Here is a 288,358-nt window from a genome sequence, read left to right on the forward strand (position 1 = left end):
CCAAAACTGCAGCAAACAGAATATGGAGCAGTTGTGAGTGGCAACCAATCAACTTTTATCTTTTTTAAAGCTTAACTGAATATGTTGAAAATAGGAGCTAACTGGTTGCCATGCACAGCTGCTTCAGATTTTGTCTGCTCCAGATTTGATAAATTCCTCTCAATGTATGGAGTTGGGACTATCCTAAAAAAATACCCAGTTCAATAGAAATGCAAACAACACCCTACCCCCTTGTTTGTAAGTAGATTTAAAGTGAAGTTGTCTGACATTCCATGTGCATAGGTTACTGAGATTACTTGTGTATTTTATATCCAGAAGTATCCTCTGATGATGGTACAATAAGCTTTTACCATTCATATTCTAAAATTCAGATCTGAAAGACCTCCAGATATATTTCTAAATTTGCTATATATATACATATATATATATATATATATATATATATATATATATATATATATATATATTGTATTTATCGGCGTATAACACGCACTGTTTCCTCCTAAAAATGGAGGAAAAAGCAGCAGTGAGTGTTATACGCCGATATTAAAAAAAAAAAAGTCCAGGAAGCAGCGCCGAGAGCAGAAGGGGCGGGCCAGCTGAGGAGAAGGAAGGACGAGCTGTCATAAGAGCAGAAGAGGGCGGGCCGGGCCTAGGAGAAGGGAGGACGAGCGAGCGCAGTCATTGGATGTCCCGCCTATGACAGACGTCACACGCCTTGGCAGAGGAGGCGGAACTTCCGATGACTGTGCTCACTCGTTCGCCCTTCTCCTCAGCCCGGGCCGCCCCCTTCTGCTCTTATGACAGCTCGTCCTTCCTTCTCCTCAGCCGGCCCGCCCCTTCTGCTCTCAGCGCTGCTTCCCAGCCTTTTTTAAAAACAGATTCGGATAGTTCCAATGGAGCTTGCGAGGCTGCTTATATTGACACTGCTGATGAGGCTGCATATACAGTATGGACACTGCTGATGAGGCTGCATATACAGTATGGACACTGCTGATGAGGCTGCATATACAGTATGGACACTGCTGATGAGGCTGCATTCATGGGCACTGGTGAGAGGTCATTTGATGAAAAAAAAAATGTTCTGAGTTCAAAGCTGTTTATTTTAAATTTAAGCTTTTTTCCTGAAATTTCTCTCCAAATATTGAGGTGCATGTTATACGCCAGCACGTGTTATACGCAGATAAATACGGTATATATATATGGCAATACATTTGGGTACTCCAGGCATTTATAATCTTGCAATTTCAGGATGATATTACTTTTATTTGATCATTATTTGTTTGAGAAATTATTCCCTATCACAGTCTCTTGCCTGTCAAAATCACAAATAGCCATTCAGTGAGCTTCAATAACCAATAATTTTGCTTAGAAGCTTCTTATGAAAATCTGAAAGTCCATCATTTTCTTAACATGAAAATAACAATGCATTTTTTATTGTTTTAAGCTCCACTTATCATTAAGTGGAAAGATAGAAAGGGTGAGTCAATATTACAACAAAGCAAATTGAAGCAAGTGTAGCATCCTATGTTGTGTTTAAACTAATAATAAAGCTGCCGTATAACTTTTAGACTCAATCCTTTAAAATGTCCTTGTAGCTGCAGCTGCTACTTGGATAAATGCAGGTAACTGCAATGACACACAGAAAACAATAGTTTTCTGCGTGCCATGTTCATGCCAAAATATAGTGTTACTCTGCATTCCAGAGCTGTACGATATTATGCAGGGAGCTGGATCATTGATCCATTATTGACCTATTTGCTGACATTGGGGTTTATTTACTTAAGCTGGAGACTGCAAAATCAGGCTCACTTCTGCATAGAAACCAATCAGCTTCCAGGTTTTCTTTTAACCAAAGCTTAATTGAACATGCTGAGGTTAGAAGCTGATTGGTTTCTATGCAGAAGTGAACCTGATTTTGCACTCTGCAGCTTTAGTAAATAAACCCCATTGCACAGATCCTTTGTGAAGCTCGATCATCTTTTGCCTTACCCAATATTACACTTGCGTGCTAGGAAGCACTGCTAGTCCTTTGACCAGAGCTTATAACATGGAACTGTAGCCTATTATCTGGCCCCTCCTACTTTAGTGTCCTAAGGAGCCTATTGTCTTCTTAAGACTATCTCACTGGGTTCAGGATTATCAAACACTATTAATCTTGCCAACGTCTTCACGGGCCCCATTGTGGCTGGCAGAAGACTCATTTTGAGGACTGTACATAGTTCACTTGCTGTTGAGAATAGTTACCATTACATTGCAATTTTCTTTTTCACGAGGCATAGGCTTAGCACTTGCATTGCAAGAGCCCATTTGCAACTTAGCCTCTAGCTGTGTTGATACCTTTATTGGTTTCCTTTTTTTCTGCTCATTTAGTGACAGTTTATGCTGGTCAGATCTGAGTTCACTTTAGTACCTCAAATATCTCTAGAAACCCTCAGTGTCTTGTTTATGCTGTTATATTTTTGTTCATTGTTATGCTCTGTCTTATCTAAGAATTAATTAACAATGTACTTTTTTATTTGCTACATAGTCTTGAGATTCGTTTCTGGGTGACCCTAAGGTATTGGAAAACTGGTAATGTACACATGCTACAGTGGTGTACCCTAAGGTGTCACTAGGGCAGAGGCCTTTGTCAGAGTCAAAGTAAGAATAGAGGATTTGACATAACCAACGGTTCCTGAGGGGTAATGATAAAAGTAGTTAGCCTAATTCTACAAAGAGGAATGTTAAGGCAAAAAAAAAATCTGTGCAAAACCAATCCACCAACTCTTCACCCGATCCACCCCTCTGATCTTCTTTATTTAATTAGGATATCTACTAATTTGCCAAATGTATTTCCTGATGTTTAGCTGCTAATACAAATATCTTTATCTGCTAATGCATGGGTGTTTTCCACTAATCTGCCTTTTTAAACCTTTTTTTAAGTTAAAAAAAAAAAAAACCTGTGAGATCCTAAAGGCTACCAGCCAGATCTTACAACTATCCACCATCAAAAAAAGAGCAAATTGCTACAACCATTCTTAGTAAACAATAACCTTTATATAGTTAAAAAGATCAAAAAAATCAACAGAACGGTAAATCTCTACCTTCATTTGAGATAACCATCTACACTTGTATGGAATGTTTTAAATTGCATCAGTATAGATGTATTAGCACAAATGTGTAACCCAAAAAATGCCCATTTATCTTCCAGCTTCCTATAACATACACTGCTCAAAAAAATTCAAGAAACACTTTTTATTCAGAGTATCGCATCAAGTTAATCAAACACCAAGGGCAGCGCGGCATCCAGAGTTGATGTCACTCGATGGAGACAAGCCAAGTGCAGGAACCAGCATGAAACTCAAGCAAGCCCTGTTGCCGTGACTACGCATTTTGCGCACATAGGACAAAGCAAATGCGTGTGAAATGCGTAGTCAAGGCAACAGGGCTTGCTTGCTTGTTCCTGCAATTGTCTTGTCTCCATCAAGTTACGTCAACTCTGGATGCCGCGCTGCCCTTGGCGCTTCTGTACAAAGGCCGATACATGTGCCGGCGGCATTCAGCTAGGATCCCTCTTCCTGCTCCACGGAGGGTTGCTTTCTGGCCATCCATATATCCCAACACTCTGAGAGGCAGCGTGTTGAATGTTCCGGTCTGATTACTGGGAATTGTCCATCCTCAACATCCTCACTGCCATCTAGACCTGTGTGGTATCTATCTTGTATTTCCTGATTTTAATTGCAAATAAACTGACTTACATTATGGATCGCTGCTCATGGGTTCTCTTTCACATGTATATACCATCACTGTGCGCTGTCAATAAATTGTACTAAACTGGCACTGTGGAGCTCGATTGGCATTTGCTATTGATAGGTGGCACTGGTGGGCACTGATCAGTGGCACTAGTGGGCACTGGTAGGTGGCACTGGGGCACAGATGATCCTCCTCTCTTTGGGATCAATGTCCCTCTGACATCAGCCAGTGATCGGCTGTTTTTTCTCCTCACGCTGATAGTGTGAGGAGAAAAAAAACTGATCTCCGGCTGCTGTTTACATCATGTGATCAGGTGTCATTGGCTGACAGCTGATCATATGATAAAGGGGCCGGGACCCTGGACTCACTGATCACAGAGCAAGCCGTGCATGCTCTCCAGGGAGCGCACAGGCAGCTCATGCACAGGGGGATGTACATGGACGCCCTCCCAGCAATTAAGGTCCGCGCGGTACCCATCTTTTGGCTATAGCGTGGACGGGAAGTGGTTAAACAATTTCAGGAAAGGGTAAAGTAGGAATGGCTGAATAGATATGGTGAAGGGAGAAAAGGGAAGGGGGTGGGAAGGAGAGACCGGTCAGAATGTAAGAGAGGAAGATAGAGAAGGGGGAACTAAAGTCCTGAGGGTACAGCAACCCCAAACGAGACATAAGTAATATGTCTGGGGGAACATTATTACCAGGAGAGGAGTACTAGTTCAGTAAAACCTGGTGGGAGGTCTTCCACAGGTTGTTGAATTTATCCAATGTGTTGTCTAAAGAGTCCATTTTAGCATGTAACAGAGTGAGGATCATCCATTGTTTGGTTTCCAAGAAATTCAAAGTAGCTGATTTCCATGCCTTGGCTATAGTGGCTTTGCGGCTGTAAAGAGCTGTGTAAGTGTGTAAATTGCTTACGGGTAAGAGGGTCCGGTTTCAAATTTAGGAGCGCTGTCGCCGGGTCTGGTAGGGGGTGAATATTAAACATCTTAGAGGCAAGAGTGAAAACTTCTGCCCAGAAGGTGTTGACAATCGGGCATTACCACCAGATATGATAATATATGCCCAGCTAGGAGTAGCCACGAAAGCAGAGTGCCGAGTGACTAGGTGCAAACTTAGCGATTCTGGCAGGAACTAACTACCAACATGTAAGTACCTTATAGGAGGCTTTCACCAAAACAATATTGGAAGAGGAGGATTTAGTAGCAGGCCAAATTTCAGACCATTCATCTCTGTCAAGAGTGCGCCCCAAGTCAGTCTCCCATTTAGCTACATACGAGGGAGGCCCAGCCTCTGGTTTGATAAGTAATTAGTTATAGAGAGTCGAGATCAGACCTCTCATGTGGGTTCTTCAAACATATGCGCTTGAATGGTGATAGTTGATTTAGTGTAGTATCCCTGGGTATGTATGGGGAGTAAAACATTTTAATTTGTAGGTAACGTAAAATTTTGCGTTTAGGGCAAGTTGATTTAAAATAATTTTTAACAAAAAAATCTTTATTATGCTATAAAAATATATTTCAAGACCTAACAGACATGCAGGAGCCACAGACCATGGGACACCCTACCACACCACTGCATAGGTCCAGTAGAGCACTCTCCATAGTGCTGTGCTTTCTTAAACATGTTTATAATTTACAGTTGTACCGGCTGGACCAAAACAAATATGCTTCATTGTTCCAGTCAAGTACTTTATTGTTTGGCATACATTGTATACCCTGTGATTTCAGGCTGTTTTTGAACCAGAGAGATTGCTTTCAGGCTGTTTATAAAGCAGAGACTTTGCCCTTGTGCAACCCCCCCTCCGCCCTCATTCCCTAGTGCATAAAGACTTGTGCTCTCTCTTTAACCTTACTCCCCTTTTTTGCGTTCATGGCATATTATGTTCTACCGGGAGTATGGGACACTTTTAACCACTAGGGCAAAATGACCACTAGCATATATTATTGCCTGTAGTGATGCACAACAGGAGTTAATGGTAAGGCAGAGAAGATCCGGCAGCCAAAAACATACTCTTTTTTGAAATTCTAACATACTGATTTGAAATTCTATATGAATTTTGGAAATTCAGACAAATTTAATTTATTTATTGGGAGAATTCTGTAAAATTAGTTTGTGCTGTAATTCAGAGATTCGGATACATCTGAAACTCTGAATAACAAAAAATTTGTCAGAATCTTTATTCGGAATGAAACGAACTGCACATGTCTACTGCCCACAATACCTGTGTGCACATTACTAGCAACACATGTCTGTGCATACTGCAACTCAAAGTCTGTTGTCAGGATATTTGTAAGAGATAATGTGTTGTTGATGATAATGATCCCCTATGCTGTCAGGTTTTTAGGTGCTACAGTACATTTTTTGTAGGTTTCCAGCTTATCGCTTTGAAGCCAAAGCCTCTGTTTCTGGTAATAATGTGATGACTCTGAGCATTTGGAGAGTGTTCTCTTCATAGATCATGGTAAAGCAGTATGGGGGGTCTGGTTGCCCATGGGATCGGGGGGGGGGAGAGAGGGAAGGAAGGAAGATGGAGATGGGGGGGGGGTAACTGGGGATAAAAATAAAAGAATGGTTAATATACACAACTTCTCAAAGGGTTATGTCAATATTCCCATTACTGGTCCAGGTTCCAGGTCAATGTACCCATTTGCTAACACACCATGGATCATCAAGTAGCATCTGAAAAGCTTTATTGAAGAATGATCACATCATAGTGGGCAAAGTACAACGTTTTGAAGCTGTGCACGCCCTTTGTCAGGCATGTGATAATAATGATCAGATGTCTGACTAAGAGGCTTGTGAAGCTCTGAAATGTTGCAGTTTGTCCCCTTTGTCCACTGTGATATGATCATTCTTCAATAAAACTTTCAGATGCTACTCGATGATCCGTGGCTTGCTGGCAAATATGTACACTGAGCTTTAGGGCCAGCCCTGGTCCAACAGGTCCTAATTGCTCACATTTTGCTAGTTCTGACAAACATTTTGATTTGTGCTTGCACTCTTTCAATTGTTACCTCCTGGTCTGCGTGATGTTTCCATGCTACTTTGAAAATATACACCAGTAAGCTGGATAGGATTACTATACTCTGCATGACATGCCTGGAAACTTTTGCCTCCCACAGAATAACTTTCTTGGGTCACCTTTAACTACATACCAGGAGCATTCAAGGAGTTGGAAGATTGCTGTGTAGAGTCACTACTCCTTCCATCTGTCAGGCACACTAGAAAGGGTTTTCCTTGCCCAATCACTATTATGGTTCTATTTCTATTTTTACTTTTATTCTACTTTGTTCTCATTCTCTTCTCACCTCTTGCTCGCTTATTCTTCCTGCCTCTAGCTTACCTCCTCTATCTTTCTGGACTCTCTGCCCCATCTTCTTTTCTCCTTTCACAACTTCTACCATTTTTTTTTTTTCAATCAAAAAGGTTTTTTTTTTGTCAAACACAATACAATGCATAAGAACAAACAATCAAGTGTATAGAACCTCAAACCAGTAGAGGTTCGCAGTGGCAGTTGCAAGCAGGTAGCAGTCATATGAGTCAAAAGTATAACATATATATAAAACAAATCATGCAGGACATTAAAACCTAGCCATAAACCAAGGTGACAGGTAGGGTGGGATAACAGTGTGCTACATGCATGTAATCCTGCAACGATCCCTACCACATAAAACTCAAACAGTTGAAAACTTGGAGGCAAATGGGAGAAGACCCGCCACTAACCATACCCCCCCAAGGGGATTTGGGGATTGCTAAATACCTGGCCAGGCCGAGGCCTCCGAGCACCATAAAGGTTGCGAAACATCCGGAGACCCCCTCCTGGGTCCAGTCGAGGGGGATTCCCAGACTGATATCCGGGGATCCCACCATTCCTCAGAAATAGTTGACCTGGCCCTCAGGGTCCATCTCTAGAGTGAAAATCAGAATTTGCAGATGGAAGGGGGCAACAGTGGCAGGCCAACCCAACTGTATTGTCAACTGTCATCAGTGGATACATCACAACATACAGACACAACAAGAAATGGGAAAAGAAGAAGAGTGGGTGGGAATAGACATAGCTTTAGGAGAGGGGAAAGTCAAAGGAGGAAGTCACCGGGGGAGTCAAAAAGTGAGCAGGGAAGGAGAAAAATCAAGTTCATGCTATAATGTGATCTTGAAGTGTAGTGCCCACGGCTCCCAGACACTCTCAAATTTGAGTACCCAATCCTTTAAGATCGCAACCATCTTTTCCTGGGCCATGATCCAGGAGACTTTCCTGGGTACAGCTTGATAAGGTACGGAAGGCCTTTTCCAGGCTCTGGCCAAGGTGAGTTTAGCACCCAGAAGTATAAAAAAAAACAGGGAAAGTGAATGTCTGGGAGCCCTGAGATTGTACATGTGTAGAAATGCCGCTTGAGGGGTTTGTTCAATTGAAAGTGAAGTGACCCTTCTGATGAGGTGAAATACCTAATTCCAAAAGGAGCATATCCTAGGGCACGACCAACAGGAATGTAAAAAGGTGCCCCAGGGGTGGCATCCCTGGAAGCATAATTCGGAAGAACCTGGGTACATAATCGCCAATCTGGCCATTTTATTTTTTACTTACCTTGTCATTCCACTCCCCCACTGGTGTCTCCCCTTGCCCCGCCCCCAGTTGCCTGCAGATTTGGCCATACATTCTGTTTAGTAACCTACCCAGAATCCATACACAAGCTTTGACCTTAGTCATGCCCCAGATCAAAACATATGCCCAAAACTTTACCCTAAAGCTTCTCTCTCCTAATGGTAATTGGCTAAATTTACCAGAATAGAGATCACAGATCCTCTTAGAACTACATAAACTTAGAGCTGAAGTTGTATTTTTGCAGGAAACACACTTCAGATACAACTCAATTCCCAAACCCATGAATCAGAGATATCTGATGGCATTCCATGACACCAATGATTCCTCTAAAAGTTCTTCAGGTTCCCTATATCTTTTAGAGGATCCCACTGAAGTTATAAATTACCATTCAATGTCATTCTTGAAGATTGATGTGAAGCTAAATGCAAATATTTTGGCAAATTGGCTACTGCCTTTCCTCCCCTCAATCCACCATGTATTCCAGAATTATGGCACTGTATTCCTCTTTGCAGATGAGGGTGAAGGTTAATTATCATGTGTCAGATGCCTTGATGATCTGCAATGACAAAAGCCAGAGTTGTCCACTGTCCCTCCCTTGTATATACTTTGACTTTGGAGCCATTTCTCCATAGGCTGCCCTCAAACCGAGACATAAAAGGCCTTACAGTGAGTGGTAACGAGTATAAGCTTCTAGCTACTATCAAAGTAAGACTAGGAGTCGATCAATACATGTATAGATAGGGGGTTATGCAATGCTTCAGTCCAGAAAAATGCATATACATGCAGATCCCATTGGTACAGGACCCCTTCCTTCCTTCACAAGATTTTCTCTAAAGTCTCTGTCTCCTGTTGGAGATGTGATGTGGAGGAAGGCACATAACAGCATGTATGGTTGTGATTCCCAGCTCTGCAAGGATTCTGGTCACAATGGCAGTTATCTGTGTCCTGGACTTTCCACCTCCCCTTCCCTCCTACATTTTCCTAATTCATTTGGAGAGCTACCTCCCAGGGATATATGTATTTTTTTCTTTTTCTTTTGTCTTTTCTCTTCTTTATTTTTCAGTTTTTTACCCCTATTCCCCTCCAGTCTGTCTGAGTGCAACTTAACCGGCAATTTAGTAAACAACAGTAAAGAGCTGGTAAAAATGTTCATATAAAACAGCCACTGACCAATATGACCAACACTAAAGTGCAAAATATGATTATACATCACCCAGTGAAGGACATGTGGAAATTCACCTAGAGTGTTTCCCCCACCAAGTAAGTACTGCAAAGTTTATAGACCATAACTGTGGTAGTAAGTGTCCACTTAAAATTTAATGATGGGAGGGGACATCCTGCATCTAGAATCCAGCCAGCAGTTCATTAGAACATTGTATAACATTTTTCATTGGCCAGCCAATTGTTCATATAAACTGTGCAAGAAACTTCCACTTTTTAATATGATTCATAATCGGTGGACAAAGTAGTTCTACATCATCCAACTAGTAGCATAAGTAGTCCCAAAGAGGAACAATGGTCAGTGCAACTCCACATGGAGCACTGAATAGGCAGAGCTGTGAATCTCTAAAGAAGCAAGGAATGACAACAGTGTTCAGTCAGTAGAAGTAACACCACATATGTGATGTGTTTCGTTGCAGAGTAGGGCAACTTTATTTTTTTAAAACAATGCAGTGCTGAATAATAGGAAATATTAAAGGAATTGTGTTGAGGATATAATATATATATAAGGAGGAATTGCCTCCTAAAGGATCTCAATAACCTTAGCTCTAACTCCATGGCTATAAGGATATCAAAGCAGTTCTTCTGCATAAAAGAGATCGTATTTGGCAGGGGGATTTCATTTAGGCTATCTTAGACCGGAGGTTATTTTATTCTTCAATTCTCACCATTTGGCTATAGTAGCCCTTACATTTCATCTATCCAGATATAGTGACTACTCCCTGGAACTGCAAGAGTATCTTATTAAGGTAGTGGAATTTACCCTGACCCACAATAACTTCTTCCTATTTGAGGGGTTTACAACATGCAGAGCCATGGGGCTTCTATAGGGGCTAGATGTACCCCCTCTCTCCCCAACTTTTATATGGGTTGGTGGGAGGAGCTCTACAATTTTGCAGATGGGAATCTCTTCTGTGGGGGTATTGGGTGGTATGGAGGATACAGTATATAGATTAATTGTTGCTATTTTGGAAAAATAGGGCATCTATTATGGAACAGCTAGTACAATATTTTAATGATAATAATCATATATATTATTCACTTGTACCTGGGATCACGTCAGTATAGATTTTCTGGATTTGACATTTATGGGAAATATAGAAACCAGAACATCTTTTCTACTACCTTTCATAAAGCATGTACAAGTACAAAAAATCTGAAAGAAACTAGCTTTTACCCCCCACACTATTAAAGCCATACCTGTAGAGTGTAAAGTGAAGGGAAAGTACTCCAACAATGATATTCTTGAGCAGGGGTCCTTCTGCATCACAAAACGTGTATGTGATAGCATGTATCCAAAATGTTCTATACAATGATATAAAAATATAGCTCTTTAGAGAACAAGTGGGGAGGTATTGAATGTCAAATGTAACACAAAAAGGAGGTGATGAAAAGTTAACTTTTGTGCCTACTTTCTGAGAGGAATATCAGAAAATTATAGATATTATTAAAAAGAATTTATGGACTCTGTTTGCAGACAAGGAGTTACATCAGACCTTTAAAAAGATATGTTGCTTCTCAAGTCATAGTACACTCACACTGAGTTTCATGCTGTCACTTAGGCATTATTATTAAAAAAGAATAGCGCACACATGCAAAAGAAATGACTATCAAATATGGAGACAATCCATAAATAAAAATGGGGATTTAGTCCCACCATATGGCCATATCGTGCTCAAGCCCACCACTGCGTCAAAGTACCCCATTATCAGTGGGTCCTACACTATCCATAAAAAAGGGGTGAATCCAGCCTCTCTTACCCTTGGAGACAACACTCCTTGCTGGGATGGACGTGCTAATGCACTACAGGGGACTCCTCCTATATCTACTTGATAGTGGACACCAATAGAGTACAGGTGTGTGTGGGGGATGGGATGCTCAACCTCAGAAGTCTGGTCAGACCGAATACATAATAAACAAGCAAAAAATTGGGGAAGAAAACCCTGAACATGTATATCTAAAGCCAGTGCAGCTATGGACCAAGCAACATGTATATTAAAAAAGAATAGCGCACACATGCAAAAGAAATGACTATCAAATATGGAGACAATCCATAAATAAAAATGGGGATTTAGTCCCACCATATGGCCATATCGTGCTCAAGCCCACCACTGCATCAAAGTACCCCATTATCAGTGGGTCCTACACTATCCATAAAAAAGGGGTGAATCCAGCCTTCTGAGGTTGAGCATCCCATCCCCCACACACACCTGTACTCTATTGGTGTCCACTATCAAGTAGATATAGGAGGAGTCCCCTGTAGTGCATTAGCACATCTTTCCCAGCAAGGAGTGTTGTCTCCAAGGGTAAGAGAGGCTGGATTCACCCCTTTTTTATGGATAGTGTAGGACCCACTGATAATGGGGTACTTTGACGCAGTGGTGGGCTTGAGCACGATATGGCCATATGGTGGGACTAAATCCCCATTTTTATTTATGGATTGTCTCCATATTTGATAGTCATTTCTTTTGCATGTGTGCGCTATTCTTTTTTAATATACATGTTGCTTGGTTCATAGCTGCACTGGCTTTAGATATACATGTTCAGGGTTTGCTCCCCCAATTTTTTGCTTGTTTATTATGTATTCGGTCTGACCAGACTTCTGAGGTTGAGCATCCCATCCCCCACACACACCTGTACTCTATTGGTGTCCACTATCAAGTAGATATAGGAGGAGTCCCCTGTAGTGCATTAGCACATCTTTCCCAGCAAGGAGTGTTGTCTCCAAGGGTAAGAGAGGCTGGATTCATCTCTTTTTCATGGATAGTGTAGGACCCACTGATAATGGGGTACTTTGACGCAGTGGTGGGCTTGAGCATGATATGGCCATATGGTGGGACTAAATCCCCATTTTTATTTATGGATTGTCTCCATATTTGATAGTCATTTCTTTTGCATGTGTGCGCTATTCTTTTTTAATATACATGTTGCTTGGTCCATAGCTGCACTGGCTTTAGATATACATGTTCAGGGTTTGCTCCCCCAATTTTTTGCTTGTTTACTTAGGCATTATTACATAAAAAGAATTCTAAGACATGGTTATCATTTCCGGATCTTACAGATGTGGAGTAAATACCTATCAGTATTGCATATCGCAGGGTACACAGGAACACTAAGGGCTGTATTTTTATATTTATATATATATATATATATATATATATATATATATATATATACATAAAAATCCTGTGATATTAAGATGCGTTTCACACTAAAGTCAACGCTTAATCATTACTCAGTGCACTCGAGTAACAAACGTGATTTTTTAAATTTAACCGCTTTACGACAGTTATACTGCGGCAGGCAGCCTCTCCTGGGCAAACCGACGTAGCTATACGTCGGTCGCGCGCAAAAGGCTAGGGGGCGAGCGCGCAACACCAGCGGCGCGCTCCAACCCCCGCTCATCAGCAGGGAAGCTGATGCAGCGGGCTGGCGGGGTCTGATTGCTGCCTGACACCCGCGATCATTCCCCACTGAGAGAGAAGAACGGTCAGCTGTTGTAAACACAGCTGACCGTTCTTCTCCCTGCAATGATCACAGGGCGTCTGTGATCCTTCTATATACTGTAGGAACACAGGTCTCTGTGATCATTTCACATAAAGCCTCGCCCCCCCCCCCCACAGTTAGAATCACTCCCCTAGGTTCACATATAACCACTTGATCACCCACAATGTTAACCCCTTCCCTGCCAGTGTCATTATTACAGCAACAGTGCATATTTTTAGCACTGATTACTGTAGTAATGTCCCTGGTCCCCCCAAAAGTGTCAAACATTTCAGTTAGGGGTCCGATTTGTCTGCCGCAATGTCGCAGTCCCGCAAAAAAAAAGCAGATCGCCGCCATTACTAGTAAAAAAAAAGAATAAAAATAACATAAATCTTTCCCGTAGTTAGTAGACGCAATAAGTTTTGCGCAAACCAATCAAAATATGCTTATTGCGATTTTTTTTACCAAAAATATGTAGTAGAAAACAAATTGGCCTACAATGGTAAAAAATTTAGATTTTTACCTTTTTGTTTTTGGGAATGTTATATAGCAAAATGTGAAAAAATATTGTTTTCTTTTTATTTCAGAATTGTCGCACTTTTTTTGTTTATAGGGCAAAAATGAAAATCACACAGGTGATCAAATACCACCAAAAGAAAGCTCTATTTGTGGGGAAAAAAGAACATAAATTTTATTTGGGTACAGAATAGCAGGACCGCGCAATTGTCCATTAAAGTAACGCAGTGCCGAATCGCAAAATATGGCCTGGTCATTAAGGGGGCAAATCCTTTCCGGTCCAGAACTGGTTAATGACAGCTTTCTTTTATCACAGACAATGGATCCACCTCCAACTTGACTGAGCCAGGATTAACCACTTACCAACCACCCCGCACAGATTTGCTGCGTCAGGGCGGCTTTGCTGCAAATAATCACGTAGATCTACGTGATTATGCGCACGCGGTTTAAGCGGCTTGCGCGCGCCGCCGGAGCCGTGGTCCTGCTGTGATTAGACACAGAAAGAGCAAGACCGGGGGAAGAGGGGGCTTGATCGCCACCAGTCTCCCGCGATCTTCGGCTAGAATAACAGAAGAGCCATCTGCCCATGTAAACAAAGCAGGCAGCTCTTCTGCCAGAGAGGCAGGGAAATATTGTGTGATTCAGCTAAGCTGAATCACCAATCTTTCTCTCTGCCACTGTCCAACCCATCCCCCCACACAGTTAGTAAGCACAATAGGGAACACATTTAACCAGTCACCGACCGTCTGCTGTCGATTTACATTGGTATTTTGATGCTAAATACCGGGGTTATGGCAGCAGATAGCTGCCATAAAAATCACAGCAACCGCTTTAAAAAGCCAATTTTTTTTCAGCGATTTTTTTTTTTTTTTTTTTTTTTTAGTGTAGTTGTAAGGTCTGAGGTCTTTTTGACCCCAGATCTCACAATAAAGAGGTCCTGTCGTGCTTATTTCTATTGCAAGGGATGTTTACATTCCTTGTAATAGGAATAAAAACGATCAAAGTTAAAAAAAAAAAAAAATGTGTAAAAATAAAAGATAATAAATAAAATAAATAGGTAAAAAAAATTGAAAGCGCCCTGTCCCCATTAGCTCGTGGGCAGAAGCAAACGCATACGCAAGTCCCGCCCACATATGTAAACAGTGTTCAAACCACACATGTGAGGTATCGCCTCGATCGTTAGAGGGAGAGCAATAATTTGAGCCCTAGACCTCCTCTATAACTCTAAGCTGTTAACCTGTAGAAATTTTTAAAATGTGCGTATGGGGATTTTTAATTACCAATGTTTGTCACCATTCCACGAGCTTTCACAATTTTGAAGCATGATATGTTGGGTATCTATTAACTCAGCGTAACATTATCTTTCACATTATAGAAAAAAATTGGGCTAACTTTACTGTTTTCTTATTCTTTTATTCCAAAAGGTGAATTTTTTCCAAAAAAATTGCGTTTGGAAGACCGCGGCGCACATAAGGTGTGATAAAAAATATTGCAACAATCTCCATTTTATTCTCTAGAAAAATATATATAATGTTTGGGGGTTCTAAGTAGTTTTCTAGCAAAAAAAAACAGATTTTAGCTTGTAAATAACAAGTGTCAGAAATAGGCTCGGTCCTTAAGTGGTAACCCTTATATCACCCCCAGCGTTAACCCCTTCCCTGCCAGTGTCATTTATACAGTAATAGTGCATATTATTTAGCACTGATTACTGTACTAATGTCACTGTTCCCCAAAAAATGTCAAAAATGTCAGTTAGGGGTCTGATCTGTCCGCCGCAATGTTGCAGTCCTGATAAAAATGGCTGATCGCCGCCATTACTAATAAAATAATAAATAAAAAAATAAAAAGTCCATAAATCTATTCCGTAGTTTGTAAATGCCATAACTTTTGCACAAACCAATTAATATATGCTTTTTGAGATTTTTTTTTACCAAAAATATGTAGCAGAATACAAAATGGCTTAAACTGATAAAAAAAAATTGATTCTGAAATTTTTTTTCTTGGGAATGTTTTATAGCAGAAAGTAAAAAAATGTTTTTTCTTTTTTTTTCAAAATTGTCTTTTTTTTTAATTTATAACGCAAAATCTAAAAAACACAGAGGTGATCACTGATCAAATACCACCAAAAGAAAGCTCTATTTATGGTAAAAAAGGACATCAATTGTATTTGGGTACGGTATAGATCGTACGGCCGCGCAATTGTCAGTTAAAGCAACGCAGTGCCGAATCGCAAAAAATGACCTGGTCATTAAGGGGGTAAAACCTTCCAGAGCTCAAGTGGTTAAAGCGGAGTTCCACCTAAAAAAAAAAAAAAATACATAAAAATACCCCCGGGACAGTCAGGGCTAGTGCATTCCACAATGGATAGCCTCTGAACTGTCCCGGGTTGCACTTACCTGCAAGAAGAAATACTTACCTTGAAAATGTATTCTCCAGCGCTGCCATCTCAGGTGTGGGCAGCTTGAAGCCAGCACGATCCTCTTCTGCGTCTTCTTCCGTCCTCTTTGGTCCCACGATGCACTGCGCCGGCCCCGCCGTCACTTCTGGGGCTGCAGAAGCTGTTTAGCAAGGTATGACAGCGCCCGCACCGGAACTGACGTCGGGGCCGGTGCAGGCGCATTGATTCCTGGGAGCGATGATGTTCAGCTCCCAGGAATCATTGCAAAACAGGAAGTGACGACGGGCCGTGGCCGCCGAGGGAGAAAGAGGAAGTAAGGTGAGTATATGTTCTTCTAAAACAAGGTAAGTGAATTAAAAAAAAAATTGCGAGAATCCATTTGTTTTACAGGTGACCCGGGACAAGAAGATGGACAAAAGTAAAATTTTAGGGTGGAACTCCACTTTAAAGTAAAAGTTGGCTCCAAAACTCAGTACAAGATGTTGTCACATCCAACCCTCATGTGTGTAATCCAACCCTCATCCAGCTCCGCAAAAGTGCATTAGCCAAGAAGCTATTTTTTTTTTTTTAAATGTGTTTATTTAAGCTTATTATATTGTAACATACAAAAACAGAGCAAAACAATTGCCATCTAAACCAAAGTGATGGGGATAATGTTTGCTGCGCAGAGCCCCATAATAGTAAGAAACAGGGTGATACATGTTGTACCATCCAAAAAATATCACATCCTGACTGATAACAGGGTTAGGCAGGATTAGCTGCACAGTATATCTGGGCAATAAGTAACAGTCAATATCAAAAGAAAAATAGAAAAGGTAATACAACATAACTACCACACATACAACCATAACCCATACACACAGACACACACACATAGTGCTCTCTTCAGGTCCAGCTAGAGGACATATATCTGACCCATTTAGATAGATGATTGAGAAGAGGCCACATCCACCATTTGGGAGGCAGAGTTGTGTACATAAGTTTATACAAAGGTAGTGCCTGGTTTATCAGGTGGTAAACATATGACAATGTGGGCGGAGCCTGATCCTTCTAATGACACAAAAGCGCCTTTTTGGCACAGAAAAATATCAGATAAAACATAATATGGTTACAGGTAAGTGGAACATATCTATCTAGCACCACAAGTAGAAAAACCTCCGGCGTTTTTGGAGCTTGCAGATTAAAATTAATTTCCAGCATATCAAACAATTCAGCCCACAAAGAAGATATTCCTGGACAGGACCAAAACATATGTAAAACATTAGCAGACACTTACCCACATCATGGACAGCAGGCCTGTTCCGTCAACCCCATGCGATTAAGCTTAAGGGGTATATATTACAATTGATGGATATATTTAAAATGGGTAAACCTTGTAGCCGTACTAAAAACATCTTGCAAAAAGATTTCACCTACTCCGAATCCTCATCCTTAAAGTATAAGTCCAGGCAAAACCTAACTAGCGCTAAACCTGCTCTGTGCCACATTCTAAACCTAATCTAGCTAACCCTGTAAAGCAAAAATCACTGTACTTACCTATTCTGCAGCCGATCTGGTCTGGTCCCAGCATCAGCTATCAGCAGCAGGTTCAGCAGAGAGGTGGGTGCAGGGGAGGCATCCGACAACGGAAACCCCATAGTAACTCTATGGGTGATGTCACTTACCAGGCATTTCCCAGCAAGTGTCTGTCCTCTCCTGCATAGAGCTTCCGTTGCTGGAGACCGAACCAGATCAGCTGCAGAATAGGTAAGTACAGTGATTTTTGCTTTACAGGGTTAGATAGATTAGGGTTAGAATGTGGCACAGAGCAGGTTTAGCGTTAGTTAGGTTTTGGCTAAAATTATTCTTTAGATCAGGAAGGTAAGTATACAAAGGGGTGGGGTCCTGCAACTTGCAGTGCATTATAAAAAGTATTTACCAATTTTGTAATATCGGGATCCATCATGAGATGTTCCAAAGGAGAAATAGATAAGTTTACCCCCAGTAACCCAAACTGAGTTTGCACAGCATGACGTAGTAAAAGGTATTTAAAAAATAATTTATTAGACACACCAGCCCATTCCTTAAGAACATCAAAGGAGATGAAGGTACCTTCCACATACACCTGAGATACATTAATGTTCCCCTTAGCTATCCACCAGGGAGTGTCTTAAAATTAGGGTTGTGCCACAGTGGCGCTGTCACATACCCTTGTGGCAGAGCCTGATGTGTAGAGGGATACCTTCTGTACAGTCCCAGTTCAAGAGCCACTGGTGTTGCGACAGTGGCCGCAAGAGCGCGGTGAGGTAAGAGGGCCTGCAAGATCTTCTGTTGCAGAGGTGTGTGGCAGGTGAGTCACCAGAGCTGGGCTGGCTAGCTGCAGCAGCAAATGGCAGGAGGAAAAATGGATGCAGACACACAGCGGATGGAGAACCAGCATCACCAGGCATCATGCAGAGCAGGACAGACGGATAACTGGATTCAGGGTCAAACAAGCCAGAACAGCAATGGATGATCAGATGCAAGCATAACATGGCAGGCAGTGAATGGTCAAGGTGCAGGCAGAGGTTGGCAACAGGATATCAGGCAGATGAAAGATATAACAGTCTTAAGGCAAGCAGAGGTCAGGATTGGTGGAGAGCAAACAAGGTGATGATAAGCCAGGACAAACACAGGAATCAAGCAGTGATTACAGGTACAGGTAGACGGCTAAAGCTGCAGATCAGACACTAAAAGCACTAGTGCTTTTCATATTCAGTAAAACCAGTAGTAATATAAATCCCCAAGTATTTAAATGTAGGGGAAATCTGTAAGAAGTTTGTAAGTAAGCGTAAGGTAGGGTAGGGCCTATATTGAATGCTACGGATTTGTCCCAGCCAACTTTTAGATCCAAGATCGCTCCAAAACCCTCCACCACCTGCATGAGCCCACAAAAGGAAGACTCGGTACCATTCAAGTACACCAAGGCATTGCCTGTATTTAATGAAACTTTCTTCTCTAGCTGGCCCAAGCAGATACCATCAACATCAGAAGACTGTCTGATGGAAATAGCCAACATCTCTATAACCAAAGCGATGAGAAGGGGCAGCCCTGCCGAGTGCCATCCTGGAGAGAGAAAATTGCTGAGATGTCACAATTTGTATGGACCCTGGCACATGGATTAGCATAAAGGAACTGGACCCATTTAACAAACTGAGGTCCAAAGCAAAATCTGGACAGTGTTTCTTATATTTAAGGCTAACACAAGCCCACTTCAGCTCTGTTGTACGGCCCACTAAATAAGCCAAGAAGTATGTTAATCAGCACACAGCAAGTGTCAAAAGTAACAGAAGTTAGTGAAACAAAAAGTAACAACTCACACCTATATTTTTTTTTTAAATAACAGCAAAACATACACCAGGACGGTATTATACTATACTTGGTCAACTGCTTAAATCCTGCAAGGTTGACTTAAAGAAACAATGATTCCACAACCAACCAAATCTTATGGTGTATGGTTAGTGGTGAGCAAATTACAAAAAATTTAAAACTAAGGACAATGAAGACAGAAGGCAGAAAAGTGAGCTATACCTGTGATAGGACGAATACTATCTGAAAGAGACAGTTTATTAGTCAAGAAGGTATGGACTAGACTGTGTTTGAATTCCTGGCTCAGTGCAGTAGGAGTTGGACCCATTGTCTGTGATGAAAGACAGCTGTCATTAAACTTTAAAAATGGTGTTTTACTCGGGTCCACTGGGTAATGATTAAGCAAGGACTTAAGCACAAAATATCAATATTGCATTTACTATTGATGTAAAAATGTTTTCACAATGATATATAAAGAGATCATGCTTAAAAAATAATAAAATAGCTTCCAGATAATCTACATAGAAAATTCCTGGACATCCCACTCATACTGTAAGTGTCTGTGCCTGTAGCTTGCACAAAAAAAAAAAAAAGAACTTTGCCTGCATGTTCATTCTCTGATAAATATGATCAGGTTACAGAGCACCAAATGGCATAGCTACTAAATATTTATTGCTTTCTTTTAAAACCAAAGTTAAAAAAGCTACTTTTTTAGAATATGTAGCCTGGGGAACTTATTTTCACACTGTATTCATTTTGTATTAGGGTAAACAACACAAGTCTGGCTTTCAGTGCAACTAAGCAGTAGAAGCTTATAGCAGAAGGCCAAGGGTGACATTGCCCAATCACTGGAAGTTTAAAAACAGATTTTGCATTGAAATTGGTAATGTCTTTCTGTCCCTTAATGCTAAAACCACAGTGACATTTTAAATCACTCTTTTTTTTTCCAAATAGAACATTGCCAAAAGCTAAATGTTCCACACTACTTCAGGTCCCTTAATTATGCTTCATGGACCCATTATTGCCAGAAATTGAAGAGTAATTACATAAGAAAAAAATTCCACTTACATGGCAATTAACCTTCACGTTTAGAATTAAAGCATTGGTCTAAAATATATAAGACATGGAAGGCTGCTGTGACTACTTACAGGTACTCCAGGTAGAATTCAGGTGGCTGTGTTAAAAAGACTCAATATTTCCTGGAAATAGCAAACAAAATCAATAAGATTAACCAGCTAGATGGAAATAAAAATACACTCTATGCATTTGTAAAACAAAAACTTTGATAATTCGGAGGGTTTTAACCACTTACAGCCCAGGATGATAATTCTCTCATACATGTAAAAATCCGCATTTTTTTAAGCAGAGGCTCTGGAAAATAAAATGGTTGTTGTTACAATTTTTCATATCGCATGATTTTTGCGCAGCGGCTTTTAAATTGCAAACTCTACACTTTAATTCATTTTTTTTCAAACAAACACAATACAATACCCAAATTGTGGTAAAATATAAAAGATAATATTACACCAAGTAAAAAGATACCTTGCACGCTCATGGAATGGTGACAAACTATGGTACCTAAAAATCTCCATAGACAAAACTTTAAAAGCCTTTACAGGTAACCAGTCTACAGTTACACAGGAGGTGTGGGGCTAGTGTTATTGCTCTTACTCTGGTGTTTGTGACAATACCTCATAGGTGTGGTGTGATCACCGTTTACGTATGTGTGCGGAACCTACAAGTGTGTTTGCATTTGTACGCAAACACATGGGGAGGGGCACTTTAAATGTATAAAAATGTTATTTAGTATTTTTTTTAACCACTTTAGCTCTGGAAGGTTAGGGTTTCATGACCAGGTCATTTTTTGCTATTTAGCACTGTGCTAATTTAACTGACAATTGCACGGTATTGCAATGCTGTATCCAAACAAATTTTAGATAATTTTTTTCACACACAAAAGAGCTTTCTTTTGGGGGTATTTGATCGCCTCTGCGTATTCAATTTTTTATTATTTAAATATAAAAAAGATAATTAAAAAATATATATATATATATATATATATATATATATATATATATATATATATATATATATATATATTTTTTTTTTTTTTTTTTACTTTCTGATATAAAACTTATCTCATAAAAAAATTTCTAATTGTTTAATAATTTTTCAGCCAAAATGTATTCTGATGCATGTATGCATGTCTTTGGTAAAACAAAATCCTAGAAAGTGTATATTGATTGGTTTGCGTGAAAGTTATAGCGTTTACAAACTATTGGATAAATACTGTAATTTATTTTTTATATGCTATTAATGGTGGCGATCAGCGACTTATAACAGGACTGCTATAATGTGGCGGAAAATCTAACACTAACTGAAGCTGGGGGAAACTAACTAACTGCCACTGACATTACCAGTGACATTATTACAGTGATCAGTGCTAATAATTTCTGTTGTCACTGTCCTAATGACACTGGCTGGGAAGGGGTTAACATCTAGGTTAATCAAAGGGATAAATGTGTGCCTAACAAGTGTTTATGCATGTACTGCATGCTGCCTTTACTGGGGAACCAGTTGTTATTATTCCCTGCTTAGCAGGGAATGAACAAACAATGAGATCCCCTGTCACTGAACAGAGTTCTGTGTTGTTTACATTTATAAAGCTGTGTTTGGGGAAGCTCAGAGCCAATCACCAGGCGTTGGTGGTCAATGTTTGGCCGGGTACCGTTGATTGGTATGTGCTATGACGAATCACAGCACAGCTGGGAAACGCAGAATCACATATACTGTATACAGTTTAATCAGTAATTTGCTGGCTGCTAATTTTCACAAAGCTAAGCGTTGCAGGAAAACAAGTACTATTTCACCCTCGGCTGTCATTTGAAGATTAGGAACTTCAGAGACTGCAGTTGTACATGCAAGAGCTAGGGGGTGCGGGCGCGTGCCCGCTGTACCCGCGATGTGCTGATTTTGTTCAGAAGCGATGAGTCACCAGGTCCAGACCAATGATTTTTGGCCTGGACATGGCGATCAGTTCTGACCAATTGCAGAACGTCCCGTGCCTGTGTAATGTAAACACAGGCACAGGAAATGATGCAATCTTCTCCCCTGGAGCCCTTTTCGGTTCCAGCATGAGAGAAGAGAACATCAGAAAGTGAGTACACAAGCACTACACTGATACCAGTACACATAGACGCATTTGTCACCCACTGATCACCCCCCAGTTAAGCCTTTCACTCCCTGTCACAGTGTCACTATATACCAGGGATATGCAAACTGTGGCCCTCCAGCTGTTGCAAAACTACAAGTCCCATCATGCCTCTGCTTCTGGGTGTCATGCTTGTGGCTCTCAGAGTCTTGCTATGCCTCATGGGACTTGTAGTTTTGCAACAGCTGGAGAGCCACAGTTTGCATATCCCTGCTATATACAGTATACAGATAATTTACTAATCACTGTATTAGTGTCATTTGTGACGCAAGTTAGCTTGAAAGGCAGTTAGTGGAAGTTAGTGTCTGTCCCAGATAGGTTTAGGGTACCCGCTATATATCCCCTAATAAAGATTTAACTCCCTGAACACCCCCAGTTAACCCCTTCATTGACCTGTCACAGTGTCACTATTATAGTGTACAGATCTTTTTCTGATCACTGTATTAGTGTCACAGGTGACATCAGTTAGCGTCAATGTTAGTTATTGTCAATCCAGGACAGCATCAGATTGCCCACTGTATATTTAGTAATACATTTTAACCCTTTGATTGCCAGTGACGCACACACACACACTAAACACCTCCATTACTAGTATAGTATCTAAACGGATCAATATCTTTGATCAGATCAGAACTATACTGCAGCATTAGCAGGATCTGCCCCGACACCTGCCAGCCCCTGCATTTAGCCCCTCTGCCCAGCCCCCACGAAGTGCAGTATCAGCAGATTACTGTCACTTCCAATACACAGCACACTAAACCGCAGCGTTAGCAGAGTCAGGCCTGATCTCTGCTAGCACTAGCAGTTCAATTTTTTGGTATCGGTTCAAATAGTCCTTGACAACCAGGAGCTTTTTTTTACCTGTGAGTCACACTAGGTACCTATAAATGTATTAACCAAAATATCCAAAAAGAGGTACAGTAGTGAAGAGTACAGAGTCAGAATCAGAATCAGGCTCAGTATTCGAACCTGTAGAGAGCAGTGGCACCCTGACAAATAGCTCTGATGATGGAGTAGCGGCCCCTACTAAGGTTAGGCATAGGCATACCTGACCCCGTTCTTCTGTTGCTGAAGTGCAAAAATTGCAGGGTTCTCATATGCAGCAGAGTGTCGGTACTAGTGCCGCTCAACCTAACAGTACAGATCTGCATGTTCTGTTGAACCCTATGTACCTGATGGTAGACTTAACCTTCTGGCTAAGTGGAAAGCACCAGGGGCCTAGTACATCCTGGTCATAGTCAAACCAGCACTACAGTAACATTTGGTGACGTGGCAAATCCCATAAGTGCAGTTCAAGCTGGTGCAGTGGCTAGCACAATTAATGTCCCGCAGCCACTAAGAATACGAAGACAGGCACATAGAGCCCATAGTGTCCTTCCTGATGCGCTTGCAAATCCTGATTGGGAGCCCACCACTTCTGCAGTGCCCATACTTCCCCCATTCACTGGCCAACCCAGAATTCAGGTGGAAACAGCCGATTTTACTCCCCTTGGTTTTTATGAGCTGTTTTTCCTGAAAGATCTGTACAGATCTTAGTGAAAAACAAAGTAATTTATTTGCTGATCAATTTATCACCGCAAATCCAAATTCTACCCTTGCCAGAGAATTTGCATGGAAACGTATCACTGTTTCCAAATTTAAAACCTTTCTGGGCCTATTCCCTCATCATGGGCATTACTAAAAAGAGTGATTTGCAGTCATATTGGTCCACTGATTCAATTTATCATATGCCCATGTTCTCTGCTGCCATGGCCAGGACTAGATGCAAGCAAATCTTGGGGTTCATGCATTTCAATGACAATGTAATCTGTTATCCTCGGGGTGACCCTGGATATGACCAGCTTCACAAAATGTGGCCCCTCGTAAATCACGTCAACCAAAAGTTTGCAGCCTTGTATACGCCCCAACAAGCCTGCAATGTCTGCATTAATACGTTTCTGATTATATTTTTGGGCCGCCATGTTTTCAAACAGTTTCTCCCCAGCAAGCCTGCCAGATTTGGGTTTAAGATGTATGAGCTCTGTGACAAGGCAACAGGCTATACATGTAGTTTTTGGATTTACAAGGGGAAAATATAGCATTGAGGAGCCCCCCCCCCCCCAACTGCCCAGACTACATGGGGAGCAGCGGCAAGATTGTTTGGGACTTGGTGTCACCCTTATTCGAAAAGGGGTACCATTTATACATAGACAATTATTACACAAGCGTGCCACTTTTTAGTCACCTTTTTGATTCTGGAATTGGCGCATGTGGCACCATGCGACCTAATCGCTGGGGCTTCCCCCAACGGCTTGTAGATTCCCGACTTAGAGGGGGGAGGGAGAGCCTGCTTGAAGTGTAATAAATTGCTTGCTGTGAAGTGGAGGGACACACAGAATGTTTTTGTTCTGTCCTCCATTCACACAGATACAACAGTCCAAATTGCAACCATGACTAGTTTTGTTGAGAAGCCCCTCTGTGTCCACGAATACAACCTTAACATTGGAGGGGTGGACTTCAAAGACCAGATGATGGTGCCATACTTCATTGGCTCCTTAAGAAAGTGTCTGTTTACTTATTCCAATTGGCTCTGCTGAATGCTTATGTGCTATACAAAGCTTCAGGAAGAAGTGGATCCTTCCTAAAATTCCAGGAAGAGATCATTACAGCCCTTCTGTATCCAGAAGGTGCTGTGGCCTAAGTTCACAATCCAGATGCAGTAAGGCGGCTGCATGAGAGGCATTTTCCAGATGTTCTCCCTGGTACCCCTACCCAAAGAGCACCCCAAAGAAGATGTTGTGTCTGTAGAAAATGCGGATATAGGCATGACACCTGCTTTTTTGTCCCTCCTGTCCTGGCCAACCTGGTTTCTGCATCGGGGACTGTATCTGTTGCTACCACACACTAGTAGAATATTAGTATAGGGTGCAGCAGGGCACAGTCTAGGGCACACTTTTACTCAGGGTCTCAAAAGATGTTAGATGGCTATTGCATTATGAGATACCCTAGCCTGGAACCTTTAAAGTTTTTTTACAGTTACAAAAAAAGTGTATAAAAAACAACCAAAAAATAAACAAAATGTAAAACTTAAAAAGCCAAAAATAGTTGTCGTTTTATTGAGTTAATTTTCTGTTCTTACTGTACTTTATAATATATTGCTATACTGTAATGTTTTATTGTTACTGTTTTTCATTGTTAACCATAGTTTGCTTTGCAGATACCACCATTCTATTGTTTTACTGTACTGTATGCTATTATAATGTAATGTTTTATTGTTGCTGTGTTTTTCATTGTTAACCATACTTTTCTTTGCAGATACCACCATTCTACTGTTTTACTGCACTGTATACTAGGGATGATCGAACTTTTGAAAAGTTCGGTTCGACCAGAACCCCCGAACTTCCCGAAAGTTCGAGTCTGGATTCCAGAACCCCATTGAAATCAATGGGACCCGAACTTCGGTAATCAAAAAACACCATTTTGAAGCCCTAAAACCCAATAAATGCCCCTAAAAAGTGCCTAGGGTTCTGGGTCATGCCCCGGGGACTATTAATCAGACAAAAAAAAGTTCTTAAAAATTGTCGTTTTTGATAGAGAGCCAATTATTGAAAAAATTATTGAAAAAAAAAAAAGAGATTTCTTTGGATTTAGTGTCTGGGGGGGTCTAAAACGTGTACCTGTGAAGTTTCAGCTTTGTAGCATGTCCAGAACCAGAAAAAAAAAAGATTGTTTGTCTTAGAATTGCAGTAGAGCAGGGATAGGGCTCCGCTACTTTCACACCTGGCCGTTTTTGTTGCAGGCGTTTATTGGGCTTTTTTGTGGACGTCTTTGGAGGCAGGCATGACATCTGAACTTCTGTGTAGGGGTATATATACACACACACACATATATGTATATATACACATACACACATATAGGTGTGAAAGTAGCAGAACCCTATGCCTGCGCTAATGAAATCATTTGCAGGCATGTGGCTCTACTCCTATCACACCTGTATGTGTGTATGTGTATATATACATATATGTGTGTGTGTATATATACCCCTATACAGAAGTTCAGATGTTATGCCTGCCTCCAAAGACGCCCAAAAAATGCCCAAAAAAATGCCTGCAACAACACACCTGGGCGGTTTTGTTGCAGGCGTTTGTTTGGGCATTTTTTGGGCGTCTTTGGAGGCAGGCATAATATCTGAACTTCTGTATAGGGGTATATATATATACACACACACACATATATGTATATATACACATACACACATATAGGTGTGAAAGTAGCGGAACCCTATGCCTGCGCTAATTAAATTATTTGCAGGCATGTGGCTCCGCTCCTATCACACCTGTATGTGTGTATGTGTATATATACATATATGTGTGTATACATACCCCTATACAGAAGTTCAGATGTTATGCCTGCCTCCAAAGACGCCCAGGTGTGTTGTTGCAGGCGTTTTTTGGGCATTTTTTGGGCGTCTTTGGAGGCAAGCATAACATCTGAACTGCTGTATAGGGGTATATATACACACACACACACACATATATGTATATATACACATACACACATACAGGTGTGATAGGAGCGGAGCCACATGCCTGCAAATAATTTCATTAGCGCAGGCATAGGGTTCCGCTACTTTCACACCTATATGTGTGTATTTGTATATATATACATATATATGTGTGTGTATATATACCCCTACACAGAAGTTCAGATGTTATGCCTGCCTCCAAAGATGCCCAAAAAATGCCCAGAAAAACGCCTGCAACAAAAACACCCAGGTGTGTTTTTGCAGGTGTTTTTTTGGGCATTTTTTGGGCGTCTTTGGAGGCAGGCATAACATCTGAACTTCTGTATAGGGGTATATATACACATACACATATTTAGGTGTGATAGGAGCGGAGCCACATGCCTGCAAATAATTTCATTAGCGCAGGCATAGGGTTCCGCTACTTTCACACCTATATGTGTGTATGTGTATATATACATATATGTGTGTGTGTATATATACCCCTACACAGAAGTTCAGATGTCATGCCTGCCTCCAAAGACGTCCACAAAAAAGCCCAATAAACGCCTGCAACAAAAACGGCCAGGTGTGAAAGTAGCGGAGCCCTATGCCTGCTCTACTGCAATTCTAAGACAATTCTAAGACAAACGATCTTTTTTCTATGGCGGTCACCCTGACATGGAAGAGTTTGGTCATCCTGCCATAGCAGTCAGAGTCAGTTCACCCTACACTACACTACGGTCACCCTGACACTTAACACTTTCCCTACAGAAACTAGATTATTGAATCTAACTATAATGGAAAATAGTACCCTAACTACACTAGATATTCCTCACACTAATAATTGCTAAATGAAGCAGGAGTAACAGAACTGCTTCCACTCTCTTCCGCAGCCCCTGTATTACAGGGCTAGAGATTTGACGGGGCTATGTTATATACTGGGGGACGTAATAACTACTGATTGGCCTCTTGACCACCTAGTCACTCCAATCACATTCCTAGCATCCTCCTGCCCCCTCAATTGGCTTTTAGTAATGTTTCTGGTCCAATCACAGGCTTTTAAAGCCCAGTTCCTGTCCCATTGCATTTTGGTCAGTTCTGGTTGCCGAATTCGGCCGAATTTCAAACAGTCAATGTTCGGGTTGAACCGATGGTCGACCCGAACCGTTTGATCATCCCTACTGTATACTATTATATTGTAATGTTTTATTGTTACTGTGTTTTATTGTTAACCATTGTTTGCTTTGCAAGTACAACCATCAGCTGAAGCACTGATTTGTTTATTCTGACAGCAACAGCGTTTGCTCTCAGCATATAAGTAAATTAATGATCACAGCAATGTAGGAGGTGATTTCACCACCGCAGTTAAAAAAAAACAGCATATATGGCGAAGCATTAGAGATGGGGTGCGCACAGAGGGCGGATCTCCCCTATGCTTTGCCATATATTTTTTTGGACACTTTTCTTGGCAGAGATTTCTTCATCCACATCGATAGATGCAAATGGAGGAATCTGCTATGTTCTTTTTTTCCTTCAGCCCACAGGCTGCATGAAAAAAAAAAGAACGTTACAATATATGCCCAACAAGGACCAGCAACGTACTGGTATGTCGCTGGAATTTATGTGGTCATACCAGGATGATGCCTGCAGATTTAGGCATCATCTTGGTATTGTTTTTTTTTTACAGCCAGCGGTCGGCTTTCATGTAAAAGCAAACCTAGCGGCTAGTTAGTCACAAGAATGCTTTTACAAGAAGCAGTGGGAGTGGACTGCCCCCCCTCCCGCCGCCTTCCACAGTTTTCTTGGGCTCTCCTGTCCCATCGGGTAGCCCGAGACTGCAGCCGGTGGTTCCATCAGCTGACAATAGAGCTGATTGAAAACCAGAATGGCTCCAATCATCTCTATGGCCTAAAATACCAGAAGCTACAAGCATTTCATGACTTCGGTTTTGGTTTAAGTTGTCAATTAAATGATATATTGCTCAAACATTCCATGGCTATATGTAAATTTACACCCCAAAATACATTCTGCTGCTTCTACTGAGTACAGGGATACCACATGTTTGAGACTTTTTGGCAGGTTAGCCATGTACAGGACCCCAAAAACCAATCACCGCCTTCAGGCTTTCTAAGGACGTAAATTGCTGATTTTACTCCTCACTACCTATCGCAGTTTCGGAGGCCATGAAATGCCAAGTTAGCACAAACCCCCCAATGATCCATTTCTGGAAAGTAGACAACCCAAGGTATTTGCTATTTTGCAACTATCATTTGTTTTGGAAAATGAAGGAAGAAAAGGAACATTTTTTTTCTTTTTTCAATTTTTAAAACTTTGTGACAAAAAGCAAGATCTGCAAAATACTTAACATGCCTTTCAGCAAATAGCTTGGGGTGTCTACTTTCCGAAAAGGGGTAATTTGGGGGGTTTTGTGATGTCTTGGCATTTTATGGCCTCCAAAACTGTGATAGGTAGTGAGGAGTGAAATCAACAATTTACGCCCTTAGAAAGCCTGAAGAAAAATGTTCCTTTTCTTCCTTCATTTTCCAAAACAAATGATAGTTGCAAAATAGCAAATACCTTGGGTTGTCTACTTTCCAGAAATGGATCATTGGGGGGTTTGTGCTAACTTGGCATTTCATGGCCTCCGAAACTGCGATAGGTAGTGAGGAGTGAAATCAACAATTTACGCCCTTAGAAAGCCTGAAGGCGGTGATTGGTTTTCAGGGTCCTGTATGCGGCTAGACCGCCAAAAAGTCTCACACATGTGGTATCTCCATACTCAGGAGAAGCAGCTAAATGTATTTTGGGGTGTCATTTCACATATACCCATGGTATGTTAGAAAAATATATCATTTAGGTGACAACTTTGTGTAAAAAAAAAAAAAATGTAATTTTCCTAAAACTCGTTGGCAAAATATAAAATATTCCATGGACTCAACATGTCTCTCAGCAAATAGCGTAGGGTGTCTATTTTCCTGAAAAGGGGTAATTTGGGGGGGGGGGGGGTTTCTATCTTTTTGTGGCCTGAAAAAGCCTGAAGGCAGTGATTGGTTTTCGGGGTCCTGTACGCGGCTAGGCTGCCAAAAAGTCTCACATATGGGGTATCTCCATACAGCAGGAGAAGCAGCAGAATGTATTTTGGGGTGTAATTCCACATATACCCATGGCATGTGTGATCAATATATACTTTCAATGACAACTTTGGAAAATGACAAAAAAATTATTATTTTTTTTTACACACTGGCAAAGAAATGAAATATTCAATGGGCTCAACATGCTTCTCAGGAAATTCCTTTGGGTTTCTACTTTCCAAAAAGGGGTGATTTGGGGAGGGGAGTTGGGGTTGTACTGCCCTGTCATTTTAGCACTTCAAGAAGTGAGATAGGCAGTCAGAAAGTAAAAGCTGCGTAAATTCCGGTATATACACCATACTTTGTAGACGCTATAACTTTTGCGCAAACCAATAAATATACGCTTATTGAGATTTTTTTTTTTAACAAAGACATGTAGCTTAATACATTTTGGCCTAAATGTATGACACAAATTGAGTTTATTGGATAGTTTTTCTAAGAAAAAGTAGAAAATGTAACTTTTTCTCAAATTTTTCGGTCTTTTTTCATTTATATAACAAAAAATAAAAACCGCAGATGTGATCAAATACCACCTAAAGAAAGCTCTATTTGTGGGGAAAACAAAGGACATACATTTTGTTTAGGTACAGCATTGCATGACTACGCAATTACCAGTTAAATTCACGCAGTGCCAAATTGCAAAAAATGGCCTGGGCATTAAGGTAAAAACCATTCGGTCCTTAAGTGGTTAAATGTGCAAAAACCCCAAACCCCATACTTCTCTTTTAAGTGTTTCTAAACTCACAACCGTAAAATCAAACTGTATATGCAGTAAATCATGCTTGTTATACTCACTGTGGAATCTAAGGGGTTAATTCTCTGCATTGTGTAAAAAGGTTGTTTGATCCTGTCTTCTCTGATCCTTCCTTTCTTCCACAGTCCCCTATCCATCTCCTGATAGTACAGAGCCTATCGGGCACTTTGCACATGCTCAGTTTGGTGTGTATTGCTAGAGGGGTTTTTTTTTTTTTTTCTTGGGAGGGTGCATGTGATCAGCACAGGGCCAATCAGCACTATCTAGACAGAGGGTCAGGGGTCCTTCTACCTCATAGGACAGTCATAGTAAACTGACAATGGAGGGTCAGATGTTTTAGTCAGACCCAATCAGACTTCTCGTGTAAAAGGGACCTTAGTCATGCATGCATCGCAACTGCCAGATATAAAAGATGTTTAAGGGAAAGCATGGTTCACCCACATGACATGTTTTTTTTATTTTAAAATTCCTGTTTCTTTCTTGGAAATCTTTTCCCAGTGTTCCACCTACAGGCCCTACCTTCACTAAAGGCTCAATATTTTTTCTCTTTTTTTATGGAAGATTTGTTTGCTAAAGATTTCTAAATGTTCTTTAAGTTTTTTTCCTGTTCACTATAAAGGGCACAATTCTTTAAAGGAGTCAATTGTAAATGGAGGGAATTGTCACAATTTTTCAATTGTTTCTAATATTCCTCCTGTAGAAGCATCATTAGATTTTATTGAGTATTCATTTAATTTGCTTTCCCATTCTTTTTTCATGTCATTTGTAATATTGTCAAGTGTGGGAAAGTTTTGAATCCTCAGCCCGATAGGATTGATATTTTACTTAGAATACCGCTCAAAATATTTAATGTGCCAATGTAAAGCCGATTTTTTTCTCTTGCAAAAAGGGAGGTTAAATCCGACTCTACTTGTTCCTTAGATTTAAAACTGGTCTGAATATTGGACATCAACTTTTCCCACTCATCTCCCAGGAGATCTCCCATTTTGGGTTTTATTTTTTTAATAACAATTTATTATAGCCTCCTAAGGCTCACCAATAGTTAGATATTATTATTTATTGAACAAGAGTTTTCTTAGGCTATTCTTATGAAAAACTTGCTGAGAAGTACCCTTGGCCATTTTGAACATGAGGATGGGGTGTTAAACCACCCTGTTGTATATACTTAGACAAAAGGAAACGCTCCTCTGATGCATATTGACACACGCTTTGTAAGGTTTTTTGTCTCTGTTTTTTCACCATGATTTTGTCTGTATATGTTTTTTTTTTAATGTATGTCCTCCTTTAGGGACTTTTTAGAGCGTGTAACCTCAATAAAACATAATGTTTTACCAATATATTATTATGCTTTTCCATTTTGACTCTAACCATGTGGGGGTAGTTTGATCCCCTCCATTTTCTTTCTTTTTGGTGCATTTAATTTTTTACTCCTGACGAAGCAGATCAATTAAGCAAAACATGTAGAGGTTTAGGTTTTTGGGAGCACTATTATTTTTTGGGGTACAGCATGGTTTGTGGGAAGGGTGTTTTTTGAGCTTTGGCAGGCAGATTGAGCACAATTAGTATCTAGCTTATAGATGAGACAAGTTTCACTAGTATTTCTAGCTTTGAGGCAGTTTACCTTACAGAGGCAGACCTATTGTTAGACCAGGTGGATCAAACTCTGTCAGTTCTATTGCCAGTCAGCTACCTATTCCTGGGAGCAGTGCACAACACAGATAGCTTTTCCTGTAGAATCCTGATAGGTTTTTACATTACAGATGTAGGATCCTTACAGATATGGGTCAAGCAGATAGAATGCAATAGTCTCTAGCTTTTATATATGAGGAAGGCTTGATTAGCATTAGGAGCTAGTCCACTTGCAGTATATTTTTAGTGCTTTGAAGCAATATAGACCCTATTTGTGAGTATCCTCCAGTCTTAGTTAATCTGTGTGCCTTCCAGGACTTAGATTTATGATGAGTATACCTCACAGGTGGCAGCACCTACAAGTGGAAGAATCTTTAGGGTCCTCATTGTCTTTCTCTTGGTTGGAGCTGGGATTTGATTTAACTGGATGCCATACATATTATCAGCCAGGAGGGTTATTCCCTCCCTCCCTTCTCCATTTTTTTTTGTTTTTTGTGTATTGATTCTTTTTCTGTTCTGCCCTGACCAACTTACGATCACCATCAACATTACCTGCCAACCAATAAATAAAACTCTCCCTTTTTGTTATATATATATATATATATATATATATATATATATATATATATATATATATATATATATATATATATATATATATATACAGTCCAGATATGTTTTAAACAATTTGAATAAAAGTAAAATTTTAATACCAATGACCTTTGATGCGCAGGGTGACGCACCTTCTGTTCAGTCAGAAGTTAGTTCTTGCCAGTAAAGGTATATTTTGGAATATTTAGGGTATTAGTTTGTGTTTGTTTCTAGATTTATGCTTAGTTCGTTGAAAGACTTAAAGTCATCCAAAATATTGAGCGAGCTTGTAACAAAGATTGGCTAGTTTGTAAGAGCTATTAACATGCCATATGTATTGATTTATACATATCTCGCATTGACCATTACCTAAGAGCCTTCCAATTAAATATGTGATAAACAGTCAGGCCAAAAGCTAAATTGCAGATATTAAAGTCGACTCGCCCAGATAATCTTGTATGACTGTGAAGCTTTACTTAGCCGTAGGTTTTGCTATAGAATAAATTACAAATGTATTTTAAATCTGTGAGTTGAATCATGTATACATATGTATACATACACTAGATACATAGTATACTGTGTATATATATATATATATATATATATATATATATATATATATATATATATGTAGCACTACTCCCAAGGGAGCTGCTGCTGAGTGTGGTTGCTGAGTGTGGGTCCTCCTATGTTACCGCTAGCAACAACAGTACCTTTTCTGAAAGAGAAAGTGAAGGGCAACCAAAACTGATAAGAGGCATGGAGGAGCTCAGCTATGAGAAAAGATTAGAGGAACTGAATTTATTCTCTTTTGAGAAGAGGAGATTAAGGGGGGATATGATCAACATGTATAAATACATAAGGGGTCCATAGAGTGAACTTGTTGAGTTGTTCACTTTAAGGTCAACACAGAGGACAAGGGGGCACTCTTTAAGTCTAGAGGAAAACAGATTTTGTCTCCCAATACAGAAAGGTTTCTTCACCATAAGAGCTGTGAAAATGTGGAATAGACTCCCTCCAGAGGTGGTTCTGGCTAGCTCACTAGATTGCTTTAAAAAAGGTCTGGATTCTTTCCTGGGTGTACTTAATATACAGTAAGTGGGTACTAAATTTTTTTTTTTAGGTAAAGTTGATCCAGGGAATATCCGATTGGCTCCCTGAAAGGATATTTTTCCCCTGCTGTAGCAAATTGGATCATGCTTTGCTGGGTATTTTTGCCTTCCTCTGGATCAACTGCGGGTATAGGATTGTGTATATGGGATTGTATGGTTGGGTTTTCAATACTTTTTTTTTTTTTTCTTTTTGTTGGTTGAACCAGATGGACTTGTGTCTTTTTTCAATCTGATGACTATGTAACTATGTAACCTTTAAGCATGTTTTTCAAGTGTGAGCACCTCAGACAAGAACCAGTCCAGTTTCTTTGGTTTTTAGGGTTTATTGGAGAACTTGGATGGGAGAAGGGAGAAGTGGGATACTCCAACAACAGAACTATGCACAATTAGGCAGGGACACTGAAAAATGTTGCTTGATGCTAATTAATGCTTCATTGATGCTGGTTAGTGCTTCACTGACGCTGGTTAACACCGACTGATGCTGGCCTCGGCTGGGCCAGTTACTAGAACGTCACCTCTGTCTGTAGAAAAGTCTCTTTAAGCTCCCCGAAGTACTTCTCCCTGGGGCAACTGACTTTAAGGCAAACTGTACTGCTGAACACTTCAGGGCCCTTACTGGTGCCCCATTTACTCCCCAAACCTTAGGGCTTTACTTCTTGGCACCCCCTTTACTGTACACTTCTGGTTATCTGGCTCCTGGATCCTCTTTGACCTCTCTGGAGTGGTCCCCTCTCTCAGGCAGACCCCTGGACAGATCTTGAGTACTCACGACACTGTTACACTGTTTTTCCTGAAGATCTCTGCCCAGCAGCTCCACTCGTCAGCATCCCTTGCAGCCCAGCTCAACCTCCAGTCCCTAGGCCGACTGCCTGGACCACCTTCTCACTTTTACAGGAGGAGAGACAGCTGTCACCTCCTCCTGGGACTGATGCTCCTGCCAAAAGACACTCTGTCACATGCTCCCCACAGATTTATTCCCAATCCCAGGGTGCACTGCGGCAAACCCCACCCACTGGGACAGTCATAAACCCTGGTGTGCTATTGGCTAGGTTTCCTCCACTGTCCAACACGCTCCCTCATTGGATACAGTGGGGCGACTCCCCAGACTCAACAGGCCATACCTGGAGGCATGTGACAGAACAGCTAACAGATCCAGCCCCCTGATAAGCAGACAGGGCCAATACATGTTTTTTTTCCTAACACCTACCTAGGAGGGTGCTACATCTATATCTATATCTATCTATCTATATATATATATATATATATATATATATATATATATATATATATATATATACAGTATATATATCTATATATATATATATATATATATATGTATATATATATATATATATATATAGATATATATATATATTATAAATGCATAGTACAAATGTTCTCTAAAGCTGGTAATTTGATTCATTTGCAAGGACAACATTTTCTTAAAGCTTAACAGACACTCCTTGTTTGTAGGTTGTCTGGTCACAGCCTCTCATACCATGCAGACCAGCATTGTATGTGAGAGTGCCAAGGGTCTAGCCACATACCGGAGTGGGGGAGAGCAGAGTGCCACCTGCTAGAAGGTACTATTTTTTTATGGTTAAAAAAATAAGATTTTAGCAATTAGGACAAATACAAAAGCAATAACCAAGTTATTTAACTCAAAAAGTCCACAAAAACAAAAACACAAAATAATGACCCACCAATTAACTTACACTCTGAAAACTGATGGTTTAAATCTACCAGTTAATAAAACTGTACATCTTGAAGCCAGAAGCTATTTTGCTTGCAAAAAGTATTTTTCATTCCTGTTAGCAAGTTTTGAGATCCTGGCACTCTTGCTAGAAAGCACAGCCAGTTTTTCCATCCCAACTGTAGTAGCAGTACACATTGAATATTCACACACCCTCAGCTTGCTAATATACAATGAAGGAGCATCAACACCTGCCCATTCTGCTCTTTCCTCATGTCAGAATGTCCAATGTCAATGTCCACATTGGTATGCTTAAATGTGAATGGCGCTCTGTTTTACAAGAAAGTCAAAGCTAGAAAAAACAAGAGAATAGAGCATCATTTTGAGGAAAAACTATGGTCTCCCATTAAAAAATGCAATGCCCTGAAGTGCTTAATTTTCTCTTTGACCCCTGCAAAAGCCAACAAATACCTGTTGAGTCTACCAATGAAGTCCATGTATGATAGTGTGGCAACAATGCTGCACTGCTTGGGCAGAATTGCCAGTCTCATTTAGCCTGTGCCTGCTTGCACTGTGGTGGGATATGAAAATATTAAAGGGGCTATGGCTATCAGTATTGTTACTGCTGATCCAAAAGCTTATAGCATGTCAGTCAGCACCTAGCCATACCAAGCCCCGCCCACCGCTCTCTGAATTAGCAGCATTGCCACTGTTGCTAAAATCTTCCCACTGTGTGCTACAGTTTCTGGGAGGTAGGGCTTGAAACATAAATAAAGGAGGTTTTGGTTCAGTCAGGAAAATTAAAGAAAGCTTTTTATTTACCGTATTTTATGAGGCTTGTGAATTACATAGTACCAAATGTGGTACTTGTTTAGACAATTATAAAGGATTCTTTAGTTTTACTTTACGTGATATGTTCAGAAGGAACAAGGCATAAGTAACCCTTTTTTGTTGCCCAAGTAAATCACTGAATGGCTATTTTCCACAAATTGTAGATTTATTTCCAAGTATGTTTGTTACAGGCCTAAAACTATTGTATTTCCATAAAAGCAATACGGTTGGCAAAGGTTTTTCCTAAGAAGTTTTTTAATTGAATTATTTCTTTCTTTTTTTTTTTTTTTTCTTTTCAAAATTCTATTTTGTTGTTTTGTTATGGGGTTATTGAGCATACAGGGAGATAATGATTTTTTAAGAGCAGTGGGATAGTACCATAAATGGTACATATAGTAAATTGACTGTAAATTTGTTTGTTTTAAGGTTACCTTAAAAGGCACAAGGATATTGTTTGCAAATGAAAAACAGCAATTTATGAACAAATGTCCATTCAATCACGGCATCCAGTTCAGCTTGTAACTTTTTTTTTATTTGCACAGAGTTTATTCCACTGCATAGCTTTTGTGGCATCTACAAACATAGAAAAGTATGTTAACCCCACTCTGTAATTATTTTACAAACAGCATCAAAAGTATTGGTCCTAAAAATGGACGTTGGGGTTGATTTATTAAAACTGGAGAGTGCAAAAGCTGGTGCAGCTCTGCAAAGGAACCAATCAGCTTCCAGGCAGGTGACATCTCACCTTTTTACTGCCTGTTAACTGCCTCTGAAAAGTGTTCCAAGTCTGATTATTCACAGGTGTGGGGAGGGCGTAGGTGTGCGCACAGGGAGTGCTAGGCACACCCTAGTCACCCTGACCGCAACACTCAGAGTGGCAGTTCGGTGCCCTGCGCTGGAACTCTCTCTGCGTACCAGCAACTGGCACAGGAGGGAAGAGTACACAATGAGCAGCTGGGCTTTTTACCATCAGAACTTCTGCTGCCTCCAGCGCTGGCCTTGTGGGTCTACACACACAAAATCCTTCCTACTCTCCCTGCTCTGCATATACAACTCTGCACTCTGTGCATAGTGCACTACTAAACTCTGCACTCTACATAGCGCACTTCAGAACTCTGCACTCTGTGTTTAGCGCATGCCTGAACTCTGTACATAGCACGTGCATTAACTCTGCACCCTGTACCTAGCTTACTCCTGAACTCTGCACTCTGTACATAACCAACGAATGTCTGAAATCTGCACCCTGTGCTGGCGCACTTCTGAACAGTACACTCTGTGTGTAGCATGCTTCTGAACCCTGCACCATGTACCAAGCCTACTCCTGAACTCTGCACTCTGTACATAGCGCACTTCTAATTTCTGCACCCTGTGCATAGCGCACACCTAAACTCTGCACTCTACATAGCACACTTCAGAACTCTGCATCCTATGCATAGCACACAGGAAAAAGACAGGCGCCACTCTAAGTGTAATAGGACTCGTATTTTATTGGAAATTCAACACACTACATACTCACAATCACGTAAGTATAAGCAGCAATGGATATTCAACCATGGGGTTCGGTAAGTCCGGGTGCCTATGCAGAAGGATCTGACGGCCCACAGTCTACTTTTTTGGAATTTGTCCAGCATTGTAATTCCAACCTGTACAATTTATCCTTTACTTCGGTATCTAGCACAGTGGAACTGGCTTTTTTGGACCTGTTGCTATACCACAGAGAAGGAAAAATTGAGGCCAAAAATTACACTAAGCCCACGGCCGGTAATTCGTTTCTCCATTTCCAAAGTTGCCACCACCCCAGGTGGATTCAAAATATTCCCAAAAGCCATTATTGCAGGTTGCGGACGAACTACACCAATGATGAGGACTATTTGGAACAGAGTGGGCTCTTGAAAACCAAATTCGTGGAAAAATATTTTCTTGAACCCCTGGTGGATACTGCACAGAATATGTATCTGAAAGGTACTATGGAAAAGAATACTACTAAATCTGATATACATCAAAATAGTCCACGTTTTGTTACACAGTTTCATAATAAGTTTAGGAAAATGGAAAAACTGATAACGAAACACTGGTCCATGCTATTGGAGGACCCACATCTCAGGGATAGCCTACCCCCCAGGCCGAAAATCACCTACAGGAGAGCCAGGAACATTAAAAATATGGTGGCCCCTAGCAAATTAAAAAGTACACCTCTCACATCTCATTTGAGTCTCATTCCTCTAGTTGGCATGTATCAATGTCGGAAGAAATTATGCCTTACATGCAAGCACGTGACCCACGGGCAAAAAGAATATACCATTAAAGGCAAAATCTATCCCATTAAGAAATTCTTTAATTGTTCTACAGAATTTGTCGTGTACTGCTTGACATGTCCTTGCGGCCTTTTTTATGGTGGGAGGACCATCCGTACACTTAGAAAAAGCTTCGGTGAAGCAGGGGATGATAAACATAGTGTCCCCCGCCACTTCTTGACACACCACGATCGTTCTTCTCTAGGGCTGAGAGTTTGGATTTTAGAATCCATACCAGCCACCCCCTCAACAGCCCAACTTTTTAAACAGCTATGTCAGAGAGAAGCTTTTTGGATCTACACATTGGACACGTGGTGTGTTGAATTTCCAATAAAATACGAGTCCTATTACACTTAGAGTGGCACCTGTCTTTTTCCTATATCTCTCTGCAAGTTCCTCTTCTTCACTTGTGACAGAGCATCCTTCAAGGGTATAAAGACTTGCTGTTTTTTATGGACTTTATGGACTCTATATGTGCCATGCCATTATAGTTTTTCCATTTGCCCTAGATGGTTGTTATTGATGGTAACCTTCCAACTTCTTTGCGCCAGTACACCCCCAGTGTTGTGTATCCTTGTTCATAGAAGCCCACTGTGCTGCATAAATTGGAGGTGACCAGAGTTACTACCAGTCATTTGTGGATATTCAAGAATATTGTTGTCATCATACATAAATTACTGTATAATTCTTTTTGCATCACCATTGATATATGTTGAGTATAGATGCATTTTAGTAATAGTTTAGGAATTTTTTAGCTAGCATACAGGTCTTTGGTCACTTTTTATATACAATTTCCTTCCTCTTCCCCTCCCCCCCTTTTTTTTTTTTTTACTATGGAATTATTGGAGTCAGTAGAGTCAGCCAAATATGAAAATCTGGATGTTTTATATGGCCTTTTTCCTCCAGATTTGTTTCTTCCTAATTTTAAGATCCAACCTCATATTTCTAAAGATTGTAGCCACACATTCAGGAAAATTGAACAACTTATTACCTCGGCCAACCACCAATGGTGGGATAAGTTTTTTCTTACACAATATACCCTCAACATGATTTCTCCCAGAGGACTTAGAGTCCTCAAAACATGTTCTTTTCTTTCTGCAGCCTTAGAGAAAGAGTGGTGTCAGGTGTCAGAATTCTGCACCCGCAAGTGGATGCAGTTAGTCATCCAACAGAGAGATTCCAAATATGCAGAGGATATCAGCCAATTAAAAGAATCAATACTATCATTAGTTATATTATCCCCACATTTACCCAGTTCATGGTTGCTTACACTTAAGTTACATACAAAGAAAAAAGAAGATGAGGAATTAAAAACTAAACTTGGCAAAATACGCCGGGATTTGGATGATTACAATCTGGACCGGGTATTTAATTGGAAGAAAAATAGACTAGGCCCTTCCTCACACCTACCATCCCTTATGGAGTACCACCCGTCAGTTATCCCCAGATCTGGAAGTAACTCCTCCTCTCAATATAAAAATCCTCATGTTCCTCCTCCTGTACCCCCGAATAGGCCCAAGTCTAAACTCATTAGACACAACATTGACAATAATCGACCGACCCTATTATCTTGGGGGGTTGTTGCCCATGATAATTCCCCTCTCCCCCCTAGCTATACTAGGCCCAAACCGCAGCAAAAACGTAGGCCCAGATGTAGACCCACAGCCCCTACTGCTAGTTCTTCTCATATTAGTACCAGGACTATAAAGATTGTCTCTCGAGAAGATTCTGTTCTGTCATGTTCTCCAATCAGAGAAGCTCGTTGTCCATCTCCCCCTCCCTCCCTATTGGGCACTGACATTGGCCAGGAAGATGTGGGAGAGGTTTTGACGCCTGTCCCTGGTTCTTTGCCTTGTTTGAATGTGCCGAAGGGCCCAGATAATGCCAGTTCCCACACCAACACCATCATTGATTCTTCCACCTGTCATCCTGACCCCATTTTGGCAGACCAGGATTTTTTAGGCCACACCCCTCTGCTCACCCACGTCAAGCGAAAACTAGACGTAGAGGTAGGCGGGGGGGGGGGGGATCTCACCAGGAAAAGACTAAGACTAGTGAGACGATAAAAATATTTAATCTCTTCTCACATGTTTTGTCGGAGGCAGAAACATCTCTACTTCGTAGAGGCCTCAATTTTGCTCCATCTTCCTCTCCTAATCCCTTTACATTGTTCAAGGACCTCAATAGTTTTATACGCCTATTGACCCTAAAACGTCATTTTAGTATACAGACCACCAAATATGGCACTGTCACCCAGCCAGATCTCCAAACAGAGGAGGTCCAATTTTGCCCCGATATGGATGCCATTGGACAGCAGTTGTTGGAGGAACTCTACATCAGTGATGATGATGAGGACTTGGCTTTGTTTACCTAACACCCATCCACATCTCCGCCTGTGCAACATACAGGTTTACGTTTAAAAACCAAGTTCAACCCGGTGCAGTCTAAGGGCCCTTATGTGCAGACATTTTATCAAGTTGTATTCACCGAAATAAAAAACATGTGCATATTAACAACAAACACAAAAAACAACCCTCCTCGTATAAAAATTTCAATCCGACTCCTAGTGAAAGGAAAGCCCTTACAGATCTGTCCAATAACCACAACCTGGTTATAAGGACAGCTGATAAGGGGGGAGGTATTGTCATCCAAGACAAAGATGATTATCTTAGGGAGACCCAGCGTTTACTACTAGACGTTACCACCTTTCAAAAACTTTGTTGTGACCCTTTGCCAGGTTATACAATAGAGGCCAAAACATTATTAGATAAGGCAAAAGAGGAGGGGATTATTAACAAAACGGAATATGCGTTCTTCCATAGAGACTTTTATGCAATGCCCTATTTCTATCACATCCCTAAGGTCCACAAGGATCAAACTAATCCGCCCGGTAGACCTATAGTAACGGCTATGGAGAGTATCACCAACTCCTTCTCCCTATATGTGGACCAGTTTCTCCAGGCTTTGGCACAATATCTGCCCTCTTACATTTGGGATGGAGTGCATCTATTAGAACTCTTGGCACCATACAATTGGGAACCTACCTATATGTGGGCATCTCTGGATGTGAACTCCTTATATACCAGTATTCCCCATTCGGTTGGTCTCCAAGCGGTTACCTTATCTTTGGGAAATTGTTGTGATTTATATTATTTGGTGTTGATGAAATGAAGACAGGCGCACTAGATGGGCAACACTGAGACAACCTCCAAAAACAGAAATGGTTTTTACCGGTGGAGGCCACTGACCTTTTTTTCCATATTCATCTTTTGTTTGTTTCATACATTTTGACTGTTTTTCACTAGTTTTGCGCTTGGCTAGACTCAGAGTCACTACTAGTAGCATAAGGTGATACCTGGACCCTTTAGAGGTTGCACAGGCATTCCAACTCCTCCAGGATGTCACATCAATACGTGCCATTGTCAGAAGGTTTGTTGTGTCTCCCACCACAGTCTCAAGAGCATGGAGGAGATTCCAGGAGACAGGCAGTTACTCTAGGAGAGCTGGACATGGCCAAGGAAGGTACTTAACCCATCAGCAGGACCGGTATCTGCTCCTTTGTGCAAGGAGGAACAGGATAAGCACTGCCAGAGCCTTTCAAAATGACCTCCAGCAGGCCACTGATGTGAATGTCTCTGACCAAACAATTAGAAACAAACTTCATAAGGGTGGCCTGAGGCCCCAACTCCCTATAATGGGCCCTGTGCTCACTGCCCCACACCAAGGAGCTTTACTGGCAATTGCCATTGAACACCCAAAGTTAGCAGGTCTGCCACTTATGCCCTGTGCTTTTTACAGATGAGAGCAGGATCACCCTCAGCACATGTGACAGAGGTGAAAGGGTCTGGAGAAACCGTGGAGAACAATATGCTGCCTGTATCATTGTTCAGCATGACCGGTTTGGTGGTGGGTCAGTGATGGTCTGGGGAAGCATATCCATGGAGGGACACACAGACCTCTACAGGCTAGACAATGGCATCCTGACTGCCATTAGGTATCGGGATGAAATCTTTGGATCCACTGTCAGACCCTACACTGGTACAGTGGGTCCTGGGTTCTTCCTGGTGTATTACAATGCCCGGCCTCATGTGGTGAGAGTATGCAGCCAATTCCTGGAGGATGAAGTAATTGAGACCATTGAAAGGCCCCCATGCTTGTCTGACCTAAATCCAATAGAACACCTCTGGGAATTATATTTCGGTCCATCTGACATTGCCAGGTTGCACCTCAGTCTGCTAAGGAGCTCAGTGATGCCCTGGTCCAGATCTGGGAGGAAATACCTGAAGACACCATCCACTGTCTCAAAAGGAGCATGCCCCCGACATTGTCAGGCAAGCATACTAGCACATGGGGGCCATACAAACTACTACCATTTTGTACCATTTTGCTGCAATGAAATTTCAGCAAAATGGACTAGCCTGCTGCATCAATTTTTCACTTTGATTTTCAGGGTTTCTTTGAATTCAGACCTCTGGGTTGATAATTTTCATTTCCATCAAACAATGTGGCATCCTTTACTTCCTAACACATTACCCAGTCCATATCAGTATAGATATCCAACATGATCATTTTTCCTATTTTGAGCTGATGAGTTAGTTTTCAAAGTGTTCCTTTAATTTTTTTGAGCAGTGTGTGTATATATATATATATATATATATATATATATAGTATATATATATATATATATATATAGTGTATTTCACTGCGCTTAGGCAAACATCACCTATAGTGTTATATTTAAGTGCTGCTACATAAATAATAAATCCAAAACATTTTGTGATCTTATACATCCGAATCCATGAATAACAAAAAATTTGTACTAATTTGTATTTGGAATGAAACAAATGTCACATGTCTAGTGCTTATATCCTTGCCCCAATATGAACTTTCTACCACATAACCGACCTCTGTGTGCTCAGGTAGGGACCATCAGTGTGGTAAGTAAGAAGAGGAAAAAGACTGCCTTTCCATGAGCGTGGCCTTCATCTTCAGGTACAACCTAGCTGCCTCTCCTTCTTGCTTATGATCAAGCTAAAAGAGCATCTCCATGTCATGAGAAGTCCAGTGTGGACAGCAGTTCATCCAGCCCCTCAGAGCTCACCTAGGCGGTGCAGAAAGTCACCAGTGATTCTCAGCTTTCCTCCTCCCCTGAGCATTAACAGTGACATAAAGGTAAAAAGTGCTAGGCTTGCTGCGCAGAACTATTACCATGACTAACATATCTGAGGATATTGCCATCAAGACCTCCCTAAGGGCAAAAGATGCTGTGAGCCAGCAAGTCATAGCTGTTCATGGGTAAGTAGTTAGTGAGTCTCTAAATTAGTTCTCCAGGAACTTATGCCAACAGGCTCTGGGGGCAACATCAAGGATACAGCCCTGCAGATAAGTTTAGGGGCATTACAGTTAGCCCTTCTAACCAAGGAGGCCCCAACCCCATCACAGCCATCTTTATTACTGGTTCTGAGGGCACCTTTATCCAAGCAATTCATCACTGCCTTGTCACCTACCAATGTCAGTTTTCCTACTTAAAAAGTCTAAGCAGGTTTGGAGTGTCTCTTGAGTCCAATCATTTATTAGGGCCATTAAGCAGTCCCAGAATTTAATGGCCTAGATGACTGCCATTGAAGTCAGAACATACTTCTTGTTTTCAAGGCACGTCCTTCCATAAATCCCAATGAATGGAAAAGTGAAGAGGGTGATTTAACAGGAGTGACACAGTGATATGAAGTTTTATATAAGATTTTAGCAGCAAAATTGTATCCTACCACGGAGAGAAATGCTAATTCTGTGGTCAAAAGAATGGTACTGTAACATGCTAATGCACTTAAAATGTGTTGCAGCAACACACACTATACAGCACTGCATCCTACTGCAAAGGTATGGACACTAGCATTATGCATTTTGTCAGTTTTATTTATCCTAGGAAAGATTCTGTTTCTGTTGGCTTAGATTCATGTTGAGAGGCAGGGTGCACTTAGAAGCCAATGAGCCTAAAGGCAGCGTTGCCTTCAGTGACAATGAAGATGGTTATAAAGCCCAGGCCTTGGCCAAAAAACCTCAGGCCAGGTGGTTGTAAGTAAATCCAAAGAGTGTTCAAGTACACAGTACATACAGCACTCCTAGGAAAAGTGCAAAGTCCCCTGGTCCATTGGAACAGTCATCTGTATCTGTAGACCATCAACAGGGTAGAGGAATGGATGAGGCAACTGGATGTATGGATGGATGAACAGGAGAAGGGACCGAGACTGGAACCTCTGCAGTTCCCGTAGAATATCTGGGTAGGATCACCTCAATGTGGAAGAAAACGAATAGCAGGGCGCTGAGGTCAGTATCAAATAAAAAACTTTATTAAAATAAGCAGCACACTTACATAGAAGTTAGCTTGAAACAGCATGGATAGGGAACACCTGGGACCAAGCAGCTGTAATCAGTGTGAGACTGTAGGCATCACTTGGTAAACAGAGACAGAGGATGACAAGGAGTCAGCCAGCTCAAAGTATGGATATTAGCAGTGGCGTTCTAGGCTGCACATGAGGGTGACAGCTGTCAACATGCCTGGTGGATGTCGGGAGGGGGGGTTTGCATGACCCGTTTCAAGGGACTTGCCCTCTTCTTCAAATGCATGGACAGTGAAAGGAAGTGATGGATTTCTAAAGCCAAAATGGCAGGAAGGGGAGGAACATGGGAGAGGAAGGAGGGAGAAAGCTGAGCTGCTGCATAGAGCTAAAAGTGCGGAAAGGGGAGGAAAGTGGGAGGGGAGAGAAATCACAGAAGGTATAGCTGAGCCATTAACCCTTGGCTTGCAGACTGGCAGTATCAGGGAATTCAATTGTCCTACTGGAACCAAGGAGTAAAACAAGAAAAGAAAAGAAAACAGTTGCATTGTAAATGTAAGGATCAAGTATTACATTACAATATTACCATTAAAATTACTAGAGATATATTCATATATGATTAAAAATGGATATATATTGGTAACAAAGATGTATATAAGACACATACATGTATATATATATATATATATATATGTATATACACACAACTGCACAACTGATACGCATTTCTAATTCAAAGAGACTGAATGGCATATAGCAAAGGTAAACAATAACAGATGCTCGGATAAGTTCCTCATTGAGGCCTCCTGGGGACAGAGTGTTGAGGTAAAAAATCCAAAAGGTCTCTCTGCGACAGAGGGTATGAAACCTCTCCGCCATAGACCAAAACACAAACTCGAAGGCCATAGGTGGAGCCATCATGAGTATATTTAAAATGGCGGGGAACACTATGATTAGTGCTGCCTTCCTCAATGAGTCTCCTGTGTTCACCAAAACGTACCCTGACTGTATGAATAGTCCTGCCCACATAGAGGAGACCACAGGGACATGAGAGGCAATATAAAACAAAATCTGTGAAACAGTAGAAGGAACTGATTGAATACGTTTTTAATTTGTTATCAGTAAAATTCTTTTTGAGGTGGTTGATAAATTTGCACCCTTTATTTTTGAAAATAACATACAAGCAAACAAGGGACAAAAAGCCCCTAAGTATACTGAACAGTACATATACTACAAAAGAATATAACACAAATGAAAAACAAAACATAGTGCAAATAACCGTAGAAACAAAACATGTACTTAAATAAAAAGAAAAAGAAAGAAAGAGAGAGAATGGGGAATGAAAAGCATCACAAAAGCAAGTGACGTGTAACATTTCCTGAGTTGGTGCATGGAGCGTACCCCTGGAGGGTGAAGAACAATCTAACCAGTAGTGCCAGCAAAAACAATACAACAGCCCTGGGTCTAAGCCCGGCCCAGGAGAAGGTCTCGTGACTGAAATGAAGGGAACTGCAGAAAATTAAGCAGTATTAAGGTCAAGAAGGTCCCAACTTTCCCAAATTACATTAAACCGAAGAACATCATCATGAACTGTAGCCGTTAAAAATTCCATCCTCCGGTTCTCTGCCACTAGTCGGATGAAAAGAGACCTGTCAGGGGCCTCCGTTGACAGCCAACAGAGTGGTTTGGCCCTCCTGGCGGCCAAAAGAAGGTAGGAATTCAAATGATTGACAGGTTTGGAGACACCAGAGAATGGAAGACCCAATAGGTAATGAATAGGATCAAGCGGCAAGGACAAACCTGTCACTGATTGAATCAGCGACATCACTGCAGACCAAAAGGGTTGTATATGAGGACAAAGCCAAAAAATATGATAGAGCGAACCCAGATCCAGGCCACACCTCCAACAGCGGTCAGTGCGGGACGGATCTATTTTATGTAGGCGTTCAGGGGTCCTATACCAAAATAGTAACATGACCACCTACACATATAGGAGGGAGACTCCTCAGTGAGTGGGGCAGCATTATGAAGAATGCAATAAATAGAGGACACTAAGTGCCCCTGGTGGGGGCCACGGGCACATAAATATTCAAACGAGGTGGGCTTCTCCAAAGTCAGGAACATAGAATGGAAAAAGTGTTGAACTTGTAAATAAAAACAAAATGTGTGTTTTGGGATAGCAAACTTCTACTGTAGCGTCTCAAAAGGATATAAAGTTCGAGACACCGGGGGGACCAGATTACGGATCTGGAACAAGGGGGCCACATCCACGTACGACTGATCTGTAGACTATCTGGCAGCAGGTGGGTGAACAATATGTTAGTCAGTGGGGGGCATGGTGAGGAGAGAGAGAACTTCCTAAAACACTTACTCCATATGTCTAAGGTGAAAAGCATTGGTGCAAGGCACACACGTTTCAGAACCTGATCTACATGTAGTGCCCCTGACCATACCATAGAACACAGATGAACCAGAAAAACCAAACCCCCCTCTATTTCTGACCACTGATTGGGGGCCACCTAAGAGGACCAGGAGGCCACCGCACAGAGGTGAGAAGCATAATAGTATCTAACAGTATCAGGAGCACCCAACCCCCCCCCCCCGCCTCCTTGGAGAAAATAACACTGAGCTAGCAATGCGGTGTGCCCTATTATTCCAGATAAATTTAAGAAAGCCCCTCTGAAGAGCCTTAAGGTGGGACATAGGGATAGCTACTGGCAGAGTCTCAAAGTAGTAGAGTAGCTTAGGCAACATTGACATTTTCAAAACATTGATCCTTCCCAAGAGAGACAGGGGATATACTGTCCACTGATGCAAAGAGTGAAAAAATTCTTAGAACAAAGGGGCATAATTAGTTAAGTAAAGAGTGGAATAGGAGGGGGTCAATTTCACACCCATATAAGTGAGTGCAGACAGACACCATCTATACGGGTATGTCTGTTGCAGTTGGGTTAGTAGGGCTTGTGGCATGTGAAGCGGCAGAGCCTCAGTCTTGGTAGTATTAACTTTGTATCCTGAAATAGCACTAAAGGAGGACAATAAGGAATGTAGAGAAAGGAGAGACAATAGGGGGTTGGTAAGGGTCAACAGGATATTGTCAGCAAATAAGGACAATTTGTATTCCCTATGTCGCATCAATACCCCACTGATATCCGGGTGGGAGCGAATGGCTTCAGCCAGTGGTTCCAGGCATAATATAAAAAGCAAAGGGGATAGGGGGCACCTCTGCTGAGTGCCATTAAACATGGAGAATGGAGGCGACAAAAAGGTAGACGACACCTGAGCAGTAGTAGGGGAGTATAGTGCCTCCAGGGCTTTAAAAAAGGGACCTCAACGGGGCATGGCCTGGAGCGGCATGAAGTAGGACGCAAGTGAGAGGAGCTCCGCCGGCCGATACTCCTTTACTCAGTAATCCTGCACCCCGCAATCCCCCTCAGCCCCCCCTGCACCTCCAGAACCCTCCCTGGCCACCCTGCAGTATGTCGCCGCCCAAGAAATCGGCAGAAGTGACCGCCAAACTGGACAAATTTTGCCGCACAGAAAAGGAGCCCCTGTCCCAAGATGGTGCCGCAGGGGGGGCGGAGGTAAGCACGGCGGGAGCCGAGACAGCAAGGGTCCTTGAAGCTATTTCCCAGTGCCAGGCATCCCTCACCTCCAAAATAGATGCGGTGAAAATCGATATATCTTTAGTCCGCCAGGATCTTCAAAAATTTAGAGAGAGAGTTATAGACACGGAGCAGAGGATTAGTGGTGTGGAAGACTCCTTACCCCCCTGCAGCATGCCTCAGACCATCTCCAGTTAAAAGTCAGCCAGCTCCTGCTAAAACAGGATGATATGGAGAACAGGCTGCGGAGATGCAATATTAGGCTCATAGGATTGCCTGAGGGAGCTGAGGGGTCTCATCCATCAGACTTTCTGGAACAACTGCTGATAGACACATATGACCGTGAAGCCTTCTCCCCCACTTTTGTAGTGGAGAGGGCCCACCGACTGTCTGGAAGGCCGCCGCCTCAAGGAGCACCCCCCGCGCCTTTATAGCCAAACTCCTTAACTTCAGGGACAGGGACACAATCCTCTGGCTCAATAGAGAAAAAGGTAACATCCCCTTTGGCAACGGGAGACTAGCTATATTCCCTGACTTCTCGGCGGAAGTACAGAAAAAACGCAAAACTTTCCTTGAAGCTAAACGCAGGCTCCGAATTAAGAATGTCAAGTACGCCATGTTGTTCCCAGCTCGGGTGGAAGGTGAAGATAGAGTACACTTCTTTGATGACCCCGACGCCGCCATCTCCTGGCTGGAGCACCTTAAGGCATGGGGATAAGTGCACCTCGTGCCTCACTACCCGAGAAGCACCCTGTAACACCTTAAAGCAGGGTTTGGTGCCTCAAGCCAAGGGGGTGGGACTTTATGGGCTAGTCAGGTAGTAAACTTATAGTAAAATTGTATAGTAATTTATTGAAAAATAATAAAAATTCATACAGTAATAATCATAGTTGTGCCAATGGGTTATAGACCCATGTGAGAAGGTGAAAAAGAAAATAAAGTAATAAGTGACAGTGTGAAGGGTGACTTTGATATAGATCTCTGTCTGTAAGTGCTCAGCCAAGTGAGCTGTTTAGAGAGAGACTGTATATCTGAAGCTTCCGACGCGTTTCGGCCTGTATTGCCTTTATCAAGGAAGCGAGAGGGCCACCATCTCTGAAAGATATATGGTGGATATATATTAGAAATTCAATTCTTTGAGAATAATATTTATTTTAAGAGAAAATAAATGTACACATACTTGTGACTAAAAGTTGAATCCCGGACCTTTCTGTTTGTTCACCCAAAGCTAATCACACAGGATTTGTTGTGGACTTGCTGTCTGTAGTGTAGAGAATATATGGTATTCAAAATAAGTTTGATTTGCGAGTAAAGAAGGGGATAAATTGCCACGACTTACATGAAAAGTATAGATGCTTTGGTTTATTGTGGTCAAAAGCCCTTCATGGATCACCTGAAATTTTTTGTGAATCACATTGTCAGGAGTAGAAAATGATTTTTACGTGAGCTACTATATAGCAGGTAAATTCCCTTACAATTGTGAGAGTAGTTAAGGTGTGCCAGCAGGGGGAGCCCCGGTTTTCTGTTTCGGTTTTCTCCCTGATGGATAATATGCACAAGTGAGCCTTAAATGAGGCATTTTTAGCACTTGAAAAATACATCCAGTAATGCATGAGTGTTGCATTAGTGGATGGGTAACTCACTGTTAGTGGTAGAGGAGTGAAAGGAAGTATCCAGGGTGGCTCGTCCTAGGGCGTCCGTCACGTTCCCTCGGTGGGAGGGAAGTGGCGCCCTATTGGAAATCCCCGGCTATTTATATCCCCTGACGCATGCGCATTGCGCATCGATGACGTCAATGCGCCTGCCCGGTTACGGGTCGGCGCAACGGCGTGGTGCGTGCCAGGATGGTGCGCGCGCATCCAGCCGGTGACGTGCGGAAAAAAGACGATGTTCCGTAGCCGCCGACACAGAGATTGGATGGGGAAAGTTGCTCCCTGACCGGGCGCATTTCCAGTGGGTGCAAGCCGCTGGAATTTTCTCCATACTTCCCCCAGAGATAAAATTCTCTGGGGTTACCTGTGCCGGGTGGGTTTGGGAAAGAACAAAAGGTTGGGTTACGGGATAAGAACTTGATTGTCACTGTATGTGAAACATATAATATAATAAATAGTGAATCTTTTCAAGATATTATGCAAAAATGCAAAAAATAACATATACATAATATGAAATTGTAATAAATGCATAACCAATGTAATAGAGTAATATATTACAGCAATGTTAATTACAACAGGAGGGGCAGGGGGACCTAAACGGGGAGACGTTGTGGGTAGGGATGGGATGGTCCCTTCTGGAAATGCTAAACAAGGGGGGAGAAGGGCAGGGGGGTTTTGGTATGTAAAAAAAAGGACAGTTTTGATATATTTTTTGCTTAATCAGTTTTGCCAGATGCAAAGCCCTCTAGGAAGGGGCGGTAACTTTCACTTTCGTTGAGTCCTGGTGGTCTAGTGGCGTTTAATTTCCTTATCCAATGCATCTCAATCTGTAGGAGGGACTTATTCCAGTCCCCTCCTCTGGCTGGGATGTGGATGCGATCTAGTACTGAAAAAGATACTTTTGGCATCTTATGTTTGTGATGGTAGGCTACGTGACGGCCTAATGGAAGATGAAAATTACCAATACTCATATACAAGAAAAGGAAGGTGCCATGCCTAAACTGGCCAATGTACCCAGCAAGCCAACACCACATCCCTATTGATACATTGAACAAGGAAAAATAAAATGGTATCACTATCCCTGCGGACTCTATTTGTGCCCCAGAGTAACCGCTACAGGTGGGCGTGAACCAAATGGTGGGATTTTAAGGGTGAGGCTTGTAAGGGTATATGTTTAAGATAAATAATTCAAAAACAAGATAAAATTATAATTTTTATTACAAATTCGATAAAAACAATCACATACAGTGATACATCTTGATATCGCAAAGATACTTAAATGTACATAGAACCATTGAAAGGTGCTAGGGGTCACTAGTGTCCAACATGTTTCGCCGGAAGGCTTCTTCTGGGACAATACAGGAATGGTGACCTCTGCTGGTTCTAAGTATGAATAACATACAGTCAGTTTACAAAAATATACAAAGTTAATTACAATCAGATATAGAAATAGCAGTGTAGTAGGGCTCACCACAAGTTGTATCTAGAGCAAAGCAGCCATATCAGCGTCCGTGTATCAGGGATCATAGCGATCCATCCAATGGCGGGTAATAACCCTGAACTAAAAAGTCCAGCCAGACCTGACCCCGCGACTTTAACAGGAACCGGACCGAGCTCGGTCGAACGAGAGTAAATCTGAAAAAACCAGCATTCCATAACAGGAAGAAGCTAGTTACTAAAAATCCCACATGATACTGAAATCAGGTGTATATAAGTACGTTAACCCACGTTCTCCAAAAGTAGGGCCATAGCAGTGAAAAGATCATGCTTAGGTTGTGGAAGAAAAAAGGGGGCTACATAGAGTGATAAGGCAAGGAAACAAGAGGGGTTGATGAAACCAGGGGTGCACAAACGCCATGTGGGAGATAGAGATGTAGCATATGGTTATAGACCAGGTGCAGACCAATGGTAACCAAAAGGTTAAAAGTGTGCAGGATTGTTGAGAGTGAACTGAAAGATAAGTCCGATTTGGAACCTACCCAGAAAGTGAATATTGAAAGGAGGAGGTGAAAACACATTTAGCCAGCAGAGATTCCGAAGGAAAAATGCCATTACCGCCGTACAGATGGGAGATCGTTGTAGTAGAACTTACCTCATGTGCTCCGGTTGATTGGTAACAGACAGCCGCGCCACTAGTCGTGGCCTGTCTGTACCATATTCCGCTCGGCGTTATAAGCGCGGTCCCACCGGAAGTGATGAGGTACCTCATGACCTCCAACTGGTCACTTCCGGTGCGGGCGCCATCTAGCGGTCCCAATCAGAGCTGCACCGCAACAAAGAGGTACAGATGAGTGGGAACGCTGTACATCCGCCATCAAAAGAAAGCGGACTCGGGGAAAAATTGTGGGAGGAGAAGAGTAGTATAAATCTCAACAACACCACCCCCGGCTTGGCGCCCGAGCCCCTGTCAAAAAAGAGATAAGCAGGGAAAGAGCCGGCACATTGGATTTAGTCGCGATTTGATCCTATATTGACACACGGACTCCGATCTCATAAAGCTACAAAAACAAGAGGGAAACAAAGAAAAAAAGAAAAATATAAATGTCATAAGATAAAATATATTAATACTTCACAGCACATGACCAACATGTGCTGTGATTAATTAATTATAAGCAACATAGGATTAATGACATGGAAGGTATACAATAGTATCCTATCCTAAACTCTGGCAACACGATGGATTACTGTGATGTTAATACAGTATTTCGGTTTGTCTAAATGCTGAATCAATAGGTACATGGACAATATAGACAATACAAAATATGATCACATGAGGAGTTTCAGGAAAAACGGAGGGTGGGGAGTTTTTTATTAGTCTTATGGTTATATGTATATAGTAGGCAGTAATACAGCCCTGGATTCATTCCAAAAAAGGTTTAAATGATAAGGCCGTATTTAAACCTGGTGGCCTAGTGGCCTGTAATTTATAGATCCACTTTACTTCTGCCTTAAGAATTGCATTGTCATAATTACCCCCTCTGGGGTTCTTCTTAATTGCTTCTAATACAATGAATTTAATGAAATGGGGGTCGAAATTATGATTCAGGCCTACATGCCTACAAATGGGTGTAGACATAAGTCCAGTGTCCATATAGTAGAGATGGTCTTGGATGCGTTTCGCAAAGGGTCTAATTGTTTTCCCTACATAAAACGCCCCACAGAGGCATGTAGCTAAGTAAACAACACCCTCAGTAAGGCAAGTAGCCCTAAACCTAGGTCTCAAAATCCCTCCCCGAGGTAGGAGGGAGGTGTACCCCTCTTTCACCCAGGGGCATTCTGAGCATTGGCCACATTTGTAAGTACCATAGCCCCCCCACTGCTCCATAATAATCTAGTTCTAATCTATTCTAGTATCCCCCATACCAGAGGTATCGAGGTTATTACCACCTTTGTTAAGGAACAGACCCATCGCACTTGGGCGCTGGCAGACTTTACACTTCAACTACTGAACCATATCCTTAGATCCAATATCTTTGTATTCGGCGAAACCACTTACCTCCAGATACAGGGGGTAGCGATGGGGACTTCCTGTGCCCCATCGTATGCCAACCTGTACCTGGGGGGGTGGGAAAGGGAGCTGTTTGCCAATGATGACGCTTCGATATACCTGCGCCACCTAGCGCTGTGGCGCAGGTATATCGACGACGTCATCGTTGTATGGACAGGCTCGGTGTCCACTCTTCTGGAATTTATAGACTTCATATCCAACAATAATTATAATTTAAAATTCACTGTTCAATATGATACCCAACAAATAGCCTTTCTTGACACTACAATATATCTTACACCTGAGGGCAATATTTACACCTCCCTATACCGTAAAAATACGGCAGGAAACACTATACTTCATTATACTAGTAGTCACCCGCGATCCCTAATACGCAGTATCCCGTATTCACAATATCTTAGAATACGACGTAACTGCTTTTTGGATGATGACTATAAACAAGAAGCTAAGGCCCTACAGCAAAGGCTCTTGGTCCGTGGCTACAGCAAGAAATTACTTAAAAAAGCGTATCAAAGAGCTAATCTCCAACCACGAGATAGGCTTATTTTTGGGTCACGTCAGACTAAACCCTCAAATACTACTAAATTAGTCACTAAATACAGCTCCCAACACCAAACCATACGTAAAATCTTGGATAACAATTGGCATTTCTTAGCAGACGATATTACGGTCTCAAAATACATCAAACCCTACCCAGAGATAGTTTATCGTAAATCTGCCTCACTTAGAGACAAACTTGTACATAGTCATCACAAACCAAAGAAGGAGGAAGATTATTATGGAGCAGTGGGGGGCTATGGTACTTACAAATGTGGCCAATGCTCAGAATGCCCCTGGGTGAAAGAGGGGTACACCTCCCTCCTACCTCGGGGAGGGATTTTGAGACCTAGGTTTAGGGCTACTTGCCTTACTGAGGGTGTTGTTTACTTAGCTACATGCCTCTGTGGGGCGTTTTATGTAGGGAAAACAATTAGACCCTTTGCGAAACGCATCCAAGACCATCTCTACTATATGGACACTGGACTTATGTCTACACCCATTTGTAGGCATGTAGGCCTGAATCATAATTTCGACCCCCATTTCATTAAATTCATTGTATTAGAAGCAATTAAGAAGAACCCCAGAGGGGGTAATTATGACAATGCAATTCTTAAGGCAGAAGTAAAGTGGATCTATAAATTACAGGCCACTAGGCCACCAGGTTTAAATACGGCCTTATCATTTAAACCTTTTTTGGAATGAATCCAGGGCTGTATTACTGCCTACTATATACATATAACCATAAGACTAATAAAAAACTCCCCACCCTCCGTTTTTCCTGAAACTCCTCATGTGATCATATTTTGTATTGTCTATATTGTCCATGTACCTATTGATTCAGCATTTAGACAAACCGAAATACTGTATTAACATCACAGTAATCCATCGTGTTGCCAGAGTTTAGGATAGGATACTATTGTATACCTTCCATGTCATTAATCCTATGTTGCTTATAATTAATTAATCACAGCACATGTTGGTCATGTGCTGTGAAGTATTAATATATTTTATCTTATGACATTTATATTTTTCTTTTTTTCTTTGTTTCCCTCTTGTTTTTGTAGCTTTATGAGATCGGAGTCCGTGTGTCAATATAGGATCAAATCGCGACTAAATCCAATGTGCCGGCTCTTTCCCTGCTTATCTCTTTTTTGACAGGGGCTCGGGCGCCAAGCCGGGGGTGGTGTTGTTGAGATTTATACTACTCTTCTCCTCCCACAATTTTTCCCCGAGTCCGCTTTCTTTTGATGGCGGATGTACAGCGTTCCCACTCATCTGTACCTCTTTGTTGCGGTGCAGCTCTGATTGTGACCGCTAGATGGCGCCCGCACCGGAAGTGACCAGTTGGAGGTCATGAGGTACCTCATCACTTCCGGTGGGACCGCGCTTATAACGCCGAGCGGAATATGGTACAGACAGGCCACGACTAGTGGCGCGGCTGTCTGTTACCAATCAACCGGAGCACATGAGGTAAGTTCTACTACAACGATCTCCCATCTGTACGGCGGTAATGGCATTTTTCCTTCACAATCTCTGCTCGCTAAATGTGTTTTCACCTCCTCCTTTCAATATTCACTTTCTGGGTAGGTTCCAAATCGGACTTATCTTTCAGTTCACTCTCAACAATCCTGCACACTTTTAACCTTTTGGTTACCATTGGTCTGCACCTGGTCTATAACCATATGCTACATCTCTATCTCCCACATGGCGTTTGTGCACCCCTGGTTTCATCAACCCCTCTTGTTTCCTTGCCTTATCACTCTATGTAGCCCCCTTTTCTCTTCCACAACCTAAGCATGATCTTTTCACTGCTATGGCCCTACTTTTGGAGAACGTGGGTTAACGTACTTATATACACCTGATTTCAGTATCATGTGGGATTTTTAGTAACTAGCTTCTTCCTGTTATGGAATGCTGGTTTTTTCAGATTTACTCTCGTTCGACCGAGCTCGGTCCGGTTCCTGTTAAAGTAGCGGGGTCAGGTCTGGCTGGACTTTTTAGTTCAGGGTTATTACCCGCCATTGGATGGATCGCTATGATCCCTGATACACGGACGCTGATATGGCTGCTTTGCTCTAGATACAACTTGTGGTGAGCCCTACTACACTGCTATTTCTATATCTGATTGTAATTAACTTTGTATATTTTTGTAAACTGACTGTATGTTATTCATACTTAGAAACAGCAGAGGTCACCATTCCTGTATTGTCCCAGAAGAAGCCTTCCGGCGAAACATGTTGGACACTAGTGACCCCTAGCACCTTTCAATGGTTCTATGTACATTTAAGTATCTTTGCGATATCAAGATGTATCACTGTATGTGATTGTTTTTATCGAATTTGTAATAAAAATTATAATTTTATCTTGTTTTTGAATTATTTATCTTAAACATATACCCTTACAAGCCTCACCCTTAAAATCCCACCATTTGGTTCACGCCCACCTGTAGCGGTTACTCTGGGGCACAAATAGAGTCCGCAGGGATAGTGATACCATTTTATTTTTCCTTGTTCAATGTACCAATACTCATACTTTGTACGTGTTTGTTGACTCTTAGTCCAAATTCTTGACGTGTTTTTCCAATGTAAAACGCACCACACTGGCAGTTCATAATATATACTACCCCCATGGTTTTGCAGTTAGCAAAATGACGGGGGGTGAAGTTTTCGCCATTAGGGAGAATGAGGTGAGTAGTTTTAGGTATTACTTTACACTGAGCGCAGGACCCGCATGGAAAAGTGCCTCTGGTTTTGCATGGGTCTTTTCTTGTTTTCATTTCACTATGTATTAGTGTTTGGTGTACAGAACGGCTCTTTTTATAGGTGATTAGTGGGTGGTCAGGTACCAGATCTTTGAGTGTAGGGTCTTCTGTGAGGATAGACCAATTTTTCTGTAAAATGTTTCTAATTTTGTTATGTTCATTGGAGAATCGCATGATAATTCGGGTTGGAGGAGGTTCTTTTTTTGTGTCCTGCCTTTTTTTGTATATGATCTCTTGTCTGTCTTGTTGGTTGACACGATTGAAGGCCTTTTTAAGGCATGTTTTGGAGTATCCTCTTTGTAATAGTCTGTTTCTGAGGGCGTTGGCTTCCATTTGGAACTTTGTGTGGTTGGTGCAAATCCTTTTAAGTCTTAAGAACTGACTATATGGTATCGATCTCTTTAGTGGTTCTAGGTGAAAGCTTTTAGCATGTAGTACCGTATTGCCGGCTGTTTCCTTTCGGAAAAGTGTTGTCATTAGATTACCAGATGGATCCTTGTAGATGTACGTATCTAAGAATGGTATTTGTGTTGAGCTGTATGTCATGGTGAAGTACATATTGAATGTATTTTGATTCATTTTATTGAGACATTCTTGTAATAGTTTTTCCGGTCCGTTCCATATAAGAAGTACGTCGTCAATATATCTTTGCCATAACATTATGTAGTTGGTATATTGTTGGGTGTCTTCTGATGTTAGAAAGTCTTCTTCCCATTCTCCCAGGTAGATGTTTGCATAGGTGGGTGCACAGCTGGTGCCCATAGCAACTCCGCATGATTGGACGTAATACGTACCGCAGAAAGAGAAAATGTTATGATGAAGTATGAATTTAAGCATTTGAATGATGAAGGTATTAAAGTTGGTATCATATCTGCTTTGTTGTCTGAGTACTTTCTCAACTGTTTGTAGGCCTTTGCTGTGAGGGATGTTGTTATAAAGTGTTTCAACATCAATGGTAACAAGGATGGCGTCTGTTGGTATGGTGATGTTATCCAGGATTTGGAGGAGGTGTCCAGTATCTTTGATGTACGAGGCCAATTTCGTGACATGAGGCTTAAGATGGGCATCAATTACTTGGCTGACTTTTTCAGTGATGCAGCCGTTGCCGGAGATGATAGGTCGTCCAGGCGGATTTAGCGGGTCTTTGTGCACTTTGGGAAGAGCATAAAATGTTGGTACCCGTGGGTGTTTGGTTCGAATGAATTCCCAAAGGGTTTGTGTGATAATTTTATTATTGTATGCTTTGTCGACCAAGGTGTAAAATTCTTCATTAAAGCTGTGTACCATCACAGGGGAGATTTGTTGGTAATATTTTTTGTTTTGTAATATGTTGAAACACATTTCCATGTATTTTTCGTTACTCATTATTACTACATTACCCCCTTTATCAGAGGGTTTTATAGTGATGGAGTCATTTTCTTGTAGTTCTTTTAAAGCCTGTCTTTGTTGTGGTGTTAAGTTGTTTGGATAGGTTGTTTTGCGTAGTTGTTCGATGTCTTTGGTAGTTTGTCGTACGAATAGTGCGATTGCGGGATTTGTGTTGAGTGGGGGAAAGATGTGCGATTTTTTCTTAAATTTAGTATTTGTGGCTGAATCTATGTTGATTACTTCTTCCTCCTCACTGTCTGAGGATGAGTCCAGGTTTTCTGTTTCATCTAACCCTCCTTCGTCCAGGAGTAGGTTAAGGTCTCTGATCGCTCGGTATTCGGCGGCCGTGAGTGGTGTGGGTGTGGGTTCTATCACAGGTTTTTTGCTGTACGATACTTTCAAGAGAAGGTTGCGGGCGAACAAATTAAGGTCTTTAATGGTTTCAAATTGGTCCATGCCTTGGTTTGGGCAAAATGAGAGACCCAAAGAGAGTACTTCCTTTTGTGCTGCTGTAAGTGTGTATGGAGAGAGATTAATAACATTTAATCCTTCTTGTTCTCCGATCTGCTTTCCGTTGTGTCTTGGTTCGTTTGGGTTTTGGTTTTGGGGGGTTTCCCTAAAAAAAACCTTTTGACCTTGGATCTGGTAAATATTTCGTGAGGTTTGAGAGTTTTGGTTGATGTAGTAGTATCTATTATTTCGGTATCAGAAGCGTATGCTTCTCCTTGGTCGTGCGATTTGGTCCACTCGCGTTCTTCCGGGTTTCTGTAACACCTTAACAGATCTGGCCAATACCTGGATCATTCCTCATGCCTGAAAGTAGCTGTCCCTTCTACTTGCCCCTTGTGACCCTTCTTTTCCCTGGCTTGGGACTGCAGCCGCACTGGCTGCTGCCTGTGAATGGCCGTTGCTGTTCTGGATCCCCCGCTGGTAGGCCTATGTATTCCTTTGACTACCCCTTGCCGGGTGTGACCTGACTTTGCCTACTGTTCTATTCCACCAGCCTTCACCTGGCAAGGACTCTTATATCCTCGCAAGCCGACGGTGAACCTGAACTGTTTCATCACCCGCTATTTTATTAACCCCCCTCCTTTTATCCCTTTTCTTTTTGGTCCCCTTTTTCTTTTTTTATCATCTTTTGTCCTACACGCATGCCTTGCTACCCAGTGAAGTTTCGCTCTCCAAGATTACCTATGTTAGGCACACCTGCCAATCACCCCTCTGCCACCACACTGGGTGACAGAAAATGTTCTTCTACAGGGCCGCTGGCCTCTCCTGATTTTTTCTCTATGCTATTTTTGCTAAAACACTGGACTTTTTCTTTTTTTTCTTTTCTTTGGGAATTTTCTGGGCCCTGCAGTTGGTATGGTTGGGTTGGGATGCTGAATGCCTGCACAAGTTGGGGTAAGTGCAGGGCGGGGAGGGGGTGCTGCGATGTCTTTATTGTTACAGTATACTCAGTTTTTTTTTTTCATTTGTATGGATATATGCAATATATTATCACATCTTTTGTGCTTTTACTTTCATTGAATAATGGGAATACAGTCCTCCTCTTTGCTAATGTACATTACCCTGTCGTATTGCTCTGTGGCGGTTATATGGGTCGAACGGAACCCCCGAAGCTCCTGCACCTTATGCTGTCTGCCTCTCCCCATGGCGTGTCTTAAATTCTTAACATGGAACGTCCGTGGTATTAGAGATAAACTTAAAAGATCAGCGGTGTTTGACGTGCTCAAGCGCAACAGGGCGGATGTAATAGTCCTATTGGAGACCCATATTGATGGCGATCTTCAGCAGGCGTTGAAGCACCCCTGGATAGGCTGGACGTTCCACTCCATGTTCACCTCTCATTCTCGGGGGTGACGGTCCTGGTCGCCAAATCTGTGCATTTTGAGCTCCGGGGGTCCCTAGTAGATCCCCTGGGACGGTATGTGTTTCTTGAAGCCTTATTATATGGTGACCCCCTACTTGCTCCTGGCGTTTTATGTCCCCCCTCCCTTTTCGTCCACAATACTACTTGAGGGCCTGGACTTCATGATGTTGCACCCGCGTACTCCTGCGATTTGGCTTGGACACTTCAACAACACCATGAACCCCAGTATAGATAGACTGCACGTTTCCGGGACTGCGCGGTCCCAGTCCACAATTACTAGGCTTGCCTGCTTGATGGCAGAATTCAATCTGCTAGATACCTGGCAAGTCATGTACCCCTCTCTCAAAGCCTATTCATGCTACTCCTCAAATCATCGCTCTATGTCCCGTATTGATTTTATCCTTATTTCCCCCTCCCTACTCCCTCGGCTGCTAGATGCAGGCTTTCACGCTCGCAGTCTCTCTGACCACAGCCCCTACTGGGTGACTATTGGACTCCAGAGCGACTGCACCAGACCAGCCTGGCGACTGAACCCCTTTTGGCTCTCCCTCATTCCTGAGGAGATGGATCTGGCCGCCAGGTGGCAGCAATTTTTTTATGACAATGGTGACTCGGCTTTCCCCCTGGCGGTCTGGGAGACCTTCAAATTACTTGCCAAAGTGACCCTGACCTCCACTATCAATGCCTTTAAGTCCGACTCCACGCATGCATATGTTCAGGCCACTCAGGCCTTGGGCGATGCGGAGGGGGCTTTCATGGCTGACCCAACACCTCCTGGGCAGATCAACTCAAACTATTAACTAGAGTAGTGGAGCAACTAGATTACGAAAAGGCACAATGAGCCCTTTTTTTCCAGAAATAAAAATTGTATGAACACGGTGAACGAGCGGGTAAGCTTTTGGCCTACCTGGTCCACAGTAGTGACAGACCCCCGGTGGTGATTACCTTACACCCCCCTGGTGGCACCCCTATTTCAGACCCTGGGCTAGTAGCAGAGAGCTTTATGGACTTATTTAAGGACCTATATACTTCCACCGCCCCTGGCGATGACTCCCCGATCCTCCCCTACCTGTCCCCAGACGCACTTTCCCAATTGACAGCGGACCAACTGACGCAATTGGAAGCCCCACTGACGCAGGAGGAGATTACTGAGGCTATAGCCTAATTCCCCAGTCGCCAGGGTTAGACGGACTACCCATAGAATTCTATTCTACATACTCAGACGTCTTGGTGCCTCATCTCCTGACCATGTTTGAATACGCATTCAAAACCTCCTTATTGCCTCCCTCCATGCCCGCATCGTTCTTATACCCAAGCCAGGTAAAGACCCCCCACCTCCCGGCCTCCTACCATCCCATCTCCCTCCTACAAGTGGATGTTAAGATCCTGGCCAAAGTGCTCTTGCTCCGACTTAACAAGGTAATCCTGTCACTGGTCCATGCAGACCAGTCGGGTTTTATGCCAGGTAGAAACACCTCCTTTAATCTGAGACGCCTGTTTATGAACTTACAAGCACGTCATGACAATTCTGGTACTAGAGTTGTAGTGTCTTTGGACACAGCAAAGGCATTCAATTCGGTTGAATGGGGTTTCTTGTGGCTTTGTTTGGAGGGCTATGGCTTCGGTCCCAATTTCATTTGGTGGGTTCTCATTCTTTATCAGGGCCCGGTTGCCAAAGTCTTGGCTAATGGGAGGAAGTCAGCTGGGTTTCCTCTTACCAGATGTACCCGGCAAGGCTGCCCTCTCTGCCCCCTCCTGTAGGCACTGGTCGCCGAGCCTGTAGCGATCGCAATAAGAGCACATCCTGACATTCATGGCTTCCGAGCTGATGCCTTGGAGGAAAAGATCGGCATGTACGCAGACGATACTATGCTATACCTGGCCGATCCCGGTAATTCTCTCTACACTGCCCTGACCCTAATAGAACACTTTGGTCATTTTTTGGGATTAACGATTAACTGGGACAAATCACAAATTTTCCCCATAGATGATGTCTCCCACTACCCTATAGGAATTCAGGTCACCAACTCCCCGAAGGACTACTTACCAGACAATTTACAACCTCTTTTCCCCCTGCTCAAGTCTAAAACTCAGACCTGGGCACGCCTTCCATTGGGAGTCCGTCAATCTAGTTAAAATGGTACTACTGCCCAAACTGCTATACATACTCTGGCACTCCCTGATCTATCTCCCTTTCAAATACTTCCTACAGTTCGAATCTATTCTCAAACCCTTTATATGGGGTTCCAATAGGCATAAACTTGCCTGGCGGAAACTTAAAAATCCTACAGATTTGGGCGGCCTGGCACTTCCCGACTTTAATTTATATTACCTAGCATCACAACTATCCCACTTCTTCCACCTTCAAAATTCGGATAGGGAGAGGTTCCTGGCCCTTCTTGCTCCATCTTGGGCCCATGCAACTGCTGACCCTCTGTCGATAATTTTCATAGGCGTGCATGGGACTGAGTCCCATGGAGACAGAGCGTCTATGCTGTTTCAGTACAGACGAATTTGGGAAGTGGTGTCCACCAAACTTGACCTTCCCTTGTTTCATGAACACACGCCACTGGGGTATAATGCTCGTCTCCCAGAGTTCGACTCTATCTCTGATGCACATGCCTGGACCCAGTATGGAATATGAAGAGAAAGGAGGGGGAAGGTGTATGGCGCTGCCAAAAAATGCTGATGTTTCTATATGTCCAAAAAATAGGTGTTATAGATATATACAATATAAATCACCACTATGAATAAAGTGTCCAGTGCATCCTATGTGTCTTCCTATTGAATGTGCAATACTAAAGGATAATACAACTATATAAATAATAAATATTTGTGCTGAACTGTGAAAAAAGTGGATACAAAATAAGTGAGAATTGGTATGATGAGAAAATTGGATGAAATGTATGAATTATAAAAACTAGATAGAAGGGGTGAAATATACAAAATATAAAATTAAATATATAAAATGTAAAAAATATAAAAAATATATAAAAAAGTGGATCCACTTAATCTACAGCCGTAAAAACCAAAACATCAAGTATGACTTAAATGAGGTGCACAATAGGTAGATAAATATTATAGCAGCAATAATACAAGAATAAATAAGTCCGTTACACCTAAAAAAGAACAAATAGTCCCACAATGCAAGAAAATTTCCTAAAAAACTTGGCAAAAAAAGGTGACTTGAGTGCAGGTGTTTTGATGAAATATTAAAGGTGCTCAGGTATATGGTGACCGTTCAGTGCTCCCCGCACCCCTTGGACCGCACTCACCAGAACTATGTACCCCTGCAGGGGTATCAGGCCTTGACTATAATCCTGGATCTCCTCCACTGACCATCAACGTGGTTGGGTGGTCCGGTTATCTACCCGAATCTGGTGAACCCGGTTCCTTGGTCCCGGTCCACTACCCTCTATTCCCTTTGTGAGTACCTAATTTTTATATACAATAAAGTATTTTAAAACTCAGCAGTACTACTCTATGTGAGCCTTCTTCCCCCATATATCGGTACACCTTCGGACCCTAACACCAAGGAACCGGGTTCACCAGATTCGGGTAGATAACCGGACCACCCAACCACGTTGATGGTCAGTGGAGGAGATCCAGGATTATAGTCAAGGCCTGATACCCCTGCAGGGGTACATAGTTCTGGTGAGTGCGGTCCAAGGGGTGCGGGGAGCACTGAACGGTCACCATATACCTGAGCACCTTTAATATTTCATCAAAACACCTGCACTCAAGTCACCTTTTTTTGCCAAGTTTTTTAGGAAATTTTCTTGCATTGTGGGACTATTTGTTCTTTTTTAGGTGTAACGGACTTATTTATTCTTGTATTATTGCTGCTATAATATTTATCTACCTATTGTGCACCTCATTTAAGTCATACTTGATGTTTTGGTTTTTACGGCTGTAGATTAAGTGGATCCACTTTTTTATATATTTTTTATATTTTTTACATTTTATATATTTAATTTTATATTTTGTATATTTCACCCCTTCTATCTAGTTTTTATAATTCATACATTTCATCCAATTTTCTCATCATACCAATTCTCACTTATTTTGTATCCACTTTTTTCACAGTTCAGCACAAATATTTATTATTTATATAGTTGTATTATCCTTTAGTATTGCACATTCAATAGGAAGACACATAGGATGCACTGGACACTTTATTCATAGTGGTGATTTATATTGTATATATCTATAACACCTATTTTTTGGACATATAGAAACATCAGCATTTTTTGGCAGCGCCATACACCTTCCCCCTCCTTTCTCTTCATTCTCACTATATTCTTAGTAATATAGTATAAAGGTGGGCTGCAGCCAACATTAAATACTAGGAATCTAGAATTATCCTAAGCGCGGATTTTTTTACATTTCACCAGTATGGAATATGCTTTCTCACCCAAATACTTACAAATGGCACCCTTAAGAACTTCAACGCCCTGAAACAGCAATATGGCCTTCCTAACCACATGTTCTTCAGATACCTACAAGTCAGACATGCTTTCTCCTCCCAATTCTCCCAACCAGTAGAAGATATAGCTCCGATTTCCATACTTGAGGTGGTCAGGGGATCTGAGTCAAAACAACTCATCTCACACCTTTATAATGCACTCCTCCTCCCGGTTCTAGCCTATGCCATTAAAACTAAGTGGGAGGGAGATGTGGGGACTATAGATGATGAGGAATGGGAAGATGCACTTGATAACTGCAAACTGGTCTCCCCGAAACCTTCAGACCGACTCACTCAACTGTATATACTTCACCGGACTTACCTGACACCCATCATGACGGCCAAATATCGAAGCGATGGCTCCGAGTTATGTCCCGTGTGTGGGAGGGAATTGGGTACTTTCTACCATCTCCTTTGGAGTTGCCCAGTGTTACAGGGATTTTGGACACAAGTGGTCAGATTTCTCCATGATTCAATGGGCTCCCCTCTAACACTGGCCCCGAAACCATGCTTATTAGGCATATTTCCTGATGTCAGTGTAGATAAATTTATCATCCAGTTCTTACACGAGACTTTGTTTCTTGCCAGGAAATGCATTGCACGACAATGGATGCGAGACACACCCCCTCTTTTCGCGACTGTTTCAGGGAAGTCAATGTGACTTTGCCCTATAAAAACTGATTTATACCCCCCAAGGCTGCCCATCCAAGTATAATAAGATCTGGGACAGATGGGTGCAGGCCCCGGAGATGTGTATTTAGACTTGCTATGTTGTACATATTCTCTTTCCTTTCAAAAATACATACCGTTGTTGTTGCCCTTACAGCTCGATACATGGGACTGCTCCCGAGCTCGAGTGGGGTGATGCCCATGAGTTACGTATGCTGCAGTCGAATCTAAATACCTTTTCAACCACAGATGAGATGTTATGTATTGTTTACTCGTTGTACATGACCTGCTGTATTCCTGAGATGTGTTGTTATCTCATTTTTTGTTCTCAAAAAGCACTTGTATTCCTTATATTTGAGTTTATTTTTTCTCAATAAAGACTCTGTTTAATTAAAAAAAAAAAAAAAGGGACCTTAACAACCAAAACGTGACAGGATGGAAAACATGTAAGGCCAGCTCAGCCTATCGAAGGCCTTCTGGGCATCTAAACTCAAAATTAGGGCTGGATGGGGAAACCTGTTGAGGAGGTCAATCAAGTCAATCTAGTGTTGTCTCCAGCGTATCTAGCTGTGACAAATCCCACCTGGTCCTCATCAATCAGTTTAAAGATAAGCTTTGATAGTCTGGTGGCCAAGATCTTGGTAAATATCTTATAGTCTGAGTTCAACAGGGCAATAGGCCTATAGTTATTAGGTAGTGATACATTTTTCCCGGGTTTGGGAATAACAGAGATGTAAGAGTGTGTGAATTTGGGATGAGAGACCTTCCCCTGAAGCAGAGATGCATAGAGATCTAGAAAATGAGGTGCTAAAATGTGCAAAAAGGTCTTGTAATAAATATAAGTAAGACCGTCTGGTCCTGGTGACTTACGTGAGGGCAGGTCGTTAACCGAGGGCTCAAGCTCCTCCATGGAAATATCAGCATTCAGCTTAGCCAAGTCCGATACGGATAATCTGGGCAAGGATAGGTCACTAAAAATGGTTTCAAAGTTTTCCTGTGTAAAGCTAAAATGATTCTCTGGAGTTAAACAGTTATAGAGTTTGTTATAGAATGATGCAAAAGTTTTGGCCATAGTGTAAGGGCAGTGAGTCGGAGTGCACAAGGAGGTCCGGGATCGAATGAAAAGGGCATGGGCGGAACTTATTCACCAACATTCTATGTGGCTTGTTGGAAAATTCATAGAACTTTTGTTTAGCCCACAATAAAGATTTGGCAACCTTTGACATGTCAAGTAGCTTAATAGGGTCTTGGATGCAAGTGACTCTTCAGAGGTTTGACACTGAGGGAGCACCCACGAGCTGACGCTCTGCCAACTGCAAGTCGGCCAACAAGGAACGTTTAAGGCCATCTGCCTCCTTCAGTAGGGTGCCCTCAGCAATGCAAGTGGCCCGGAAGACGACAGCGTGGAGGCATCCTGGACCAAACCTTTATTTAAAGTACTCCACCAAACCCTCCGCCAATCGATCACAAACAACCTGGCATTGTAGGAGGTGGTCCTTAAGGTGCCAATGGCAAGTCTTGGGGGATGAGGAAGTCAGGGTAACATCTTAAACAATAGGCATGTGGTCAGACCAAGTAATAGGGGATATGTCTGAGTTGACCATACACAAGATAAGAGGGGCAGATATGAGGAAGTGGTCTAGTCTAGAGTGCATTTTATGAGCAGCCAAGAAAACTGCTTATGTAGGGGTGTTTAATTCTCCAAGAGTCAAACAGTCTATGAGATCTAACACACTTACGAAACGATTTTGCCTAGGATAACACCCTACGGGGGGAGTTCCCTGACTCAGGGTCTGTCTATCTCTGTGGGGGGACATGACCATATTGAAATCACCACCAACTATCATAAATGGCTTAGAATAATGTTGAATAGAATCTAAGAACTCATCTAGAAATTCCAATCGACCGGAGTTTGGGGCATAAATATTAACCAATGTAAACAAGGAAGACAAGCAGTCACAAACTAGAACAATAAACCTCCCATGGGGATCAAGATAAGTGTCCCTACCATGTAAAGGGCAAGATTTCTTAACCAGAATGGCCACCCCAGCCTTCCCAGTAGAGTCCGAGGCAAGGAATAAGGTTGGAAAATATTTTGAGGCAAACTTCAGTGAGCCCCCAGAGCGGAAATGCGTCTCCTGAACCAGGACCACATCCGCCCTGGAGGATCTAAACTCTTTAAGTGCCAGCCACCGGTATTATTATTTTTATTATTATTTGTATTTTTTTTTGGGGAAGACTTTGGTGTAGATGGAATGGTGAGTACATTGTGATTACAATGAGTAGAGAGTGTGAGGAGTTAATGGATAGAAATCACAACTCTTACTATAGGACAATTAGTGGTCGGAATAACATCAAGAAGGGAATAGGAAGAGAGGGGAGAGAAGTAGGAGGAGGGGGATTGAGGGCTGCGGGGTAGCAAGGAGGGATGGGGGTGAGATATGGGGGAGAGGGGAATAGAAGGGGAAAAAGGGAAGAGGGGACTGGGGAAAAATAGAAATGTAGAATTTGTGGTCCTACAGTGCCTTGCGAAAGTATTCGGCCCCCTTGAACTTTGTGACCTTTTGCCACATTTCAGGCTTCAAACATAAAGATATAAAACTGTAATTTTTTGTGAAGAATCAACAACAAGTGGGACACAATCATGAAGTGGAACAAAATTTATTGGATATTTCAAACTTTTTTAACAAATAAAAAACTGAAAAATTGCGTGCAAAATTATTCAGCCCCATTAAGTTAATACTTTGTAGCACCACCTTTTGCTGCGATTACAGCTGTAAGTCGCTTGGGGTATGTCTTTATCAATTTTGCACATCGAGAGACTGAAATTTTTGCCCATTCCTCCTTGCAAAACAGCTCGAGCTCAGTGAGGTTGGATGGAGAGCATGTCTGAACAGCAGTTTTCAGTTCTTTCCACAGATTCTCGATTGGATTCAGGTCTAGACTTTGACTTGGCCATTCTAACACCTGGATATTTTTATTTGTGAACCATTCCATTGTAGATTTTGCTTTATGTTTTGGATCATTGCCTTGTTGGAAGACAAATCTCCATCCCAGTCTCAGGTCTTTTGCAGACTCCATCAGGTTTTCTTCCAGAATGCTCCTGTATTTGGCTCCATCCATCTTCCCATCAATTTAAATCATTTTCCCTGTCCCTGCTGAAGAAAAGCAGGCCCAAACCATGATGCTGCCACCATCATGTCTGACAGTGGGGATGGGGTGATGAGCTGTGTTGCTTTTACGCCAAACATAACGTTTTGCATTGTTGCCAAAAAGTTTGATTTTGGTTTCATCTGACCAGAGCACCTGCTTGCACATGTTTGGTGTGTCTCCCAGGTGGCTTGTGGCAAACTTTAAACTACACTTTTTATGGATATCTTGAAGAAATGGCTTCCTTCTTGCCACTCTTCCATAAAGGCCAGATTTGTGCAGTATACGACTGATTGTTGTCCTATGGACAGAGTCTCCCACCTCAGCTGTAGATCTCTGCAGTTCATCCAGAGTGATCATGGGCCTCTTGGCTGCATCTCTGATCAGCCTTCTCCTTGTATGAGCTGAAAGTTTAGAGGGACGGCCAGGTCTTCGTAGATTTGCAGTGGTCTGATACTCCTTTCATTTCAATATTATCCCTTGCACAGTGCTCCTTGGGATGTTTAAAGCTTGGGAAATCTTTTTGTATCCAAATCCAGCTTTAAACTTCTCTACAACAGTATCTCGGACATGCCTGGTGTGTTCCTTGTTCTTCATGATGCACTCTGCGCTTTAAACGGACCTCTGAGACTATCACAGTGCAGGTGCATTTATACGGAGACTTGATTACACACAGGTGAATTCTATTTATAATAATTTAGGTCAACATTGGATCATTCAGAGATCCTCACTGAACTTCTGGAGAGAGTTTGCTGCACTGAAAGTAAAGGGGCTGAATAATTTTGCACGCCCAATTTTTCAGTTTTTTATTTGTTAACAAAGTTTGAAATATCCAATACATTTCGTTCCACTTCATGATTGTGTCCCACTTGTTGTTGATTTTTCACAAAATATTACAGTTTATATCTTTATGTTTGAAGCCTGAAATGTGGCAAAAGGTCGCAAAGTTCAAGGGGGCAGAATACTTTCGCAAAGCACTGTACCTGTAGAATTTATGGTCATACCTGCTGATATTGATACTTTTATTGGAGATGGTTACGGATCCCTGTGGAGATGCGGAGGTGTGGACCCCCCGCCTCCCCATTCAACAAGTCTGAGTGGAGATCCGGGGAAGCGGGGGGGGGGGTAACAAGCAGTGATGAATTGTTTGAAAATAGTATCATATAATGTTAGAGGATTAAACATGCCAACTAAAAGACATAAAATCTTAGAAGAGCTCAGGCGTAACTCTGCTAAAATCGTCTTCTTACAGGAGACTCATTTTGCACAGGACACAAATGTGAAAATATATAAAAAATATCACCCAACCTGGTATTATGGAGATTCTCCTATTAGGAGAGCAAAGGGGGGTGGCAATTGGAATGGCTAAAGAGGTAAGGTTCTCCCTGGAGGAGAGATTGGTCGACCTGGTGGGCCAAAACATCTTCCTAAAGGACAACTTCAAGGAAGGGACTGTACCCTGGCAAATATATATTGCCCAAATAAAAATTCCTAAGAGTATTTGAGGAAAGCATTACATAAATTGTCCCTCTTTAAAAAGGGTAACTTTTTACTGGCAGGAGATTTTAACTTCTGCATGGATCCATCTCTGGATTGTAGATCGAGTGTGTGGGAAGTGGGAGGCTCTCAAATGAGAATCGTAAAGAATAATCTTTTCCGATGTCAATTAGTTGCGGCTTGGAGAATTCAACACCTAGGAGAGAGGGATCACTCTTTCTATTCTCCCATGCACTCGATGTACTCTAGATTGGACTATATAATGATAGAGCATACAATAATAGAAGCAGTGGTCAGTACATCGGTAGGGTCAATGACCATCTCTGATCACGCCCCAATTATTATGAAAATAAAACTCTCAGGGCACCAGGGAAAGGTAAATCCCTGGAGGATAAATAAAGAACTATTGCAAGATGAGGAAGTAAGAAAAAAAATAGTGAAAGAGCTCGACCAATATTTCCTAGTAAATGAGACCCAGGATGTTTCCTTAGCAACAACCTGGGAAGCTCATAAAGCATATATTAGAGGAATTCACACAAGACTTGGTTACAAACTTTTGGTTTATATATTTGCGGTACTTATAGATGTAGTTTTTTATGACAGGCATTCCAAACAGCATAGAACTGTTGTTTCGTGTGCCACTGGGAAAGAATTCTCAGTTAGGGAATACATCAATTGTGGCACGAGCAATGTTATCTATGCTGTGGAATGTACTTTTTGTCGCAAGCAATATGTGGGATGTACATCTAGACCCCAGAGAACTAGAATAAGTGAACATTTCAATGCAGCCTCATATAGTAACGATAAGAATTTGTCCAATGTATCTAAACACTTTAAATATGTGCACCATGGAGATGTGACTTCTTTACCTTTCAAGGATTGGAAAGGGATAGTTTTTCCTCTCAATGGGGTGATATCCACAGTAAGCTCCTGTCCCGGGAGGTATGGTGGATATTTAACCTCCAAACAAGGATGCCTTTAGGAATGAATCATCGTTATGATGTGGATCTTTTCCTTTAGTGAATTACTATATGACCTGTGTTCATGTATGTTTTATGTATTTCAATGTACTATATATCTTGTTATGGCTGTCATCTGTTTTAACTAACACACATTGGAGACCACTTACCTCCTACAAATTTTGTAACAGCTGCTGAACCTTTTGCTCAGCACAGCACTTAATTTAATTACTAATTGATTAGTGCGGGGGAGTCTCCTATTATATGTGTGTATATATATATATATATATATATATATATATATATATATATGTATATATATGTGTGTTTTTTTATATGTTGTGTGTGCTGTGATCAAGGCTCATCACTGAAACGAGTAAGCCACCTTGTCTTTTTACTCACTGAGGCATGACAATAAAGAATTGGAAGATTTACAGAGTTGCCAGCTGTCCTTTTGCTTGATATTGAGACCATATAACAGAAATACCTAAGGATGGGCAAGACAACTTTGTGTTCTAGTTACAAGTCAATATCACTGCGACTCGACTGAAGGATCCGATGACAGAATGGATCCCTGCAGATCAGACTGAATTTATCCCAGGTAGAGAAGATAAAGATAACAGGATAAGAATTCAACTGTTATTACATAAGTTTAAGGGACAATACACTCCTACTCTCAATTGATGCTGAGAAAGCTTTTCACAGGGTGGACTGGGAGTTTATGTTTGAAACAATAAAGGACTTAGGTATTGGACCAAAGATGTTAGAATGGATAGAAGCTTTATACAGGAATCCATCTGCATCGGTGAAAGTAAATGGCAGTTTATCAACACAGTTTAGGATGAGCATTGGGACGAGACAGGGATGCCTTCTCTTGCCCCTGTTGTTCATCCTGTCTTTAGAACCATTGTTGGCATCTATAAGAAATAATGCAGATATAAGAGGAGTATGGACTGGACAAGAAGAACATAAAATTGCAGTACAGTATATGCAGACAGAGTTTTATTTTATATTAGAAGCCCCAGAATAACTCTCAAATGTCATCAAGGAATTGAAGAGATATGGGAAACTATCGAATTGTAGTAACTATCAAATTTTAGTAAAATTTTGAGTAAAAAAGAAGAGCAAGCCCTACAAAAGGAATTTCCATTTACTTGGGTGAAGGAAAAATGAAAATATCTAGGAATAAACATAACCCCACTACCTGAAAATTTATATCACGCTAATTACATACCTCTGCTTGATGAGATAAAGTTAAATATGAGCAATATAGCGAGCCGCCTAATCTCTTGGTTAGGCAGAATAAATATGTTTAAAATGATAATCCTGCCTAAAATATTATATAGATTCCAAATGTTACCTATTGCTATTCCACCAGTATTCTTCAAAACAATTAAAACAATGTTGTTACATTTCATATGGCTGGGGAAAAAACACAGGAAAAAATCAAACAGACAAAAGTCTGAAGTCTGTAGACACCCATTGGGATGAGCGAAACGTGCCAAGTGGGGAAGAGATAAAGACGCAAAACTGACAGCAGATTCGAATGCTGCGGCGGCAATTCTCATGCTTTACATGCTCAGAAATTTCAACACTGTTGTAAGTGTAATCATGCTTTTAACCTTCAAGTATAATGCTATGATCATCTCTCTCTTTATTGGAATGTACATCATCCTTTTGCTGAGAGCCTTGTACACTACCTAAGAGGGAAGGAGCTAGATCCATCCATCTATACACCACGCTGATTTTTATCTTATTGCTGACAATCTTTGTGCTGAGAGCCTTGCACACTGCTTAAGAGGGAAGGAGCTAGATCCATCCATCCATCCATCCATAGACCACGCTGATTTTGATCTTATTGCTGGTGAGGAGGGGAGCACGGAGTATCACCTGACTCCTATTTGAGAAGACATCACTAGCACTTTGCACCATAATATTATTAAAGGACTTTTTGTCTGTTAGATTGCACTTTATGCATCTTTTATTGCACTGGCACTTTATGTATTTTTATTTATTTACAGGTTATATAATGTTCATAATCTTATTTTTTTAAGGAAGCAGCACTATTATAGCTGTATAACAGTGTTTACATTTCATATTTTTGGAATGTCGAACACTCTTTATTGGTCACGAATAAAAGTCACATGTGTACACCTCAACGCTAAGCACTATTCCAAGAGCTATCTGTGGTTAGTCTGACCTTTCCTTCTCATAGGTGGTCAAGGCTCCAGTGAGTTCTCTATGCTAGTTTTTCCACTCTACTTCCCAGGACTCAAGATCCTCTTGCCAAAATGGAAAACTTCAAGAGCAAATGAAAGTGTGCAAGGCCACTTTTCTGAAGGATACACAACCATGGTCTTTTTCAATCCCTTCATCCCCTACAGGAGACTTGTTGATAGAGATCCCCCCCCCCAGGCTAATGTGATGGGGGCCAGGGTGGCAAATTGTGAGCACAGATGGTAAAGTCAATTTTTTTTGGGATTTGTGGGTGCCTCCTATGGTAAAACTCTTGTACTTTTGGTGCTTCACACAGCACCCTCCAGAACATTTCTTCATCCCAACCAGAATAGCGCTTATCAAATCGAGGAGGTGAATGTTCTCCTTCAGTACATCAATATTATACGCCTGTAAAAAGCATTGATTCTACCCATTGACCCCTATATACACCTACCTACCCACCCTATATACCCACTGACCCCTATATACACCTACCTACCCACCCTATAACCCACTGACCCCTATATACACCTACCTACCCACCCTATACACCCACTGACCCCTATATACACCTACCTACCCAACCTATACACCCACTGACCCCTATATACACCTACCTACCCACCCTATACACCCACTGGCCCCTATATACACCTACCTACCCACCCTATACACCCACTCACCCCTATATACACCTACCTATCCACCCTATACACCCAATGACCCTTCTTTACACCTACCTACTCACCCTATACACCCACTGACCCCTATTTACACCTACCCACCCACCCTACCATGCAGGTACCAGTGTACCACGCAGCCAGCCAGTACCACTCAGCAAAAAACACTCATACAAGTTATTTGACATATTTGATTATTTTTTTTAAAGTAACGCAATAGTTACTTACCCTGGTAATTAGTTACTTTTTTACTGATGTAACTCAGTTACTAACTCAGTTACTTTTTGTGAGAAGTAACTAGTAACTATAACGAATGACTTTTTTTAAGTGACATGACCAACACTGATGATGAGACCATGGTAACACCAGCCACACAATCTGAGCATTTGGTTGACGGCTTATGCAAATTAACAGGCCTATTATCTTTTTGCTTTTGTGAGTGTGTTTTTTATCGTAAATTGAGATGCAATAAAGTGTTTATTTGGAATTACACTATGTGGGCCAAAACAAGTGTTTTTTTAATTGATATAAAAGAGAATTGGATAAATCAGTACTGAGGACTGAGATCACTACTGTGGTGGACTTTTATTTTTGACTTTAATCAATGGGAGAAAATAATCATTGTGAGAGTATACACACACTTTTGGGTGCAAGTCCAAATGTGTTAAAAAATGTATAAGTGTTTTTTTGGGTAAGAAGCAAGTAACATATTAAAAAAACACGTAGTGTCGGTTCACAGCTCCTAGACAAATGGTTTGAGGACACTTAAAAATGTAACTGTCTGTTCTCTAGTCTCAGCCTGCTGAAAATCTCTGTATGGGTTGTGCACTTTTTTTTGTTAAAAATTACTATAATGCTATAAGTTTGGCTTTGTTTTCCGAATTCATTTCGTATGGGAATTAAATTGCTATATAATTAGTTTAGTGTGCGACTTAGCAATAACTGCCCACACCCATAATGAGTTTTGTTAAGTGGCAGAAAACCAATTTGTTTCCATTAGGTTTTTACAACATTTATTGAAGCCAAAAGATACAGTATACACAACATTGCAATTTGTTTATACAAATGTAGTTGAAAAATCATGTGGACACAATACAATTCTAGTCCAATTCTTTTGTACTGTCTAGGAGACGTTTCTTTAGAGAAATGAAAGATCATGTATTATTTGATCTTTCTAACCACATACCTGTCTTTCTGATCATACTACATACAGTATATAGCCAGCTGTCTCACCCAGTGGAGGCACATGATGTTTTTAAATGTAGTTGAGAATTTGTTGAAATCAGATAAAGTGTGATAAACTGCATTGCTGAAGATCAGTTTAAGACATTGCTCACTGCCATTTGCCTGTTGTGTTGCATTATTAGATTTAACCACTTAAGCCCTGGAAGATTTTACACCCTTCCTGACCAGGGGGTTTTTTGCAATTTTTTACTTTAACGGACAATTGCGCGGTCGTGCGACGATGTACCTAAACTAATTTGACGTTCTTTTTTTCCCACAAACAGAGCTTTCTTTTGGTGGTATTTGATCAACTGTGTGATTTTTTGATCATGCGCTATAAACAAAAAAAGAGCGTAAATTTTGCAAAAATAACAATATTTTTCACATTTTTTTATATGAAATTCCCAAAAAAAAATGTAAAAATCAAAATGTTTTAACATTTTCGGCCAATTTGTTTTATGCTACATATGTTTGGTAAAAAAAATCGCAAAAAGCGTATTTTGATTGGTTTGCACAAAAGTTTACTAACAAAGGGAAAGATTTTTGTCATTTTTGGTGTTTTTTTTTAACGAGTAATGGCGGCGATCTGCGATTTTTTTTTGCGGGACTGCGACATTGCGGCAGACAGATCGGACCCTTGACTGACATTTTTGACACTTTTGGGGTTACCAGTGACATTACTGCAGTAATCAGTGCTATACATATGCACTGTTACTGTAAAAATGACACTGGCAGGGAAGGGGTTAACTGTATTGGAGAGGGAGGGGTTAAGTGTGTCCTAGGGGCATACGTCTAACTGGGATTGGCTGTGGCTACTACTGTAAAAACAGAGATCAACGGTCCTACATAGTAGAACCATCTGATCTCCATTTTTACACAGGGGAGAATGACAGGCGGCTTGTTTAAATTAGCCGCCTGCCTTTCTCCCTCTCTACCGACGATCGCAGTGTGACCGGCGGACATCGGGTCAGCCGGTCACACGCACGGACTCCTTAGTGAACGAGCCGGGGCGGGTGCAGGCCTCAGCGGGCGTGCGCTCGCCCACTATTGGCTCACAAGCCGGTGACAGGCTAGTGACGTATATATACGTCACTTTGCCTGGCCGGGGCTGACCGCCGCAGTATATGTACTTGCGGCGGTCGGCAAGTGGTTAAAGTATATTAGATTTAAAGTTACAATATTTAAAAAAAATAATACAATTATAAATGTTTATTTTAAAACAACTGCAATTATCCCTGTAACAGCCATGTCACACAAACTATTTTAATGCAGTTATTAGAACTGCCGTTAAAGAAAGGTCCTAAGTTGAAGTATATTGCACCAGACATGGGAGTAAGTCACACATGTGCAAGTCACAAGCAAGTCTCAAGTCCTAACCTTCAAGTCTCAAGCAAGTCTCAAGTTACTGTGGCGAAAAGCAAGCAAGTCAAGTCGAGTTCCTGCTAGAAGACAAGCAAGTCAAGTCATTTATTTTGGTCAAGTCACAAATCAAGTTAAAATACTGATCTACCCCATTTCCACCTTTAAATCAGTTAAAAGTCAGTGGTCAGGAAAGGTTTTGTTTTATTTTCAACATTAACAAAACTGCTTAGTGCTTTTTTCTTGGCATATTAAAGAAACACTTTGAATGCCCAAACAGCTCAAAATCCTTCGTCCGGTCATGTTTCAACACCACAGTCATTAAAAACATGTTAACTATTTCCATTGTTAAACAGCGAGTGTCCTAAAAATCAGAACACACTGAGGTGTTTTAAATGACTGTGGTGTCAGAAACATGACAGGCACATTCATTTTGCTTTAACACAGCTGTATAAGGTGCTTTTCTAATTACATTCATTGTATTCCTACTACAAAACGATTGCATAAAAGCCGAATAATTGCCTCAATGTGAAAGTGGAATGCAGGCCTAATTGCATATACAGTAAATATTTGCAACGTCATTTCCCCTAGTCAAAACTCTAATTCAAGATCTGTACTTACTGTACATTTTGACTAGGTAGAATGAAAGTAACAGATATCTCAAATTTCAGATATCTCTAATCAAGATTTCTATAACTTGAAAATGGATATCTACAATTAATTTTTGACTATCCCTAACTTGAGATATCTTCAACGCCATTTCACTACTCATAACTCCAGCAGGTACAGGTATCTACTACGTCATTTTGCCTAGTCTAAATTTTATTTCAGATATCTCAAAAGGTACATGTAGCTAGATATCTTGAATTGAGGTGAATTAAAGATATCTTGAACTGGAGTTCTTGTGAACAGTCAGAATCAAATTGTTGATATCTTACAGATATCTAGAATTCATTTGCAGATATCCGAAATTCACATAGTTGATATCTGCATTTGAATTGTAGATCTCTGTAATGATAAACTCCGTGCAAATAAATGGCAAAAGTAACGTAATTTGTCCTAGGAAGATTGTCTTTGTGGATATCTGAAATGACAATTATGGATAGAAAGAATGTAGTAGTGGATATCTGAAATGTTCTTTTCTGAATTAAAAATATCTGCAACACATATACAGTCTGGCTATTAAATGTTAAATGATTTACCCTAGGAGTGTTTCCTGGAAGTGCCTGACACAGCTAAAAGTTCAGTTTCTGATACAAGCCAGTGCATTAGCAGCGCAGTTTAGACGACAGAGCATGAGAGCATAATGAGCTAGCTCGCGCATCATGTCTGAGGGTGACCCAACAGGGAAACAAATCTACACAGGGTGAAGTAGATTCAACCAACAGAGTGTTCTGCTTGCTTGTAGATTACTTACATAAGACATAAACTGTTCATTTTACCGAAAGGTGACAAGTTTACAGTCCTGTCTTACATTCACAGGCCTTTTCAACAAAATACATGATCAATTTCAAATTCAACCTAGCTTAAATTTAAACATTAGCTAACGTTTGACGAGACAATTATTTGGTTAAAATTAGCAACACATACACGTTACTTTACCTACCTTTCTTTGTGGGTTTTGTAGTGACAGACAAAGTTGGATGTTGTGCTGGACGTGTCTCTTATTTTTGAGCTGCAGACCTTGCATACCTCCGTTCTCTTCTTTTGACCAACATCTAAAACATAATCCTTAAATCCAAATTTAATTATTTTTGGAATCGCTCCTTCCATTATAGCTGCCTTGTGCGTTGGCCTCTGTTGGTGTGACTCGTGAAGCATGTTTGCGCACGTATTGATTTAGAATCAATCCACCCACCCAATCATTTTAAAAAACGTTAACTTTTCATTATCTTGAGAAAATGCAAATATTTAATAACTTAAAAAAGTAAAGTCATTTAGAGTCATATGTCTCAAGTCAAAGTCAAGTCTCAAGTCATGAATACCAAGTGAAAGTCAAGTCGAGTTCTTTATTAATTTTAATCAAGCAAGTCTCAAGTCCTCAAACTGGTGACTCGAGTCTGACTCGAGTCAAGTCATGTGACTCAAGTCCCCCACCTCTGTATTGCACTACTGCAAAATTAAGTGTAATGGCAAGAGGTCTGTTGATATGACTGAGATCAGGTTCAGAAGTGCAAGAAGGGAGAATAATTGCACGAGGCAACAAAAAAGAGGATTCGAGAAATTGCAATTAATATTGGGTTGCAAGAGATATCGATGAGGAATTAGGGAACATTTTCCATTGTCTGCACATGATTTTGTGAAGGGTAATATAACCTAAACTAATTTAACAAAAGGTTAAAGTTTATTTAAAGTGTTACTAAAGTCATCTTCCCATTATAAAAACTTTCACCCTCCCCATACACAAACCCTGCACTGTAAATTGGCCTTGGACTCACATTCTGCTGCTGGGACCCTGAATCTTCATTGCAACACGTTCTGTGGATTGTCCTTCCTTTTGTAGACATAAATATATACACTCCATTGTGCAAAAACCCCTCAGGGAATTTTTAGGCAGAATACAGGCAATAAAGTTAAAAGGAAAAATGCCTTTTATTTTATTTAAAAATACATGATAACATCTTGCTTGTAACAAAAACTTTTTTAAATGAAAAACAGACAATCTAATGCATGTACTACTTAGTTACATCAAGATGTATCCCAGAGGACTGCCAGAAAACCACTTGGTCACTTGGGAGAGAATCTTAGATACGTCCTGACATGTTTCAGAATATTTCCCTCTTCAAATGGATAAATGGGTATAAAGAACTCTAAAATACAATATCAAAATCAATGTACAGATATATGAGTTTCCAAAACTCTTGTTTAGTTTTGCCAACAGTTTTGGAAACACATCTACTGATATGTAGCTACCATACATAAAGGGGACCCAGAATTGCCTTTGGACCGTCACATTGTTCTACTCCACAGCCAATCTATTCCCAAGGTGTTTTTTTAGCATTGGACCGTGTCCACCCCAGCCCCAGAGGGGGTGACTTTAACAAAATTCTCCAACAGAGGAAGTTAAGCTGGATTTACAATTTGAGAGCCATCTCACCCCCTGGCCTAAATTTTAAGCCCTTCCTACAGGGCTTCACATCAGGGGACTGTGAACTTGATTTGTAATTGTCCCCCCATTCATTGACCTCCAACAAAATGACATTTTCCCTGAAAGCTTTCTTTATTTCATAAACAACCGCTTGGGGAGCCAGTCTGTATGATTAGGCCACAATTTAGTGCACGCGGAACAAGATTTTTTTGGGATAAATTCTTTGGATACAAGTAACAGTTGCGGAAAAATTGGGCTTTGGGCGTTGGTGATCCCTTCACACCATAACCCTTTAGAGGTACTATTGATAAAAGCAAGAATCAGTTTTACTGTAAAAAATTTAAATGATATGTACCTGTCAAATAGGTGCAGACAAAATTGGTCCTTGGGTGTTAATTGTGTCCATGAAACTCTTACCAAAAAAATATTTCACGATAAACTTAAAATCCACAAAGCTAGACAGCCTAGACAGTCTTGCACAGATTCCACATCCCAAAATCACTTAATCGGCAACATTGGCATCAGGGGCTTGATAGCTGCTGCTAATCTAGGAATGATTGATTTTGTGAAAATGTCAGCCGGTCAACAGGGTCAGCACGGTCAGCACCTATTGTTGGTTCAGAAAGCATGCTGTATGCAAGGGCAGCCCAGCTGCTAAATTGCATACTGGGCAAGTTATGGCCAGTGGTCTATTCTCCTGATCCAGTAACCCAGTGGATCATCAAATTGAAAGCTTTCTATGTCTGTTTTCACCCCTAGATAACCTTCCACTAATTATGCAAATGCTGCCAATGGGATGTGTGAAGCTGGGTGCCGAAGATTAAAAACATTTTAAAATGCATCACTGAGGTTGCCCCCTTCTCCACTGCTCCTCTCTTGACCAACAGAAACCTTTAAAACTAGCCTTTCCATGAGAATGTAACCTAGCAGAGTCTGGAAGGACATTACATAAACCTCTTTTTATGATGTCCTCAAGATATTTCATCTTCTGCTCCCTCTGTGAGGGCAAGATGAGTTCTGAGACTCTCCCCTTATAACAGTGGTCAACCAATAGTGATCTTCTCCTTGATGCCACAAATTCTCAGGTCCTTTTTCAGGCTTTAAAGAATGAGGGAGCCCATGCACTGAAGGTTTGTGGATGCAGGAGAAGCAGAGTCCTCAGGGTCACTGGGGATTACAGTATCTGGAACTGTCTCTTCCCAGTCACATACTACTCCCAAGGGTTCTGGGGACAGAAAACCATCTCTTAAGGTTTGACATAACTCTTTCTTTGCTCAAATGCCTCCTAAACTGCCAGAATCCTCCTACTCTTGTGGCATAGGAAGAATGGAGTCTGCATAAAGTGTACCTTGGGAGGAAAGGAAGTCCTCCTCTTCCTCCCACTGCTCTACCCCGAGTGCCCTGTCCAAATTGTCCAAATTGCCATGCTCCAGCAGGAACACAACAGAGATCGTGTCCCTGATGCATGTATTGTCACAGCTCTCCATCCTTGTCGCCTCCTTAAATGGTGACAGTACAGTGCATGCATCCTTTATCAGCAGCCATTGGCGTGGGGAAAAGTGGCCACTAAGGCAATTCAATATACTGCAGTAAAAGTGCACTAACAACTTCAATATACTACTGTAAAAGTGCACCAAAGCAATTTAATATACTGCAGTAAAAGTGCACTAATACACATCAATATACTGCAGTAAACTTGCACTAAAGCAGTTCAATATACTGCAGCAAACGTGGCCTAATGCAGTTCAATATACTGCAGTAAACGTGCTCTAAAAAACTTAACTGACATAAAAGTAAAAATGAATGGTCGCACTACATTCACTGCAAGATCACTATATTCACACTAAACTGAAGTATATCTTAAGTATAAATTAATGTTACATGTTACACACATGTTACACACACCTGTACTCAATCAGTGTCCACCATCAAGTGGATATAGGAGGAGTCCCCTGTAGTGCATTTGCACATTTTTCCCAGCAAGGAGTATTATCTCCAAGGGTTAAAAAGGCTGGATTCATCTCTTTTTCATGGATAGTGTAGGACCCACTGATAATGGGGTATTTTGATGCAGTAGTGGGCTTGAGCACGATATGGCCATATGGTGGGACCAAACCCCCATTTTTATTTATGGACTCTCTTCAGATTTGGTAATAATTTCCTTTGCATTTGCGCGCTATTCTTTTTTAATATACATGTCTTTTGGTTCATAGCTGCAGCAGCTTTGGAAATACATGGGTATGCTCCCCCAAATTTTTTGCCTGTTTATTATGTATTCGGTCTAACCAGACTATCGGGGTTGAGCAGCCCTCCCCATCCCCCACACACACCTGTACTCAATCAGTGTCCACCATCAAGTGGATATAGGAGGAGTCCCCTGTAGTGCATTTGCACATTTTTCCCAGCAAGGAGTATTATCTCCAAGGGTTAAAAAGGCTGGATTCATCTCTTTTTCATGGATAGTGTAGGACCCACTGATAATGGGGTACTTTGACGCAGTAGTGGGCTTAAGCACGATATGGCCATATGGTGGGACCAAACCCCCATTTTTATTTATGGACTCTCTTCAGATTTGGTAATAATTTCCTTTGCATTTGCGCGCTATTCTTTTTTAATATACATGTCTTTTGGTTCATAGCTGCAGCAGCTTTGGAAATACATGGGTATTCTCCCCCAAATTTTTTGCCTGTTTATTATGTATTCGGTCTAACCAGACTATCGAGGTTGAGCAGCCCTCCCCACCCCCCACACACACCTGTACTCAATCAGTGTCCACCATCAAGTCATCAAGTGGATATAGGAGGAGTCCCCTGTAGTGCATTTGCACATTTTTCCCAGCAAGGAGTATTATCTCCAAGGGTTAAAAAGGCTGGATTCATCTCTTTTTCATGGATAGTGTAGGACCCACTGATAATGGGGTACTTTGACGCAGTAGTGGGCTTGAGCACGATATGGCCATATGGTGGGACCAAACCCCCATTTTTATTTATGGACTCTCTTCAGATTTGGTAATAATTTCCTTTGCATTTGCGCGCTATTCTTTTTTAATATACATGTCTTTTGGTTCATAGCTGCAGCAGCTTTGGAAATACATGGGTATGCTCCCCCAAATTTTTTGCCTGTTTATTATGTATTCGGTCTAACCAGACTATCGAGGTTGAGCAGCCCTCCCCACCCCCCACACACACCTGTACTCAATCAGTGTCCACCATCAAGTGGATATAGGAGGAGTCCCCTGTAGTGCATTTGCACATTTTTCCCAGCAAGGAGTATTATCTCCAAGGGTTAAAAAGGCTGGATTCATCTCTTTTTCATGGATAGTGTAGGACCCACTGATAATGGGGTACTTTGACGCAGTAGTGGGCTTGAGCACGATATGGCCATATGGTGGGACCAAACCCCCATTTTTATTTATGGACTCTCTTCAGATTTGGTAATAATTTCCTTTGCATTTGCGCGCTATTCTTTTTTAATATAAATTAATGGTTGCACTACACTCACGCTGCACTATCACTATATTCGCACTACACTTACACTCTACACTCACAATAGAATCACAATAGCACACTATAACACACTAACTTGCTAGTAGCAATGAATATAGCCCTGTTCTAGTTATCTCCACTCCCATATCATACTGCAAATGGCTGCTTTGGGTAGGATCCTTTTCTAGTAGGAAGGTCTATGAGTAATGAGCCATGATTGTGCATATTTATCATTACTTTCTACAATAATTGCTCTTGCAGTTACGTGCCCTGATTGGGCAAATCCTTCATTGCTTCAGCCAATCAGGGCTTCCAATGCATTGTGTGGCATGCAGCACATTGTGGTGTGCTACTTCTCCATCAGGAGGCAAGTAGGGCCCATTGTGTGTCCACCCAGCATGTGTGGGGCCCTCCCTGCCCATCCTCCTTTCAGATGATGGCTCCTTCTATGGCTAAAGGAGGAATTAATGCATCAGCTGGCATGGTCGCTCCCTCCCTCGCCGTGCCTCTTCTGATTCGGGTACGCCTATTTGCATGTCGGCAGCATGGCGGCACATGACATCATCTCACTCATCTGGGTGGGGTGGTTTCGCACGTTATGGCACTGGGGAACCACCCTCGCCCAGCTGCTGCCCAGACAGAAATTGTGCCCATGCGCTGCATGGAATCAGCCAGTTGGAATCAGCCACTTGATTCCTATCTTCTTTAATGGGACCACCAATATATAAATATGGATAACCTTTTAACCATGGGTCTCTATCATTTTGGTCGCCACCACTGCCTATGTATGAGCTGCAGCACTATACTTATTGAATATGTGATTATACAACAAACCATCTCTTCAAACCATGCTTGATAGGATTGCTACATACTATGTGCATTTACTCATTTGACCACTGCAATTGGCTATCAGAGTGGTCACATGATAGGGAGCTGGTCCTGATGGCTACTGATTGTTATTGGAAAAGAGTCGTCTTTGACAGCTCAGTCTCTGCACTGGGAGCATGCTCTCAGCACAAAATCATGGCCTCCCAGTTACGCATATGTGAATGTTAAAGCCCACCCTTTTTCCCCATGGGGGTGGTAACAGGTTTTTGGGAGAAAAAGAAGAAAAAAAAACATTAAAATGGACGTAGAGGGGAAGATGAAATAATAGCGGAGGGTTTAATATAACTTTAACTTATAACTGGATGTACCATCGCCTTCATCAACACACTGATCCAATGTATGTACAAGATGAACATATATTACAAACAGACTTCAGACACTATAAAACCAGATTCAACTTCCTCTCTCTGTCTCAACAACATTATCAAACCAACACGAGGAAAATCCCTTTTAGCAACAAATAAACATCTAAAAAACAGGAAAAGTGCAACGTCATTCTGCAATCACTTCTCTCTCTAGTAGTAAAAATATACAAACTCGACAAACTTCAAAACTCTAAAAACTCTCTAACTCAGGAAGTTGTAGACCAGGCAGTCAGGGACTTTGCAGTAGGTGCTGGTGAAGAGCTTGCCATCTGGCATTGGATCTGAGAAGGCAATTTTCTCTGTTGACAGGTGAGAGTCATAAATGAAGGAGCTCGTCATTGTATCCACTAGGCTGCTGACGATGGCCTTTCTGTGCCTCAGTGCAAAGACCCAGATTCTGCTGATCCCATAGATGGCTGGCTCTGGATCAAAACATTGCCAAGCTCTGTGTCACTCCAAATCATCATTATGGGGAGACTTCACCTCTGGGACTGGCTCGGGCAGGACTCTAAATGTCTGTTTGATTGGCTCTGTGATCAGGCATACAACAATCTTCTTGTCATTGGACACAAACAGATAGGTCTTGGTTTTGCTTAGGAAAATTAGATGCGTCTGCTGAAAACCGAGCTCCGAGTCCACAAGCTCCCACACTTACTTTCTAAAGGCGTATTTCAGATCATCTGTGCAAATCATCAGAATTTTTCCATCCCAAAATTCCGCCACAATGCACTCCTTCTTCCAGCCCATGTAGCGGATGCTCTCCAGTAGCCGTTGGTCATACTGTACATGTTGAGTCTCGTCCTCCAGGCTGGCTGCTGAATAGATCATATCACAGGTGCTGCACACCACAGGACCAAAATGCTTCTGCCCAGCCTCAATAATCAGCTGGATCTTATCTGCCGTATTGGAGTCTCTCTTCTCGCAGGGTTTTGGGATTTTGTTTAAAAGTGCTGGTGTGCCTACTGGGGTGCTAGCACAAACCAGGGATGCCATCTCTGCCCTCAAGTCAAACAGCCTTTTCTTTGCTGCAGATGGTGTACTGAAGATGGGATAAACTGAGGACGCTTTCTTGTCTGAAGATTTCAGGATGAAGTCATCCATATCAAACATACTGTGAGGTTGATTTTCAGCTTCCTGTAACTCTGTCTAATCCAGCCTAGGATGTTCGGATGGTTTTGTGACTTTTGGATGTTGAGGAATCTGGATGGCTCTGCTATGTGGTTTCCTATACTTCAGGTCACTAGTTTTGATGATTTCAGATCTCTTCTCCTCTTTGCTTGACATTCTCTCCAAGCCAGCGTGCTTGTTCACCTTCTAACCAGAACTTGGAAGTGAAGCTGTACTCTGAGCGCTGCTCTGCTGTGAGAATTTTGGATTGGAGGATGCAGGGAACTTGATGTGAGTGGGGAGCTTGCGTGATGAATGGGGCAGTTTACTGGTAGTGACAATAGGCATCATTCTCTATTTCCTCCTCTCCTGGAGGAGAGACAACAAGTTTCCTGGCCACACTGGACTTTACACGAGAGGCCCCAAAATTCTCCTTCTCCTTGGGGTCTTCGATGGTTGTGTAGGCCGGTGTGGGCGAATGTTTCATGATGTTGCTCTTATTGGAGTTCCTGGGTTGGAGGGGAATTAGGACAACACTCTATTTACATGCACTATTAACTTCTTGATCGGGGTCCCGAATGATGAATGCCCATCTCCTGTGGCAGAGCTGTACTTCCTCTTGCAGGGTGTCCGAGCAGCCATAGCGGGAAGAGACCGGTCCGAGCACACACACATACTGAACACGGCAACTGATAATCTCCTGCCAGAGACTTCAAATCCCAGTACCCGGCATCACGTGTGAGGAGGAGGGGGCATGCAAAAGGAGAGATAGATAGTGCTCCCAACACCTAGCCCACGCTGTGTAAATAGCTTAATACGTTATGTATATATCACAAAACATGCTATAAACTATAATTTAAGTATGTAATAATACGTACAGTGTGTCATATCTGTATATGGTTTTCTGGCAGTCCTCTGGGGTACATCTTGATGTAACTGGGTAGACTTTGTACATGCACTATATGGTCTGTTTTTTTTTATAAAAATTGTTTGTTACATGCAATGTTGGACTGATGTCTTTTTATCCTGTATTTTCAAATAAACATTTGGCATTTTGCCTTTTAACTTTATTGCCTGTATTCTCCCTAAATAGTCCCTGAGGGGATTTTGCACAATTGTGTTTTTCACATTACTCACAGGGTGAAAAGTAATTTCGTTACTTCAGCACATTTTGGAGGAGCCTTTTGCAGTCATCTACTTTTATATTTATCACTGGACTTTTTTTCACTATATTTGTTGGATTATTAATATAATTTAATTTTTTTCACCAATGTATTTATTTATTGGGATTCATCTTATATATGGTCATACATATATTTACATAGTCATACATCATACTGTTTGTCACTTTATCACTCAGTTATTATATTGTATGTCTATTTTTATTGATTTATCTTATATTTAATGTGGTTATGTATTGAGCACTTTGTAAACAGCGCCTGTTATTCTATATTGTTTAGTTGTGCATGTGTTCACTCATTTAACACATTTAAAAGGGGCAGCAGTTTTATTAGCATTGTGTTTTGTTGGGTTTTGGCGCCTTCACTATATGGCACAATTGTGCTCATATTCATGCATATTTGGGATGTTGGCAGTTTTTTTGTACTCTCAACTTAGCTCATCATTTTAAGTGGATTCCTTTAGTAGACATAAGCATCTGAGACTACAGTTTCTGAGAAGCAGATGATGAGGTCCAGAGCAGTGATTATTCACCTTGAATCCTTCTCTGTTCAGAGCTGGTCCCTCCTACACCAATCTCCTGACACAAAAAAATGATCCTTGCGCTGTGCTGCTGATTAGCTAAATTCTATTAAAGCAAAACAAAATGCAAAACATATTTTTTTCCATTTTTAATAGAGTAAGAGTGGGTAATAAACCATGTAATGTTTTTTTTTGCCATCTGTCCCTTTAAAGACGTTTCACTTCCTGCCCCATAGCCAAAACAGGAAGTAAGAGGAACTTCCTCCAAATTAAGGGAATCCCAGGTTTCACCAGGGTCACCAGAATCAGAGTTGGCGATGTCCCCTTTATTACTGTTCTGGTGCCAACCCCAAATTTAGGATTTTATTTAACTTTCAGTGATAACAATAAATAACAACTGATATGAAGGAGAATGAATCTCCCAAACCCAGGCACAGACAGCAATTAAACCTACCAGGTGGTTTGATCCTTCTTCACTCTATCCAAAACTAAAAAAAAAAGCTTTCCTTTAGTTATATTTTAACTGTATATAGTATTTGCCACATGCTGTTTATTCACTGGAGCAGTGACACTGAGTTATTTTCCACAAGTTCCATGAATTGAGGTGTGTTGTCAGCTCTGCAATCAGCATAGTGAAGACAAGTTAGCTCTCCACACAATGCAGCAGATCGGAACACTCTCTTTTATGACACATGTCTTAAGTAGTCACGGGTAGTGTTGAGCGAACACGGACTGTATTATTCGTGTTCGTACCGAATAATTGGATTTTTTTTACCCGAACACGGACACGGACACTTTACTGTATGTTCGGGTAAAAATCCGTGTTCGGTCGTTTTATTTCCGGGTTTTGCATGCTTTGGCGCTCTTTTCATGGCGGGCTTTCAACAGCCAATCAACAATCGTTTAACTGGTGTGCCTTAAGCCATCCCAGCCATGCCTGCAAATGTCTTAGTAGCTGTGATTGGCCGTCTGAAGCATGTGACCAAGTCTTTATAAGTTCGAGGCAGCCGCCGCAGCAGCGTCATTCTGCTGCTTAGCTAAGGGACAGAGCACACATCAATGTGCTGGCTGCTGATTAGGGAAAGATAGGCAGGAAAAAACCATTTGTGTCCGGATAGAATTGAGGGACAGGTCGGAGTGTTTAGGCAGGGCGAGTTGTAGGCATTTTAGGGATAGAGTCTGCTGAATTATAGGGTCAGTGTCTTCTACAAACTACAATCGATATTGCTGTGTGGGGGGTGGGGTGAATCTGCACTCAATCCTGATCTACGATCTCTTCTCAATCCTGTTAGGGACAGAGTCTGCTGAATTTTAGGGAAACTGTGTTCTACAAACTACAATCGATATTGCTGTGTGGTGTGGGATTGGAGATAGGCAGGTGTCAGTGATCCACATCCATTTTTCTGTGTGTGAGCTGCAGTGAACACAATCTTTTTGGGCTGCAGTGAACACAATCTTTTTGGGCTGCAGTGAACACAATCTTTTTGGGCTGCAGTGAACACAATCTTTTTGGGCTGCAGTGAACACAATCTTTTTGGGGTGCAGTGAACAAAATCTTTTTGGGGTGCAGTGAACACAATCCTTTTTGGTGTGCAGTGAACACAATCTTTGTGGGGTGCAGTGAACAAAATCCTTTGTGGGGTGCAGTGAACACAATCTTTTTGGGGTGCAGTGAACAAAATCCTTTTTGGGGTGCAGTGAACAACATCCTTTTTGGGGTGCAGTGAACACAATCTTTTTGGGGTGCAGTGAACAAAATCCTTTGTGGGGTGCAGTGAACACAATCTTTTTGGGGTGCAGTGAACACAATCTTTTTGGGGTGGAGTGAACAACATCCTTTTTGGGGTGCAGTGAACAAAATCCTTTTTGGGGTGCAGTGAACAAAATCATTTTTGGGGTGCAGTGAACACAATCTTTTTGGGGTGCAGTGAACACAATCTTTGTGGGGTGCAGTGAACACAATCTTTTTGGGGTGGAGTGAACAACATCCTTTTTGGGGTGCAGTGAACAACATCCTTTTTGGGGTGCAGTGAACACAATCTTTTTGGGGTGCAGTGAACACAATCTTTGTGGGGTACAGTGAACAGAATCTTTGTGGGGTGCAGTGAACACAATCTTTGGGGGGTACAGTGAACACAATCTTTTTGGGGTGCAGTGAACACAATCTTTGTGGGGTGCAGTGAACACAATCTTTTTGGGGTGGAGTGAACAAAATCATTTTTGGGGTGCAGTGAACAACATCCTTTTTGGGGTGCAGTGATCAAAATCCTTTTTGGGGTGCAGTGAACACAATCTTTTTGGGGTGCAGTGAACAAAATCCTTTGTGGGGTGCAGTGAACAGAAGCTTTGTGGGGTGCAGTGAACACAATCTTTGGGGGGGTACAGTGAACACAATCTTTTTGGGGTGCAGTGAACACAATCTTTGTGGGGTACAGTGAACAGAATCTTTGTGGGGTGCAGTGAACACAATCTTTGGGGGGTACAGTGAACACAATCTTTTTGGGGTGCAGTGAACACAATCTTTGGGGGGTACAGTGAACACAATCTTTTTGGGGTGCAGTGAACACAATCTTTGTGGGGTGCAGTGAACACAATCTTTGGGGGGGTACAGTGAACACAATCTTTTTGGGGTGCAGTGAACAACATCCTTTTAGGGTGCAGTGAACACAATCTTTGTGGGGTGCAGTGAACAACATCCTTTTAGGGTGCAGTGAACACAATCTTTGTGGGGTACAGTGAACAGAATCTTTGTGGGGTGCAGTGAACACAATCTTTGGGGGGTACAGTGAACACAATCTTTGTGAGGTGCAGTGAACACAATCTTTGTGGGGTGCAGTGAACACAATCATTGTGGGGTGCAGTGAACTCAATCTTTGTGGGGTACAGTGAACACAATCTCATACTTCTGAAGATTTGAGGGTGCTGCCTGTTCCATACTCCCCCTACTCCTCATCTAGCCTTTTAGGGGTACAAACAATAGTAATTGGGGCCTAGTGTGGTTGTGTACGTGTGATATACATACACTTTTTTTGGATCATATTTTCTATTCCGCTATTTAATCAAAAACCTTTGGGGATCAGTTAAATTGGGGGATAGTCTGTGTTGGTACGTGTGAGAGAGATCCACCTTTCCAAGTTGTTGGGGTTCATCTCATACTTCTGAAGGTTTGAGGGTGCTGCCTGTTCCATACTCCCCCTACTCCTAGCCTTTTAGGGGTACAAACAATAGTAATTGGGGCCTAGTGTGGTTGTGTACGTGTGATATACATACACTTTTTTTGGATCATATTTTCTATTCCGCTATTTAATCAAAAACCTTTGGGGATCAGTTAAATTGGGGGATAGTCTGTGTTGGTACGTGTGAGAGAGATCCACCTTTCCAAGTTGTTGGGGTTCATCTCATACTTCTGAAGGTTTGAGGGTGCTGCCTGTTCCATACCCCCCCTACTCCTCATCTAGCCTTTTAGGGGTACAAACAATAGTAATTGGGGCCTAGTGTGGTTGTGTACGTGTGATATACATACACTTTTTTTGGATCATATTTTCTATTCCGCTATTTAATCAAAAACCTTTGGGGATCAGTTAAATTGGGGGATAGTCTGTGTTGGTACGTGTGAGAGAGATCCACCTTTCCAAGTTGTTGGGGTTCATCTCATACTTCTGAAGGTTTGAGGGTGCTGCCTGTTCCATACCCCCCCTACTCCTCATCTAGCCTTTTAGGGGTACAAACAATAGTAATTGGGGCCCAGTGTGGTTGTGTACGTGTGATATACATACACTTTTTTTGGATCATATTTTCTATTCCGCTATTTAATCAAAAACCTTTGGGGATCAGTTAAATTGGGGGATAGTCTGTGTTGGTACGTGTGAGAGAGATCCACCTTTCCAAGTTGTTGGGGTTCATCTCATACTTCTGAAGGTTTGAGGGTGCTGCCTGTTCCATACCCCCCCTACTCCTCATCTAGCCTTTTAGGGGTACAAACAATAGTAATTGGGGCCTAGTGTGGTTGTGTACGTGTGATATACATACACTTTTTTTGGATCATATTTTCTATTCCGCTATTTAATCAAAAACCTTTGGGGATCAGTTAAATTGGGGGATAGTCTGTGTTGGTACGTGTGAGAGAGATCCACCTTTCCAAGTTGTTGGGGTTCATCTCATACTTCTGAAGGTTTGAGGGTGCTGCCTGTTCCATACCCCCCCTACTCCTCATCTAGCCTTTTAGGGGTACAAACAATAGTAATTGGGGCCTAGTGTGGTTGTGTACGTGTGATATACATACACTTTTTTTGGATCATATTTTCTATTCCGCTATTTAATCAAAAACCTTTGGGGATCAGTTAAATTGGGGGATAGTCTGTGTTGGTACGTGTGAGAGAGATCCACCTTTCCAAGTTTTTGGGGTTCATCTCATACTTCTGAAGATTTGAGGGTGCTGCCTGTTCCATACCCCCCCTACTCCTCATCTAGCCTTTTAGGGGTACAAACAATAGTAATTGGGGCCTAGTGTGGTTGTGTACGTGTGATATACATACACTTTTTTTGGATCATATTTTCTATTCCGCTATTTAATCAAAAACCTTTGGGGATCAGTTAAATTGGGGGATAGTCTGTGTTGGTACGTGTGAGAGAGATCCACCTTTCCAAGTTGTTGGGGTTCATCTCATACTTCTGAAGGTTTGAGGGTGCTGCCTGTTCCATACTCCCCCTACTCCTAGCCTTTTAGGGGTACAAACAATAGTAATTGGGGCCTAGTGTGGTTGTGTACGTGTGATATACATACACTTTTTTTGGATCATATTTTCTATTCCGCTATTTAATCAAAAACCTTTGGGGATCAGTTAAATTGGGGGATAGTCTGTGTTGGTACGTGTGAGAGAGATCCACCTTTCCAAGTTGTTGGGGTTCATCTCATACTTCTGAAGGTTTGAGGGTGCTGCCTGTTCCATACCCCCCCTACTCCTCATCTAGCCTTTTAGGGGTACAAACAATAGTAATTGGGGCCTAGTGTGGTTGTGTACGTGTGATATACATACACTTTTTTTGGATCATATTTTCTATTCCGCTATTTAATCAAAAACCTTTGGGGATCAGTTAAATTGGGGGATAGTCTGTGTTGGTACGTGTGAGAGAGATCCACCTTTCCAAGTTGTTGGGGTTCATCTCATACTTCTGAAGGTTTGAGGGTGCTGCCTGTTCCATACTCCCCCTACTCCTCATCTAGCCTTTTAGGGGTACAAACAATAGTAATTGGGGCCCAGTGTGGTTGTGTACGTGTGATATACATACACTTTTTTTGGATCATATTTTCTATTCCGCTATTTAATTTAACTGGGCCTCCATGCGAGACCTGTGTGCCTTGTTGCGCTGTTTTGAGTACTCCACCAACATGGCCAGTGGCAATGACGCCGTTCTCAGCTTAACTATCCCACTTCTATGCCTCCTTGAAAAAACAATTCGGGCGATGATGGAAGAGGATGTGGCACAGGATGAGGAGGAGGAGGAGGATGAAGAGGTAACATTTCCAAGGCTTTCAGGGCAGTCATTCGCAAGGGGCTCCGAGGGTGGGTTCCTGCACACGCAAACGCCAGGGACGCAATTGTCCAGCAGGGGCACAGTTCTGGAGGATGAGGAGGATGAGGAGGAGGAGGAGCTGGAGGAGGAGATGGAACCATGTTCACAGCAGGGTGGCACCCAGGCCAGCTCATGGCCATCACTGGTGCGTGGCTGGGGGGATACAGAGGACACGGACGATACACCTCCCACAGAGGACAGCCTTTCGTTGCCTCTGGGCAGCCTGGCACACATGAGCGATTACATGCTGCAGTGTCTCCACAACGACCGCCGAGTTGCCCACATTCTAACTTGTGCTGATTACTGGGTGGCCACGCTGCTGGATCCCCGTTACAAGGACAACGTACCGTCCTTAATTCACTCACTGGAGCGCGATCGCAAGATGCGCGAGTACAAGCGCACGCTGGTAGACGCCATGCTGCTGGCATTCCCATCTGACAGCGGGGCCACAGTGGAAGCACAAGGCAGAGGAGGAGGAGGAGGAGGTCGCCAACGCAACCAGGGCACCGCCAGCACCTCAGAAGGCAGGGTTAGCATGGCCGAAATGTGGAAAAGCTTTGTCAGCACGCCACAACAAACAGCAGCACCAGCAGCTCAGATGGAACGTCTTAGCAGGAGGCAGCATTTTACCAACATGGTGGAGCAGTATGTGTGCACACGCCTACATGTAGTGAATGACGGGTCTGCCCCCTTCAACTTCTGGGTCTCCAAATTGGGCACATGGCCTGAGCTTGCCCTTTACGCCTTGGAGGTGCTGGCGTGCCCTGCAGCCAGTGTATTATCTGAACGGGTATTTAGCACGGCTGGGGGCGTTATAACAGACAAGCGCAGCCGCCTGTCCAGAGACAATGTGGACAAGCTCACGTTCATTAAAATGAACCAGGCATGGATCCCACGGGACTTTTCCGTACCTTATGCAGAATAGCAATGGATACCGACCTTACCCACCCATTGTTCCATTTTTGCTCTTTCTCACTCTTTTGGGGTGTACCCTCATTTAAAATTTTTGAAAAGAAGCAGTGTTGGCTACCTCGTCCTCCTCCTCAGGGCCAGATTAATGTAGGGGCTATTGGAGCTGCAGCTCCAGGCCCCTACCTTTTATATAGGCCCCGGGTTGGCCATATTCACTGTTACCGCTCTTCTGTCACTTGTAAACACAGAAGTCTGGCTTCTATGCTCGCTTCCCCAGGCAGCACCCTCAGAACCTCCCCACACAGCGTGAAGGCCGGACAAGGAGGGACAGTTGGCGATGCATGGATGTGTTTATGGGCTTCAGAGACAGCATCCCATGTTGAATTAGGCATGCATGGCTGCACCCTTCCTCCTCTGGGTGCATGGCAAGGCACGGCCCTTAAGGCCCTTCAAAATCCTCAGCACCAAGCCCATGATGCTCTTAATCCGGCCCTGGTCCTCCTCCACCGCCGCTTCCACCTACACCACCCATAGGTGTGCGCAGCCTATTGCATTAAGGTGTGCACCCCAAAGTTGAAATACACATGCATGTGTTTGCCAGCAGGGAGAGTAATGTATCGGGGCCATGTACCTGTAGGCAAGGAGAAATAGAGCAGAGCAGGTCCCAGGGAGATCTTTCCCATCTCCTCACTGGCAATGCTATGTGCCCTAGGTGATTAGGGTGTGCCCAGGCACACCCAGCACACCCTGTGCGCACGCCTATGTCACCGCCACATCCACCACCACCTCAACCTCCCTCCTACTCCATATGGGCCTCGTCCTTCAGAGATGAAGAAGAACATTGTTTTATTTTTCTGTTTTTTTTTGTTGTTTTAAGTTATTTCTCTATCCACATTTGTTTGCAGAGCACTTGCCATGCTCTTAATTACGTTTTGCTGCCATTTGCAGCACTCTAGCCCTTTCCTTTGGTGTTTTAGAGCCATTTTAGTGCCTTAAAGTTCGGGTCCCCATTGACTTCAATGGGGTTCGGTGTCCGGGAAAAGTTCGGTAAAAGTCCGGGACACGGACCCGGACTTTTTTTTAAAGTTCGGCCGAACCCGTCGAACACGGACATCTAGGTGTCCGCTCAACCCTAGTCACGGGTAATGTAGTTTAGAGTTGGGAAGGAATTTTAGGGATCATCAACAAGTTCTGCCTGTTTTAAGTCTGCTTATTTAATCACTTAGGGCTCTTTCACACGGCTGCTCTGTGTGAAAGCTCCGCTGCAGGACTTTTTTTTTTCACGGAGCGGATGACATTTGTGTCATTCACTCCGTAAGTCCGCATATCATCCCATCCGTTTGTGGATGATATGCGGACATAATGTAAGTCTATGGGGATTGCGGATGTCAGCGCTGACATCCGATTTTCCTTCCTTTCCGTTTTTTGAACGGAGGAAAAATAGGGTTCTGTTCCATTCCAAAAAACGGAGCAGAACTGAAAGGAGGAAAATCGGATGTCAGCGGATGGTATTCCGCTGACATCCGCAATGCCATAGACTTGCATTATGTCCGCAAATCATCCGCAAAAAAATAGGATGATTTGTGGACAAGCGGAGCAGCCGTGTGAAAGAGCCCTTACTGAGTATGCAGCTTCCTTATTTTTTAATTCCTATCTATGGTCCTGTTTTGGCTGGTTCCCAGTGCTTGAGGTGTCCTGTTTCAGGCAGTGGCGGCTGGTGCTCGATATTTTAGGGGGGCAGCAAACCAATGCCACCCCCCTCCTGGGGAGACAGATGGGACAGCGGCATTCAGAGGCCTCCTTACCTTAGGAGCAGTGGCAGAGGCCGCAAACTGTAATAGTAATGTAAATGTAATAGGCATTGCTTTGGGGCAAAAAAAGCGGTAAAAAATTACGTGACTTTGAGGTCACAAAAGTGTGAAAGGGGCCTTCAGTAATCAAAGTATAGTGTGCCCCCTTCAATGCAGAGTGACCAGTGATCATTGTGCCCCCTTCAATGCAGAGTGACCAGTGACCAGTGTGCCCCCCATCAATGCAGAGTGACCAGTGACCAGTGACCAGTGTGCCCCCATCAATGCAGAGTGACCAGTGATCAGTGTGCCCCCAACAATGCAGAGTGACCAGCGTGCCCCCTTCAATGCAGAGACCAGCGTGCCCCCATCAATGCAGAGTGACCAGCGTGCCCCCTTCAATGCAGAGACCAGCGTGCCCCCTTCAATGCAGAGTGACCAGCGTGCCCCCTTCAATGCAGAGAGACCAGTGTGCCCCCTTCAATGCAGAGTGACCAGCGTGCCCCCCTCAATGCAGAGGGACCAGCGTGCCCCCTTCAATGCAGAGAGACCAGCGTGCCCCCTTCAATGCAGAGTGACCAGCGTGCCCCCCTCAATGCAGAGGGACCAGCGTGCCCCCTTCAATGCAGAGAGACCAGCGTGCCCCCTTCAATGCAGAGGGACCAGCGTGCTCCATTCAATGCAGAGTGACCAGCGTGCCCCCTTCAATGCAGAGTGACCAGCGTGCCCCCTTCAGTGCAGAGAGACCAGCGTGCCCCCTTCAGTGCAGAGAGACCTTTGTGCACCCTTCAATGCAGAGAGACCATCGTGCCCCCTTCAATGCAGAGAGACCATTGTGCCCCCTTTAATGCAGAGTGACCATCGTGCCCCCTTCAATGCAGAGTGACCAGTGTGCCCCCTTCAATGCAGAGAGACCAGCGTGACCCCTTTAATGCAGAGTGACCAGCGTGTCCACTTCAATGCAGAGTGACCAGCGTGCCCCCTTCAATGCAGAGTGACCAGCGTGCCCCCTTCAATGCAGAGAGACCAGCGTGCCCCCTTCAATGCAGAGTGACCAGCGTGCCCCCTTCAATGCAGAGGGACCAGCATGCCCCCTTCAATGCAGAGTGACCAGCGTGCCCCCTTCAATGCAGAGGGACCAGCATGCCCCCTTCAATGCAGAGAGACCAGCGTGCCCCCTTCAATGCAGAGTGACCAGCGTGCCCCCTTCAATGCAGAGGGACCAGCATGCCCCCTTCAATGCAGAGTGACCAGCGTGCTCCCTTCAATGCAGAGGGACCAGCGTGCCCCCTTCAATGCAGAGTGACCAGCGTGCCCCCTTCAGTGCAGAGAGACCAGCGTGCCCCCTTCAGTGCAGAGAGACCTTCGTGCCCCCTTCAATGCAGAGAGACCATCGTGCCCCCTTCAATGCAGAGAGACCATTGTGCCCCCTTTAATGCAGAGTGACCATCGTGCCCCCTTCAATGCAGAGTGACCAGTGTGCCCCCTTTAATGCAGAGAGACCAGCGTGACCCCTTTAATGCAGAGTGACCAGCGTGTCCACTTCAATGCAGAGTGACCAGCGTGCCCCCTTCAATGCAGAGTGACCAGCGTGCCCCCTTCAATGCAGAGTGACCAGCGTGCTCCCTTCAATGCAGAGTGACCATTGACCAGCGTGCCCCCTTCAATGCAGAGTGACAAGTGCACTTATCTGATTTGCAGCGGCGGCTTCTCCTCAGTCCCCCGCGTTTCCCTGGGTCTCCTCGAATCCTCCCACCTCATCCTCCCACCTCCTCCTCCTTGGCCAATGGCATGGGTTCGCTTTTCGGCCAATCAGGAAACGGGTCTCAGACCTGCTTCCTGATTGGCCAGGAGGAGGATTCGTGTGACAATAGCGAATTTTCATTCGCTATTGTCACACAAATGGGTGGGATAGGGCACAGTGCATTGCTCCCCGGACCCACCCTTTTCTGAAGCCTATTAGAGCCTCTGGCTCTAATCAGGTGCTTCAGAAAAAAAACCCCAATGATGCATTGATAGGGGGGCGGCACCCCTGCGCCTCCAACGCACCAGCTGCCACTGCTTAGGAGGCAGATGACAAGGATCCGAGGCAGGGCTGCTGCTCCGCGCTCCAGGTTCTCTTTGTTTCGGGGATGTTACTTCTCCTCCTAACAGAAAGTAGGTGCTGAGACCCCAATTGGCCGGGAGTCCTAAGACTCCCTGGCCAATCGGGTCTTAGTAGCCACTTCCTGATTGGTCTGGAGGAGAATCAGTAGGACAATAGCGAATATTAATTCGCTATTGTCACACAACTGGGTGGGCTCGGGGCGCAGTGCTCTGCGCCCCGAGCCCACCCTTTTTTTGAAGCCAATTAAAGCCTCAGGCTCTAATCACGTGCTTAAAAAAAAAAACATTGAAATTCATGCGTACAGAGCCCTGCTTGTAGATTAGGGGTTGGGCGCATAGTTTGTATGGACAGGCCACCACTGGTTTCAGGGTGTCTCCTTTCTCTTACAGCATCCTATGGATGCAGGAACTAAGGCTATGATGTCTCTCCAGCTGGAAGGAAGAGACGGGCTCAAGAAATATGGCACCATTTAGCAAATTTAAGTTTAAAGTGATACTAAAGTCTAGTTTGTTAAAGTTAAAAAAACAGGCCGCTGTGAAGTGGTTTTGCACAGAGCAGCCCAGATCTTCCTCTTCTCTGGTCCCTCTTAGGTGCTCCTGACCCCTCCTTCCTGTTAAGTGCCTGCACAGCAAACAGATTGCTATGGGTCCACCTGAACTGAGCCACAGCTCAACCCCCTTTCTCTCCTCGTTGGCTGATTGACTTTGATTGACCACAACAGGAGCCAATGGCACCGCACTGCTGTCTCAGCCAATTAGGAAGGCAGCTGAGACATTTTTGCAACATTGCTGGATCTAGATGGGGCTCAGATGAGTATTAGAGGGGTTGAGGGGGGCTGCTGCACACAGAAGCCTTTTATTTTAATGCATAGAATTTATTAAGATAAAAAAACCTTCGGCCTTTACAACCACTTTAAATGCTACATACAGGCAGGTGGATCTCACCAGAGAAAGGGGTCTTTACTCCAAAACATTGAGACTCCTACCTCCACTTGATCCCAAGTGTTCACATGTCAGCTGAAGATTGTTTGTCGCATATATGTACTGATGCTTAATAATTGCTGTACTTTTTGCCTGGATCTCCTCCTTGTTCTAATGAAAATGTATATGGTGTTTAGACATGGGCCAACCCCCCCCCCCCCCCCGGTTCGGTTTGCAGCAGAACTCACGAACAGGGGAAATGTTCTAACCTGATGGGCGAACCCCATTGAAGTCTATGGGAGCCGAACAGGAACAATCAAAAGTGCCCATTTTAAAGGCTCATGTGCAAGTAATTAGCAATAAAAGTGGTATAGGGGTCTGGGTACTGCCCTTGGGTACACATATCAATGCAACATTTTTTAATAAAGTATTTGTCAAAAACTTGTCTCTGTTTTTATTTTTTTGTACACTTTTTTGGTGAATGGGTAGGGGTATTATGTGCCTGATACTCATTCACATGGGAGGGTGGGATCTGGGGGCCCTCTTGTTAAAGGGGGCTTCCAGATTCCGATAAGCCCCCTGCCCAGACACCCCCACAATCACTGGCCACTGCTTTGGGGATGAGGCCCTTGTCCCTATCAACATGGGGACAAGGTGCTTTAGGGTGGCACCCACCCCCCATGTTGAGGGAATGTGGCCCGGTATGGTTCGGGAAGGGGGGCTCGCTCATTCCACCACTTTCCTGACCTGCCAGGCTGCATGCCCGCATAAGGGTCTGGTATGGATTTTGGGGGGGACCTCACACCATTTTTTTTTTTTTTTTTAATTTTGGTGTGGGTTTCCCCTTAAAATACGTGCCGGACCCAAAGGGCCTGGTATAAACTGGGAGGGGAGACCCCACATTGTTATTTTTTTTAACCTGCACTTTTTTTTTTATTAAGCTTACAGCAGGGAAACTTATTGACAGCTGATGACTCAGGTTGTCAGCTGGCCCCGCTCCTTAACAACCAGCTTACACTGCACCCTGATTGGGCAAAGCTTTGCCCAGTCAGGGAGAAAAATGCACTGTGCAGCGCTCAGTGCATTGCAGGGTGTTTAGCGGGGCGAACACTCGGCAACCATCCTCCAAATTTTGGTAGGCAAAACTGTTTGCCCAGCACTAATGGTGCTCATCCTATGAACATTTTCAGCCAATTTTTTTTATAGTGTGTATGGGTCATTAGAGTCTGCTTCTATTTAGATAGAGGAACTGTGGGGAGATCTTGTCAATGTACTACACCCACACTAAAGGTAAATCAATATAACGCTGTGCAGCTCATTAATCCTATCAAATTATTTGTGAACACAAAAGGCTTCAAGCTATAAGACTAGAGAATGTATATATCAGGTGCGCTAACCAAATCAATATGGGAAAATACAGGTGAAATCATGTGCGAATCAAAACATGAAATATCGGGTCTGGAGTAAGACCGACCAAATGTGCTAATAACATATAGGAAGGGTATGCTAATACGAACTAAAATATATCAATAATATTGGCATTAGATACACCAGTGAGTGTCAAACAATTCATGACCACACGAATGAATATCGTGACGAAAACAGTCCCAAGTAATGCACACAAAAAAAGTCCAAATCCGAAATTCTTGTGATGAAACGGTTAAACTGAAAGTGTAGAAACCACGTGAATGAAGTTCAGTGTCCCACCACCAGCTTAGCTTCTTACCAGAAGATTGAAATAATAAGGGCGTATAAGTAAATAGCTCTGCTCCAGAGATCATACAGCAAGGGAAAGACCCAAAGGGGTATAGCCACTGATGCTTCCCAGGTGAAAAGAGAGTGGTGGGCCTCTTACCAGATAAATTAATTAATTGAGCTGTGGGCAAACGAACACTCCTCTCCTATGCGGGATATGGTGCAGGATGGATCTCTGGTGGGTTCTCGCTGTTCGTGTCCTCAGTTGAAGGTGGAGGAGAGGGTGTGGGGCACGTTCACAAATCCAGTGCTGTTTTTGCTCCATCTGCAGAAGTTGTCATCACACTTTAAAGCGTTGCGTTCGAGATCCACAGCGATGTCTCCTTCATGCAGCAGCGATTTGCTCTAGTACACTCCATGCAGTCAGTAATCCTCCTTACTGCTCATTCTTCCAAAGTCCCTCCAGGCCCTGTCCACTATAAGACTAACTATTGCAAAATAAAAGGAATGGGCTAATTTCCACCAACACAAAATGTGCATTGCCACAATGAGTGTGCTGTATATTATGTGTATGCAACTTGTGAGTCTTGGGGGGGGTGGGGGTTAGGTCTAGGTTCACGTCTATGAATGATGGTAATGCATGTACCTGCTTTTTAAATGCAGTGCACCAAAACCCATGGTAAAAATCTTGCATTAGCAAGATTCCTTGGGGATCAGAATTTTTTTAGATTTTGGTCAATGGACTTTATGGGCACACAAAACTCATTATAAAGTATAATTTTTATTGATATCCACTTAAAAAAACATAAATCAATTAAAATACAAAAATACAGTAGCATCTTGCACCATGTGTCCAAAAAAGATGGTGGTCCTTAACAGTGTTTCCATAAATGTTCACCAACATAAATATTCAAAATGATCGCAATGAAAGAGAAAGGAGAGCATTGCCATCTAAGTGCAGTATAAAAGATGCTTTTAATGAAAACAGACAAATGCAAACTCACAGGATGGGCATGATAAACTCAGGCTGATTGCCTGAGGAAGAAGCACGCATGCTTCGAACGCGCGCACCTCCCACTCCACCTTGTAACCGGAAGTGAAGTTGGCAACTCTTCTCTGAGGGACACCCGGAAGTCCTGGGAGCCAGCACAGCTGGAACCAGTGAAGATTCCCCGGATCCCCGCTGCTCGTCCTGCCACTGGAGTGGATGAACCCTTTACATGCCGGTTTATCATGCCCAACCTGTGAGTTTGCATTTTTCTGTTGTCATTAAACGCATCTTTGATACTGCACTTAGATGGCACTTCTCTCCTTTCTCTTTTGTTGTACATTTCAACAGAGTTCCTTCTAGCTCTCATCAGAGCCTACAGCCTTCTACAGACAGTATTTCTCCATTGTCCAGCAATCAGCCGATGCTTGAACTTTATGGACATTTTAACCAGAACTTACTCCTGCATATGCCCTCCTCTTCTCAGCCTATAGAGCACTTTTTTGTTGTTTGTGCTCTAAATCAGTGCTCCCCAACCTTTTTATCGCCGTGGACCGGTCAACGTTTGATAATTTTTCTGTGGCCCGCTGAGGGGGGGGGACCTCAATGCAGAGTGACCAGCGTGCCCCCAATAAATGCAGAGTGCCAACGCGTGCCCCCAATCAATGCAGAGTGCCACAGCATGACCCCAATCAATGCAGAGTGCCGCAGCGTGCCCCCAATCAATGCAGAGTGCCACAGCGTGCCCCCAATCAATGCAGAGTTCCACAGCATGCCCCCAATCAATGCAGAGTGCCACAGCGTGCCCCCAATCAATGCAGAGTGCAACAGCATGCCCCCAATCAATGCAGAGTGCCACAGCATGCCCCCATCAATGCAGAGTGCCACAGGGTGTCCCCAATCAATGCAGAGTGCCACAGCGTGCCCCCAATCAATGCACAGTGACCTGCGTGCCCCCAACCAATGCACAGTGACCAGCGTGCCCCCAATCAATGCACAGTGATCAGTGCACTTAACCTGATTTGCAGCCGCGGCTTCTCCTCAGTCTCCCCGCGTCTCCTTGAGTCCTCCCTCCTCCTCCTTGGCCAATGGCATGGGTGCGCCTTTCAGCCAATCAGGAAATGGGTCTCGGACCCACTTCCTGATTGGCCAGGGGGTGGATCCGTGTGACAATAGCGAATATTCATTCGCTATTGTCACACAAATGGGTGGGCTCAGGGCGCACTGCTCTGCGCCCTGGGTCCACCCTTTTCTGAATTTTTTTTCTAAAATGGAAATAATGTAATGTTCTTTGGGCGGACTGGTACAATTTGATCCGTGGCCCGGGGGTTGGGGATCACTGCTGTAAATGATTGCTTTGAAAACTACCAATCCTTTAAATGAGGCTCGACATGTTTTGTGTATTTCCACTTCATCACCAGCAGAGGATGCAAACAACAACACAAATGCTACCTGTAATTTAAAGAAAATAACAGAAACTAATAGCAGTGCCTTATAAAATAGCAACATAATAAAACTATATCCCAGCACATGACTTGCACTTGCAAGAAGGCTTTGAGTAGAAGAAAACAATGAAGGCAGGAACTATAACACCAGTAAAGCACATGTGTCAAACATCAAGGCTTCAGGTTCCTTTAATATTTAATCATATACTGTATGTCCATGCAGCAAACAAATCTAGAAAAAGCATATAGTGGATTCACTGAAAGATTTCACCTAACTCCCTGTTAGGACAATGCTATCTCAGTGCATGTTCAGCTGTCAACGGTAATAGCCATAGTACACATTGGTTGTAACTAGTGTTGAGCGAACACGGACTGTATTATTCGTGTTCGTACCGAATAATTGGATTTTTTGTACCCGAACACGGACACGGACACTTTACTGTATGTTCGGGTAAAAATCCGTGTTCGGTCGTTTTATTTCCGGGTTTTGCATGCTTTGGCGCTCTTTTCATGGCGGGCTTTCAACAGCCAATCAACAATCGTTTAACTGGTGTGCCTTAAGCCATCCCAGCCATGCCTGCAAATGTCTCAGTAGCTGTGATTGGCCGTCTGAAGCATGTGACCAAGTCTTTATAAGTTCGAGGCAGCCGCAGCGGCGTCATTATGCTGCTTAGATTCAGGGACAGAGCACACATCAACGTGCTGGCTGCTGATTAGGGAAAGATAGGCAGGAAAAAACCATTTGTGTCCGGATAGAATTGAGGGACAGGTCGGAGTGTTTAGGCAGGGCGAGTTGTAGGCATTTTAGGGATAGAGTCTGCTGAATTATATAGGGTCAGTGTCTTCTACAAACTACAATCGATATTGCTGTGTGGGGGGTGGGGTGAATCTGCACTCAATCCTGATCTACGATCTCTTCTCAATCCTGTTAGGGACAGAGTCTGCTGAATTTTAGGGAAACTGTGTTCTACAAACTACAATCGATATTGCTGTGTGGGGGGTGGGGTGAATCTGCACTCAATCCTGATCTACGATCTCTTCTCAATCCTGTTAGGGACAGAGTCTGCTGAATTTTAGGGAAACTGTGTTCTACAAACTACAATCGATATTGCTGTGTGGGGGGTGGGGTGAATCTGCACTCAATCCTGATCTACGATCTCTTCTCAATCCTGTTAGGGACAGAGTCTGCTGAATTTTAGGGAAACTGTGTTCTACAAACTACAATCGATATTGCTGTGTGGTGTGGGATTGGAGATAGGCAGGTGTCAGTGATCCACATCCATTTTTCTGTGTGTGAGCTGCAGTGAACACAATCTTTTTGGGCTGCAGTGAACACAATCTTTTTGGGCTGCAGTGAACACAATCTTTTTGGGCTGCAGTGAACACAATCTTTTTGGGGTGCAGTGAACAAAATCTTTTTGGGGTGCAGTGAACACAATCCTTTTTGGTGTGCAGTGAACACAATCTTTGTGGGGTGCAGTGAACAAAATCCTTTGTGGGGTGCAGTGAACACAATCTTTTTGGGGTGCAGTGAACAAAATCCTTTTTGGGGTGCAGTGAACAACATCCTTTTTGGGGTGCAGTGAACACAATCTTTTTGGGGTGCAGTGAACAAAATCCTTTGTGGGGTGCAGTGAACACAATCTTTTTGGGGTGCAGTGAACACAATCTTTTTGGGGTGGAGTGAACAACATCCTTTTTGGGGTGCAGTGAACAAAATCCTTTTTGGGGTGCAGTGAACAAAATCATTTTTGGGGTGCAGTGAACACAATCTTTGTGGGGTGCAGTGAACACAATCTTTTTGGGGTGGAGTGAACAACATCCTTTTTGGGGTGCAGTGAACAACATCCTTTTTGGGGTGCAGTGAACACAATCTTTTTGGGGTGCAGTGAACACAATCTTTGTGGGGTACAGTGAACAGAATCTTTGTGGGGTGCAGTGAACACAATCTTTGGGGGGTACAGTGAACACAATCTTTGTGAGGTGCAGTGAACACAATCTTTGTGGGGTGCAGTGAACACAATCATTGTGGGGTGCAGTGAACTCAATCTTTGTGGGGTACAGTGAACACAATCTCATACTGAAGGTTTGAGGGTGCTGCCTGTTCCATACTCCCCCTACTCCTCATCTAGCCTTTTAGGGGTACAAACAATAGTAATTGGGGCCTAGTGTGGTTGTGTACGTGTGATATACATACACTTTTTTGGGATCATATTTTCTATTCCGCTATTTAATCAAAAACCTTTGGGGATCAGTTAAATTGGGGGATAGTCTGTGTTGGTACGTGTGAGAGAGATCCACCTTTCCAAGTTGTTGGGGTTCATCTCATACTTCTGAAGGTTTGAGGGTGCTGCCTGTTCCATACTCCCCCTACTCCTAGCCTTTTAGGGGTACAAACAATAGTAATTGGGGCCTAGTGTGGTTGTGTACGTGTGATATACATACACTTTTTTGGGATCATATTTTCTATTCCGCTATTTAATCAAAAACCTTTGGGGATCAGTTAAATTGGGGGATAGTCTGTGTTGGTACGTGTGAGAGAGATCCACCTTTCCAAGTTGTTGGGGTTCATCTCATACTTCTGAAGGTTTGAGGGTGCTGCCTGTTCCATACTCCCCCTACTCCTAGCCTTTTAGGGGTACAAACAATAGTAATTGGGGCCTAGTGTGGTTGTGTACGTGTGATATACATACACTTTTTTGGGATCATATTTTCTATTCCGCTATTTAATCAAAAACCTTTGGGGATCAGTTAAATTGGGGGATAGTCTGTGTTGGTACGTGTGAGAGAGATCCACCTTTCCAAGTTGTTGGGGTTCATCTCATACTTCTGAAGGTTTGAGGGTGCTGCCTGTTCCATACTCCCCCTACTCCTAGCCTTTTAGGGGTACAAACAATAGTAATTGGGGCCTAGTGTGGTTGTGTACGTGTGATATACATACACTTTTTTGGGATCATATTTTCTATTCCGCTATTTAATCAAAAACCTTTGGGGATCAGTTAAATTGGGGGATAGTCTGTGTTGGTACGTGTGAGAGAGATCCACCTTTCCAAGTTGTTGGGGTTCATCTCATACTTCTGAAGGTTTGAGGGTGCTGCCTGTTCCATACTCCCCCTACTCCTAGCCTTTTAGGGGTACAAACAATAGTAATTGGGGCCTAGTGTGGTTGTGTACGTGTGATATACATACACTTTTTTGGGATCATATTTTCTATTCCGCTATTTAATCAAAAACCTCTGGGGATCAGTTAAATTGGGGGATAGTCTGTGTTGGTACGTGTGAGAGAGATCCACCTTTCCAAGTTGTTGGGGTTCATCTCATACTTCTGAAGGTTTGAGGGTGCTGCCTGTTCCATACTCCCCCTACTCCTAGCCTTTTAGGGGTACAAACAATAGTAATTGGGGCCTAGTGTGGTTGTGTACGTGTGATATACATACACTTTTTTGGGATCATATTTTCTATTCCGCTATTTAATCAAAAACCTCTGGGGATCAGTTAAATTGGGGGATAGTCTGTGTTGGTACGTGTGAGAGAGATCCACCTTTCCAAGTTGTTGGGGTTCATCTCATACTTCTGAAGGTTTGAGGGTGCTGCCTGTTCCATACTCCCCCTACTCCTAGCCTTTTAGGGGTACAAACAATAGTAATTGGGGCCTAGTGTGGTTGTGTACGTGTGATATACATACACTTTTTTGGGATCATATTTTCTATTCCGCTATTTAATCAAAAACCTCTGGGGATCAGTTAAATTGGGGGATAGTCTGTGTTGGTACGTGTGAGAGAGATCCACCTTTCCAAGTTGTTGGGGTTCATCTCATACTTCTGAAGGTTTGAGGGTGCTGCCTGTTCCATACTCCCCCTACTCCTAGCCTTTTAGGGGTACAAACAATAGTAATTGGGGCCTAGTGTGGTTGTGTACGTGTGATATACATACACTTTTTTGGGATCATATTTTCTATTCCGCTATTTAATCAAAAACCTTTGGGGATCAGTTAAATTGGGGGATAGTCTGTGTTGGTACGTGTGAGAGAGATCCACCTTTCCAAGTTGTTGGGGTTCATCTCATACTTCTGAAGGTTTGAGGGTGCTGCCTGTTCCATACTCCCCCTACTCCTAGCCTTTTAGGGGTACAAACAATAGTAATTGGGGCCTAGTGTGGTTGTGTACGTGTGATATACATACACTTTTTTGGGATCATATTTTCTATTCCGCTATTTAATCAAAAACCTTTGGGGATCAGTTAAATTGGGGGATAGTCTGTGTTGGTACGTGTGAGAGAGATCCACCTTTCCAAGTTGTTGGGGTTCATCTCATACTTCTGAAGGTTTGAGGGTGCTGCCTGTTCCATACTCCCCCTACTCCTAGCCTTTTAGGGGTACAAACAATAGTAATTGGGGCCTAGTGTGGTTGTGTACGTGTGATATACATACACTTTTTTGGGATCATATTTTCTATTCCGCTATTTAATCAAAAACCTTTGGGGATCAGTTAAATTGGGGGATAGTCTGTGTTGGTACGTGTGAGAGAGATCCACCTTTCCAAGTTGTTGGGGTTCATCTCATACTTCTGAAGGTTTGAGGGTGCTGCCTGTTCCATACTCCCCCTACTCCTAGCCTTTTAGGGGTACAAACAATAGTAATTGGGGCCTAGTGTGGTTGTGTACGTGTGATATACATACACTTTTTTGGGATCATATTTTCTATTCCGCTATTTAATCAAAAACCTTTGGGGATCAGTTAAATTGGGGGATAGTCTGTGTTGGTACGTGTGAGAGAGATCCACCTTTCCAAGTTGTTGGGGTTCATCTCATACTTCTGAAGGTTTGAGGGTGCTGCCTGTTCCATACTCCCCCTACTCCTAGCCTTTTAGGGGTACAAACAATAGTAATTGGGGCCTAGTGTGGTTGTGTACGTGTGATATACATACACTTTTTTGGGATCATATTTTCTATTCCGCTATTTAATCAAAAACCTCTGGGGATCAGTTAAATTGGGGGATAGTCTGTGTTGGTACGTGTGAGAGAGATCCACCTTTCCAAGTTGTTGGGGTTCATCTCATACTTCTGAAGGTTTGAGGGTGCTGCCTGTTCCATACTCCCCCTACTCCTAGCCTTTTAGGGGTACAAACAATAGTAATTGGGGCCTAGTGTGGTTGTGTACGTGTGATATACATACACTTTTTTGGGATCATATTTTCTATTCCGCTATTTAATCAAAAACCTCTGGGGATCAGTTAAATTGGGGGATAGTCTGTGTTGGTACGTGTGAGAGAGATCCACCTTTCCAAGTTGTTGGGGTTCATCTCATACTTCTGAAGGTTTGAGGGTGCTGCCTGTTCCATACTCCCCCTACTCCTAGCCTTTTAGGGGTACAAACAATAGTAATTGGGGCCTAGTGTGGTTGTGTACGTGTGATATACATACACTTTTTTGGGATCATATTTTCTATTCCGCTATTTAATCAAAAACCTCTGGGGATCAGTTAAATTGGGGGATAGTCTGTGTTGGTACGTGTGAGAGAGATCCACCTTTCCAAGTTGTTGGGGTTCATCTCATACTTCTGAAGGTTTGAGGGTGCTGCCTGTTCCATACTCCCCCTACTCCTAGCCTTTTAGGGGTACAAACAATAGTAATTGGGGCCTAGTGTGGTTGTGTACGTGTGATATACATACACTTTTTTGGGATCATATTTTCTATTCCGCTATTTAATCAAAAACCTTTGGGGATCAGTTAAATTGGGGGATAGTCTGTGTTGGTACGTGTGAGAGAGATCCACCTTTCCAAGTTGTTGGGGTTCATCTCATACTTCTGAAGGTTTGAGGGTGCTGCCTGTTCCATACTCCCCCTACTCCTAGCCTTTTAGGGGTACAAACAATAGTAATTGGGGCCTAGTGTGGTTGTGTACGTGTGATATACATACACTTTTTTGGGATCATATTTTCTATTCCGCTATTTAATCAAAAACCTTTGGGGATCAGTTAAATTGGGGGATAGTCTGTGTTGGTACGTGTGAGAGAGATCCACCTTTCCAAGTTGTTGGGGTTCATCTCATACTTCTGAAGGTTTGAGGGTGCTGCCTGTTCCATACTCCCCCTACTCCTAGCCTTTTAGGGGTACAAACAATAGTAATTGGGGCCTAGTGTGGTTGTGTACGTGTGATATACATACACTTTTTTGGGATCATATTTTCTATTCCGCTATTTAATCAAAAACCTTTGGGGATCAGTTAAATTGGGGGATAGTCTGTGTTGGTACGTGTGAGAGAGATCCACCTTTCCAAGTTGTTGGGGTTCATCTCATACTTCTGAAGGTTTGAGGGTGCTGCCTGTTCCATACTCCCCCTACTCCTAGCCTTTTAGGGGTACAAACAATAGTAATTGGGGCCTAGTGTGGTTGTGTACGTGTGATATACATACACTTTTTTGGGATCATATTTTCTATTCCGCTATTTAATCAAAAACCTCTGGGGATCAGTTAAATTGGGGGATAGTCTGTGTTGGTACGTGTGAGAGAGATCCACCTTTCCAAGTTGTTGGGGTTCATCTCATACTTCTGAAGGTTTGAGGGTGCTGCCTGTTCCATACTCCCCCCTACTCCTAGCCTTTTAGGGGTACAAACAATAGTAATTGGGGCCTAGTGTGGTTGTGTACGTGTGATATACATACACTTTTTTGGGATCATATTTTCTATTCCGCTATTTAATCAAAAACCTTTGGGGATCAGTTAAATTGGGGGATAGTCTGTGTTGGTACGTGTGAGAGAGATCCACCTTTCCAAGTTGTTGGGGTTCATCTCATACTTCTGAAGGTTTGAGGGTGCTGCCTGTTCCATACTCCCCCTACTCCTAGCCTTTTAGGGGTACAAACAATAGTAATTGGGGCCTAGTGTGGTTGTGTACGTGTGATATACATACACTTTTTTGGGATCATATTTTCTATTCCGCTATTTAATCAAAAACCTTTGGGGATCAGTTAAATTGGGGGATAGTCTGTGTTGGTACGTGTGAGAGAGATCCACCTTTCCAAGTTGTTGGGGTTCATCTCATACTTCTGAAGGTTTGAGGGTGCTGCCTGTTCCATACTCCCCCTACTCCTAGCCTTTTAGGGGTACAAACAATAGTAATTGGGGCCTAGTGTGTTGTGTACGTGTGATATACATACACTTTTTTGGGATCATATTTTCTATTCCGCTATTTAATCAAAAACCTCTGGGGATCAGTTAAATTGGGGGATAGTCTGTGTTGGTACGTGTGAGAGAGATCCACCTTTCCAAGTTGTTGGGGTTCATCTCATACTTCTGAAGGTTTGAGGGTGCTGCCTGTTCCATACTCCCCTACTCCTAGCCTTTTAGGGGTACAAACAATAGTAATTGGGCCTAGTGTGGTTGTGTACGTGTGATATACATACACTTTTTTGGGATCATATTTTCTATTCCGCTATTTAATCAAAAACCTCTGGGGATCAGTTAAATTGGGGGATAGTCTGTGTTGGTACGTGTGAGAGAGATCCACCTTTCCAAGTTGTTGGGGTTCATCTCATACTTCTGAAGGTTTGAGGGTGCTGCCTGTTCCATACTCCCCCTACTCCTAGCCTTTTAGGGGTACAAACAATAGTAATTGGGGCCTAGTGTGGGTTGTGTACGTGTGATATACATACACTTTTTTGGATCATATTTTCTATTCCGCTATTTAATCAAAAACCTCTGGGATCAGTTAAATTGGGGATAGTCTGTGTTGGTACGTGTGAGAGAGATCCACCTTTCCAAGTTGTTGGGGTTCATCTCATACTTCTGAAGGTTTGAGGGTGCTGCCTGTTCCATACTCCCCCTACTCCTAGCCTTTTAGGGGTACAAACAATAGTAATTGGGGCCTAGTGTGGTTGTGTACGTGTGATATACATACACTTTTTTGGATCATATTTTCTATTCCGCTATTTAATCAAAAACCTTTGGGGATCAGTTAAATTGGGGGATAGTCTGTGTTGGTACGTGTGAGAGAGATCCACCTTCCAAGTTGTTGGGGTTTCATCTCATACTTCTGAAGTTTGAGGGTGCTGCCTGTTCCAATACTCCCCCTACTCCTAGCCTTTTAGGGGTACAAACAATAGTAATTGGGGCCTAGTGTGGTTGTGTACGTGTGATATACATACACTTTTTTGGGATCATATTTTCTATTCCGCTATTTAATCAAAAACCTTTGGGATCAGTTAAATTGGGGGATAGTCTGTGTTGGTACGTGTGAGAGAGATCCACCTTTCCAAGTTGTTGGGGTTCATCTCATACTTCTGAAGGTTTGAGGGTGCTGCCTGTTCCATACTCCCCCTACTCCTAGCCTTTTAGGGGTACAAACAATAGTAATTGGGGCCTAGTGTGGTTGTGTACGTGTGATATACATACACTTTTTTGGGATCATATTTTCTATTCCGCTATTTAATCAAAACCTTTGGGGATCAGTTAAATTGGGGATAGTCTGTGTTGGTACGTGTGAGAGAGATCCACCTTTCCAAGTTGTTGGGGTTCATCTCATACTTCTGAAGGTTGAGGGTGCTGCCTGTTCCATACTCCCCTACTCCTAGCCTTTTAGGGTACAAACAATAGTAATTGGGGCCTAGTGTGGTTGTGTACGTGTGATATACATACACTTTTTTGGGATCATATTTTCTATTCGCTATTTAATCAAAAACCTCTGGGATCAGTTAAATTGGGGGATAGTCTGTGTTGGTACGTGTGAGAGAGATCCACCTTCCAAGTTGTTGGGGTTCATCTCATACTTCTGAAGGTTTGAGGGTGCTGCCTTTCCATACTCCCCCCTACTCCTAGCCTTTTAGGGGTACAAACAATAGTAATTGGGGCCTAGTGTGGTTGTGTACGTGTGATATACATACACTTTTTTGGGATCATATTTTCTATCCGCTATTTAATCAAAACCTTTGGGGATCAGTTAAATTGGGGGATAGTCTGTGGTTGGTACGTGTGAGAGAGATCCACCTTTCCAAGTTGTTGGGGTTCATCTCATACTTCTGAAGGTTTGAGGGGTGCTGTTCCATACTCCCCCTACTCTCATCTAGCCTTTTAGGGGTACAAACAATAGTAATTGGGGCCTAGTGTGGTTGTGTACGTGCGAGATACATACACTTTTTTTGATCATATTTCCTATTCCGCTATTCAATAAAAAACCTTTGAGGATCAATTGAATTGCGGGATAGTCTGTGTCGGTACGTGTGAGAGAGATCCACCTTTCCAAGTTGTTGGGGTTCATCTCATACTTCTGAAGGTTTGAGGGTGCTGCCTGTTCCCATACTCCCCCTACTCCTCATCTAGCCTTTTAGGGTACAAACAATAGTAATTGGGCCTAGTGTGGTTGTGTACGTGCGAGATACATACACTTTTTTGATCATATTTCCTATTCCGCTATTCAATAAAAACCTTGAGGATCAATTGAATTGCGGGATAGTCTGTGTCGGTACGTGTGAGAGAGATCCACCTTTCCAAGTTGTTGGGGTTCATCTCATACTTCTGAAGGTTTGAGGGTGCTGCTGTTCCATACCCCCCCTACTCCTCATCTAGCCTTTTAGGGTACAAACAATAGTAATTGGGCCTAGTGTGGTTGTGTACGTGCGAGATACATACACTTTTTTTGATCATATTTCCTATTCCGCTATTCAATAAAAACCATTGAGGATCAATTGAATGCGGGATAGTCTGTGTCGGTACGTGTGAGAGAGATCCACCTTTCCAAGTTGTGGGGTTCATCTCATACTTCTGAAGGTTTGAGGGTGCTGCCTGTTCCATACTCCCCCTACTCCTCATCTAGCCTTTTAGGGGTACAAACAATAGTAATTGGGGCCTAGTGTGGTTGTGTACGTGTGATATACATACACTTTTTTTGGATCATATTTTCTATTCCGCTATTCAATAAAAACCTTTCTAGGGCAAGATCTTAAATTACAGAAATATGAGGAGACCGTCAAATAAGGGCCGTGGCCTGGGTCGTGGTGCTGCTGGTAGAGCTCCTGTTGCAAGGAGAGGACATGGTCGATCTGTGCCAGCTACACGCACAAGTGAAACACCTTCCTCAAGTGTGAGTAGGCGACAGAACCTGCATCAGTATTTGGTAGGGCATCAAACGCCCCTAGAAGTGATGAGGCCAGAACAAGTTGAGGCGATAGTAGATTGGTTTGCTGCTGACAGTGCCTCCAGTTCCTTCACATTGTCTCCCACCCAGTCTACTGCAGAAAGGTCAGAGTTGGCACCTGCAGCCAATGTCCAACCGTCTTTCACCTCACCCCCTTGCAAATCAGGCCAGCAGTCTGAGCCCCAAGCCATACAGCAGTCTCTTATTCTTTTTGAGGACTCTGTCAGCAGGGTTTCCCAGGGCCATCCACCTAGCCCTGCCCCAGAAGTGGAAGAGATTGAGTGCAGCGATGCCCAACCACTTATTCCTCAAGATGAGTACATGCAAGGATCATCGCAGCACGTCTCCGATGATGACGAAACGCAGGTGCCAACTGCTGCGGCGTTCAGCATTGTGGAGACCGACAAGGAGGGCAGGGGTGAAGACTGGGTGGAAGATGATGTGGAGGACGATGAGGTCCTCGACCCCACATGGAATGAACGTCATGCAGGTGAACTGAGTAGTTTGGAGGAAGAGGCGGTGGTCGCACAGAGCCACCAGCACAGCAGAAGAGGGAGCAGGGTGCAGAAGCGGAGCGGCCGTGCCCTAGACACTACGCCCGCTACTGCCCAACGCAGCAAGGGAACGAGCGCACCAAAGTCAGCTCAAAGGAGTTCTCTAGCGTGGAAGTTCTTTAGAAAATGTGCTGATGACAGGACACGAGTGGTTTGCACCCTGTGCAATCAGAGCTTGAAGCGAGGCATGAACCTTCTCAACCTGAGCACAACCTGCATGATCAGGCATCTAAGTGCAAAGCACGAGCTGCAGTGGAGTACACACCTTCAAAACCAAGAAACGTCTCTGGCTCATCCTGCTTCCTCTTCTGCTGCAGTCTCGGCCGCTCCAGCCACATCTGTAGTGATACCGGCACCTGCCACCCCGCAAACAGACGATCTGTCAGCAACACCACCACCTGGGTCACCAACAACCATCTCCACAATGTCCCGTGGAAGCGTTCAGCTTTCCATCTCCCAAACACTTGAGAGGAAGAGGAAGTACCCCCCTACCCACCCGCGATCCCTGGCCCTGAATGCCAGCATTTCAAAATTATTGGCCTTTGAAATGCTGTCATTCCGTCTGGTGGAGACGCACAGTTTTAAAAACCTTATGTCGGTGGCTGTCCCACAGTACGTCGTGCCCAGCCGCCACTACTTTTCCAGGCAAGCCATCCCTTCCCTGCACAACCAAGTGGGGGAAAAAATCAGGTGTGCACTGCGCAACGCCATCTGTGCCAAGGTCCACCTAACTACGGATACGTGGACCAGTAAGCACGGTCAGGGGCGTTATATCTCCCTAACGGCACACTGGGTAAATGCAGTGGCGGATGGGCCTGAGGCGGATAGCAATTTGGCGCATGTCCTTCCACCACCGAGGATTGCAGGGCGCTTCAGTTTGCCTCCTGTTCCTAACTCCTCCTACTCCGCTTCCTCATCCTCTACCGCCTCCTCATCCGGACAGCGTAACACCTTCACCACCAACTTCAGCACGGCCAGGGGTAAACGACAGCAGGCAGTTTTACAACTTGCCTGTTTGGGGGACAAACCACACACCGCGCAGGAGTTGTGGAGGAGCATGGAACAGCAGACAAATGAGTGGTTGCTGCCAGCGAGCCTCAAGCCCGGCCTGGTGGTGTGCGATAACGGGCGAAATCTCATAGCAGCTCTGGGCCTAGCCGGTTTGACGCACATCCCTTGCCTGGCGCATGTGCTGAATTTGGTGGTGCAGAGGTTCCTTAAAAACTACCCCGATATGTCAGAGCTGCTGCAGAAAGTGCGGGCCGTTTGTGCGCACTTTCGGCGTTCTCACCCTGCTGCTGCTCGCCTGGCAGCGCTGCAGCGTAACTTCGGCCTTCCCGCTCACCGCCTCATATGTGACGTGCCCACAAGGTGGAACTCCACCTTGCACATGCTGGAAAGACTGTGCGAGCAGCAGCAGGCCATAGTGGAGTTTCAGCTGCAGCACGCACGCGTGAGTCGCTCTGCGGAACAGCACCACTTCACCACCAATAACTGGGCCTCCATGCGAGACCTGTGTGCCTTGTTGCGCTGTTTTGAGTACTCCACCAACATGGCCAGTGGCAATGACGCCGTTCTCAGCTTAACTATCCCACTTCTATGCCTCCTTGAAAAAACAATTCGGGCGATGATGGAAGAGGATGTGGCACAGGATGAGGAGGAGGAGGAGGATGAAGAGGTAACATTTCCAAGGCTTTCAGGGCAGTCATTCGCAAGGGGCTCCGAGGGTGGGTTCCTGCACACGCAAACGCCAGGGACGCAATTGTCCAGCAGGGGCACAGTTCTGGAGGATGAGGAGGATGAGGAGGAGGAGGAGCTGGAGGAGGAGATGGAACCATGTTCACAGCAGGGTGGCACCCAGGCCAGCTCATGGCCATCACTGGTGCGTGGCTGGGGGGATACAGAGGACACGGACCATACACCTCCCACAGAGGACAGCCTTTCGTTGCCTCTGGGCAGCCTGGCACACATGAGCGATTACATGCTGCAGTGTCTCCACAACGACCGCCGAGTTGCCCACATTCTAACTTGTGCTGATTACTGGGTGGCCACGCTGCTGGATCCCCGTTACAAGGACAACGTACCGTCCTTAATTCACTCACTGGAGCGCGATCGCAAGATGCGCGAGTACAAGCGCACGCTGGTAGACGCCATGCTGCTGGCATTCCCATCTGACAGCGGGGCCACAGTGGAAGCACAAGGCAGAGGAGGAGGAGGAGGAGTGTCGCCAACGCAACCAGGGCACCGCCAGCCGCCAACGCAACCAGGGCACCGCCAGCACCTCAGAAGGCAGGGTTAGCATGGCCGAAATGTGGAAAAGCTTTGTCAGCACGCCACAACAAACAGCAGCACCAGCAGCTCAGATGGAACGTCTTAGCAGGAGGCAGCATTTTACCAACATGGTGGAGCAGTATGTGTGCACACGCCTACATGTAGTGAATGACGGGTCTGCCCCCTTCAACTTCTGGGTCTCCAAATTGGGCACATGGCCTGAGCTTGCCCTTTACGCCTTGGAGGTGCTGGCGTGCCCTGCAGCCAGTGTATTATCTGAACGGGTATTTAGCACGGCTGGGGGCGTTATAACAGACAAGCGCAGCCGCCTGTCCAGAGACAATGTGGACAAGCTCACGTTCATTAAAATGAACCAGGCATGGATCCCACGGGACTTTTCCGTACCTTATGCAGAATAGCAATGGATACCGACCTTACCCACCCATTGTTCCATTTTTGCTCTTTCTCACTCTTTTGGGGTGTACCCTCATTTAAAATTTGTGAAAAGAAGCAGTGTTGGCTACCTCGTCCTCCTCCTCAGGGCCAGATTAATGTAGGGTCTATTGGAGCTGCAGCTCCAGGCCCCTACCTTTTATATAGGCCCCGGGTTGGCCATATTCACTGTTACCGCTCTTCTGTCACTTGTAAACACAGAAGTCTGGCTTCTATGCTCGCTTCCCCAGGCAGCACCCTCAGAACCTCCCCACACAGCGTGAAGGCCGGACAAGGAGGGACAGTTGGCGATGCATGGATGTGTTTATGGGCTTCAGAGACAGCATCCCATGTTGAATTAGGCATGCATGGCTGCACCCTTCCTCCTCTGGGTGCATGGCAAGGCACGGCCCTAAGGCCCTTCAAAATCCTCAGCACCAAGCCCATGATGCTGTTAATCCGGCCCTGGTCCTCCTCCACCGCCGCTTCCACCTACACCGCCCATAGGTGTGCGCAGCCTATTGCATTAAGGTGTGCACCCCAAAGTTGAAATACACATGCATGTGTTTGCCAGCAGGGAGAGTAATGTATCGGGGCCATGTACCTGTAGGCAAGGAGAAATAGAGCAGAGCAGGTCCCAGGGAGATCTTTCCCATCTCCTCACTGGCAATGCTATGTGCCCTAGGTGATTAGGGTGTGCCCAGGCACACCCAGCACACCCTGTGCGCACGCCTATGTCACCGCCACATCCACCACCACCTCAACCTCCCTCCTACTCCATATGGGCCTCGTCCTTCAGAGATGAAGAAGAACATTGTTTTATTTTTCTGTTTTTTTTTGTTGTTTTAAGTTATTTCCCTATCCACATTTGTTTGCAGAGCACTTGCCATGCTCTTAATTACGTTTTGCTGCCATTTGCAGCACTCTAGCCCTTTCCTTTGGTGTTTTAGAGCCATTTTAGTGCCTTAAAGTTCGGGTCCCCATTGACTTCAATGGGGTTCGGTGTCCGGGAAAAGTTCGGTAAAAGTCCGGGACACGGACCCGGACTTTTTTTTAAAGTTCGGCCGAACCCGTCGAACACGGACATCTAGGTGTCCGCTCAACCCTAGTTGTAACTAAGGATGATCGAACTTTTGAAAAGTTTGGTTTGACCAGAACACCCGAATTTCCCAAAAGTTCGGTTCGGATTTCAGAACCCCATTGAAATCAATGGGACCCGAACTTCGGTAATCAAAAAACACCATTTTTAAGCCCTAAAACCCAATAAATGCCCCTAAAAAGTGCCTAGGGTTCTGGGTCATGCCCCATTAACTATTAATCACACAAAAAAAATTCTTAAAAATTGTCATTTTTGATAAAAAAAGCCAATTATTGAAAAAAAAAAAAGAGAGATTTTTTGATTTTTACTTTGGATTTAGTATCTGGGGGGTCTAAAAAGTGTACATGTGAAGTTTCAGCTCTGTAGCATGTCCAGAACCATGAAAAAAAAGATTGTTTGTATTAGAAAACTTTCAGCTCAGGTTGGCTCCGGTGCTGTAACACCTTGCCGGTTTAATAGAAGGCATTTTTTTGGGTTCTTTGCAGTCAGGAAAAACATCTGAACTTGTGTATAGTGGTACTGTGCACAAGTTCAGATGTTTTGCCTGCCTCCAAAACCCCCCAAAAAATGCCAGCAAAAACACACCTGGGCATTTTTTTTTTACGACGCTAGCGTTTTTTTGGCATTTTTTGGGGTTCTTTTGAGGCAGGCAAAACATCTGAACTTGTGTATAGTGGTGTATATACACACATCCATATATTTATATACACACCTAGACATATATAGGTGTGATAGTAGCAGAAATATATTACTGTAAATGATTTCATTAGCGCAAGCATATATTTCTGCTACTGTCACACCTATATATGTCTAGGTGTGTATATAAATATATGGATGTGTGTATATACACCACTATACACAAGTTCAGATGTTTTGCCTGCCTCCAAAACCCCCCAAAAAATGCCATCAAAAACACACCTGGGCATGTTTTTTTTGACGCTAGCGTTTTTTTGGCATTTTTTTGGGTTCTTTTGAGGCAGGCGAAACATCTGAACATGTGTATAGGGGGTATATATATACATATATGTCTGAATATTTACCCCTAGACATATATAGGTGTGATAGTAGCAGAAATATATTACTGTAAATGATTTCATTAGCGCAAGCATTTATTTCTGCTACTATCACACCTATATATGTCTAGGGGTATATATTCAGACATATATGTCTATATATACCCCCTATACACATGTTCAGATGTCATGTCTGACATCAAACATGTCCTCAAAAAAGCACTGGCAGTGGCAGCCCCTGCAGCATAAAAAATGCTTGGCTGGTGAGAAGCCATATGCCTGTGCAGAAGCAATTCAGAGAAATGATCATTTCTCTATAGCGGTCACCCTGCTATGGAAGGGTTTTGTCACCCTGCCATAGCAGTCACTGCCAGTTAACCCTACACTACACTACGGTCCCTTTACACTTAACACTTTCCCTACAGAAACTGAATTTTTGAAGCTAACTAAAGTGTAAAGGAGCACTCTAACTACACTAGATATCCCTTTCCTCACACTAATAAATAGCTAAATTACACTTTTCAAGTAAAATGAACAGAACTGCTTCCACTCTCTTCCATGTCCAGTATAACAATGCTAGGAATATGGCGGGGGCGATCTTATATACTGGGGGGCGTATTCACTAATGATTGGTCTAGGGACCCCCTAGTCACTCCAATCACATTCCTAGCATTCTCCTGCCCCCTCAATTGGCTTTTGCTAATGGTTCTGGTCCAATCACGGGCTTTTAAAGCCCATTTCCTGAAGCATTGCATTTTGGGCGGTTCTTGTTGCCGAATTCCGAACTTTTTGGGCAAAAGTTCTAAATTCGGCCGAACCTCGAACACCCAATGTTCGGGCCGAACCGATGGTCGACCTGAACCGTTCGATCATCCCTAGTTGTAACAACAATAGGCATTAAAAGCCACATTCGTAGAACATGTGGTCAATACATTCTAAAGGAGTTGCTTCCACTCACCCTGTGAAGGGGTAATTTATTCTTCCAATGAGCAGTCTCAGAACCTTCTCAGGCAAATCAACTCTTGTAAGATTCTTCCAGATATGGATGAACATGACTGTATGATTCCTACTTTGTTCAAGCAGACAGTGATTAGGATGATGGTGGGTGACCAAGTTGTAACAATTAAGCATGTGGTCAAGACACTCTGAAGGAATTTCTGAATTCCCATTCTACAAGGGCTATCTATTCTGGCAATGTCCATACTTCCTTTCAGGAACATTGAAACTGGTTTCAGGCCCTTCTCAAGCCAATCAATCCTCTTCAGTCTCTTCTGAACAAGAAAATTAGGTTAATCTCTGTCCAGGTTGTTGATTCCTTCTTCTGTAAGGTTGATGAAACGCCTTAAAACAGAAGCAAAGCTGTGGAAGCAATTTAAGTGCCTCCAGAGGATGGCTTGACAATTCCCTTCTGGTTACTGAAGCAAGGGCTCGTTCTGCAAAATTGAAGCATGTTGTCACAGCAGGTTGTTAAAATTATGCCCTTTTAAACAGGAAGTTGTCCAGGGCTTGGAACAACCCCTTTGATCAGTGCGTCCCTTATGGGATTGGTCAGATGCATGGCCTTACCATTAGAAGATGTTGTGGCCTTCAAGAACGTACTCAATCACTGCATTTTTCTTGATCTTAGAAGGTGAAGCCTGAATTAATAGAGGTCAGCTTGGCTTCCTACCTCAAGATGAGCGTCTGCTGAGTTAAAGGAGACAGAAGTTCAAGAGTCAGTTTCCACGGTCACTCCAGAGAGGTTAGCTTCTGCATTTCTGGCTAGGAGTCTAAGAAAAGATGGTAAGCCATTACAAAATCCTAGAAGTCAGCTAAGAGCTCCATGGCAGCATGCTTTCTGGCATTTTGGGGATTGTGCTACCCATACATGTCTTTTGGGCATTTGGTTGCTCCTCTTTGGACATAATTACAGCTTTGGTGACAGATGTGTGGTCCCCGAAGGCAAGCATTTAAGGCCATATTCAGAAGAACCTTTCATCCTTCACATCTCAGATTGGGCTGCAGAAATCACCTCACTCCAGCAGGTCAGGTAGGCTCAGTTGAACTCTCGTCCTCTTTCAAGTTGGGTTTCTGGACTAGTGGCAGTCAGAGGACCTAGGTCAGAAGATATTGATTATGCCCTGTATGAAAGCAAGCCTAAACTTGTGGTTGGAGTAGCGGAATCTTCTGCAATGTCATTCCCTTCTGATGACCTAGTGGCTGGTGGTGCAGTCAGACACCAGCAAAGTAGTTGGGGAGCCCTATTTCAGGAGCAATGGGCTCAAGAGTCCAAGATGATGTCTAATATCCTGGAGTTGAGAGCGCAATTTCAAGCTTTCCTAGCCTTCAGCAACCTCATCCGGGGTGAACCTGTCCTGGCAAAGTTAGATAGCACTACAATTGTAGCCTACATCTGGAAACAAGGGCACACTTACAGTATCTCCCTCACAGTTTCTCCAATTCTAGTGTCTGTCCAAGTCAATTTTCCACAGCTATCTGCGGCCTATGTGCCCAGTCTAAAGAATCTTTAGGCAAACTATTTGTCCTGGACGACTATAAATGATCCAGACTGTCACAAGTCTGGGGAATTTCTTCCAGAGGTAGGCCTGTTCACATCCCCAATCATCACCAAGTTGCTAAAGTTCTATTCAGGTGCTCTGTAAAGGTTGTGAATACTCTTATGAAAGCAAGGAAAGATAGCACTAACAGTGCCTATAGTAGAATATGGCATGATTTCACAGGATTCCTGCTGATCAAGGTTTTTCACTGGACTCTTCACAAGTCTGTCACGTTTTTAAGTTTCTGAGGGTGGGGCTTGATTTAGGTCTATGCATAAGTATGCTATAGGCCCAAATTTTGGCTATCTCCGCCTTTACAGGCATACAGTGGGCATCTAAAACTTAATTATACTGATATTCAAGCTGCAATGTGGTTGAAACCTCCCTAAGGGATTGTTGTCCCTGAAGTGGAATCTCCCATTGGTGTTGGACTTTTTTGCATCAGCTGCCTTCAATCAAAGTGGCCCCTGTGGTACCTCTGACTGAAAACATCAGCCAGAAGAGTGTCAGAGTTAGCGGTCTTGGGATTTAAAGAACTGTTTCTCACATTCTTTCTGGAAAGATTGGTACTGTAGCAATGAATAATCACTTTGTGTGAAACGCGTCTGCTGAATATTGTGGTTCTCCTGTGTCATGATCTAAGCCTGTGAGTATGGAATATGAATAAACCAAAGACCTCTTTACTACTCTGGATGTTCCGCATCTCTCTTTATGCTATAAGGGTGGTACTCATGCCAATGCTCGAGGGTGGTACTCTTGCCAATGCTCACATTTGTGCCTAAAGTGGCCTTCAGAGTTCATATCACACAATAAGTTGTCCTTCGTATGTTCTTCTTGGGGAGTAACCAAGAAGTTAGCCCATAGGATGTGGGCCAAGCTTTAAAATGTGGGCCAAGCTTTAAAAATGTTACATCAAAGTGACTTGTGGCATCAGGAAGTCAGAGCACCTGTGCGTCATTCCAGGTGGAGTGTATAGTGATTTTACATTTTCCAACAAGATAATTGTCGCTTTGTTGGTGAAGCTCATCTCCTTGGCCTACACTTTAAAAGGTTTGGCTATACCAGGGGGGATCACAGCACTCTCCATTAGAAGGGTCTTGACCCTGTGAGAGGAAGCAGGCTAAGTGTTCCCAAAGACGATCTGCAGGACAGCTATGTGGGCATAAATGTATATGTCCATGGCTCATTACCGTGCACAAGAAGCATTAATGATAACAGTTGAGTTTGGCAGAGGAAACCTGGCTTCTGCTTTTAGCCAGAATTAGGGAGTGTGTAGCATTATCCCGCCCCTGTGTGACTAGTTAGTTCCCAGCAATGCTGACATGGAACCATGAGGGAAAATGAAAAGTTTAATGACAGATACTTACCTTAATTTTCCTTTCCTGAAGAGCTCCATGTCAGCACAATTCCCATCCAGCTTTGTAAGACTAGTTACAGAACGCTGAGGTTGCAGGTGGGCTCAAATGTATGAGTTAGGTCCTGGAAGTATTGGGGAGCGGGGCCTATACTAAGCCGTGCTGACATGGAGCTCATCAGAAAAGGAAAATTATGGCAAGTATCTGTCATTCAATTTTCCATTTTTTGTGTGTTGTGACCATATTGCCCATATGTGACAAGGGAATTATTTATTTTCTAACTATGGGGGGCTTTGAAATATCAGGGATTTGGACATTGGACACAGAGTCCTCAATCTTTTTCTCCTCTGCAGTTGTGGCTACCCCAAGTTACACTGAACAGGAAGTGCTCTGTTCATTCACAAATGAGGAGATAACATGCCATTAAGAGAAAGTTCTGCGCTAAGGTTAATAAAAACGGCTGCAGCCTCCCTCGGAATATAACCAGAGGTTATATGGAATAACAGTAGAAAATAAGAGGGATAATGGCACTGCCTAGGGAGATATGAGCCAGTATATATAAAGGAGGTGTTGAAAATCTAGTAGAAAATCCAAATAAAAGTGTCTAAATATGACTAAATAATCCAAAAATTGTATAAAGTGCATATGAATGTCACATCAACAAGATGGCCAGCAAAGGCCAATTAAGATATCATAAATAATTAAATATAAGTGAATCTACTAAGTCATTAGTGACTGAGTGCTGTGTATATCAGTATACAAGTTGAACAAATATATCAAACAAAAAAAAAAACACACAGAGGTGCAATGATAAAGTGACCAAGTGCAAATAGTGATGTGATGAACCAAAAAAAAAAAAAAAAATAGATAAATAAATAGATGAATAAGTAAATATGGCAGTGGTGAGTCACAGAAATGATCAAGTAAAACTTAATTATAAAAGTCTCTGAGTCCGTGCATGTATATAAATGTATAAGCCAAGTGAGAAAATCGGTGAACGTGCTGTTCCCAAATAACTGGAAAGGCCAGGTGGGATTGGAGTGCTCGTGATTTCGCTGGTATATAATGCACTCACAAGAAAGAGTAACCCCACACAGGGGTATCTTGCCAATATATGGGTAAGGTGGGTCTCACTCCATTCTGGAGCTTCCTAAGGATGGGACGCCCAATTTCAGGGCAGGTTTAACCTGGCTAATTCACAGGTACCAGGGGTCCTTAGGCCGTGGGGCAATCCCCACAAAGAGGTAGAACAGGAAGAACCATATAGGGTAATTCAGTTTAAAAGATTTATTTTAAACAAAAGGTAAGGTTCTCACATAGGTAAAAAAAAACATCAAGCGCTGTCGAAGCAACTACCGGAATGCAACTCGCGTTCCAAAGGCCGGAACCGGAAGTGATGTAATGGCGCCATTTGTGTGTTTTTTTGTGATATATTTTTTCAACTTGTATTTATTTATGACTGATATACACAGCACTCAGTCACTTATGATTGCATTTTAGTAGATTCACTTATGTTATGATATCTTTACTGGCCTTTGCTGGCCATCTTGTTGATGTGACATTCATATGCACTTTATAAATTTTTGGCTTATTTAGTCATATTTAGAAACATGGCAATAATGTTTAACTTTTCTTCGTTTATGAATGAACAATGGGGTGATCAGCACTAAACACTCTATTGTTCATTCATAAAGATTAAGGGTTGGTAAATTTGACTGATTTACTGATCCTCCACTTGCCGTCCTCCCACTTTCCAGTGTCATTCAGAAAGTTACCGCTGTACTAGAATACTAAGATTGAACCCTGCCTTATTTCTCTTGCTGTGTCTTCATTTTTGATTGAACCAACCCTTGAAATTAGGATTGTCTGAGATTTCCGAATCACTAAAAAAACGTATAAATAGTTAAAATAATTGAATTAGTTCATTAACACAGCTCTTATTTTCTGCATAATAACTGCTCAGATGTTTTGATATCTGAATAGTTCACAATTTTCAGTTACCGAAGTCTTAAAATAGTTGCATTCATTATGTTTTATTGTTACTGCATTTATTTTTCTTAGCATTAAAATATTCAAAGCTCCAATTAAAACTGTGCAGGAAATAAAATACTAGTCACAAAGCTAATCCAATTAAAATATTTCAATCTATTATACCGTCAGTCTTAGAAAACAAAAATTACCATTTTTAACCTATGATTGTTGCCACAATATAGCAGATGTGATCTGCAGACACCCTCAGGAATTTTTTCCTCTCTTCAGACTTAATAAATGAAAGCGCTGCAAAATAACATACGGCATCATAGGTCATGATGTTCAGTAGTACATATGGTCTTGCACTATGTAATATAATTATGTTACATTAAATTAGATTTTTGTTTTATTTTCTATGGATGGCCAACATATGGTAAACTGCACATTGGTCAATGATGAGGTCAACTTAATCAAATTGGAATTCACATTGTTGGTGGAACGATTCTGTATCTTTCCAACCAAATAAGTATGCTGGTTACAAAAGTATTTAAAGCTGAAACCTTCCCCAGGAATAGATATTATCATGCACAGCAATAAAAAACCTACAAAGTGACCTTTAGAGGAGTAATATTAAAAAGCGTACTAGCTAATCAAACACAAAGCTATCATCAGGTTGAATTCAAATTAAAAAAAAAAATTGCTTGATATTACTTCTTCATTTATTTTCCTCTTTTCATTATTAAATACGTTGAACAAGAACACTTTAAATACAATGCAAATACCAAGTGTTGCAAATAATGGATGGCTGACACCAAAATGTCATTGACAATGTTCTACAATTTAGAATAACTCCTAAAATTGTTTCTGAATCATGCAAATTATTAGCTGTCTTAATGTTACCTGTTAAAGAAATATAACACAAATCCTTTAAAAGTGTTATATAGGCCCTTCAAAATTAAACTGTTTCAAACTGAATGCCAGGCAATATACAACATATGATGAGAAAGGAGTCGCGCTTAGTAGAACAGTCAATAAATCCCATAGAAGAAAAGCAGCAATGACTGGGAATCACATCACAGCCACATTCAGCCTTGATGGGTATACAGTTCATGAGAATGCAAGGTACTTTCACCCAGGTGTATGTTGCAGACAGACGCTTGTGAAACCCTTCACCACATATAGCCTCTTACCAGAGAGAGACGGGGCATACACGGTAAGTAGTTAGAGGACTACTTCGCCTGTATCCAGCAAGTCAGCTCCGGTACGAATCCAATCATCCGGTGTTCACCAATGTAAAGGATGTGCTGACACTTTAAGGACCCGCTCTCAGAGTGTAATGTGGAAAAAGACAAAAGCGGCCCATAGCGTGATACTGTCTAGATATTTTATTTGGTAGAAAAAGGTATTGCACTCACCCAAATACAATAACATCAAGCCTCTAGCCACATCATGGGCAGTAGAACGGTGCAGGGTACTTCCGGGTTCCGGGTATGACGGAGTGACGCTCGTTCCGCTCCTCCCCGAAGCTTTTCGTCGGATGGACGTTCTCAAGGGGGCGTGAGTGAGCGTCGGTGTCATACTACATATAAAGACACCTAATGAGGCCAATAGCATACAGCTGTCAAAACGGGTGGGACAGGAAGCACCGGAAGTGACCTCAGCGCTTCAAACCTGGAGCGCAAACAACTAAAGATACCCGGAAGTGATAAGTGCAGGGGCGCAAATGAACACACCAACTGCAAAATATAAAGTTCATATGGCTGCAAAACGTAGCCAGGGAAGCAAAATTGAATGAAATCACCCCTTTAACCCGAAACACCGGAAAGACCCCCTCAATCCAAGCAACATAATGGGCTGAGGCATAAAGGTTAAAAAAGAATAAAATTGATAAAAGATAGAAATTACATAACTTTTAAACAACCATATAACATGTAATAATATAAAAATACAATCATCAAAACATTTAACTCAATTATTACAAAGATATAATAAGAAAGTATAAAAATAAAAATAAAATTAAATTAAAAATAAAAATAAAAAATCCAGCCATGAAACACACCCTTAAGAAGAAAAGGTAATGGATGTAAACAAAATTGGATACTCAAGGACACTAACTATTATTCAAAAACGCATTGACGTCCCATTCGATATTCAGGCCAAAGGGCCTGTATACCTTGAGACGGTATATCCATTTTGTTTCAAGTCGTGACACCTCTCTCCTGATATGACACCCTCTCCAATGGGGCTGTAATACGTCAATGATCATGAAGGAGGTGCCTTTGGGATCCTTGGCATGTTTTAGAGCAAAATGTTTAGAAAGGGAATGTTTAGGGAATCCCTTTCTAATATTGGCCACGTGTTCATTCATCCGCACCTGAAAAGGTCGAATGGTGCGGCCAACATAGTGGAGTCCACATGAGCACGTAATTAGATACACCACATTTTTGGTGGTGCAAGTGGCAAAATGTTCCATCTGATAGGTGTTCCCAGTGACATTAGATGAAAAGTTGGTATATTTTCTAGATTTCAACTCATTTATTTTACAGGTGGAACAACGCCTGCAAGGGTAAAAACCCTTCATCTGAAAGAAAGGGACTGGTCTTTTAGGGGGATCCACAATGTTGGGAGCAATAGATAGTCGCAACGGGGGTAAACCTCTGTATGTGATAGCTGGAACCTCAGGTAGTAACGGCCCCAAGACTCTGTCGCTCCTCAGAACACTCCAGTGTTTCCTTAGGAGTTTCTTTACCAGATAATGCTGGGACGAATAGCTTGTAAAGAAAGTAAATTTAGGGGGGGCCCTGAAAGGTACAGAGGAGTCCACCGGAACCAATGGTCTGGATGCCGGATCCAGAATATGCTCACGTTGCATGGACCCAATTTCCTTAGCAATGGAATCGAGTTCATCAGGGTTATACCCCTTAGAGACAAAACGTTCCTTCAAGACACCGACCTCGTCCCAATAGTCACATAGCCTGGAACAGTTCCGCCTGATGCGTCGAAACTGACTTTTCGGCACCCCTTTAAGCCATGGGCGGTGATGACAGCTGTCCAAGCTAATGTAGCCATTGCGGTCGGTGTCTTTGAAGTGTGTCGAGGTAATCAAATGCCTCCCCTCAACTCTAATACGAAGATCCAAAAAATTGATCTCACACTCACTGGCCTCATATTTGAGCTCTATGCCCCTGGTATTGGTATTCAGAGTACACATGAACCGATCCAAAGAGGGGTGATCACCCCTCCAAAGGAGGATGATGTCGTCTATGTAGCGCCTCCATAGGAGGAGCTCCGGGAACACCCCCGAATAGACGACATCATCCTCCCACTTGGCCATAAATAAGTTAGCCATAGAAGGAGCGAATTTGGCTCCCATGGCAACTCCTCTTTGTTGGAGGTAGTACTGTCCCCCGTACCAAAAGTAATTGTGCTTCATAGCAAAATTAAGTAAACAAAGGATAAAATCCTGCTGTCTTTTAGGTATTGGTGAATCCCTAGACAAGAAAAAATCAACCACTTCCATACAATCAGAGTGGGAGATGATTGTGTAAAGGGAGGTGACGTCCGCTGTCACCAGCAGACATCCCTCCTCCCACACAATTTCCTTCAAGGTATTAATCACCTGTGTCGTATCCTTCAAATATGAAGGCATGCATGACACAAGTGGCTGAAGAAAATGGTCCACATACCTCCCCACTCTGGAAGTTACGGAGTCCAGGCCACTGATGATAGGCCTACCCGGAGGCCGGACTGGATCCTTATGGATCTTCGGTAAGATGTACATAATTGGAACCCTGGGGGCCACAGGGACCAAAAAGGCTTTTTCTTTTTTGTTAAGAATCCCACTAGAAAAACCTTCCTCCACTATTTTCAAAAGAGAGGATTTATATTTACGAGTGGGATTAACCTGTAAGGGGGAGTAGGTGGTATCATCCGAGAGGATGTTCAACATTTCCGAATGGTAGGCATCCCTCCCTAGAACCACCAAACCTCCCCCCTTGTCGGCAGGGCGCACAACAATGTCATGTCTACTTTTCAAAGAGTCCAGACCAGTCTTGAACCTCAAATCAAAGGACGATCTAGGGATATGCATCCGATCTAGATCTGCACCCACTACCTCCTTGAAAACATTCAGGGAGGGAACCAGAGCTCCAGGTGGGTTGAAAAGTGAGGCATTTCGCAAAGAGGTATTCTGAAAGCCATTATCATTGGAAGATGTATTAGAAATGGGGTTAACTATAAGATGTCGTTGAATATTGAGCTTCCGTACAAATTTTTGCACGTCAATGAATACCTCAAATTTATTGAGGGAACGTGGTGGAACGTATTTCAAACCCTTGCTCAATACCAACTTTTCATCTTTAGATAGAGGAGCCCCACTTAAATTGAAGATACCAGCCTCATCTACATTTTCCTTCTTTTTGGGTCGTAGTTTCTTCCCCCCTCTGGACCCTCGTTTGGATCTATTGCCCTTTTTGGCCTGGGCTGATCCCTCTGAAAAAAATTTGTATTGGAATTGTTAAATCCACTAGTGGAAGGACCCCCAGGTGTATCAGGACCCCTAGACCTCCAGTTGGGAGAATCCTGATATCCTGTACTCCTCCTGTCCTGAGGGTATTGATTATAGTCTCTAGAAGGTACTTCGGTAGGGTAATGGGTGATATATCTATTATCACCATAGCCACCATACCCATATGGTTGTTCAGACTGATATTGAGTATATGGTTGGTGATCATGGGGATAACGACCACCTCCCCGTTTTCCACGCCCAGATTTTCCACGTCCTGTCTTACCCCTACCCCGAGGGTTTGACCCCTCGAAGTTTCTAGTTTGAGACACGGAAGGTTGAGGTCTGGGAGTTGGTGGAGGGCGAATACTAGGAGTGGCCAGGGGAGCCGAGATCTGCAAAGGAGCCATTCCTCCCCTACTCACCTCCAATTTGGATTGCCACTTAAAGACTTTTTTGGACTTATAGTCCTCCTGATCACGCAAAAATTTTCTACGTTTTTTATTCCTTTGATCCGTTTCCTCTTTCTCTAAATATTTCTTTAAGTCCTCCGACTTAATCTTGTAGTTCTCTTGTTTGGAAAAAGGCTCTAATTTGGTCTTAAGAGCATTTACCTCAATATCTATTCCTTCTAACTTCTTTTTCTTCCTGGTTATCAAAAATCTAAGGAGGGAAACACCAGCCTCATTAAAAAAGATATACCAATCATCAGTATTGGGATCTTCATTATAAGGGGCCAATTCCCACCTTAGACTTCTCGGCACCATCTCCTCTGACACATATTTTTCCAAAAGGATAATATCCCATTTGGTATGCATCTCGGTGGTGAGAATATTTCTCAACCTGATGAAGATGCCATCCATATCATTACGAGGTTCGTCTATGGACGTAAAGATGTCATCAATCAAGATGTTATGAGCAGCTCTATATTCAAAAATATCCATCCTAAACAAAGAGAACTAACAGTAATGAAAGAGAAGAGGCACTCGTAGTGTGTACAAGTCAAACAGTACAATAATGGGAAAATGATAAAATAAAGGCAGCAGGGTAATCCAGAACCAATCAAAATAAAATATACATATAAAACCCGCGCCCTTATAGCAGCGAACTCATACAGCTGGATGTATATAAAAATTGATGAGAAAGGAGTCGCGCTTAGTAGAACAGTCAATAAATCCCATAGAAGAAAAGCAGCAATGACTGGGAATCACATCACAGCCACATTCAGCCTTGATGGGTATACAGTTCATGAGAATGCAAGGTACTTTCACCCAGGTGTATGTTGCAGACAGACGCTTGTGAAACCCTTCACCACATATAGCCTCTTACCAGAGAGAGACGGGGCATACACGGTAAGTAGTTAGAGGACTACTTCGCCTGTATCCAGCAAGTCAGCTCCGGTACGAATCCAATCATCCGGTGTTCACCAATGTAAAGGATGTGCTGACACTTTAAGGACCCGCTCTCAGAGTGTAATGTGGAAAAAGACAAAAGCGGCCCATAGCGTGATACTGTCTAGATATTTTATTTGGTAGAAAAAGGTATTGCACTCACCCAAATACAATAACATCAAGCCTCTAGCCACATCATGGGCAGTAGAACGGTGCAGGGTACTTCCGGGTTCCGGGTATGACGGAGTGACGCTCGTTCCGCTCCTCCCCGAAGCTTTTCGTCGGATGGACGTTCTCAAGGGGGCGTGAGCGAGCGTCGGTGTCATACTACATATAAAGACACCTAATGAGGCCAATAGCATACAGCTGTCAAAACGGGTGGGACAGGAAGCACCGGAAGTGACCTCAGCGCTTCAAACCTGGAGCGCAAACAACTAAAGATACCCGGAAGTGATAAGTGCAGGGGCGCAAATGAACACACCAACTGCAAAATATAAAGTTCATATGGCTGCAAAACGTAGCCAGGGAAGCAAAATTGAATGAAATCACCCCTTTAACCCGAAACACCGGAAAGACCCCCTCAATCCAAGCAACATAATGGGCTGAGGCATAAAGGTTAAAAAAGAATAAAATTGATAAAAGATAGAAATTACATAACTTTTAAACAACCATATAACATGTAATAATATAAAAATACAATCATCAAAACATTTAACTCAATTATTACAAAGATATAATAAGAAAGTATAAAAATAAAAATAAAATTAAATTAAAAATAAAAATAAAAAATCCAGCCATGAAACACACCCTTAAGAAGAAAAGGTAATGGATGTAAACAAAATTGGATACTCAAGGACACTAACTATTATTCAAAAACGCATTGACGTCCCATTCGATATTCAGGCCAAAGGGCCTGTATACCTTGAGACGGTATATCCATTTTGTTTCAAGTCGTGACACCTCTCTCCTGATATGACACCCTCTCCAATGGGGCTGTAATACGTCAATGATCATGAAGGAGGTGCCTTTGGGATCCTTGGCATGTTTTAGAGCAAAATGTTTAGAAAGGGAATGTTTAGGGAATCCCTTTCTAATATTGGCCACGTGTTCATTCATCCGCACCTGAAAAGGTTGAATGGTGCGGCCAACATAGTGGAGTCCACATGAGCACGTAATTAGATACACCACATTTTTGGTGGTGCAAGTGGCAAAATGTTCCATCTGATAGGTGTTCCCAGTGACATTAGATGAAAAGTTGGTATATTTTCTAGATTTCAACTCATTTATTTTACAGGTGGAACAACGCCTGCAAGGGTAAAAACCCTTCATCTGAAAGAAAGGGACTGGTCTTTTAGGGGGATCCACAATGTTGTGTTTCCCTCCTTAGATTTTTGATAACCAGGAAGAAAAAGAAGTTAGAAGGAATAGATATTGAGGTAAATGCTCTTAAGACCAAATTAGAGCCTTTTTCCAAACAAGAGAACTACAAGATTAAGTCGGAGGACTTAAAGAAATATTTAGAGAAAGAGGAAACAGATCAAAGGAATAAAAAACGTAAAAAATTTTTGCGTGATCAGGAGGACTATAAGTCCAAAAAAGTCTTTAAGTGGCAATCCAAATTGGAGGTGAGTAGGGGAGGAATGGCTCCTTTGCAGATCTCGGCTCCCCTGGCCACTCCTAGTATTCGCCCTCCACCAACTCCCAGACCTCAACCTTCCGTGTCTCAAACTAGAAACTTCGAGGGGTCAAACCCTCGGGGTAGGGGTAAGACAGGACGTGGAAAATCTGGGCGTGGAAAACGGGGAGGTGGTCGTTATCCCCATGATCACCAACCATATACTCAATATCAGTCTGAACAACCATATGGGTATGGTGGCTATGGTGATAATAGATATATCACCCATTACCCTACCGAAGTACCTTCTAGAGACTATAATCAATACCCTCAGGACAGGAGGAGTACAGGATATCAGGATTCTCCCAACTGGAGGTCTAGGGGTCCTGATACACCTGGGGGTCCTTCCACTAGTGGATTTAACAATTCCAATACAAATTTTTTTCAGAGGGATCAGCCCAGGCCAAAAAGGGCAATAGATCCAAACGAGGGTCCAGAGGGGGGAGGAAACTACGACCCAAAAAGAAGGAAAATGTAGATGAGGCTGGTATCTTCAATTTAAGTGGGGCTCCTCTATCTAAAGATGAAAAGTTGGTATTGAGCAAGGGTTTGAAATACGTTCCACCACGTTCCCTCAATAAATTTGAGGTATTCATTGACGTGCAAAAATTTGTACGGAAGCTCAATATTCAACGACATCTTATAGTTAACCCCATTTCTAATACATCTTCCAATGATAATGGCTTTCAGAATACCTCTTTGCGAAATGCCTCACTTTTCAACCCACCTGGAGCTCTGGTTCCCTCCCTGAATGTTTTCAAGGAGGTAGTGGGTGCAGATCTAGATCGGATGCATATCCCTAGATCGTCCTTTGATTTGAGGTTCAAGACTGGTCTGGACTCTTTGAAAAGTAGACATGACATTGTTGTGCACCCTGCCGACAAGGGGGGAGGTTTGGTGGTTCTAGGGAGGGATGCCTACCATTCGGAAATGTTGAACATCCTCTCGGATGATACCACCTACTCCCCCTTACAGGTTAATCCCACTCGTAAATATAAATCCTCTCTTTTGAAAATAGTGGAGGAAGGTTTTTCTAGTGGGATTCTTAACAAAAAAGAAAAAGCCTTTTTGGTCCCTGTGGCCCCCAGGGTTCCAATTATGTACATCTTACCGAAGATCCATAAGGATCCAGTCCGGCCTCCGGGTAGGCCTATCATCAGTGGCCTGGACTCCGTAACTTCCAGAGTGGGGAGGTATGTGGACCATTTTCTTCAGCCACTTGTGTCGTGCATGCCTTCATATTTGAAGGATACGACACAGGTGATTAATACCTTGAAGGAAATTGTGTGGGAGGAGGGATGTCTGCTGGTGACAGCGGACGTCACCTCCCTTTACACAATCATCTCCCACTCTGATGGTATGGAAGCGGTTGATTTTTTCTTGTCTAGGGATTCACCAATACCTAAAAGACAGCAGGATTTTATCCTTTGTTTACTTAATTTTGCTATGAAGCACAATTACTTTTGGTACGGGGGACAGTACTACCTCCAACAAAGAGGAGTTGCCATGGGAGCCAAATTCGCTCCTTCTATGGCTAACTTATTTATGGCCAAGTGGGAGGATGATGTCGTCTATTCGGGGGTGTTCCCGGAGCTCCTCCTATGGAGGCGCTACATAGACGACATCATCCTCCTTTGGAGGGGTGATCACCCCTCTTTGGATCGGTTCATGTGTACTCTGAATACCAATACCAGGGGCATAGAGCTCAAATATGAGGCCAGTGAGTGTGAGATCAATTTTTTGGATCTTCGTATTAGAGTTGAGGGGAGGCATTTGATTACCTCGACACACTTCAAAGACACCGACCGCAATGGCTACATTAGCTTGGACAGCTGTCATCACCGCCCATGGCTTAAAGGGGTGCCGAAAAGTCAGTTTCGACGCATCAGGCGGAACTGTTCCAGGCTATGTGACTATTGGGACGAGGTCGGTGTCTTGAAGGAACGTTTTGTCTCTAAGGGGTATAACCCTGATGAACTCGATTCCATTGCTAAGGAAATTGGGTCCATGCAACGTGAGCATATTCTGGATCCGGCATCCAGACCATTGGTTCCGGTGGACTCCTCTGTACCTTTCAGGGCCCTCCCTAAATTTACTTTCTTTACAAGCTATTCGTCCCAGCATTATCTGGTAAAGAAACTCCTAAGGAAACACTGGAGTGTTCTGAGGAGCGACAGAGTCTTGGGGCCGTTACTACCTGAGGTTCCAGCTATCACATACAGAGGTTTACCCCCGTTGCGACTATCTATTGCTCCCAACATTGTGGATCCCCCTAAAAGATCAGTCCCTTTCTTTCAGATGAAGGGTTTTTACCCTTGCAGGCGTTGTTCCACCTGTAAAATAAATGAGTTGAAATCTAGAAAATATACCAACTTTTCATCTAATGTCACTGGGAACACCTATCAGATGGAACATTTTGCCACTTGCACCACCAAAAATGTGGTGTATCTAATTACGTGCTCATGTGGACTCCACTATGTTGGCCGCACCATTCGACCTTTTCAGGTGCGGATGAATGAACACGTGGCCAATATTAGAAAGGGATTCCCTAAACATTCCCTTTCTAAACATTTTGCTCTAAAACATGCCAAGGATCCCAAAGGCACCTCCTTCATGATCATTGACGTATTACAGCCCCATTGGAGAGGGTGTCATATCAGGAGAGAGGTGTCACGACTTGAAACAAAATGGATATACCGTCTCAAGGTATACAGGCCCTTTGGCCTGAATATCGAATGGGACGTCAATGCGTTTTTGAATAATAGTTAGTGTCCTTGAGTATCCAATTTTGTTTACATCCATTACCTTTTCTTCTTAAGGGTGTGTTTCATGGCTGGATTTTTTATTTTTATTTTTAATTTAATTTTATTTTTATTTTTACACTTTCTTATTATATCTTTGTAATAATTGAGTTAAATGTTTTGATGATTGTATTTTTATATTATTACATGTTATATGGTTGTTTAAAAGTTATGTAATTTCTATCTTTTATCAATTTTATTCTTTTTTAACCTTTATGCCTCAGCCCATTATGTTGCTTGGATTGAGGAGGTCTTTCCGGTGTTTCGGGTTAAAGGGGTGATTTCATTCAATTTTGCTTCCCTGGCTACGTTTTGCAGCCATATGAACTTTATATTTTGCAGTTGGTGTGTTCATTTGCGCCCCTGCACTTATCACTTCCGGGTATCTTTAGTTGTTTGCGCTCCAGGTTTGAAGCGCTGAGGTCACTTCCGGTGCTTCCTGTCCCACCCGTTTTGACAGCTGTATGCTATTGGCCTCATTAGGTGTCTTTATATGTAGTATGACACCGACGCTCGCTCACGCCCCCTTGAGAACGTCCATCCGACGAAAAGCTTCGGGGAGGAGCGGAACGAGCGTCACTCCGTCATACCCGGAACCCGGAAGTACCCTGCACCGTTCTACTGCCCATGATGTGGCTAGAGGCTTGATGTTATTGTATTTGGGTGAGTGCAATACCTTTTTCTACCAAATAAAATATCTAGACAGTATCACGCTATGGGCCGCTTTTGTCTTTTTCCACATTACACTCTGAGAGTGGGTCCTTAAAGTGTCAGCACATCCTTTACATTGGTGAACACCGGATGATTGGATTCGTACCGGAGCTGACTTGCTGGATACAGGCGAAGTAGTCCTCTAACTACTTACCGTGTATGCCCCGTCTCTCTCTGGTAAGAGGCTATATGTGGTGAAGGGTTTCACAAGCGTCTGTCTGCAACATAAACCTGGGTGAAAGTACCTTGCATTCTCATGAACTGTATACCCATCAAGGCTGAATGTGGCTGTGATGTGATTCCCAGTCATTGCTGCTTTTCTTCTATGGGATTTATTGACTGTTCTACTAAGCGCGACTCCTTTCTCATCAATTTTTATATACATCCAGCTGTATGAGTTCGCTGCTATAAGGGCGCGGGTTTTATATGTATATTTTAATATACAACATATTACAGTTAAGACACGTCAGAAAAATATACACATTTTCTTTCCTTTATATTTCTTCGACACAGTTAGAGACATAACTAAAAATTAAATAAGCTTTAAAGGCAAAATGTTTTTATTTTTGTTTTGGATAGGGTGGTGAAAGATTAGAACTACTGTTATATTGTTATTTCTGTCTGTGTCCTAGCCAGAACAAAAGTACTGGCGCGATAAGAACGCATTTGGCCAAAACAGAGCATACCGCTGGAACAACAACAAAAACCAGAGGAAAAATGCACCATCCGGACAGAGAAAGAACCCACAAAATTACATCTCCTCAGACTCATCGTCCTACACATCTGGAACAGAGGCAAACCCTCAGAGGAGAAGATTCCCACCCAAAAACAGAGAACAAAGGGAAAACCAATATGAAACAGAAAGATCCAATGAAGACCCACAAAACACGGATGAGGATAATGAAACCACAGAACAGAATGCACAAGAGACTGAGGAGACCAACCCACCAGCAAAACTTCATAAAATCTTCACAAGATCTCAACGGGAAAATCAGAGACTGCAACCTCCAAACAAACAAGGACCTTTTTTAGGGAAGGCGCGGAAACAGACGAAAGAAAAATAACACACCAACAACCAAACACTGGAATGAACAAAGAAACCATCACGATAGTCAATCTCTCCTCACACACACTAACCAAGGAACAAATAGAAGTCCTTACATTAGGACTCTCCTTCTGCCCCAACAAACCAGCAGACAAGTTTGAGGCCATAAAAGATGTAAACCTTTTTGCAAGGAACTTATTACAAAAAATTATGTACAGCAAGAAACCCGAAACAGCAGAACCTCAAACAGCACTATCGGCGGCAGAATACAGGGCTATACGGGACCTAAACCTCCTCCTAGAAGAAGGGGGACTAGAATGTTGGACTGACAGCGATGAGGAAGAAACCACAACCTCGACTAATACTAGTAAAACAATAGTTGAAAAAATCAACGCACAGTTTAAGAAAAAATCACATAAATTCCCGTCGATCAACCAGAACCCAGCCATAGCCCTGTTCGTCAGAGAAACCACGAAAGACCTTGAAAAAATGACCATGACAAGAAACAAACAAAACTTAACCAAAAGTCAAAGAAAAGCCCTAAGAGAGTTACAAGACAACGAAAACATAACCATCAAACCTGCGGATAAAGGAGGGAATGTTGTCGTGATGGACAACACCAAGTATAAAGACATGTGTGAAACAATTCTAAACAACCGAAAATGTTATAAACAAATCATGCCCATCATGATTGAACAATACAAAGAAGAATTTTATGCCAAAGTTGACAAAGCTGGAATTGAAGGAACCATCTCCCCCACACTTTGGAACTATATCCGATCAAGACACCCGAAGACACCAACTTTCTACTCACTCCCAAAGATTCACAAAAACCCGATCGATCCACCCGGGAGGCCAATAGTATCTGGGAAGGGCAACATCACCGAAGCCATAAGCAAAGTGATTGACGCATATCTAAAACCACATGTCTCAAAACTGACCTCCTATACTAGAGACACCATGCATCTGTTACAGATAATGAACGACATGACCATCCCCAGTGATTCCTTTCTTATCACTGTGGATGTCGAGGCCTTGTATAACAATATACCGCACAATAAAGGACTGGAAACAATCAAGAATGCTCTCAACCAGCTAAGCCCACAGGATGAAAAATTTAACACCTTTATAATTACTATGCTTGAATTCATCTTAAATCGGAATTTCTTTACGTTCGATGGTCGCTACTACCTTCAAACCTGCGGGGTGGCGATGGGCACAAGCTGTGCCCCCACCTACGCCAATTTATATCTAGGAGAGTGGGAAGAAGACTTTCTCATCAAAGAAGAAAATGCCTGGCTAACTGATAACATACTTCTATGGCAAAGATACATAGACGATATTCTGATAGTGTGAACAGGACCAGAAAACCAAATCAAAGATCTAAAAAACGCATTAAACAACAACACATACAATATGTATTTCACCTTAAATTACAGTAACAAAAAAGTTCCATTCCTTGACACATGGATCCACAAGGAACACGATGGACGCATACAAACCGCACTCTATAGGAAGGAAACCGCAGGCAATTCAATTCTACATGCCACGAGCTTCCATCCACCCCCACTAAAAAAAGCCATACCTTACAGTCAATACTTAAGGATTAAAAGGAATTGCACCAAAAAAGAAGTATACAAAAAAGAAGCTGATGCACTCACCACAAGACTGATGGAAAGGGGTTACACCAAAACCTCACTAAGGAAAGCCTACAACAAGGCCAACTCCAAGGAAAGACAAGAGTTACTATTTAAAAAACCATCCCAGGACCCCAAACAACCCGACCAAAAAACGCGAATCATTTTAAGATACACCAACGAAAATAAAAAAATCAAAGCAATTTTGGAAAAACATTGGGCAATTCTGAAAGAGGACCCAACAGTGAAAGACTTCCTCACAGACCACCCGCCAATCACGTACAGAAAGGCAGGATCTGTCAAACAAGGACTAGTTCATAGCGACTTTAAAGAAGGTTCACGCAAAGACCCATGCAAGACAAAAGGCACATACCCATGTGGGTCATGTGACCAATGCAAAGTCATAAGAAAATGCACTAAAACCACTCTACCGAATGGAGAAACTTTTGAACCCAAACACTTCACCAATTGTCGGACTAAAGGCGTGGTGTATATGATGAGATGCGAATGTAACGCATTCTACATAGGTAAGACAAGACAGGAATTCGGAAAGAGGATCAACAAACACGTAAATTCAATGGAAATGTGCAATTTCCATCTACCATTGGGTCGACACGTGGCCTATAAACACGCCAATAAGATGCCAAAAATATCGTTCATGGCCCTAGAACGGATCCACATCCCAAGGAGGGGGGGTGATTGGAACAAAACCCTGCTTCAATTAGAGATGAGATGGATAAAACGTCTCAACGCAACCACCTTTCCAGGCCTAAATGAAGCAGAAAGCTATGCCCCCTTTTTAGAAGGTTTCTCATCAGGGAAAACTGATTAGAATAAAAAACCTTCATCAAAAAATGAAAAAATCATAAAACTGTGAGAAAGTCCATTCACAAAAACTCTTGTTCAAAAACATCAGCCACACAAATCTTGCTACCAAAAGGAAAAAATACAATGAAGCAATCATTGACACACCCCATACTTATAATCATCCTCCATTTACATCATCCAATCCATTCACAAAAAAACTCGTCCAAAGATGTGTATATATATATATATACATCTTATATCTTTTATCAAAAACACGAACTGAAGATGCGGAATTCTGTCCCTTTTTAGATTCCATAAGCTTTGAGAAGACCGATCTGACAGACTTTCCCCACTCTTTTCCAATGGGGATATAACCGGAAAATTCCCCCTCCTTCCCCTTTATACCTGACAAATCATTATACTGCTATTAAAACTGCTAATAATTTTATGGAATGTTCTCCCCTGTTTTTTTCCTTTTTTCCTTTTATATACCTCTTGTTTGCAAATTATAATGCACTTATGCCTTGTACTGAATCCTTATTGAAGAAATCTCCACATACTTTTAGCACACCCGGCACGGTAAGCCCCTGGGGGGATCTCTCACTGTTTTCCCTCCCAGGGGCTTTTTACAGGCACAACGTAACAGCCAGCGACATCGGCGCCTCAGACTCTGCCAGTCTGTGACCTGTGTCCTCTCCGTGTCGGCGGCCGCGCCAGTGAGCAACAGCGGTGGAAACTGGAAGCGCACTCGTCCATAGGACGCAGGCGCACCAGAGACACACACCAGCTGTATGTAATCTGGTTTCAGACGTGCGGCGCTCACAGCGCATGCGCGAGCCTGATAAAAGGCCGGGGAACCTCTGCCTCTCTCATTCCACAACTGAATGGGGACGAGAGAGGACCAAGAGCGGCGCACAAGAAAAATTGTAAGTTTTGAAACACCACCCTTACCACTTACTCCACCCTGAAAAGGAGATACATTACTGAAGGAGTCTTTTCTCCTTCTTTTCAAGTGTGACCCAGCTGGAAACCGCATGGGACAACACTTGCTGCAAAGTGATAATGAAGGTAAAAACAAACCCAAAATGTTATATACTGTATATATTGCATTATTGCATCACAGATATAAAATCTTCCTATACATGTACCTGTCTTATATAGAACTGTACCATTTAAAGGCACAAGGATATCCTTGCCCAGAACCGGTTTCACACACACCGGAATCAAAACTAACCACCAGGGGAGATTCATATGATCTACCCCAGATATGAGACACAGCCCATGTAAGTTCAACTACACACCTGTAGAACCACTATCAACTTTGTAGCTGTATCTCATAAATATATATACACGTATAATTTTTCAGGAAACCGCATGGTTCTCGCTGTGCTAAAGAGGGAGCCATTTCAACACAAAAGGATTCAAAGAAAACAACATGTATGTACTATTTTTGAAAAATTCACCACTATTATTTAATTAATTTTTAAAAAAGTGGTGATACTTACATTTAATAAAAAACCTGCATTTTATCAACAGAAATAGTGACAATCAACCTTGAAAAAGGCCCAATTAAAGGCCGAAACGCGTAGGATATAGGAGACACCTCTGATCTGAACCACCCAAGCTTAACAGCAGGAACAGACAGAGATATACCCTCAAAAGTCACTATTTCTCACATGTCACTAACCCTCCTTCTATTACACAACTTCACAAGGGTCTATAACCCTTTCACGCAACTGTACTTCACTGTACATATGTTTTAAGAATTAAACATTTATTATTATTATCATTATTATTATTTAGTTACTATTAGCAATTTTTGCTTGTACTTTACCTTATACCCCATACCTGCCTTAAAAGTCCCACTTCTTACTGGCCTGAGGTACCAACAAACTGATACAATACTCAACCAGGGACGACGGCAAACCCAACTATACATAGGGTCATAGAGATCAAAAACCCCTTCTACATGTGTCCTAGCCAGGAGGAACTCACATCTTGGGATATACCATATACAGTAAATAAATGAATAACTTCAGGGCAGATATTCCTGGAAGTAGCCCATTCCTCTTTAAATGTGCAAAGATACACCAGAATTCCAATACATGATGGCAGCTGAAGACTTCCCAGGTGTAGCTGCACCAAATTCAGCAAGAAAAACAAAAACAGCAATGGGTCAATCAATTTCGACGAGAGAGACGAGAGTTAGGGACCACACTTTAGAGAAAGACCATAACAAGATAGCATGGCTTCAACATGCTGTAGATTGGTAAATGTATGCCACTAAAACCTTTGTTTTTAATGTTTTTAAATTGCTAAAACAATGTAGTCATTTTTTTTTTTTTTTTTTGCTGACTTGCCGGTAAATGTTCTGGTATTGTTCTGTGAAATGCCCTGGCCATATGCAACTTACAACTAACAACTGAGAAGAGATCTTCTAAGATAGACACATGTTCCATTGAGACATTTTTCTCTTACTTCCTATTATGTCTAAAGGGCAGGACGTGAAAGATGGGATACAGGTGGCATAAAAAAGATGGATGTTTATATCATATATATATAATACATCCAAAATGGGAAAAACTTTTGCCTTTAGATTTCCTTTTTTTTTACCAAATGGTAAACAATGCTCAAGGTTGTAACAATGTATTTCCTAAAATTAGAATGAATTATTCTGGAGATACGTAAAAACATCTAACTTGCCACATATTTGTCACTTCTTAACTGCCCAGCAAACTGAATAATATGAATTGCATTTTGCTAAAACATTTAATAAAAATCCATAATTTTTTAAAAATCTTAACATACATTTAATTTTCTGTTCCAAAACTAAAAGATCTAATTGAAAACACCCTCTATCAAAATATATTAATGCCTGCTTCTTCAAGACTCTGTTAGATATGTTCAGCAAATACTGACTGTAAGTCTGTTCCCAAAATGCGCCTCTAAATGCAGAAACCATCAATTGTAGAAGTTAAACAGTGCAAAACTCCATGATTGTCATCATAATGCTATATGTCTTCATCAGTTTCAGTACAGTTTGAGTATATCTGCAGGGTCTGCCACTATGATCTTTGTAGAGGCTAGGAGTGGGAACTTCTCCCATACAGAAACATCAGCAGGATTATCCATCTATAGATACAGCCTTACACCGCTCTCCATATACTGTATAAACAGTATGTGTATAATTTGACATTCTTTTAGCATCTATATACTGTACAAGTGACTGCATATTGCACAAAGAGGCAGATTCGGTACATCAGGGATAGACATAGTGGTATCACATTCCCAAGCACCTGACCACCATGATCTGGGGAAATTCATTTTCTTTTAAAACTAAAAAACAAAAATACATACAGCATATGTTGCAGTTTTCCTACAACATTCATACAGTAGTTGTTTTCCTGAGTCTCTACTGCAACAATATTTTATTACCAGTTAATCCTTTAGATTATTTTAGATTAGTTATTTTTCAATTTCCTGTATTAGAGTGACAGAGCCGTGTGTTCTGCAATGAATCCACTGCAATATTGTCACTCTGTGAACAGGGTAGCCTTTGATGGACTTTTAGATAAACTTTAAAAAGTCAATATAGGTACTTACAGTGACACTATTTATTACTTTTTACTTAAATATTTGTTATTCAATATTTCTTTACTAATATAAAAGCGGCAGAGGGTGTATGAAATGTAAATGACGGAGATCTCGGTTCCGTGATCTGCTTTTATATTTATTAGCCGCGATCAGGGAAGTGACAGGGATAGGAGCGGAGATGACTCATGTTGCAGAGGAGCTGTTTTAATTTACCCGCTGCAAATGTAACGTTACACACACTACCGTGATAAATCCATACCATTCGAGCATGCGCACTTGTCAGGCCCTCAGCTGTTCAATGACTTAGGTGCTGACGTAGGTGCACCAGAAGTGACGAGGGTAGGCATTTCTCACGGGTAGGTTTTTCTGACGGAACAGTGGCAATGATTTGGCCGGTGTCATCTTCTTAATGCGTTGCGGACCTTGCATCCAAGTTGAGGCATGGTTCTACTTGTTGGTGTCAGCGGTCCCATGATGTCTGACATCACGGGGGCCCCTTTATAAGGAATCACTTTGGAGTCTCTGTGCTGGCGATTCTTACCAGGCAGTAGAGAGATCACTCTAACTTGACTCACTAGCTCCATACTTAAAGGTAAGGTAACATTGCTGTGTCCAGGTGTTGAATTGCATGGACACACATCCTCTATCTATACAACTCTATATTTATTCCCTGTATTATTTTTCTTTTTTCTTTTTCTTTACACTTAGAATGGTTCTTCTCCTTACATGGCGATCCTTGTTAGCGGTACTGGGGGCCCATTCCGGCAGACTCACATGGCCATCTACAATAATATTTGGTGTTAGTGCAAGTTGGATTCAACCTTTCTTTATGCAAACTCTACCACCTTTTCATAGTCTGGATAATTTGACTTATCTGACCTTGGAGGTATATACCACCATCTATATATACAAAAATAGCTCTCCCCTGCCCATACTTGAGATCCTCTGTATAAAGATCTGTTGTTTGAATCTCAGTAAACTTCACCTTTAATGATACACCTCAATTGCTGTAAGTATGGTTGGCCGACCTATATACCTCACATAGGGACAAATGTGTTTTCTACTGATGTATCGTATATACTTATATATATATATATATATATATATATATATATATATATATTGTGTGATACTAATGTTATTATATTGTATTTATAGAAAAAATCTTTTTGTGCTTTGCCTTTTTCTCCCTGAAGAAGGAATTATCCGAAATTCCAAAACATGTTGGGATGCTTATGTGAACAGGGCATGTCTATGTGTACAGTAATTATCTTGCTCTCATATCTATAAGAATTGTATACCCCATGTTCCATATTGTTAGTGCATTAGCTTTTTGCATATTGTGTTTAAATGTTATGACATTTTGAGGGTGTATTGTTTTATACACTCCCTTTTAATATTTAATATTTTGAATTTTAACATTTTGAAATAAAATATACCATTTTATTTTACTACTTCTTTGTTCTTTTACAAGTGTATTCCTCATGCAAACCCCGTTGGGAATTTTCTGTGCTCTTGTTCTATGATCTTTGTGGAGGCTAGGAGTGACAACTTCTCCCATACAGAAACATCAGCAGGATTATCCATCAGTAGATAAGGCCTTACACTGCTCTCCATATACTGTATATATGTGTATAATTTGACATTCTTTTATTATCTATACACAAGTGACTGCATATTGCCCTAAGAAGCAGATTCGGTACATCAGGGATAGATGTAGCGGTATCACATTCCCAAGCACTGACCCCCATATTCTGGGGAAATTAATTTTTTTTCATGTAACTAAAAAAAAAAAAAAATCATACAACATATGTTGCAGTTTTCCTACAGCATTCCTACAGTAGTTGTTTTCCTGAGTCTCTACTGCAACAATATTTTATTACCAGTTAATCCTTTAGATTCTTTTAGATTAGTTATTTTTCAATTTCCTGTATTGGAATGACAAAGCTGTGTGTTCTGCAGTGAATCAACTGCAATATTGTCACTCTGTGAACAGGGTAGCCTTTGATGGACTTTTAGATAGACTTTAAAAAGTAACTGCACTTTTGCTGAGAAATAAAAAGCAATCCCCGCGGGGTGATCAATGTACATTGCAGGGATTTTAACAAAATTTGCTGCAGATTACTACCTAATTCTGTTTGTACGAAAATACTGTTCATTGTATGCAGAGTGGATCTGGATGGGTGGGAGTGGCTTTTTCATTATTAATCAGCTGATGCATTTACAGTATTCTAATAAGAGAAGTTGTATTGCCAGCATACCTTTAGAAGTGATTAAATATTTGGGAGTATCTCATTAAAATAATTCTTATTTATTGCAGAATATGCCTTAAATCTGACTTGTGTCTATCATGTACCCGGTACCAGAGCCTGATATGATGAGGAAAGCCTCTCTTACACTTCTGACTCAGGGCCCCTGAGGCGCAGGAGTACAGAGTGGCACAGGTGCCTGTAAGTCTTGCTAGAAGCAGAGCAGGTGTCCACGCTGGGCAGGAGAATTCACCAGAAGGCTTCAGCAAGCAGGTAAGTAGCCAAAAGGCTGGTGCTGGCGACAGCAGGCAGAGTAGCAAAATCAGACTGGCTGGGTCATACACAGACAGGATGGATCGGGTACAGGGTATAGACAGGAACGTGATCAGGAGACAAGCCGGATCTGGAACCAACCAGTGGAATAGGAGCCAAAGGAGCAGGCAGAAGCAGAAGCCAGGGGTAAGCTGAGGTCGATGCAGGTGGAGTTCAGAGGAAGGTCAAGACAAGCCGGGTCAGCAACTGGAAGCAGGATGCAGGTTTATAGGATCAAAGATACACAGAAGGCTGAAGACAAAGCAGCACTGATATTGAGTTCTGGCTGAGTTTAAATAGCCTGTTTGGCACCAGCATCTGTCACAGGTGTGTGCATAGTGCACAAAAATGCAAAATTCTTATGTGCACGAAAAGGAATATGTTTTAGCTTATGCCCAAAAGTTCATCCAGAGGAGTTATCTAGTTTGCTGGCATGTGCATGCTGACTGTGTCTTAGTTCAGACTTCTGGAAAAATCAGTGGGCCAATTACACAGGCAGGAAATTACATTTCTAGAGAAGGCTTCCTAGGTTGCCATATTGCATTGAATTTTAAAGAAATGACAACACTGCAGATTGAAAAGGAAAGGTAATTTTTAATACCATTAAAATATACTATGGCTTGTGTAGCGATTGTATATTATATATATATATATATATATATATATACATACATTATGTATTTTTTTTTATTTGTTATATTTTTTTCCCCACGAAAGTGAAGTTACTCTATAAGTAGGAGAAAAACAAATTAACACCCAACTCCAGAATACACTTTTTAGGCAGTTACAGCTTTTTTCCTTTTTTGAAAAAATGTTATTCAATATAAAAATAGCTGACTGTGCTGGACAATTTGGCTTGCATGTAAATGTAAAGAAAAAATATATATAAACACATGTGAAATAAAAAAAGGAATGAATGAAAGATATTATACGGAATACCATCTTTACATGTATTAATCTCCTACAGTCACCTGAATACAATATTTTTCCTATTAATGGTCCTGACCATATAATTTCAGGTGTTCCTTTTCCAATGCAATTACCTACTCCACCAGCCTAAAAATCAAGTCTCTGTATAATTAAAAATGCTTGAATATAATTATAAAATGCCTGCATGTTCAGTCAACAATAATGTGGCATATGCATAATTATATTAACTACTAGATCAGCTTTTTTTTTTTTTTTTCAATTTCTAATCAAGACCGAGACACAACTCTTTAATATCAATTTAATTTTGTATACTTAATTCTAACAAAACACTTTTGTTGAGATTATTTGCTACAAGCTGTTACTTGTATACAGTGTAATACATAAAAATAATATTGAAAATGTGTGTAGTTATAAAAATGTACAATTATTGAGTTTTTCATTATGACTGGGGAGGTTCATGGCCTTTATTCTATATATCTATTTAACGTCTAATCTCAATAGACTGTACTTCCAGCTACAGCCTCTGAATCTCTTATGAATATGGTTTTACGTTGTACATTTAAAAATATAAATTGAACGTATATATTATATACTGTAAAGTGTTTTAGCTGACTCTGTTGCTGTGAAAAAAATTTCTTTAGGCACCCTTTGAACACGAGTGCAAGAAAGTACCTTGAGGGAGCATTTGCACCAATACAAAACAAATAGGTGCAAAATTGCACTGCAAAGAATCACATGTGATTAAACAGGAATGAGGTGCAATTAAAGTCCAAATTGCATGCGATCCCCCCCCCCCCCCCTGCTTCTGTGTGTGTGTATAGAAAGGGAAAGCACCATCTAGTGGTAGTGGACAGTTTTTTTTAAATGTCCCTTCTAGGTCCCTATGTCACTTTCCCCAGTGAATATGGCTTCAAAATGACGATCTGCACTGCATTAGTTTGCTTGGAGACCAGGTAAGACATTAGGTGACTTTTAGACCCCTGATTTTGAATTAAAGAGAGCCTGTCACCAGAAAAGTAATCAAATAGGGTTTTTTTTGTATGCTTTTGATGTAAAGAGGCCTTCATAACTACATCATCCAAGAGCTTTTCTCCTACATAGCATGTGGGTAGGTCCCTGGGATTCAAGGCAGTAGCATTGTTTTGCTGGAAAAGAAATCACTGGAGTTGATTTACCAAAAGCAAAAAATCTGTTCACTGTGCAAGGGGATTTTCTCCAGAGTGAAATTTTGCTTGCACAACATTGGATGATTGAAGTCAGCACAGCTTTACCTCATTCACTACGTTTTGGGGAAAAATCCCTTGCAAAGTGAACAGACTATTTGCATTTAGTAAATCAACCCCAATGTATACATGTAGAAAAGGACACATAGGTTCAGGAATAGATGGAGATCAGTAGTCTTTAGCAATTCTGATAATGCTGGTTTGATTGTAGCACAGAAAAGGCACTGTGATGTTGGTCCAAAAGAGAAGTCAGAAGTACACTGGATTTATGGCAGCTTGGAAAATATTTTTCTGTACTTGCAGGGTTATTAAAAGGTATGTAAACTCTTACAATAACCTTTTCTTCTTTGGCTCATTTTTGTCTGGTAACCACTTTGCACCCGTCATAAAGCAAAATGACGGCCGCAAAGTAGTTGCCCCATGCTGACTGGGCATCATATGACGTCCAGCAGGATAGGCTGCTCACAGCGGCGATCAGTGGTGCGGTGTGTCACTCTGACACACCACATCTCTGATCCCGGTAAAGAGCCTATGTCGTAGGCTCTTTACCATGTGGTCAGCTATGTCCAATCACAGCTGGTCACATAATAAATAGGAAGTGCCGTTGATCGGCTTTCTTCAGTTTGCGCCTGACAGTGCCCATCACTGCCCATCAGTGCCGCCTATCTGTGCCCATCAGTGCCTCCTATCTATGCTCATTAGTGCTGCCTATCAGTGCCCATTAATGCTGCATATCAGTGCTACCTATCTGTGCCACATATCAGTGCCAATCAGTGCTGCATATCAGTGCCCATCAGTGCTGCATATCAGTGCCGCCTATCAGTGCCCACCAGTGCTGCATATTAGTGCCCCATCATCAGTGCCACCCCATCAGTGCCACCCGATCAGTGCCTCCTTATTAGTCCCTGTCAGTGTGGCCTCATCAGTGCTTGTCAGTGCAGGAAAAAATGTATATATTTACAAAATTTTATAACATAAACAAAAAACTTTTTTTTTTAACCAGATGCCGACCAGTCACTGGGACTGTACTGTGGCAAAGTGGCTCGATTCCGTCCAGCGACGTAGACCTACGTCGCTGGACTCCTCCCCCTGTAGGCGGCGCTTGCGCGCCGCCGGAGGCGCGCTCCCGCTGTTTTCAGTCACAGCGGGAGACGGGCCAGGGGAGGAGCAGCAGCGATCGCCGCTGCTCTTCCCCGATCGTCGGGGAATCGAGTTTGGAGATCCGCCCGCTTGTGTAAACAGAGCGGGCAGATCTCCTAAGTGACAAGGAGTGACAGATTGCAGTGTTCAGCATAGCTGAACATGCGATCTGTCCCTGTGTCACTCAGTCACCTCCCCCCACACACGTTAGTAAGCACCAGGCATACATTAACCCCTCCCTCTCCAATAAAATTAACCCCTTCCCCGCCAGTGTCATTTTTACAGTAACAGTGCATATTTATAGCACTGATTACTATAGAAATGTCACTGGTACCCCCAAAAGTGTCAAACATGTCAGTCAAGGGTCCGTTCTGTCCGCCGCAATGTCGCAGTCCCGCAAAAAAAATCACAGATCGCCGCCATTGCGCATTAAAAAAAACACCAAAAATTACAGAAATCTTTCCCTTAGTTAGTAAACGCAATAACTTTTGCGCAAACCAATCAAAATACGCTTATTGTGATTTTTTTTACCAAACATAGGTAGCAGAAAACAAATTGTGGGAAAAAAAGGACGTAAATTTCGTTTGGATACAGCGTTGCACGACCGCGCAATTGTCAGTTAAAGTCGCACAGCGCTGAATCGCAAAAAGTGGCCTGGATGTAAGAAAGCAAAATCCTCCGGTGGTAAAGTGGTTAAACTTTTCGGTCTTGTTTTATTTGTTTAGCAAAAAAGAAAAAACCTTGTGGTGATCAAATACGACCAAAAGAAAGCTCTATTTGTGAGGGAAAAAAAATGACATAAATTTGTTTTAGGTACAGTGTTGCATGACCGCTCAATTGTCATTCAAAATGCAATAGCGCTAAAAGCTGAAAATTGGCCTGGGCAGGAAGGGGGTAAAAGTGCCCTGTATTGAAGTGGTTAAACTAACCATTACAAATGTTTTTTTATATATGTTTTGTTTGATAAGTGCAAAAAAAATACTTGCTGATTGTATTTTTATAATAAACATTGTTATTTTTGTTTGTCATCAGATGTGGCCGTTCTTCTCTTGAAACCAGTAAAGTCAGATAATCTCTAGTTTCATAGTATTGGTTACATTATACATTAGAATAAAATATAAATATATATATATATATATATATATATATATATATATATATATATATATATATACAGTATATACACAATATTCCAAATACAGGCTTAAACTGCATACGCTGCAAATGGTTTTAATGTAGAGAATTTAGCAATCACTCCTAACAGACTTGATGTCAATGTGAACTACTTCTTTCTCAAGTAAGTGAATTTACAGAACATTTATGACAGCGCTGCAAAGATGAAAGCGCTTTATATCATATTTAGTAACTTTTGTCTGAATTTAGAAAACCCATTTATAGTTTAATTTTCTGAGCTGTGAAACATCATTCTTTTTATTATATTAGATTGTGAAGCAGTAGACAACTTAGAGAATGCAAAACTGCAATGCAAATATGTTTATTGAAAGAGCTCTATATTTGGTCCAAAGATAACAGACACATGTAAATAATGTAGAATAATGCATTGTGCCAGAGTATTAGCAATCATTGTGATGCTGATGTATTCAAATGCAAAGAGAATAATTTAACTTTAAATAGTTTTTACTGATTCCAGAGGCCGTTTGTGTTCATATAGATTGTAAGCTCTCATAAGCAGGGCCCTACCTTTCTCTTGTCTTGATTTGTGTTATAACATTACTGTCTCTCATTATTCTGTAAATTGCTGCACAAACTGGAGGCCCTATATAAACACTGTATAATATTACAATAATAATATAAAACCACAAAGTCACTTTTTTCAAGCATTTTCAATTTTCAAAATTACTTATCATATGACGGAAGTAATATAACTGTTTTTTTTTGGGGGGGAATAGGTTATGATAGTAGTAAAGATAGACTCTTAGGGGCACATTTTTGTAAAGCAGTGAATATGACTTTTACCAAATATTCACTTACGGTGAATCTATCACTCTCATTTAAAAACGTGTGAATCAGGAAAGTTTTACTTGAAGCGAATGCTAGATTATCTGCTTTATAAATATGACCCTTGATATAAAACTATAAAGTCAACCAAATTGTATGATCTAAAGTCCTGGTAATATGTAGGCATCAAGTACAGGGTCATGCCCCCTGTCATTTACCTTTCTAAGCCCAAAACCTCTACTGACCACAGCGCTGTTCAATGAAAGGAGGTGGAAAAAAAAGGTCAGTAGGAGGCATGGATGTATCCCAATCTGGAAAGATGTTGAGACCCTGTTTACACCATTGGTTCAGGCTCCGGGGTACTGTTCAGCCACAAAGCAACTGATTCTAAGATAAGTGCAAGCATTCTTTGCTTGCACTTTACCAGCAATTTTGCATTTGTTTCATCCTGCTCTTAGCTATCTCAATCATTAGATTATCTGAAGGGTGTCTCACACTATGTCATTGAACTGCTCTCTTGTTTTTATAAAACCATGTGTAATTTTTACTCTGATGAAAATTCTGCAACTCTCAGATAAATATTGTATGTTTCTTAACCGCTTCCTATAGCAAAATGACAGCCAGGTGGGACTTTCGTCGTTCTGGGTGTATGTCATATGACATCCTCTCGGGACATAGGTGTGCTATGGGTAGGGTCTGTCACTGGGTGTGTCCAACAGACACTGCCGATGACAGATCATGGTACTGGACTACTGACCAATCACAGCAGCTCACATGACAGTTGTAAACAATGGATGGCTTCCTTTCATGCCATGCATTGTGTACAACTGTGTTGCTAGCTGTGATTGGTCACAATGATAACATGGTACAGACTGGGCCAATCACATCCCATCTGTACCATGTGATTAGCTGTGGCCAATCACATACAGTAAAAATGGTTGCTTACATCAATAAAATTCATTGGTGTAAGCAGTCAACGTGTAATAAAGACAAAAAAAAATTCCAAAAAAATTGTGACAATAATACAAATTCATAAAACTCGGCATGCCTCTTACTAAAAACCTTGGACTGTCTACTTTTCATGAAGAGGTCATTTAGGGAATATTCGTACTGTCCTGGCATTTTTGGGCCTCAAACAATGAGAAGTTGGTACATCAGGATTGATCAATTTTTAGCTGTATACCATAGCTTATGGACTCTATAACTTTCCTACAGACTAAATTTATATATATTATAAATATTATAAAATATTATAAAAAAACCCAGAGCAATGAAGATAAGGAAATCTACAAGATTAGGCAGAAAGAGGCCAAGCAAGTTATAAGAACTTCTAAAGCGCAGGCAGAAGAAAAACTAGCTCAGTCTATGAAAAAGGGGGATAAGACATTCTTCAGATATATAAATCAAAAAAGGAAATTAAAACAAGGAATAACTAAATTAAAAACAAAGGACGGAAGGTATGTAGAAGAGAATAAAGGGCTAGCCGACTGCCTTAATGAATACTTCTGTTCAGTTTTTACAGAAGAAAAAGAAGGAGAAGGACCTTCACTTGAAAGGATGACTAATGAATTGTGTGATGCATGTGTCTTTACAGAGGAAGACGTTCTAAGATTGCTGTCTAAAGTGAAGACAAATAAGTCACAGGGTCCTGATGAGATACACCCAAAATTATTAAAAGAGCTTAGTGGTGAGCTGGCAAAACCATTAACAGATTTATTTAACCAATCATTAGTAACAGGAGTCGTCCTGGAAGATTGAAAATTGGCAAATGTCGTGCCCATTCACAAGAAAGGTAGTAGGGAGGAATCGTGCAACTATAGACCAGTGAGTCTGACATCAATAGTAGGCAAATTAATGGAAACCCTATTAAAGGATAGGATTGTGGAACATCTTAAATTCCATGATTTGCAAGATGAAAAACAACATGGGTTTACTTCAGGGAGATCATGTCAAACAAATCTTATAGATTTTTTTGACTGGGTGACTAAAATAATAGACGGTGGAGGTGCAGTAGACATTGCATATCTAGATTTTAGTAAGGCTTTTGACACTGTCCCACATAGAAGACTTATCAATAAACTGCAGTCATTGAGCATGGACTCCCATATTGTTGAGTGGATTAGGCAGTGGCTGAGTGACAGACAACAGAGGGTTGTAGTCAATGGAGAACATTCAGAACAAGGTCATGTTACCAGTGGGGTACCTCAGGGATCTGTACTGGGACCAATTTTGTTTAATATCTTCATAAGTGATATTGCAAAAGGCCTCGATGGTAAGGTTTGTCTTTTTGCTGATGACACAAAGATATGTAACAGGGTTGATGTTCCTGGAGGGAAACGCCAAATGGAAAAGGATTTAGGAAAACTAGAAGAATGGTCAGAACTCTGGCAACTGAAATTTAATGTGTATAAGTGCAAGATAATGCACCTGGTGTGTAAAAACCCAAGGGCAAAATATAGAATATTTGACACAGTCCTGACCTCAGTATCTGAGGAAAGGGATTTAGGAGTAATTATTTCAGAAGACTTAAAGGTGGGAAGACAATGTAATAGAGCAGCACGAAATGTCAGCAGAATGCTTGGATGTATAGGGAGAGGTATAAGCAGTAGAAAGAGAGAAGTGCTTATGCCGCTGTACAGAACACTGGTGAGACCTCACTTGGAGTATTGTGCGCAGTACTGGAGGCCATATCTCCAGAAGGATATAGATACTCTAGAGAGAGTTCAGAGAAGAGCTACTAAACTAGTACATGGATTGCAGGAAAAAACTTACCAGGAAAGGTTAAACGACCTTAACATGTATAGCTTGGAAGAAAGAAGAGACAGAGGGGATATGATAGAAATTTTTAAATACATAAAGGGAATCAACTCGGTAAAGGAGGAGAGCATATTTAAAAGAAGAAAAACTACCACAAGAGGACACAGTTTTAAATTTGAGGGGCAAAGGTTTAAAAGTAATACGAGGAAGTATTACTTTACTGAGAGAGTAGTGGATGCATGGAATAACCTTCCTGCAGAAGTGGTAGCTGCAAATACAGTGAAGGAGTTTAAGCATGCATGGGATAGGCATAAGGCTATCCTTCATATAAGATAGGGCCAGGGACTATTCATAGGATTCAGATATATTGGGCAGACTAGATGGGCCAAATGGTTCTTATCTGCCGACACATTCTATGTTTCTATGTTTCTAAATTAGAAAAACACATTTGGGTTATATTAACCAAAGAAATGTAACAGAATACATGTTGGCCTAAATTTATGAAGAAAGATTATTTATTTGCAAACGTTTATAACAAAAGAAGCTGTAATATACCACTCGCGCCACTTGGATTTATCATTTTGCTAAACCTGAGGAGTAAGCAGCTTGTTTCAAAATGCCCCTAAGGGTAAGTATGAAGACTAGAAATTGTATAAACAGCGCTAGATCCTCTCACTAAATGTTACTGTACACAAGTATTATCTGTGTAAATCATCCAATATATATCTGTGCAAAAATAGCTTTAAATCAACAACAATTCAGATAAATAAATAATAATAAAGTGCTTCTAATGTGCTATCAACCAATATTGAGTAGTGCATTAATATGTGCAATGTAACATGTGCAAAAAGGACAATATATAAGGTGCAATATATAACAACAAATGTCACCAATAAAGTGCTTGAGTCCAAACCATTTGAGTTTTAAAATACAGTCCGTGACAGTGGGGACATATTATAGTGCAAGAAAAGGTGAGTCCTTAGTGTAATGAAACTGGATCAGCCGGTTCAAGAGACTGTGCATACACGTGGACAATGATGATGGCACCCTCCACTGGCAGACCGAAGTTCCAAGGGAAGGGTGGATGGATGTCCTTAACCACTTAAGCCCCGGAAGATTTTACCCCCTTCCTGACCAGGGGGTTTTTTGTGATTTTTTTACTGCGTGACTTTAACGGACAATTGCGCGGTCGTGCGACGCTGTACCTAAACAAATTTGACGTCCTTTTTTTCCCACAAACAGAGCGTTCTTTTGGTGGTATTTGATCACCTGTGCGATTTTTTAATCATTCGCTATAAACAAAAAAAGAGCGTATATTTTGCAAAAATAACAATATTTTTCAAATTTTTTTATATGAAATTACCCCGACCCCCAAAAAAAATGTAAAAATCAAACTTTTTTAACATTTTCGGCCAATTTGTTTTATGCTACATATGTTTGGTAAAAAAAATCACAAAAGGCGTATTTTGATTGGTTTGCGCAAAAGTTATCGCTTTTACTAACAAAGGGAAAGATTTTTGTCATTTTTGGTGTTTTTTTTTTAACGAGTAATGGCGGCGATTTGCGATTTTTTTGCGGGACTGCGACATTGCGGCAGACAGATCAGACCCTTGACTGACATTTTTGACACTTTTGGGGTTACCAGTGACATTACTGCAGTAATCAGTGCTATACATATGCACTGTTACTGCAAAAATGACACTGGCAGGGAAGGGGTTAACTGTATTGGAGAGGGAGGGGTTAAGTGTTTCCTAGGGGCGTGTTTCTAACTGTTAATGGACATGGCTACTACTGTAAAAACAGAGATCAACGGTCCTACATATAGCATGCATAAGGGAGGGGATATATTCTAAAGATAAAGCTATAATCCTACCACTTTATAAAACCATGGTACGGCCACATCTGGAGTATTCTGACTAGTTCTGGTTGCCAATCCTCAGAAAGGATGTGCTGAAACTGGAAAGAGTTCAAAGAAGGTCAACTAAACGAATTAGGGGATTGGAGGGCATTAATTATGAGGAGCGTTGGCAAGCGCTTAATTTATTCTCCCTGGAGAAGAAACACCTGAGAGGGGATATGATAGCGATTTACAAATACCTCAATGGTGATCTCAGCATAGGAAAAAAATATTTAGTCTCAAGGAGTGTAAGAGGACACGTGGCCACACAATGAGATTAGAGGAGAGGCTGCATAGGGGGGTTTTTCACTGTAAGGGCGATAAGATTGTGGAACTCTCTTCCACAATTGGTGGTAACTGCGGCTACTTTTAAAAGACTCTTGGACATGCATCTCAAAGATCACAACATTCAGGGTTATGGGAAATGAATACGTCATTGACACACACACACCTACGCAGGTTGAACTGGATGGACTGTTGTCTTTATTCAACCTCAGCTTCTATGTAACTATATAACTATGTAAAAACAATGGGTTTATAACAGAAACAAAAGGAACAATGTGGGGTTTTTTTTTTTCAAAATTTGTTCTTTTTTTATTTTGCAAAAAATAAAGAAAAACTGTGGTGACTACTTGCCACCAAGAGAAAGCTCTATTTGTGTAAAAAAAAAAATTCATATGGGTACAGTGTTGCATGACTGCGCAATTGTCATTCAAAGTGTGAGATGAAAGCTGAAAATTGGCCTGGGCAGGAAGGGGGTGAAAGTGCCTGGTATTGAAGTGGTTAAATTATAGCTCTTCTTTATGCTGTACAGCATGTTTCTATAACCTTTCCACTAGCTACAAAAAATCCACATGGACTTTGCATTTTAGAATATGTTTCTGTTCCTTTAACTGTTGGTTTTGTTTCTTAAAATTTGACTCAAAGTAAAATAGGTAATGCATAGTGTGTAGGGTATTCTCAGTTTACAACTTATCCCAACCCTCCACCAACTCACAATTTATAGGTGTTTGAAGTCTCATTAGAATCCTTAAATCCCCCAACTTTTATACCTTGTTTGAAATGCATATCAAGTCTTGCCACTACCCAGCATGATTTTTATTAAGTCCAAACATCTACCTGCATACATCTGCTACTATATACTGTTTTTGAGTAAATAAATCCTTATTAAAAAATACCTGGCTTGCTTCCTGAGACGTTAGGCTAAAGTGTATTTCTTCTCCAGGAATTCTACCATCTGTTAGACCTTAGGCTTGGATCTCCAATTCTCAAATGAATAGATAACACAATCAATGATAATAATTATAAAGGCCTGAAAATATATTAGAACCAATTATACCTATTTTTTGGTGGGAAATTCACAATAATATAATTTGCAGAGGTATTGCACCTAAATTAACATGTATCTCACCCCATAGGACCTAAAATGTCACTTCCTTAAAAAAAATATTCCCAACCTACTATATATAATGCAGACTGTGAACTGGAAATATATCTATATATATTGGCTGCAAATAAATTAAACCTAATTATATACTTTATACTACATTTTTGACCATCCTATAATTTACAACATTGAAAAAATACCCTATATTCTCTGATAGGTAATAAAAGTGCCAAGTACTAATACATGCCCTTTAATAACACTTAGCACTTGTATTTCTTATAAAAGAATATCAGGATATAGGTTGGGAATTGTTCAAATAATTTTCCATGGAATAAAATAAAAGTGAAACTTTAGGTCCTAATAGGTGAAATGCGGTGATTTAAAGAGTAAAGCCCTGTACACACGTACCGATTGTCGGCCGAACGATCGGCCGTCTTTTGTCCGGTGCTGTCCTGTTGGTTGAAAAGTGATAAAGACTGCACACGAATTTTGTCAGCCAACAACAGCCGACTGCAGAAGTGATGTAATGTGATGGTTAACTTTCCGTGTGTTTTTTCTTCTCTGAGCATGCCCAGTCTTGCTCATCTGCTGTTTGTCGGCCGAATTCTGTACTGACTGAGGAACAATAGGCCGTTCTGGTGTTGGCCAACAAAAATTTTAAAGTCTGCACGCCAGATTCTGTTCGACCGAAAAGTCGCAGTCGGTTGTCGGAAGCATCATACTAACAGGCCGACAATCGGCCGATTGGTCGGTGGCCGAATATTTACGGCCGACAATCGCTATGTGTGTACGGGCCTTAACTCTTGACTTTTGTTGAGAGAAAAAGATTCCCTTCTGGGCGGAATTTTCAGTGGTTTTAACAAACCTTGTTGCAGATTCCTACCTTTCGTTATTCTGAAGAAATCAGTTTTTGTTTGTCTGTGTCCATGTGGTAAGTGAATCTAATGGGAGTGTTTTCATAATTATCGACCAGCTGCTGCACCTGCAGGGTCTGCATCCCTTTAGACATGATTTCCTATTGGCAGTATCTCACCAAAAATGGCATTTATGTTGCAGAGGATGCCTGAAATTTGACTTAGTGCAGACTTTTGGGAAAATCAGTGAGCCAATCACACAAGCAGGAAATTATGTTTGTGTTACATTGACATTCTGTGTACAGAACACCTCCAGGTAGCCATATTGCATTGAAATTTACAGAAAGTTACAGAGCTGCAGATTGAAAAAAGAAAGGTAATTTTTAATAACATTCAATAACAATATGACTTGTGTCGCTATTATATATGCTATATTATTATTTTTTATTAGCTATTTTTTTTCTCACCAAAATGGAGTTACTTCATAGCGTATCACCTCTGTAAAGTATATTATTATATATAGAGACTTAGCAACTGTCCCCTCCTGATCCTTTGTTTTTTTCCTATCTTTTATTATGCGATCATATCCAGACTAGTGGGCCACAAGAGAATGAACAAGGCTGATATTGTGAACATCCACCAAGCAAAGTAGATTGAAACATATGGCAAATCAAGGGAAGACCTTTTCCATGATTTATATGAGTCAGCTATCTAGGCATGGCAAACACTGTAAGGGCCTGCAAAAGAAGGGGCACCATCTTTTTCAAGTACAAGTGGTTATCTTACAGCCCAGTTGGATGAGGGTACCTACTGACAAATGCAACCTCCAGTACACAGTTTGAGCATGCCAACACTAGACTGTCTGTACCCAACAATGACTGTCCTCTACTGCAGGAAGCACTGCAATGGAAGCTTGCTACTGACCGATGGCATGCCTGCCGTTTTATCGAGCACCAGGCAATAGTTGATAGGCTGCAGAGCATCATAAGCATCAGAGAAGATGCACAAAGGATCATTGCCCATTGGTACGAACTGAAGATTGCTAAGTTCCAGTAATAGTCCCTCTGTTCTCTTGAGCACTGGGAAGCATCTTTGGCTGCGAGCCATGGGGCTTTGTTTTCAGCCATAGAGGATAGTATCATTGATATACTGTATATTTTCTATCCTTTGGGAAAACTTTTCATTGATACAACTTGCCAAAGACACAGTGAGATTAGTTATTGACACCAGAGTTGAAAGGCAAAGCCCTGGATGCCTGTGTGGAATTGTGAAACAAAAAGGATGACAATTCTAGGCCATAAAGGCCATATGATTATGAAGAATCAATTTACATCAGAAGTTTTCACTAACAAAAACAAAATAAGACCTCCAAACCACTTCTTTAACAATACAAAAATGCCTGGAGCCAAATGAAAGAGATATGCATATGGTAGTTGCCATATACATTCCCTACTGTACTGGTCCCAGTTTCATATCATAAATGTCCATCCTATGCCAGTCAATAAGGAAGTTAAGAGGTGATGAGAAAGCCTATTTCTGAAAAGATGAGAAGGGATAATTTAGAATGCCATGAAATTATTCATTTTTAGAGGAAGGGTGTATTTTGAATGGCTATTTTGAGGCAACTTTTTGTGGCAGGGTTTTTAATGGGATTAGGTACACCTTGGGTTACATGTGTGGGTCTTTTTAAGATGTATTAATACATTGGTTTATATAAAAACTGTTTTACCTCCTTTATGACCAGGGGAATGTAGTGCTATTCACCACTGTGCTACTTTACCTGGCAATTGCGCAGTCATGCAACACTGTATGCAAATTCAATTTATATAATTTTATACAATTTAAACACAAATAGAGCTTTCTTTTGGTGCTATTTGGTCACCACTGGGTTTTCTTATTTTTTAATATATAAACTAAAAAAGACTGAAAATTTTGAGAACAAAAACGATATTTTCTACTTCCTGTTATAAAACATATACAATTAGACAAAAATAAAAAAATCTATTTTCTTCATCAATTTAGCCCAATTTGTATTCTGCTACATGTCTTTTGTAAATAAAATAATCCCAAAAAGTCTATATTAACCACTCGAGCTCCAGAAATTTTTACCCCCTCCTTGACCAGGCTATTTTTTGCTATTCAGCACTGTGCTACAGTTGTTTAACTGGCAATTGCACTGTCATGCAATACTGTACGCAAATGACAATAATTTTTTTCACACCAATAGAGCTTTTTGGTGGTATTTGATCACCACTGTGCTTTTTATTGTATATATTAACGAATGAAATTAAAAGTTTGAAAAAAAAACCCAGATATTTTCTACTTTCGGTTATAAAGTATATCCAATAAAATCAAATTTTATTCTAAATTTAGGCCAACATATATTGTACTAATTTCTGGAGGTGCTAAAATGCTATGACAGTACAAATTCCCCCCAAACAACTTATTTTTGAAAGTAGAAAGTAGACTGGATGGAATGGTGTCTTTTTTCAACCTCACTTACTATGTAACTATGTAACTAACTATATCATTTTGACAGTGTAAGGAATTTAATCAATCAAGATAAATCTAACAGCAAAGTTTTAAACTGTCATGAATTGGTTAACCATTCATGACAGCTGTGATTACTAGTGATCTGCGATTGGCTGCAGCAAATCACATCGTACAGGGTGCTGCGATTGGCCGAGGTACTGTGTGATAGCTGTAGACTAATCACAGCATAGGCAACACAGCTGTTAAGAATGAATGCCCTGCATGCTGATAGCAGAGGAACTAGAGAGCAGAGAGAAATTACATTTAGTGCCGGTTCACATTGGTGCGATGCGGGAACCCTGCAAATCCACTGCAGGTTCCTGCAATGCATCTGACTCACAGGCAGTTCACACTGCCATATACGAACTCCTGGGAGTTTCAATACAAAGTTAATGACACCCCCAGATTAGTTTGCATATCGCTGTGGGAATTTTCAATTCAGACAGGAATCGGATCGCATAGGGGACCAAAAAAAAAGGGTCCTGCACGACGTTGGTCCTAATGCGATGCAAATTGAGCCATATAATCTGTATGGCTGAAATCGCATTGCACAGACATCGCATGTGATTTGCATAGCAGTGCGGAATGTCAAGGGGAACTCTGTGGGGGAAAAATAAGAAGGTAGTAAAATACTTTATCACCACGTTTTAAAAAAAAAAAACAGACAGAAACAGCTTTATTCCAAAAGATAGCTGCCATCATGAGTCTTGGCTTAAGGCTGTACCCAAGGGACAATTCCTGCGGTTACGCAGAAACTGTACCCGTCGTGATGATTTTTTTCTACAGGCTAATATCTTAAAATCTAAATTTTTAGATAAAGGCTATGACCAAGCACAGTTAGATATAATCATTGGCGAAACAGCAGCCATTGATAGGTCAACTTTACTGGTTCCTAGCTCAAGGAAGAATAATAACAATAAATGTAAAAATTCCTTTGTTACTTCCTTTTCAATATTGGCCGGTTTTTAAAAGTGACCGTATCTTGGGCCCTATTCTTTCGGATCGTCCCAGCGTTATTTTTAGGGGAGTTCCTTCTTTGAGACATAAGATTTCTCAAAATGTCATTGAAAGACCTCTCCGACCAACGTTTTTTGGTGATTTTAAGGGATACTATCCTTGTCGTAGGTGCAATATATGTTCCCTTAATTCTTTTAAAGGCAAAAAAATTTAAAAGTTTAAATCATCCGCCACTGGTCGTGAATACAGCATCAATACCTTCATCACTTATAAGTATAAATAATAAATAAACAGTGATGTCAATTGAAAATGATGTGTCACAACGTGATAAGGGGGTGACAAGAAGCGATAATATCTTATCCAAATATGTAACAATAATTCAGCTAAAATGATAAAAAAAATACAGTGGTGAAATGTAGATTTAGATTTTTAGTTTCATCTACGTTTCACCACTGTATTTTTTTATCATTTTAGTATTTATTCTCTTCAACGCTTTTATGTATGTAGAGTGGTCCATCTCTTAAAGGAGTTGAGCACTGATTTCTTCTTTTCTTATAAATTATTGTGGTATGTTGTGATACTATCAAATCGGCTGCTCTATCCGTGGTGTTCCACGATTGTTTTGATCTACCCATTCCTCATATCTAGCACGTCGTATACCTTATTTTAATGCATAAGATTATTTCTGAAATACCTTCATCACGTTTTCGACCACCAATGTTGTTTACCTTTTACAATGTAAATGCGGTAAACAGTATGTGGGCCGAACCATGAGGAATATGCAGACCAGATTAGGAGAACATATAGGGAATATTAGAAAGGGATTCCCTGGACATAGTGTGTCCAAGCACTATGACCTCTGCCATTACAAGAATCCCAACAACACATTATTTATAGCTATAGACAAATTTATTCCACACTGGAGAGGATCCAATGACAAAAGAGAAATGTCATGTATGGAAACACGTTGGATATATTCTCTTATGACATATGTGCCATATGGCTTAAACGTTGAATGGGATGTGAACTGCTTTATTAACAATAGTTGATTTTTATCAATGTCTTTTTTTCATTTTTGATTTTCAGATTTTCAGTTGTCTTTTTTGGTGCTTTTATATGGTTGCTTATGATGATTCATTTTTAATTATATTTTTGTAGTTGATTCCATCATGTATTGTATATTGGGCCCAATTTATTTTACCAGCACAATATACTTTTTGAATTATTTGTATAGGTACTATTATCATGTGCCATATTTTATTTTGACCACTAGATGGCAATATCAATTGCCCAAATAAATATTATACATCATGTATGTTATTTATATATATTTTTGTCATACTAGTGCGCCATATTATTATTTGTATTTTATGGGCAACTTTACTCCCCTTTCTTTTGTATAATTGCATATTATGTCTGATTATACTGTGCTACTTTTTTATTGTTGCTTTTATTCGTACTCTTCCGGTGGCCAGGTTATTACTGTGCTTCCGCCCTTACGATTAGTGACATCTATGTTTCCGCCCTCTCACACATGTGATTGGGCTGAACGCATGTCACTCTTCCGACGCTTGGGGGATATGAGGCGTGTGTATTGTGCCTGGTAGCCACGTCCAGATTACGTCTTTTGATGATGAAATGCGTCGGCGGCACCAGACGCAACGTCCACACGCCCCCATCCGTGCCGGCCCTTACCTTGCTTATCTGTTGTAAAGATGCGGGACACCGCAGTCGGACCTTCAGCCATATTTGTTGATGTGCCTGTTTATGTCTGATGTTTTGTGAGTAGCCTTTTAATAAATCTGCTTGAAGTTTTTTATGGGATTACGCTATGGTTTTTTGTCATATATTTTCTATATACACCCGTATCCATCTGGCTATTTTGGACCTGTTGTGGAGACTGGACCTTCTGGGTGCTGTTTTCTTGGCAATATTAGAGTCTACCTGTTTTACCCATATGCTTGTGAGGCCATTTCATTAACTTGATTGGCCACACTGTTCTGGTATGCTGCCTCCCATCATTATTGCACAGTAGTGTCCCCTGCCTACACATTCCTGTGGATGTCACAAGAAGAATCCTAATAATTTTCCTTGCAAATGAGTTTTGCCTCCTGGGATTGTATCCTCACCTTCACCTTTTGGGATTGTGTGTGCACAACTTTGTTTTTTCTTTGGACTTTACACCATTTATCATGTATGTTCATTCAATTTATGATAATTATTTATTTATTCACATGTGTTTTATGTATTAGCGCTACACAATTTTTTTTACTTATTTAATAAAATACCGTGGGGTCACCCTCAAATTCAATACCAGATCTTTATCAGAGCATGAAGTCGGGTAGTCCAGGAAAGGGGAAGATAAATATGGGATCCCTCTCCTGACTGAAACATACCAGGCCACATGCCCTCAACATGTGGGGTACCTTGAACCCATGTTGATAAGGACAAGGGCTTCTTCCCTACAACCTTGACCAGTGTTTTAGGGGGTCTATGGGCAGGGGGGCTTATCAAAGTCTTGTAGCCCCCATTATCAATAAGGAGGCCCCTGAGTTCTATTGTGCATTGGGATGGCCCTAGGGGGGACCGTGGCTCTCCACTCCCTGCACAGTTTGCTCCCAAGTGGGGTGCAGGGGGGGTGGATGGCCGGAGCCTAGCTGGGGTACATCTAATCAGTATTTCTTTGAGACTTCTTTGTGACTATACAATGGTTTAATTGCATGCTTGCTAGTTTATTCTTTTATGCAGCATTGTTATTCCTCATTTGTACAGATATCTGTTTTTCTTTTATTTCTGTACATTATTCTTGGGTCTGCATTTATGTTTTATGTACTGTATTGCAAATACCCCATAAAACATTGAACAAGAATAAGGAGGCCCCAGATACCCCCTTCATTTAAATGAGTAAAGAGTATATAGCACTCATATAAAAAAGTAAACAGTAAATAAAGACACATACACAGGTTTAAAAAAAAAATCCTTAATTAAAAAAAAAAAAATAATAATAAAAACAATGCCCTATGATGTACATCCATTATCAATCACATCAACCAGAGATGCAGAGTAGGGATGAGTAAAACTGTACCGAGTTTGGCTTGAGAAGTGTTGGCAAATTTCAAAGTCATTTGGATGCCAAACCCCATTGAAATCCTGTGAAGCTGAATCTCTCAAATTAGAAATGCCCATTTTCTGGGCAACTAGAAAAAGGGTTGTAAAAAAAAAAAATCCATTTGGCCCGGGAACAGTGATTTTTTTTTTAAGGCACTGAATTAAGCTCTTGTTTTAAATTGATAGCAAATTACATTTCCCGTATGACTTCTATTTAAAAGAATGGCACAATGACACCACCAGAGGCCCCATAAACTATTTAGGGGACTTTTGAAGGAGTCTCTGTGCTTTTTTTTATGACGCCAGCAGCAATATGCCATTTGCCAGCAATTTAAACTATATCTAAATTTAGTGGTGAGGTCCCCCCCAAAAAAAATCATATCAGACAGTTCCTGGCGTTGGGTGTGCTATATAGCCAGTACATGAAGGTGGGGGTATATTGGATAACCTACCCTTTTTTCAATGCTAGGAGTAGGGTAATATCACCTTCTGCTGCAAAATAACCTGTCGCTGTGAATATGCTATCACATAGGGGGCTATCGGTTAGTGGAAAAAAAGATAAAAAACTAAAAGTAACAAAATAAAAAAAAAATGTGTAAAGTCTCCGCCCACACATACTGTACATAAGCATACATACATAAATGCAGGGTCAAGAGAATAGGTGCAGGGACTCGCCCTCCCCACCCAAATCCCACCTCCCAACCATGTCCAAACTCCGACCCTACCATGCCCAAACCCCACCCCCAGCCACACCTTCCTTAGAGGAGATTAGTATAGTGGCACCAAATAATTTTAATAAGTTAAGGCTTATACCTGTGCATCACGCCAGATGCATGGTTCAGGAATGTGTACCACACAAAGTATAGGACTCAGGTATTCATAACACACAGGACTCAGGAGTAGGGTTGAGCGGACACCTAGATGTCCGTGTTCGACGGGTTCGGCCGAACTTTAAAAAAAAGTCCGGGTCCGTGTCCCGGACTTTTACCGAACTTTTCCCGGACACCAAACCCCATTGAAGTCAATGGGGACCCGAACTTTAAGGCACTAAAATGGCTCTAAAACACCAATGGAAAGGGCTAGAGTGCTGCAAATGGCAGCAAAACGTAGTTAAGAGCATGGCAAGTGCTCTGCAAACAAATGTGGATAGGGAAATAACTTAAAACAACAAAAAAAAACAGAAAAATAAAACAATGTTCTTCATCTCTGAAGGACGAGGCCCATATGGAGTAGGAGGGAGGTTGAGGTGGTGGTGGATGTGGCGGTGTCATAGGCGTGCGCACAGGGTGTGCCGGGTGTACCTGGGCACACCCTAATCACCTAGGGCACATAGCATTATCGCTCTGTATGCCAGTGAGGAGATGGGAAAGATCTCCCTCGGACCTGCTCTGCTCTATTTCTCTTTGCCAGCATGGAGAGTAATGTATCGGGGCCATGTACATGTAGGCAAACACATGCATGTGTATTTCAACTTTGGGGTGCACACCCTAATGCAATAGGCTGCGCACACCTATGGGCGGTGTAGGTGGAAGCGGCGGTGGAGGAGGACCAGGGCCGGATTAAGAGCATCATGGTCTTGGTGCTGAGGATTTTGAAGGGCCTTAAGGGCCGTGCCTTGGCATGCACCCAGAGGAGGAAGGGTGCAGCCATGCATGCCTAATTCAACATGGGATGCTGTCTCTGAAGCCCATAAACACATCCATGCATCGGCAACTGTCCCTCCTTGTCAGGCCTTCGCGCTGTGTGGGGAGGTTCTGAGGGTGCTGCCTGGGGAAGCGAGCATAGAAGCCAGACTTCTGTGTTTACAAGTGACAGAAGAGCGGTCACAGTTAATATGGCCAACCCGGGGCCTATATAAAAGGTAGGGGCCTGGAGCTGCAGCTCCAATAGCCCCTACGTTAATCTGGCCCTGAGGAGGAGGACGAGGTAGCCAACACTGCTTCTTTTCACAAATTTTAAATGAGGGTACACCCCAAAAGAGTGAGAAAGAGCAAAAATGGAACAATGGGTGGGTAAGGTCGGTATCCATTGCTATTCTGCACAAGGTACGGAAAATTCCCGTGGGATCCATGCCTGGTTCATTTTAATGAACGTGAGCTTGTCCACATTGTCTCTGGACAGGCGGCTGCGCTTGTCTGTTATAACGCCCCCAGCCGTGCTAAATACCCGTTCAGATAATACACTGGCTGCAGGGCACGCCAGCACCTCCAAGGCGTAAAGGGCAAGCTCAGGCCATGTGCCCAATTTGGAGACCCAGAAGTTGAAGGGGGCAGACCCGTCATTCACTACATGTAGGCGTGTGCACACATACTGCTCCACCATGTTGGTAAAATGCTGCCTCCTGCTAAGACGTTCCATATGAGCTGCTGGTGCTGCTGTTTGTTGTGGCGTGCTGACAAAGCTTTTCCACATTTCGGCCATGCTAACCCTGCCTTCTGAGGTGCTGGCGGTGCCCTGGTTGCGTTGGCGACCTCCTCCTCCTCCTCCTCTGCCTTGTGCTTCCACTGTGGCCCCGCTGTCAGATGGGAATGCCAGCAGCATCGCATCTACCAGCGTGCGCTTGTACTCGCGCATCTTGCGATCGCGCTCCAGTGAGTGTATTAAGGATGGTACGTTGTCCTTGTAACGGGGATCCAGCAGCGTGGCCACCCAGTAATCAGCACAAGTTAGAATGTGGGCAACTCGGCGGTCGTTGTGGAGACACTGCAGCATGTAATCGCTCATGTGTGCCAGGCTGCCCAGAGGCGACGAAAGGCTGTCCTCTGTGGGAGGTGTATCGTCCGTGTCCTCTGTATCCCCCCAGCCACGCACCAGGGATGGCCATGAGCTGGCCTGGGTGCCACCCTGCTGTGAACATGGTTCCATCTCCTCCTCCAGCTCCTCCTCCTCCTCATCCTCCAGAACTGTGCCCCTGCTGGACAATTGTGTCCCTGGCATTTGTGTGTGCAGGAACCCACCCTCTGAGCCCCTTGCGAATGACTGCCCTGAAAGCCTTTGAAATGTTACCTCTTCATCCTCCTCCTCCTCCTCCTCATCCTGTGCCACATCCTCTTCCATCATCGCCCGAATTGTTTTTTCAAGGAGGCATAGAAGTGGGATAGTTAAGCTGAGAACGGCGTCATTGCCACTGGCCATGTTGGTGGAGTACTCAAAACAGCGTAACAAGGCACACAGGTCTCGCATGGAGGCCCAGTTATTGGTGGTGAAGTGGTGCTGTTCCGCTGTTGCCAGGCGAGCAGCAGCAGGGTGAGAACGCCGAAAGTGCGCACAGACGGCCCGCACTTTCTGCAGCAGCTCTGACATATCGGGGTAGTTTTTAAGGAACCTCTGCACCACCAAATTCAGCACATGCGCCAGGCAAGGGATGTGCGTCAAACCGGCTAGGCCCAGAGCTGCTATGAGATTTCGCCCATTATCGCACACCACCAGGCCGGGCTTGAGGCTCGCTGGCAGCAACCACTCATTTGTCTGCTGTTCCATGCTCCTCCACAACTCCTGCGCGGTGTGTGGTTTGTCCCCCAAACAGGCAAGTTGTAAAACTGCCTGCTGTCGTTTAGCCCTGGCCGTGCTGAAGTTGGTGGTGAAGGTATTACGCTGTCCGGATGAGGAGGCGGTAGAGGATGAGGTAGCGGAGTAGGATGAGTTAGGAACAGGAGGCAAACTGAAGCGCCCTGCAATCCTCGGTGGTGGAAGGACATGCGCCAAATTGCTATCCGCCTCAGGCCCATCCGCCACTGCATTTACCCAGTGTGCCGTTAGGGAGATATAACGCCCCTGACCGTGCTTACTGGTCCACGTATCGGTAGTTAGGTGGACCTTGGCACAGATGGCGTTGCGCAGTGCACACCTGATTTTTTCCCCCACTTGGTTGTGCAGGGAAGGGATGGCTTGCCTGGAAAAGTAGTGGCGGCTGGGCACGACGTACTGTGGGACAGCCACCGACATAAGCTTTTTAAAACTGGGCGTCTCCACCAGACGGAATGACAGCATTTCAAAGGCCAATAATTGTGAAATGCTGGCATTCAGGGCCAGGGATCGCGGGTGGGTAGGGGGGTACTTCCTCTTCCTCTCAAGTGTTTGGGAGATGGAAAGCTGAACACTTCCACGGGACATTGTGGAGATGGTTGTTGGTGACCCAGGTGGTGGTGTTGCTGACAGATTGTCTGTTTGCGGGGTGGCAGGTGCCGGTATGACTACAGAGGTGGCTGGAGCGGCCGAGACTGCAGCAGAAGAGGAAGCAGGATGAGCCAGAGACGTTTCTTGGTTTTGAAGGTGTGTACTCCACTGTAGCTCGTGCTTTGCACTTAGATGCCTGATCATGCAGGTTGTGCTCAGGTTGAGAAGGTTTATGCCTCGCTTCAGGCTCTGATTGCACAGGGTGCAAACCACTCGTGTCCTGTCATCAGCACATTTTCTAAAGAACTTCCACGCTAGAGAACTCTTTTGAGCTGACTTTGGTGCGCTCGTTCCCTTGCTGTGTTGGGCAGTAGCAGGCGTAGTGTCTAGGGCACGGCCGCTCCGCTTCTGCACCCTGCTCCCTCTTCTGCTGTGCTGGTGGCTCTGTGCGACCACCGCCTCTTCCTCCAAAATACTCAGGTCACCTGTATGAACTTCATTCCATGTGGGGTCGAGGACCTCATCGTCCTCCACATCATCTTCCACCCAGTCTTCACCCCTGCCCTCCCTGTCGGTCTCCACAATGCTGAACGCCGCAGCAGTTGGCACCTGCGTTTCGTCATCATCGGAGACGTGCTGTGATGGTCCTTCCATGTACTCATCTTGAGAAATAAGTGGTTGGGCATCGCTGCACTCAATCTCTTCCACTTCTGGGGCAGGGCTAGGTGGATGGCCCTGGGAAACCCTGCTGACAGAGTCCTCAAAAAGAATAAGAGACTGCTGTATGGCTTGGGGCTCAGACTGCTTGCCTGATTTGCAAGGGGGTGAGGTGAAAGACGGTTGGACATTGGCTGCAGGTGCTAACTCTGACCTTTCTGCAGTAGACTGGGTGGGAGACAATGTGAAGGAACTGGAGGCACTGTCAGCAGCAAACCAATCTACTATCGCCTCTCTGTGTTCTGGCCTCATCACTTCTAGAGGCGTATGATGCCCTACCAAATACTGCTGCAGGTTCTGTCGCCTACTCACACTTGAGGAAGGTGTTTCACTTGTGCGTGTAGCTGGCACAGATCGACCACGTCCTCTCCTTGCAACAGGAGCTCTAGCAGCAGCACCACGACCCCGGCCACGGCCCCTATTTGACGCTCTCCTCATATTTCTGAAATTTAAGATCTTGCCCTAGAAAGGTCTTTATTGAATAGCAGAACAAAAGAACAACAGTATCGCACGGGTGTATCTCACAGTCAAATATGCAAACTATGCCGCAATTTAATGTTTTTTACACCAAAAGGGTGTGTATTGAATAGCGGAATAGGATAAAAAACTGTGTATCTCACACGTACAAACACAGACTAGGCCCGATTAAATTTTTTCCTACCCTAAAGGGAGGATGAGGAAGAGGAGTATGGAACAGGCAGCACCCTCAAATCTTCAGAAGTATGAGATGAACCTCAAAAACTTGGAAAGGTGGATCTCACACGTACCGACACAGACTATTCCGCAATTTAACCACTTGCCTACAGTGCACTTTCACCCCCTTCCTGCCCAGACCGATTTTCAGCTTTCAGCGCTCTCACACTTTGACTGAGAATTACTCAGTCATGCAACACTGTACCCATACAAAAATTGTGTCCTTTTTTTCACACAAATAGAGCTTTCTTTTGATGGTATTTGATCAATACTGGGTTTTTTATTTTTTGTGCTATAAATAAAAAAAGACTGAAAATATTGTGAAAAAACACATTTTTCTTTGTTTCTGTCATAAAAGTTTGCAAATTAGTCATTTTTCTTCACAAATTTTGGCCAAAATTTATACTGCTACTTATCTTTGGTAAAAATAACCTAAGTAAGTGTATATTATTTGGTCTTTGTGAAAGTTATAGAGTCCACAAGCTATGGTGCGAATCATTGAAAATTGATCACACTTGCTCACACCTGATGTACTGAAGGCCTATCTCATTTCTTGAGACACTAAAAAGTCAGGAAAGTACAAATACCCCCCAAATGACCCCTTTTTGGAAAGTAGACATTCCAAGGTATTTAATAAGGGGCATGGTGAGTTTTTTGAAGTTGTAATTTTTTCCCACAACTCTTTGCAAAATGAAGATTTTTTTTTTTTTTTTTTTACAAATTGCCATATTAACAGGTTATTTCTCTCACACAGCACATGTATACTTGCAACTACACCCCAAAACACATGCTACTACTCCTCCTGATTATGGCGATACCACATGTGTGAGACTTTTTCACAGCCTGGCCACATACAGAGGCCTAACATTCAAGTAGCCCCGTCCGGCATTCTAGGAGCACAAATTACACATATAATTTCCTGACAACCTATCGCACTTTTGAAGGCCCTGGAGCACCAAGACAATGGAAACCCCCATAAAATGACCCCATTTTGGAAAGCAAACAGCCCAACATATAATTTTTGAGGCATAATGAGTCTTTTGAATATGTCATTTTTTTCCACAAGTTTTTGGAAAATGTGGAAAGAAAATGAAAACACATTTTTTTTTTTTACACAAAGCTGTCCATTTATGCAATATTTCTAACACATATCATGTACATAGCAAAAATTGCACCCCAAAATACATTCTGCTATTCCTCCTGAGTATGGCGATACCACATGTGTAACACTTTTTCACAGCCTGGCCACACACATAGGCCTAACATCCAAGTAGCGCTTTACACAAAGTTGTCCATTTATCCACTTTAAGACTGGGCCTATTTTTGACACTTGGTGTTTACAAGCTAAAATCATTTTTTTTGCTAGAAAATTACTTGGAACCCCCAAACATTATATATTTTTTTTTAGCAGAGACCCTAGAGAATAAAATGGAGATCGTTGCAATATTTTTTATCACACCATATTTGCGCAGCAGTCTTCCAGATGCGATTTTTTTGAAAAAAATTCACTTTTTTGAACTAAAAAATAAGAAAACAGTGAATTTAGCACAATTTTTTTCCATAATGTGAAAGATAATGTTACGCCGAGTAATTAGATACCCAACATGTCATGCTTCAAAATTGCGCATGCTCACAGAATGGCGCCAAACATTGGTACTTAAAAATCCCCATAGGCAACATTTTAAAAATTTCTGCAGGTTACTAGCTTAGAGTTACAGAGGAGGTCTAGGGCTCAAATTATTGCTCTCGCTCTAACGATCGCGGCGATACCTCACATGTATGGTTTGAACACCGTTTACATATGTGGGCGGGACTTGCGTATGCGTTTGCTTCTGCGCGCGAGCTAACGGGGACAGGGCGCTTTAATTTTTTTTTTTTTTTCCTATTTATTTTATTTATTATTTTTTTATTTTTACACAGTTTAAAAAAAAAAATGTTTTGATCATTTTTATTCCTATTACAAGGAATGTAAACATCCCTTGTAATAGAAATAGGCATGACAGGTCCTCTTTATTGGGAGATCTGGGGTCAAAAAGACCTCACACCTCACAACTACACTAAAAAAGAAAAGAAAAAAAAAATTGTTGAAAGAGGAAAAAAAAAAAAGAAAAAAAAAAAGCGGCCCTTTAAACCGGTTGCTAGGCAACGTCTTTTGACGTAGCTCCGGTCCTCCAAGACCATAGAGTTGAGTGAGGGCCATCTTGCCCTCACTCGACTTCCTGTCTCTGAGGATCCGGGACCGGATAGTTTTCCCCGCTGCCGGCGGGTCCGGTAAGCTGGGAAAACATCTGGGACGCGGCAGGAGGGGGGGGCACCTCTTCCCCTGCACCGTAAGGGTAATTCCGCGGCGAATCCGCCACTGGGACCACCCTTATCTGAAAGCCGACCGCCCGCCGTTTCAAAAAATACCGGGGTTATGGGGGCTATCTGCTGCCATAACCCCAGTATTTAGCTTTTAATGGCCGACGCATATAGTCGTTAGGCGGTCAGTAAGTGATTGCATGCATATGGAAAACAGGTGACGATGACTGATGGGGTGACAGGTGACGATGACTGATGGGGTGACAGGTGACAATGACTGATGGGGTGACAGGTGACGATGACTGATGGGGTGACAGGTGACGATGACTGATGAGGTGACAGGTGACGATGATTGATGAGGTGACAAGTGACGATGATTGATGGGGTGACAGATGACAATCACTGACGGGGTGACATGTGACGATGATTGATGGGGTGACAAGTGACGATCACTGATGGGGTGTCAAGTGACGATGATTGATAGGGTGACAGGTGACGATGACTGATGGGGTGACAGGTGACGATGACTGATGGGGTGACAGGTGACGGTGATTGATGGGGTGACAGGTGACGGGCGATGGTCACTGATGGGTGACAGGTGACGGGCGATGGTGCACGGCGGTACTGATGGCAGTCTCTGGTGACCGGTGAATTTTAGGCTACGTTCACATGTGAGCGTAGCGATCGTGGGCAGAATCACTGCGATTCTGCCCGTGATCGAGAAATCATTGCAAATTGCGGGACGCCTGTGCGTTGCCCGTGATTTGCAATAGCATCCCAAACGCTGTGCGATGTTGCTGCGATTTCCGCCTGCCGAATCGCGGTAACATCACGCAAACAACGCATGACGCCCCAAATAAGCTCTTGTACCTTTTTTGGGCGTCATGCGTTGTTTGCGCGATGTTACCGCGATTCGGCAGGCGGAAATGGTGGCAAAATTGCACAGCGTTTGGGGTGCTATTGCAAAAAACGGGCAACGCACAGGCGTCCCGCAATTTGCAATGATTTCCGGATTGCGGGCAGAATCGCGGTGATTCTGCCCGCGATCGCTGCGCTCACATGTGAACGTTATGGGTGTCAATTTCTGGGCACTGATGAGGTGACTGTTGGGTGACAGGTGACATTGGGGGGGGGGGCTGAGGACTGTGTGGGGTGACCTTTATTAGTGTGATTTTACTTTTGCAGGTACACAGAGCAGTAACTCACTGTTTCTAGTTCTTCTCCCCTCATACTGGAAACTGTGTGAGGGGAGAAGAGCTAGTAACACTGAGTTACTGCTCTTTGTTTACATTTTCTGATCGGCTGTGAATGGATTCACAGCCGATCACATAGTAAACAGTCACTATCAGTGACTGTTTACTACTGCCGGTGACAGCTGTGTTCCTACGGAACACAGTGCCACCGACATGACCGCGCTGCGCGCTCCCGATCGCGCATGCGCGGTCATCTCCCGGCCGCCTCCATTGTGATCGGCTGTGTCATTGGAACACAGCCGATCACGTGGGAAACAGCCACGCCCAGTGGCTGTTTCCCCCCTGCCGGTGACGGGGGGTGTCCCGGGGACACCCCGACACCGGCAGTGCACGGCGGCGCGCCCGCGATCGCGCGCCTGCCGTGCATTTCCTGGGTCACGTCATATGACGTCCGCCCAGGATAATAGCCGCACCGTCCCGCCGTCATATGACGGCGGGCGGGCGGTAAGTGGTTAATTGATCCCCAAAGGTTTTTATTGAATAGCGCAATAGGAAATATGATCAAAAAAAGTGTATGTATCTCACACGTACAGAAGCACACTAGGCCCCAATTACTATTGTTTGTACACCTAAAAGGATGGATGAGGAGGAGGAGGAGTATGGAACAGACAGCACCCTCAAAGCTTCAGAAGTATGAGATGAACCCCAAAAACTTGGAAAGGTGGATCTCACACGTACCGACACAGACTATTCCGCAATTTAAATTGATCCCCAAAGGTTTTTATCGAATAGCGGAATAGGAAATATGATCAAAAAAAGTGTATGTATCTCACACGTACACAACCACACTAGGCCCCAATTACTATTGTTTGTACACCTAAAAGGATGGAGGAGGAGGAGGAGGAGTATGGAACAGGCAGCACCCTCAAAGCTTCAGAAGTATGAGATGAACCCCAAAAACTTGGAAAGGTGGATCTCACATGTACCGACACAGACTATTCCGCAATTTAATTGATCCCCAAAGGTTTTTATTGAATAGCGGAATAGGAAATATGATCAAAAAAAGTGTATGTATCTCACACGTACAGAAGCACACTAGGCCCCAATTACTATTGTTTGTACACCTAAAAGGATGGAGGAGGAGGAGGAGTATGGAACAGGCAGCACCCTCAAAGCTTCAGAAGTATGAGATGAACCCCAAAAACTTGGAAAGGTGGATCTCACACGTACCGACACAGACTATACCGCAATTTAATTGATCCCCAAAGGTTTTTATTGAATAGCGGAATAGGAAATATGATCAAAAAAAAGTGTATGTTTTTCACACGTACAGAAGCACACTAGGCCCCAATTACTATTGTTTGTACCCCTAAAAGGATGGAGGAGGAGGAGGAGGATGAAACAAGCAGCACCCTCAAATCTTCAGAAGTATGAGATTGTGTTCACTGTACCCCACAAAGATTGTGTTCACTGCACTCCAAAAGGATTGTCTTCACTGCACCCCACAAAGATTGTGTTCACTGTAATCCACAAAGATTGTGTTCACTGTACCCCACAAAGATTTTGTTCACTGCACCCCCCAAGGATTGTCTTCACTGCACCCCACAAGGATTGTCTTCACTGCACCCCACAAAGATTGTGTTCACTGTACCCCACAAAGATTGTGTTCACTGCACCCCAAAAGGATTGTCTTCACTGCACCCCACAAAGATTGTGTTCACTGTACCCCACAAAGATTGTGCTCACTGTACCCCCCAAAGATTTTGTTCACTGCACCCCACAAGGATTGTCTTCACTGCACCCCACAAGGATTGTCTTCACTGCACCCCACAAAGATTGTGTTCACTGCACCCCAAAAGGATTGTCTTCACTGCACCCCACAAAGATTGTGTTCACTGTACCCCACAAAGATTGTGCTCACTGTACCCCCCAAGGATTGTCTTCACTGCACCCCACAAGGATTGTCTTCACTGCACCCCACAAGGATTGTCTTCACTGCACCCCACAAAGATTGTGTTCACTGTACCCCACAAAGATTGTGTTCACTGCACCCCAAAAGGATTGTCTTCACTGCACCCCACAAAGATTGTGTTCACTGTAACCCACAAGGATTGTCTTCACTGCACCCCACAAGGATTGTCTTCACTGCACCCCACAAAGATTGTGTTCACTGTACCCCACAAAGATTTTGTTCACTGCACCACAAAAGGATTGTCTTCACTGCATCCCACAAAGATTGTGTTCACTGTACCCCACAAAGATTGTGTTCACTGTACCCCACAAAGATTTTGTTCACTGTACCCCACAAAGATTGTGTTCACTGCACCCCAAAAGGATTGTCTTCACTGTACCCCACAAAGATTGTGTTCACTGTACCCCACAAAGATTTTGTTCACTGCACCCCACAAAGATTGTGTTCACTGTACCCCACAAAGATTGTGTTCACTGTACCCCACAAAGATTTTGATCACTGCACCCCACAAGGATTGTCTTCACTGCACCCCACAAGGATTGTCTTCACTGCACCCCACAAAGATTGTGTTCACTGTACCCCACAAAGATTGTGTTCACTGCACCCCAAAAGGATTGTCTTCACTGCACCCCACAAAGATTGTGTTCACTGTAATCCACAAAGATTGTGTTCACTGTACCCCACAAAGATTTTGTTCACTGCACCCCACAAGGATTGTCTTCACTGCACCCCACAAGGATTGTCTTCACTGCACCCCACAAAGATTGTGTTCACTGTACCCCACAAAGATTGTGTTCACTGCACCCCAAAAGGATTTTCTTCACTGCACCCCACAAAGATTGTGTTCACTGTACCCCACAAAGATTGTGTTCACTGTACCCCCCAAAGATTTTGTTCACTGCACCCCACAAGGATTGTCTTCACTGCACCCCACAAAGATTGTGTTCACTGTACCCCACAAAGATTTTGTTCACTGTACCCCACAAAGATTGTGTTCACTGTACCCCACAAAGATTTTGTTCACTGCAACCCACAAAGATTGTGTTCACTGCACCCCAAAAGGATTGTCTTCACTGCACCCCACAAAGATTGTGTTCACTGTACCCCACAAGGATTGTCTTCACTGCACCCCACAAAGATTGTGTTCACTGTACCCCACAAAGATTGTGTTCACTATACCCCACAAAGATTGTGTTCATTGTACCCCCCAAAGATTTTGTTCACTGCACCCCAAAAGGATTGTCTTCACTGCACCCCACAAGGATTGTCTTCACTGCACCCCACAAGGATTGTCTTCACTGCACCCCACAAAGATTGTGTTCACTGTACCCCACAAAGATTGTGTTCACTGCACCCCAAAAGGATTGTCTTCACTGCACCCCACAAAGATTGTGTTCACTGTACCCCACAAAGATTGTGTTCACTGTACCCCCCAAAGATTTTGTTCACTGCACCCCACAAGGATTGTCTTCACTGCACCCCACAAGGATTGACTTCACTGCACCCCACAAAGATTGTGTTCACTGCACCCCACAAAGATTGTGTTCACTGCACCCCAAAAGGATTGTCTTCACTGCACCCCACAAAGATTGTGTTCACTGTACCCCACAAGGATTGTCTTCACTGCACCCCACAAGGATTGTCTTCACTGCACCCCACAAAGATTGTGTTCACTGTACCCCACAAAGATTGTGTTCACTGCACCCCAAAAGGATTGTCTTCACTGCACCCCACAAAGATTGTGTTCAATGTACCCCACAAAGATTGTGTTCACTGTACCCCCCAAAGATTTTGTTCACTGCACTCCACAAGGATTGTCTTCACTGCACCCCACAAGGATTGTCTTCACTGCACCCCACAAAGATTGTGTTCACTGTACCCCACAAAGATTGTGTTCACTGCACCCCACAAAGATTGTGTTCACTGTACCCCACAAAGATTGTGCTCACTGTTCCCCCCAAAGATTTTGTTCACTGCACCCCACAAGGATTGTCTTCACTGCACCCCACAAGGATTGTCTTCACTGCACCCCACAAAGATTGTGTTCACTGTACCCCACAAAGATTGTGTTCACTGCACCCCAAAAGGATTGTCTTCACTGCACCCCACAAAGATTGTGTTCACTGTACCCCACAAGGATTGTCTTCACTGCACCCCACAAAGATTGTGTTCACTGTACCCCACAAAGATTGTGTTCACTGCACCCCAAAAGGATTGTCTTCACTGTACCCCACAAAGATTGTGTTCACTGTACCCCACAAAGATTTTGTTCACTGCACCCCACAATGATTGTGTTCACTGTACCCCACAAAGATTGTGTTCACTGTACCCCACAAAGATTTTGATCACTGCACCCCACAAGGATTGTCTTCACTGCACCCCACAAGGATTGTCTTCAATGCACCCCACAAAGATTGTGTTCACTGTACCCCACAAAGATTGTGTTCACTGCACCCCAAAAGGATTGTCTTCACTGCACCCCACAAAGATTGTGTTCACTGTACCCCACAAAGATTGTGTTCACTGCACCCCAAAAGGATTGTCTTCACTGCACCCCACAAAGATTGTGTTCACTGTACCCCACAAGGATTGTCTTCACTGCACCCCACAAGGATTGTCTTCACTGCACCCCACAAAGATTGTGTTCACTGTACCCCACAAAGATTGTGTTCACTGCACCCCAAAAGGATTGTCTTCACTGTACCCCACAAAGATTGTGTTCACTGTACCCCACAAAGATTTTGTTCACTGCACCCCACAAAGATTGTGTTCACTGTACCCCACAAAGATTGTGTTCACTGTACCCCACAAAGATTTTGATCACTGCACCCCACAAGGATTGTCTTCACTGCACCCCACAAGGATTGTCTTCACTGCACCCCACAAAGATTGTGTTCACTGTACCCCACAAAGATTGTGTTCACTGCACCCCAAAAGGATTGTCTTCACTGCACCCCACAAAGATTGTGTTCACTGTAATCCACAAAGATTGTGTTCACTGTACCCCACAAAGATTGTGTTCACTGCACCCCAAAAGGATTGTCTTCACTGTACCCCACAAAGATTGTGTTCACTGTACCCCACAAAGATTTTGTTCTCTGCACCCCACAAAGATTAGGTTCACTGTACCCCACAAAGATTGTGTTCACTGTACCCCACAAAAATTTTGTTCACTTCACCCCACAAGGATTGTCTTCACTGCACCCCACAAAGATTGTGTTCACTGTAATCCACAAAGATTGTGTTCACTGTACCCCACAAAGATTGTGTTCACTGCACCCCAAAAGGATTGTCTTCACTGTACCCCACAAAGATTGTGTTCACTGTACCCCACAAAGATTTTGTTCACTGCACCCCACAAAGATTGTGTTCACTGTACCCCACAAAGATTGTGTTCACTGTACCCCACAAAAATTTTGTTCACTGCACCCCACAAGGATTGTCTTCACTGCACCCCACAAGGATTGTCTTCACTGCACCCCACATAGATTGTGTTCACTGTACCCCACAAAGATTGTGTTCACTGCACCCCAAAAGGATTTTCTTCACTGCACCCCACAAAGATTGTGTTCACTGTACCCCACAAAGATTGTGTTCACTGCACCCCAAAAGGATTGTCTTCACTGCACCCCACAAAGATTGTGTTCACTGTACCCCACAAAGATTGTGTTCACTGTACCCCCCAAAGATTTTGTTCACTGCACCCCACAAAGATTGTGTTCACTGCACCCCAAAAGGATTGTCTTCACTGCACCCCACAAAGATTGTCTTCACTGCACCCCACAAAGATTGTCTTCACTGCACCCCACAAGGATTGACTTCACTGCACCCCACAAAGATTGTGTTCACTGCACCCCACAAAGATTGTGTTCACTGCACCCCAAAAGGATTGTCTTCACTGCACCCCACAAAGATTGTGTTCACTGTACCCCACAAGGATTGTCTTCACTGCACCCCACAAGGATTGTCTTCACTGCACCCCACAAAGATTGTGTTCACTGTACCCCACAAAGATTGTGTTCACTGTACCCCCCAAAGATTTTGTTCACTGCACTCCACAAGGATTGTCTTCACTGCACCCCACAAGGATTGTCTTCACTGCACCCCACAAAGATTGTGTTCACTGTACCCCACAAAGATTGTGTTCACTGCACCCCACAAAGATTGTGTTCACTGTACCCCACAAAGATTGTGCTCACTGTTCCCCCCAAAGATTTTGTTCACTGCACCCCACAAGGATTGTCTTCACTGCACCCCACAAGGATTGTCTTCACTGCACCCCACAAAGATTGTGTTCACTGTACCCCACAAAGATTGTGTTCACTGCACCCCAAAAGGATTGTCTTCACTGCACCCCACAAAGATTGTGTTCACTGTACCCCACAAGGATTGTCTTCACTGCACCCCACAAAGATTGTGTTCACTGTACCCCACAAAGATTGTGTTCACTGCACCCCAAAAGGATTGTCTTCACTGTACCCCACAAAGATTGTGTTCACTGTACCCCACAAAGATTTTGTTCACTGCACCCCACAATGATTGTGTTCACTGTACCCCACAAAGATTGTGTTCACTGTACCCCACAAAGATTTTGATCACTGCACCCCACAAGGATTGTCTTCACTGCACCCCACAAGGATTGTCTTCAATGCACCCCACAAAGATTGTGTTCACTGTACCCCACAAAGATTGTGTTCACTGCACCCCAAAAGGATTGTCTTCACTGCACCCCACAAAGATTGTGTTCACTGTACCCCACAAAGATTGTGTTCACTGCACCCCAAAAGGATTGTCTTCACTGCACCCCACAAAGATTGTGTTCACTGTACCCCACAAGGATTGTCTTCACTGCACCCCACAAGGATTGTCTTCACTGCACCCCACAAAGATTGTGTTCACTGTACCCCACAAAGATTGTGTTCACTGCACCCCAAAAGGATTGTCTTCACTGTACCCCACAAAGATTGTGTTCACTGTACCCCACAAAGATTTTGTTCACTGCACCCCACAAAGATTGTGTTCACTGTACCCCACAAAGATTGTGTTCACTGTACCCCACAACGATTTTGATCACTGCACCCCACAAGGATTGTCTTCACTGCATCCCACAAGGATTGTCTTCACTGCACCCCACAAAGATTGTGTTCACTGTACCCCACAAAGATTGTGTTCACTGCACCCCAAAAGGATTGTCTTCACTGCACCCCACAAAGATTGTGTTCACTGTAATCCACAAAGATTGTGTTCACTGTACCCCACAAAGATTGTGTTCACTGCACCCCAAAAGGATTGTCTTCACTGTACCCCACAAAGATTGTGTTCACTGTACCCCACAAAGATTTTGTTCACTGCACCCCACAAAGATTGTGTTCACTGTACCCCACAAAGATTGTGTTCACTGTACCCCACAAAAATTTTGTTCACTGCACCCCACAAGAATTGTCTTCACTGCACCCCACAAGGATTGTCTTCACTGCACCCCACATAGATTGTGTTCACTGTACCCCACAAAGATTGTGTTCACTGCACCCCAAAAGGATTTTCTTCACTGCACCCCACAAAGATTGTGTTCACTGTACCCCACAAAGATTGTGTTCACTGCACCCCAAAAGGATTGTCTTCACTGCACCCCACAAAGATTGTGTTCACTGTACCCCACAAAGATTGTGTTCACTGTACCCCCCAAAGATTTTGTTCACTGCACCCCACAAAGATTGTGTTCACTGCACCCCAAAAGGATTGTCTTCACTGCACCCCACAAAGATTGTGTTCACTGTACCCCACAAGGATTGTCTTCACTGCACCCCACAAGGATTGTCTTCACTGCACCCCACAAAGATTGTGTTCACTGTACCCCACAAAGATTGTGTTCACTGCACCCCAAAATGATTGTCTTCACTGCACCCCACAAAGATTGTGTTCACTGTACCCCACAAAGATTGTGTTCACTGTACCCCCCAAAGATTTTGTTCACTGCACCCCACAAGGATTGTCTTCACTGCACCCCACAAGGATTGTCTTCACTGCACCCCACAAAGATTGTGTTCACTGTACCCCACAAAGATTTTGTTCACTGCACCCCACAAGGATTGTCTTCACTGCACCCCACAAGGATTGTCTTCACTGCACCCCACAAAGATTGTGTTCACTGTACCCCACAAAGATTTTGTTCACTGTACCCCACAAAGATTGTGTTCACTGCACCCCACAAAGATTGTGTTCACTGCACCCCAAAAGGATTGTCTTCACTGCACCCCACAAAGATTGTGTTCACTGTACCCCACAAGGATTGTCTTCACTGCACCCCACAAGGATTGTCTTCACTGTACCCCACAAAGATTGTGTTCACTGTACCCCACAAAGATTTTGTTCACTGTACCCCACAAAGATTGTGTTCACTGCACCCCAAAAGGATTGTCTTCACTGCACCCCACAAAGATTGTGTTCACTGTACCCCACAAGGATTGTGTTCACTGTACCCCCCAAAGATTTTGTTCACTGCACCCCACAAGGATTGTCTTCACTGCACCCCACAAGGATTGTCTTCACTGCACCCCACAAAGATTGTGTTCACTGTACCCCACAAAGATTTTGTTCACTGCACCCCACAAAGATTGTGTTCACTGTACCCCAAAAGGATTGCCTTCACTGCACCCCACAAAGATTGTGTTCACTGTACCCCACAAGGATTGTCTTTACTGCACCCCACAAGGATTGTCTTCACTGCACCCCACAAAGATTGTGTTCACTGTACCCCACAAAGATTTTGTTCACTGCACCCCACAAAGATTGTGTTCACTGCACCCCAAAAGGATTGCCTTCACTGCACCCCACAAAGATTGTGTTCACTGTACCCCACAAGGATTGTCTTCACTGCACCCCACAAGGATTGTCTTCACTGCACCCCACAAAGATTGTGTTCACTGTACCCCACAAAGATTGTGTTCACTGCACCCCAAAAGGATTGTCTTCACTGCACCCCACAAAGATTGTGTTCACTGTACCCCGCAAAGATTTTGTTCACTGCACCCCAAAAGGATTGTGTTCACTGCACCCCAAAAAGATTGTGTTCACTGCAGCCCACACACAGAAAAATGGATGTGGATCACTGACACCTGCCTATCTCCTATCCCACACCACACAGCAATATCGATTGTAGTTTGTAGAACACACTGACCCTATAATTCAGCAGACTCTATCCCTAAAATGCCTACAACTCGCCCTGCCTAAACACTCCGACCTGACCCTAAATTCTATCCGGACACCAATTCGTTTTCCCTGCCTGTCTTTCCCTAATCAGCAGCCAGCACGTATGTGTGCTCTGTCCCTGAGCTAAGCAGCAGAATGACGCCGCTGCGGCTGCCTCGAACTTATAAAGACTTGGTCACATGCTTCAGACGGCCAATCACAGCTACTCATACATTTGCAGGCATGGCTGGGATAGCTTAAGGCACACCAGTTAAACGATTGTTGATTGGCTGTTGAAAGCCCGCCATGAAACGAGCGCCAAAACATGCAAAACCCGGAAATAAAACGACCGAACACGGATTTTTTACCCGAACATACAGTAAAGTGTCCGTGTCCGTGTTCGGGTAACAAAAATCCAATTATTCGGTACGAACACGAATAATACAGTCCGTGTTCGCTCAACACTACTCAGGAGTGTGAATTGTGCAGCTGTATGAAGTGCGTATCACACAGGGCTCAGAAAAAAAATAAAAATCAGCAAAAGGGATAATACTTATCTTCAATGCAAAGCGTCTCTTGTGCTCAGGAAATATGCAACATACAACCCTGTGTACAGAGTGCAGGGGTCAGGAATATGTAACATAGAGGCCATCACACAGAGTACAGTGGTAAAGTGTATGTAATATGCAGAAAAACATACAGAATGCAGGGCTCAGGAGCATGTAAAGCAAATCACCCCCCCCCCCTGTTCTCCTCTCTACACAAATACCCCCTAATTTTCCTGTCTGCATAATACCCCCTAATTCTCTTCTCTACACAATACCCCCTAATTCTCTTCTCTGCACAAATACCCCCAGCTCTCCTCTCTGCTAACCCCCCCCTTCACAGTTCTCTATGCTAAAAGCCCCCCTTTCACAGTTCTCTCTGCACAAATCCCCCCAGTTCTCCTCTCTGCACATATACCCCCAGCTCTCCTCTCTGTTATAATTCCCACCCCCTTCACAGTTCTCTCTGCACAACCCCCCCCCAGTTCTCCTCTCTGCAAAAATACCCCCAGTTCTCCTCTCTGCACAATCCCCCCCAGCTCTCCTCTCTGCACAATCTCCCCCAGTTCTCCTCTCTGCACAACCCCCCCCCCCCCAGTTCTCCTCTCTGCACAATCACTCCCAGTTCTCCTCTCTGCACAAATTCCCCCAGTTTTCTTCTATGCACAAAAACCCCTAGCCAGTTCTCTCTGCACACATATTCCCAGTTATCCTCTAACCTTAAACTCCCCCCTTCACAGTTCTCTCTGCATAATCCCCCTCCAGTTCTCTTCTCTGCACAAATACCCCCAGCTCTCCTCTCTGCTACAATCCTCCTCCCCTTTTTACACTTTTTTCTGCAAAATCCCATCAGCTCCCCTTTCTGCAGACCCCCCCCCCCCTCCTCAGCTCTCCTCATATATATTGCACCTCCCCCACACAATTTTAGTCTGAAAGCTCCCCCCCCCCTTTTTATTCACTAACCCCTCACCTCATCTGTCGCCACCATTCTCTATGGTATGCGCAGGCTTTTTTTTGGAAATTTGGCATGTTACACTAGATTGGAGAGCTCCGACCACTGTAGCACAGAGCTGAGGAGGAGTTTCAGGGCTCCCTGACTCCATCCTTCAATATCCCAGTAGCAGCGGCAAGTGGGACAGAAGCTGCCTCCCTAATCACTGCAGCTGTAGGTTGCAATGCTGGCACTTGAAACACTCACCAGATTTAACACAAAGAAGCCAGTATAGGAAGTGAGATGTGCAGAAAACTTCCTCTACTGGCTTCTGTGTTAAATGACAGGTTGGAGAGGAGAGGGCTGCCAGAGGTTCCGGAGCTCCATTCCAGCACATTCTAGCTGAAAAAAATCCCTGCGTAAATGAATGCGTCTGTTGTTGCTTCATTTAAAAACAAAGATTGTGGTAAACCTATTACATTTTGTACACATGGCGATGTAAAATAAATAATTTTAGGCACAAGATTCTTGGTTAAATCTAAACTGATGACTTGTAAGGCTTTTAAAGCATTGCCTGAAAATAATTTTAATCCCAAAGTTTGTCTGCATTTCACAGGTGGCTTCGTTTACATCTAGACGTTGCTATTTTTACAGGCTTTTTTCTGGCGTTTTTGTATAGTGTAGGCGTTTTTAGTTGACACGTGACCAATAAAAAGCAGCAAAACACCTGTAATCTGCCAAAAAAGAAGCTCATGTGCTTTTTTGAGCGACGGGCGTTTTGCTTAAGGCGACAGAACGCTTATGCCTCGTTTCCACTGAGCGGATCGGTTCGGGTCGGTTCGGTACGGTACGCTAATTTGAGTGTTTCCATTATGAAAGTGGCCCATACAACCGAACCAAACCGCACCATTCCTGGTCCTGCTTCAGATGTAGGGCCATAGGAAATGGTACGGTACGGTTAGGGCAGAGCTACTAGCGTCACACGATAGAATCCACTGATTGGCGGACAGGAAACCATCAATGCTCATGTCAAATGAAAGAGCAAAACAAACACCTCATTTGGTGTAAACCCCGCATGGTCCCTGGTGGCCCGACTTTCAGTGGAAACGCTCACCTGAATAGACCGGACCATTCTAACCCTTCCAAACTGTACCGACCCGAACCGTTCCGCTCAGTGGAAACGAGGCATTAGATGTGAACAGGAGCCATTGAAATGAATGGGATTTAACTTGTTGGGCGTTTTTAGAGCTGAGGCTTAGAGCAGAAAATTGACCAAAAACGCCTAGATGTGAGCGGAGCCTAAGGTTTGCATGCTGGCTATATATTTACTTTATATGCCTTTAAGACTATGCACTTTGAACAAACAGGGGCTTGTGATAATACGTAGCCCACCTTACTTCAATTCACAGTAATGTAGCACATTTTCCCACATGTGGTGGGAAATGATACACAGAACATAGCCCACCACACTGCAAGTTGAAAATCTGGCACTATACATCACTGGACATTGCAGTTTTCAGCAAAACTGTATAGTATAGTAACAAATAAAAAAACACGTGATCTTCCCTTATCCTCTCTAGGTCTGCAACACACACCGAATGTGTATATGACAGACTATAAATATAGCAATTTTCAGCATAAGTACTGTTAGTGCCAGTACAGCAGCAGCTATCATTTTCTTTCCAACACTCGGTGATCTACACGTATCTGTTCCAGGTCACTTCAATGCACAGTGAGTGAATGTGACTGTATATATATATATATATATATATATATATATATATATATATATATCAGTTTGTAGTAGAATTTTTCACCATCTCTCCCTGCAAAAATTCTGTGATCTGTCCCTTTCTACTCTATGTCTCCTTCAACACACACTAAGGCTCTGTTCACATCTAGGCAACCCAGATTGTGGGCGGAATCCCACTGAATCTGCCCGTGATCCTGAATGGCTGCAAATTGCGGGACAGGTTTACGATTCGCGTCACTTCCAATGACACTCTGATCGCAGGGTGATTTTGTCATGATTGTCATCTGAAATTGCACAAACAGAATCACAGGATGCATGTCGCCCAAATGAAGATCTTTTTTTGGACGACGGCTATCCTACGATTCTAATTGAGAGATTTTACCGTGATTCGTGGGGCAACAATGGCAGCACAATCGCCCTGCAATCAGGGTGCCATTGAAAGTGATAGGGATCACAATCGGATCCCGCGATTTGCTCTGATTCGGGATCACAAGCAGAATCGCAGTGATTCTGCCTGTGATCCGTAGCACCTAGATGTGAACGGAGCTTAATGCTCCCGAGAACCCTGTCTTTTTTAGGCAGTGGGGGGGGGGGGGTTGAACATAAGAAAGCCTAATTGATTTGCCCTTCCAGATCACTTCCTAGGCCAGAAGTGCAATACTGCTGATAGGTTGCTATAGACACAAGCTGCTGCACAATTTGCTTTTTTCACATACTGCTATTGTTTTAGTTTAAAGGCCAGCAAAGATTAATGGAATGTGTGTGGGGGAAGGTATAGATAAGTCGTGTACAGTTGGAGGGTATCATCCTTGTTTCAAACATATTGGAAACAGAAAGAGAAAGTATGACTTTAAACACTCCTCCAAAGTACACACAAGTACAAACGTATATATAAAAATACAAGATATTTTGATAGTTATTTGACGATAAAAATGTGTTAAAATATACAACATATAAAAAATAAGCTTGCATATTGAGTCTATCAAATATAGCCACCATGGAGTTGCATGGTATATGATTGAAATATAGGATAGAGGTCTACGTGCTTTGCGGGAGTACCGATTCTTCTAGCTCTCGAGAAATCATTGAGATTACTTCTTTTCAGCGACAATATCTTGACCTGTTTATGAAAGTGCGAATGTACAAACAGGTCAAGATAACCGGCATAGAAATAATCTTTATGGTTCCTCGAGAGCTAGGTAGTCTCGAAGAAGCAGGACTCCTGTGAAACGCGTAGACCTCTATCCTATATCTCGATCATATACTATGCATTTCAATTGTGGCTATATTTGGTAGAATCAATATGCAAGCTCATTTTTCATATGTTGTATGTTTCAACACATTTTTGTTGTCAAATAACTAATAACATATTTTGTAGTTTTATATATACTTTTGTACTCGTGTGTGTACTATGGGGGGGGGGGTACTTGATTTGGGTTAAAGTGGTTGTAAACCTCAGGCATGAAATTTGAACAAAGCTTATCCTTCTATACTGTTTACTTGTCTCTCTCCAAAGCACTGAGTATCATTTCTCTCTGCTGCCTGATTCTTTTATGATTAGAATGACATACTTTTAACAGCTTTTCCAAAACACCAGGAGAAAGAGGTTATGAGGAGGAGAGCTCCAGTACACAGCCTGTGACCGATATTTACAGCTGTGATTGTCCTCTATGTAGAGTTAGCAGGGGGATGTGCCTTTTCCCTCCAATCAGAGCTCAGAGTTACTCTCCCTGAGCTGTGCAGTGTGTGAATTCAGGTCGCCACCCTTGATTTCTGCTGCTGAGAGATGCTGTCAGATTTTGTGTTGTTCTTTGTGTTGTAGAAGGCTGTACAGGACAAATGGCTGCAGATTATCGGGTACAACTGATGTATGAGGATTTGTTTCATCTCTGTGTATCATCTGAGGCCAGTCACTTCATTGGGTATATGTAAAAGTTTATGAAAAACTTTAAGGTGAGGGTTTGTGAAATATTGTGTTAACCACTTGCCAACCAGCTGCCGTAGTTTTACTGCAGCAGGTCGGCTCTATTACGTGAAATTACGTACCTGTATTTCGCTTCATGTAATAGATAGTGGAGGCAGGCACCGCTGGAGGCACGTACACGTGCCAATTGGCCAGAGGGGAAGCCAATCAGCGGGTCCGTTGCCCCTCCCCATGGAGACAGAATGGCAGTCTGCCTATGTAAAAAAGGCAGACTACCTGTTCTGTCATTGATGAACATAGAGATCCTGTGTTCCTCCTATTTAGGAACACAGGTCTCTGTGTTCATCCAGTGAGTTGATGCCCCCATACAGTTAGAAAGCACTCCCTAGGAGCCCATCTCCCTCACAGTTATAAAACACCCCATAGGCATACATTTATCATACATCATATCATCCAGCTATTACCTTTTGTACTACCTTCCCCTCCCTTTAGATTGTAAGCCTCATGAGCAGGCCGTTCCTTTTCCTTCTGTATAGAAATGTATGGCAATTGTGCTTTCACTCTATATATTGCAAACTATATAAATTCAATATATATGTAAAAAAAAAAAAAATTCTGATAATAATAATAGTACTATTAATAATGGATTCACATTCAGCTGACTTCCTGCTAGTGGAGTATAACCCAGAGAAGTGCTGATAAGAACACAGAGATTAGTAATTGACCCTACTACTGTTCACAGCACATGTGTGAGTCACAGTGCTAAATGCAAAAACACACAGTGCACCATTTCAAACAGTAAACGCATATACACACACCAAAACGTACAACAAATACACACCAACAATAAAAAGAACATAAAATACCACTTTCAGTTTACCAAGTCAGAAAAAGCAGGCTATTTCAATAGCTTGACTACCAAAAAAAACTTCCAAAAACTTGTACAATGTACTTCTGTTGCAGAAAAGATACAGCTTTTTGGGTTTTTTAGCACAGTCTTACCTCCTTCTCCACAGACATGTTCATGACTTCTTGGTATGTAGATTTAGGATAGGAAAACTGTTAAGACACAGGAAGTAAGTCACCAGCTGACCTCATTAACAGCTTCAATACAGGGCACTTTTACCCCCTTCCTGCCTAGGCCAATTTTCAGCTTTCAGCACTCTCACACTTTGAATGACAATTGCGCAAGCTTGCAACGCTGTACATAAAGGAAATGTTTATCATTTTTTCACACAAATAGACATAAATTCTTATGACGGTATTTAATCACCACTGGGGTTTTTTTTTTTTTTTGCTGAAAAGAAAGAAGAAAAAAAATAAATAAATAAAGTTTTCCTTAGTTTCTGTCAGAAAATTTTGTAAATAAGTAATTTTTCTCCTCCACTCATGTGCGCTAATGAGGCGACACTGATAGGCTGCACTTATGGGCACTGATAAGATAGCACGGAAGGACACTGATGAGGTGGCATTGATGAGGAGGCACTAATATGCCACACTGATGGGCACTGATAGGTGACACTGATATGCAGCACTGATAGGTGCCACTGATGGGCACTGATAGGTGATACTGATAGGCACTGATAGGTGGCACTTATGGGCAATTATAGGTGTCACTGAAGAGCTCTGATAGGCGGGGCTAATGGGCACTGATAAGCGGCACTAATGAGCAGGCACTGATGGGTACTAAAAGGCACTGACTGGCATCACTGTTGGGCACAGATTGGAATCACTGATGAGTACAGGTTGGCATCACTGATGGGCACTGTTTGGCATCACTGATGGGCACTGTTTGGCATCACTGATGGGCACTGTTGGGGCTGCACTGATAATCAGGGCACTGTGCAGGTCTCCCCTGCGTGGAAATGCTGCTCCTCTCCTCACACTCTCACAAACAAGGCACTTCCTTGCTTACATGTGATCAGCTGTGCTTGGACACAGCTGAGCACATGGGTAAAGAGCCCTGTCATCCGCTCTTTATCGAGATCAGGGTTGTGTTGTGTCCCAGGGACACAGCTTGCCCCTGATCACTGCTCTGCGCACCCCTGTGGGCCTGCGAGAGTGGTGAGACTGTAGCGACGTCGTATGATGTCATCTCAGAAGGAGAGGGCCTCCTGCCTGCCGTAATTTGACTATACGGCTGGTGGGAGATGGTTAACACATAACCTGCACCTGCCCCCCCCCCCCCCTCCGTACACACATGCAGGCAGTAGTATTGAAAATAGGAGAAGTCTGCACAGCTCACCATACGCTGTATAATCTGAATGAACAGTCTCCTTTATATTTACTATCAACTATGTAGTGCAAGGGCCTGCCTGACTGCATGATAGATAGATAGATAGATAGATAGATAGATAGATAGATAGATAGATAGATAGATAGATAGATAGATAGATAGATAGATAGATAGATAGATAGATAGATAGATAGATAGATAGATAGATAGATAGATAGATAGATAGATAGATAGATAGATAGATAGATAGATAGATAGATAGATAGATAGATAGATAGATAGATAGATAGATAGATAGATAGATAGATAGATAGATAGATAGATAGATAGATAGATAGATAGATAGATAGATAGATAGATAGATAGATAGATAGATAGATAGATAGATAGATAGATAGATAGATAGATAGATAGATAGATAGATAGATAGATAGATAGATAGATAGATAGATAGATAGATAGATAGATAGATAGATAGATAGATAGATAGATAGATAGATAGATAGATAGATAGATAGATAGATAGATAGATAGATAGATAGATAGATAGATAGATAGATAGATAGATAGATAGATAGATAGATAGATAGATAGATAGATAGATAGATAGATAGATAGATAGATAGATAGATAGATAGATAGATAGATAGATAGATAGATAGATAGATAGATAGATAGATAGATAGATAGATAGATAGATAGATAGATAGATAGATAGATAGATAGATAGATAGATAGATAGATAGATAGATAGATAGATAGATAGATAGATAGATAGATAGATAGATAGATAGATAGATAGATAGATAGATAGATAGATAGATAGATAGATAGATAGATAGATAGATAGATAGATAGATAGATAGATAGATAGATAGATAGATAGATAGATAGATAGATAGATAGATAGATAGATAGATAGATAGATAGAATCTAAAGGTGAATGTACAGAGATTGTGCAAGGAGATTGTATAGTGGTCAGCTTTACGCAAGTACATAGGAGGGAGTGGACAAAGACACTCAGCTGTCTACCCCATTCACATCGCATAGAGGGAACATAGGTTCCCATACGTGTTTATTGGGCGTTTTGGTGCATAAGGCAGCTCATTCAGAAAAGCTTCAGAACTCATTTTTTAATAGAGCTTAGTGCATTTTTTTACCTTGCTTTTTGGCGTGTTTGGAGTGCGTTTGCCAGGTGATAATGGCTTGGGGTGTCATTAACATTTAATAACATTGCAAGCGTCATGCGCATTTGCAGTGCATTTCAGTAATACACAGCAAAGCACTCAATTTCTGTTCAGAAATGTTCAGACGTGAATGGAGCCTCGTTGTTCTTGTGTAAACATATCAACTTCACTTTTAGGCCCCATTCACACCTAGCGTAGTGGGAGCACACATTTTTTGGCTAGTTTTTTTGTAGCAAACATGTAGCAAAGTAGCTCATGGTACATTTTGGCATGTTGCGGTATGTTTATTTTGTACTGTGCATTTTGCTACTTTTGACTCTCACTTTTTCACACAGTAAAATGTTTTCTTCCACGTTGGGGGTGCCATTTAACCACTTTACCACCGGAGGATTTTCCTGCTTTACGTCCAGGCCACTTTTTGCAACTTGGCACTGTGCAACTTTAACTGACAATTGCGCGGTCATGCAACGCCGTACCCAAACTAAATTTACGTCCTTTTTTTCCCACAAACAGAGCTTTCTTTTGGTGGTATTTGATCACCTCTGCGCTTTTCATTTTTTGCGATATTAATAAAAAAAGAGCGACAATTTTGAAAAAATAACAATATTTTTCTACTTTGACAGTTAAAAAATATCCAATATATTCAATTTTTGTCATATATTAAGGCCAAAATGTATTTAGCTACATGTCTTTGACAAAAAAATTCTCAATGAGCTTATTTTTAACCGCTTTAAGACCGGAAGATTTTACCCCATTCCTGACCAGGCCATATTTTGCGATTCGGCACTGCGTTACTTTAACGGACAATTGCACGATCGTGCGACACTGTACCCAAATTAAATTTATCTCCCTTTTTACCCCACAAGTAGAGCTTTCTTTTGGTGGTATTGGATCACCTGTGCGATTTTTACTTTTTGCGCTATAAACAAAAAGAGAGCGACAATTTTGAAAGAATAACAATATTTTTCACGTTTTTTTTAGATGAAATTCCCCCCCAAAAAAATGTAAAAATCAAAATTTTTTAACATTTTAGGCCAATTTGTTTTCTGCTACATATTTTTGTTAAAAATCGTATTTTGATTGGTTTGCGCAAAAGTTATTGCGTTTACTAACTAAGGGAAATTTATGTAATGTAATTAGTTTTTTTAACTAGTAATGGCGGCGATCTGCGATTTTTTTTTTTGTGGGACTGTGACATTGCGGCGGACAGATCGGACCCCTAACTGACATTTTTGACACTTTTGGGGTTACCAGTGACATTTCTACAGTAATCTACATTTCTACAGCCTCCGGCAGCGAGTGTGTGCCGCCCACAAGGGGAGGAGTCCCGCGATGTAATTCTACGTCGCTGGACGATAACGAGCCACTTTGCTGCAGTACGTTCCATGTGAGCAGTCAGCAAGTGGTTATGGTGTATAAAGCTAGTCATACACTATACAAACTAATTGTACAATCTCTGTATGATCTCTCTTAGATTTATCAAAACTTTATTAGTGGGGGGACACACCTATCTATCCAATCACTCTGCATCCAGTGAGGCAAGCCCTTGCACTACATACAGTAGTTGATGGTAGATCTATAGGAGAGTTTACAATCAAATTATATAGTGTATGGTGAGCTTTACATACTTCTTCTGTTTTCAATACTACTGCTTGTATGTGAGTACAGAGATGGGTAGAGGGAAGGGGAGGGCAGGTGCTAATGAGGTCAGCTGGTGAATTAATTCCTGTGTCCTAACAGTTTTCATGTCTTAAATTTACATACCAGGAAGTCATGATTTTTTCTATGGGGAAAGCTGGAGGCTGTGGTATGGCTGTCCTAAAAAACTTTTCTTTAACAGAAGTGGCCTATTGGTTCATAGAGAAACTGGACTTTAGAAAACTTAGCCTTTAAGGGACCCTTGCAATGGTAATCTATCACATATTATGTGCAAACTAAAAGTCTTTCTAAAAGTCTTTAACGACACAATGGCATTTTTGTTTGAACTTTGGTTCTTCTGTTGCATTCCTCTTTTGTATATTAAAGATCAGTAGGTCTAAACCAGAGTAGAATGCAGGCTTAGAATTTGCCTTGAGATAACTGTGCTACAAAAAATTATAATATAGCAAATGAGGGAACACATAAACTGTTCAATTATGTGCCCATTACTAAGATCCAAGGGGTGGAGTGAAACGTGTTGGGGCCATGGCCTGGCTGGAGTCCAGGCTGAGGTTGCCACTTTCACACTGATTCGAGGGACTACAAGGATGTGTGCCCACAGGGATCTTTTCCTTCTGTACAAGCCCAGCATGTTAAGCACTAGGTTAAAATGATGGATTTGGGCACTTTCATCCTGCCATTGGCATATTATGGATCAGAAGGATTAGCCTTCTCTGCAGAGCATATATAAAAGCAAGTGCAGTGTTGGGGGTAACGAGTTACAAAGTAACGGATTACAGTAACTACATTACTTTTTTTGGTAACAAGGTAACGTAACTAGTTACAATACTAATATTGGTAACTACACTACTTTACTAGGCTATAGGAACGCGCTTTCCTGCGTTACCCAAGCCGTGCGATACAATCGTTATTTCAAAGAATAGAGAGGGATGAAGTTTATGACTTTTTGTTGCACTTTATGTTTTATTCTGTTTTTTCAGGTTTTGTTCTCATGTTTCCCAAAGCCTGTGTTTATACAATAAACTCTATGCAGAAAGAGTGTCATGTATCTTCTTCTACACGGCCAATTAAGAAAGAGGAAAGTAAAGTAAAGTAATAAGTAGTGAAGTTACTTTTCAAATGCAGTAATTAGTAAAGTAATCTTGTTACAATTTACAGAAGTAACTAGTAACTAGTAACTAGTTAAATTTTTTGAGTAACTACCCCAACACTGAGCAAGTGGTTGCATTTACATTAAGGAGGGTTAATGTTAGCATTAAGGTTGTAAGGAGAGTTAGTGTTTGAGCTACACTGAAAGCCAATGTATTATACTGGCTTGATCATTAACACCTGTCAGAGTACAAGAAAATGAGATAAAAGTGTTAACTACCGTAATTACATTTAAACAGATTTTCATTTATAAACAAAATATCAGCTTTTATTTAGAATACAGCTCTGTTGTATGGTCTACCCTAAATCATTATAAAATGAGTAAACAGGAATAAGAAAAATATACATTCAAATGTTTATAATTACACAGATCACTTGAAAATATACCTGTAAGGGACATACTAGAAAATACTTGCACGGCCTCTGCATTAAAATGAAAACAGTTGTACAGCTTCACCACTTGTGTCAAATGTATTTGTCTTTTCCCTTGGCTGCCTCTATTCATCATGTCTTCATTCTTCTTTTTCAATATCTCGCCAGATATTCCGTTGTGTTCATCAAGCAGAGAGTCCCATCAGCATCACAATCTGCTCAACTTCTTAATGGTCTTTAGTGTTTTTGTTTAAAGAAATTGAAGATTCTGCTAAACAAAACTTCGGAAACCTTTCAAAGTGAAAATGAAGGTGCGCTGTAATACACGGTACATAACAATGAGCTATGTGCATTAGAAGGATTACATGCTACTTTGTTTAATGGTAGTTGCAAATATTAATATATTTTGTAATTGCTTTGTAGATTTTTCAAACCAGTAAAGTGGCATTATTATAAAAAAAAAGGTTAACTTGTTAAAAAGATATTAAGAATAGGTAGTTAATAAAAAATAAAAAAATCAACAAAATTTGAATGTTTTGAATATTTATTGCATGGTAATTTTACTCATCACATTTGACCTCTAATCATGTCTAATGACTCCTTCTATTATCTTGACTAGATTAAAGAGAATCAGTCACCAATGGTCATTTCTAGTGATCGCCACTCTTAATTTGTTATAATAACATTACTGTACCTCTGAGGGATACAAAGTGAAAGCTATGGATTGAGTAGGTAAGTAGAGGTGGGTACTGTGGAGGGGGGGGGGGTGCGCAAAGGTGAGAGATAAAGAATTGGGGAAATCTAAATGCCGAAGTAAAGGGAAGGGTTTCAGAGGTGAAAGCTGTGGACAGAAGGGTTCTGCAGCTTTGTCAGGGGGTGGAGATGGGAGCAGTAAAGTTGGGTGACCTGTAGATGAGGGGTGCAAAAGTGAAATTTGGAAAAGGGCAGGAATAAGCTGTGGAGGGGTTGTGCAGAGTTGAGCTGTGGACAAGGGTACAGAGGTGGGCTGTGGAAGAGGAGTGCAAAGGTAAACTGTGGATTAGGGGTGTATAGGTTAGGGGTTGTAGAAGCAACCTATAGAAGGAGGTGCAGTGGTGACCTGTGGACTGGGGTGCAGAGGCAACCTGTGGAAAAAGGGTGCAGAGGTAGTCTGAGGAGGGGTTTGCAAAGATAAACTGTGGATGGGGGGGGGGGGGTGTGCAGAGGCAACCTATGTTTTAGAAGTGAGCTGTGGACAAGGGTGCAGGGGTGAGCTGAGGACAATACTCCAGGGGAAATCTGTAAACTGGAAGACTCGAAGGTGAGCTGTGGATGGGAGCGTTCATATGTGAGCTGTGGATGAGGAGTTCAGTGGTGAGCTGTGCATAGGGGGGGGGGGGAGCTAGATGTGAGTTGTAGACAAGGGGTTTCAGATGCAAGCTGTGAATGGGGATTACAGAGGTGAGGTGTAGATGAGGTTTGCAGAGGTGAACTGTGGGCAATGAGTGCAGAAGGGAGCTGTAGACAAGGGGTGCAGAGGTGAGCTGTAGACAGGGGGTGCAGAGGTGAGCTGTAGCTGAGGGGTGTAGAGGTGAGCTGTGGGCATGAGTGCAAAGAGTTTTGGAGGGAGGTATAAAAAGTGAGCTGTAAACAGGAAGGGCAGAAGTGAGCTGTGGAGGGGGGTGATGAGATGAGCTGCGAACAGGGAGTACAGAGGTAAGCAAAGAGGTGTGCACAGGTAAGCCATAGATGATTCATTAATCTAAAAGGGAAGCAAAACTAATATCTCTGTAGTGATCAATACAAAAATATGTGTGTGAAAAAATAAAGTTAACTCATAGTAAACCATAATGAACAATGTGCATCAAATAAATGTCGAAATGGCAGTCCCATAACATATAAATCACTTTGCATATGCATAACAAAGCAATTAACTTCAAAGAGAAATATATAAAAGTTCAAATGTGAAATCTTGAAAATGATGAAAGTCCACATGTAAGAATCCCGAACCGACCTCACAGACAAATGTGCCAGTTCCCTTACCAAACAGTAATGATCTCTAAATAATAACATATCGACAGTGAAGAAACCATCCAATTGGAGGGCCACCACTCAGGATACCACTTACTCCACGCCTCCATAGTCCTTCACTGGTTATCCGAAGCCAGCACCTCAAAGTAATAATGGGTAGGGGAAAGAACAAAGGACTATAGAGTAGTATGGTAAAACCACATGATTTATTAAAAGTAGATTTACTCACAAAAGCTACAGAGTGGGGTGTGGCTTAGCGGGCGGCTGGAATGGCAGCACATTTGAGGAGCTCCAGTGGTCTCACAGCTCTCAGCACGATACCCTGCGACCTTCATCCCTGCAATGGGCAGACTGACTCACATCATACCCCACACTAGATCCCGCTGCAATTCGGCCATTTCTACAGCAAGAAACATATCAGACCTTTTCAAAACTCAGTCTTCAACCCGTGCATGAGGAGGTCATCAGTAAGGAATCACAATCAGCTTCTGAAGACACAGGTAAGGAGACTCAGCTCTCCAACCACCCCCTCACCTATGTAGACATGTCAGGGTTTGTAGCGACAACCAAAGAAAATGAAACATTCCAGAGCCGGTGGTTCAATTGCGGGGGGGGGGGCATCTAGGCCTAGGCACCATTCCCCTAGGAACCTTGAAGATTGCTGACTGATTTATACATCTTAATTCATCAGGGATGTCTTGCCTACTATTTTTACAACGTTTATACCATCTTGGGACTGACTACTTTTGAAATGAACCTGGACATTCTTTAAATATTAGTTTCCTGCTTGACTAGCCATAAATTATACAATATATAAAGTATATATATATATATATATATATATATATATATACTGTATATATTGTGTCTCTATTTTGAGATCAACCTCAGTATCTCTCTAAAGTTGCAGTCTGCCCTTCCATCCATTATTATAGAGGTTTTTGCAAGGTTATCTTGTCATACTTCGATATACTAACCTTATAGAGCTGTGTTCCACACACTCCTGTTTATTTTTTACAACAACACATTAACTCATGTCTTGATATACTGTTATAATCATTCCAGCCGACACCTCCTGTTCCCCACCCTGAGTGACTTGGGAAAGTGTTTAATACTCACCTAGGTTCACTAAAGTTATACTTGCCCCCTTACTTGTATTTCTTCTCGATCTACTCTTTCATTTACCTGCCACATCTTTTTCTTGCCTCTTCTTATTCTCCTTCTCCTAAAATAAAACTTCTAGTACTGTACACAAAAACTAACAGATTGTTGCAGTTTTATTTTAAGGGTTGATATCCCCAGAAAGGGGACTGTACCTCTCCAATGGCTTACTCATCCTTGGGGCATCACCCCCACGGTAATCTCGCACAATGTAAAGGGACTGAACATTCCAGAAAAGGCGCTCCACCCTCCTGAGGGAACATAAAAAAGGTAAGCCGCATTTTGTCTTCCTACAGGAGACTAGGGACGTAGATAAGGGGGGGGGGGGGTTAGGGGTGTTGAACCCCCCCCCAGAGAATCAGTGTACAATATACATTGAAAAAAAATAGTCTCTAGGCGCACTAGGCTCTAATGCATTGTTATTTTAACCACTTCCATACCGAGCCATGTAAAATGACGTCGGCAAAGTGGTTGTCTAGATCCGGGCTGCCGTCATATGACGACGGCCCGTTCTAGCAGCCAGTGCGCGCCCCCGGCGGCGCGCAGCGGCGCGATCAGGGATGAGGCTCGTCCCTCGGACATAGCCCATCCCTGATCAAGGTAAACAGCCAATAGAAATTGGCTGTTTACCACGTGATCGGCTGTGTCAATCACAGCCGATCACATGAGCGGCTCCAGCACGAGCCGCTCGTTCTCTCTGCAATGCGCGCCCCCGGGGGCGCGCAGAGCAGCGATCCGGGACGAGGCTCGTCCCTCGGACAGAGTCGATCCCCGATCTAGGTAAAGAGCCAATGAAATTGGCTCTTTACCACGTGACCGGCTGTGTCCAATCACAGCCGGTCACAAATGTCAACAGAGAACACGGTAACTAGCTGTCACCGTGTTCTCCTCCTCACACACTGATCCTGTGTGAGGAGGAGATTGTGGTAACAGCTAGTTACCAACTACAGTGCACCCTAAACACACTGATTGCCCCCCACCCCCAATAAAGAGCACCTGTCACTAGCCCATCAAAGTACCCGAGTACCTGTCACCAGCCCATCAGGTACTCAGATGACAGGTACTTGGGTACTCTGATGGGCTGGTGACAGGTATTCGGGTACTCTGATGACAGGTACTCAGGTACTCTGATGACGGATACTCTGATGACAGGTACTCGGGTACTCTGATGACAGGTACTCGGGTACTCTGATGACGGGTACTCGGGTACTCTGATGACAGGTACTCGGGTACTCTGATGACGGGTACTCGGGTACTCTGATGACGGGTACTCGGGTACTCTGATGACGGGTACTCAGGTACTCTGACGGGTACTCGGGTACTCTGATGACAGGTACTCGAGTACTCTGATGACGGGTACTCGGGTACTCTGATAACGGGTACTCTGACAGGTACTCGGGTACTCTGATGACAGGTACTCGGGTACTCTGATGACGGGTACTCGGGTACTCTGATGACAGGTACTCGGGTACTCTGATGACAGGTACTCGGGTACTTTGAGTACCTGTCAACGGAGTACCCATCATCAGAGTACCTGAGTACCTGTCACCTACCCATCAGAGTACCCGAGTACCTTCCACCTGCTCATCAGAGTACCTGACGCCTGCTCATCAGTACCCATCACTACTCATCAGTACTCATCAGTACCTATCACGTATCAGTACTGATCATCAGTACCCATCAGTCCAGTATCACCGATCAGGATCAGTACTACTCATCAGTACCTATCACCTGCCTGTCACCTGCCCATCAGAGTACCCGAGTACCTGTCACCTGCCTATCGGAGTACCCGAGTACCTGCCACCTGCTCATCAGTACCAGAGTACCTGTCACCTGCCCAACAAAGTACCCGAGTACCTGTCACCCTTCATACAGCCACCATGTCCAAGTCCAAAAAGGTTTATATACGTCCTCCGTTTAAACCTAAATACCGGTGTTATGGCAGCAGATAGCTGCCATAACCCTGGTATTTTTTTAAACGGTGGACGGTTGGCTTTCCGATAAGGGTGGTCCCAGCGGCGGATTCGCCGTGGGATCACCCTTCTGGGATGGCGGAAGAGGCGCCCCCCCCCTCCCGACGCGTTCCGGTCCTTTTCCCCGCTTACCGGACCCGCCGGCAGCGGGGAAAGCGATCCGGTCCCGAATCCTCACAGACAGGATGTCGAGTGAGGGCAAGCTTGCCCTCACTTGACTCTATGGTCTTGGAGGACTGGAGCTACGGAAAATGTTGTTGCCTAGCAACCGGTTTAAAGGTCCTTTTTTTTTTTTTCATTTTATATAATAATTTTTTTTTTTTCTATCTTTTAGTGTACTTGTGAGATCTGAGGACTTTTTGACCCCAGATCTCACAAAAAAGAGGTCCTGTCGTGCCTATTTCTATTACGAGGAATATTTACATTTCTTTTAATAGAAATAAAAATGATCAATTTTTTTTTTTTTAAACGGTGTAAAAATAAAAAATAATAAATAAAATAAATAGTAAAAAAAAAAAAAAAAAATTAAAGCGCCCTGTCCCCGTTAGCTCGCGCGCAGAAGCGAACGCATACAGAAACCCCGCCCACATATGTAAACGATGTTCAAACCACACATGTGAGGTATCGCCACGATTGTTAGAGCAAGGGGAATAATTTGAGCCCTAGACCTCCTCTGTAACTCAAAGATGGCAACCTGTAGAAATTTTTAAATTGTCGCCTATGGGGATTTTTAAGTACCAAAGTTTGTCGCCATTCCGTGAGCGTGCGCAATTTTGAAACATGACATGTTGGGTATCTATTTACTCGGCGTAACATTATCTTTCACATTATGGAAAAAAATTGGGCTAACTTTACTGGTTTCTTATTTTTTAATTAAAAAAAGTGAATTTTTTCCAAAAAAAATGCGTTTGGAAGACCGCTGCGCAAATACGGTGTGATAAAAAATATTGCAATAATCTCCATTTTATTCTCTAGGGTCTCTGCTAAAAAAAAATATATAATGTTTGGGGGTTCTAAGCAGTTTTCTAGCAAAACAACTGATTTTAGCTTGTAAACACCAAATGTCAAAAATAGGCCTAGGCAAGTGGCTAGGATGCATGATGATGCTCCTTGGATGTTAGGCCCCTCTATATGGCTAGGCTGTGAAAAAGTCTCACACATGTGGTATTGCCATACTCAGGAGGAGGGGCAGAATGTATTTTAGGGTGTCATTTTTGCTATGTACATGCTATGTGTTAGGAATATCCTATAAATTGACAACTTTGTGTAAAAAAAAAAAGTTTTCATTTTTTTCCCACATTTTCCAAAAACCTGTGGAAAAAAATGATATGTTCAAACGACCCATAATGCCTCATAGAATATACGTTGGAGTGTTTGCTTTCCAAAATGGGGTCATTTTGTGGACTTTTCCATTGTATTGGTGCTCTAGGGCCTTAAAAAGTGTGATAGGTAGTAAGAAAGTTTTATGTGTATTTATGCTCCTAGAACGCCTGAATGTGCTTCTTGGACGTGGAGTCTCTTTTTGTGGCCAGGCTGTGTAAAAGTCTCACACATGTGGTATCGCCATACTCAGGAGGAGTAGTAGAATGTATTTTTGGGTGTAATTTTTGCTGTGTACATGCTATGTGTTAGAAATAGCTTATAAATTAATAACTTTGTGGGGAAAAAAAAGAAAAAAACATTTTTTTCTTCATTTTCCCAAGAATTGTGGGAAAAAATTACAACTTCAAAAAACTCACCATGCCTCTTACTAAATACCTTGGACTGTCTACTTTACAAAAAGGGGTCATTTGGTCAGTATTTGTACTGTCCTGACATTTCAGGGCCTCAAGAAAGGAGATAGGCAGTCAGTACATCTGGTGTGATCAATTCTCAGTAATTGGTACCATAGCTTCTAGACTCAATAACTTTCACACAGACTAAATAATATACACTAATTTGGGTTAATTTTACCAGAGACATGTAGCAGTATACATTTTTGCCCAAATGTATGAAGAAAAATTAATTTTTTGCAAAATTTCATAATTGAAACTAAAAAAAAGTGTTTTTTTTTCAAAATTTTTACTCTTTTTTTGCATATATCACGAAAAAAAAAAACCCCAGTTGTGATCAAATACCACCAAAAGAAAGCTCTATTTGTGTGAAAAAAATGATTTGTTTGGTTACAGTGTAGCATGACTGAGCAATTGTCATTCAAAGTGTGAGAGTGCTGAAAGCTGAAAATTGGTCTGGGCAGGAAGGGTGTCTAACTGCTCTGTATGGAAGCGGTTAATGCTGCTGCCTGCTGTTACTCCAACTGACCGACCACCTGGAGTGCCGCCCAAGCTGTAGGCTTGGCTTGTGATGAGGGAGGATCTGGCTGATAGTGCTCTCATCTGTCTGCTTTGCCTCCATACCTCCTCTCTAGTCCAGACTGAGACTCCAGAGACATGTCTTGACTTGTCCAGCCAGTTACAGAAGCTCTCAGGAGGACAGCAGCACTGAGAGCAGAGCGGGAGGGAGCTGGCTGCACCTATCCTGCCCACTGACACATATGATTGGCTCCTCCTCTCTTTGAGCTGCCACTTCCTGCCCTTGACTGTTGCTTGGGGAAGGAGCTGCCTGAGTGCTGTTAGCTTAGCTGAGCCTGCCTGCCTGCTTGCCAGTACCACATGGAAGAATCATCTCAGTTTTCTCTGAAGTGCCACTGTGCTGTGCTGGAGTCTGGACCTTAAGCTTAACTCCAGGAGGACAGGTCACCAACAACCACCAGGTGTGTCTCTCTCTCTGTGTGCTGTGTTGTAGATCTGAAATTCAACCATGGGTCAAGTTCAGGGCTGCTAGAACAGTTGGAGTTCCGTTTTTTTTTTGTTTTTATAAACTCTTTCATAATATCTCCTCTTAGCCTCCTCTTATTTCATGCTTGCAATGCATACCTCAGTCTCAACATTAGAGTGAAAGGTTGATGATCTCTTACAAAAGCCAATCCTGCCATTCTGAATATAAGCAGAGTGGGCAGGATGGATTTTTTTTTCTTTTTCTTTGCTCTTGTGTTATCTATTTTATGACAAAGATTGGCTCTGAAAAAAAGGAAGGTGACCTACAAATGAACAGGCTCTCTCTCCCCATGTGTGTGCTATCTGCACATTCACATAACAGTGGGAACATTCTGAGATTTACCCTTAGCTGTATGGAGTGCTGTGCTACTATATTTAGATGCTTCCCTGAAGGTTAATAATCCCTATTTAAATGTATGCAGCTAGCTTGCTACATTGTAGTCCTGCTGAGGAAGTTGTTGACCCTTTACATGCAATGCTAGGCCTACTGGTCTTAGCTTAAAGTGGTAGTAAACCACAAAAATTCTTCTCCCTGAAAGTTAATGGCATAATGTGCAAGTATGCATCACATACATTATTTTTATTATTATTATCACATTATTTTTATTATCACTTTATTTTTGCTTCCTGTCATTGATTCATACTATAACTAGGTATCTGCAGCGAGAACTGCTGGCAAAGTTAGGTATCTGCAGCCAGAAGTTTGTTGACTGAGGTGCTGGGTGCTGAGTCTTCTATAATTGCTGTTGTGTTAGGCTGTTAGGCCCTGACTGTTCACATGTAGCAATTTGGGATTGTGGGCAGAATGTCCCTGTGATTCCGCCCGCTGCCACACCCAGATTCCAATCCAAATCGCATGGCAATGCTGGCAAAACACAGCATGTTTTTTTGTGTTCTATTCATTTTTAGTGACACCAAAATGTGGTATGGTTTTGTTGTGATTGTTGAGCGATTTATCACACAAGGATCCAAAACTACACCATGTTTTGGTGCCACTAAAAATGAAAGGAACACAAACACACGTTCTGTGTTTTGCCAGCATTGCAATGTGATTTGGAATTGCAGGCAGAATCATGGGAATAACTACATGTGAACAGGGCCTTAATGACATTTACTAAGGCTGGGCTGAGTCTTCCATTGCTGTTGTGATACTATTGTGTTTCCCGGGTGCACTGCATTCCAAGTATCTTCTCTTTTTCTGTATGTATGGACTCTGCGGTGTCTGCAAAGTACTCCTTCTCTTGTCCTGTATGCCTGTTTAACAAAAAATCAGTGTGTGCTTTGCTGCTTCCTTCCACAAGATGGTGCCCTTCGCATCTGCCCAGTAAAGATCCCAAATTGCTACATGTGAAAAGTCAGGGCCTAACAGGCTAACACAACAGCAATTATAGAGGCCCCGGCCTCAATGTATTTTATAGGTACAAGGAAGCCCAGGTTTTGTTTAAACATATCTCTTAGACCCTCCCACTCTAATATTTTGCCACACCCACTTTTTTGCTGTGCCCCGCTACGCGTGCCACAAGTCACTTCCTCCATGTCACGTCCCTCATTCTCGGAAGCTCGGAAGTTGTGAGGTATGTTCTGTATGTATGAACAAAGCACAGTGTCGCTTCTCTTGTCTGGTATGCCAGGTTAACAAAAAATCAGTAAGTGCTTCCTTCCACAAGATGGTGCCCTTTGCATCTGCCCAGTAAGATTGGCTATTACAGTGCACCACCCTGTGGGCAGTCTGATGGCTGAGGGGGGAAACACAATAGCACAGCTGGGGAGATCGTTGTACTAACACAGCGAGTTTTAGTACAGTGATTTGTCAGTTTCTTTTCCTTCAGCCAGCATCATACTTTAGGCTGGACAATAGCCAACCAAACTGGGCAATGTTCATAAGAACTAGAAGAAGGCAAAATTTAAATCAGGCTCAATTTTCAAGAGGATCTGAGAAAATAGAATTAAGAATGTGATTTCTTACTATGAGCAACACATCGTTTTTTTCCTTTTTCCAGCTTTTTTTTTTTAATTTGGCGCAATTTGTTTTTTTTTAAAAAAGACTTCTACTTAGTACCTACTGCTGACCCCCCCCCCCCCCCAGAACAAAAATGTATCTACAGCCCTGCAGGAGACCTCACTAAGGCTTATCATGCCACTAACGAAACCAAGTCTAAAAGGTGTGAAGATTTTAATGAGCAAAGAAGCTCTTTTTGACATGACAGATTGCTTAACTGACCACGAAGGGAGATATGTGTTCCTTAAAGAAACCTATAACGGAACCCCTATTACTCTAGTAAACGTCTATTTCCTGAACACCTCACATTTAAAATTTTGTAAACGATTGATGAGGGATTTAGAAGGTTTGCCCCCGGATGTGTGATTCTGGGAGGTGATTTTAATATCCCATTAAACCCCACAGTGGACACGTCCTCCGGGAAGACCTACATCTCCTTTACAGTTCTCAAATCTCTCAAAAAACAATTACACTTACAACATCTGATAGACTCATAGTATTTCTTAACCACTTCCATACCAGGCCATTTCTGGCACTATATTATATATATATATATATATATATATATATATATATATATATATATTTTTAGCAGAGACCATAGGGAATAAAATGGCGGTCATTGCAACTTTTTACATCACACAGTATTTGCACAAAGATTTTTCAAACATGTTTTTTTGGAAAAAAAAACAGTTTTATGAATTAAAAAAAAAACAAAGCAATAAAGTTAGCCCAATTTTTTTGAATAATGTGAAAGACGCTGAGTAAATAGATACCTAACATCTCAGGCTTTAAATTTGCGCACACACGTGGAATGACGTCAAACTTCGGTACTTAAAAATCTCTATAGGCAGCAATTTCAAAATTTTTACAGGTTACCAGTTTAGAGTAACAGTGAAGATATTGGGCTAGAATTGTTGCTCTCACTCTAATGTTTGCGACGATACCTCACATGTATGGATGTCGTTTACATATGTGGCCGTGACGTACATAGAGCACGCGGGGACAGGGCACTTTATTTTTTTTTTATTGTTTATTTTATTTTTATTTTTTTATTTTTACACTTTCCCTTTAATTTTTTTTTTTTTGTGATCACTTTTATTGCTATTACAATGAATGCAATACATCCCTTGTAATAGGAATAGTGCTTGACAGGTCTTCTTTATAGGGAGATCTGGGGTTATTAAGACCTCAGATCTCTCCTACAGGCTGGAAAGCCTGAAATAAAAAAATAAAAAAACCATCTCAGCTATCCAGCTGAGATCACGGCAGTATTTACAACTGCCAGGCTGGGTGTGACATCATCACATCTCGCCTGGGTCTCCAAGAGTCATAGAGACTGCCGGGGACCATCTGGTTCTCAGCAGTCTCTATGGTGTACTTCCACCGGTGGCTGATTCCTTCCCTGGCTCGCCGATCGAACAGGTGAGCCAGTAGAAGCACCGGAGGGCGGTGGGAGGGGGGGGGGTTGTCCCCTCCCGCAGCTTGTAAGAACAATCAAGCAGCTGAACAGCCACTATGGTTGTCCTTATGGTGAAGGCAATCACCGGCTGAAAAAAATTATATCTGAATGATGCCTGCAGCTGCTTTCATACCCGTGTTTTGGAAATCCACTCATCCCCTGTCTATACGGGAATGGTTACATAGAGTTTCAAACATTTGTGATATGGAAGAAATATTAGCCCAGTCTAATGTTAGATTTGAACGATTCCTCAAGACCTGGTCCCCGTAGTTTTTCTTTAAGTTCTCACAGGAATTCACTAATATGAGCATCCCCTAATCATTCAAATCGTGATCCGACTGATTGTTTCTTTCTTTCATTTCTGACTACTGTAGAATGCTGTACCCCTTCTGAGAAGTCCTTGTGTGACTGCTAACTAAACAATAAATGATAATAACTACCCTTATTTTTCCTTGGCAGTATATATACATGCTTCTCTATTTCCCACCCTTTTCTCCATCCTTCCTGCCCCTATTTATTTTGATTCTTCTGCTTCCATTTATCTTCCCTCCCAATATATAGTAAATATAACTGTAATAGTAATTAATTTTGTGCCACATACTACACATTACTCAATAACTTACCTAATGGTTTTTACTATGCAAACATACTATGTAAGTTTATTACTGGTTGTATGATATTGACACTGTGACCAAAAGTTATACATGTCTTACATTTTGGACACTGTTGGTCCATGCCGTTTATTTCTACTCTGGTCAATTTAAACTGTATAATTCACTTAATTTTTTTTTTTCAATCAATAATTTTTATTAAATTTAAAAAAAAAAAAAAAAACAGGTGAAAAGAAAACAGAGAATCACATTAAGCAAAGTGTGATATCAGACAATAACAACAACAAGGTAGAACATTTTCCAATAAAGAACATACTGGTATTCAAACAGTAGTTATAATCTTCATACTAAATTGCGTTACACAACACAAATAAAGTTTAACACTGTATAATTCAACGACGAGACTAGAGGAGAGGTGTTTGACCACCCCGGCTTAAAACCCCTATGGGAACAATGTCACTAAGCCGTAGGTCGCCGACCCCTCCCCTCATCTCCTAGACAAGGATAAGTAGGAGTCAATTAACAATGAGCCAAGTTATAAGCTTATAGTATCATATGTTAAATAGGGCCATGCCGACCAATTTTTTTGAAATTTGTGGTATGTTAAATTGTTAAAAGATAAGGCTTTTTCTAACTTGTAGTTTTCGTTAACAAGTGTTATTACTTCAGAAAGATTAGGAATATCAGTGGATTTCCACTTTCGCAGTATTAATGTTTGGGCTGCCGAGAGGAGATGTATAATTATTTGTCTGTAGATTATTGGGTATAATTCAATGTTTAAATTCAGCAGTGCCAATTCTGGTTTGGGAGGGGCTAGGAATCCAGTGATTGATGCTATACATTTAAAAACTGATTTCCAAAAGCTTGTAAGGGAGGGACACTCCCAGAGGATATGCTGTAAGGTGCCCACTCTACCACATTCTCTCCAGCATAGTGGCAAAAGGGAAGGATTCATTTTCGACAACCTATAGGGAGTGAAATACCATCTATTTACAATTTTTGTCAACATTTTCCAATGGTTAGTGCAGTGAGATAGTTTATGATTTGAGCTGATAGCTATTTCCCACTGCTTAAGGGTAAAGGAGTTATTTAGCGTTTTTTCCCATTTTAGCATATGTGGAGATTTGGTTTCTAGGGAGTCTGATGTTAGGCAGGAGTATAAAAGAGATATGCCTTTAGCTAGGGGTGGTATTGTGGAGATAAAATTCCATGTTTGGGGATTAGATGTCAATTCTGAAATTGGATGTTTGGCTAAAGCGAAAACAATTTTTGATTTGGTAATTGACAAGTCTTGAGGGAGGGAAAATTCCTGCATAATTTCTTCTGAATCCTTAAGCCTACAGTTGCAAAGAATTGTGATATGAGTGACAGACCATAATCCCCTAATTTGGTGACATTGAGTTTGTTAATTTTAGCTTCCAATATCTTAATAGGGATGTCACAGGTTTGGAAGAGGTTTACTTTGGGTGATATTTTTGAAACTTCTCTCCAAGCTTGCAAAGATGCTTTCACTGTAATTGGTATGGTGGGCCATTTCCATGGTATCCACCAGTCGCTCTGAAGCATTAGCGTTCGATTTTTAGTAGGCACTAGGTGCTCCTCAATTAATGCCCATAGTGGTGTTTCATTACTAGTAGTCCAATGTTTTAATTGGTCCAGTCTTGAAGTCCATCAGTATGCTTGTAAATTGGGTAGTCCTGCCCCTCCCATCGATTTGTGTGCTGTAAGTATATTAAAGGCTATACAAGCTTTCTTCCCCGACCATATAAATTTTCTTATAATGCTAGTTAGGGCATTAAATTGTGTTTTGGGCATAGGGACGGGTAATGCTCTAAATAGGTATAATATTTGGGGAAGGATAGTCATTTTAATCACTGCCATTCTTGCTCCCCAAGATAGGTCTATGTCAGAGAAGTTTTTAAGGTCTTCGGAGATTTTTTGCGTCAAGGATTTTAGATTCGAATGGATAAGGTCAGAGGTTCGGGGAGTGATGGTAATACCAAGATAAGATATTTTCTCATCAGTCCAAGGGAAGGGGCAATTTTCTAGTAATCTTTTTTTTTTGTATCTGGACAGTCAAATTCAGTACTAATGATTTGGAGTTATTTATTTTATAATAAGAGATCTTGCTAAAATGGGTGAGGATATTATGGGTTGTGGGTAGGGACGATTCTGGGGATGTTAACATCAGGATGATGTCATCCGCGAATAGAGTAATCTTGTGTTCTGTATCGCCAATAGTGAAGCCTTTTATGGTAGGTGAAGTTCTTATTGCTTCGGCCAGTGGTTCGATGGATAAATTGAAAATTGTAGGGGAGAGGGGGCAACCCTGTCTGGTGCCGTTTGAAATTTTGAAAGGTTTCGAAAGTGTTCCAGACGCGAAAACTCTGGCTGTAGGTTGGGAGTAAAGTGACATAATTGCTGAGTAAATATTACCCTCTAGACTAAATTTACGTAAGGCAGATGACATGTATTCCCAATTGATCCTATCGACGCCTTCTCTGCGTCTAATGTAAGCAGCAGAGAAGGCGTCCGACATTTTTCTGCAATATTTAGGACATCAACAATTCTTCTGGTTGCGTCCGGCGTTTGTCTTCCTGGGATGAATCCCAACTGATCTTTCTGGACCAGAGAGGGAAGCACTTTTTGCATATGTTTGGCGAGCAATTTGGCAAATATTTTGAGGTCTGTATTTAACAGCGAGATCGGTCTGTAATTTACTGGTAGTGAAGAGTCTTTCCCCTGATTTGGGATCGTGGTAATATATGCTCCCAGCATTTCTTTTGGGAATGATGATGTGTCTATTGCTTTTTGGAATACATCAAGTAAAAACGGCGTGAGGGTGTGTTGAAATAATTTGCAGTACTCACTTGGGAAGCCATCTGGGCCTGGTGATTTGCCTGGAGGAAGAGATAATATTGTCTTTCTAATTTCATTGACGGTTATAGGTGCATTGAGCATTTGGAGTTGTGTTTCAGAGAGACAGGGCAGATTGAGATTTTCTAGGAAGTCTGAAAAATATTTATTTATGAGTTTTTGGGTTGTGGGGTCTGATTCTAAATTATAAAGTGAATAATAGTAGTTAGCGAATTCATCCGCTATTTCTTGGGGGTGAACCAGGTTGCGATTTGTTTGTTGGTGAGTAAGGTGGGAGATCCTAGATTTGATTTGACGGGATTTAAGTCTATTTGCCAAAGTTTTACCTATTTTGTTGGATAGTGCATAGCACATTAATTTAAGTTTCCTAAATTGAATGTTGTTTTTTTCTATTAGGATAGAACGAAGTTTTAATCTTAGGTTGGCTAAGATTTTTGTAATTTTGGGGTCTGGGAGACTTTTGTTTGGATTCTAGATTATGAATTTGGGATAGGATGTCTGAAAGTTTTTGATTATATTTTTTCTTAATTTTTAAGCTCTGTTGAATGCAGATTCCCCTCATGAAGGCCTTATGTGCTCCCCAGAGGCTCCAAGGGTCTGATACCGAATTTGCGTTTAGTTGGAAGAATTCAGTGAGATGTTGAGAAATATGTTTCCTACAAACATCGGACTGAAGATTTCTAACGTTGCAACGCCATACAGGGTTGGCTCCCCTGGGGATTCCCTCATCCACGGTCACCTCCACCACCGCATGGACGAGATCGTCCCCAGAAGCCGCCAATCAGACACAAACATATCCAAACTTGAGTAAGTACAATGCCTGGAGGAGTAAAAAGTATAATCTTTTTCCGATGCGTGAAGACACCTCCAAACATCGTACAAGTTTTCCTTATGAAACAAACCGTGCAAAGAGATTTTCTGTCATTTGGAGAAGAGGATGTGTCCAGGTCTGGGTTGGTTGTTAGATTGAAGTCCCCACAGATCATAAGATTACCATATTTAACTTTGGAGATGGCTTTGAGAGTTCTTTTGAGGAATCTCAGTTGATGCGTATTAGGAGCATAGATTGATGCAAGAGTCATAGGTAGTCCGTTAAATGTTAGAAGTTAGAAGTTCTCAGAGAAATGATGTCAAGGAATGGAGTTTCCTGTCGGATTACTCTGAGGATTATAAAAGGGTGGAGAAGATCTTTAAGCGACACTGGCCGATTCTGTGCATGGATAGGACCCTTGGAGCTGTGTTACCGAGGGCCTCATCATTCATATACAGGAAGGCACCAAATTTTGGTGACAGGGTCGTTAAAAAGCTACTTGACCCTCCGCAAACTACTTTCTTCCCAGGACGAAGCGGATTCCATATCTGCGGCAGATGCAGGGCCTGTTACTATGCCAAAACCAAAAATTTGAAAAAACGTGATACGTTTAGGGTCCCGGCTATCGACAAAGTGTTCACTATAAAACAATGGATCACGTATGATACCACACACATCATCTACGCCTTAATGTGCCCATGTAATTTAGTGTATATAGGCCGCACCAAACGCACACTTAAACAAAGGGTGGGAGAACATATAACAAACATTCTGAAAGGTAAACGTGAGCACAGTGTTTCAGCCCATTTTAGACAGTACCATCAACGTGACCCGAGAGGCCTACATTTTTGGGGAGTGGAGCGGGTCCCCCCTTCCTGGAGAGGGGCCAATTGGATAAGTGAACTATCAAAGTGTGAAACCAAATGGATATACTTAACTCAGTCTCTCGATCCAATTGGTTTAAACATAGAATTAGATCTGAACTGTTTCATCAGTGATGCCTAAAGGAATTGTGGGTATCATTGGTGCAGCTGTGAATATGTGTAATTAATGTCTGGACGTAATATGAAGCTAATGTTGTTATATTGGGTGTAGTAACTCTATTTTAACATCTTCTATTTTAATATTTGGAGTGTAAATTTTCCTTTTCTGTAGAAATGGTGCATTTTTTGTATCAAAATATTTTAAATTTTAAAAGATTTTTAATATTTTAAAAGTGAGCATGTACTGATGTTTACATTGCTGTATTTTATGACCATGAGGTATAGCTCCATGGAGCAATGGTCGAGCATGCTGATTGATTTCTTTCCCCTGTTTTAGCCATTATATTGTTAATATGGACGCTATCATGGTCTAAGGAGGCGTACCTGTTTTGTATTATGCAATTTGCCTAACTCTCTTTAGATCAAGGGGTGAGTTAATCTTAAATGGCATCTGCACCTAGGTAGCATGTGCAATATGATGGAATGGATGTTTCCAAGTAGACGGACCTAGTAGTGATTGAGAAGTTAATTCCTCTTGCACTTCCTGTTTGGTCATGTGCGGTTCAGGGTGGTTTGTTTGCATGGCAACAGGCAACTACATCGGCATGTTCGTCCAATTGCTGGCTAGCGGTCCGCCTAGTGGGCGGTCTTACGGTGTTTATCTGTGAGCGTGGTGTCGCCGTGGTCACGCCCCCGGTGAGGAAAGTCGGAAATGATGAAACACGTCGGGTGTGACCAGGCGAAGCTCAACACAATCGTGACCAAGGAGTGATTGACATCCGGCCGTTCCGTCTTCCATGGCGTGAAGCCTGGAGACAGCTTCTGAGACGGGTGCAACCTCCTGCACGGAATTGATTTTACATATGCGCTTTTATAAAGCATACCAAGTGAGTGTAACTTTATTGTTGGACTGAATAAATTTGAGTGTAAAATGTCATTGCACTAGTGGGTTTTCACTTCTTTCTCCACATGACTGATGAGATGCTATGATCGGCACCTTGCCTATGGGAGTGTGACTGTGCGGTCATTTAACTCCTGCGATTCTGCTTGGTTACGAGAGTAATTAAGCAACAACATTCGGTGAGTGTGTCCTTCAGCTACCCCTTCAGACACGGTGATGGTGGAGTATTGGGTGATCCCTTAAGCTTTTGCACATCTGTCAACATCTACTCCTCGGATTATGCTATGTTCATTATATGGACTTTATGATTTATGCTCCATATGCTTCATATATGATTACGTTTATGTGACTCTTTGACTTTACTACAGCAGGGGGTTACCACCACTATTGCATCATTGCAGTACTGATAATTGAATATTCTGTTTATGTGTGATTTTGACCACAATGTGGTAGGTAGGTGTCACCTTTGTTGTACCATTAATTCGCGCTACTGGATTGTTCTACTGCATTCAGGAGGATCCCTTGTTTTAATTTATTGGTTTGCGCAAAAGTTACTTTTTTTACTAGTAATGGCAGCAATCAGCAATTTTTAGCGAAGAGAATGGACACCTAACTGACATTTTTGACACTTTTGGGGGGACCAGTGACATCACTACAGTAATCAGTGCTAAAAATATACACTGTTACTGTACTGACACTGGCAGGAAAGGGGTTAACACAAGGGACAATCAAAGGGTTAAATGTATGCCTAGGGAGTGTTTTCTAACTGTGAGGAGGATGGGCTTATGGAACCAACACAGGGACCTGTGTTCCTAAATAGGAGGAACACAGGAGCTCTGTGTTGATTGCTGTCAGAACAATGGTCTGCCGTGTTTATAACGGCAGAACGCCATTCTATCTCCCCGGGTGCCCGGCGGAAATTGCGGCCACTGCCCCCCCCCCGATCAGCTTCCCCTCTTGCGAATCGCTGTGTGCACACCCCCATGCTCGCTCCCAGGGAGCGACATATGGGTACGGCGATTCGCGCAGCCGAGCCACCTTGCCGCAGTTAGAGACCCTAACATTTTGTACATTCAGGGCAAAATGACAATAAATTTGAAAAGTCCCCCCTCTAATTCAATATTAGTCACCTCTCTACAGATCTCCTGGACATTGCTTTACTTTAAATGGCACAAATTACCCAGTGTCTGATGTGAAAGTATTGGGATTTATAACATGTCTAGGCTTAATCAATGTCACATGATGAGAGGGTGACATCACTGCTCTTCTCAGCTCTGACACAAGCCAACACCTGATATTTTTATGCAAGCTGTGATGGAAGGATAAAGCCCCGTACACACGCACCGATTGTCGGACGAACGATCGGCCGTCTTTTGTCTAGTGTTGTCGTGTTGGTTGAAAAGTGCTCAAGACTGCACACGAATTTTGTCGGCCAACAACAACCAACTTCAGAAGTGATGTCATGTGATGGTTAACTTTCCGTGTGTTTTTTCTTCTCTGAGCATGCCCAGTCTTGCTCATCTGGCTTTTGTCGGCCGAAATCTGTACTGACTGATGAACAATCGGCCGTTCTGGTGTTGGCCAACAAAAATTTTATAGCATGCAGACCAGATTTTGTTCGGCCGAAAAGTCGCAGTCGGTTGTCGAAAGCATCATACTAACAAGCCGACAATCGGCCGATCGGACGTTGGCCGAATATTTACGGCCGACAATCGGTACGTGTGTACGGGCCTTTAGTGAAGGATTGTTGGAGAGGCAAACATTAGAGGGTGGGAGGGTACGAGGAATTTTCACAGACACTGTCACCTGAATAGTAATACATTAAGTGAAGACATTTTCCAATATAGAAAGAAAAACTTTTTTTGTACTGGAAACTATCATTATGTGCTTTTACTCAAGGTTTCTGCAATATGTCTTTACCTAAATAACACCCTGGTTTATTACTACACTTTTAGGATCACAGCTATGTCATCTGAAGAGAAAAAAATCCTAATCATAATGTTTAAAATGTGCACCTCTTAAACTGGCAACGATGGAAGAGATCCATTAGTGATGAAAGGATGTTAACAGATTGCCACAGAAAGCTTAGCATAGAAAAAGCAAAGGATTGAAATACAATTAGCATGTCATTTTCAGGCTAAAACAGATGGTTTGAGGACTTGGCTTTGTGGGAATTTACAGTATGTGTCAGTTGGAAAAAAGAAACTGTTTGTCAGATGCTAGAATAGCAAAGAAAATTGTAGCTAATACTTTGAAAAATAAATGTTTAGAACAGAGCTCTAAAGAACAAGATGAAATTGCATAAAACCAGGACAAGAATGTTTGATTGTAACTTTTGATGCTTCATCTTGAATTAGAGTGCTTCGTGCACATATATTGGCAGATTGTGTTCTTGTCTATTAGATAACATTATGATTATGATTCCTTTCAGTTACCGTATGAGATAAAACCAAAGGTGCTGTTGAACATTGCAAGAGAAATGTGAGAAGATCAGAGTCGCCTTCATAGAAGTATGATTGAGCATGTTGTGCAAATGCAAGATAGAATTGCGCATGTGATATCTATTGTCAAAGAACATTTGGCCAAAGCCCAATTGGCACAGCAAAGAATTTACAATCATGGGACCAGATCCATACTTTTGCATCTGGTGATCTGGTGATAGGGTGCTGATATTGATCCCTTTGGTTGAAAGTAAATTCCTAGCCAAATGGAAGGGCTTCTATGAAGTGATGGAAAAATTAGATAAAGTAAATCACAAAATTAGCCAATCAGAGAGACAGAAGTCCAAGCAGATACACGATATTACCAAAAGTATTGGTACGCCTGCCTTTACATGCACATGAACTTTAATGGATTTCCAGTCTTAGTCCGTAGGGTTCAATATTGAGTTTGCCCACCCTTTGCAGGTATAACAGCTTCAATTCTTCTGGGAAGGCTGTCTACAAGGTTTTGGAATGTGTCTATGAGAATTTTTGACCATTCTTCCAGAAGCGCATTTGTGAAGTCAGGCACTGATGTGGATGAGAAGGACTGGCTCCCAGTTTCCGCACTAATTTATCCCAAAGGTGTTCTATCAGGTTGAGGTCAGGATTCTGTGCAGGCCAGTCAAGTTCCTCCACCCAAAACTCGCTCATCCATACCATTATGGACCTTTCTTTGTGCACTAACAGAAAAAGCCCTTTACAGTACCGGACTATTATAGGCACCATGGACAAACACTATATAGGCACAGAATATATAAAAATATACATTTTATTGGTACATTAAAATTGATTACTAAAAGACAAAAAGAGATAGAACTTCAGATAAAACCAAACAAGTCAGCTGGGTATAATACATGAAGAAATGAGACAACCAACGCGTTTTGAGATTTCAGGTTTGCACTCTTCTTCTTGCACTCTTTGACTCGTGCTGTTTGGCAGCCCAGCTGCATGCACCTGTTTTGTTCACATTGTAGTAAATATTGAACACATGTGCTTGCAAACTAGCTGGATACTTGTGCATTTTGCTGCCCTTTGGTTACAGTCTAATGATCTCTGCTCTACTTTTTAAAAATAAAATATTATCATCAATATATTAGGGCTCCAATTGGTTGGGTACGGCTTCACTTTACTGCCCCCAGTGGTTGCCATGGGTTGTTGATGGATTTTTTCCCCCTTCCTGGCCATAGTCCCTTGTTTTAGCACACACAGACGGCAATATCTCATCATTTTTTTTATACTCTGATGATCTCCATCCAATTGGACACTTTTGGAGCAGCCTGGCTGGCTTAAAATTCTGTGTACACAATACAGGAGCCTCAATGAAGAAGAGTGCAAACCCAAAATCTCATAACGCATTGGATGTCTCATTTTTTTATGTATTATACCCAGCTGATTTTTTGCCTATAATAGTCCCATACTGTGGAGGGTTTTTTCTGTTTCTGTATATATTGGGTTGATGGCACTCTCATAGCTCCCCACCACACACTCCTTATTTCTTTCATGTTGAAACAGGAAGAGGCCATCCCCAAACTGTTCCCACAAAGTTGGGAGCATGAAATTGTTCAAAATGTCTTGGTATGCTGACACCTTAAGAGTTCCCTTCACTGGAATTAGGGGGCAAGGCCCAACCCCTTAAAAACAACCCCACACCATAATTCCCCCTCCACCAAATGATTTGGACAAGTGCACAAAGCAAGGTCCATAAAGACATCGATGAGCGAGTTTAGAGTGGTGGAACTTGACTGGCTTGCACAGAGTCCTGACCTCAACCCTATAGTACACCTTTGGGATAAACTAGAGTGGAGACTGTGGGCCAGGCCTTCTCGTTCTAAATCGGTGCCTGGCCTCATAAATGCATTTCTGGAAGAATGGTCAAACATTTCCATGGACACACTTCTAAACCTTGTGGACAGGCTTCCAAGAAGAGTTAAAGATATTATTGATACAAAGGGGTTTGCCAAACTCAATATTGAACCCTACTGACTATTATAGGGATGATCAAACTTTTGAAAAGTTCGGTTCGACCAGAACACCCGAGTTTCTCGAAAGTTCGGTTCGGATTCCTGGACCCCATTGAAATCAATGGGACCCAAACTTCGGGAATCAAAAAACACAATTTTGAAGCCCTAAAACCTAATAAATGCCCCTAAAATGTGCCTAGGGTTCTGGGTCATGCCCAGATGAATGTATCAGGCAAAAAAAGTTCTTACAAATTGTCGTTTTTGATAGAGAGCCAAATGTTGAAAAAAAAAATTAGATTTCTTTGGATTTAGTGTCTGGGTGGTCTAAAAAGCGTACCTGTGAAGTTTCAGCTCTGTAGCATGTCCAGAACCAGAATTATTGCATGCCAAACCTTCAAAAATGACTTTTTTGCTTAACCGCACCTTTCTTTTGCTCCTAATTAGGGTTGAGCGGACACCTAGATGTCCGTGTTCGACGAGTTCGGCCGAACTTTAAAAAAAAGTCCGGGTCCGTGTCCCGGACTTTTACCGAACTTTTCCCGGACACCGAACCCCATTGAAGTCAATGGGGACCCGAACTTTAAGGCACTAAAATGGCTCTAAAACACCAATGGAAAGGGCTAGAGTGCTGCAAATGGCAGCAAAACGTAGTTAAGAGCATGGCAAGTGCTCTGCAAACAAATGTGGATAGGGAAATAACTTAAAACAACAAAAAAAAACAGAAAAATAAAACAATGTTCTTCATCTCTGAAGGACGAGGCCCATATGGAGTAGGAGGGAGGTTGAGGTGGTGGTGGATGTGGCGGTGTCATAGGCGTGCGCACAGGGTGTGCCTGGTGTACCTGGGCACACCCTAATCACCTAGGGCACATAGCATTTGTTTGCCAGTGAGGAGATGGGAAAGATCTCCCTCGCACCTGCTCTGCTCTATTTCTCTTTGCCAGCAGGGAGAGTAATGTATCGGGGCCATGTACATGTAGGCAAACACATGCATGTGTATTTCAACTTTGGGGTGCACACCCTAATGCAATAGGCTGCGCACACCTATGGGCGGTGTAGGTGGAAGCGGCGGTGGAGGAGGACCAGGGCCGGATTAAGAGCATCATGGTCTTGGTGCTGAGGATTTTGAAGGGCCTTAAGGGCCGTGCCTTGGCATGCACCCAGAGGAGGAAGGGTGCAGCCATGCATGCCTAATTCAACATGGGATGCTGTCTCTGAAGCCCATAAACACATCCATGCATCGGCAACTGTCCCTCCTTGTCCGGCCTTCGCGCTGTGTGGGGAGGTTCTGAGGGTGCTGCCTGGGGAAGCGAGCATAGAAGCCAGACTTCTGTGTTTACAAGTGACAGAAGAGCGGTCACAGTGAATATGGCCAACCCGGGGCCTATATAAAAGGTAGGGGCCTGCATGGAGCTGCAGCTCCAATAGCCCCTACGTTAATCTGGCCCTGAGGAGGAGGACGAGGTAGCCAACACTGCTTCTTTTCACAAATTTTAAATGAGGGTACACCCCAAAAGAGTGAGAAAGAGCAAAAATGGAACAATGGCTGGGTAAGGTCGGTATCCATTGCTATTCTGCACAAGGTACGGAAAAGTCCCGTGGGATCCATGCCTGGTTCATTTTAATGAACGTGAGCTTGTCCACATTGTCTCTGGACAGGCGGCTGCGCTTGTCTGTTATAACACCCCCAGCCGTGCTAAATACCCGTTCAGATAATACACTGGCTGCAGGGCACGCCAGCACCTCCAAGGCGTAAAGGGCAAGCTCAGGCCATGTGCCCAATTTGGAGACCCAGAAGTTGAAGGGGGCAGACCCCTCATTCACTACATGTAGGCGTGTGCACACATACTGCTCCACCATGTTGGTAAAATGCTGCCTCCTGCTAAGACGTTCCATCTGAGCTGCTGGTGCTGCTGTTTGTTGTGGCGTGCTGACAAAGCTTTTTCACATTTCGGCCATGCTAACCCTGCCTTCTGAGGTGCTGGCGGTGCCCTGGTTGAGTTGGCGACCTCCTCCTCCTCCTCCTCTGCCTTGTGCTTCCACTGTGGCCCCGCTGTCAGATGGGAATGCCAGCAGCATCGCGTCTACCAGCGTGCGCTTGTACTCGCGCATCTTGCGATCGCGCTCCAGTGAGTGAATTAAGGACGGTACGTTGTCCTTGTAACGGGGATCCAGCAGCGTGGCCACCCAGTAATCAGCACAAGTTAGAATGTGGGCAACTCGGCGGTCGTTGTGGAGACACTGCAGCATGTAATCGCTCATGTGTGCCAGGCTGCCCAGAGGCGACGAAAGGCTGTCCTCTGTGGGAGGTGTATCGTCCGTGTCCTCTGTATCCCCCCAGCCACGCACCAGTGATGGCCATGAGCTGGCCTGGGTGCCACCCTGCTGTGAACATGGTTCCATCTCCTCCTCCAGCTCCTCCTCCTCCTCATCCTCCTCATCCTCCAGAACTGTGCCCCTGCTGGACAATTGTGTCCCTGGCGTTTGTGTGTGCAGGAACCCACCCTCGGAGCCCCTTGCGAATGACTGCCCTGAAAGCCTTTGAAATGTTACCTCTTCATCCTCCTCCTCCTCATCCTGTGCCACATCCTCTTCCATCATCGCCCGAATTGTTTTTTCAAGGAGGAATAGAAATGGGATAGTTAAGCTGAGAACGGCGTCATTGCCACTGGCCATGTTGGTAGAGTACTCAAAACAGCGCAACAAGGCACACAGGTCTCGCATGGAGGCCCAGTTATTGGTGGTGAAGTGGTGCTGTTCCGCAGAGTGACTCACGCGTGCGTGCTGCAGCTGAAACTCCACTATGGCCTGCTGCTGCTCGCACAGTCTTTGCAGCATGTGCAAGGTGGAGTTCCACCTTGTGGGCACGTCACATATGAGGCGGTGAGCGGGAAGGCCGAAGTTACGCTGCAGCCCTGCCAGGCGAGCAGCAGCAGGATGAGAACGCCGAAAGTGCGCACAGACGGCCCGCACTTTCTGCAGCAGCTCTGACATATCGGGGTAGTTTTTAAGGAACCTCTGCACCACCAAATTCAGCACATGCGCCAGGCAAGGGATGTGCGTCAAACCGGCTAGGCCCAGAGCTGCTATGAGATTTCGCCCGTTATCGCACACCACCAGGCCGGGCTTGAGGCTCGCTGGCAGCAACCACTCATTTGTCTGCTGTTCCATGCTCCTCCACAACTCCTGCGCGGTGTGTGGTTTGTCCCCCAAACAGGCAAGTTGTAAAACTGCCTGCTGTCGTTTAGCCCTGGCCGTGCTGAAGTTGGTGGTGAAGGTATTACGCTGTCCGGATGAGGAGGCGGTAGAGGATGAGGTAGCGGAGTAGGATGAGTTAGGAACAGGAGGCAAACTGAAGCGCCCTGCAATCCTCGGTGGTGGAAGGACATGTGCCAAATTGCTATCCGCCTCAGGCCCATCCGCCACTGCATTTACCCAGTGTGCCGTTAGGGAGATATAACGCCCCTGACCGTGCTTACTGGTCCACGTATCGGTAGTTAGGTGGACCTTGGCACAGATGGCGTTGCGCAGTGCACACCTGATTTTTTCCCCCACTTGGTTGTGCAGGGAAGGGATGGCTTGCCTGGAAAAGTAGTGGCGGCTGGGCACGACGTACTGTGGGACAGCCACCGACATAAGCTTTTTAAAACTGGGCGTCTCCACCAGACGGAATGACAGCATTTCAAAGGCCAATAATTGTGAAATGCTGGCATTCAGGGCCAGGGATCGCGGGTGGGTAGGGGGGTACTTCCTCTTCCTCTCAAGTGTTTGGGAGATGGAAAGCTGAACGCTTCCACGGGACATTGTGGAGATGGTTGTTGGTGACCCAGGTGGTGGTGTTGCTGACAGATCGTCTGTTTGCGGGGTGGCAGGTGCCGGTATGACTACAGAGGTGGCTGGAGCGGCCGAAACTGCAGGAGAAGAGGAAGCAGGATGAGCCAGAGACGTTTCTTGGTTTTGAAGGTGTGTACTCCACTGCAGCTCGTGCTTTGCACTTAGATGCCTGATCATGCAGGTTGTGCTCAGGTTGAGAAGGTTTATGCCTCGCTTCAGGCTCTGATTGCACAGGGTGCAAACCACTCGTGTCCTGTCATCAGCACATTTTCTAAAGAACTTCCACGCTAGAGAACTCTTTTGAGCTGACTTTGGTGCGCTCGTTCCCTTGCTGTGTTGGGCAGTAGCAGGCGTAGTGTCTAGGGCACGGCCGCTCCGCTTCTGCACCCTGCTCCCTCTTCTGCTGTGCTGGTGGCTCTGTGCGACCACCGCCTCTTCCTCCAAACCACTCAGGTCACCTGCATGACGTTCATTCCATGTGGGGTCGAGGACCTCATCGTCCTCCACATCATCTTCCACCCAGTCTTCACCCCTGCCCTCCCTGTCGGTCTCCACAATGCTGAACGCCGCAGCAGTTGGCACCTGCGTTTCGTCATCATCGGAGACGTGCTGTGATGGTCCTTCCATGTACTCATCTTGAGAAATAAGTGGTTGGGCATCGCTGCACTCAATCTCTTCCACTTCTGGGGCAGGGCTAGGTGGATGGCCCTGGGAAACCCTGCTGACAGAGTCCTCAAAAAGAATAAGAGACTGCTCTATGGCTTGGGGCTCAGACTGCTTGCCTGATTTGCAAGGGGGTGAGGTGAAAGACGGTTGGACATTGGCTGCAGGTGCCAACTCTGACCTTTCTGCAGTAGACTGGGTGGGAGACAATGTGAAGGAACTGGAGGCACTGTCAGCAGCAAACCAATCTACTATCGCCTCTCTGTGTTCTGGCCTCATCACTTCTAGAGGCGTATGATGCCCTACCAAATACTGATGCAGGTTCTGTCGCCTACTCACACTTGAGGAAGGTGTTTCACTTGTGCATGTAGCTGGCACAGATCGACCACGTCCTCTCCTTGCAACAGGAGCTCTAGCAGCAGCACCACCACGACCCAGGCCACGGCCCCTATTTGACGCTCTCCTCATATTTCTGAAATTTAAGATCTTGCCCTAGAAAGGTCTTTATTGAATAGCGGAACAAAAGAACAACAGTATCGCATGGGTGTATCTCACAGTCAAATATGCAAACTATGCCGCGATTTAATGTTTTTTACACCAAAAGGGTGTGTATTGAATAGCGGAATAGGATAAAAAACTGTGTATCTCACACGTACAAACACAGACTAGGCCCGATTAAATTTTTTCCTACCCTAAAGGGAGGATGAGGAAGAGGAGTATGGAACAGGCAGCACCCTCAAATCTTCAGAAGTATGAGATGAACCCCAAAAACTTGGAAAGGTGGATCTCACACGTACCGACACAGACTATTCCGCAATTTAATTGAGCCACAAAGGTTTTTATTGAATAGCGGAATAGGAAATATGATCAAAAAAAAGTGTATGTTTTTCACACGTACAGAAGCACACTAGGCCCCAATTACTATTGTTTGTACACCTAAAAGGATGGATGAGGAGGAGGAGGAGGAGTATAGAACAGGCAGCACCCTCAAAGCTTCAGAAGTATGAGATGAACCCCAAAAACTTGGAAAGGTGGATCTCACACGTACCGACACAGACTATTCCGCAATTTAATTGAGCCCCAAAGGTTTTTATTGAATAGCGGAATAAGAAATATGATCAAAAAAAAGTGTATGTTTTTCACACGTACAGAAGCACACTAGGCCCCAATTACTATTGTTTGTACACCTAAAAGGATGGATGAGGAAGAGGAGGAGGAGGAGTATAGAACAGGCAGCACCCTCAAAGCTTCAGAAGTATGAGATGAACCCCAAAAACTTGGAAAGGTGGATCTCACACGTACCGACACAGACTATTCCGCAATTTAATTGAGCCCCAAAGGTTTTTATTGAATAGCGGAATAGGAAATATGATCAAAAAAAAGTGTATGTTTTTCACACGTACAGAAGCACACTAGGCCCCAATTACAATTGTTTGTACACCTAAAAGGATGGATGAGGAGGAGGAGGAGGAGGAGTATAGAACAGGCAGCACCCTCAAAGCTTCAGAAGTATGAGATGAACCCCAAAAACTTGGAAAGGTGGATCTCACACGTACAGACACAGACTATTCCGCAATTTAATTGAGCCCCAAAGGTTTTTATTGAATAGCGGAATAGGAAATATGATCAAAAAAAAGTGTATGTTTTTCACACGTACAGAAGCACACTAGACCCCAATTACTATTGTTTGTACACCTAAAAGGATGGATGAGGAGGAGGAGTATAGAACAGGCAGCACCCTCAAAGCTTCAGAAGTATGAGATGAACCCCAAAAACTTGGAAAGGTGGATCTCACACGTACCGACACAGACTATTCCGCAAATTAATTGAGCCCCAAAGGTTTTTATTGAATAGCGGAATAGGAAATATGATCAAAAAAAAGTGTATGTTTTTCACACGTACAGAAGCACACTAGGCCCCAATTACTATTGTTTGTACACCTAAAAGGATGGATGAGGAGGAGGAGGAGGAGGAGTATAGAACAGGCAGCACCCTCAAAGCTTCAGAAGTATGAGATGAACCCCAAAAACTTGGAAAGGTGGATCTCACACGTACCGACACAGACTATTCCGCAATTTAATTGAGCCCCAAAGGTTTTTATTGAATAGCGGAATAGGAAATATGATCAAAAAAAAGTGTATGTTATTCACACGTACAGAAGCACACTAGGCCCCAATTACTATTGTTTGTACACCTAAAAGGATGGATGAGGAGGAGGAGGAGTATAGAACAGGCAGCACCCTCAAAGCTTCAGAAGTATGAGATGAACCCCAAAAACTTGGAAAGGTGGATCTCACACGTACCGACACAGACTATTCCGCAATTTAATTGAGCCCCAAAGGTTTTTATTGAATAGCGGAATAGGAAATATGATCAAAAAAAAGTGTATGTTTTTCACACGTACAGAAGCACACTAGGCCCCAATTACTATTGTTTGTACACCTAAAAGGATGGATGAGGAAGAGGAGGAGGAGGAGTATAGAACAGGCAGCACCCTCAAAGCTTCAGAAGTATGAGATGAACCCCAAAAACTTGGAAAGGTGGATCTCACACGTACAGACACAGACTATTCCGCAATTTAATTGAGCCCCAAAGGTTTTTATTGAATAGCGGAATAGGAAATATGATCAAAAAAAAGTGTATGTTTTTCACACGTACAGAAGCACACTAGGCCCCAATTACTATTGTTTGTACACCTAAAAGGATGGATGAGGAGGAGGAGGAGGAGGAGGAGGAGTATAGAACAGGCAGCACCCTCAAAGCTTCAGAAGTATGAGATGAACCCCAAAAACTTGGAAAGGTGGATCTCACACGTACCGACACAGACTATTCCGCAATTTAATTGAGCCCCAAAGGTTTTTATTGAATAGCGGAATAGGAAATATGATCAAAAAAAAGTGTATGTTTTTCACACGTACAGAAGCACACTAGGCCCCAATTACTATTGTTTGTACACCTAAAAGGATGGATGAGGAGGAGGAGGAGGAGGAGTATAGAACAGGCAGCACCCTCAAAGCTTCAGAAGTATGAGATGAACCCCAAAAACTTGGAAAGGTGGATCTCACACGTACAGACACAGACTATTCCGCAATTTAATTGAGCCCCAAAGGTTTTTATTGAATAGCGGAATAGGAAATATGATCAAAAAAAAGTGTATGTTTTTCACACGTACAGAAGCACACTAGGCCCCAATTACTAGTGTTTGTACACCTAAAAGGATGGATGAGGAGGAGGAGGAGGAGGAGTATAGAACAGGCAGCACCCTCAAAGCTTCAGAAGTATGAGATGAACCCCAAAAACTTGGAAAGGTGGATCTCACACGTACAGACACAGACTATTCCGCAATTTAATTGAGCCCCAAAGGTTTTTATTGAATAGCGGAATAGGAAATATGATCAAAAAGAAGTGTATGTTTTTCACACGTACAGAAGCACACTAGGCCCCAATTACTATTGTTTGTACACCTAAAAGGATGGATGAGGAGGAGGAGGAGGAGGAGTATAGAACAGGCAGCACCCTCAAAGCTTCAGAAGTATGAGATGAACCCCAAAAACTTGGAAAGGTGGATCTCACACGTACAGACACAGACTATTCCGCAATTTAATTGAGCCCCAAAGGTTTTTATTGAATAGCGGAATAGGAAATATGATCAAAAAAAAGTGTATGTTTTTCACACGTACAGAAGCACACTAGGCCCCAATTACTATTGTTTGTACACCTAAAAGGATGGATGAGGAAGAGGAGGAGGAGGAGTATAGAACAGGCAGCACCCTCAAAGCTTCAGAAGTATGAGATGAACCCCAAAAACTTGGAAAGGTGGATCTCACACGTACCGACACAGACTATTCCGCAATTTAATTGAGCCCCAAAGGTTTTTATTGAATAGCGGAATAGGAAATATGATCAAAAAAAAGTGTATGTTTTTCACACGTACAGAAGCACACTAGGCCCCAATTACTATTGTTTGTACACCTAAAAGGATGGATGAGGAGGAGGAGGAGGAGGAGGAGGAGGAGGAGGAGGAGTATAGAACAGGCAGCACCCTCAAAGCTTCAGAAGTATGAGATGAACCCCAAAAACTTGGAAAGGTGGATCTCACACGTACCGACACAGACTATTCCGCAAATTAATTGAGCCCCAAAGGTTTTTATTGAATAGCGGAATAGGAAATATGATCAAAAAAAAGTGTATGTTTTTCACACGTACAGAAGCACACTAGGCCCCAATTACTATTGTTTGTACACCTAAAAGGATGGATGAGGAGGAGGAGGAGGAGGAGTATAGAACAGGCAGCACCCTCAAAGCTTCAGAAGTATGAGATGAACCCCAAAAACTTGGAAAGGTGGATCTCACACGTACCGACACAGACTATTCCGCAATTTAATTGAGCCCCAAAGGTTTTTATTGAATAGCGGAATAGGAAATATGATCAAAAAAAAGTGTATGTTTTTCACACGTACAGAAGCACACTAGGCCCCAATTACTATTGTTTGTACACCTAAAAGGATGGATGAGGAGGAGGAGGAGTATAGAACAGGCAGCACCCTCAAAGCTTCAGAAGTATGAGATGAACCCCAAAAACTTGGAAAGGTGGATCTCACACGTACCGACACAGACTATTCCGCAATTTAATTGAGCCCCAAAGGTTTTTATTGAATAGCGGAATAGGAAATATGATCAAAAAAAGTGTATGTTTTTCACACGTACAGAAGCACACTAGGCCCCAATTACTATTGTTTGTACACCTAAAAGGATGGATGAGGAAGAGGAGGAGGAGGAGTATAGAACAGGCAGCACCCTCAAAGCTTCAGAAGTATGAGATGAACCCCAAAAACTTGGAAAGGTGGATCTCACACGTACCGACACAGACTATTCCGCAATTTAATTGAGCCCCAAAGGTTTTTATTGAATAGCGGAATAGGAAATATGATCAAAAAAAAGTGTATGTTTTTCACACATACAGAAGCACACTAGGCCCCAATTACTATTGTTTGTACACCTAAAAGGATGGATGAGGAGGAGGAGGAGGAGGAGTATAGAACAGGCAGCACCCTCAAAGCTTCAGAAGTATGAGATGAACCCCAAAAACTTGGAAAGGTGGATCTCACACGTACAGACACAGACTATTCCGCAATTTAATTGAGCCCCAAAGGTTTTTATTGAATAGCGGAATAGGAAATATGATAAAAAAAAAGTGTATGTTTTTCACACGTACAGAAGCACACTAGGCCCCAATTACTATTGTTTGTACACCTAAAAGGATGGATGAGGAGGAGGAGGAGGAGGAGTATAGAACAGGCAGCACCCTCAAAGCTTCAGAAGTATGAGATGAACCCCAAAAACTTGGAAAGGTGGATCTCACACGTACAGACACAGACTATTCCGCAATTTAATTGAGCCCCAAAGGTTTTTATTGAATAGCGGAATAGGAAATATGATCAAAAAGAAGTGTATGTTTTTCACACGTACAGAAGCACACTAGGCCCCAATTACTATTGTTTGTACACCTAAAAGGATGGATGAGGAGGAGGAGGAGGAGGAGTATAGAACAGGCAGCACCCTCAAAGCTTCAGAAGTATGAGATGAACCCCAAAAACTTGGAAAGGTGGATCTCACACGTACAGACACAGACTATTCCGCAATTTAATTGAGCCCCAAAGGTTTTTATTGAATAGCGGAATAGGAAATATGATCAAAAAAAAGTGTATGTTTTTCACACGTACAGAAGCACACTAGGCCCCAATTACTATTGTTTGTACACCTAAAAGGATGGATGAGGAAGAGGAGGAGGAGGAGTATAGAACAGGCAGCACCCTCAAAGCTTCAGAAGTATGAGATGAACCCCAAAAACTTGGAAAGGTGGATCTCACACGTACCGACACAGACTATTCCGCAATTTAATTGAGCCCCAAAGGTTTTTATTGAATAGCGGAATAGGAAATATGATCAAAAAAAAGTGTATGTTTTTCACACGTACAGAAGCACACTAGGCCCCAATTACTATTGTTTGTACACCTAAAAGGATGGATGAGGAGGAGGAGGAGGAGGAGGAGGAGGAGTATAGAACAGGCAGCACCCTCAAAGCTTCAGAAGTATGAGATGAACCCCAAAAACTTGGAAAGGTGGATCTCACACGTACCGACACAGACTATTCCGCAAATTAATTGAGCCCCAAAGGTTTTTATTGAATAGCGGAATAGGAAATATGATCAAAAAAAAGTGTATGTTTTTCACACGTACAGAAGCACACTAGGCCCCAATTACTATTGTTTGTACACCTAAAAGGATGGATGAGGAGGAGGAGGAGGAGGAGTATAGAACAGGCAGCACCCTCAAAGCTTCAGAAGTATGAGATGAACCCCAAAAACTTGGAAAGGTGGATCTCACACGTACCGACACAGACTATTCCGCAATTTAATTGAGCCCCAAAGGTTTTTATTGAATAGCGGAATAGGAAATATGATCAAAAAAAAGTGTATGTTTTTCACACGTACAGAAGCACACTAGGCCCCAATTACTATTGTTTGTACACCTAAAAGAATGGATGAGGAGGAGGAGGAGTATAGAACAGGCAGCACCCTCAAAGCTTCAGAAGTATGAGATGAACCCCAAAAACTTGGAAAGGTGGATCTCACACGTACCGACACAGACTATTCCGCAATTTAATTGAGCCCCAAAGGTTTTTATTGAATAGCGGAATAGGAAATATGATCAAAAAAAAGTGTATGTTTTTCACACGTACAGAAGCACACTAGGCCCCAATTACTATTGTTTGTACACCTAAAAGGATGGATGAGGAAGAGGAGGAGGAGGAGTATAGAACAGGCAGCACCCTCAAAGCCTCAGAAGTATGAGATGAACCCCAAAAACTTGGAAAGGTGGATCTCACACGTACCGACACAGACTATTCTGCAATTTAATTGAGCCCCAAAGGTTTTTATTGAATAGCGGAATAGGAAATATGATCAAAAAAAAGTGTATGTTTTTCACACATACAGAAGCACACTAGGCCCCAATTACTATTGTTTGTACACCTAAAAGGATGGATGAGGAGGAGGAGGAGGAGGAGTATAGAACAGGCAGCACCCTCAAAGCTTCAGAAGTATGAGATGAACCCCAAAAACTTGGAAAGGTGGATCTCACACGTACAGACACAGACTATTCCGCAATTTAATTGAGCCCCAAAGGTTTTTATTGAATAGCGGAATAGGAAATATGATCAAAAAAAAGTGTATGTTTTTCACACGTACAGAAGCACACTAGGCCCCAATTACTATTGTTTGTACACCTAAAAGGATGGATGAGGAGGAGGAGGAGGAGGAGTATAGAACAGGCAGCACCCTCAAAGCTTCAGAAGTATGAGATGAACCCCAAAAACTTGGAAAGGTGGATCTCACACGTACCGACACAGACTATTCCGCAATTTAATTGAGCCCCAAAGGTTTTTATTGAATAGCGGAATAGGAAATATGATCAAAAAAAAGTGTATGTTTTTCACACGTACAGAAGCACACTAGGCCCCAATTACTATTGTTTGTACACCTAAAAGGATGGATGAGGAAGAGGAGGAGGAGGAGTATAGAACAGGCAGCACCCTCAAAGCTTCAGAAGTATGAGATGAACCCCAAAAACTTGGAAAGGTGGATCTCACACGTACCGACACAGACTATTCCGCAATTTAATTGAGCCCCAAAGGTTTTTATTGAATAGCGGAATAGGAAATATGATCAAAAAAAGTGTATGTTTTTCACACGTACAGAAGCACGCTAGGCCCCAATTACTATTGTTTGTACACCTAAAAGGATGGATGAGGAGGAGGAGGAGGAGGAGGAGGAGGAGTATAGAACACTCAGCACCCTCAAAGCTTCAGAAGTATGAGATGAACCCCAAAAACTTGGAAAGGTGGATCTCACACGTACCGACACAGACTATTCCGCAATTTAATTGAGCCCCAAAGGTTTTTATTGAATAGCGGAATAGGAGATATGATCAAAAAAAAGTGTATGTTTTTCACACGTACAGAAGCACACTAGGCCCCAATTACTATTGTTTGTACACCTAAAAGGATGGATGAGGAAGAGGAGGAGGAGGAGTATAGAACAGGCAGCACCCTCAAAGCTTCAGAAGTATGAGATGAACCCCAAAAACTTGGAAAGGTGGATCTCACACGTACCGACACAGACTATTCCGCAATGTAATTGAGGCCCAAAGGTTTTTATTGAATAACGGAATAGGAAATATGATCAAAAATGTGTATGTTTTTCACACGTAAAGAAGCACACTAGGCCCCAATTACTATTATTTGTACACCTAAAAGGATGGATGAGGAGGAGGAGGAGGAGTATAGAACAGGCAGCACCCTCAAAGCTTCAGAAGTATGAGATTGTGTTCACTGTACCCCACAAAGATTGTGTTCACTGTACCCCACAAAGATTGTGTTCACTGTACCCCACAAAGGTTTTGTTCACTGCACCCCACAAAGATTGTGTTCACTGTACCCCACAAAGGTTTTGTTCACTGCACCCCAAAAAGATTGTGTTCACTGTACCCCACAAAGATTGTGTTCACTGCACCCCAAAAGGATTGTCTTCTCTGCACCCCACAAAGATTGTGTTCACTGTACCCCACAAAGGTTTTGTTCACTGTACTCCACAAAGATTGTGTTCACTGCACTCCAAAAGGATTGTCTTCACTGCACCCCACAAAGATTGTGTTCACTGTACCCCACAAAGGTTTTGTTCACTGCACCCCACAAAGATTGTGTTCACTGTACCCCACAAATGTTTTGTTCACTGCACCCCACAAAGATTGTGTTCACTGTACCCCCCAAAGATTTTGTTCACTGCACCCCACAAGGATTGTTTGTCTTCACTGCACCCCACAAGGATTGTCTTCACTGCACCCCACAAGGATTGTCTTCACTGCACCCCACAAAGATTGTGTTCACTGCACCCCACAAAGGTTTTGTTCACTGCACCCCACAAAGATTGTGTTCACTGCACCCCACAAAGATTGTGTTCACTGCACCCCAAAAGGATTGTCTTCTCTGCACCCCACAAAGATTGTGTTCACTGTACCCCACAAAGGTTTTGTTCACTGCACCCCACAAAGATTGTGTTCACTGTACCCCACAAAGGTTTTGTTCACTGCACCCCACAAAGATTGTGTTCACTGTACCCCACAAAGATTGTGTTCACTGTACCCCACAAAGGTTTTGTTCACTGCACCCCACAAAGATTGTGTTCACTGTACCCCACAAAGGTTGTGTTCACTGCACCCCACAAAGATTGTGTTCACTGTACCCCACAAAGGTTTTGTTCACTGCACCCCACAAAGGTTTTGTTCACTGCACCCCACAAAGATTGTGTTCACTGTACCCCACAAAGATTGTGTTCACTGCACTCCAAAAGGATTGTCTTCACTGCACCCCACAAAGATTGTGTTCACTGTACCCCACAAAGGTTTTGTTCACTGCACCCCACAAAGATTGTGTTCACTGTACCCCACAAAGATTGTGTTCACTGCACTCCAAAAGGATTGTCTTCACTGCACCCCACAAAGATTGTGTTCACTGTACCCCACAAAGGTTTTGTTCACTGCACCCCACAAAGATTGTGTTCACTGTACCCCACAAAGGTTTTGTTCACTGCACCCCACAAAGATTGTGTTCACTGTACCCCCCAAAGATTTTGTTCACTGCACCCCACAAGGATTGTCTTCACTGCACCCCACAAGGATTGTCTTCACTGCACCCCACAAAGATTGTGTTCACTGTACCCCACAAAGATTTTGTTCATTGCACCCCACAAAGATTGTGTTCACTGTACCCCACAAAGATTTTGTTCACTGCACTCCAAAAGGATTGTCTTCACTGCACCCCACAAAGATTGTGTTCACTGTACCCCACAAAGGTTTTGTTCACTGCACCCCACAAAGATTGTGTTCACTGTACCCCCCAAAGATTTTGTTCACTGCACCCCACAAGGATTGTCTTCACTGCACCCCACAAGGATTGTCTTCACTGCACCCCACAAAGATTGTGTTCACTGCACCCCACAAAGGTTTTGTTCACTGCACCCCACAAAGATTGTGTTCACTGCACCCCACAAAGATTGTGTTCACTGTACCCCACAAAGGTTTTGTTCACTGCACCCCACAAAGATTGTGTTCACTGTACCCCACAAAGATTGTGTTCACTGCACTCCAAAAGGATTGTCTTCACTGCACCCCACAAAGATTGTGTTCACTGTACCCCACAAAGGTTTTGTTCACTGCACCCCACAAAGATTGTGTTCACTGTACCCCACAAAGGTTTTGTTCACTGCACCCCACAAAGATTGTGTTCACTGTACCCCCCAAAGATTTTGTTCACTGCACCCCACAAGGATTGTCTTCACTGCACCCCACAAGGATTGTCTTTACTGCACCCCACAAAGATTGTGTTCACTGTACCCCACAAAGATTTTGTTCACTGCACCCCACAAAGATTGTGTTCACTGTACCCCACAAAGATTTTGTTCACTGCACTCCAAAAGGATTGTCTTCACTGCACCCCACAAAGATTGTGTTCACTGTACCCCACAAAGGTTTTGTTCACTGCACCCCACAAAGATTGTGTTCACTGTACCCCACAAAGGTTTTGTTCACTGCACCCCACAAAGATTGTGTTCACTGTACCCCACAAAGATTGTGTTCACTGTACCCCACAAAGGTTTTGTTCACTGCACCCCACAAAGATTGTGTTCACTGTACCCCACAAAGGTTGTGTTGACTGCACCCCACAAAGGTTTTGTTCACTGCACCCCACAAAGATTGTGTTCACTGCACCCCACAAAGATTGTGTTCACTGTACCCCACAAAGGTTTTGTTCACTGCACCCCACAAAGATTGTGTTCACTGTACCCCACAAAGATTGTGTTCACTGCACTCCAAAAGGATTGTCTTCACTGCACCCCACAAAGATTGTGTTCACTGTACCCCACAAAGGTTTTGTTCACTGCACCCCACAAAGATTGTGTTCACTGTACCCCACAAAGGTTTTGTTCACTGCACCCCACAAAGATTGTGTTCACTGTACCCCCCAAAGATTTTGTTCACTGCACCCCACAAGGATTGTCTTCACTGCACCCCACAAGGATTGTCTTCACTGCACCCCACAAGGATTGTCTTCACTGCACCCCACAAAGATTGTGTTCACTGCACCCCACAAAGGTTTTGTTCACTGCACCCCACAAAGATTGTGTTCACTGTACCCCCCCAAAGATTTTGTTCACTGCACCCCACAAGGATTGTCTTCTCTGCACCCCACAAAGATTGTGTTCACTGTACCCCCCAAAGATTTTGTTCACTGCACCCCACAAGGATTGTCTTCACTGCACCCCACAAGGATTGTCTTCACTGCACCCCACAAAGATTGTGTTCACTGTACCCCCACAAAGGTTTTGTTCACTGCACCCCACAAAGATTGTGTTCACTGTACCCCCCCAAAGATTTTGTTCACTGCACTCCAAAAGGATTGTGTTCACTGCACCCCAAAAAGATTGTGTTCACTGCAGCCCACACACAGAAAAATGGATGTGGATCACTGACACCTGCCTATCTCCTATCCCACACCACACAGCAATATCGATTGTAGTTTGTAGAACACACTTTCCCTAAAATTCAGCAGACTCTGTCCCTAACAGGATTGAGAAGAGATCGTAGATCAGGAGAACTAAGTGCAGACCCCACCCCACACAGCAATATCGATTGTAGTTTGTAGAACACACTGACCCTATAATTCAGCAGACTCTATCCCTAAAATGCCTACAACTCGCCCTGCCTAAACACTCCGACCTGTCCCTCAATTCTATCCGGACACAAATGTTTTTTTCCTGCCTATCTTTCCCTAATCATCAGCCAGCACGTTGATGTGTGCTCTGTCCCTGATCTAAGCAGCATAATGACGCCGCTGCGGCTGCCTCGAACTTATAAAGACTTGGTCACATGCTTCAGACGGCCAATCACAGCTACTGAGACATTTGCAGGCATGGCTGGGATGGCTTAAGGCACACCAGTTAAACGATTGTTGATTGGCTGTTGAAAGCCCGCCATGAAAAGAGCGCCAAAGCATGCAAAACCCGGAAATAAAACGACCGAACACGGATTTTTACAGTAGTGTTCAACAGTAGCAAACATTACAGTAAAGTGTCCGTGTTCGTGTTCGGGTAACAAAAATCCAATTATTCGGTACGAACAAGAATAATACAGTCCGTGTTCGCTCAACACTACTCCTAATCAACAGCACAGCCAATGTGTATGATGGGGACATAATGCAGTGCACTGGGAACAAGATTAGAGTTTTTTTTTGGAAAAAGGTGCTGTCTCTTTAAATGTGGATATAATTAACGGGTGTATTTTCACAATGGGGCTATTATTACCAAATCTTTTCAAGAAGTCAAAAGATGTATGTAGATGCACTTTATTTTATGTAAAATGGTGTTTGGTGCACTTGACTTGACTGTAACTTGAATTCTCACAAGAAACAGACATATATGCACGGATACATTGAGGGTTAGGGTTAGGGGCCACAATGTAGTGCACAGTGAACAAGATTAGAGATGTTTTGGATGAATACTGTTGTCTCTTGACTTTGAATAGAAGTAAAGGATGCTTAAAAATTGGGCCTTTGGTGGTGCCGACGATGCCTTGACACCATAACCCTATAAAGGTGCTGGTCATGAAGGCAATAATTATAAATGGTGCGCTTTTCAACTGTTTGGTGAATTCACTGGAAAAAAATAATTAATACTGATGTAAATTAACCAATCAAAGGGTTAAATAAATATATATATATATATATATATATATATATATATATATAAACCACAAATGGTGCTGGTGCTAAAGGTGCAATAGACCAATTTACAAAAACAACAATATGTAAAAATAAATGATCATACAAGATGTGGAATAAAATAAAATAAAATAAATAAGAGTCCAACAATCCAAAATGTGGAGAGGATAGATCCTCTTCAATATTAGATACAATATTATCATACAAGATATTCCACATCTTGTATGATCATTTATTTTTACATATTGTTGTTTTTGTAAATTGGTCTATTGCACCTTTAGCACCAGCACCATTTGTGGTTTATATATATATTTATTTAACCCTTTGATTGGTTAATTTACATCAGTATTCATTATTTTTCAAGTGAATTCACCAAACAGTTGAAAAGCGCACCATTTATATTTAACACATTATTTTTCACATTCTGGGAGCAGCCTTTCACATATCAGCGCACCCTTCTTTCTTACCAATGAAGGCAATAATTGCCTTTGTAAGGAAATAAATTGCAATGATATGCATCTGTGAAACAGGTGCACAAAAATTGTTGTTTGGGTGTTGGCGGAGCTGGTGTTGAAGTAGGCAAAAAAATTAAGAAGATGTGTACCTGTGGATCAGGTGAGCAAACATTGTGTTTTGGGTGTTGGCGGAGCCTCTCCACCGTAAACCCAAAGAGCTGGTTTTGAAGAAGGCGTAAAAATTATGAAGGTGTGCACCTGTGGAACAGGTGCACAAACATGGTATTTTTGGTGTTGGCGGAGCCTCCCCACTGTAAGCCCAAAGAGCTGGTGTTGCAGAAGGCCAAAAAAAAAATTAATTTTTTCTAGTGGAAATTAAAATGAGGTTCTGTGAACCTAAACAGAACGAGAGGAGGGTTGGAGGGTGGCACCCTGGTCCAGGCTTAAACTGAGGCTCAGCTGCCACATCGCAACGATAGACTAGTCTACAAGGTCTGCATCAGGTGCATCAAAGCTTGATATCCACGACTGATTCAGTTTAATGAATGTCAAACAGGCGACTGAGTCGGTGGAGAGTCTCGTTCGATGGTCTGTGACGAATCCTCCTGCTGCGGTGAATGCCCGTTCCGATAGGACACTGGAAGAAGGTCAGGCCAACGACTCCATGGCATACTGGGCAAGTTCTGGCCAGTGGTCTAATCTTAAGACTCAGTATGCCAGTGGATTGGATTTGTCACATGAAAAGCCCTCTGTGTCACTTTGTGCCCTGACGTAATCGTCCACCATGTGATGCAGACGCTGTTGATGCGATGTGGCAGCTGAGAGGCCTAGGCGGTGAGGACTAAAAAAAGACCGAAAGGCATCCGTCAACCTCACGCCTTCTCCAACTCTCCTCTCGTGACCCGCAGTAGAGTCCATGGTAGGTTGAGAACAATCAAAATGGTGGCCTGGCTGAGGACTGACCACCACGTCCACCCTTGCCTCTAGACACCCTAGAAGCTGTGCCCCTTTCCGCAGCAGGGCCACGTATGCCTTTCCTTGGTCCACCTGACATAGTTGTCACTGAGGCTTTATCAACTGTGCAATGTGAAAATCACCTGCAAGACGCACACTGCTATGCGACCCAAAGTTGTCGCTAAATAAAGCAGATGTGTGTGACGCAGAGTAGCAAAGCCTTTTGCAGTGGACTTAACGCTTACAACAAGAACAGGCATTAACTTGTCACTGAGGCTTTATCAACTGTGCGATGTGAAAATCACTTCCAAGACGCACACTGCTATGCGACCCAAAGTTGTCGCTATATAAAGCAGATGTGTGTGACGCAGAGTAGCCAAGCCTTTTGCAGTGGACTTAACGCTTACAACAAGAACAGGCGTTAACTTGTCACTGAGGCTTTATCAACTGTGCGATGTGAAAATCACTTCCAAGACGCACACTGCTATGCGACCCAAAGTTGTCGCTATATAAAGCAGATGTGTGTGACGCAGAGTAGCCAAGCCTTTTGCAGTGGACTTAACGCTTACAACAAGAACAGGCGTTAACTTGTCACTGAGGCTTTATCAACTGTGCAATGTGAAAATCACCTGCAAGACGCACTCTGCTATGTGACCCAAAGTTGTCGCTAAATAAAGCAGATGTGTGTGACGCAGAGTAGCAAAGCCTTTTGCAGTGGACTTAACGCTTACAACAAGAACAGGCGTTAACTTGTCACTGAGGCTTTATCAACTGTGCGATGTGAAAATCACCTGCAAGATGCACACTGCTATGAGACCCAAAGTTGTCTCTAAATACAACAGATGTGTGTATCGCTGAAATGTATTTTGCACAATAGCTGATTAGCAAGCACGTATACCAGCTGTAGATATATCAGCAGTGCAACATGCTCACTATATGGAACCCTGACACCTAAAACTATCCCTACAAAAACTAGATTATTGAATCTAACTATAGTGGTATATAGTACCCTAACTACACTGCATATCCCTTTCCTCACACTAAAAGAACAGCTCTATACAGCAGAAGATAATTTCTAACTAACACTGTCCCTTTAAATTTTTTATTTTTTTTCTAACTCAAACAGCACAATCGCTGTATTTCTAACTACACTGACAATCTTTCTGTAAGCTGACTGCTCTTCTGCTGATCTGGAGCTTTACAAGCAATCGGCTATGCAGCAAACGTTGTTTAACACAGCAGGAGAAACACAAATGCTTCCAGTCTCTTCCAAAGCTTCTGTATTACAGTGCTAGAGGTTAGGCGGGGCTATGTTATATACTGAGGGGCGTATTCACTCCTGCTTGGCCTCTTGTCCCCCTAGTCACTCCAATCATGTTCCTAGCAGACTCCTGCCCCCTCATTGGCTTTTACTGATGTTTCTGGGCCAATTACAGACTTTTAAAGCCCACTTCCTGTCCTATTGCATTTTGGGCGGTTCGGGTGACCGGAATTCCGAACTTTTACCGCAAAAAGTTCTATATTTGGCCGAATTTCGAACACCCAATGTATGGGTCGAACCGATGGTCGACCCGAACCGTTTGATCATCCCTACTGACTAAGACTGGGATCGCATTAAATGTGTAATGGCAGGCATCCTAATACTTTTGGTAATATAGTATACATCATGTGAATTTGTTAACCCTAGAAGAATAGACAATCCTTGCCAAGACTACTCTGATTCCTGCTCCGTCTGACATGGTAAATTAGTCAGACTTATCAAAAGCTCAGGAACAGAAAGCTAGAGAATTTATGATCTGCAATAGAGGGGTAGTCTCAGAATTTTTCAGTTTGGTATCTGTTATTCATTGTGGTTTGTGTCTACTTTTGTTTTTCTTGCAGTTGCCTGAGCCTGGCCAGCGTTCTGCACTCCTCCCGGTGGCGACTTTGACCAGTTTCGGGAGCTGCGATGCATGTCCTGGGGAGGTGCATCCTCCCCTGCTGTCCCCTCCTGTCTGCTGACGGGAGGGGCCACCCTTGCATCGGTGCCATGTCTGATGCGGCTGACTGGTGACATCCCTTAATTTGTGGCGTCATCATGTCATGCACGCAGCATATCACCTCTCTTGGCCGGATGAAATCGGTGCGCCCGCACCGTCTTTCTCCATCTGGCGGCAAGCGCCAATCTGGCATTTGCACGCCTTCAGCCAGAGCACATGGCGTTTGGGATGGGAGCCGGCCACGCCCTATCCGAAAGATACAAATGAGAGACAGGTACACAGAGGCATTCATTCACTCACCTGTTTGTGCACGAAGGGAGTAGCCTTTTATCCCTGGGTCCACACGCTACACTGGAATTACAAAATATAGGCACAAGAATGGAATGCTATAGAATCCACACTGGACCAAACCGTGGCGAGAGCCAACCAAAACTCAGCCTGCATCCAAATGCTCCAAGACCAATTGGACACTGCACTTTCAAAGCTGGACGACCTAGAGAATAGGAGCAGAAGGCTTAATTTCAGGATCCGTGGGGTCCCTGAATCCGTGACGGATGTTCCCACTTCTGTTAAGAACCTTATGAAGGACCTCATCCCTGACATCCCAGACCACCGGCTAGAGCTGGACAGAGCACACAGAGCCCTTCAGCCACCTCGCAAGGAGGGTTTACCAAGAGATATTATTGTCAAGCCTCATTTTTACGGGGTGAAGGATGAAGTTATGAGAAGAAGCAGGGGCAAAGAGGATCTCTCTGTGCAAGGTCATAAAATTCAGCTTTTCGCCAACCTCTTGCCTATGACGATTCAACGCCGCAGGTCCCTGAAACCATTACTCAATTCTCTTTCCACGAAATCTCTGAAATACTGGTGGCCCTTCCCATTTAAGCTGAACTTTCATCATCACAACAAGACTTTTGGCTTTTCCAGCTTCCAGGAGGGTAAAGGTTTGCTTCTGCAGCTGGGAATCATCACCAGAGACCCTCAGACCTCTGCTCCGACAGCAAGACCACCATTGTCCAAGCGACCTCCTCCAATCAGCCCCCTCTCGAAACACCATTGTGAAGTCCAACCCCCTTGATGACTCTGTTTGGTCCCAAGTTTTGTTCTTTCCTTTTTGCACTTTGTGCTTCTGGGATCCCTATCCCTGATGGGGTGGCGTACTTCCACTATAGTCCTTCTTGGAGGTTTTTTGTTTCTACTTGATTAATGGGCCTTAACCCTAGCTCCCCCCTCCCTTGTGTTTTTTTTTTTTTTTTGGCCCTTCTTTTACCTTTTCTCGGACTTACCTCCCCGCAGTCCAAAATGTTTATGTTTGTCTTATGCTTATTTTACCATTCTTGCATATGTTATTAGTTTATATCCTGTCTCATTATATGGATGTTTAGTTTTATTTTCACAGTTCCTCTCACCACCAGTCTAAGCCCTCCTATTGATACATTTACTACTGACCCCCTTTTTAAGCCACTCCTCGGCAATGGTATTGGCTGCTGACATCCTTAACTTTTAACTAGTACCTTTCACCCTTCATTCTTACCTTAACTCCCCTTCCCTCCTACCTACTCCCTTCTTTCCCTCCTCCCGTTCCCTCTCACCCTCCCCTTTCCCCAGAGCCCCCCTTTTCCCTTCCCCCCCTCCTCCTTTATCTTCCACTCCACCATCCCCTCTTCCCCTCCCTCTCCTCACAGGTTTCCCTCGCTCCTCCAGCTTTTCATTTGTTAGGGGTGCTACTTTAATTTCTTCTTTTCAGGGGCGTCGGACTGGGGCTTCATGGCCAGAGCGGCCTTAATGCGCTCCCTCCTGTTGGTCGTAGGAGCCCATCCTCTTACTTCCTGCAGGAATGCGCCCTGACTGGCTCAGGACGCATCTGCACACACGGTGGGGTGCCGGGGGTTTTCCCCATGGTCCCCCCGTTTTCCTGCAAGCTCAAGCTCTTGCAGGCTCTTCTTCTTCTTGCTATACTCTCCTCTCTCTCATTTCTTTTTCACTTGCTTTTCCCTTCTCTTCCAGGTTCCTGCGGTCCGGATGATCCGCCAAGAGGATCACTATCTACATCGCATTGCAGACAGACTGGCTGCAGGGGAATCCCCCAGTTTTGGGTTGGTCCTTTGACACCGAGCGCCGTTCCTCCATAATTGATGCCGCTTAATGTGAGTATGGTTTACTCTTTACAGGTGGGATCCCATAATACACAGGGCCTGAACTCTCCTGTTAAACGGAGGAAAGTGTTCCAACACTACCATTTACAGGGTATTGGGGTTCTTTTAGTCAAAGGCCACCTGCATGGCACCTTGTACACGTTCATTTCGTATTATGCACCCAACAAGGGACAGGCAAAGTTTCTTACCGAGATGCTTCTACTCCTTTCCCCCCACTTTGAGGGCCGTGTCATCATGGGAGGTGATTCGAACCTGGCCTTTGACTGCTCCCAGGACAAATCGGCATCATCTCGCGTTGTGCTGCGGAGACCCCTGAAGCAGAGCCTTCGAGTGGCCAGATCGCTCCATGCTTTAGGCTTAGTGGACATATGGCGGGAATTGAACCCTTCTGTCCGAGACTACACTCACTTTTCGGCCCCCCACAACTCTCTGGCGCGCATAGACCACATTTTTATCCCGACTTCTGATGTTTCTTCTGCCCTGAAGTCCAAAATAAGGGACACCCCTTGGTCAGACCACTCTATTGTTACTCTCCAGCTCGCATGCTCTTCTCCGCGTAGGGGCCCTAACCCTTGGAGGTTGAATGACTCCCTCTTAAGCGACCCTACTAGATGTACAATAATCTAAAAAGAGCTCCGGGAATATTTCTCCCTCAACAAAGCATAAAGCGGTTTTACGGGGCCACCTCATCCAACTGGGAGCTAAGATCAAACGTGAGAGACAAATAGATATTGACCGCCTGGAGGCAGATTTTAAACGCCTTAGCAAAGCCCATGAACGCTCTCCCACCTCTGACTCATTAGCGGATTTAGATAAGATTACACTTTCGCTCAACCTGACCTGGCCCTCACCTCCAGAGCGGAAAAGAGCTTGCGATGGCAAGGAGCTTGTATATATGCTTCTCAGGATAAATTGGGCACGAAATTAGCAGCAAAGCTTTCCCCTCGGTTTCGGGTAGTCTCCCTCCCCAAAATTAAGTCCCTAGCTGGGGAATTGACAAGTAACCCCGATTCCATCATGCGTTCCTTCCACTCATTCTATTCTAAACTTTATACTGCCCCTGCTCCATGGAAGGGGGACAAAATTAGCTCCTTCTTGGATGGTGTGCCTCTCCCCCAACTCAAATCCTCGCATAGAGACCTTTTCGAAGCTCCGTTTAATGAGCAAGAAGTCCTTAATGTCATAAAATCTCTTTGTCCAAACTCTACCCTGGGCCCGGATGGCTTCTCTAACACTTATTACAAATCATTTGTGTCTACCCTCACTCCTTACCTGGTCAGGTTTTTATCTCCCTTAGGGGTGGTACCCTGCTAGATAATACTTTTAATAAAGCTTTCATCTCCGTTATTCCCAAACTGGGTAAAGATCATTCTGAAGTAGGGAACTACAGGCTAATATCTCTTATCAATAACGATCTCAAGATTATGACAAAAATTCTGGCTAGCCGCCTTTCTAGCTTTGTTAACCAATATATACATAAGGATCAGGTGGGGTTTATTCCTGGCAGGCAGGGCCCTGACCAGGTAAGGAGGGTAATCAATGCTATCTCCCTGCTGCAATCAGGTTGGGATGGGGGGAAGGCTCAGGAGGGGTTTCTCCTTTCGCTGGATCTGCAAAAGGCCTTTGATTCCCTCTCTTGGCCATTCCTTTTTAATACACTGGAAAGATGGGGCTTTGGCCCCTCTTTCCTCACCACACTATCTTCACTTTACTCTTCCCCGTTAGCCCAAGTCAGATTACAAGGCTATTATTCTGCTGATATTTCAATCTGCAGAGGCACGAGACAAGGATGCCCTTTATCCCCACTTCTTTTCGCCATTGCTCTGGAATCTCTGGCCACGGCAGTACGCCTTCACCCTGACATTCATGGCATCCGTTGCGGATCTGCTACCACAAGTGTGCTCTGTTCACGGACGACATCATGCTATTCGTTACCTCGCCTTTATTATCCCTTCCTTATATAGTTTCCCTCCTTGACACCTTTAGTGCAGCTTCGGGCCTACGGGTCAATATGAATAAATCGTTAGCCCTGAACGTCAACCTCCCCACGTCGCTGGTTCTCCTTAACCTCCACGATGGACAAGCTTTACTCAGCCAACTACCCACCCATGATCAAAAAATTGTCTAATGACCTATTGGAGTATCAGTCCCAGTGGCGCTGCAGCAGGGAGTCTCTAGCCATCTCAGACAGCGCAGGGATCACACACACCCCCTGACCTATTGGAGTGGTCGCAGTGTTACATTTCCTGGTTAGGTAGAATTAACGCAGTCAAGATGACACTCCTGCCGCGCATTCTCTATCTATTTCGCTCACTACCCATCAGTGTTAATTTTGTCGACTAAAACGTTTTCGTCGACTAAATTAACACAATTTTAGTCGACTAAAATATGACTAAAACTAAAACAATTCAGATGACTAAAATACGACTAAAACTAAAATGGCATTTTAGTCTTAAGACTAAAATACGACTAAAACTAAAATGGCACTTTAGTCATAAGACTATAACTAAAACGAAATAAAAAATTTACATCATCAAAATTAACACTCCTCTGCTGGCCATTTCTATATCGACAACAAAATTCCATCCAGAGCATGTAATAATAGCACATTAAAGTTTAAACATGTATTGCACCACCGCATACGCATAAGTAAGGAGCATCTACTAACCTGCTGAAAACTAAACAAATAAGAAAAAGGCTTTTCTTATATTTTTCCCTAATATTTAATGTTGGTAATATATGCAGGTAATATGTGCAATGACATTACAGCCAATGGAGTTTACAGCAGTGTTAATTTCGTCAACAAAAAAGGTTTCGTCACCACTTTCGTCACCGGCATTTTTCAACTGACGAAAACGAGACGCAAAGTATAGCACATTTTCGTCAAATGACGACAACTATGATGAAAATCAAATCCGTTTTCATTAAAAAACGAAAACTAAACAAGAATGTGAGGCAGGGACATTTACCCAACTTCCGGTTTTCACGGAGCTCCGCCTGTGTGGCGTCTGGCGTGGCGTGCCCCTTGACGTCCGACATGAGGAGTGGACTACTACAAGAGAGTCGACTCGAGACCAGTCACCTGACCTCTACAGCACTACAGCCAGACGCGCCAGGCCTGACTCATCACATGGCACTGGCACCCGGCCACCACCACATCCAGAGCAGAGCACCCACTGTGAGTTAACAGCCAGGCCAGCTATTACTGCCTCCCTGAGTCCCCTCAGACCACTCACCAGTCACCACTGGCATCCGGTTCCGCCATCCATCCAGGACTGTATGTGTGCATATAGGCCGCTGAGGCCCGCCCGGCCCATCCTGTTCAACAACTTCAGTTCAGAGTCAGACCAGAGACCACCCTTAAACCTCAGACCCCCATCCAGCACTCTGAGCAGCACTGTGTGCACTCACTGCACTGACTGCAGGCAGCAGCATTACAGGCCTCCTCTCTGACCTGACCATTTAGATGACTAAAATTAGTTTTAGTCGACTAAAATGTAAGAGGTTTTAGTCGACTAAAATGTACTGGAGTTTTAGTCGACTAAATACGGCTAAAACTAAAACACTTGCAGAAGACTAAAATGGGACTAAAACTAAAATGCCATTTTAGTCCTAAGACTAAGACTAAAACTAAATTGAAATTTGCTGCCAAAATTAACACTGCTACCCATCCCAGTGTTTAAACCGCACATTCGGAAACTTCAAGCTAGAATCTTTAAGTTTATCTGGGGTAAGATATATAGGATAAACAAACACACACTCTTGCGATCCCGGAAACAAGGAGGCCTGGGAGTACCAGACCTCTGGAAATATTACCAGGCAGCTCAATTAACGCAGTTTTCCATCATATACTCCAAGGGGGACAAGCCCAACTGGTACTATATGGAACGTCAGGCCGTCCTTCTTCACACTATTGACTACCTGGTTTGGCGGCTTACTAAATCGCGCCCTCCAGTTATGGCGCCTACCCTCTCTCATTCTTTTTCCTTATGTGACTCAATCCACAAAACACTGAGAGTCACATCCCTTGGGCTCCCCTCACTCTTATATTTCACAACCCAGCATTCCCTCCTGGTGAAGATATTGGGGCATTTAAATGGTGGACGGACAAGGGCCTTTATAGGATAGGCCATTTTTTTGACAGGACGGGTCCCCTATCGTTCTCGCACTGTACTACTACATTGAAGATGCCACCTGTGGAGCGATTCCGCCTTACTCAAATTACTCAATTCCCTCAGGACCGATTCCCCCAAACCCCTCAGGGTTACCCCGTATTATCAGTGGTGCGCCCAAATTTTTGATGTGAAGGGAGGGATTTCCCTGATATACTCTCTATTGAACGACTCTCAGACCAAAACCGCCTACATGATTAAATGGGAACACAATCTAAATTTTAAATGGGACGTCTCTGACTGGCATGCATGTGTTGGGCGTTCCTTTCGGGGAATACACAAAACAGGACTTATGGAAGCCAACATTAAGGTGTTTATGAGATGGTACATGGTACCTACACGTTTGGCAGCAATCTTTCCCTCTTCCTCCCTGGTCTGTTTTCGGGGCTGCGACCTATCTGGTACTCTCCTCCACACATTTTGGGAATGTCCCAAGATTAGGACGTTCTGGCAGCGAATATGTGGAATGGTTCGTCGAATTACGGGCCTGTCCCTTCACCCTTCTCCGATTTATAAAAAAGAGAAAAGGGAGGTATGTGGCGCTGCCTATGAATCACTTGTTAACAATTAGCATAAACCCTACTTAAAGTGCAGTAGTGCAATAACCAAAAAATTATTGTGTAGAAAATATATAATACCTGAAGGAATAGGTAACAAATAAATAGTGATGGTGTTGTGTATAGAAATAAATAATGGTGTGCAATCCTAATAATATGCTGAAGTGCTCTATTTAAAATCTGGTATGTCTGATGACCATACTTGATGCGATTCTCTAAATCGCTAGAAAAAAGGTGTAATATTATAAATCAATCCTAGTAACTTTGATATTATCAAGTGAACAGCCTATAGCAGTGCAATGATAAAAGAATGGTATGAAGAGTAAATGTTAATGGTGCTCCTATTAAAAATCACCAATAAAAAATAAATTAAATATGGATATTAGAGTATAAGTGAAAATCCTCTATAAATCTAACTCCGGGGTTAGCTAAATAATACACAGTATAAAATCAGCAGGGAATCACATATAGAAAGGGGACTCTATATAGATACTCTATACATCCCTTACAGTGGTTAGCTACATAAAGGATCTAAAAGATACACAGTATAAAATCTGCAGGGAACCACATATAAAAGGAGACCACATATAAAATGGATATCCGAAAGTAGCAGAAATGTCCAAACTTATTATAATCAAAAATGTATATATATATAGTCCAAAAACAGTCCAATCAATTTCTTTCAAGTATATTATAGACCTTTACTATTAATCATAAGGTGCAAGGATGATGTAATATCAAAAGGTGACTTCAGTGCAGGATGATGTATTATCCAAAAGTGACTTCAGTGCAGGTGCCTTAATCCATCTTTTATGGGTGCTAAGTATGGTGATCACTTAGTGCTCCCGCACCCCCAGGACCGCACTTACCAGAAATAATCACCCCTGTGGGGGTAGCAGGCCTTAGTATAATATTGCTCATATGCTTTTTCGAATCCCCCTTGGTCTCTCTGGACAGTCCTGCAGCTCTGGGTGCTGTCCTCTAGATATCCTAGCTATATCCTGCCCGAGTCCGATCTCTCTGCACCTTACATGTATATTCCACGGGTATATGTGGGGAAAAGAGGGCCTCACATAGAGTAGTATTCTTCTCCGATTTATGCCCTGTTGGGCCACCGCATCCCCAAGGTCCCCAAACACACCCAGGCGCTTATTTTCTACATATTTCTCTGAGCCAAAATGACAGTAGCCAAACAAAGGAAGCTGCCTTCGGTTTCTTTCCGTCTTGCTAAACGCAAGATCTCCTGGATAAGGACTCAGGAGAAGATGTTCAGTATTTTAGATGACTCCAAAACAAAATTCAAGAAGATCTGGGAACCTTGGGCAGCTTTCGTAAATGTATCGATCTAATCCTTGCCAAGTCTAGTCCTAACGACTAACACTATACTTGTTACACGTAATGGGCGGGACACACGGGCCACAGGAACCTTCTTTCTATCACTTCTTCTCTCTAAAATACCCCTCTCCCTCTCTCTACCTTTCTGTCCTCTCTGGCTCCTTTTTCTTCTCTTTTTCTCCTACAGTGTTTATGCTGTTGACAAAGAGTCATGTTTTATTGTTCCACTGGAGATCGGGTGGATCAGGGTCTCCTACTCCATATTCTGGTTTTGTTGGGTACAGACCCTACCTTTTGTTTTGGCCAGGCTTATAAGTTTTTACAAATACTTGTTTATGAAGTAAGGGAAAGCAAGGTCGCTAAGATAAACTTGTAATGAGGGGTTTACTATGGTTACTCTCAAGTAAGATCCTTATTAGGCGGGACACTACCCCTGAGACACAGCATGCTCCCTTTAGGGGTGTCTTGGGGGTTGTGACCACGCATTTTGGGGGTCCCCCCCCTTCGTTATTGTACCTCCTTTGCTGATGCTGTTCCATGACCTATTGCAATTTTTTTCTACCCTCATTACCTGAAGCCTGATTCGCTTACTACTGTTTGACCTGGTTTTATTCTCTAATACTGCTCACAAATGATACCTCTTGTCTGACCTTTGTTACCAATTGGTATGTCTATTTGATTTTGCTGTATCATTACTGTTTTGTATTTGAAGTTGTTATACTTTAATAAAAACCATTGAAAAAAAAAAAAAAAAAAAGTTGCATCAAAGTAGTGCAGGTACCTTTTCAAAGTCGCTGATTTTCAAAGTCGCATAGATGGGAACGGTTGCCATTAAAATCAATTGCCTGTGACTTGTCATACGACTTTGTGTTCAAAGTCACACTAGAGGAAACGAAGCTTTAGTCTACGTTTCCACTATTGAGATTCAGAGTGCGACTTTGATTCAACTTTACACTCTCTGGATCAAAGTTGCATCAAAGGTTGCATCAAAACAGTGCAGGTACCTTTTTAAAGTTGCTGATTTTAAAAGTCGCATAAATGGGAACATAGATGGGAACCGGGGCCATTGAAATCAATGAGCTGCGACTTGTCATGCGACGTTGTGTGTCCAAAGTCGCATGACAAATCACACTAGTGGAAATGGAGCTTTAGTCTATGTTTCCACTATTGAGATTTAGAGTGCAACTTTGATCCAACTTTACACTCTCTGGATCAAAGTTGCATCAAAATTTGCATCAAATAAGCACAGGTACCTTTTCAAAGTCACTGATTTTCAAAGTCGCATAGATGGGAATGGGAGCATTAAAATAAATGGGCTGTAACTTGTCATGCGACTTTGTGTGTCCAAAGTCGAATGACAAGTCACACAAGTGGAAACTGAGCTTTAGTCTATATTTCCACTATTGCAATTTAGAGTGTGACTTTGATCCAACTTTACACTTTCTGGATCAAAGATGCATCAAAGTAGTGCAGGTACATTTTCAAAGTCGCATAGATGGGAACGGGTGTCATTGATTAGTCACACTAGTGGAAAGGTAGACTTAGTGTAGTTGCCTGTACTATGATCATTGTAGATAGTGAGCTGAGACCCCGGAGAACTTTCAGCTATACTGACAGAAGCCCCCCCCCCTCCCCTCCCCCCGTGTCCAGCTTCCTTCTCCTCCTTCCAGTCTTCATTCACAGCACAGCTATACTGTATATCTGAACCCCCCTCCCCCCTGTCCTGTGTGAATTATGTCTTTATGTCCTCATAAATTAGGATGTACAAGGTATCCTTACTGATGAGAGAACACTGGGTGGGAACCTATGATCAGCTCCTCCCATTCTGTATATGCCCACTGGCTACACAGGAACAGTGTCCCTCCCTGGAAGTGATGTCATTAGCTTTCAGTAACCAAACCCAACTCCTGCTCTTGGACTCAGCAAGAAGAGGAATTTAAGTCATGTGACGCCACTGAAAACTGCAAAATAAAGGTAGAGAAATTGTGATTTTTTTTCATTTTGATAAATAAGGCTGAAGTCAGATCACAGTAATCATTGCGGTGGAGAATTTAAGGTATTAGGCTGTACTTCTCTGCTTTAAGCCTATTTTGCCTGGAGAAGAGACATTTAGGAGGACATATGATTAGAATATACTGTATATATATATATATATATATATATATATATATATATATATATATATATATATATATATATATGGGGATTCTAGCATTGGGAGGAAACTATTCATTCTCAGGTCGCTCAAGAGGATCTGTGGCCATGCAATGAAGTTGAACGAGAAGCAGTTTAACCCTTAACTGTGTTGTAGGTTCTGTACTTTTAGAAAGGTAAGAACGTGGAACTCACTTCCAAATCTGTGATGTTCACAGGAAGTGATAATACTTTAAAAAACCTTTTAGATGGGCATCTTGGCAAACACAATATACAGCAATATGGGAAGTGGTAGATACATAAACGCATACACACACCCACACTGATTGAACAGGATGGCATTGTGTGTGTCTTTATTCAACCTTATCAACTATGTGTTAATGTAACCATGAAAATGTTTTGCCACTGGCTAGCTAGTATACAGCTTCATTTTTTTAGGGGTACACTTCCCTACAGCTTTTAGAGTTGTGCCTGCTATTTCCACTATTAAATTCAGGCTGCTAGATAACAAAATCAGGCTTTGCAGTCAAAACATATCTGAAAAAACTGTATTTCAAGTAGAAATAAATAAGATTGTGTTGCTGCTGCTGTGTTTAGACTGAGCAATAATGTAATAGACAAAGAACCTGGTACACATGCAAAACAAAAAAAAAAAATGATTTAAACTGTACTGTTTCATAACACCACATAGAGCTTGAAGACGTCTCCCATACTTTCATGGAAGCGGCCACGTATGAAGGATGTGCTTGGTTAAGGCTGTTTACTGGTTGGGTCCTGTTGGACCCTATATACTGCTGATATATGCGGCATTGACATTTGGATCCCGCGGAAGGGTTTATCAAATGTAATACTGTCACCAGGTTAAGGGTACCAGCCTGGTGTTTTTAGGAAGGTGATCTCCTTAGCGAGTTGCCGAACATACTGGCAGGATAATTTACCCTGACTAATGATGTTGGATATCTACATCTCTCCTAATCAGCGATACCAAGTACCCCAGTTACAATATAATTTGTACATATATTTTGAGTAAATGAATGTGGCCGCTCCACTTCTATATTGTCCTGATGCCCGCCCCGGGAGATGATATGCCTTGTGCATGACTTGATTTTATGGGGAATATAATGTGTTGAAGGTCTCTCAGGCCCTGAAGAAGCCCTTGGCGAAATGAGTCAGCTCTTTAAGGACCTATTGTTTGAAATCGCTATGAGACATATGTATTGCCAATTTGGTATTTTGTATTAGTGTCCCTTGTGGGAATACAATTTTTTTATGTAAATTTGTATGCATGCATTTTTTTCTTCTATCATTATGATTCAATAAAATAATGTTTTTACAATAATGTTGCATTTGTTACCATTCCTCCTTCCTTTGTCTTTAAAATCCTGTTTCCTTTTCTTTTTTGATTTTTAACACCACATAGAGCTGGAAGACATCTTCCATACTTATAATTATGAGGATTGGTCATTTTTCCACGTTGCCCCTGTAGTTGTAAAAAAGGAAGGACCCTCTCCCCACTGAATGATATTTTTTAATTTTTTTTTTTATGTTGTACATGTTGGTACATGTTGGCTATGCCAGTGTACAGCTCTCCATGTCATTTGCTTGACAAACCCTTGCCTATTAGCCTTGGGAATGGCCAGATATGACTTTCAAAATATACCCCCTATAGAGCTAATAAGGGTTTTGATTTAAGTTTTCAGTTTTCAGGCTATGCAATAGCATGCCCCACAAATCAAACACAGACATACTAGCTCATTCATAAAAATGAGTGTAGGCCTGCACTTAAAAAAAACCTGTATGACTCTTTGGACTCACAATAATATTACAGTGCATGCAATGGCTAAGAAACCGACTTTATACCAGCTGTGTTTGTTTTTTTATGTTATAGTATATAGGGTTTGATTTTATTATATTTAGAAGACAGGTAAAGCTCTAAAATATATATTTTTTTGTTTTTGTTTTTTTTAGAGCAATTATTAATCAAGAACAGAATTACTCATTATTGAACAGAATAAATTTGATAGACTAATATTTTATAAGATATATTATGACTTTTATCACTATCCTCATTGTATATGCTTGGTTTAAAAAAGCCCTGATGTCAGGCCATGCATTTCAAGAGAAATCTTTCCATTATATTGTATGTGCAATTAAAATAGTTTATGCATGAAATGCATTAAATGAATAGAGCTTCTCTTGTGTAGACATCTAAGAGCCCCAAGACACCTGCTGGGTACCACCATCTTAGATGTGATGTCAGCGGGTCCAAGAGACTCAGAGCTGTCAATTAAAAAGGCTGTTTGCATTATTTGCTGGTTTTTCATGTAAGTATGATATTTTAGTTTTTACTGTTATGGCTTAGATAAAGAAAAATGTACAGAAATTCTTAAAATCCTTATTTTTTTCTCACAATCATTTATCTTGTTTATTAACCCAGAAAACATTGCCAGTCATTGGCTTTTTCAGCCAAAAGAATTATCTTCATTGTTTAACATTGATTCTCCTTTCTGTGGTCAAGGACAATTTAGTTGGAAATTGAAAAATGATAAATATCAAAGCATATAATGCAATATTACAATGGTTTCTGTAAAATATGGAGTGCTTTTTATAATTGTGATAAATACCTATAGTCACATGCATGGAGGACATGTGAAATTGGGTGTTCAGATAATTACAAACAATCATGATTTTATATCAATGCTTCTTGAACATTTAATACCCTCATGGAATTGAAAAAAAAATCAATATTCCCCTTATTAATTTAGTCATGGAAATGATCAGAGGTAATTCGCTGAAAAAAGAAAAAAAAACATCCAAAGTTTTAAATGGACATCAAAATTTAAATTATGCTAGAAAAAAATATATTATATCTGTAAGCATATATTTGAATGTAGTGAAGAACCTATGCCAATATGTATCTTTTGCAAAGAGCTATTGTGAGTAGTAGCCCATGGCAACCAGACATAAAATCACATTGCTTATAGAGGACACACTGAAGAAAGATAATTCCTATTGATCATAATGATAAAATCATGGGGGGAGGATTGAGAAGGATGAAATATTGAAAGCTCAATTTTAGACAGATTGATTTTGAGTCATGGAAATGATCAGAGGTAATGGTGTGACATCCATACACATATTTCACTCAGTAAATTTGTGATACATAAAGAGATTGAGGGGGGGAGCTAGAGACTAGAGAGATACAGCTAGGTGTCGTCAGCTTAGAGGTGCTATTGGATGCCGTGGGAGGTTATCAACTGGCCCAGGGAATAGGTGTACAGAGAGGGAATAGGAGGAGTCCAAGGACAGAACCTTTTGATGATTCCTCTTCTTACCATGATGTAAGTGTGCACAGAACTTACCTCTAAATAAAGCAGACAGTACAGTTACAATACAATTCAATACAGGAGGGTTCAGAAGGCCTAGCTCTTGAAAGCTTAAAATCGAAAAGGGAGGGTTAAGTGATTCAAAAGGTAATATTAATGAGGGGTGAGCTGATGAAGGATGTAAAGTACAGTTTATTGGGAGGGGGTAAGATAGGCCTCCCTGAAGAGATGAGTTTTCAGGGATTCCCCTAAAGGTATATAGAGTAGGAGGCATATTGGGGTAAGGAGTTCCATAGGAAGGGGGAGACTCTGGAGAAATCCTGGAGATGAACATGGGAGGAGGCAATAAGGGAACTAAAGATCAATAGGTCTTGGGAGGAGCAAAGAGGATGGTTTGGTTGACATTTTATGACAGTGTTGATAATGTAGCTTGGCACATAGTTGTGGATGGCTTTGTACCTTATTGTCAGTATTTTGGGTTTTATTGATTGTGCAAATAGAAGTCAGTAGAGGGATTGACAGACAGAGGTGGAAAATACTAAGGGGATGGTAAGGTGGCCTGGCAGCAACATTCGTTATGGACTGAAGGGTGGATAGACTATGTAAAGGTAAGCCAAGGAGGAGGGAATCTCAATCGTAAGGTGACAGATAACACGTGAATGCATTAGAATCTTTGTGGTGTCATTCGATAAGAATGGATGTCTTTTGGAGATGTTATGGAGGGTAAGGTGGCAGAATTTGGACAGCATTGGCAAATGGCTGAAAGGAGAGGCAATAGTCCAGGATTACACCTAGCACTGTGGCATGATAGGAAGGGTTGATAGTTGTGCCATTGATCTTGATGAAGAAGTTAAGGGAAGTAGCAGGGGAGAGGTAATATTATGAGATTCGTTTTTGAAAGATTTAGTTTGAGGAAGTATTATAACATGCTATATGTCAGTTAATAAATTAGTGATGTGTGAGAAGGCTAACGGCACGAGCAGAGTCACAGAGGCCAAGGAATTGACATTATTCTAATTTTTGGAATTTTGGGAGATCAAGTGTATCAAAGGCAGCAGAAAGGTCTAAGATTAAAAGTAAGGGGTAATAACATTGGTTTTAGTAGCTAGTAAGTCATTAGTGTGTTTTAGTAAAGTATGTTCTGTGAAGTGTTTTAGATGTAATCCAGACTGAAAAGTGTCAAGAAGTTTGCTATCAGTAGGTTGATCGTTATATGAAATGTTATTGGGTTTTGATTTTACACCACACTAACTCATCGTTCTTTTGAGACTTCTGATGTTGTCAATTTCCAAAGGTTGTAGCAGTCAGGGACAAATTCTGAGTGTAGTAACAGTAGTTAGAGATAAAAAGGCCGTGGACTGAGGTGAGTTTGTTAGACTGAGCAGGCTTTCCAAAGGTCACAAAGAATAGGATCCTGGTTCTGAGACGAAGGAGAATAGAAATCTGAGTGTGTGGGTTTGGGTTGCTGTTAAAGAAAGAGGGAGACTGGTGTGGGGTATAAATTAGAAGATGGAGGTCTAGGATTAGGGGATATCCTCCTAGCAGTTAGGAGAAGAAGAAGGGTGAGGGAGGTAATATGGGAGTGTGATATGAAGGTACATGTCCTAGTGCCCCATATTTTTTTTTTCAGCATTCGGGTTTAGAATAAGCATGAGGTGACAAGTGTACTAATATGGCGAGAGGGTAATATAAATAATCTGTGTATAACTTTAAGTAAATAAGTTCAAGGAGGATTTTAGGGATAGAGGACACAATTGTTAGAAGGAGTGGTAGAGAGCACATGCTACAAGTTGGAGGGATTAAAAAGTAGACTGAGAACGACAGGCCTGAAAGAGCTATTCCCTCTTGGAGTTTTGCAACACAATTTGTTGCTGATTTTCTTTTCATGCCTTGTGCCTTGCTTCATGAATTGTTGTGCTAAAGTGCCCTGGTACTTCTCAAAATGGTACTTCAACAAGAAGGTATACAGTGATCAGCGGGTGTGGTGGTCACCCAAGTGTATTTACCACATTGGAATTCTAAACGGTGCTGGGCAAAACTGTCCATGAATCTGACATTTAGAAACAAATGTTGGTAGAAAACATGGTAAATTAAAAAAAAAAAAAACATTGAACAGATTTTGCAATTCAGTTTGCAATTATTGTGCAAATTAGTAGGCTCATTTCCAGCAACAGAGATCACCAACCCTTTTCACTATTTGATCCAGTTTATTGATATGGTTCCTTTAATATGTTTAGCATGCAAATGAAATACACTTTTAATTTCCCATACATGGGTAAAAAATCAAATATAGCATTATATATGGCAAGCTAAATGCAAATAGCAGATGTTAGAGGAGTTTAAATTCTAAATGGTATTAGATATTCCTTGTGATTGTGAATAACAGTCTAGACACTTATCCCTCGCATGCAGCGAAAAAAGAGAAGCTAACTGCTATAGTCACACACAACCCTATTATTTAAATGGATCTTGACCCTTTTGCTGAATTAAACTAGATTGCTGGGTATGAATATAGAATGCCCCACTCCAATCTGCTGCTCTTCAGATTTTATTACTGAAGTAGGTTCATACAGACATCACAAGATCTTGTGATCTCAGTATGCACCTACTTCAGTAATAAAAGTCTTAAGAGTAGCAGCTTGGCGTGCAGCATTGTATATTCATTGGACTTTGCTGAGCTGGAAATAGGCTTCTGTCTGCACCTACTGAGCTGTTGGAGTGAATTGGTCTCTGAGCCTTGAGTGATATTTAATTTGATGTGTAGATGGCTGAATATCTTAACTCTAGAATGCATCTCAGAAATTATTTTAATGGGGCCCCAATGGACAAATAGATTTACTATACCTAGTGTTCTTATGTTTTTGTTTTTTAAGGAACCTTCTATATGCACTGTCACATGGTCTCTTTCAATGGGTTTCATACTACTTGGAAATTTCTTTGTATCTTATTAAAACATTCTAAAACAAAAAGAGACACAGCCAATTAACCAATGAAGATAGACAGTTTGGGATATAGTTACTAAAGGCAAATGGGCTGTTCACTTTGCAAATGAAGTTGCACTTTGCAATATAATTTTCCCTGATGCTTAGTGAACAAGGTGAAGCTCTCCTGACTTCCATCATTCAATCATGTGCAAGCAAAATGTATTTTTTTCCCTTGCATATGATTAAATATTTTGTGAAAATTACAATTTTAACACGTTCACTAAGCTCAGGGGAACATTCCATTGCACAGCAAAAAGTGAGCAGCCTATTTGACGTTGTGTTCAGTCTGGTGTGAAGATTCTGGATTATAATGCCCAAGAAATACCCCAGCTCTTTCTGCCTGCCTATAATAACCCTCTCATTGTAAAGCGAATGTATAAAGACCCCTTAATCAATACCATGTGGCAAAATTAGACAGATAGTTATTTTACAGTTTACATGTACAGTAAACTCCCTTCCATCGTGGGGGTTACGTTCCGGACCCACCCGCGAAAAGTGAAAATCCGTAAAATAGAAAAACCCTATTAAAATACATGTAGGCCTTTTTTTTTTTACTGTCGCTGTACGTGTAAAAGCATTTTGAGGTCTTTAAACACACTTTTAAAAAAATAGACACTCCTTTAAACACATAAAAGATACTGAGAGAAAGAGCAAGAGCTATGGAAAACACAAAAATATTTAATTTTAAATGATTTATATAGTAAAATAACATTACAGAAAAAAACGCAATATACCGGGACTGCAAAAACTGAACCGCGATGGAGCGGAGGTTTACTGTACATTTGTTATTCTTTGCATGTAAGTTCAGCTATGCAGCTCTCAGTAGTTACAAATCTGTGTTTGCCAATTCAAAGTGATATTGTCCTATGGCTATGTTGGAACTGTTTGTTTGTTTTTATTTCTACTGGTGTGGGTACCTTGACAATAGGAAAACTGCTTTACCAAGCACTGGGAAAGGAGCCTACTTCTATTTTAGAATACTTCTATTTTCAGCTACACGTCAAGCTTAGCAGGAAATCTTCGTAATAAAACAATTTTCCCTTGGAAAGTCCATGGTCTTTTACATTTGCATCAAGATAGAAAAACAAATGTTTCCACATTTAATATATATTTTACTTAGGGCTGATGATAGTCACCAGATAATCACCTGATCTAACCAATTATTCTTGAAACAGCAAATTACTTTGTGGAGATTATGCAATGTCTGGAGACAGACTCCAGGTAACCAATGCAGAAAGATCAAAATTATGAACCAGTAAAATACAAAAAAGCTCCCTGTTTGAACCAGCTATACAGTAAACCCCCTCCATTGCGGGGGTTACATTCCGGACCCAGCCGCGAAAAGTGAAATTCCGCGAAATAGAAAAACCCTATTAAAATGCATTGTAGGCATGATTTTTTTACTGTCACTGTACGTGTAAAAGCATTTTAAGGTCTTTAAACACACTTTTAAAACAATAGAAACTAATTTAAACACATAAAAGATACTAAGAGACATAGCAAGAGCTATGAAAAACACAAAAATATTTCATTTTTAATGATTTATATAGTAAAATAACATTACAAAAAAATAACGCAAATTACCAGGACCGCAAAAACTGAACCGCGATGGAGCGGGGGATTACTGTATTCATTTCAGGTTCGCAAAATAAAAAAGTGTTCAAAGTCTTACAGTTCATTTTTTCTCTAAAGCAACCAAAACCTACGTAAAATAGCCTGTCCCTTGCAAGCAACTGCATAGTGGGGCTCCAACAAGCCCAGTGTAGACTCAGGCCTAAAGCTCCACAATCATCAAGATCCTAGCTCCCTCATGTTTAGGCAGTTCTGCCTCTATCTTTGCCACTCAGGCTGTTGCTAATTCTTAAAGAAAACAAGCAATATCACTTTGCCCAACTTTTGTTTCGGTAAAAAGGGAATGTGTTTTTAAATTGAAGGGCAAATAATTACGCATTAGGTACTATGACTCTTTTTACCTTTTTAACCCCTTCACCCTGACCATGTGATAATATGCGGCCCAACTGAACTGGGCTTTTTTTCCCTGGGGCCACATATTTGCATATCTCCCTTTGTGCTGCGAGCACGCCGCATAGCTTGCTCCCAGCACAGACACTGGGGTTTCACCGAGAGCCCCAGGCCCCATTCTAATGATCGGGACTTGGAACGTCCGATTCTGGATCACCTGATCAATGTGAAGCCCGCCCCCGTGTTTTTTGTATTCGTGAATAGATAAGACAGAGAGATTGTATTTTTTTCCTCTGTCCTTGAAGAGATAGAAAAAGAAAAGTGTGTGTAGAAAATAAAATTATTAATAATTAAAAAAAAAACCTAGATCGAGGTTCGATCTAGGTCAGCCCCAGGCTTACTGTGTGGGTCAAGGTCAAGGTCACACACATGTGGTATCGCTGCAATTGTCCGGAGCAGGAGAATTTATTTTAGGTTGTTCTTTGGTAGTAGGTTATGGTAGTGGCAAGAAATATATAGTTAAATTAAAAATACATTTTTTTTTTTTTACTATTTTAGGCCAGTTTTCCTTAGATAATAAAAAAGCAGAATATATCCATTACCATTTACCACCAAATGAAATCCCAATTTGTCCTGAAAAAACAAGGTATAATCCACCTAGATGTACAAAATAGTTGTGATGATATGTACTGTTTTACTAACACATGTTAAGGTTGCAAAATTGGGCTTAGGCATTAAAATTTGTTTTACCCTTAGACGTGACGGGGCTAAGGTAATGTACTTTTAATTTTAAAGTATTTTCAGCTTTAAAAGCAGAAGCTACTAGAAAGGTTTGCCAACACAGTTACAGTATTAATTAAACACAAGTGACAGAGTGAAGCAGTTTATATTGATTAGTGAATTAGGATTACCATGGGATATTTTGAATATTGTAATACACCTCATCACTTGTGATCTGAAAGGTAAACAAAAAGTACATTTGCATTTTATCAAAGAATTTTCAATGGGTTTCTTCCAGATAAAGACAGTATTATTGACTGACTTTTCGGAGTTTAAAATATTTTTCTTGTTCAAGTATTTTATTGATGAAGAATAACAAGTAACGAATAACAATAACAATAACAACGTGTGAGTTACATTGCAGAAGATTGTCATAACCATGACAGGCATTTAACAGGATCAGCCATAACTGTATGGTAAACATGAGAGCGAACGAGCTAACAAGTCGGGCAAAGTTAGATGGAGGCAGGTGGCGCGACCAGCCCGTAGGCACCCCGTAATGGGAACACACTGTGCCTAGACAGGAAGGTGCAGCCAGGTAGCTAGTGAGCCAGGGTTATCTAATGCCCAATACCTTAACATCTCAGAGAGAGAAGCAGAGGGGTGGAGGAAACCGCAGAAAAGACTGACCAGACGTGGGGAACTGGGAGTATAGTCCAGTGAACTGAGAGAGCTGGCTTTACTTACGAGCCTGCCTGGTGGGCTATACTGTGAGAGGCAGGTTCAGGTAAGGACGTTGTTAGTGTTATGGGAGAAGTATTTAGTAAAGAAGAGTGGGGAAGGTGGGGTAGGCGGGGGAGAGAGCATGGGGTGGGAATAGAACAGAAAAAGAGAGGGGGAGGGTCGCCTGGGGGATCCATGAGTGGAGGAAAGGGGTGGGCACAGCTCAGGGTGATTAGGGCATCAACAGGGAGCTATCGAAGTTGGAAGGAAGGAAGTTGTCAACCCAGGGTTGCCAGATTCTGTCAAACCGATCTATTTTGTCCATTAGTGTAGCTTCGATCTTGGCATGTATCATAGCAGTAGTGACACACTGTTTAACTTCAAGTAGAGATAAATGCGGAGACTTCCATGCTTTCGCTATGGTCTGTTTCGCTGCCGCGGTCACCTGCAGAAACAGCTTGTGCCGAAATTTCGAAACCATATCTGGTTTCACATTAAGGAGGGCCTGGAGAGGGTCGGGCAGGAGTTGTGTGGACATTAATTTGGAAAGGACCCTAAAGACTTCCTGCCAGAAAGTTTGCACAATTGAGCAAGTCCACCAGATGTGCATATGCGTGCCAGCCTCTGAACATCCACGGAAACATGTTGCAGGGTATGAAGGTTTAAATTTCGCAATGTGTGCGGGTACTAGATACCATCGCATCAGCACTTTGTAGTTTGTTTCTAGGGCTACAATGTTTTGGGAGGCCGATTCAGTTGATTGCCATATTCTTGTCCAGTCCTCTTTTTCAATGGAGGACTCAAGATCTCGTTCCCATTTGGATGCGTAAGGCGGAGGATCATTAGTAGGGGGTGCAGTGAGCCTAGAGTAGAGTTGGGAAATGAGGCCTCGCGTGTGCGGATCGTCGTGGCAGATATGCTCAAAAAAGGTCAGGTGGGGCAGAGTGGGGTCAGTGGGGATGCATTGCGTGAAGAAGTGTTTGAGTTGAAGGTAATGGAAGACCTCTGAGCTTCGCAGGTGGTGAGACGCACAAAGGTCAGAGAAGGGTTTAATGGCGTTAGATGCTATTATAGAGTGAGCTCGGAGGAGACCAGCAGTTACCCAACTGTTGAAGGCTGTAGGGGATTCCCAGGCCGGAGTGAAAGAGGGGTTGCGCAAGAAGGAGAGTAAGGGATTATGCAGTGACCGAAGCTTAAATTTAAATTTCAGAGCATCCCAAAGCCGCAGGGAGTGGCGTACAATAGGATTCGTGATCGACCGACGGTCAGAAGGGGTCAGCCATAATAGGTTTGCGACAGAGAGAGGGTCTGTTTCAACTGCTTCAAGAGATACCCACAAAGGGACTTCCTTAGTAGCGTGCCATTTAGGTAGTTGGGCTAATTGGGCCGCCTGATAGTATTTGGTGAAGTTCGGGAGTCCTAGGCCTCCTTGGAGTTTGTGTAGATAGAGAGTCGTGCGGGCAACCCTAGGTCTGGTGGTGCCCCAAATATAAGAGAAGGTGCGTCGCTGAAGTTGACAAAGGTAGTAAGAGGGAACAGGGATGGGCAGGACTCTAAAGAGGTACAGTACCTTGGGTAAGATGGCCATCTTAGCTACTGTAATGCGCCCCATCCAGGCTAGGGGCAGAGTAGCCCAAGACGTCATCAACCGTGTGAGGTGTCGCAGCATAGGAGGGTAATTAGCCCTAAATAGCTCCGTTGGGTCAGCTGTCAAGTTAATCCCTAGATATGGCAAATACTGGGACTCCCAGGAAAAGGGGGGGCCGAGGAGTTTAAAATATTTTTAATAAATCTTCAAATTCTTTCTCTGGACATTCTGTGCTAGAAGCTAGTTAGAACTTCAGTTTGAGTTGACTTACCCTAAAGACTCCAGTAGCAAAAGCACAAACTCAGCTCAACTTCAATTGTTGTTCCTCTTTCTTCCTTCTATATTTCTGGACAAATTACATTTTAGAAACTTTATAACCATTTAGGTTATCTTTTGCTCTTCAAACATGTTTCATTATGCACTGTATGCATCAGTGTTCACTGTGTTGTGTAACAGTGGGTTGCTGGGTGTTGGGGTACCCATAGACTTTGGCCTATGCTACGACTCACCCCTTTTTGTGAGCCCACCCCTTAGACACCCAACCTGGCCCAAACCAGTATTCTTCAGCTGTGCTTCCACATACCTGCTACAGATCTTACAGCAATGAGTCCCACAACAGCCCACACTCATACAAGCCTGTTACCAGGAGACATTCCCAATGGAGGTTAGGAGAAAGAAGAATGCAGAATTGGAAGAACTTTTTCAATGCTTTACTGAATAATAAGTTGAATCCATACAGTAAATATCTGGGTTACAGTTATTCTGGTTCTAGCATTTGATAGTTAAGGAGAGACATGAGAGTCAAGACGAGAAGAAGCCCATCATTTTTGGAGATCGCCAGAGTCTTACATGCTATACCATAGGGAATTTGAGGAGTGACATAATCCTACACCTGTCCTTGCTTGCTTCTCCCCTCTGGATAAAAAAGGAGAGAGAATCCACGTTAAGGAAAGAGATTTAAGGATCAGGCTGCGGCCCACTTCAGAATATAGCCCTAAGAGGGATATATAGTAAATAGGTTTAGGGGGTGTGTGAAGTGATTAGCGCTGCCTATGTTATCTCAATGAAGGTGTAGTATGTAAATAAAATGTCATCCAAATCCTGCTACCAACATATTAATCACAAGTAATTAAATAAATAGTATCACATGAACCATATATACAAAGGACATATATATCACGTGCAAATAGTGCAATAAAGTGACAAGTGGTAATTTTTAACAGGTAGATGCTGATAATAAATATATCAAAGTGGCTCAAATAAATAAAGTGCTGAGTGGTGGTGCAAAATTTGCTGGATAAGATTAAATAGATATTCTGATGGTAATATAGGTGGGTATTTAAAAAATATATAAAATATATAAATTAAATATAGACAAATAAAGTGCAAATGCTACAAAATTCTGGTGTTAAGGTGACAAGTGTGAAACATGGCAAAATCCACAAACTTGTTGTGCAACAATATAAAGGAACAAAATATTAAAGTGACAGGTGTGAAGATTCACTGTATCCACAAACTTTTGGCTCAGCAAGAAAATATCAAGGAAAAAATTAAATGGTGAAAATTGATGATAAATCAATAGGTGATTAAATTAATATTTAAAATTTAAAAAGGTCCATACACAGTTGATAAGTGCAAAGTCCGAAAATATATATATTATAAGGTGCTTTCTTGAGGTGATCCGGAGTGGGTGTGCAGGTGAGGAATCTTGTGCTTCCCTCTTAATACAGCCCACACTTACCGGAGCTAAATACCCCTACAGGGGTGGCCAGCTTGTAGTTAATATTGGGGTTCACTCCCATATGGCAGGGGTCCTGGGCCCTGATAACCTTAGCTGTGGTCCTTCTTTCAGATCATCTCTCAGGGGTGCAATTTAGGCTCAAAAACATCAATGGACATCAGTATCCCAAGGGTATTAGAAGGTAATCCCAGGTTGTGTGATGACATCACATTGAGCAATGAAAGCTGCTTCTTGAAACAGGAACAAGATCTTAATGTTTTAGCAGGAGCAAGGCTACAAGGGCAGGCAGAGGGATTGCAGGCAAATCTATATTTTTCTCTGCCTACTAGAGAGAAGGATCTGCTAGTGAGGTCAGACCTGGATCTATAACCAGTTTGTTGAAATTGAAATTTGGATTTGAAATTCAAACTTGTTGAAACTTGGATTCAGTAATTCATTAAAATACATCTCAGTGGGTAAAGTTTACATACTGTGCAACTGCCCTTTCTGTTTGAACTGTTTTTCTGTGTCAAAGTAAATTGTATTTTGCTTTTGTTTGTAAGCTGTAAGCTGCGATCTTATTTACCAACTGCTTTCACTGCTATATTTACATGCTCTTGCAATATATTTTGTAATTTAGAAGTGGAGGAATTTTGTTTGGATGAATATGGATTCAAAGGTTTATGCAGATTTAAAAAATCTTGTTATTCACATGTACTTTAACAGCATACACAGCTGGCAATACTGTAACAGAAGCTTGTTAATCTAACTACTGACCCTGTATATCGAAACTCTGTTAATTTGTTTTTATTCTTACTGAAAATGTACATGCAGACACAACAATTTTTTTTTTTTTCTATGATGGATGGTCAGTATAGTGTTTCATTTATCTTCAGTGAAATGCTCAGGGACACTCCTTGTCATCAGACAGTGAAATATTTTGCACAATCATTTGGTTAAAGGCTCTCTATTTGCATCAACTATTTAACATACCAGTGTTTGGGAACAATAAAGCATAGTCAATAATGCATAAAGCATAATTGTACAAAACCAGAAATCGTTCCACACTGATATGACTACAGGACAATTAAACCTAACTGATGGTTATGAGCTGGTCTATTTTACCCATCACCGTTACTCCTTGAACTGTTTTATTGTATTGCATTCATAAAAACTCCGACCTTTTAGGGTATTCAAGAATGTACAGTTTATGTGTTACCAAAGGATATTATCTGATTTGGAAAATAAATCCGGGAAACTTCTATTGCTTCTAATGGCTGTGTTGTTTTAGGCTTGATTTAGAGCCGTTTGGGCTTGTCCAACTGTGCAGATATTTTGGTTTCAGTTTTTAATATGCTTTGAAAGTATTTTTTAAACCCAACTCCTTCCTTTAGGCCCCTGTTTTTTTTTGAAGAGATGATTGCTACCCTCTGGCTTTACAATGCTCTACTACTTAAGCTAATTTGTTATTAAGCTTATGTCAGTATCTAAATAAAAAGTATAAGTTCCAATCAGTATAAACATTTACCTTATTTTATGACCATTGCAAACCTCAAAGCATAACTCCACTTTTGTTGAGAAAAAACATTCCCCTCTGGGTGATCTATGTACAGTATGTCACAAAAGTGAGTACAACCCTCACATTTTTGTAAATATTTTAATATACCTTTTCATATGACAACACTGAAGAAACAACACTTTGCTACAATGTAAAGTAGTGAGTGTACAGCTTGTATAACAGTGTAAATTTGCTATCCCCTCAAAATAACTCAACTCACAGCCAATAATGTCTAAACCGCTGGCAACAAAAGTGAGTACACCCCTAAGTTAAAATGTCCAAATTGGGCCCAATTAGCCCTTTTCCCTCCCTGGTGTCAAGTGACTCGCTAGTGTTACGTGGTCTCAGGTGTGAACGGGGAGCAAGTATTTTAAATTTAGTGTTATCATTCTCACTCTCTCATACTGGTCACTGAAAGTTCACCATGGCACCTCATGGCAAAGAACTCTCTGAGGATCTGAAAAAAGTATTGTTGCTCTACATAAAGATGGCCTAAGCTAAAAGAAGATTACCAAGACCCTGAAACTGAGCTGCAGCACGGTGGCCAAGACCACGGTTTTACAGGACAGGTTCCACTCAGAACAGGCCTCGCCATGGTCGACCAAAGAAGTTGACTGCACGTGCTCAGCATCATATCCAGAGGTTGTCTTTGTGAAATAGATGTATGAGTGCTGCCAGCATTGCTGCAGAGGTTGAAGCAGTGGGGGGGGTCAGCCTGTCAGTGCACAGACCATACGCTGCACACTGCATCAAATTAGTCTCCATTGGTGTCGTCCCAGAAGGAAGCCTCTTCTAAAGATGAGGCACAAGAAAGTCCGCAAACAGTTTGCTGAAGACAAACAGACTAAGGACATGGATTGCTGGAACCATGTCCTGTGGTCGGATGAGACCAAGATAAATTTATTTGGTTCAGATGGTGTAAAGCCTGTGTGACGGCACCCAGGTGAGGAGTACAAAGACGAGTGTCTGTTGCCTACAGTCAAGCATGGGGTGGAAGTGTCACGGTCTGGGGCTGCATGAGTGCCGCTGGGCTTGGGGAGCTACAGTTCATAGAGGGAACCATGAATGCCAACATGTACTGTGACAGACTGAAGCAGAGCATGATCCCCTCCCTTCGGAGACTGGGCTGCAGGCCCACTTTGGACATTTAAACTTAGGGGTGTACTCACTTTGTTGCCAGCAGTTTAGACATTAATATCTGTGTGTTGAGTTATTTTGAGGGGACAGCAAATTTACACTGTTATATAAGCTGTACACTAACTACTTTACATTGTAGCAAAGTGTAATTTCTTCAGTGTTGTCACATAATTACATAGTAGTTGAGGTTGAATAAAGACAATAGTCCATCCAGTTCAACCTGTGTAGGTGTGTGTGGATGTATTCATTTCCCATACCCCTAAATGTTTTGATCTTGGAGATGTATGTCCAAGAGTCTTTTAAAAGTAGCCATACTCCCTGCAGTTACTACCATTTGTGGAAGTGAGTTCCACAATCTTAATGCCTTTACTTTAAAAAAAAAAAACCCTTGCATAGCCTGAGCTTAAATCGCTTCTCCTCTAATTGCATTGAATGGCCTCATGTCCTCTTGCACTCTTTTTGACTGAATAGTTTTTTTTCTATGCTGAGTTCACCGTGGCGGTATTTGTAAAGCGCATCATGTCCCCTCTCAGGCGTCTCTCCTCTAGGGAGAATAAATTGAGCGCTTGTAAACGCTCCTCGTAAAGCAGGTCCTCCAATCCCCTAATTAGCTTAGTTGCCCTTCTTTGGAGTTCCAGCACATCCTTTCTGAGGATTGGCGACCAGAACTGGACAGAATACTCCAGGTGTGGCCAGACCAGAGTTTTATAAACTGATAGGATTATAGATTTATCTCTGGAATATATCCCCTTACTTATGCATGCCAATATTCTGCCGGCTTTGTCAGCTGCAGCTTGACATTGCATGCTAATGCTTAGTCTATCTTCAACTAAGGAAAATAAAATAAGTGCGCTCTACCAACAAATATATAAGTGTAATTATATATGCATGTCTTGTATATATAAGTAACCCATACATATACAACTTGAAAACTGTATAAATGCAAAACAAACGTGATGTCAAATGATCTTGGAATAATTCTTAAATACGCTGGTGCTTGTGTTATGAACATAAGTTAACCATACATCTGCAAATTGTACATTGTATCAATAAAAAACAAACATAATGCCAGAAATTAAACAGTCTCTCAAACAAGTGTTGATCAAGGTGACTCCTTCACACAAAAAGTGCTACATACGAATCCCAGTGAAAAATTAATCCAGATCCTTCTACTTAACCTCCCTGGCGGTATGATTCTTTTGGATTTTAGGTGCTGAAAGTGGTACCATTATTTTGCATGTAATTCTTGTGAATGAGCAGCCCAAACCAACTGTATACATGTATCATATATATATATATATATATATATATGTATGTATACATATATTATGTATATATTATGTATACATATATTATATATATATATATATATAGATATATATAATATATATATATATATATATACGTATATATATATATATATATATATATATACAGTATATATATATATATATATATATATATATATATATATATATATATATATATAATGTATACAGTTGGTTTGGGCTGCTCATTCACAAGAATTACGTATATATATACGTGTGTGTGTGTATATATATATGTATATATATATATATATATATATATATATATATATATATATATACACACACCTATATATATATATATATATATATATGTATATGTATATATATATATATATATATATATATATATATATATATATATATATATATAGTATATATACTGTATGTATATATATATATATATATATATATATATATATATATATATATATATATGTATATATACTGTATATATATATATATATATATATATATATATATATATATATATATACACATATGTATATATACTGTATATATATATATATACATATATTTACATAAAAAGTACAGTAAAACTGCAGGAAAGGGCACTGGGGGGCAATGTAATGTGATTTTTTTTTATTTTGAATGATAGTAGTGTGTTTGGTGTGTTTTACATTTGAATTTGCCGTCGGTTCCACCCTCCGGCGGACGTCACGTCGCCGGAGACGGAAGGCGGGGCTCGCAGACGATCAGGAGGAAGCTCCGCCGCATACCGCCCGCATTCTTCGCTGGATCCCGGAGAAAATGTAAGTAAAACCTCTACCAGGATCCAGCAATCTTCCTAGCGCTACCCTGAGTGTGGCTCGGGGTTACCGCTTTTGGCTCTAAAATCGAACCCCGAGTCAGGCTCGGGAATACCGCTAGGAAGGTTAAAGAACCAGTGAAATAAATTGGACATACACAGCAAGGTGGCTCCTTACCAGATCCACAAAAAATGTGCAAATTTCAGCCAATAAACAGTGATTCCTCAAAGTGACTAATCACCTCCTCTCCAATCTGTTAACATTCTACGAGGAGGTGAGCTGTGAGCTACATAGGGGGAGACCTGTGGATGTGGTGTATCTGGATTTTGTAAAGGCATTCGATGCACCACATCCATTTACCCTGGAAGAGAAGCATGATCAGACCCCGATTTGCTCAGTGTATGAATTTTCATAAGACTGTTGCTCTACGAACTATTAGCCATTCCTTTCATTTCTGGGATGCACATTCCAGGAGGGCTGAGTTCCCAAACATGGATTCTAATGCCTTAAGGAGGATTAAGCCTATTAGTATAGGATCCATGGGAATACATTCTGGAACAACATCCTTGGGGAGACTACCTATGGAGTGTATACTTCTAAGCCTACCCTATTTTTGAGTTGATAAGAAGCCACCTATATATTCACAACACGTGGTGATACACAGAGAGGAGGTGATTAGTCACTTAGAGGAATCACTCTTTATTGGCTGAAATTTGCACATTTTATGTGGATCTAGTAAGGGGCCACCTTGCTGTGTATGTCCAATTTATTTCACTGGTTCTTTACGTTGAAGGATTTGGATCAGTGGCGGCTGGTGCTCAAAATTTTTTTGGGGGGGGGGCGCAAACAGAAAAATGTAATAGGCATTGCTTTGCGGCAAAAAAACGCTGTAAAAAATTGCATGACTTAACAAACAATCATTAGGTTGGTTCAAGATTGACCAGCGTGTCCCCATTCAATGCACAGTGACCAGCATGTCCCCCATCAATGCACAGTGTCCAGCATGTCCCCCATCAATGCACAGTGACCAGCGTGCCCCGATCAATGCACAGTGACCAGCATGTCCCCCATCAATGCACAGTGACCAGCATGTCCCCCATCAATGCACAGTGACCAGCATGTCTCCCATCAATGCACAGTGACCAGCATGTCCCCATTCAATGCACAGTGTCCAGCATGTCCCCCATCAATGCACAGTGTCCAGCATGTCCCCATTCAATGCACAGTGTCCAGCATGTCCCCCATCAATGCACAGTGTCCAGCATGTCCCCTATCAATGCACAGTGTCCAGCATGTCCCCCATACAATGGTGACCAGCATGTCCCCCATCAATGCACAGTGACCAGCATGTCCCCCATCAATGCACAGTGACCAGCATGTCCCCCATCAATGCACAGTGTCTAACATGTCCCCCATTCAATGCACAGTGACCAGCAGGTCCCCCATCAATGCACAGTGACCAGCATGTTCCCCATCAATGCACAGTGACCAGCATGTCCCCCATCAATGCACAGTGACCAGCGTGTCCCCCATCAATGCACAGTGACCAGCGTGTGGGGGGGGGAGGACAGAGCATGGGGGGCTACCTCCTGTCTGCTGGGGGGAGGACAGAGCATGGGGGGCTACCTTCTGTCTGCTGGGGGGGTCAGAACTTCTGCCCCCCCCCCCCAGCAGACAGGAGGTAGGCGCTCCATGCTCTGTCTCCCCCGCAGAAGACAGGACGGAGGTAGGCCCTCCATTGTGCTCTATCCTCCTCCCCATTAGCAGACAGCAGGTGTTCTGTCTGATGATCGATGTCCTCTTGAGGCAGTGGAGCGGAGCGGCATTACAGACAGTCAGTCAGTCATGACGACAAGTGACTTACCTGCTCCTGCTGCCTTCTTCAATCTTCTTCACTCACTCTCTCTCTCCCTGATGCCGCTGCACTGTAGAAACAGAGGAGGTGGGTGGAGCTTGGAGGCGGAGCTAACTGGCGCAGAGGAGCGCCCTGTGATGATGATGAATGAATGATCATGTGGCAGCACCTGGGGCGGACCAGCCCCCCAGCCCCTGCCTGAATTATTGGTCCAGGCTGGAGTCTGGACCAATCACAGCCAGGACAGGAGTCAGTGGGGGAGTATCAGGGCGCATTGCTCTGCACCCCGATGACACCCAGAACGGCGGCTAATCTGCGCCTCTGCCTGGGCCAACAGGGATGCCAAACCCCACCCCCCCATAGCCAGCAATAGGTCCGGCGCCCCATAATGGCTTTAAATGGTCATTTTTTTTAAGATGATTGGGGGGGGGGGCAGCGCCCCTGCGCCCCCTATCGACCGGCCGCCACTGATCTGGATTCATTTTTCACTGGGATTTGCATGTAGCACTTTTTGTGTGAAGGAGTCACCTTGATATACAGTTTGAGAGACTGTTTAATTTATTGCATTATGTTTGTTTTGCATTGATACAATGTACAATTTGCAGATGTATGGTTAACTTATGTTCATAACACAAGCACCAGCATGTTTAGGAATTAGTCCAAGATCATTTGACATCACGTTTGTTTTGCATTTATACAGTTTTCAAGTTGTATATGTATGGGTTACTTATATATACAAGATATGTACTGTATATATAATCACACTTATATATTTGTTGGTAGAGAGCACTTATTTTATTTTATTTATTTCTGTACTCTTTAGTTCTTTGAGTTCAAGTGCAGCCACCTTTTTTCACCGGTTAGCGCACCCATTATTATTTACATTATATTTACATTATATCTTCAACTAAGACTCCCAGATCTTTCTCCATTCTTGATTCCCCTAGAGGTTCTCCCCCTAACGCGTATTTTGTGTTTATGTTTTTTGTCCCCAAGTGCAATACCTTACACTTCTCCACATGAGCAAACCAACTAATTTGAGGTACTATATAAACAAGGCTCCATTTGGCACTTACTTGCACTACTTGCCGGTTTGGAGCCTGGATATCCCTACATATTCATATGTTTTGATCTTAAGGTAAGCTGTTTTTATACAGTTCTTTTAGTACCACCCCTCTATCTGGTCTTGCTTTCGTATTTAATATAAAGTGATCTATCCATTTAGCTTACCAGGCACATTAATATGCAATGTTTGCTTACACATCAAATTTACCCTTCCTTTTTTCTTTTTTATCTTTACCATACCCTGTCCTAGTCTTTTTGACATGAGGTGACAGGTTTTTCTTTGACTTATTATATTGTTTTAACCCTTTTTGATGTAGATCCAGCAGGATCTCTAACCATCACTGGACTCCAGTTGTCCTCAACAACTTCTTGCTGGAGACACACAGCCGGATCAGCCTTTTGGGGATTATTATCCATCTTGCTTTCTTGCTCGCCACACATCACCAGTCAGGTTCCACATCAACCTGGTTTATTTTATACCTTGCAAGCATTCAATTCTCACAAAAAAAAGCAGACCAAGTAAGTGTGTTGTTTTCCAAAAAAATTTTTTATTGTTAAACAATATTATTTATATGTCTTTCTGTGTTCACTTGAAATGTATGTGAAACAGAATGAGATTTCTCATAACTATATTTAACTGCCAACAGAAAACCACTCAAGGTTTCCCCTGAAGAAGGAGTCATTGTCACCTCCAAACGCGTTGGGTATTTCCCTTGTATTTTGTGGTTGGTTTCTGCAATATTGTGACTTGTACATTGCTTGCATTTCTTTTAATGTTTATATGTATTTATTTAATAAAGCATGATATTTACTAAAAATAACTTTTTTCAACTTTTTTTACGTGCCTAAAAAGTCCCACCACTAGGGGAACCCCTATCCAATCTTCTATGACTTAGGAATGTGGCACATATAGAAACTTTGCCAAGAGCACACTCTCTCTGTTATTTTGTTCAGGTCATTCTGTAAGATTTCTGCATCATGATGTGAAGTTATTGCCCTGCCTAATTTTGTGTCATCTGCAAAAACTGAGATTGAGCTAGTGATCCCACCCTCAATCCTATTTATGCCTTGGGGCACCCCACTTATCACTCCAGACCAGTCTGAGTACACGTTATATATTACCACCCTTTGGACACACCCTTTTAACTAGTTTTCTATCCAAGAGCAAACCCTGTGGTCTAAGCCTGTAGACCTTATTTTGTAAATTAATCATTTGTGGGGGACTGTATCGAATGCCTTCGCAAAATCCAAATACACCACATCCACAGGTCTCCCCTATCTAGCTCACAGCTCACCTCCTCGTAGAATGTTAATAGATTGGTCTGACAAGAACAACCTTTTGTAAACCCGTGCTGATTACTGCTGATGATACTATTGACTTTAGCAAATTCTTGGATATAGTCCCTTATCATCCCTTCCAGTAATTTACATACTATTGACGTCAGGCTGACCGACCTATTATTGCCCAGGATATGCCTCTGCCCTTTTTTGAATATTGGTATCACGTTAGCTTTCCTCCAGTCACCTGGTACAATTCCTGTCAAAATACTATCTGCAAAGATCAGGTACTGTGGTCTAGATATAACTTTACTAAGTTCTTTGAGTACTCTCGGATGCACGCCATCCGGTCCTGGTGATTTATTTGTGTTAATGTTATCAAGCCTTTTTATGATTTCACCCTCTGTTAGCCATAGCGGCATGTCCTGTGAAGTACTTCTAACCATACAGTCATGGTCAGTATACCCCTCCTTTTCCTGTGTAAAGACTGAGTAGAAGAAAGCATTTAGCACAGTTTCCTTCTCTGTGTCCTCTGTAACCATCCTCCCATCATTGTTAATTATGTGTGCAACATGCTCTGACCTCGTTTTTTGCTATTGATATATTTAACGAATTTCTTAGGGTTCCTTTTACTTTCCTCAGCTATATGTCTTTTAAAGTCAATTTTAGCCTTCTTGATTTCGTATTTACATTTCTTATTCGATTCCTTGAATTGGTGGAAAGCCGATAAAGTCCCCTCCCATTTATATCTCTTAAAGGCCATTTTTGGTCCCTAATAAGTTTTTTACATTACGGTTTAGCCACCCTGGTTTGGCCATAGGAATGCACTGTGAGATGCCTTTGTTTAATATGTTCCTAAAGCATTCCCATTTTTCCTCTGTGGTCAGTGTTCCTAGGGTTTGGTCTCAGTTTATTTTCTCTATCATTGAGCACAGTTTGGGAAAGTTTGCCCTTCTGAAGTTTGCTATCTTGTGATTTACGTTAAATGTGATCATTGCTAGAACCCAAGTTGTCCCGAACTCCTACATCTGAGATTAGATCTGAGTCATTAGTAATTAATAGATCTAGCACTGCATTCTTTCTAGTAGGGGAATCCACCAACTGGGACAAGTAGTTGTCCTGTAAGATATTCATGAAGAGACGGCCTTTATTGAGTGTGCAGTCCCCTCTTCCCAGGTTAATTTTGGGATAATTGATGTCCCCCAATGTGATGACTGGCCCCAGCTTTTCCGCGTTATCCAACAGTGATAGAAAATCCAGCTCAACCTCCTCCCTTTGGTTGGGCGGCCTATAACATACCCCAACCATTACTTTCCCCTTTACTTCTTCTCTATGGAGTTCTACCCACACATATTCTAACTCCATACTTATCCCTTCCATAATGTCACTCCTCTCTACCACCCTTACATTATTTTTGACATAGAGACATACCCCTCCCCCTCTTTTTCCTTCCCTGTCCTTCTGATACACAGAGTACCCTTGGATATTGGCCAGCCAGTAATTTTAGGGGTCGAACCAAGTTTCTGTAGGGGTTGATTTACTAAAGGAAAATAGACTGTGTGCTTTGCAAAGTGCAGTTGCACTCTGCAAGTGCAGTTGCCCTAGAGCTGAGTAAATGAGCAGAAGCTCTGCTGACTTCCATCATCAAATCATGTGCAAGGAAAATTAAAAAATAGCAAAACAGCAGCCGAGATGATCCGGACAGCAGCCGACAGCACTCAGAGGTGCCCCGGGGAGCTCTGGAAAGAGCTGAGGAGCCAAAGGAGAGCATAAAGACCATACAAAGGACCGGAGTCCACAGAAACCTGAGCCAGGACCAGACATACACAGATACACAGAGGTGCTGACTCACCTAAGAGTAACACCAACAGCTTTAGCTGGAAAAGGAAATTAAAAGTGGTGCAAGGGTAGCACTTTTGGAGTCTCCCTGATTTAAACAACCTCTCTACAGGAAAAAATGCCCCCCCCCCCGATGCATGTCAACTATCTTTTTGCAAACCCCCCCAAGAAAGCGGTGAGTCTTTTTTTTTTCTACTGTTGAACTTTGCTTATCACTAACTGCTTGCTGATTTATGTCGGCCATATGGGGATATAGAGTGAACACCACAGGGGTTGGGAATTAGGGGGCCGGACAATAAAATATATAACCATGAGAGGTAAATTAGCAAGAGGAGGGGCGACTGCAAAATCACCTAAGATAAGCTCAAACCCAGGAACAGCAAGCAGTAGAAAAACAACAGGGAACTCAGGCAAGATAGGCAGAGGTAAAAGAAAAAAGTAGACAAAACTGATCATCAATGGGCACAAACACTCTCGGTCAGTCAGGAGTGAAACAGGACTTAGAGAGGGACCCAGAGATGGATCACATTGCAGAACAAAATACGAATGCCCAATTGCCTACAAAAGCAGAAATGATGGCCATGTTCACAGTATTAGAAAAGTCTTTAAAAACAGAAATGGCAACAATACATATACGACCTGGGTTATCTATTGTCACGTGTTGAAGACAAGACAGCCATATACAAACAATAAATGAGCTAAAAAGAAAAACGAAAGACCTGAAAATGGAACAGAGGAACCTGGCATAAAAACTGGAAGACTAAGAAAACCAGAATAGAAGAATTTGAGAATATGAGGCCTACCAGAACCAACACACGAGGGGACCTAAAATGAGGAAAACCTTCAACCCACTATCAGGTAGAGGAGAAGCTGAACAGATAAAAATAGAAACAGTACACAAGATTAGAAGATCAAAAGGTACCCCAGCGGAGGCTCCTAGAAACGTAATTATAAGATTATAGAACTAAGAAGAAAAAGCTCAAATCTGGGAGAGCCTGAAAGGAAAGACACCGATAAAATATGAAAGTGCTTACCTCCAAATCTTCAGGGATCTGTCACAGGAAACATTAATAAGAAGGAGATTACTGAAACCACTCTTGGAGCTGATGCAAAACCATGGAATTCGGTACAACTGGGGCTTCCCAGCATGTCTGGTAGGCCGGAAAGAAGGACGTATGGCAAAACTGAGATTTGCAGAAGAACTGCAGGCCTTCTGTAAAAAACTGGAAAATCCGATACTAAACATACTAGGCTGGTCAAAAATAAACCAGGAAGAAGAGCAGTGGCAATTGGCCTCTAAGAAAACAAACTGAACTGTAAATCAGAATAGAAGATTTTTTTTCTTCTGTTCTATTTCATGTTTAAAATTTATCAAATGTGAACCGCAGTGCTCAGAAAACGCATATATGTAAACCGGCTCCATAGAAATCCGGTTTGATTCACGTCACGCAAAATGCATCCAATTATTATATATGTGAACGGAGCCCTATAGATATACTGTAATATATATATATATATATATATATATATATATATATATATATTTATATATATATATATATATATATATATATATATATGTGTGTGTGTTAAACATATAGGATTTGATGATTTTCTAAACAGACAAGAAGAGTATGTTCACAGGCAGCCATACAAATAAGTCACTTAATTAAAATGTTTTATTTACTGTTTCCCTACCCCTCTCCTTCTTTCTTTCTTTCTTTCTTTCTTTCTTTCTTTCTTTCTTTCTTTCTTTCTTTCTTTCTTCAGTACATTAAACATACATACAGTATACTAAAAGCAAACAGTGAGGGCATACAACAAATAATGATGTAATGATGTGAGACAGTTATTATAACTTCATAAAAGGCTTCTTTAAAGGGCATACATATATTCTTCAGCTCCAGCAGAGTGGGTAATTGCTGACTTTAAAAAAAAACTGGTCTTTTAAAAAAAGGCCAAATACAGCGCTTGCTAATTAGATAGCATTTTCATGCCAATCTCCAAATAAGATAAATAAATATGTGAAGATTCCAAATATTTGGTCAAACCTGTGTTATAAAGTGCATTAGTGACTCAATATAATGTATATAATGATCAAGTATAAAATCCACAATATAAGGAACAATAAAAATGAACTGTGATTATGTGCTCAATTTATGGTTCTTTGTGCATAAGTGACTGTAGCATAAGAGTCCAAAAATAGATATCAATCACTGAATGATGTTGTGATCAGCTGATAGCTGTCACACTCTGACAATATGTCCGCAAACAATCTATCCTTCTATAAAAAGGGTATGGGTTATCCATTCCTTTAAATTGTCAGCTTTTGTGACTCAGCTGATAAGGGCAAAGGCCATGCTCTTCATTATTGATTGTTTGTTATTTCTGTAAGTGAACCTGCAAAGTTTGGCCAAATCTTGTGAATCCTGGGGATTTACTGAAATTCAGATAGTGGTGAACTAGAACATTATTCACAGTCAGCATTGCACATGGGTTGCCTTGAAATAAGACCATCTAAGTGGTACACAACTCTGTATTTAATAATTTGTTTTTGGGGGGCGGAGCCGGCCGGCGAGAGAGATGGACGCTTAGAAGCACAGCTCCTCGCCAAGCAGTCTTACCGGAGCCATCACTGACGCGGAGGGTCACCGCAGTGTACATTACCCCACTCCTCACGATGCCTGGAGGTGGCCCGCAGGTCCCGGGGAAGCGAAAAGGGAAAACCAAGCCCGGTAAGCTCTTGAATTTCTTCCATCCGACGGGCGGGATGCAGAGTCAAAATGGCGCCGGCGCTTCCTCCAGCGGCACCTCACGGCCTTCTCCTCACACATCCCCTGTAAAATCACGGCCTGGAGGATCGCCGCTGTCACCCACAGAGCCCTCGGCTGCTGGTGATGTGATACAGGCAGTCTCTGCCCCTGGATCTGCTTGTGCCAGCCCGGCCAAATCCAAACTTAGGCTCCAGCTTCCTGAACATGAGGGGGCCCATGGGGGAAGCATAGATGACACTCTGGTGTTTCATGACACCATATCCTCGTTCCCTACCACTGGAAAACCTGTCATGGACTCATTATTAAAAGACATGATGATGTCTCTAAGAAGTTCCATACATGCAGACATGCTTCAACTTATGACCCGATGCAATACTGTGGTAGCAGCCGTCAGCGACAGGGTGGATCATGTGGAGACCAAAATGGGGGAGTTTGCTGACACCTTTAACACCATGGTGGATGCCCACAATGACCATGAGGATGACATCACCTGGCTTAAAGCAAAGGTCGCAGATCTTGAGGATAGATCTAGACGTAACAATATTAAAATCAGGGGGATCCCTGAGACAGTGAAACCTCATGAGCTGTCTGACTTCCTCACCAACATAATGCAGGAAGCTCTCCCTGATGTCCCCTTGTGCGATATTGCAATTGATCGCATTCACAGGCTGCCTAAGCCGAAGCACATCGCAGCCTCATTACCCAGGGACACTATAGCCCGTGTTCATTTTTACACAGTAAAGGAGAAATTCATGTCCCTGGTGAGGAAAGGCACTGACCTTCCTCCCGCCTTAAACAACCTTTCTTTTTATGCTGACTTATCTGCACATACTATGAACAGACGACGCAATCTTTTCACAGTAACTAAACCCCTCAGGAACCATCATATTCCGTATCGATGGAATTACCCAGCTACTTTAGTGGTGACCAGGGGAGACAGGGAGTACAGGATTTCCTCGCTGGAAGATGGCCTAGCCCTGTTAAAAAAATGGGGGATACTGGATCCGGATGGAGAACCAAGTCCCTCCCAAGCGGAATGAAAGCAGGCTACATATGATATGGTGACCCTTACTGCTCCTACCTCCCAGCGACTATGCTCCAGAGGACATGCTCGGCTACCAATGTTCTTTATTTCCCCCTTGTTACACGGTTCATACCATACAGACCCCCTGAGGAGTCGTCTTTTTTTATCCCCTACGTGCCACTGACCGAGGGCACCCTTCCCCTGACTTTCTTTTGTTATTTTTCGTTAGACTTTGCATTTAACTCTGCTCTTCTCTTTCTGGTGATTCAGACGCGCTACTTTGATCAGACATCACGGGCGGCTGCCCCTATCGACTACTCATCACCAACCAGCTCATCCGGTGTGCTCAGGATCAGGACTTTCGCATAGACGTGGTACCAGTAAGTGCACCTTAATTACCAACGTAGGCTTGGCCTCATCTTGTCCTCCACAATGTCATTCCAAATATTGTCATTCAACGTCAATGGCTTGAACAGTCCTCATAAAAGACACATGCTCTGGAGAGAGCTCAAAACCTTGCACTGCGACCTGGCGGTTATACAAGAGACCCATTTTATGTCTGGAAATCACCCACGAATCTCATCCAAAGACTACCCCCACATGTACCATGCTAATGGCCCCAAGAAGAAATGTGGTGTGGCGATTATGGTGAGAGAATCCCTGGACTTCAGTTTGCTGTCCCAATTTGCGGATCCTGACGGCCGCTTTTTGGTTCTCTCATGCACCATCTACAAAGCCGCTTATAAAATAGTGGCAGTATACGCCCCTAATACAGGCCAAATTTCTTTCCTGAAAAAGCTTTGGAAGCAGATTCAACCTCTTATTCAGGGCCATGTTCTTCTTTGCGGTGATTTTAATACTGTCCCCAACTTCCAACTGGACGTTTCCCTGAACTACCCAAGATGCTTCCATAGGGCGGATTTAACGAACTTCCTATCTGACACGGAACTTTATGATGTGTGGCGTTGCCATAATTCGTCGGAAAGAGACTATTCCTTCTATTCCAAAATCCACCACTCCTACTCAAGGATAGATCTCTTCCTTACGAATAGTGTTGAGCGAACACGGACTGTATTATTCGTGTTCGTACCGAATAATTGGATTTTTTTTACCCGAACACGGACACGGACACTTTACTGTATGTTCGGGTAAAAATCCGTGTTCGGTCGTTTTATTTCCGGGTTTTGCATGCTTTGGCGCTCTTTTCATGGCGGGCTTTCAACAGCCAATCAACAATCGTTTAACTGGTGTGCCTTAAGCCATCCCAGCCATGCCTGCAAATGTCTTAGTAGCTGTGATTGGCCGTCTGAAGCATGTGACCAAGTCTTTATAAGTTCGAGGCAGCCGCCGCAGCAGCGTCATTCTGCTGCTTAGCTAAGGGACAGAGCACACATCAATGTGCTGGCTGCTGATTAGGGAAAGATAGGCAGGAAAAAACCATTTGTGTCCGGATAGAATTGAGGGACAGGTCGGAGTGTTTAGGCAGGGCGAGTTGTAGGCATTTTAGGGATAGAGTCTGCTGAATTATAGGGTCAGTGTCTTCTACAAACTACAATCGATATTGCTGTGTGGGGGGTGGGGTGAATCTGCACTCAATCCTGATCTACGATCTCTTCTCAATCCTGTTAGGGACAGAGTCTGCTGAATTTTAGGGAAACTGTGTTCTACAAACTACAATCGATATTGCTGTGTGGTGTGGGATTGGAGATAGGCAGGTGTCAGTGATCCACATCCATTTTTCTGTGTGTGAGCTGCAGTGAACACAATCTTTTTGGGCTGCAGTGAACACAATCTTTTTGGGCTGCAGTGAACACAATCTTTTTGGGCTGCAGTGAACACAATCTTTTTGGGCTGCAGTGAACACAATCTTTTTGGGGTGCAGTGAACAAAATCTTTTTGGGGTGCAGTGAACACAATCCTTTTTGGTGTGCAGTGAACACAATCTTTGTGGGGTGCAGTGAACAAAATCCTTTGTGGGGTGCAGTGAACACAATCTTTTTGGGGTGCAGTGAACAAAATCCTTTTTGGGGTGCAGTGAACAACATCCTTTTTGGGGTGCAGTGAACACAATCTTTTTGGGGTGCAGTGAACAAAATCCTTTGTGGGGTGCAGTGAACACAATCTTTTTGGGGTGCAGTGAACACAATCTTTTTGGGGTGGAGTGAACAACATCCTTTTTGGGGTGCAGTGAACAAAATCCTTTTTGGGGTGCAGTGAACACAATCTTTTTGGGGTGCAGTGAACACAATCTTTGTGGGGTGCAGTGAACACAATCTTTTTGGGGTGGAGTGAACAACATCCTTTTTGGGGTGCAGTGAACAAAATCCTTTTTGGGGTGCAGTGAACACAATCTTTTTGGGGTGCAGTGAACACAATCTTTGTGGGGTACAGTGAACAGAATCTTTGTGGGGTGCAGTGAACACAATCTTTGGGGGGTACAGTGAACACAATCTTTTTGGGGTGCAGTGAACACAATCTTTGTGGGGTGCAGTGAACACAATCTTTTTGGGGTGGAGTGAACAAAATCATTTTTGGGGTGCAGTGAACAACATCCTTTTTGGGGTGCAGTGATCAAAATCCTTTTTGGGGTGCAGTGAACACAATCTTTTTGGGGTGCAGTGAACAAAATCCTTTGTGGGGTGCAGTGAACAGAATCTTTGTGGGGTGCAGTGAACACAATCTTTGGGGGGGTACAGTGAACACAATCTTTTTGGGGTGCAGTGAACACAATCTTTGTGGGGTACAGTGAACAGAATCTTTGTGGGGTGCAGTGAACACAATCTTTGGGGGGTACAGTGAACACAATCTTTTTGGGGTGCAGTGAACACAATCTTTGGGGGGTACAGTGAACACAATCTTTTTGGGGTGCAGTGAACACAATCTTTGGGGGGTACAGTGAACACAATCTTTTTGGGGTGCAGTGAACACAATCTTTGTGGGGTGCAGTGAACACAATCTTTGGGGGGGTACAGTGAACACAATCTTTTTGGGGTGCAGTGAACAACATCCTTTTAGGGTGCAGTGAACACAATCTTTGTGGGGTGCAGTGAACAACATCCTTTTAGGGTGCAGTGAACACAATCTTTGTGGGGTACAGTGAACAGAATCTTTGTGGGGTGCAGTGAACACAATCTTTGGGGGGTACAGTGAACACAATCTTTGTGAGGTGCAGTGAACACAATCTTTGTGGGGTGCAGTGAACACAATCATTGTGGGGTGCAGTGAACTCAATCTTTGTGGGGTACAGTGAACACAATCTCATACTTCTGAAGATTTGAGGGTGCTGCCTGTTCCATACTCCCCCTACTCCTCATCTAGCCTTTTAGGGGTACAAACAATAGTAATTGGGGCCTAGTGTGGTTGTGTACGTGTGATATACATACACTTTTTTTGGATCATATTTTCTATTCCGCTATTTAATCAAAAACCTTTGGGGATCAGTTAAATTGGGGGATAGTCTGTGTTGGTACGTGTGAGAGAGATCCACCTTTCCAAGTTGTTGGGGTTCATCTCATACTTCTGAAGGTTTGAGGGTGCTGCCTGTTCCATACTCCCCCTACTCCTAGCCTTTTAGGGGTACAAACAATAGTAATTGGGGCCTAGTGTGGTTGTGTACGTGTGATATACATACACTTTTTTTGGATCATATTTTCTATTCCGCTATTTAATCAAAAACCTTTGGGGATCAGTTAAATTGGGGGATAGTCTGTGTTGGTACGTGTGAGAGAGATCCACCTTTCCAAGTTGTTGGGGTTCATCTCATACTTCTGAAGGTTTGAGGGTGCTGCCTGTTCCATACTCCCCCTACTCCTAGCCTTTTAGGGGTACAAACAATAGTAATTGGGGCCTAGTGTGGTTGTGTACGTGTGATATACATACACTTTTTTTGGATCATATTTTCTATTCCGCTATTTAATCAAAAACCTTTGGGGATCAGTTAAATTGGGGGATAGTCTGTGTTGGTACGTGTGAGAGAGATCCACCTTTCCAAGTTGTTGGGGTTCATCTCATACTTCTGAAGGTTTGAGGGTGCTGCCTGTTCCATACCCCCCCTACTCCTCATCTAGCCTTTTAGGGGTACAAACAATAGTAATTGGGGCCTAGTGTGGTTGTGTACGTGTGATATACATACACTTTTTTTGGATCATATTTTCTATTCCGCTATTTAATCAAAAACCTTTGGGGATCAGTTAAATTGGGGGATAGTCTGTGTTGGTACGTGTGAGAGAGATCCACCTTTCCAAGTTGTTGGGGTTCATCTCATACTTCTGAAGGTTTGAGGGTGCTGCCTGTTCCATACCCCCCCTACTCCTCATCTAGCCTTTTAGGGGTACAAACAATAGTAATTGGGGCCTAGTGTGGTTGTGTACGTGTGATATACATACACTTTTTTTGGATCATATTTTCTATTCCGCTATTTAATCAAAAACCTTTGGGGATCAGTTAAATTGGGGGATAGTCTGTGTTGGTACGTGTGAGAGAGATCCACCTTTCCAAGTTGTTGGGGTTCATCTCATACTTCTGAAGGTTTGAGGGTGCTGCCTGTTCCATACTCCCCCTACTCCTAGCCTTTTAGGGGTACAAACAATAGTAATTGGGGCCTAGTGTGGTTGTGTACGTGTGATATACATACACTTTTTTTGGATCATATTTTCTATTCCGCTATTTAATCAAAAACCTTTGGGGATCAGTTAAATTGGGGGATAGTCTGTGTTGGTACGTGTGAGAGAGATCCACCTTTCCAAGTTGTTGGGGTTCATCTCATACTTCTGAAGGTTTGAGGGTGCTGCCTGTTCCATACTCCCCCTACTCCTCATCTAGCCTTTTAGGGGTACAAACAATAGTAATTGGGGCCCAGTGTGGTTGTGTACGTGTGATATACATACACTTTTTTTGGATCATATTTTCTATTCCGCTATTTAATCAAAAACCTTTGGGGATCAGTTAAATTGGGGGATAGTCTGTGTTGGTACGTGTGAGAGAGATCCACCTTTCCAAGTTGTTGGGGTTCATCTCATACTTCTGAAGGTTTGAGGGTGCTGCCTGTTCCATACTCCCCCTACTCCTAGCCTTTTAGGGGTACAAACAATAGTAATTGGGGCCTAGTGTGGTTGTGTACGTGTGATATACATACACTTTTTTTGGATCATATTTTCTATTCCGCTATTTAATCAAAAACCTTTGGGGATCAGTTAAATTGGGGGATAGTCTGTGTTGGTACGTGTGAGAGAGATCCACCTTTCCAAGTTGTTGGGGTTCATCTCATACTTCTGAAGGTCTGAGGGTGCTGCCTGTTCCATACTCCCCCTACTCCTAGCCTTTTAGGGGTACAAACAATAGTAATTGGGGCCTAGTGTGGTTGTGTACGTGTGATATACATACACTTTTTTTGGATCATATTTTCTATTCCGCTATTTAATCAAAAACCTTTGGGGATCAGTTAAATTGGGGGATAGTCTGTGTTGGTACGTGTGAGAGAGATCCACCTTTCCAAGTTGTTGGGGTTCATCTCATACTTCTGAAGGTTTGAGGGTGCTGCCTGTTCCATACCCCCCCTACTCCTCATCTAGCCTTTTAGGGGTACAAACAATAGTAATTGGGGCCTAGTGTGGTTGTGTACGTGTGATATACATACACTTTTTTTGGATCATATTTTCTATTCCGCTATTTAATCAAAAACCTTTGGGGATCAGTTAAATTGGGGGATAGTCTGTGTTGGTACGTGTGAGAGAGATCCACCTTTCCAAGTTGTTGGGGTTCATCTCATACTTCTGAAGGTTTGAGGGTGCTGCCTGTTCCATACCCCCCCTACTCCTCATCTAGCCTTTTAGGGGTACAAACAATAGTAATTGGGGCCTAGTGTGGTTGTGTACGTGTGATATACATACACTTTTTTTGGATCATATTTTCTATTCCGCTATTTAATCAAAAACCTTTGGGGATCAGTTAAATTGGGGGATAGTCTGTGTTGGTACGTGTGAGAGAGATCCACCTTTCCAAGTTGTTGGGGTTCATCTCATACTTCTGAAGGTTTGAGGGTGCTGCCTGTTCCATACTCCCCCTACTCCTAGCCTTTTAGGGGTACAAACAATAGTAATTGGGGCCTAGTGTGGTTGTGTACGTGTGATATACATACACTTTTTTTGGATCATATTTTCTATTCCGCTATTTAATCAAAAACCTTTGGGGATCAGTTAAATTGGGGGATAGTCTGTGTTGGTACGTGTGAGAGAGATCCACCTTTCCAAGTTGTTGGGGTTCATCTCATACTTCTGAAGGTTTGAGGGTGCTGCCTGTTCCATACTCCCCCTACTCCTCATCTAGCCTTTTAGGGGTACAAACAATAGTAATTGGGGCCCAGTGTGGTTGTGTACGTGTGATATACATACACTTTTTTTGGATCATATTTTCTATTCCGCTATTTAATCAAAAACCTTTGGGGATCAGTTAAATTGGGGGATAGTCTGTGTTGGTACGTGTGAGAGAGATCCACCTTTCCAAGTTGTTGGGGTTCATCTCATACTTCTGAAGGTTTGAGGGTGCTGCCTGTTCCATACTCCCCCTACTCCTAGCCTTTTAGGGGTACAAACAATAGTAATTGGGGCCTAGTGTGGTTGTGTACGTGTGATATACATACACTTTTTTTGGATCATATTTTCTATTCCGCTATTTAATCAAAAACCTTTGGGGATCAGTTAAATTGGGGGATAGTCTGTGTTGGTACGTGTGAGAGAGATCCACCTTTCCAAGTTGTTGGGGTTCATCTCATACTTCTGAAGGTCTGAGGGTGCTGCCTGTTCCATACTCCCCCTACTCCTAGCCTTTTAGGGGTACAAACAATAGTAATTGGGGCCTAGTGTGGTTGTGTACGTGTGATATACATACACTTTTTTTGGATCATATTTTCTATTCCGCTATTTAATCAAAAACCTTTGGGGATCAGTTAAATTGGGGGATAGTCTGTGTTGGTACGTGTGAGAGAGATCCACCTTTCCAAGTTGTTGGGGTTCATCTCATACTTCTGAAGGTTTGAGGGTGCTGCCTGTTCCATACTCCCCCTACTCCTAGCCTTTTAGGGGTACAAACAATAGTAATTGGGGCCTAGTGTGGTTGTGTACGTGTGATATACATACACTTTTTTTGGATCATATTTTCTATTCCGCTATTTAATCAAAAACCTTTGGGGATCAGTTAAATTGGGGGATAGTCTGTGTTGGTACGTGTGAGAGAGATCCACCTTTCCAAGTTGTTGGGGTTCATCTCATACTTCTGAAGGTTTGAGGGTGCTGCCTGTTCCATACTCCCCCTACTCCTCATCTAGCCTTTTAGGGGTACAAACAATAGTAATTGGGGCCCAGTGTGGTTGTGTACGTGTGATATACATACACTTTTTTTGGATCATATTTTCTATTCCGCTATTTAATCAAAAACCTTTGGGGATCAGTTAAATTGGGGGATAGTCTGTGTTGGTACGTGTGAGAGAGATCCACCTTTCCAAGTTGTTGGGGTTCATCTCATACTTCTGAAGGTTTGAGGGTGCTGCCTGTTCCATACCCCCCCTACTCCTCATCTAGCCTTTTAGGGGTACAAACAATAGTAATTGGGGCCTAGTGTGGTTGTGTACGTGTGATATACATACACTTTTTTTGGATCATATTTTCTATTCCGCTATTTAATCAAAAACCTTTGGGGATCAGTTAAATTGGGGGATAGTCTGTGTTGGTACGTGTGAGAGAGATCCACCTTTCCAAGTTGTTGGGGTTCATCTCATACTTCTGAAGGTTTGAGGGTGCTGCCTGTTCCATACCCCCCCTACTCCTCATCTAGCCTTTTAGGGGTACAAACAATAGTAATTGGGGCCTAGTGTGGTTGTGTACGTGTGATATACATACACTTTTTTTGGATCATATTTTCTATTCCGCTATTTAATCAAAAACCTTTGGGGATCAGTTAAATTGGGGGATAGTCTGTGTTGGTACGTGTGAGAGAGATCCACCTTTCCAAGTTGTTGGGGTTCATCTCATACTTCTGAAGGTTTGAGGGTGCTGCCTGTTCCATACTCCCCCTACTCCTAGCCTTTTAGGGGTACAAACAATAGTAATTGGGGCCTAGTGTGGTTGTGTACGTGTGATATACATACACTTTTTTTGGATCATATTTTCTATTCCGCTATTTAATCAAAAACCTTTGGGGATCAGTTAAATTGGGGGATAGTCTGTGTTGGTACGTGTGAGAGAGATCCACCTTTCCAAGTTGTTGGGGTTCATCTCATACTTCTGAAGGTTTGAGGGTGCTGCCTGTTCCATACTCCCCCTACTCCTCATCTAGCCTTTTAGGGGTACAAACAATAGTAATTGGGGCCCAGTGTGGTTGTGTACGTGTGATATACATACACTTTTTTTGGATCATATTTTCTATTCCGCTATTTAATCAAAAACCTTTGGGGATCAGTTAAATTGGGGGATAGTCTGTGTTGGTACGTGTGAGAGAGATCCACCTTTCCAAGTTGTTGGGGTTCATCTCATACTTCTGAAGGTTTGAGGGTGCTGCCTGTTCCATACTCCCCCTACTCCTAGCCTTTTAGGGGTACAAACAATAGTAATTGGGGCCTAGTGTGGTTGTGTACGTGTGATATACATACACTTTTTTTGGATCATATTTTCTATTCCGCTATTTAATCAAAAACCTTTGGGGATCAGTTAAATTGGGGGATAGTCTGTGTTGGTACGTGTGAGAGAGATCCACCTTTCCAAGTTGTTGGGGTTCATCTCATACTTCTGAAGGTTTGAGGGTGCTGCCTGTTCCATACTCCCCCTACTCCTAGCCTTTTAGGGGTACAAACAATAGTAATTGGGGCCTAGTGTGGTTGTGTACGTGTGATATACATACACTTTTTTTGGATCATATTTTCTATTCCGCTATTTAATCAAAAACCTTTGGGGATCAGTTAAATTGGGGGATAGTCTGTGTTGGTACGTGTGAGAGAGATCCACCTTTCCAAGTTGTTGGGGTTCATCTCATACTTCTGAAGGTTTGAGGGTGCTGCCTGTTCCATACTCCCCCTACTCCTCATCTAGCCTTTTAGGGGTACAAACAATAGTAATTGGGGCCCAGTGTGGTTGTGTACGTGTGATATACATACACTTTTTTTGGATCATATTTTCTATTCCGCTATTTAATTTAACTGGGCCTCCATGCGAGACCTGTGTGCCTTGTTGCGCTGTTTTGAGTACTCCACCAACATGGCCAGTGGCAATGACGCCGTTCTCAGCTTAACTATCCCACTTCTATGCCTCCTTGAAAAAACAATTCGGGCGATGATGGAAGAGGATGTGGCACAGGATGAGGAGGAGGAGGAGGATGAAGAGGTAACATTTCCAAGGCTTTCAGGGCAGTCATTCGCAAGGGGCTCCGAGGGTGGGTTCCTGCACACGCAAACGCCAGGGACGCAATTGTCCAGCAGGGGCACAGTTCTGGAGGATGAGGAGGATGAGGAGGAGGAGGAGCTGGAGGAGGAGATGGAACCATGTTCACAGCAGGGTGGCACCCAGGCCAGCTCATGGCCATCACTGGTGCGTGGCTGGGGGGATACAGAGGACACGGACGATACACCTCCCACAGAGGACAGCCTTTCGTTGCCTCTGGGCAGCCTGGCACACATGAGCGATTACATGCTGCAGTGTCTCCACAACGACCGCCGAGTTGCCCACATTCTAACTTGTGCTGATTACTGGGTGGCCACGCTGCTGGATCCCCGTTACAAGGACAACGTACCGTCCTTAATTCACTCACTGGAGCGCGATCGCAAGATGCGCGAGTACATGCGCACGCTGGTAGACGCCATGCTGCTGGCATTCCCATCTGACAGCGGGGCCACAGTGGAAGCACAAGGCAGAGGAGGAGGAGGTCGCCAACGCAACCAGGGCACCGCCAGCACCTCAGAAGGCAGGGTTAGCATGGCCGAAATGTGGAAAAGCTTTGTCAGCACGCCACAACAAACAGCAGCACCAGCAGCTCAGATGGAACGTCTTAGCAGGAGGCAGCATTTTACCAACATGGTGGAGCAGTATGTGTGCACACGCCTACATGTAGTGAATGACGGGTCTGCCCCCTTCAACTTCTGGGTCTCCAAATTGGGCACATGGCCTGAGCTTGCCCTTTACGCCTTGGAGGTGCTGGCGTGCCCTGCAGCCAGTGTATTATCTGAACGGGTATTTAGCACGGCTGGGGGCGTTATAACAGACAAGCGCAGCCGCCTGTCCAGAGACAATGTGGACAAGCTCACGTTCATTAAAATGAACCAGGCATGGATCCCACGGGACTTTTCCGTACCTTATGCAGAATAGCAATGGATACCGACCTTACCCACCCATTGTTCCATTTTTGCTCTTTCTCACTCTTTTGGGGTGTACCCTCATTTAAAATTTTTGAAAAGAAGCAGTGTTGGCTACCTCGTCCTCCTCCTCAGGGCCAGATTAATGTAGGGGCTATTGGAGCTGCAGCTCCAGGCCCCTACCTTTTATATAGGCCCCGGGTTGGCCATATTCACTGTTACCGCTCTTCTGTCACTTGTAAACACAGAAGTCTGGCTTCTATGCTCGCTTCCCCAGGCAGCACCCTCAGAACCTCCCCACACAGCGTGAAGGCCGGACAAGGAGGGACAGTTGGCGATGCATGGATGTGTTTATGGGCTTCAGAGACAGCATCCCATGTTGAATTAGGCATGCATGGCTGCACCCTTCCTCCTCTGGGTGCATGGCAAGGCACGGCCCTTAAGGCCCTTCAAAATCCTCAGCACCAAGCCCATGATGCTGTTAATCCGGCCCTGGTCCTCCTCCACCGCCGCTTCCACCTACACCGCCCATAGGTGTGCGCAGCCTATTGCATTAAGGTGTGCACCCCAAAGTTGAAATACACATGCATGTGTTTGCCAGCAGGGAGAGTAATGTATCGGGGCCATGTACCTGTAGGCAAGGAGAAATAGAGCAGAGCAGGTCCCAGGGAGATCTTTCCCATCTCCTCACTGGCAATGCTATGTGCCCTAGGTGATTAGGGTGTGCCCAGGCACACCCAGCACACCCTGTGCGCACGCCTATGTCACCGCCACATCCACCACCACCTCAACCTCCCTCCTACTCCATATGGGCCTCGTCCTTCAGAGATGAAGAAGAACATTGTTTTATTTTTCTGTTTTTTTTTGTTGTTTTAAGTTATTTCCCTATCCACATTTGTTTGCAGAGCACTTGCCATGCTCTTAATTACGTTTTGCTGCCATTTGCAGCACTCTAGCCCTTTCCTTTGGTGTTTTAGAGCCATTTTAGTGCCTTAAAGTTCGGGTCCCCATTGACTTCAATGGGGTTCGGTGTCCGGGAAAAGTTCGGTAAAAGTCCGGGACACGGACCCGGACTTTTTTTTAAAGTTCGGCCGAACCCGTCGAACACGGACATCTAGGTGTCCGCTCAACCCTACTTACGAACAAATTTTTACTACACCCGGTCACTCGCGCATCTGTCGGCACCATTACGTGGTCGGACCACGCCCCTGTTATAATTCAAATCGGGGACGTGCCCTTTACCACACGGGCCAACAGGTGGCGATTTGATGCCAGCCTACTTGATAAATCGGAGATTCGAACAGCTGTGGGCTCTAAACTTGTTGACTTTTTTGCACTTAATGTGAATTCGGTTGAATGTCCTTTTGCATTGTGGAATGCCCATAAGGCATTTATGCGAGGAATATTAATGTCGGAAGGGGCGAGGGAAAGGAGGTGTAGAAGACAACAATTGGATACTATTCTTACTTCCATTAAACATGCAGAGCAACTCAATAAACGTAATCCCACTGTTGCTGGCACGGATCAGCTCTCCAAACTTCAGGCGGAGCTGAGGGTCCTCCTGGTTGGTCAGCACTCCAGAGCGCTTCATAGGCTCAAGGCCTCTCACTACTCTCATGGCAAAAAAGCGGGTCGCCTGTTGGCGGCTCAATTGAAAGACAAAATTTCAAAACAAAAAATACAATACTTGCCACATCATGCCACGGGAGAGCGGCTCACCAACCCGAAGGACATAGCAGATGCCTTCAGTCAGTACTACGGTTCGCTATATAATCTACGTCTAGACGAATCAACACCCCAACCAACCCCATCGGACATCCAATCTTTTTTGTCTTCTATTTCCCTCCCGAGCCTAAACCCCTCCCAATTAGCCCATCTGAATGCCCCTATCACTGATCAGGAAATTGTGAAAGTAATCAGATCCTTGCCAAAGGGGAAGTCTCCGGGACCGGACGGCTTCTCCTCCGAGTACTATGGAATCTTTCAGGACACCTCGGCCCCTTATCTTGGCAGGGTGTACCTCCAGGCCCTGACTACAGCTACATTTCCAGCTGAGATGTTGGAGGCCACGGTGGTCACACTGCCAAAACCGGGTAAAGAACCTAATAAACCGCAAAATTTTCGACCCATCTCCTTACTAAATGTGGACCTTAAGGTGTACGCTAGAGTCATTGCTAACCGTGTTTCCAGGTATCTCCCTGACCTCATCAAGTCGGATCAGGTGGGGTTTGTGGCCGGAAGACAGGCCACGGACGCCACCAGGTGACTGGTGGGCCTTATACACCATGTAGCTGCCCGCGGGATCCCCACTGTGCTCCTGTCATTAGACGCCGAAAAGGCGTTCGACCGGATTCACTGGGGATACCTGCGGCAGGTCTTGGAAAAGTTCGGCTTTAGAGGGGAGATTATCCAGGCCATTATGGCCCTGTACACTGTTCCATCTGCTAGGGTTTTCACGGAGGGTCTGTTCTCTGAGAGTTTCAGCATTACAAACGGCACTCGTCAGGGGTGCCCATTGTCGCCCCTGATTTTTGCCATGCTCATGGAACCCCTGGCGGAGAGGGTGAGAACCCACCCGGGTGTTGCAGGGGTTGCCCTGGCTGATTCCCTCCCTCATGTCATCTCACTATTCGCAGATGATGTTATACTGGTCTGCACAAACCCCGAGGAGTCTCTCATGCATGTCCGGAGTATTCTGGGGGAGTTCCAGTCAGTTTCTTACTATAAAGTTAATGAACTTAAATCCAATCTCTTGGGGATACACGTGGGACAGGGCTTGCAGACACGTCTCCAACAGGTAGTACATTATCAGTGGCAAAAGGAATCATTGGACTATTTGGGTATTAAGTTAACTGGATCACCGGACACTTTATATAGGACCAATTTCTCCCCTATGTTGCACGCCACGTCGCAGGATCTCCTGAGATTGAGGAAATTCTTCCTTTCTTGGTCAGGGAGGAATGCAGCATTTAAAATGCTGGTATTACCAAAACTCCTGTATGTGTTCAGAGCCCTCCCGGTCACAGTTCCGACTGCCTTTTACAAGGCACTGCAAACTATTGTTAGCAATTACTTATGGTTAGATAGGAGGCCTAGGACATCTCATAAGACACTGACCAAACATGTCAGGGTGGGAGGACTGGGGGTCCCCGATCTGAGAGACTACCACATGGCGGCCATATTAGCGCAGTCTAAATCCTGGTTCTCGACCGAAAACCTGCCTTTGTGGTGCTCTCTGGAACAGCTCAATACTCCGCGAGTACAATTGGTTGACCTAGTGATGGCCACAAGTCTAAATAGTAAAAGACCGTTGGACCCCCATCCTACTATTTCTGCTACATTAAGGGCATGGAAATACTTTTGGGAAAGAGTTTCCAGTTCCTCTGACCTTCATCGTAAGCCCATACCATTGTCCACGCTCCAGGCGTTATCACCAGACTTACGGGTGACTCACTGGGCCAAGTATGGCCTGTTGTTACTCTCCGACTTGAAATCCCAATCTGGTTACATCCAATTTTCGGACC

At 42.6% G+C, this 288,358-nt stretch overlaps 1 pseudogene across 1 annotated transcript; it reads right to left on the bottom strand.

Moving 5' to 3' along the window:
- Positions 1-84,833: 84,833 nt before the first annotated feature.
- Positions 84,834-86,068, bottom strand: LOC309557259 (N-acetyltransferase ESCO2-like; annotated as a pseudogene). The gene has a single exon. The product of its transcript is annotated as an N-acetyltransferase ESCO2-like (transcript).
- Positions 86,069-288,358: the final 202,290 nt, after the last annotated feature.

Source organism: Pelophylax lessonae (genome assembly GCF_965119305.1).
Source record: "Pelophylax lessonae genome assembly, chromosome: 5".
Lineage (NCBI taxonomy): Eukaryota > Metazoa > Chordata > Amphibia > Anura > Ranidae > Pelophylax > Pelophylax lessonae.